General features: G+C 45.1%; 1 protein-coding gene across 1 annotated transcript; it reads left to right on the top strand.

Moving 5' to 3' along the window:
* The first annotated feature begins 74880 nt into the window (after positions 1-74880).
* On the top strand, positions 74881-267088 carry PBK (PDZ binding kinase). Its single transcript, XM_069605635.1, has 9 exons — positions 74881-75077; positions 81883-81933; positions 152742-152813; positions 160332-160434; positions 169711-169853; positions 246757-246926; positions 262668-262797; positions 264627-264797; positions 265578-267088. The coding sequence occupies exons 2-9, from the start codon at positions 81900-81902 to the stop codon at positions 265778-265780; spliced, it is 1026 nt and encodes a 341-aa protein (XP_069461736.1). The 5' UTR covers positions 74881-75077; positions 81883-81899; the 3' UTR covers positions 265781-267088.
* Positions 267089-288358: the final 21270 nt, after the last annotated feature.

Raw genomic sequence — 288358 nt, 5'->3', positions numbered from 1 at the left:
AGACCAGGGAAAGAACAAAATCCTGCAGACTTCCTCTCGCGGCACCCAAAGGAAACATGCGGGCCAGAACCCACTATCGCTGACCAGTACATAAAATATATCATCCACAGCAACGCACCCCAAGGGCTCGACATGGATCAGATAGCTCGAGAATCCAACACCGACCAAGGAATACAAACCATACTGAGATGCCTAGAAACAGGACGATGGAAACGTGAAGGAAGAACTGGCAAAATCAGATGAAGGGCTACTGTTGAAAGGCGGCAAGCTCGTAATTCCGCGGAGCTTGCGACGGAAAGTACTAGAGCTGGCCCATGAAGGACACCGAGGGATAGTGTCTACCAAAAGGATGCTAAGGCAAAAACTATGGTTCCCCCAATTAGAACCTCAGTGGAAGAACTACTGCAAGACTGCCCTACATGTGCCCTAGTAAAGCCCCACACATCACCTGAACCCTTGAACATGACTGCACTGACAGAAAGCACCTGGGAGGAAATAGCTGTCGACCACTTCGGACCCATGGAAGAGGGAGAATACATATTGGTGGCGGTGGACGAATACTCGAGATATCCCGACCTGCAGATAGTCCCGTCCACATCGGCTCATCACACCATCCCAGCCCTAGATCGAATGTTCGCAACGTACGGAGTGCCCAAGGTAATAAAGTCCGACAACGGACCTCCATTCACCGGACAAGACTTTCAAAGATTCGCGGAATACATGGGTTTCCGTCACAGGAAAGTAACACCCCTGTGTGATATTTGTGATGTCATCTTTCATGTCCTGGATGTTAGTGTTAGCAATGCACGTAGATGGTGCGAGTTATGGTTGCTTAGCTTACCATAACTGGCGAATTTCAGGGGGTTTTCACTTTTACTTGTAACCATAACGTCCTTTTAACAACGTTTTTTTATTGAGTTGCATAGGTTTTTATTTGTGCAACTTAACCATAAGGTCCCTTTAACAAAGTTTTTTTGTAGTGAATTTTGCAGATTTTTAGAAGGAAAACGTAACCATAATGTCCCTTCGGCAAACTGTTTTTCACGGATTTCCATAGGTGTGCAATACTGTAAGTGAATGATAACATTAGTTTACCAACATTTTTACAGTGCATTTATCAGAATTCTAATTGTAACACATAACCATAGCGTAAAGGAACATTTGACTTCACTGCCCACCTGCCAAAGTATTCCACATTATCATATGCTGGCGCACAGCATGGTGACGTGTTGGAAAACTCATACACAGTGCACAATAACATGTGTGTGTCGTTGATAGCGCGGAAGGACATTTTATGTTGTTGTACTAACTTGTAACTGCAACACTTCCCGTGCACCACTCAACAGGGCAAGTGTGCAGCACAATAAAAGCAAGATTGCATACCGAAGTCTCTGGATGAACAAACCCCATTCCTTCTAAAAAAAGATGGGTGTAAAATGCCATTAGCAAGCGAGATTGTATGGCAGTAAGCCGTGGTACTAAAAAGAGGATTTGTTATCTTCAACCGGAACGCTTCCGGCGTTCCCGTTTGAAGAAAACAAATCCTTTTCCAAGATGGCCACCATGGAAAGGGAAGGCGAGTGTTGCATAGAAACCCTTTTTCGCTTTCCATTATAGCTGGCAGTACATAATGTTTGCAAACATGTGCGTAGAGAAGGCAAAGCAGTAGGCTTTTTAATTCTGGACAAAATACTAACAAAGTTTTTGAAGTGAAGCGCAATTACGTCAGAAATAGTGAAAGAAGACCATTGCCACTCACCTATAGACACATAATTTTGTAAGTGTCACAGGTCGAAAGGTTTGAAGATGTGTCCAGTGGGAGGGAGTAAGCATGTATTTTTTTACAAACATTTTTGAACAGCATACATTTGTAGTGCACCTTACCTCATTTTTCCTCTTTTAGAAGGATAGCAAATGTGACAACATAGCATGTGGAGCCTGAACTAATCTTGGTCATTGGGGCATTTGGGTGACAGAAGTTGGCCTGACTGCACGAAAGCATATTAGATGGGTCTGACCCTTGCGTACACAAACCAAGTGCAAGGCAATACCGTTCTCAGTAATGTATCGTGCCAGCGTATGGAAATGTGTAATGAATACACTGGGATCTACAAGGTAGCATGACACATTTTGAAGTACAAGAGCAAATTTAAAAAAAAAAACACTAACATGTAAGAATTAGTATCGTAGTTTTATTTCACAATATATGTGTGAAATCGTCGCCTTATTGCCATTTGCATAGAAATTGAAAGTTTGTGTCTGTGCAGGACAATGAAATTGGTAATGTTGATGGTGTCGTCGTTGTTTTGGAACACAGAAAGAATGCGTTGTCGGCACTGTAGTTGTTCTCCTCTCACAATCATTGGCAATACGAAATGAATTGCTGTGATGTACGGCATCAGAAAGGATGGTAGGTTATTGAAAATGGTAATGTTACTGGGCACGTTGTTGTTTACCCAGACGGAAACTGTGCGTTGTCGGCACAGTAGTCATTTCCTCATACATTCATTTGCAGGACGACGTCAATCGCTGTGATCTACGACACCAGAAAGGATGGTATGTTACTTCTTATTGCGACAGCTGCGTACGGGCATAGAGGTCCAATGCGGTCATCCCATTCAATAATGATGGACAGACAACCGGTAACGAAAAGTTGCATTTGACGGTTAAAGAAACCATCACTGGGACATTGAAAGCCGTGACAATCGCAATAGTGAAGGAAATAGCTGAGAGAAAAGAAAAAACAAATATGTATAAATAGGAAACCTTTGCAAAAAGGAAAGGTGCAACACATAACATTTGTAATAAATAGTAATGTTAGAGGGGGAATTGTAGAACGACCATACACATGGCGACAATGTGCAATCTGCATAATAGGGAAAAAAATTGCAAAGGCACAGAAATGTTGTATTTCAATGGAAGGAAATGTAGTGACATCCTACAGACGGTGGCAATATGCAATCTGCATAAGGGTGGTATGGCAATAGTGATATTAAAATTGTTGTATGGTAGTAGCTAAGCGACAAAGGGGAAATACAACAGGTAGCAGTAGGCAACCTCTGCAGAAATTAAAGTTGTACAAAGGGTATGTGGTTCAAACTGTGACTCCCTGCATTCTTTCTGGTGCTTCCATGTACCTCAAGGTCAAAAAACAACGGACCCTTATGGGTTTTGAGACATCAGCGGCCATACGTAGCGTGTATTGCAAAAATGAAACCTAGTGACCTTCAGTCAGAATGGAAATACATGCTCTTTTTGCAACAACATATCATCAGGCATTCATGAGAAACGTTACTCCCATACACGAACAGAAGCGCTGTGTGTGCGAAACAGTGCAGGTGGCTGCCTCAAATTGGAAAATATAGGACAGCAGTCTGACCGCAGGACTGTTGTTTATGTCCTGTTACATAGACGCTCTAAGACCTTGTTGCACATTGACTACCAAGTTGCACTTTACGGTATGACTGTGGCAACAAGAATAAACCACTGTTTGATTTGCTGCTGCCACATGTGAATAACACTCACCTTTTGACACAGTGTCCCATAAGTGTATGTTTGCGGCGATGTCCGCGTACAACAGAAAACGAAATGAACATGGCGGGCGTATCGAAAGAATGAGACGCTCTGGACGCTGTGGCGGAACCAATCGGTGAAAGCGCAACTTGTTTGCGGGCAGCACGCCACGGATTAGCCAATTGAAACCTTCTACACGGAGCGAACAGGGAAGTGTGTCCGCGAAGCGGACATAGATATCACTAATGTTTTCACAGCTATTTTATTGGTCATTTTAAAGAAAAGTATTGCACTGAAGGTCACCAACTTTACAAAAGCACCCTTGCGGGCCCAAGGCCCTGCCCCTGCCGCAAATTTCGTGAAAATCCGTGCAGCGGTCTGGACTGTAGCCGTGCACAAAGTTTTTCCCCCATTCAGTCTATGTGAAAAAAAGACGGTTTGGGACCCCACCTATAACTTTTTCGCCCCAGCACCAAACATCACCAAACTTTGCAAAACAATTCAGAGTGGCCCATATACTTTTTCTTTTGCAAAGTTTGGTGAGGATTCGTCCAGGGTGAGAAAAGTTATAAGCTGCCCAAAAAGTGCTCTTCCTATGGAAACAGCAATTTAACCATAACTACATGGCCACTACCGTGGCCATGTAATATATATATATATATATATATACATATATATACACACACACACACACACACACACACGTTATGGTTAAGTTGCACTAATAAAAACCTAACAAATTCAGTGGAGAAACACTGGGAGAGGAGCTCAGAGGGATGGGGGCGTGATGTACGGTCATCTGAGGATGCGGGGCGAATGTATCACAATGTGTGACTGTGCATACGCTGCCGGCCTCCATGGAAGTAGAAGCACCTAGATTTGAGATAGCTTGATAGAGGGAGAAACGTCTAAAATGAGGGCACAACAGAACATGCAGGGACTCCTAGATTTGGGGTACCTGGATAGAGGGAGAAAAGCCTAAAATAGGAGCACAACAGTAAAGTAGAATCCCAGAAAATGCAAAAACATTGCGATTTGAGACATGTGGATAGAGGGAGAGATGTCTAAAATGGGGCACAACAGTAAATGTAGAAACACCAAGATTTGATAGACCTGAATGGAGGGAGGCATGTCAATTGGGGGCACAACAGTAAATGTAGACTCACAGATGCCTAAAATGAGGGAGTAAATGCAGTAACACCTAGATTTGGGATACCTTGATAGAGGCAGAAACACCTAAGATGTGGGCACAACAGTAAATGCAGAAATACCTAGATTTGGGATACCTGGATAGAGGGAGACACACCTAAAATGGGAGAACAACAGTAAATGCAGAAACACCTAGATTTGAGAAGGGTGCATAAGGTGGGAACACAAGAGTTAATGAAATGGTATTTAACGGTTGGTATGCAGCAGTGATAGCGGCCAAAGTACATCGGGTGCAGGGTAGCCAAAGAATACAGGGAAAGCAGGGCAAAGAAAAAGCAAAGAGGAGGAATGAATGAGAGAGCAAGAGAGAGAAAAGGGGGACCAAGGTCTAAATGGATGTGGGAGCACTCACCTCAGGCAGTCACAGATATGGAGCAGCAGGACCCTCTTTCACAGTGATATGACCGTCCTGGGACCTCCGGAAGCAGGTAGTGGGTCTGCAAATGCAGCTGGACCAATCATGGGCAGTGGGGAGGGGGATCTGGGTGGCAAAGTGCATCGGTGGGGCTAGGAAAGAGCCAAAGAAACACAGAAAAGGAGGGCAAGGAAAAGCAAAGAGGAGGAATGAATGAGAGAAACAGAAGGGGATCTGGGTGGCCAAACTGCATCGGATGGGGGTAGCCAAAGAATAAGGGGAAAAGAAGGGCAAAGAAAAAGCAAAGAGGAGTGAATGAGAGTCAAAAGGGGGACCAAGGCCTAAATGTATGGGGGAGCACTCACCTGAGGCAGGCCCAGGGACGGAGCAGCAGGGCCTACTTTCACAGGCCTGCTGCAGTGATTTGACCGTCCTGTGTATTTGGCATTTATTAAGAGATTTACTCCAAAGCGCTATACATAAAAAATGACAATACAATAAAATGAGGATTGATTCAGTTGTAAATCATTTTCAAAGAAGTATTTGGCTTGAAGAAGATAGTTCTTTAGAGAAGTACGGAAAGAAGGATAGGGAGTAGTAGAGCGAAGAGAGAAAGGAAGAGAATTCCAGTGATGAGGAACAAGAAGAGAAAATGAACAGAATCGGGATTGGAGGATGAGGGACCGATAATAGAAACTGGGATTGTAAACAAAGGGACCAAGTGGGGTGTAGAAGGAGACAAAGAATGACAAAAAATTGGGAGAAAGATCGTAGAGGGACTTAAACACAATACAAAGAAAATTTAATTTGAGCCAGGAAGAAAAAGACAGCCAGCCAAGCAAAGAGAGGGATTACAAGATGGAATCACAACTGGTAGAGAAGGCGGATAGAAGCATTGCAAATTGACTTAATGAGGCCAAACGAGAAAGAGGAAGACCGAAGAGAATGGTAGAACGGTAAAAAAAAGTGTTCTAACTTGATGGGTCCGACTTGATGGTCGTGCAGTTATGTAATGCCTCCGTCCCCAAGTACCGCTCGAGCAGAATGTAAAATACTGCCCTAGCAATCTTTGAGGCCACAGGTGGGAGTGTTGTCGTCAGCCTGGAACCGGGAACGCCGGAAGGACCCCTGAGTGCTGTAAGGCAAAGGGTTATAATCAAGAAAACACCCAAAAGGCAATTGGCAGAGAGAGCAAACAAGATGCAGTGACACCAGCTTACCTAAAAAGGGTGGAGTATAGGTAAGAAACCTATGCAGACAGCAGGGGAACCCACAGGAGGCTGAGATGATGTACTTGGCACTCCTGAAAACACCTGATGGAGCAAGAACTTGATCCGTGGCAAAACTTGAAGCAATCCGAGGTTTGCAGAAACAGAAGGGGAATCCAAAAACAAGTCCAAAGTACAAACAGGTGTCAGGTGTCCGGAAGATCAGAGAGCACGCCAGAGTCCAAGGGTAATCCAAGAGCAGGTCCAAATGAAGCATTCCAAGGTCGAGACAAGGAGAGTAACAAGAAGCAAAAGGTAACGCCTGGCAGTCCTCCGTAGAAGTAGCTGTGAAGCAAAGTGTCTTGTTTGCCGGCTTCTTTTGAAGCGGCGAGCGGTGTCACGTAACGCATCACGTGACCGCTCGCACGCATTACGCGGAGCGCAACGCGGCCAGCGATTGGGGCTGCCGGAACTTCTTGGTAACCTGGCGTCGCCGGCTGTGCAGGAGGCACCATGGCAACCGCCAGCGCGGAAATGGGCGAAAAGAGGCGGGTCCGCCCAACATGGTATCCCGCCTGCCGTGCTTCCCCTGCTGATGTAAATGGAGAACACGACAGCGAGAAGCGCCTGATGGGAGAGACAGGAGTGAGGGGGGGGAAGTGGGAGATGGGGTGTGTGAGAGGACGTGACAAAAAGGCGAGAGAAGATAAGAGATGAAATCAGGAGATTGGTAGCACCAAATGTCAGGAAAAAAAGCGAGCTTTACAGATTTTATAGAGATGGAAAAGACAAGACCAGGAAATAGTAGAAGAGAAAAGGAGAAGTCAGTATCCAGGTAGAGACTGAGATTACGAGCAGAGCTGGAAGGAGGAAGAGATGAGGGTGGGAAGGAGACAAAGAAGGGAGGGTATTGGGGGATGGTGGTGGCAGGGAAGAAGAGAACTTCCGTTTTTGATGAATTTAAAACAAGAAAGTGATCCGGCATCCAAGGTTCTATAGCTAATAAACAGGAAGATAGATTATCGTGAATAACTCGAGTAAACGAGGAGAGAGAGAAAGAGTTGCATGTCATCGGCATAAAAGTGTTGGGAAATCCCAAAGGATGAGATCATTGCGGCCAGAGGAGCAGTATAAAGGGAGAAGAGCAAGGGGCCAAGAACAGAGCTTTGCAGGACGCCATGAGGAAGGGCAAGGGTTTGAGAAGGAGAGGAGACAGAATATGTGCGGTTGAAGAGGTAAGAGCCAAACCAAGCAAGAACAGAATTAGCAAACCCGAAAGAAGCCAAAGAGGGCAAAAGCAGAGTGTGATCAACTGTGTTGAAGGCCGTGGACAGATCTAAGCATATGAGAAGAGAGGAGTGCTTTGTGTAATGAGAAGAGAGCAACGAGTTTCAGACAGAGAGAAGATCAGTCTCAGTTGAGAGACAGGGACAGAAGGACTGGCGAGAGGGAAGAATAGAGTTATTGTTGACAAAGGTAGAATTCTGAATATAGACTAGCCTCAAGTAATTTAGAGGGATAGGGAGAAGTAAAATTGGACAAAAATTAAAAGGAACAGAGGGTGCAGGGGATGGCTTCTTAAGAATAGGGGGAATGGAAGCATGCTTAAAGCAGGAAGGAAAGATCAATGTGACAAGAGCGGTGTTAAGAAGAGTGGTAAGGTAGGAGACAAGAGAAGGATAGACTTTAGAGGTGAGAGAAGATGGGATAGGATCAGAGGGTGAACCATTAGGATGGGGGCGAGTGATAAGAGGTCTCCAGATTAGTAATGGGGGTAAAAGGAAGAGGGTGAAGGAACAATAACGGCATTCAAAGAGGCGACTTAAGTAGAAAAGTACAGTGCAAAGTAAGAAGCAGTAAGATTAGAATGGAGAGAGGGCAAGGCGGTGTTATAAGGCGAGAGAGAGATTGAAATAAGTGCCACGGGTGAGCAGATTGGGCATGCAGAAGGTCAGAGTAATAATTACGCTTGGCTGCAATAAAAGCCTTGAGGTAGAGAGAGTAATAGGATGAAAATGGGAGGGGGTCAGATGTACTTGCACCAGAGACACTTGAGGCGGCAAAGAAATTGCTGCATTGAGTGGAGGTGGGGAGAGAGCCAGGGTTGTGGGGGTTTATGAGGGAGAAAAGGAAGAAGCAGGATCATCAGCAGAGAGAGCAAAGAATGTGGGATGAGGCGGAAGCACAGAGATGCAAGATGAAATAAAAAGAGGGGTATTAAAAGCATGAAGATCACCACGGAGATAGGAGGTAGCCTCAGTAGTGGCTAAGGGAAGTGAGATAGGAGGAGGAACAATAGAGAAAGAGAGAAGAAAAAGATCAGAAGAATAAATGGTCAGAGCGGAGACAGTTCAGCACAGTAATGAGGAAACAAATATAAGGTCCAAACTGGAGCCGGAGACATGGGAAGAGGGTGTGGGAAGAACAGAGAGGTGCGAAGAATCAAGGATAGAAAGAAATGGAAGGTATGAATGGATGGGCGAAAAGGTAGTAGAGTAGAAGAAGGTAGAAAAGCTGAGAGCAAGGCGTCAATATCCTCACAAAATGTAGCAATCAAACCCAGAAGGCGATACACTAGTAGGAGAGAAGATATGGTTCTATAAAAGTAGATAGAGAATATTCAAAAAGCGGAAAGGGGGAAGAGAAGGAGAGGGAGACATAATAAAGGATGAGGAGAAAAGAATGCCTGGACCACATCCACACACCACATGACAGGGAGTGTGCATGACCGCAGGAGCAGGCATAGAGATAGAGGCAGGAATCAAGGTGTTAAAAGATGAGTCGAGCTTTAGCAATACACATGAAATGAAGATTAAGATGCAAAAAATTGTGAAAAACAGAATGAGATTTATTACATAAAGAATCAGCATTGCATAGGGCGAGATTGATAGAGGTAGAATAGGGGAAACATGGAAAATAGGGAAGATTATTCATATTCCGGGTAGAAGAGTAAGGAGCATTAGAATGAAATGTGCAGTGAGTAGAAATGGGGAAAGCAGCATCAGAAGGAAGAAGGCAACTCAGATTGTAGAAGAAAGAATGTAACCAGCACTAAAATGGAACACGTTCTGAAACCAGCCACTGGATGGGCTGGGTGCGTGGTGTTTGGGGAAGCCAGGAAGTCAACGTGTCCTCACCGAAGTAAAGGATTTGGCTGCCACATTGAGTCAGGTAGTAGGCCGCAAATGCAGTTGGACCAATCCTGGGGGGCGGGGGGCAGTGGGGAGGGGGGAGGGGGATCTGAGGGGATCTATGGGAAAATTAATGGGCTGAACACTGTGGTGTTTTGTTTTTTTTAATAACTGTTTCATTTTACAAAGTATTGTTCCCAAAAACATGTTGTTTTGAGAATTTCATCCAAATCCACCCAGCTAGTCAAACGTTATTAGCAATAGAATTTGTTGAAAAGATTGCTCCTTTTTCATTTCTGAAAAGCCTCACAGCCTCTCTCTGCAAAGAGCCATTGAAGGTATAGCCATAATTTTGTCAGAAATGGGCACCCCCTTCTCCGTCAAATATTTTAACAATTAATGGATGGACTAACCCCAGACCCCTCCCGGAAATCGGGTCAATGCTTCATGGCTAAGTTGTTTAGTACCTGGTCCAATTCCGTCCGTGAATGGGCACTAAACCAAACCAGCGTTTTTTTTTTACTTTCTTAATAAAGGTTTTATTTTTTTATTGGTCGTTCCCAAAATGTCCAGTTTGAGGGGTGGGGGCTGCGTGACAAACTTTTTGTTTGCAAAATTTCAGCCAAATCCGTCATGCTAGTCAAATGTTATTAGCAATTGATTTTTTTGGGTTTCCTATGTATCTCGATACTCAACTTATCTATAATGAAGCGAAAACCACACTATAATATGTTTGCATACACACAAAAACGTATGTATTTAGAGTCATATTCTAACAAACCCATAGGTCATAGGTTAGTGAAGGCACAAGCACCATGGCATAGATCAGCTTGTTTGCCTGCTGCTCACTTGCAATGTCTGCTACACTTTGTCATAAACTGTAAGCTTGAAGTATCCAAGCAGATGCATTCTTTTAATGTATTTTGTAAAACACCCACACATGATCGGTTTAGGAGGTGCCTTGAGGATCTGGGTGCCTGAATGACTGGCACCTGGTTAAAATGCAACTGGTTAAAATCGTATGGCAACAAGATGGAGCTTCTTGTTGTCGGCACGGCTAGTCCACTCTTTTTCTGCACCCCAGAATTCTGGCCCGTTTCTTTGGGCCCTTTTCCTCTGCCGTCCCTTTCAGTCAAAAATGTGGGTGTGATATTTTCATCTTCTCTTTCTATGGCGGAGCAGATGGCTGCAGTCTGTAAATCGGGCCATTTCAAACTGCGGTCCTTGCGGAAAGTTCTCCCTTTTATTCATTGCCATTTTTTAGGCTCCTGTTCTTAGTACGGCCGACTACTGCAACCCACTTTATTTGATTCAGCTGCGATACCTTATAAACAGGATCCAGGTGCTCCAAAATGCAGCTGTCAGAGCAGTCCTGCGCCCTCCATCTCGAGTACACATATCCCCGCTCCTAAAACAACTGCATTGGCTTTCGATTGATAAGTGGATCTTATTTAAATCAATGTGCATTGTTCATCGAGCCTTCTACAAACTGGGGGCGGAACATCTACAGGATACATTCTCAATGTGTTCCTGCTCGACCCCTCCGCTCCCAGTCTGCCCTTCTGCTGTGCGTCTCCTGTGTCCGGTTGTTGCAGACAGGTGGTCGTGCTTTCTCTGTGGCAGCAGCAAGGGCATGGAATGACTTACCCTGGGCTCTCCGAGCCACTGATGACCATCCTGCTTTTCGCCGCTCTCTGAAAACTCTTCTGTTTTAGGATTTCCCACCTCCTCATTACTGCCTCACTGCTTAGCGCCAAGATGCCCTCGGGTGTATGTGCGCTGTACAAATATATATAACATAACATGATTAATGCCTGTGAAAACAAATGCCAGTGTGCTGTTTTGTATAATAATAGAGCCCAGGAAAGCTTCCATGCTCATGGACACATAGCTATAATTAACTTGTTATTTAAAGCGCTTTACAGAGAACATATTTACAAACATTATTATAACCAAATCGAAATTGGTACTAATTTTACCAACCTCGTAAGGATGAAAGGCTGAGTCAACCTTGTCGGGATTTAAACCTGCAAACTGTAGATCAAACACAGATCACAGCAAGGAGCTCTCAACCAACCCGCTGAACCATCTTACCAGCTACTGTAGCCATTGAAGGGTGGAGGTTTCAGTGGTACATGTTTCTCACAATGTCCTGAAACAGATTCACTCACTTTATGATAGGCGTAGTTGTACTGTAATACTACCAACACAGATTCGTCACATACCTGGTACTTTCGCAAGGATGGACCATTTTCTACTGTTTCCAAAACCTCAAGTTTTGCTTGCAATTCCATGCAGAAACCACATTCAAAAAGCAACATTTATGGCCAATATTTCATGAAAGACTTTACAATGAAACACCCCATGCTGCGTCATATCATTGTGACGCTCATGCCATTAAAAACAAGAACATATGAAGGGGCCAACCAATTGACAAAAACATCTTTTTTGTCCTTCTGCCAATCTGAGCTGGTGTTTCCTTTGAATTCATTCATTAGAAGATGAGAATAACAAAGTCCGATGCTTATGAGGCACCACCAGAGAAGGGGTTGAAAAACAGCTGAGAAGACTCTCATTACCAATAGCTCCCTTAAATTCTAAGAACCCCTAAAGAGCCCAGACTCTCAGCAGCGAATAAGCTCATTTAGGACCTTGTGATATCATACAAGAGCTGGCCTACTGCCCGGACACTACAAAGATGTATGAACATATGAACATACAGCATCGCCAAACTGTGTTTTTCCACACAAAGTTATGGTCTATATTTTTTATATTTTTTACAGAAAGGGAATCTGGACCAAACATGCAGCATGGGCGAGGTGCTACAGCAAGGGAGAGGTGCTATCAACCATAATCTGGTATGTCACTTCACCCCTGGGATGTTCACTAAAACCAGCCATCTAATAACCTGATCCAATAGGACCAATCCTCCACACACTTGAGAGTATAAGTACAACTTGGCATACCTTTCCTCGCATATCTGGCAAGGGTGTCCATCATTGCATCTCCCACATGTCATTCTTTTACTGCATAGGCACACTTAAAATTGTCTTTCATTTTCTACCCTTTCTTTAGACTTCTCCACTCAGCACCAGACTGCCCCATCACTCCAGTTAAAAACTCTGCCCATCCACACAGGGCAATGTTTGGTATTCCATCTCCTTCCCCTCAACACCTCAACAGGGAAGAAGAACTATGATGGCCTGTGGATCTAAGAGATATGCCATCAGTTTTCAGAAAATATCCTGTTCCTATTCACCTCTTTTTTGTATTGCAATGCTGACCCCATCCATTTGGGTTTGTTTAAACCTTTTAATTCCTACATTTGACTATGGGTGAGGAAGAGACGTACTCCGGCAAGAGTGCCTCCATCTCCTTGGAGAACATCTAGACCCCATTGTCAAAAGTAATCTTGCATGGAAAGCCATCTACCCATAATCCCCACTCTAAGAATTACTTAACAGTTTTCATTGTGAAGTTCTCATTTTAGGATATTTGATTAAGGACCAATGACTGCTAAAAAGAAATTGGGTCCGACTCTAGGAACAAGAATGGGCCCCACTATTTCTAAGGCTGGCTTCTCCCAGGAGGACATTTGGAAATGGCTGTAACCCTAACTGCTCCCTGCACACACACTACATACATTCAAACTCAGTAAATAACTCCTCGACATCACACTCTATCCCTGGCCACCAATAGTCTTTGTGCAGGCTGCCTTTCATCTTGTAAAAAGCAAAATGTCCCTGGTTAGCTATCTGCATGTGTTGAGCACAAAGCATTTAAGGTGGTACCAAACTCCTTGCCACAATGGAATCCGGTAAAATATGATTAAATCAGATGTCTGTCCCACAAAATTATTTTCCCTGGAAAAGGGCCACTAGTTTAGCAGTGGTGACCTTGCTACACATGGATTCCTGTATTAAATAAACAGAACATTAAAAACAAGATCAGCACTGCCACCTAGTGGATGTTTTCCGACATGTTTGTATCTGAAGTTAATCCAAACTTAAATAGGCCATTATGATATATGTTATGTTATTGTGCATTTTCATAGCACTTTCTATACCGTTGGTGTGATCTCACTTACTGTGGGTTGAACGCCCTTGGGGGCGATAGTCCAGGTCAGTGGAGAGAGTAGGGTACCATATAGTGCTTTGGTGCACTCGGTATGTGTGCAGCTAGTGTGGTTTGTGTGGAGGTGTCCAGATTCTAATGCTAGGTGCGGTGCAGTGGTTATGAGAGATCAGTGGAATGTCTTCAGCAAGGTATTTGGCTTCCGAGACTGCATTCTGGCTGTCGTGGAGCCTGTGTAAGAGATTATGTGTGCAGCTAGGCCAATTCTTTTTTGGGGTATAACTGCGTTCTAAGAGAGTGTTGAGGTGTTCAGGGAGTAGTGTAGGTATGTGTGCAGCAAGGCCAAAATTGATTGATGGATATAGCTGCGTTCTATTGTTTGTTGTGATAAAGTGGAGAATGAGCAATTGGTAGGAGTGAATGCCTGTGCTTACATGCGAGAGGCACCTGTTCCTGGTTACTTTCTGGAGCCTGATGAGCTGGCTGTGTCAGTCCTGGTGGGTCTCGGTAGTGTTTCTCTGAGAGAGATTCTTTGGCTGGTGCAGAGTATGTTGTGTATGCCCGGTTGGACAGTCCTTCTTCCCTGTTCATAGTTTATAGCGGGTGGCTTGGTGATTCCTGACACGTTTGTGGTTACTGCATGATTCTCAGGAGAGTCTAACCAAGCAAAGTTGCTATAGCGCCTCAAGTGTCAGAGTTATTGGCCTTATTACCAGGTAGCCCCGGCTTGCTTAACTTGAGCATATACCACCTTATGTACCGATATGACCCAACCGTAATGTAAGAAACTTAAGTGCTATGAGGCTCTGTAGTAATGGCTCTGTGTGTTTGATAGGTAGATCTTGACACAGGGTTAACAAGAAACAGGTCCAAACGTATTTGGCTGACACATGGCCTTGTGACGGTAGCATTGTGTGTTAATTCCCAGATGTGTCCGGTTTGACGGGAGCGGGTCCAAACGCATTTAGCTGTCAGAGGAGCCATTATGCTCTGGGAATGTGGTGGTGAGCAGGGGTCTGCGGAAAGGTTTATATGACAGTGGTTGGCATCTCTTGGAGTGAAAGTGCTGTGCTTCCTTATGGGAAGATGATGATTAAGCTCAGTTATGGGTGCTGTTGAGCTCTAGTTTCCAGGTCGATATACAGCTAGACATCTCCTGATCTAGTGTGGGGCATGTCTGGTCGGGTGGCAGAGAGCTTGCTGGTCATAGTCTACAATTGTAGTGAAGTCAAGTTTTAGGTTTGGAGTCATGGGCAATGACACTTGGACCACTGTGGGAGCATGGCCAACTTGTTGCCTCAAGAGGGGCTGCTAGACAATTGAGTTGAGCCGGGAAGTGGAGAGCCTGCAGCTGCCTAGCCCAGTGCCCTGCTGGTCTCTTGATCTGGCTTCCATGACTGAGCTGTTCCTATTTTCGAGACAGTGCCATTCTAGCCCATTCTAGTCAGAATGGGGCCATTAGTGGAGAGTTTGGCGGCCCTAGGCGGTTCCTTTTATGGATTAGCTTTACAGAAGGCCATGTAGTCCAGGGTGTGTCGGATGTGGGGAGGCAGTGAGTTCCACAATGTTGGTGCCAAGGTAGAGTAGGCGGACCCTTGAAACCTGGCTGATTTGGAGGCTGGAATTAGTAGCAGGAGGGCTGCACTTGACCTTATGGTGCGTGTTTGAAGGTAAGGCATAATCTTCTCTTGAAGGTATGCAATGCCAGCCTTGTGCACAGCTCGTGGGTGATGCATAGGATTTTGAAGGTGGCCCTTAGTCCAATAGGGGGCCAGTTAAGAGTGCGGAGAGCAGGTGAGATGTGATCCCTTCATTCTATTGGAAGGAGGAGTCTGGCAGCTGCCTTTTGGACTCTTTGGAGTTTCTTGAGTTGGGTGGCCAGTGCACCCACATAGATGGAGTTCGCATATTCCAGTCTGGACATGACAATGGACATATTAGCAACCAGTTTGTTGGGGTGGGTGAGGTAAGTGAAGATGCGTCTCAGAAGCCTGAGGTAGTAGTGACAGTATTTGGATACATTATTGATCTGATTGGACAGGGTTTGGCCCGAGCCCACTGTGCAGGCAAGGTTTTTGACTGTGTTAGAGGTAGGCGGGTAGGTAAGCGGGTAGAGGTAGGCAAGCTGCTAGGTCGGGTCTTGGATCTGAGCTCATTTTGGAGATTCCCAGGATAATTTGGGTGATGTCAGCATAGTTATAGCAGGGGAGGTTGTGCAAGCAGATGATCCCTGGCAGAGTGGTCATGTAGGGGTTGAAAAGGAGAAGTGAGAGGCAGGAGACTTGGGATACTCCAGTATTCACAGGGTGTGCTGTGGAGAGAAAAGGGTGGAGGAAAGTGATTTGCTTCCTGTTTTTGAGGTACAAGGCTATCTAGTTGAGTGCCAAGTGTGCTCTCTTCTTGCTGTTCCTGAAATAAAGCTGTGTTCTTTCTGCAGTGTGTGTACTCTATTTGGAGCTTTTTTTTTCTCCTAATTTTGGGTCATTTTGGGACATCTCCACCTTTATACAAGTTCCTGCAACTCGTTTCATAAGGCCTTCAGGTTTTCCTTCTTCCCCGGAATGATTTCCAGGAAAGACTTCTAGCTCTCTGTCTTCTCCTTTGTCGTAGGCTGATCTGCCTTTTGGATTTCTTTAACAGAAACTTTATGACATATATGATTTCTTCACTGCTAATGATCTCCCTCTCCTAGGGTGATTTGGTTTGTGTCTCTTTGCCCTTATAGGCTTTCCTTCTCTTTACTTCATAGAATTCTCTTTTACTGGAGTATTGTTTCCCTCTGATTCACTTTGCTCTTTAGTCTTTAAAGTACTTGATTTTTTCCGTTCTTCCCATAATACCTTTGCCTCGGTTTCAATAGTCTCACTTTCAAGCATAAAGATGTTTTTTCTCAGAATATAACAGTTCTTTTTCATTAACTTTATATTCCAGTTCTTGTCAGTTTCACTGGGACAAGTTTTTTCTGATTTGTAACGAATGCCCGGCATCCTCCCAGTTCTCCCGGTTACCATGATATTGGGTGAGAAACGTCTCGGGAGCTGGTGCCTGATCGGGTGTTCTCCGTTTGTTCCTGTTCTCCAGTTTATTGCTTCTGCCGGTGTCTCACTCTTTGTCGGATCCCTCTTAGCGGTCACATATCACTGCGTGGAACCATCTGTATTGCCGATTCCTCAGGCTAGTGGTTTCGGCATGGTTATACAAGCGCACTGCCACCACAAAGCAGGTGTGGTCACGCCACCTATCAGGACTTTACTTCCCATCTCCTTGGCTTCTCCGTCTGATTAGACACTGAACCTCTAGCGTCTCATTCTCACATCCTGAGCATTTTCGACTCTCTGCCTCGCTCAGGCATTATGCTGTTCTGGGGTTTACCCTGCATGCATACGCCTCTCTCAGCTTCTCCATGGCTCGGCGTGTCCTCTTCTTCTAGTTTATTCTTCCTTATTAAAGGAGGTCTTTATTTAAAAAGACAGCTCCTCCTTCTTGCCCATAACAAGAAGTATGATCCTTTGTCAAGTCTGAGTTTATACCATTCTTCATATTGGATGATCCCATGTATTCCACCACAGCAAATGGCTTAGGGAGTTCCTCATAGGAATGAGTGATCTTCTCTGCAAAGGGGGAGAAGCTTTCGGTGAGACCCCACTTGCCTCGACCCCTAGGGAGGGTGAAGCAGAGCGGGCTCACCTACCTAGCCTCACGGGGGGGGGGATTCACCATTAGGGAGAAGGGACACATTTCCTTCATTTGTCACAATCCACTTAAACTGATCTGGCGATTTCCCCAAAGACAGGTGGGCATAGTACGCACAACCTTGGTTTTTCCTTTGCATTCTGTTACTTGTAGTCCTTCCTTTACAATAGGAAATTTTGAATTCTAAGTAAGAAAATGCAAAGACTAAAACCAGGAATGGGGGAACTACACACACATGGCAAGGTATGTGCCAATAGTAGCACACTGCAAAACCGTTCCATGGATCTTCATGATAAGTCCAGTTTCATCTAAGTGACAAATAAGAGGTTAAGTCAGCTGACTCTACTCTGCAGGAACTTGAATCTGAATATAGCAACAGTCTGATGAACAGAGAATGTAATCGTCACTCAGCAGAAACATTAACCAATTGGCTGTACCATGGAATTGGCTTGAAGAAGAATTGTGATGGCCTGGTGGAAGGCCCCAGTCATTAGAATGAAGGATTGGCTATCTGATATTGCCTACTGTTATGATATGGAGACTGCATATATCCCATACTGCTGGTCAGCACACAAGCCACTAACATCTGGGGCCATATCAGAGATGCCTGCTGTAAACTCCCCAAGATACACCTCTAAGAGACACAGAGGACTGAACAGTGAAGAGATTGTACATTTACAGGCCCCAAAGGTGTATAACTGAATGTAACTGTGCAGTTGAACCCATAGACCAATCTATGCTTCTTCTGCACTATACTGTACTACTGTCAGTCAGTTATAATGTTCAAATGATTTGTTTTTCTTGTTATAATCCATTGAAAATAATAATTAAATAATATTGGGGAAAGCCTACAGAAAGTACGTTCTTAAATACTAGGTGTGAAACATATGACAGAGCCATGGCTGGGAGGAAACGTTTATTACGACTCTTAGTAGCGAAACCCCCAAAAGTAAAGCTCCATCGATGTCAGACAAGGGTTGATTGGTCAGGGAACATACATATAATTAGAAAAACTGGCTGAGGGAACATAAAGCCTCTGGAAGGACACATTTTTCCAAATTACGCTCACAACCTTAACTAGTAAGGACACAAATTCTGGTCCCTAGTAAACAGTCACACAAGTAGAGCAAATACAACATCCATTAATAGTGTGTCCTCCTCTAAATGGGAAGAGTCTGTATTGCACAATACAATTTAACCTGACAGATTGTGATCCATCTGACAGCAAAGATTTAATAAGACGAATCTAGTAGTTAAGGAAGTCCCGGATGCCTGGTCAGCTAGTTTCCATGCTTATTTTGTATATATAGTGGAGTCTAATAGAATACAGCTGACATGGAAACAGTCTCTTTTGGTACCAATTTTTAAAAATGGTCTTAGAGATAATGCGGCTAATATCATCTGCTATCTATGCTAGACGTAGCTAGCCGCATATTTGCTACCCTATTGCAGACAGCCCTAGATGTCTGGGTCAAGGAACATAATATTCTGCATGTTACAAAAGTGGGTTTTCGAACTAATTGATCCATCATACATAATTTCATAATTCTGTGTACTATTGTAGCTAGAGCCAAGTCAAAAAAAGGACCACGGTTTTATGTCATCTTTATAGACTTTAGCAAAGCCTTCGATTGCGTCAACAGAACCAAATAATGGGTAAGATGACAAACTGGGGCATTAACAAAGTGCTTCTCAATCTGCTGTACCAATGATATTCTGGAACCATGGTGTGTGTTGAGGGAACTGATCTCGTCTCTAACCCTATATCTACCAATAGAGGATTGAAGCAGCGGTGCGTTTTGGCACCCCTGTTTGGCTGGTCTTCCTGAGCTATTCGAAAAAGGCCAGAAATATTGCTCTAAATGGGGCTCATTGCATGTGCCACTTTTATCATACGCAGACGACATAATTCTGTTGGGTCATATCAAAGATGGTATACAGTCCATGCGTATTTGAATGAATTATGCGATTGCAAATGATTTATAAATACATTTCAAAAAGACTTGTGTGATGGTCTTTTATGGTAATAAGCGTCTATCACAAACAAATATAAAAGTGCATAATCAACTGGTAGAGTGGACTGAAGATTATGTTTACCTAGGCAATGTCATTTCGTATAAACACACTGAATGTGCCATGATGATGGCTATAGATGTGAAAGTCCACAAGAAACTTGGCGTGATCATGCACTTTTTATAATCCAGAGGTGGTTTCAGTAATGGTGGCCTCTTTTAATCTATAAACAAAGTCTGTCTTTCATGGTCCTGTAGGACTCGGAGGCTTGGGGCACATTGGACAAAAGATGGTTAGATAAGCTGGAAGGTTCAATATTGCTTTGCATCTTTGGAGTTGCCCATGGGGTTCCCCTGAGCATGATTAGGTTTGAACTTGGACTCACTTCTCTGAGTACTACAGTGGAAATTAAGCTGGGGTCCTTATGGATTAGAATTATTAAACAGAACACCCTGATTCTTGGGCTATTAAAAGAATAAATAATATAGCGATGGGGGGTTCAAAGTTTGTCTGGTTAGCTATGTAACAGTTTTTTGAGCGTATTGACTGGGAGCTGGACATGGCAGAATGCACATATAAATTGATCTCCCAGCTTCGAAAGAAGGCCCAGGTTTGGGACTAACATAGTAACTTGGAATGTGTGACCAAGTACTCGTCTTTACAGTTATTGGCACAACACACTTCTACACTGTGGAGGCCACAAGGCTTCTTATAGAAATATCCTAGCCGCCAGGTAAGAAGAGTTTTGATGATGGTTAGGCTTTTCTAACTCCCCTGTTACGCTGTTGAGGGTGCAAGATGCCATGCTACTACAATTGAGAGAACATGTCGACTATGCCTAGACACTAAAGAAATTGAAACACTTAAGACATATTTTGACCATATGCCCTAAGATAAAGAGAAAACGCCTACAAATATTAAATTAATTTGTCTACAATAGCGACACTTTGGGCACTTTGTTGTTTTGGGGTAATACTCCTGCTTTGACCATAGCACTTCACAATTTGTGGGAAATTGGTTTAGTAGACTGGTCATGATATACTTGGAATTGATTTTAAGATGTAGTGTAAACATTATGTCTTTGGGTAGAGGGGATGGAAATGTTATTGATTTTATTCATGAAATTGTTGTGAAGTGTTGTGTAATATGTAGTTATTTTATGTTTTATATTTATATTTATTTCCTAGTAAATAATTTGGTAAGAAAAGCTTTTAATTGCTAGAATATGGCAATGATAAATAAACAAAAGAAAAAGCACCACCCAAAAATAAATGTTGCAGAGGTTCCCGTGTTTGTTGAGGGAAGCAGGAGCGAAGGAGCACCCTCTGATGCTGGAAGGTCGGTTAGAATTTATGACCTTGCTGAATTCAGGGGACATTGTGTAGAGCTAGGACTTTCAGCGCAGTCTAGGCCGCACATTGAAGAATCACTGGTACTGGAGCTGACACTAGGTTAAAGAGGAGCATGGGATAGGCAATGTCATTGGTGAGCTGAACAGGTTGTGGATTTTGTATTGAAGTGGTTTCAGTGGGTAATTATTTGAGCACTCTGGGAATTGGTGAATAGGACGATTGGCTCACAATATAAGCAGGACGTGAACAAATAGGGCGTCAGAGGCATGAAAGTGCACAGAGCCGCTAAGCAGAGGTTTGTTAGACTTTCAGATGTGAACATGGTGTTAAGAATGATATAGATCTGGCACGATAAAGAGAGTTTGGACCTGAGGCGGTTGTCTTCAAAGCTGATCTACCTGCTTGGTCTCATTCAGAAACATGTCAGATGTCAGGGCTTTGGATGTGAGTAGTATATGTTTCTGTATCCCATTACCTGTCCTCCTCAACAATGGGCTACTCATTTCCAGATACTCTCAAATGTCATAAAGGACAACATTCTGGAACTGCCTCTCTCTTTCTATTATTTCCAATGTACATAATTTCTCATTGAAATTACACCCAAACCTTCAATGAACAGAAGGACAACTCTCTAACGTCAACATCCACGCACTTTAAAACTATGTACGGTGTCTAGAACAACATACATTGCACAATTCACCAATCATACCACATTTTGCGAAGATAGGTTTACGCCTCTTGGAGCCCTAACTAGTGTAACAAAGTCCCCTGCCGGAACCTTCATCTAGTGGCCATGATCCGGGGAGCTGGGTGCCCAGACAAACCAATAATGGAAAATACATTTCCTACAATGCCCCTCAGAAACAGGAACATAATCCAGACCGGATCTGGGGAATAAGAATTAGAGGTTGGGGAGATAACAAACCTGGAGAAAAAAACAGCCTTGTCACTTAAGACAGGGTAGGCCCCGGCAAACCTGTCACAGAACCTAAATATTGAAATGAAGCAGCACAAACCATCCTCAGAGAAATTATATCTCCCACAATGGCCTTCTCTCCCAACCAGAAAACCCAGAACGGATGAGGGAAATGAAATTATCTCTTCAAGGACCGGGAGGCCATGGCAAAACCTTTTCAATGGCAGGGAGACCATAGGAGAAACCTACACACCCCTAGAGACCATCTAACCATCTTGCCTTCCTAACAGCAGCACAGCAAGATATCCTCCACACAAGTGGCCTGTTCAGCTTCTTCGTGCACGCAGAGTTTCAAAATGGCCACCACTGGTTTTATAGAGTCAGGCAAACTCTCTTAGCCTCAATCTGACAATCAGAAAGTGATAGCTGCAGACTATCAGTGCTAATTCCAATCAAGGGAAGGGGGGATGTTGCTTTATAAACCAAGCAGCCCGGTTCAGTGTGAGGGCTGACCGGAGCAGGCTGGAGAGTAGAGGTGCCGCAGAGACTTTGGAGACAGGAGTCTGCTCGAGAGGGGAGCTGGAGAAGTGGCAGCAGGAGAGGGGACGGGGGGGGTCTCTACAGAAGACACGAAAGTGGTGAGATCTAAAGGTGAGAGAAAGGGAGGAAGCAAAACCAAGAGTGGAGTTGAAGTTGTTGGTGGAAGTAGAGGAACGGAGGGAGGAAGTCAACCAGCAGTGGATTGGAAATCAGTACTAGTAAAAGACGAAAGGAGGGAGGAAGCAAAACTAGGAATGGAGTGAAAGACAGTATTAGGAACATGAGAGAAGGAGGAAGTAAAACCAGGAGTGGAGTGTCCAGAACAGACAAGACCAGAAGGAAGGAGGGAGGCCGCTCGAGAGCCAAACCAGCATGGGGGCTTTTATGTGAGCTCGGAGCCCAACACTGATATCCTGCAAATATCCTGTGTGTTGCAGATCCATTGGACAGTTTAAAAGTGCGTACCGACGCTGGAAGTGTGGCCAAGTTATTGGGCCGAGTTTCAGAAGATCTGAAGGCAGAGGTGCATGGGGTGCTCGACAGGAGAGCGTGAAGGCCGCAGCCAGCAGTGGGAAGATCAGCCTGGGTGGCTGCAGCACAGCACAGAGAAGGAATGCTATGCATATTACTGTTGCACACCGGCAGTGGTCCAGGGGCACAGCGGACCAGGGATTTAGGAGCAAGAAGTGAGCCAGTGAGAGACCCGGTGGACGCAGAGAGGTGAGGCCATCGCGCTACGGCTGAGCATGGCATCCGAGATACAAGCAGCTGATCAGCTGGGGAACACAGCTATTGTGGAGAGGGACCGACGCTCAGCCAAGCCGGAGAGGATGTGGAAGAGCTGCACCGGAGTCGGCGAAGTAAGTGAGGAGGGTCTGGACGCTGGTAGAGTGCTGGTGGGAGCAAGCCTGGAGGCCCTTTGTGCTACCAAGTACAGTGAAGTGCTGGAGAGGCAGGAACAGCTGCCCACAATAATAAGTGAATCGGAGGAGTGGGCAAGCTGTTGGGGGTAAAGGCAAGGACAGGTGGAGGTCGGTAAAGCAGTGGAGCGGTGTGGAGGCAATCTGGCACTGGGATACCCCCAGAACAGCGAGGCAAAGATGTATAACAGCCCAAGATCTGATGAGGGATAAGTACGAATCCCCGGCTGGCTGGTAGTAAGAGGAGGCCCGAGTTTTGCAGGCATACGCTGTTTATCAGGTGGTGTACCCAGGCTTAACTGCTAACTCCAGGCCGGAGTGTCGAGAGGAGTAGGGTGAAGCCACCAGGAGGACCGGTAGGAAGCAGGATCAGGGCAACAATGGGGAAAGGAGATGAAACCCTGCATACTCTTGTTTTTGACGGGCAAAAGGCAGGAAAAAAATTCAAAGCACAATTCCCCCCTCACCCCCCACCCAGGTACACAGGAACAGGCACAGGAGTGCTGGCAAGTGCTGATCTAGATATGAAAGAAATTATGTTGCACATGAAGGAAAGGCATCAGGGAACTGGCTGGAGCCAGGCTGGATGAAGCGAGCAGGATCTCAGGCCTGGAGGATGCAGAGGCAATGGTCCCTGCCAGGCTGGCAACCCTGGAAACAGTGGTGAAGAGTGTAACGGCTAAGAATGAAGATTTGGAGGGCCTTGCAAGACGGAATAATATACATCTGGTGGGGGTCAGAGAGCGGAAGGAGATGGGGCGCGTGGAGGGCTTTGTGGAACGGTTGTGCATGACACTTTTCTGGAAGGAAGCAATATCGCTGATGTTCATTGTGGAGTGGGCCCACAGGATTCTGTCATCCCGCCCTGTCCCTGGAGCTCCACCAGCCGCATTATAGCAAGAGTGCTTAACTAAAGGGACAGAGACATCATCCTTCGATTGTCCAGTGAAAAGGGGAATCTATTCTTTGATGGTGATCAAATACACATTTTTCCAGACTTCTCAGCATCAGCACAAGCGGCACAAAGAATTTTTCGGGGGTGAAGCGTAGGCTGCGAGATCTTGATATACGCTACGCCATGATGTTCCCAGCAAAGCTTAGGATCCAACACGCTGGGAGAGCGCATTTCTTCATGACACCGGAGGAGGCTAGAAAATATTTTCACAGTAACCCAAGGCACAGACCGGGAGAGGGCCACACTCCCCCAGGCTCTGTGCAGGGTGAGACGGGACCCTCCGCAATTAGCCCTGGTGCTGCGGGGTATGCACTACATGGTGTCTGGGAAAGAGACACTGAAAGAGAAAGATGTGGTGAGAATCCCGAGGTGAGAAGATGGACATCCGAAATATATGCTGGGAGGCCACAGACAGGCCACAGACAGAATCAAAACACTGCTAAGTGGCCAAGGTAAAGATGTGGGATGGTGGTGGGTGCCCACTCTTGGTTAATTGTGATGGAACTGGATCAGAACGAGAACTGTTGATCAGGGTTGGGGTTGGTTGTCTGGGTGTGGTGGTGTGGTGGGAAGGTCAGGGTGGGGGGGGTGCTTTGGGGTGTCAGTTCTTTAGTTCTGGAGGGTCATCTATGGTTTGGGGTACGAATGAGTCTGGGTAGCAGAATCTGGCCAGGTCCGGTAGTTCGAGCAGAGGAAGAGTGACCTTGGCAGGGATGCAGAAGGATATTGCTGAATGGTATTCTTAGGTGACCGGGGTAATGATGGGGGGTTTGAGGGGGAGGGACTATTGAAAATAATGAGTTGGAATATACGGGGTGGCGTCCGTTCGGAAAAAATGAGCAAAGTCCTTCTATACATGAAACACCACGGTATTCAAGTGGCCTTCCTACAAGTAACCCACCTTACAGGGTAGAGGGAGGGTAGGTGGGCGACACAGTGGTTCTGTCATCGATATTGCTCATTGTATTCATACTATGCGAGAGGGTTAGGCATTATAATTCATGGCTCTCTTAGGTTTCACCTTGTTCAGATGGCCAAAGATCAGGAAGGGAGGGCGTTGCTGTTAGCAGGGTACTTGGATGGCGTAAAGGTCACCTTGGTGAATACATACGCGCCAAATGTCAATGACGCTAACATCTTTGAGTGGGTCACATCCCACATACCGCTGATTCCAGATTCCCATATCCTTTGGGGAGGGGACTTTAACGCTACCCTAAATGACTACCTGGGTTGGTCAGATGGGGAGATGCATAGACAGTCAAAGGCTCGGCTGAAGGGTGAAGGGTATCTGTGCCATATATGATTTGGTGGACGTTTGACAAGTGCAGAATGCGAATGCTAGGGATTATACGTTCCACTCATGGGTGCATCATACAGAGTCCAGGATTGACAATATCCTGGCCTCCAGACAATCAGTTTTATTTTTAAATGTTTTATTGGTATTTGTGAAATCACCATTAATCAACAGCTTACAATGTATTTAGTTCAATGTTGTAGATTTCAGATTTAACAGGTAACAACAAGTAAAACAATAACAAACATTAACCGTCTTCATTTACAATTCCAGTTGTGTGGGTAAATGGGTCACAATAAGCACATTTTACTGTGGGGCGGCTGGTTGGGCGAACCCTTCCTCCTTTCTGTTCCTCAATGCCACTACAATTGTCTTAGTAAAACTTACATTTTCAAGGGGGTTTGTCATCCGAGGGGTGGAACATGTCCCATATCAGTGTTTTCCATGCCTAAAATGTTACGCTAATCTCCTCTTCCTCACTGGAGACCGCCGCCCCCCCATGTCTTGGTCTTGGCATCCGCCCAGCGCTCCAATTCCCTGCGCCACATTACATATTGAGGGACCCCCGCTGATATCCATGCCATTGCGATGGCTCTCTTGGCCTGTACACACATCAAGTCCATGAATTTTACAACATGTTTGAACTTACTTAACCTGGGTTATGCACCTAGGAGGCATTCCTTCGACAACCACTCATACCGAACTATACTGGCTTTCTTGTAAGCTTCCTCTATGTTGGCCCTGAAACGCTGTACCGCCACGCACCCCCAGAACATGTGCCTCATACCCGCCTCCCCCCTACCACACCAGGGGCACAGAGGCTGAGCCCGTTTGTTGAATCCGGCCACCCTATGTGGGGTCATGTAGGTGCGATATAAGATGTTTTGTTGTATTAGCCTGTATCTGGTGTTCCTGGACACCTTCTTAGGATACTCCAATACCCTCTCCCACTCTTTTTCAATAATAGTTGTACCCAGGTCCACCTCCCACTTAACATTGCACTCCGGGTTTGGGCTTGTCATTCAATTGACCATACAGTCTGGACACTGATTTCTATCCGTCACCCAATGTAACGCTCACCTGACTCCCACGGAGACGCTGACCAGGCCTGGGCTGCTGCGGCCTCTTCTAAGGTGATGCGCAGGACTCGGAACACCGACTGGGCCGGACCCCCAAACCTCGCCTGTCTGATGCGTAGGAAGATCTTTCTGTAGATGGGGAAAAGGATTTTAATCACCTGCGGAGTGACGAGTCGAACCCCTCCTTTCCCCTTTTACTCTCTCTTCAAACCACCTCTGAACCCTCCCGTTAATTCTCACCTTAAGATTTGAAATGACGAGCTCTCCATCCTGCTTCTGGTGCAGGGGTGCGGTAGAATCCAGTTACTTCACTGGTTATCAGACGGGCATTCAGGTCCAGTTGCTTCACTGGTTTTTTGGATGAATAAGGCGCTTTCGTAAGTATATGACTTATCAAATTCAAGGGTTGTTCTCCCTTCCTTTTTGGCCTTTATTTTCAATGGACTGCTTTTAGTCTTTTAGCGCAGGTGCAGAGCGAAGATTCCACGTAGAGAAGACAAATCGCTGTGGATAATTCAGGTGAGCTTATGTTGGGGTGGTTTTTCTAATGTCTGTATGTTCACCCACTAATGCACGTGTTCTTTTTTTCCCCATAGGGGCCGGGGCGCGGTACTGCCAAAAGGCGTGCCAACCCGAGATGAGGAAGGATTCTCCCCCACCAATCGCCAGGTAAGGCTTCTGGCAAATCAGTTTTTTCCCAATGTTTTCTCTGGCTCACCTTTTGTTCTTCTCTTTTCCTTCCTAGGTGGTGGAATGCAGCGGAACGTGCGGATGGTCGTAGGAGTACGGAATTCCTTGTGGACAGGTGAGTTGAGCGCAGCGCTGCAACGAGCAACGCGAGGAATCCAAAAATAATGTCTTTTCCTTTAGGATCGTCGGCGTGTTGGCTCCGGATCCCATGCAATATCAGGTAATGTCCTTTATTCACCTTCTCTTCCTCTCTTCTTCCTTTTAGGTGTTCCAGGACTGAAGCAGGCGTGGCTGGAGTCAGGAAGCAGGAGCAGACACGGTGAGCGTCCAACTGCTAGGAGCAGAGCAACGCGAAGCGTGAGCTGCTGTCTGGGCGTGGCTTGAATAGCCTCCAAAGTCGTCCCAGGTATGTATCCTTCCCCAATCAGGTATGTATCCTTCCCTGACCACGCCCGAGTGGCAAAATAGACCCACAGGTAAAGTAGTTCCTTTCAGGCCTCAAAGAGGTCTGGATCTGGCAGCATGGTCTGCATCAGGTAAGTCCACCAAAAGCACTCCCTTTATGAGCCTGGCGCCTACGGCGCCAGGACTGATGTCCAAAATGAGCCTGGCGCCAAAGGCGCCAGAACTGTGTCCAAAGGGCCCCTATTTGGGGTTGCTGGACCTTCCCTTGGGTACCTGATGTGTGCTTCCGGGGCTGCCGGTCTTGGACTGGCTCTCCGGGAGTATGCATCATGACACCCAAGCCGTACATTAGCATTAGCAGAGGGTTTGCTGTCGGCTCTTCCGGCCATTTTTCCTACCTCCCTTTGGCCACGTGTCTAGTTTTCTGGTACCACAGGAACTGCCCTTTTGGCAACCCCTCTTTTTCATGTAATGACTCCAATTCCCGGAAACCCCCTCTTCATGCATATCGCCCCATGTGCATATACCCCATCTCTCCCAATACCTTGCAGTAGCTAGATCAGTGCTAACTCTGCATACATCCGGAACAATTGGAGTTTCGGGTGAATAGGGATGATCAAGATGGAGTAGTGACTTATCTCTGCTCCATATCTGTCTGCCTAGTGTTACAATCATGGGGGCGCTCCCCAAGCAGCTCAGAGGGATCCACAGTATTTCTTTCAAATACGCCGGGCCACTAGGTGTTGTAATAGATCACTCTCATTAGTGACCTCATCCGAGAGCCAACAGGCAACATGGCTAAATTGCGCTGCTAAGTAATACTTTTCCAGGTCTGGGAGCTGTATGTCCCCTTCCTTGCATGGTAAATTCATTGTGGCCAGAGACAGTCTATGCCGGGCTGTATCCCATAGAAACTCCCGGACCATCGCCTCGAGTGATGCGAAAGAAAGATACCTTGATATAATAGTATATATTCTGGAAATTGTATAGGAACCTCGGGAGAGCGATCATTTTAACAATCGACACTCTGCCCATCATTCATAGTGGGAGTTTGGACCAGAACTTCATCGATGTCCGCAGTCCTTTAACCACGGCTGCAGTATTGCACTTGTGCATTTATTCCGGTGTGTGCCTTGTGTTCACCCCTAAATATCTGAACGTGTTTAACTGCCATTTTATGCCGAAGTCTGATAGGTCCTCAACAACCTTACCCCTCAGACCTGCTAGCGGGAATGTACAGGACTTCTGTCTACTGAAGCATATCCCTGAGACCCTTGCGTAGTTGTCTAGCACCTCTAGCATCGCTGGAGCATTGACATGTGGGTCCCTCAGGTACAGAAGGACGTTGTCAGCATAAAGTTAGATTATATGGTATCTCCCCCCCACCTGTATCCCACCATCAAATAATTGCTTCCTGAAATATATTGCGATTGGTTCAAGCCCCAGGATGTACAGCATTGGTGACAGTGGGCATCCCTGTCTTGTGCCTCTTTGGATGTCCCAAGCCGACGACACTGTTCTCCCAGTTTTTACCCTTGCTATTGGCATAGTGTATAATACCTTTATCCTCCTTACAAATTGTTCCCCAAACACAAATTCCCTTAGTACATCTAGTAGCCACTCCCAGTATTTAGAATCAAATGCTTTGATGGTGTCTATGTAACGCTCACCTGATTCCCGTAGAGGCGCCGGTCTTGACTGGGCATATACCGTATCTTCAAAGGTGATGTGTAACCCACGGCTGGCTCTTTGGGCTGGACCTCTGTGCACTGTATGTCTGGCTCGAAGGGTAAGATGTCTGCAGATAGAAAATGTGGGATTAATGAACTGGGTTATTGAATGTCTCTCTCTTCTTCCCTTTCTCTTCTCCTGTAGAACCCCAAAGGTTAACGCTCTCACCTTAGGTAAGTGAACGCCGTGCTCTCCATCTGCCTCGAGGCAGGGTGCTGTAACCAGTTTCTTCACTGGATAAGGGGAGCAGGCCTCTTGACTTCAGAGGACTGCTGTCCGTCGTTTACTGCACGAACGGTAAGTTTCGAGTAATTCTAATGTCTTTAAAGTCTTGAGTAATGATGTCTCTTGTTTTGCAGGGTTCCGGCGATGGCGGATGGCGGGCTGAAGTGAGTTGAAGATGGAGCCCGTGTGATGAATAGAAGCGCCTGGAAGCACGTAAGTAAGCGCTTGTTGCCTGCTTCACGATGCGCTCTAACTGTCTTTTTATTTTGCAGGTACAAGTTCGGGGCGGCTGCAGGGTGCCGGAATACCCACTGGGTTAGATGTGGAAAGGAGTAATGGCACGTGAGTATTAAAGTTCCCCAATGTCTTTAAACGCACCTTGTTTTGTCTTTCAGATGCGGGATGCAGCGCCGAAGGCCTCCGGAGCGTGTGAAGAGTTGGTAAGCTTTTGTCTTTCAGATGCCGGAATGCAGTGTGAAGACCTCCGGAGCGCACGAAGAGTAGGTAAGCCTTTGTCTTTCAGATGCCGGAATGCAGCGCGAGGCGTTGGTGACAGCCGATGGACCAGGTAAGTGAAGAGCTGTCACTGAAGACCGTAATGCTAACCTGTTCTTTCTTGTCTTTATAGGTGTTGCTGAAGACTGGATTCAGGATGGTAAGCCTTTTTCCTTAGGCCCAGGATCAGATGCAGAAGACACGATGAGCGTTCTGCTGCTGAGGATGCAGAATAACGCAAAGCAAGATTCATCCATCGGGTGTGGTTTAAATAGCCTCCTGTAGTGCTTAGGTGTCTCCTTCCACAGCCACGCCTAGGTAAGAAAAGAGTTCCTGCTTTCCAGAAGAGTTCCAGTGTTCTGAATCTAGGGAGTGGCTCCTGCCCCACCCAACAGGAAAAGTAGTTCCAAACAGAAGAGGATCAGAGACTCAACTGGCAGGCAAGTAAGCAGCATGGTCTGCTGCAGGTAAGTCCACCCAAGCATTATGAGCCCGGCGCTTCCAGCGCTGGGACTGGGCATATTTATGAGCCTGGTGCCACTGGCGCCAGGACTGGGTCCAAAAGGTCCCAATTGGGACTGGTTGGCACTCGGAACCTGGGTTATGGATCTGCTTCCAAGAGAGTTGGGAAAACCCTGACCTTTTGGAAGCAGAGATCATGACAGTCTAGTGACAATATAGCCAGATGTCCACTCTCCTCCGCCGTCTGTGCCATTACATGTTGCAATCTCTGCAGGTTTGCCGTTGTGTTGCAGCCTGGCACAAAGCCGGTTTGGTCACCGTGCACCAGGCCCCCCACCACCTTGGATAGCCGCTTGGCCAATATGGTAGTCAGTATTTTTGCATCATAGTTTAACATTGCCAGAGAGCGGAATGAGTTGCAATCCTCCGTGGGTTTGTTTGGTTTGGGTATTGGGACTATCAACGTTTCCCTCATGCTGCTCAGTAGCACCCCCACCTCATACTCTTCCTTATATACATCATGGAGCAAAGGGGTAAGGGTCAACCCATATGCTTTGTAGAACTCTGGAGGGAGTCCATCGCTTCCAGGGGTCTTACTGGTGGACAAGGATCTAATCGCCTCAGTCACATCGTCAGCTGTGATATCCCCTTCTAGCGCCTCCCGTTGAGCATTGCCCAGTTTGGAGAGCCCTATCTCTTTCAGTGTGCCCCGTATTTCATCCTGCAATACCAAAGTGTCATGGGCGTGTAGGCGAGTAAAAGACTGCAAAAGTATAATTAATCGATTGTTGTGTCCTGTGGGTGATACCCGCATCATCTCTAAGTGCAGTCGTTAAGTGTCTCGGGTGCTCCCTCCTGCATAGTCACGACAGTAGTCTGCCCGGTTTATTCCCCTCCTTGTGTGCCCTGGTAGTTCTTGTTATGTAATCAAACTTGGAGAGCCTCCCCCATGCTTCTTGGCAGATACGTCTTGCTTCGCATATTTTCACCTCTTCCTCCCTAGTCCCCTGCGCGTTAGCTTCCATTAATTTAAGTTCCTCTTTCCACTTTTCCAGTCGCACCCTTAGTGTTCTCCTGATGCCCTCTGCGACAGCTATAATCTCACCACGCACTACCACTTTCAGAGCTTCCCATATCGTGCCCCAATGTTTCACGCTGCCCTGATTGAGTTTTATAAACTCCTCTAGTTTGTTCCTGAGGTCCTCCCTGAAGGCCTGATCTGTCAGTGCCTATGTGGGCATTCTCCACATTGGGAGGATGGGGGGCCTGGGGCCCATCAGCGTCTTGCTCATAAGTAATGGGGAGTGGTCTGAAATCGACCTGCCCAGATATTGTGCAGACTCAATCTGCGACAGATGCGTTCTGCCCGTGAATATGCTATCTATTCTGATGCACAGACCATGCGGGGGTGAGAAGTAAGAATATACTCTGTCCGTGGGGTGCAGTTTTCTCCAAACATCCGCTAGATCTAGGTGCGCCAGAGATGCGTTTAGTGCTAGGGGGGCTCAGGCCGCCCGGTTCAGTGGTGGTTCAGATCTATCTAGGTCCAGGTCCCTCGCACAATTAAAATCCCCGCCCCAAATAAAGAAGCCTCCCCTGTGGTGGGTTATTTTGGCACATAACATGCTGAGATGTGCGGGGATACCATGGTTGGGAAAGTAGGAGTTAACTATACAAACAGTTTGTTCAATAAAGCCCCATAATATCAGATACCTGCCCCCTGCGTCTACTTCAGCCCCCAGTAACCGAAGGGTATTTCGGGATTTATCCATGTAAATACGCCCTGTGCATACTTAGAATATGCCGCTCCGTATCCCTGCCCTCCCTAGCATTGCTTTAGTTTGGACATAGCATCCTCCGTGAGGTGGGTTTCCTGCAGCAGGGCTGTGGATACCTTTTTCCTGTTCAGGAAAAACTTAATCCGATTTCTGCGTAAGTAAGTACGCATCCCCCTTATGTTCCATGTCAACACCCTAAGTTGCGCTGCCATTGCCTCTTGTTATTGCTTTTCGCAGTCACTCCGAGGCCCCACCCTGCCCCCCTCTGGTAACCGCAACATAGGCTCTTCCCCCGTTTAATGTGCCCCACCTTACACCGCTTCCGGCTACTAAATATGACCTTTCCCCCACAACCATGATTTTGTACGAAGACTTTGTAACAGGAAAAACAATGAACAAAACCAAACAACGGCTCTGCTCGCAGCTACTGCATTGCACCAGCAGTGCTCAGGCATTCTCACGCTTCCCAGACCATCCAGGCCTTTGAGCGCGAGTACCATTGTGCTAGCAACAGGCCTGCACTGACCGTTACGTGTGTTAGGCCTATTAGTCCGGGTCGGGTGGCCAAACAGGTTCTCCAGCCGTTCTGCTGTATTACAGTGCTATGATAAACATGATGCTGTTACTGGTTGTTCCAACATTGGCTGCGGCAGGCGGCTTTCTTACCTAGTGGCTGCTGCCATTATTGTTCCAGGACCGTTCATGTGACTGCTTCCTCCCCATCTGTCAAGTTATTGTGTTCCAGCCACATGTTGGCCGCTGCTGGAGTCTCCAGGAATACAGTTCGGCCCTTGTAGATCACTCAGTCTAGATGGGTACAGTAGCATGTACTTTAGGTTCAGTAGTCTGAGCCTAGCCTTTATTTCCCCACCTTCTCTTGAGTACTTGAGTATGAACTCCCTATCTTGAAAGTTCAAGATCTGTGCGATCATCGAGGCGAGGGTGCCATCCTGGTGGCGGTCTCTTTTGTAGAGATCTGTGGGCCCTTACCATCGCAAAGCCCTGTGAGAGTCAGCCTGCGCTGATCTCTTGTTGTATCAGGGTTTCCACAAATCCGCTTGGGTTCACGCCTTCCATTCCCTCGGGGATCCCAGTAAGCCGTACATTGCTGGGACTGGCCCGCCCTTCAGCATCCTCAGGTCTTGCTTCAAGCGTCGCAACTCTTTTTTCTAATTCTGCACTCCTGCTTTCAAGTCTGTCGTGATCTCTGCTGTTTCTGGGAGTCCGGCCTCCGAAGTGGTTACTCTTTCAGCCAGATTGCGTGCATCCTGTTGCATCAGTTGCATGTCCGTTTTGACCTCTTCAATTTTAGTGTCTATGAGCGATCTCAGTGCAGCTATGGCCTCCAGTACTTGCCCATCTCGGTTGTCATTATCCGGGGTCTTTTGTTCATTGGATGCAGCTGTGCCTTCTAGTACAAAGGTCCATGGTTTGTTTGCGGCGAAGGAATCCATAATCTTCGTCTTCACTTTACCCTTAGTGGGGGACATGGTGTTTGAGTAGTGTGCGCAGTAGTTTCTAGTCTCGCTCACTGTGTCTTTAAGCCACTGCTCTCTATTGGGGGGGCAACTTGGGCAGCCCGGAGGGCAGTTTCTGGGCTGGCAGCAGCGAGTAGTGATCAGTGTGCCCACTCAGCGTCCGTTTGACAAGTAGTATCGCTTCATTCAGGACGCTAGGGTTACCTTATAAGCACAGGAGTGGTTGGCTGCCCTCCTTGTCATGTATCATGTTCATTGCAGCCCAGACACAGCCCCGGGTCGCAGGGTTCCACTGCGGTTTCCTGGTCTTATTCTGTTCACTTCCAGCTCTTGGGGCACCTGCGGTAAACCAATTGGAGCCCCTGAGGCAGGTGCGAACTGGATTGCAGCCAGCAGAGTGTCGCCTTGCTGGGTGTTGCCAAAGCGTTACAATGGTAGTGATTGTTCCTGCGTTGGTTTAGTGCCTTGCTACAGTGTAGATGGCCCGCCTGCATTATCCCCAGGTCCCCAGCGCCTTCTGCCAGCACTGCATTGATTGCCCACTGTGTTGCCCCCCCTAAGTGTTTGCCAAGCGCAGAAAACCGTAGCAGGCACAATAGTTCCTTGGTGTTGTTCCGGAATCACTGTCGATCAATGTCCGATCCTGCGCCAATAGTTGTAGTCAGAGCCAGGGCACCGCCACCAGTGCAACGGTCCTCTCAATTGTAAGAGCAAAGTGTTTTGCCCGGCCATGCCAGGGCAGCGTCTCAGCCCACTGCGTGTTGTTTCGAGCTAGGGGTTTGGGCCAAACACTGGCGGTTCGCCAAACCGGCCTACTCCACCAGAGATCAAGTGCATCACATGTAATGTCAATTTGTGCCAGAAACTGTTTTTGTGACCCCAGCCCCGGGCGGTGAGTGTGACACGCCGGCGTGAGTCAGCTGCGCTGTGTCGCAGCACGGTTTACCTTGTTTAAACTTCAGGGATCCCGGGTCGCCCTCCTTCGTGCAGCGCCACCTTATTGATCCGCTGCAGCCACGCTCCGAGCACGTACGGCGAGGAAAATAAAAGGGGGGGACCGTCCTCAATGGGGAGGCCCAGTGGCGCTGCCCCCATCTTGTAGCAGGGTCGTTGAGTCCTCTTTACCTTACGCAGACCGCCATCACCATTGTGCCTCCTCGCATGTGGGATCTGTCCTCCTTTAGCCATGTGTTGGGGTCTCCCTTGTCCTCCTGCAGTTTGTGGTCGGGTGCGCAGTTTCGCAGGACACCCTTGCGCTTCTTCAATCTTCGCACTCTCTCAGCGTGGACTTTCACCTAGGTTGCGCTCCAGTTTCCCAGCCTCATAGCCGTCCGAATCTCATTTAGTGGTAGACTTGTTCGCCTGTTGGAGGGAGATAAATCTGATTCCCTTTTTGGAGCCCTGTTGCTCGGAAAGCCCACAGCAGTTTCTGCCCATACCCCTCACTGCCACGGGCCGCATCAAAATCCGCAATCTTGCCTGCCGTGGGGGCACCTTTTCAGAAGGTCGGATCAGTAATACCTGGCTTGATTTTTGGCTGACTTTCTTCAGAAGGCTGGGGAATCGTTTCGCCTGCCTTTGGAAGTGATTCTTATTTCATTTCTTGACACCTGTCCGCAGCTTAAGGATTGGTTATAAGGGTCTCGGCCGGAGCTCTGTTTAGGAGCCTCCTCACGCCATGAGCTCAGGCCACGCCCCGCCTCCAGACAATCAGGAGTACATCTAGGTGCCTGTGAGATCCTGCCAAGGACGCTCACCGACCACTCTCCGGTGACGTTGGAGTGTCTTATCCCAGGGGTGCTGATTGGAGATTCAAGTCGGCGGCGCTCAGAGACATAGGGCCTCATTATAAGTTTGCTGGTCCAGAAACATGGGTGCCAGTAAACTCACTAGCACCCTTGTTTCCGGACCGGCAAACCACGTGTCTGCCTGCCATGGCCGATGTGCCCGACAGGTCTGACCCTGCCGGGTGCAGCAGCCACGGTAGGCAGACCATTCACGGAAGCACGGGCACTGTTAACAGTGCCAGCGCTTCCGAGTCCCCACTCCCATAGAGTCCTATTGTACTCTATGGGAATGAGGACTTACATTTTACCGGTGCCTGACTTCCTGGGCCACCGGACTTGGAATCGCCCGGTGGCACCAGGTCAGGCACTGGTAAAATATTACGAGTATGGCGGCGACCGCTGGTAGCATCGGCACGGTTACCACCAGACTCATAATGAGGCCCATAATGTTTGCCAGGGAAATACTGACAGATATATAGGCCTTTTTTGGCTCCAAAGTTGGTACCGTTGAATTCCCTGGGGTGTTGTGGGAGACCTTCAAGTGTTGCGTCTGCGAACTCTGCATTGATAAGGAAGCGGGAATATTGAAATTGATCAGGGGTGAGCTGGAGATCAATGAGACTAACCTGAAAAGACTTGAGCACCACTATCGGGAGACCAGGGGCGGGGGCGATATTAGCGGCTATAAGGAGAGAGCTGGATTCCTTTCCTGTAAATGCATTAGGGAGGCTTGCTATTTCCATCGGTCTGCTCTGGTTCGACAGTATGGGGAGGGGCAGAAGCTGGTGCCTTCCTGGTGAAGCTCCTCTGAGCCGAGGAACTGGTTGAACATGCTCCTTCCCTTTATGCAAGTACTTGTAATAGCAGACCAATCAGGGTTCATACCGGGAAGGAATGTCACTTATGGAAGGAGGCGATTCTTTGGGCTGCTCGAGGGGGTGGATAGTGATGTCCCGGCAATAGCCATCCTGCTGAATGCCGAAAAAGCATTTGATTCCATCGAATGGCCATTCATGTTCACAACGCAGCGACAGATGGGGATGGGTTGCAGATTCGGGGAGTGCATGGTTCTTTTTTAACTTTCACCCTAGGCTTCGATAGCCATCAGTGGTGAACGCTCCATACCTATAAAGCTGTCGAGGGGGACACGCCAGGGTTGCCCTCTCTCGCCGCTGTTCGCCCTTGCAATCAAGCCACTGGCTGCAATGTTAAGGGAATGACATTTTCAGATAGGTGTTCAATTGTACAACCATAGAGTGCTTCTTTCTCTGTATGGGGACGATGTTAACCTTTTTTAATAGAGCCAATGGAAAATCTCAACCCATTGATGAGACAGATTATACAATTGGGCGATATATTTGGTTTAAACATCAATTATGACAAGTCTGTGATATTTCCCCTCATGGCTGGGATGGTACCTTTTGACTATGACTACGGGTTCCGTTGGGAACATGCATGATAACGCTAATTATTTGGGGGTGGAGATATCTCGAGACCCGGAGGTACTCTTCCGGGAAAACTATGGCAGGGTGGTGTATAAATTGCAAGGTCAATTGGATGGACGGACCGGTCTCCCTCTTACTCTGGTTGGGTGGGTGGCGGTGATTAAGATGGTGCTGTTACCCAAATGCCTTTACCTATTCCAAAACCTACCCATAATACTCGCCAGGTGCATCTTTAAGAAATTGCAGGGGATGTCAGGATTTGTGTGTGCACGGAAGGTACAGAGAGTGCATTGGGATGTGCTTACGCTACTCTCGGAAGAAGGGAGACTAGCTCTCACAGATTTCTAGAATTATTACTGGGCAGCACAAGTCCACTTCCTGTCATTCTGGTACGAGGAAAGACCCAGTAGACCACATGTTCAAATTGAGAGAGCAATGGCGGCATCACACCACGTGTGTGGCATGGAGGAAGATGGCAGATAAAGGGGAAGTGGCAATGCTGTACTCGCCAGCCCTCCCGGTGAAACATATCCAGGGTCTGGGAACCTCCAAGGAGCGTGTTTACTGCATATTGATGGATAAGTTAGATGTAACGAAACTTGGAGGTCTCTATGTAGATAACCAATTCTTAAGCCTGGATGAGTTTAAACGAAAGGGGGGGGGCCTCTCTTGACATATTTATATATTACAGGACCAGAAATGGGATCAAGGACTTTTTTTCCATCCTTCCTGCAGCAACTGCCTGCCTTTCCCTTGTTAGATGAGGTGATCGAGGCGAGGGGTAGGGGTTGGTCTCTCAGATCTATGAGACGATGAGAGTTGTTATCTCACAGGCAGGAGATAAAGCAAAACAGAGGTGGGAAAGGCAATAGAGATGGAGATCGAGGAGGGAGCATGGAACTACATCAAGTCCCAGACTAGGAAGGTATCACTTAATACATGCTACAGGCAAATACACTTTCATTATGTGCACCAGACCTACTGTACCCCATCAAAACCTTATAAACACTATGAAGAGGTTTCTGGGGAGTGTTCACGATGTATGGTGGATGGGGCCAATTTTGTGCATCTCACCTGGAGTTGTCCCTCTAATGGGCAGTTGTGGAGGGAGGTGTTTGACACCCTGTCCACTGTACTGGGGGAGGTGGGGTCAATGGACCCACTTATGGCACTAGTGGTCTTAAAGGCGACCCTGGCCCGGCTGAATTAGCGTTTAGTGGGGCTGCTGTTGGTACTAGCCCGTAGAAGGATAGCAATGGCGTGGTGGAAAGGTCTTGGACCCAGAAGGGGACAGTGGCTGGAAGATATTGCATATTGCTATGATATTGAAGTTGCTTATGTACTCATGTTGCCACTACATGCCCGCCTCCAGGATATATGGGGCCCATATGTGCAGTGTTTTATTTCCTGAGGGGGACACGCGGGCCACAGTGGACAACGAGGAGGCGCCATGAACTGAGATGGCCTAGGCCTTTCCCATCCATGTGCAGCCTGAGGGGGAGTGCCGGATGTGTAAGACAATGGGCAATATGGACCTGGCCAAGTCAGAAAGGGCCTCAATGGAATCATGAATACTAGACGAATTTCTTTTGGGACACTGAAAGCAGATGCAGACATGTATATCCGTTTTTGTTTCTGTAATGATGGCACAGCAAATGTGTATGTTATGGGATTGTTGGTATGTGCTGTTATAAACCAATAAACACAGTTTCAACAAAAAAAAAAAAAGACCAGAAGAAAGGAGGGAGGAAATAAAGTTGAAGGATGGAGTAATATTAGAAGACACAGAGTGGAGTCGAAGGTGATGATAACAGGCAAAGGTGGTAGTAAGGAGACAGTGATAAATCAGCAGAAGGGGGTAGGTGAAAGTGAGAAGACTTGAGGATGATACGTCTTCAGATGAGTGAAGAAGATTCTCCAGGGGGTGATGGGTATTTCATTTAATCATTTTTTTTTTATAACGCGCCTAATACTGTACCCGAGTTTGATTTCAAAGCACTTGTAAGCCCAGCAAATTAACCTCCATTTGAGAACGAAGAAAGCCATAGAGAAAAGGGATTGGGTTGTTAATTAAGCTACTGAAAAGAGAGGCAAATGCAGGATAGTCATCTAGAAGTAGGAGGTTGCAGGGGGCCAGGTCAGGCCCTCGGCAGGTGGGAGGAGGTTCCAGCGAGGGTCAGGGAGCATAGTGACAGTTCAGAGGGTTCTATGACATTCCCTCGCCTGTTTTTTCTTCGCTGAGTTTTACGCCGCTGATTGCTTGCTGCAAAAACTCATTGATTTTTGTAAAAAACATTTTTGGGGGTTTTGCCCCAATTTCCCCCTTCCTAGCTATTTACAACTTATTACCCACACTCTCTACCCCTTGTATCCCTTTATCCCCTCCCCCCCATATTTTTCAGTGAGTTTTTACAGCAAAACGTTAGCGCCAAAAAACTCAGTGGAAAAATAATTTTTGCCTCTCTCCTTGCTGACTTCAACGTGATCTCAAAGGGACCCCCCAAAAGATCCTGCAGAACACCAAGTACTGATTTAGTCTTGGGGTACAGGGCCCAGGAAAGCCTGCAAATACGTACAGACGCGCAGAAAGAGCATTTGCTACATACTGGAAGGAGGAGTGAGATAACTCCTCAGACTTTGGACCAGTGGCTGAGGCTTGAAAGCTTGATCTTTCATCCTCACACTGGGAAAGTCGTTGCAAGAGACTGTGGAAGGAGGCAATGCTATGATTTTATATTTAAGTTGGCCCACCACAGTACACAGTGCCTAATAATATTGTTGATCTTTAAGCATCTGACCGTACTGTACTTCTTGGTTCCAAATGCCCAGTTCGTGACACTAGCAACAACTCAAGTTCATCCCCTGGTCCTGTAAAGTTGCTTACAGTTTGTAATGTACCCCCATCTCTATAGAATAACTGGGACAACAGGTGATTGATGATGAAGACTTACGCCTATTATGAAGTATCACTTTGATGTTCATTGGCATCTCATTGGTGATGTATAAAGACCCCCTCTACACAGAAGAAATCTACATTTTTAGTGTCTTCCCCTAAAGAATGTTCAACCACCAAGGGGCTTGAAGAACGGAAACATGTTGGGAAATGTTTTTAAGACACGTTTAGAGTGTTTATTGTTGTAATGTACTGTCATACGTGTGTATAATTTGGGGGGTTGTTTAATATGAATTGTTATGTATAATATGTTTTCACTGTGTTTGTAGTTTAGGTCTATATTTTAAATTGATGAATAATTTGAATAAATGAATTATACATTTTGTTGAATCTTTTGAAGATCATCCGCGTCTATTTTTTCAAGACTAGGTGTGCCGGAATATCTTTGGTCCTTGTTCAGGTCTGGTTGATGAGAAGATATAGGTAATGAATTAAATCTATCTCCTTTTTATAAATACATTAGTCTCCCACCAGCAAAGGCTACACGAACATACTTAAAAAAAACTATGATAACTATGATATAAACCAATAATATAAAGTGATTAAATACAGTTTAAGATGACATATTTCTCAGCAAAGTATCAGAGGCCATGATCTGAGACTGGAAAATGAGTCAAAAAAAATAAACACAGGAGAATATTTATTCGAATAAGTTGAGCAGACGTTTGGAATAACATGTAAGCAGAATTGAAGGGGAGGAAATACATTCAAAAGGGAGATTATAGACATAGCAGTGCTAAAATAGACAAATCAAGTCTAAAAGGGGCAAACAAGCATGGGTCATATTAGGAGCAAGCTGAGAAATATGCAGAGCGTTCATCTTTCAGGATCACGTTTCTGGTTGTTTTTTTTCTATGATGGATGGTGAGGACGTTTTATTTTGCTCAATCAGTATAGTCACTTCTTGCAGTCACTGTTTCAGTAATGCAAATACAAAGCTGACTGACAATACTGCTCTTCATCAACAGTTGTCACTATCAGTCATGTTTATTATTATAATATCAGTTTTATACATTTAGAATGAGGTTGTTTTCAAAAAGGTTTGATTATTGCAGCACATTATATTAAAGTATTGTCGTTAGAATGATTTTAATCAGTACATAAGAATCACTGATTTCTTTCAAAGGATCTATGGGATTGCATGGTGCAGTGACCTATTTTGATCTGAAGTTCTATATTTATTTTGGAATTGTTTTTATATTTACATATTTGAAAGTAGAATTTACTTTGTTTCATTGCACGCAGTGCTCCAGATAAGATTTAGAAGTGGGAGTATTTTACTCCTTTTTTTTTTAAAGTTGGCAGTAAAAATGTAAGTCAAATTCCCAATGAAAGTATTTTGTAAGCGAGTTAAAATATGTTTTAACTAATAAACGGAAATGTTTAATGAATCATTATTTCTTTGCACCTAGTTATACGTGCACTTCAAAAGATACATGTTTACTTCATCCGATCAGGCAGTTATAATAGTAGTTTCTTCTTGTGGGACTACTGGCATTCCTGGTCCAAAGAAGTCCATGGAGCTTTGTGAGTGAAAGCAGGGGCACACGGTTCTACGTGTCTATTTCCCATTATTTCTACATGAGTATTTTTACTGCCTATTTTAATTTTTTTGAGTATTTGCGTTTGTTTTGGGCCAATACACTTGTCAATAAATGCAGTAAGGGCTCCACAGCGATCACCCCCAATTACTAGCAGAGACTCTTTGGTCCTTCAAAGGCTCCCCACCACAAGAATGAAAGACACAGCAAAGTTTACGGTCTTTGTTATCTAACAAATGGCAGAGATCTCACCCGAAACACAAAGTTTCTCCAGCACTCTCGTTGTCTAAATGAGTGGCACACGGGTTTATCCAGGTGTGCTATCACAAAATCAGATCCCATCCTAAAAACCTATCGGACATTCAAATTGGTCAGTGTAGGTCAACTACATTTGTCTTGTATAGGGGCTAGTTCTACTATTGGATAGCCATATCGGGTGGCTCCTCCTGGGACCACCTCTGCATGTTTCAATCTACAATGCTGCAGGGTCGCAGGGAGACCATTGGCCCATGCAACATATTATATTTTCCTATGAAGGGTGACTATGGATTGGTCGGAGTAGCCCTGGGACGCTGGTTGGTTACAAGGCTGGGTGTACCTTTTCAAGGTAATGAGAAAGAACATGGAGGGCTGTGTGTTCACTACTTTTTCCATCTCTGATCACCTAAGCCTGAGAGAGTGCATACAGTAAGCGGTTTGCAGACAACACTAGTAACTTTCCACCTCTGTCTTGGTGGAATAGCTTCTCTCCATCCCCCTCGATTGAATAAGCATTGACCTGTCCTGCTGGGTCACGTGTGTTGGGACCACAAAATGAAGCTCTCTTGCTTATGATTATGAGGATTTTAGCTTGAATGTCTGGCATGTGGCTTACTGTCTTCGTAACCAGGAACTTTCCATCTGTCCTTGTCCTTGGCTTAGTGTCCCGTCTCAGTCTGACTCTGGCTGCAGCAATCATGTCAGCCTCATGTATTTACATCTTGTCTCCCCTTTCTCATTTTCTTCAGTGGGCCTATAGCTCCCAACGTTATCCTTATGGCTCTCCATATTAGTAGCATTCAAGCATGTACAAGCCTAGTACACGTATACTTTTGCATCTTGCGGTTCTGCTCTGGCAAAGAATGGGATTATATATAAAGATATCTATGTGTGTCCGTCATCTACCTGCTTGAGTCATTTATATATTTTGTGTCTATATGCAATAAACTAGTGAATGTTTGTGTAACTTCATGAATGGATGAATATATTCTACATGTCTAAATGCGCCTATGTCGTGATGTCACTGAGGAAGTCATTGATGTCTGTATTTTCAGTTAATCGACCTGTTCGATTGATGGTATCTCCATTTCCTCCAAATTACTGACTGTATATGGTTGTATGTATTTATTTATTGGTTATTTGTAAAGCACCTATATGCATGAACAAGTGTTTCAAAGCGCTTCAAGGCAAGAGTAGTAACAGTAGTAGACATTCTTACTGAGGCTTGAGATGTTCAGAACGGGTAAGTGCAATGTATTATAATGTTACAGACATAAACATACAGCATATACAATTTATACATATAACAAAATATCCTTGGGGCCTGACGGCATATCAGATAGGTAAGAGCTTATAACATAAAAGAGGAAGGTGGGGGGAGACAAACAATAAGAGGAAGAAGATGAGAGAGGGACTGGCCGACAGGAAATGCAAAATGAGGTGGGGGTACAGTGAAGGTAGACACATCCAAATGTGAATGTCCAAAACACAATGCTAAATGAAGTGTGGGTACAGTGAAGGCAGACACACCCAAATTCAAATGTCCAGAACACAATGCAAAATGAAGCGGGGGTACAGTGAAGGTAGACACACCCAAATTCGAATTTCCAGAACACAATGCAAAATGACAAACCAATAGGCGAGATACAGCAGATGAGGGGATGATGGGGCCTTCAGAACCCACCATGGCCCGGACAGGCACAGACAGGAGCCTTAGTGCTGCGCCTTTGTGGGGGTCAGCGCTCGCCTGCTGGCTACACAGGATTGGCTCAAATTAAGAGGACGCTGGCCAATAGGTGAGCAGCTGGGGGGTAGGTCAGGCACATCATTGCCAGGGGGGAGCGACAGCCATGTTGGTAGAGCAGCGTCTAAATAGAAAAAACAAAGGCCAGCAAGGTTCCACAAGGCAAAGCCCTCTCAGATTGTAAGTGAAATGCTGCACATAGCCAGATGGAGGTTGAAGAGGGGTTGCAGGATTTTAGGGTGGATGTTAGCGCTCGACACACACGCTTGTGAAGGAGTCATTACTCACATGAAAAAAGGCCATGCATAGATTCCCAGCAGATGGGGTGCTGCACACGCTGCTTCCGGCAATGGCGTTAGCTCAGTGCTTGCAGAAAAGGAAAAGGAGGGGGCAAGGCACAGACACGAGCCTTAGTGTTGGGCCTCTGTCGGGGCCGGTGTTCCCCTACCGTCTACCCAGGATTGGCTCAAATTAAGGTGATGCTGGTCAATTGGTGAAAAGCTGGAGGGTAGGTCAGGCCCTTCATTGCCAGGGGAGAGTGGCGGCCATGTTGGTTGAAGAGGGATTGCAGGCATTTTAGGGTGGAAGTTAGCGCTCGACACACACGCTTGTGAAGGAGCCATTACTCACATGGAAAAAGCCCATCCATAGATTGCCAGCGATCGGTGCTGCAGACGCTGCTTTCAGAATTCGAGGTGGTTGGGTGTTCCACCCATGGTGTTAGCTCAGTGCTTCCAGAAGAGGAAAAGGAGTGGGCAAAGCACAGACAGGAGTCTTGGTGTTGTGCCTTTGTGTGTGCTAGCGTTCACCTGCCGGATACCCAGGATTGGCTCAAATTAAGGTGACGCTGGCAATCAGTGAGCAGCTGAACCGTCGGTCATGCACTTCATTGCCATGGGAGAGCGATGGCCATGTTGGTAGGTAGCATCGATGTACAAAAAACAAAGGCCACCAAGGCTCCATGAAGCAAGGCCCTCTCAGATTTCAAGTGAAACGCTGCAAACAGATTGATTGGAGGTTGAAGAGGCATTGCAGGCATTTTAGGGTGAAAGCTCCATTTCTCACATGAAAAAAGCTCAGCCACAGATTCCCAGCAGATGGGGTGCTGTCTGAGGGAATAACATTTCTCATATCTGTGGTACATCGTCGATGGCGATAAATGGCCTAAGAGTGAGGTGCACCTGTCATGTCTAAGTCTTCGGGCCGAGAGTCGTGTGTGGGACATGAGGGCCATATCTGGACCTCCATCTTTACACTCCCTTTCTGTAGGTATGATTGCACGTATGAAAACTCTATTGGGTCAGTTAGGTCACTCTTAATTACGTATACCCCATCTCTTTAAATCGCTCTGGGATGTCGGTAAATCAGACCTTTTTGTGGGCTCCACCCCCAATAATTTAGCAGTTTAAAAAGAGGAGAAAGATGGCGAAACAGAAAGGGATTGCAAGGAGGGAAGTTCCCTTGACCTTTCGACAAGGAACCGTTACTTTCATGAAACCTCAAGAATAGAGAACATAAGACCAGGAAACCCAGCTGATGAATTATGCGTTGTGTGTCGGAGGTACCCAGGGCTCTGTCGTGTCGGTTGATAATCGCCAGATGCCATGGTACTGTATAGGCTCCAACAACAAAGCAGCGTCAGTGAAATCAACACAGCCGTTGAGTTGGGGAGACCAATAAAAGACAAGTCTGTGTTGAAGCCAAGGTTAAAAGCGGCAACATTGTATGGCGAGAACTGGATCTGAGAACATTGCATGAAACATGTGTGATAACCAACGCAAGTCAAACTGAACTGCTGATGAGTGATTGAACTTTGAAGCCAATACAGTGGGCCAATTATTGGCAAGAAAGCAGGGGCTACCTGCATTCCCCAGAAAACACAGAATTAAGAAATCAGAAAGAACACATTTGAAACTGCACTTTAAATCCTCCTGAAAATACAGCTGGCACAAAGAATAGTTAGTTTTGCTACACGAGTAGGGACAGAGGAGGCATTTGCTTGCACAATTAGTGTGTCTTTTTAAATAGAATAGACTAGGTGGCAGGTAAGCAAGTACCAAGAGAGGGTATCACTACACATGTAGGGCAGCATGGCTATAATAGGTAGGATCATGTTGCAGCGTACCCATACGTTGAAAAATCCTGTGTCAGACATGTACCAGGCCTCGGTAGGGAGCAAATAAATGCAGAGCAAATGTGTGTTGCAGAAGAAACATAACATGACAAGATGCCATTTTCAAAATTGCACCAGCAGACAATTCACCTTTGCAACTTTAAGAAAAGTCCAGTTAAACACGCTTGACCAAATCAGGGGAAATGCTGTATTCGGCTGGATGGTGACTAGCCAAACGAATGTTGAGGCTGAGTCTTTGCAGCAAGTGCACATGGCGGTATCAGAGATTATTGTGTTCGGTCAGCTGTCAGCTAAATCAAGTTGCAAAGACACAGAAAACCGTTTCAAGTTTATAACATCCCAGGAAATCAGAAGGAGTTGACAGATTAATGTATTCTGCACCCGGCTAGGCGTGAAGGGAAGACGCAACAAACGGCTAAAGGAAAAACAACTAAAATGCTGCGATTAAATCTTAACAGGATGACTCACAAAATAATTATTCATAAATATGTCAAGAATAGGATGGCGAACACCATTGTGAGAAACATGTCCTCGAGACTGGCGACTCATGACAGAGGAGATAATATGGGCTATTTGATTTAATTAAAATAAGGCGATGCACTTGTCTCTTTCGCTCTCTCATAAATGTGTCATCATGCAGCCAGTTCATGGTTAGTGTGAGCACATTGTAACCGATTAGCACATGTCTTTTTTCACTGCAGAAGTAATTCAGGGCCTACTAATTAATTTCCAGATATGATGAGGCAGCACTTTTTTAGGGGAAGGTCCATGAGTGGGGTTTTAGATAACGATTGTCCAATTCCTAGTTGTGCACATATAGGTTCCATATGTATCTTAGTAGAGGGAGCCAATGAGCAGGAGCGATATGTTTCCATAACGGTGACATCACCATGACTAATTTGTACTATATAAACTCCTGTTGTCTGTTCAAACGTTGGAGAATTCTGGAGTGAGAGCTTGGCTTTTAATCTTGATTTTTTTCCCCAGTCTACTGCAATAAACTGGTTACCTACCATCACTCTGTGTTGTCTCTTTTTGACAAATACCAGTTAGAGGGCTTTTTGGCTTTTTACCTCTACTTATCACAAGAATATATGATACCTTTGACAGAGTGGTCCAGCACCACGTTTATGCTCCATAATCGAAGGTCTCTGTAAGGGGTCCAGCTGAGATCGATAAAAGTTAAAGAGTGGCAAAGGATTGTGAATCGAAGTGGTCCTGTAACGGGTCAAGCAAAATCCCATGCACAATCGAAAGTCTTCGATGTTGACAAGGAAGGTTGATGGCAAAGTAGATCAAGTTGGTCCGTGCCCGGCAGAGGGAGATTAAGTGAAAGCTTTGTGTTAACATGGGTTTGTGTTACGATAGATAAAACTGGTCAGAGCCCGGCAGAGGAAGACTGATGAAGATTTTGTGTTAGAACGAATCTGAGTCCGGCAAAATCAACAGAGCCGGTGAGTTGGGGAGGCCGATACAAGACAAGTTTGTGTTAAAGCTAAGGTTGCAAGCGGCAACATTGTATGGCGATCGCCGGATCTGAGAACATTGTATGAAATGCGTGTGATAACCAACGCAAGTAAAAATGAACTGAAGATGAGTGATTGAACTTTAAAGCCAAAATATATGATACATTTGACAGGGTGGTCTGGCAATGCATGCCTGCTCAATCGAAAGTCTCTGTAAGGTGCTCAGCTGAGAGTTGATAAAAGTGAAAGAGTGGCAAAAGATTGTGAATCGAAGTGGTCGTGCAATGGGTCAAGCAAAATCCTGTGCACAATCGAAAGTCTTCAATGTTGACAAGGAAGGTTGATGGCAAAGTAGATCAAGTTGGTCCGTGCCCGGCAGAGGGAGATCAAGTGAAAGCTCAGTGTTAACATGGGTTTGTGTTACGATAGATAAAACTGGTCCAAGCCCAGCAGAGGAAGACTGATGAAGATTTTGTGTTAGAACAAATCTGAGTCCGGCAAAATCAACAGAGCCGGTGAGTTGGGGAGGCTTATACAAGACAAGTGTGTGTTAAAGCTAAGGTTGCAAGCGGCAACATTGTATGGCGATCGCCGGATCTGAGAACATTGTATGAAATGCGTGTGATAACCAATGCAAGTAAAAATGAACTGCAGATGAGTGATTGAACTTTAAAGCCAAAATATATGATAGATTTGACAGGGTGGTCTGGCAATGCATGCATGCTCAATCGAAAGTCTCTGTAAGGTGCCCAGCTGAGAGTTGATAAAAGTGAAAGAGTGGCAAAAGATTGTGAATCGAAGTGGTCCTGCAATGGGTCAAGCAAAATCCTGTGCACAATCGAAAGTCTTCAATGTTGACAAGGGTGGCAAAGTAGATACAGTAGGTCTGAGCCCGACAGAGGGAGATCAAGCAAATGTTTTGTGTTAAATCGAGTTTGTGTTACGATAGATAAAATTAGTCTGAGGGAGACTGATTGAAGATTTTGTGTTTGAACGATCTGAGCACAGCAGAGAAGGATCCGGGGTGAAACGCGAGTCACCCGAGAAACTGGAGACGTGGAAAACCTACGAAAATTGTGTATATGTGAAAAACAAACTTTGTGTTTAAGTAGATCTGAGCCCAGCAGAGGGGGATCCAAGGTAAACAGTAAATCATCCGAGAAAAATGTGCATAGGAGATTCCTGAACGTAAAGTAACTTTGTTATTTCTTTGTTGCATCAGGCCCTCTCAGAGAAGAGACTTCGAATGGCAAAGAGACTTTGGTGCAGAGGTCTGTGATGTTAGAGTTCTGAACTGCACCCTCGTGCTAGAGAAGCCAGAGGCTGTGTTAAGTTTGAGTGTGCCGCCTTATTCCGTGCTGAAAACGTGGGGAAGGGAGACCAATGGCTTGAATATCCTGACATATCATTTCTTAAACACTTTTCTTTTGAACTGTGGTCACTTGTGTCTGTCTTACTGTCGATACCATGCTTTCCTTACAGTGCCTAGAGCCTCCCACCCCCTCTATTTCTTATCCCACTTAAAGCACTGCCCTACTCGGCCCGGGACTGACTGAGATGAGTCATGTGGGACTTTTTTTACTAGGAACACTGGGGGCCCAAAAAATGTACACCATATTTCACCATGTCACTGTGTATAAAACTACTTTATATGCACAACTTATTTTCCCCAGGCTCAGCTGCCTGACGGGGCTATCTGCAGCCTTGTGCCATGGTAGTGTGTGTATCTCTTGTTCTAACTTTTTTTTGACTGACTGACATCATGTAATGGGCCTGGCATGGGTTACTGGTAACAAAATAATTGGCCGGAGGACGATACCCACCCAGCCCTGTGATTTGCTCCTCTCCTCTGCCCCACCACCTTGGCACTACCGTGGTCATCACTCAAGTAGGCATTTGGCAAGTCACAATTGCACATTCGGTTCTGTTTCCTTGAATTTACATTAAAAAGTGAGCCAAGCAACATTTCTGCTGGGTCTGGGTGGCGTGGCAGGCGACGCCATCCGGATCCGGATCTAGCTCAGTCAGTGACCTGTCTGCACTGCAGCAGGAGAGAGGGATGCAGGCGGCAGCACACTGACAACAGCCTACTCGAGGCCTGACTGAGTAATCCGCCTCAACTGTCTGCAAAGAAAGAATAATAGGGAAGAGGGGTGCAGTCAGATGACAGACGTCTGACTCTTATCCTGGCTCGAATTCATGCGACAGAAGCCAGGTTAGTACTTTGAGGCACCAAGGTCGGACTAAGCACTGTGTTAATATTAAAAGCAGAGAGGGGTGGCCGGGCCTGTGGTATGGAGACGGGAGCGAGCAGGACGAAACCAGCCCAGAAACTGCAGTTTCACAGTCACCAATGAATTATGGCAAGGTAGATTTTAACAACGTGCTATGTGAAAAACCTGAGGGTATTCTCAATCCAACTCCCCTTTGATCCTCTGCGCAGGTGGCCAGGGAAAGGCCATCGCTCTTGGATCCTGATCCAGGGGTGGAGAAACGAAGGAGGATCACCTTGGTGGAGGGTCCTTGAAGATTGGTAGTGGGGTACACTTGGGTGAGACACAGTACCCCCTTTTCCTAATGTTGGCAAACCTAACCCTCCCCCAACTTTTATGGGCTATTACATGCCAGCTCCTCTCATTTTTCCACAAGTGACAATTGAAAGTACTGGGACGAGGAAAAGATGACTAGGAGTTATGCAGACCAACATGCAGCTACACCACTTTGGTACTCAGATGAAGAAGAGGGCCTCAGAGGAGTACCATTGTAAAGACCAGGCATGTCTTGCTAATAAGCTTAACTATAGTCAGGCAATTAAAAGAAAGGGCTCACACTTTTAAACCTTTTACACAGTCCAGGTGTAGAAAAAAGCTGGAGACAGGAAGGTAAGGAGAGAGAGAGATGAGACGTTTATGGGAGCTGTGGTGAGCCATTCTGCAGCCTGAGAAACACACTGGGGGCTGAAGCAGCCGCGGGTCAGATGATTGTGATGTGGGAGCAGGAGCTGTGTGGGGCAGAGGCGAGGTGAAGGAAGGAGACCAGATAAGGGTCGTCCTTCATTCCATCCAAGGGATTGCTCATTCTACCGTGGCGCTGCAAGACCGCGAGAGTGTCTGAGGGGCGGATAAAGACCCCCTGGAAGCCGCCAAGTTTGTGGCCAGCACAATATGAAAAATGACTTCAAAGTGAGCCGGCGAGTTTCCAAGATAGAGAAACTCAGTATTACTGTAACCACAAGTCTCAGGAAGTGAACTACTATTGTTAAATAAGACTAGAAACTTGTACAATGTATCAGAGTGGTAGCGTTTTTGAAAGTCTCAGAACATTATGAATCCTTCCATCTTAAGCAATTGACGTATTGTTGAAGTGGTCACATGTCATAGAAAAGAAGGAACATTATCGAAAGTCTTCAACTAAGGAAGGAAAGTAAAACATGTAAAGCATGTGAACTGTGAAATTACTGAAAACCAATGCATATTGAATACTGAGCTAAAGAGAAATTTAAACAAAGCCAATGCAGATTGAATACCGAACTAAAGGAAAATGTAACATTGAACCCTGATTTGCAATTGAATAATACTGACTACATGTTGCACAACGCATGAACTTGAAGCTGAATTTAATCAAGCAACATGAGACTGCATTAAACTCCGAACTGCAATTTAATAATACTGAAAGCCTGTTGCACAACAAATGAACTCAAACTTTGGAGCTGAGTACAGTAAAGGCTGAAGGAAGCCCAAACAGTGAACTTTAATGAGCGAATGCAATTTGGCAAGGCTAACGTTTGGAAAGGGGGGAGTGACAGATGGGGGTAGAGCCACGAGGCACCCAAGGATAAGCCAGAGGAGCCCAATAGCACAGTCTAAGCCCAGAAACCAATAAAGGGAACCAGGTAAAGGTGATTTGGTGCACAGGAACACATACCAAGGAACCTGTGTGAGACATAGAAGTCTTGGGGAAGGGAACCCTGAGACTTGGCAGGTCTATTCAGGCCTCCCGATAAGGAGCATAGCAGGCCTTTTTAGGCATACAAATCTTGTAAATACGACAGATTTATTATTTTCCTGTGTACATTTACACATATGTTTAGAGCAGAGGGCAGTGCAAAGGTCAGGTTACTTGACAGAAACCAGAACGCTTCTTTTGATTTTTTTTATCTACATGGATGTAATTGCAAGCCATGGAGAAAAGCCTCTGAAACAGAAAGTATTTCTCTGAAGCCTTTCAAAAAAAGAAACTGCACACTGTGATAAAAGGAATGGTTTAATTCCATGCAGCTTCTGCTGTGTTGATGCTCATGGAGCAAACGGAAGCATTGTGCATATTTAATTTCCTAGCATTTTAAGATTGCATAATTAGATGGAAAACTAAGTTACAATTGAGAATTAATAATTTGTAACAAATTATGCTTTTTTTCTAGTGAAAGCAAACCAGTATTGCACAATTGTGTTCATGTGCTGCGTGCATAATCCTGCAGAGGCAGATCATTGTTACACTTATAATTTCATTTACACTCTAATTATAAAAACTGTGTGTAAAATGATGAGTATGTGCAGTCTAGTTTGCATCCATTTAACCTTGCAGTCAATGGGGTACATTACTATAAATGGTCAGTGGCAGTAGAGTCTTTGCTCAAGGGTGAGTGATTGTCATTACACCAATCACAGGTGTTCTAGCCCCTCAAATCTTCAAGACTACAATTAAAACATCCAAAACCGACTCTCCAGGAAATACAAGCACTGTTCAAAAACAAACAAATGAAACTTACATTTGTAATTGAAATAGAAACTCAGCAGAAACCTGTTCTTGTGATAATCCAGATAGGTATTGAACTTTATGTAGCGCTTCATATTTGGTTTGTCCAACATCTATGCACTGTGATTATTATACCTCAGTCGATACTCAGTTTACTGACCTCTGAAGGATGTTAGCCAATAAGTTAGCTCAACCGTTTGAGCACTCATCGTTGCGATCTGTGCGTGATCTGTAGGTTGCAGGTTTGAATCCCGGCAAGGCCATCTCAGCCTTTCATCCTTTCGAGATCGATAAAGCAGTACCGACTTTGGTTTGGTGATAATTGTGATAAATATGTTCAATGTACAGCGCTTTGCCAAAAGCGCTATATAAATAACCATTTGACCATGAGATTAGATGTATAATTTAGCATGGAATCCTTGCCTCTCTGCAGTGTTGTATCATAACATTGGCATACTGTTAGGTATTAATAGCTCCAGGAAATGAGGACTTTCATTAAACATCAAAAGACAATTCTGCTATCGAACCTCAAACGACACAATACAATTCATGTTTGCTTTACTATGTAATTGGCTAGGTTTTTGTGTTTTCAACATTTAAACATACACAGGACAGCTCAAATGGCCAGACCGTAGAGAGATAATGAAATGTGTATTCTGCCACATATTCATGATTTACATACAGTTTTTGCACACGTCGGCTGGATGTCACATACATTTTACTCTCTTGCAAAGGAGAAAAGTCATTTTTACTCTCAAAGTTTAAAAATAGGGAGTAAAAAAACTCCTACCTCAAAATCTTATCTGGAGCACTGGGTCTATTTATTTATTTATTGTGCATTTGTTACGTGCTTACATAGTAAGTCAATTCTGTTTCAAAGCGCCCACAGGGCACCAGGGAGGGAACAGGGGATTGAAAAACACCGAAAACAGTGGAAGGTAAGCATGAGCCAACTATGCTTTGTGAGTATTCAGAACGTGCAAGTGCAGCGAGAAGAGGAAAGGTGGCGGGTGGGGGTAAGTGTTGGAATGTCTGTGCTTGTGGGTGAGCAGCAGATGAAGTGCATAGTAATGTAAGTGCTATGCGGCCTGGGGCCGCCTTGGGTATAAAGTGCAAGCCTACAGGATTGAGGCCGGTGGGTGCCGAGGCAAGTGCCGAGAGGTAGACAGAGGCTGGGGCGATTGGCTATGGGAGGCCAGGTCCCCGAGGGACCTATATGTGTTGTCTTGGGAACTGAGTCTCAAGACCCCCTTTCTTTTGATTGTGTTATTTGAAACATGGGGAAGGGAACACCACGATTGGTTCTGAACTACATTGCTTTGAACTGGAGAAAGGTAAGCTTTAAGACTTTTTTTCATGGAACTTTCTTATGCTTGGGGAAGGGGAGCTGAGAGAAAGCTGCAAGCTGAGAGAAGCTCAGAACTTTGAGCTAAACAATATTTCTTTTGACTCTGATATCCCTACACATTTGGTTGTTCTAGTTGTGAGGGCAAGAATAGGTTTTGGACACAGACCGACTATTAAGTTGAACTCTTTGACTAAGACTTCAACTCTTTGGTTAAGACTTTCCTTGGTTTCGTTCAGGTAGGGAAATCACATCTTAGCATAGGGCAGGGTAGGCCTTCAACCATCCTGACATTTGAATTGATAAATATTTTTTGTTTGAACTTTAAGTCTGTTGTCTGTGTCTTGCTTCATGATGCCTTCACAGCTAGCAGCACTGTAGCAAGCCCACACTTCACGAGCCAGCGCAGAGAAGCCATCTCATCAATCAAGCAAGCTGTGTGAAGGCTAACACTGCCTCATGGGTCACGGGTGCAGACACCGTTGCAGCTTCTGCGATGCTTGGCTCTATTAGTCAGAGACCAGACCAGGCCTGGCTGAAGATCATGGAGGACGGCCCTTTTCAACTTTGAAAGTTGGAGGCCCCTGACAGCGAAAACAGTCTGAGGCACGTACCCGTATAATGGTGACAAATTGACAATTCATCTCAAGATAATGTCAATAGCTGCCTGACGACCATGTCAGATTACCACGAGACGGCTAGCCAGTACTAACTAAAGTAACTGAATGCCCACTGAAAGAGTTCTAAAGTTCTCTCCCATCTTGTTTCTTCTTTTCAAGCATTGGAAACGTTCTACTGTGTGAGCCGTTTTTATGTTAACCCTCTGAACAGCAGCACTTTTGCCCCCAAATGCTTATCAAACGAATAAGTACAAAACACTCTGAGAGGACTTTAAATTGCTGTCAAATCAATGCTGAAATAAACTAGGAACAAATTCCTATGCAAAGCAAAACCAGAGGGTTTTGCAAAAATGTATATTGAAAATAATTAGCTTCCCTTTCTCTCATTCAAAGGTGGCGCCTACTAGGACCATATCTTGATTGTAGTAGTCAGGCAAGAATGTTTATACGGGTTTATTTTTGGAGCGCTGACACAGACGAATAAGGCAAGTAGTAGCCCGACAGGGGCGACGGAGTGGGACGTGCCTGTCAACTAATGTGCACAAAAACGTTCACAACGACATATTGTGAGGGGTCAGCAATGAGAGGCAGACACAAAGAGATTTTTTTTTCAATATTAGTCATTTTAATAACGGAAAAGGGGGGTATGGATGAAGGCCCAACTTTCCCTATCGTAACCTGAATGTCCCTTGCTATGAAATTACAACTAAAGCAGGAGGACCGTGTGTCCAAACTCAATTTTACCCTCACACTAACATATGCAAGCAAACAGTGAAAAGTAAATGTTCAACTTAATTGATAGGTTTGCAACAACTCAAACATAAAACTTAAACAAAAAGGCTGTATCCTGGATTTCTTCAGATAGGTTATTCACAATTTTCCTGCATCAAGATCAGTCTCTTAAAGGCATTACAGATGTGTCTTTCATCTAATACTTTCCTTAGGATGGCAAAACAAATATTCTTTTCATAACACTGGTTCATATGAGGCAAATACAAGTATTTACTACTTTTCAGAAATGGCAAAATGTTCAACTGAAACAAGAACTTATTATGACCATATTTCTTAAATCCAACTCAAATTAGGTCCTGCCAGGAAACTTCTCAACTTCAATTGAAAAAAAAGACTCTTGATATCCTGGTTTACTCTCCTGCCAAGAATATCCCACTTTTGGTTCACTTAGATCCCATGGGTTACACTCCTGCCATGTAGCTCCTTCTAAAAAGGTTTCACTGCCCAATACCCTTATCATGCTTCTCTGCAACATTCAATCTCTGCTAGATATTCTTACAGTTGGACCTCTTGAGTGGCACAACCCTTGTTGACTTCAGTTAGCACTTGTACTAATCTCTGTCACCAAGGCCTCCCTTAAATGAGGGTTTGCTAAAGCTCCTTCTGTCAACCTATCTTATAATGGCTCTTGGCAATGTTTGTTCCAAGTTTACCCCCACTGACATCTCATGTCAGGAGAATAGTATAAATGTTGCCTCTTTATTTCTCTTAGAATCTCTTTTGGCTCTTGGCAATGTTGGTTCTGGGTTTCTCACAACTGACCTCATGTGAGGAGAATTTCACCATATTTTCCCCCGTTGTTCTTTTGGCAATGTCTTTTGGCTTAGACAATGCTGGTCACAGGTTTTCCCCAACTGACATTTCATGTCAGGAGAATTGCACCATAGTCGCCTTTTTTGTTCAATTATATTTGGTTGGCATTCAAAAGTACTTTCACAATGCTGTTTAGCATTCTTGCACGTCACCGGGCCCCCTTCGGTACCAGGCTGACTCACCGGTTCACAGTGTTGCGGCTGAGATGTGGTCGCAAAGGGTCATCTTCCCCTTCTGGACAGAGTGTCTCTGGGTCTCTGCATCAGTGTCCGCTGCCAATACAGAGCAGCTTCGCAGGACGGCATCTCTTACAGTCCCGCTGAGCGTCATCTACTCTCTCTCTTTCCTGGAGTTCTCCTCCAGTCCTGAGCGACTCCAAACTACTTTGGGTGGGCATCTCTCGTTCTCCCCACAGGCCTCAGTAGGTCTTCCTCTGTCACCGGGCACGCTTCCTGCACTCTGCAGCCTTCCTTCTCTCTTTCTTCGTTCCTGACATTCTCCTTGTCATCTCCAATTCCACAGCTGGTTAGGGAATTTAAACGTCACGCATAATAGACTAGGCTGACAACAACTAGACTTCACATTGTTTTCAAAGTCACATTTCCCCCACATGAGCTCCTTGTGCCTCCTCCTCGTCACGGTACTTAGAGCTTTCTGAGACTTGGAGTTCCAATAAGTTTCAAAATGATTTTGCATCATATTGTTGAACAGTTGTGTCTGAAATAAAATCACTAAAAACATCAGATATTTCATATGCTCTATGTTTATCATGCACACATGGAAACTGAATAGGGTTCCGTTTAAAAGTGGTTTTCAGAGTTTTACAATCAGATGTTTTTGAGTAATGGCAGCAAGCCATTAAGAACTCTGCAACTAAGGGATTTTCTTCACAAGAAAGATAATTATACTGCTTCTCTCCCTGCGGAGTCACCACTCTCCCCTGACAGCCATCTCCTCTCAGGTGATCCACCCCCTGAATACCACCCCCAGGGTGAGGAAGCGGCTGCCTTCCCCTGGCCACATGGGAGGAGACTTTAGGCTGGGCATCAGTTATGACTCTGCAGGATTCCTCACAATATGCAGCTCCTTGCAAAGGGAATGCTGTATGTGTTTGCAAATATTATGGAACATATACTGGTTCACAAAGGAGGCAAACTTACAATGTTATTAAAATGTGTATTTTCCTATGAAAATAGATCTTGATTCTGAAATTTGACCAAGAAATCCCTGCAGTCAAACCATGAGATTACCCACTTGGTTCAAGCAAGCTCTGTGACCCCGCCCCACGGCATGAACCACAGGCCACATGCGCCCAAGAGATGACTCCGCCTTCCAGAAACCTGCCAACCTTAGAAGTCAGGCAAGGCAAGACCACGTACGGACTGCAGCTTCTAATTATAAAGTTTAAAGCAATCATTTGATTAAAGTGCCCTCCTCCATCACCAAGGTTTCAGTCCTCAAGCTTCTGGTGCAGCACTGCTGTGAGTGTGGCTTATTTTGTTCAACTTGTTAGTAAATAATGCATTGGTCCCCTAGTCGAGGCAGCTGGGTTATTTAACTTGCACATTTCTTGCTAATGGAACCTGAAACCCTTATTTATCAGAAAGTGGCTGGCTGATGTGGAACCTGTGTGACTTGTGACCGTGATAACACTTCGGTAGATCCTGTGGGCAGAGAAAAACACAGCTTATAATGCGAGCGCTGGAATTGCAACATGCACATGTTAAGCCCCAGAACGAAAATAGAGAAATGAATATTGTGCCCATGTTACAAGACTGCTGATTGTCAACATGGGATAGTTACTGAAGACCCACGTCCCTCGATTACCATGAGACGGCTTTAGAACTCTAAACCCCTATTTCTCAGCAAGTGGCTGATGTGGAACCCGTGTTTGAAGACAAAATACCTCTCTGCTAGAGCCATTTGGTCTTATAGCTCTAACTCTCTGCAGATCAGATGCTTCTCTAAGCAGAGAGTGGGGGTAGATCTCTCTCCACGACAGGAGCCTCCCTCTGGAATGGTCTGCCTGCCACTCTCAGGCTTGAGCCAGATCTCCTTAAGTTCCGGAAGCACCTCAAGACCAACATTTTCTCTCCTTCCTTACCTCGCCCCCCCTGCTAACACCCCTGTTTGCTGCAGTGACTGGCTGCCTGGTTCCTTCCGTGTTCTACAGGGAAGGGTTGGAGTGGCGGCATCGGCCCATCTGCCACTGGCCGATGACCTTTGAGGACCTGGGGGGGCAGTTTTTCAAGAGGCCACCCCTTTGACGTTTTTTTTTGCCAGTAAAATGTTTATTAAAACATATTTGCAGCCACTCACTGTGTCCGCAGCGAGCCGCGCGGCACATGCTGAGCCTTTTTTTAAAAATGAAATAGTTGATGTGTTTGAAATTGTAGATGCTCAGTTGTGAGCCGTGGGCCCGTGGCGGCCTGGGCGCGGCCCGAGCAGTTCGCCTCGGGGCTGGGCGCCGGAATGGAAACTGACACTCTCTCTGGCTAATGCTACTACAGCAGTAGGCTGGCTGGCTGCTCGCAACCTCCGGCTCCCCCTGCCTGCAGGGCTGGGCTGAGGGCGGGGCTTCCCCCCCAAGTTCACAACAAGTTCCTTTCAACTTTGCAGGAACTAACAACAATGCATTTGTTGCCCTGCAAAGTTGAAAGCAACTTTTGCCTGGGGTTGGGGGGCCGACACAGACTCTGTGCTGCAACAATTGAGTCGGTGTACATGTGGTGACTCTCTCTCCGAGTCTGAGAGGATACAGTGGGCCTCCTCCTGACCCTGGGCATTATTGTTTGGCCACAAGGCAGCCAGCAGTGCCAAGACTGACGTGACAATGACACTGCAGCACTATCAGCCACAGCCAGCAGAAGCAGCAGGCCTGGCCCCGGCCCAAAGAGTAGACCGAAGTGAGCCCTCCCAGCAGCAGCGACAGGCAGGCTGCAGCAGTTGTTGACCGCGGCTGCACTTTTATAGAGACTACTCGTCGTGAGTCGTGACAAAAATCAAGTAAGATTGATCCACATGGCCCAGGGCTAGGGCAAATATTTCGCATTAACAGTGTGCACATTTTAAGCTTTTAAGAGTGACTTATCACTCGGTAGTCATAGTCAGTAGTCAATGGTATTGTGTGTGTGTCTAACAGTTCCCAGTTCCCATTCAGGGATTCACCATGGGCGGGGGCCCGGGGAGGTCAGACCAGTCATGTATGTTAAGCTTTGTGTTGGCTGCCAGGCAATGTAGGGCCTACATTCAAATAATTGGGTTGCTATGCATTTGGGTAGAAAATAATTTTAAAAAGCAATTCCCACAGAGCTGTCATTTTCTGCAACCTTTTTATCTTGTCATTGTAGTGGCCTTGTCTGTGCCAGTGTCACAATGCACACTGGTGATTACGCGCTTATCTCTGCAGCTGGCCCTAACCGTGAATGTCTGGGAAAAATAGCTTGGTGGTCTAATGCACTCACTGCAGAGAGATCCATATGCTGCAGGCCACAGGCTTAAATCTTATTATGGCTGACTCCGGCTTTTAGTCTTCCGATTTTACCCTGAATGATATTGAGAGTTTGGTCATAATTGCATGCATTAAGCACTGGAAGGCAACTTCATTATACCTAATTAATTAAATAGAGGTAAGAAGAGCTGTGATGCTGGTGGTAGTTTCATCATCACCCTTATTTACCATTGCCAATTCTATACCATCAGCAGGAATGCCTGATTAGATCGTAACTAGTGGACATAATAAATGCAAGCACTGAGTTCATCACTCAGCAGAGCATTGCTCTATCAACTGAGGTTTTCTTTCTTTAGTGAGGCTGAGAGTAGACCCCCTAGTATATGAACCTAATTCAGCCAACAGCCAGGAATTAGGTGGAAATTCATGTGTGTAAGAGGACAGTGGGAGGATCAAGCGTGGGTAAATCTCATGGCAGCCATTAAGAACAGCAGCAACTCTTGTTTTTAGAAAGCCTGCAATTCAGTTCTCATTCTGGCAGAATAAGAACTGAATTGCAGGCTTTATAAAAACAAGGGTGCTGGTGTTCTTGATTCTGGCTTTTGATGTCCCGACTCCCAACGCCACAGTAGTTCTCAGCATGATGTGGATGCAATCGAATTTGAATACAATTTGTACATTGTTCATTGGCATTGTCCCATCATGAGAGTTTAGCTCAGGGGCAAGTTGCAACATGCTCGCCTTGGAAGCAAGACGACACAGAGCAACACATGGATTCGGTATGCGGCGCTTAGAAACCATTGGGTATTAATCGCATGATAAATAACCAATCATATCATTTGAAAACCGTAATAATGCACTAGACACTGGCTACAGGATTTTGAGGCCTCTTCCATGCAGTGTATGCTACAGGTAAGAAGCCTGTGACGCGGTGGTAGTTTCCTCATCACCCTTATTTGTCATTGGCAATTCTATACCATCAGCAGGAATGCCAGATCGTTAAGTGGTAATACATAAATGCAATAGCACCGAGTTCATCACTCACCAGAGCATCTCTCCATCACCTGCTCCTTATTTAGTGAGACACCCTAGTTTTTACAGTATATGAAGTAACCTAATTCAACAGCCATGAACTTCATGTTTAAGGACAGTGGGAGGGTCAAGCGTGGGTAAATCGCATGCCACGCCATCCATTAAGAACAGCAGCAAACTCTTGTTTTTATAAAGCCTGCAATTCAGTTCTCATTCTGGCTTTTGACTCCATGTTCCAACGCAGTAGTTCTCAGCATGATGTGGATGTGTGGGATATTTTTACCCATGCCAGTGCGTGCCCCACTACACCCCTTTGCCAATGGGGGAAAGGAAACTGCCAAAAAGTGATGTGCTAAACCCTGTGCGTGCTAAATCTGCAAAACTGCACATGGTTCATAAATCACAAAAAGGCTGCACACCCTGCCACACAAAGTCACAGTTGGTGTAAAAACAGGACTCACTGAATGTCAGTGGGTGCTGTCACCTATCACATGAAGCAAGGCCACAGAAGGGCTAAAATCCGAAAATGCCTTTAAAATACAGCTTTCCTAATCAATTGAAACCTTCAAAGTGCTGTTTTGGCGCTAATTTCAGTCATTTTGCCAGTTAGCTATTGAAATGAAAAATGGGCTGAAATCACAGATTCTATAGGTGGCTCAGAAATAAACTGGGCTTTGCTGATTGACAGCAGCATAAGAACATTAGATGTCAAACCCAGTTTAAAAGGGTTTCTTTTTCCTGAAGAAATTGCAAAATTCTCCTATTTAAAGCATATTTGTGAAGGGCTTAATTCCTTTAAATTGTCAAATCCCTTATAAACTGTGCTTATTTTATATGTGTGAAATGAAAAGACTGTAAAGTGAATTTAAAGCAACCCAGTATTGGAGTTAAGTAAATACTTAATTCTGACCTGACAGTGACAGCCTGGGAAAGATTGAGACTTCAAAATTGACACTGCCTTGCTACAGGAAGCCTTAATGGTTCCCGCATATTGACAAGGAGCACAATGGACTCATTAGACTTTTGTCTCTGGTTGAGCCAAGCACAATGGCAAGCTGCCTACTGATCTCTACAGGGGAGCTTCCCTCTCCAGGAAGAGGACACCTCCCTGATCAAAGGACTGTGAAAGCTGTTGCCTGTGAAGGGGAGTTACAAAGGATGAAAAAGAAACTGCTGGAACTTTTTGATGTTTAAACTTTTATTTGCGATTAAATTTGAAACTCTTTAACTGTGCAACCTGAAGGTGGATACATATAAAAATTGGTAGATGTTAACCTAATTTTAGGATTTTGCTTTGAAGACATTAATTGACCCTGTACCACCTAAGGAACCAAGGTTACAGGAAAACCCTAATTGTAGCCAAACTATTAATGTTGCCAGTCTAAGATATGTACATGAGCCAGTTATAATCACCCAGATCTGTACTGAATTAGAAGTTATTAGTCCAGACTGTTATGATTAAAATTGATAAAATTCTATAGAATGACGAAGGCAGCTCTCACAGAGATGAGGATTGAATGTGAACATAACCCATCAAATATACAATGTGTGTGTCTGATTTTATTAGGGGACATAATTTTAGAAATGTACATTTGTGCAAAAGTTAAGTTTTGGTTTAAATCAATGTGGGAGTTCCTAAATCCCATCATAAACATGACAGCACTTTTCTGACTGCCAACCTGAACAAGGCAAGTGCATGTGGCCACTCACAGCCGTGGGGGTGTGTTTTGAAATTCTACCCACACCATAAACGTAGTGATGTCAGTGGGTATGATAAATATAGGAACTTCACCACACATAGGACACACTGCTTCCTGAACACATCCAGATTCCCGTGCCGCGCTTTGTTCCAGACTTCTTAATCTTGTCCACAACTCTTCACCTTGCAGCTGACTCCAGACTTCTTTGCAGAATCCAGACTTTAGCATTGCTGAACTCTTTCTAGCTAGACCCAAATTCAACCATCCCAAACTTGAGGGGATTTAATACTCAATCAGTCTGGCTTGTTACCATTAAGGCTTGCACACTGAAACTCGCATCCTGTTAATCTGCCAAGTCCAGTGACCAGAAGGGCCCATCCAAATCCAGTCTGAGGTGCAGTCCAAAATTGACCAGAACCTCACTGCTGATCCAATCCCACCAGAGGTGCTCTGCTTCTGGTAGACCTGACCCGATCCAATGACCAGAACCTTGACGGTCCAATTTTAATCACAAGGGACTGTATCAATAGGAAGAACAGTGAACCATAGTAGATTTGCATTGTCTTATCCCAATCTCAACCCATCCAATCTTTAATTTCAGAACCCTAGTATTGTCAGAAACATTCTTGTGCTGATGTCCCTCATCTGTTTCATTAAACCATAAGTCATTCGCAATTTTGAGTAGCTAAAGTAAATCCCAGAAAGAAATAGAGTATCCACCACGTGAAGGGTTACGGTGGCCAGATTCCCAGGTGGCATTCTCTTCAATTTTATAGATAGAAACAGTGAATTTGACAGTGAATTTGACCCGTTTTTATAAAAAATTGCATAGATGGGAAAAATGGAAAAAATGCCATGTGAAGTGCAGCCATGGGCCAGTTGGTGATGTCTGGTGCATTGTGCACTTATTATGTGTTATTATTTTGTTTGGTTTTTTTATGTGTTGTTCACCCCCATTATTGGCCTTGAACGCCTTGGATATGCACAATGCACCAGACATCACCAGCTGGCCCGTTTGCCTGTCTTACAATTTGTCCAATCATAGCTTCCCATTCACACATCTACTGTACCTTTATTCAATTTGTCTGCCTTGTCTACTATGGACCCAGCTTCCACGTGCACTTTTACTATGCCCTCTACAGTACTTTGACACTGGCCACACTCAGTGTTGCTCACTGCCCGCCAGGCCTTCGCACTGGCAGCACTTCACATGGCATTTTTTCAATTTTTCCCTTTTCTTTCCCTTTTTGTCATTTCTGACAGGCATTGATCTATGCCTCCTCATCTCGTTTCACTGCCCCATTTGCACCCAGCTGGGCCACTACCCTTACGCACATGCGCGGTGCCACCTTGTGACACTATACACGTGCACCTTCTGCTCCATCGAGAGACACTACTCTCGGGAGCATGCGCATTGGCGTCCAACACCCTCTGCAGCACATATATTCAGCTCCTTTCTTCCGGAGTCAGCACAGGCGTCACACTTAGACGCACATCCTGTTCCACAGCGCCCAGACTTTTGCAGGTAAGCCTGGCCGACCATCCTACTGCTGGTCTCCCTCTCTGTGAGACACAGCCCACTCAGTGACTCACCCTTTGGCTTCCTCCAGGCCTCCCACTTTTCTGATTTCTGTTCCCTTTTCTACTTTTTCTCGCACACAGGGTGAACTCTTCAGTCTTTCTGCCTGCCATTCTTCGTGATGGCTTCAACTTGGGCTGCCCATCTTTAAACCCAAGTCCAGCTCCTGGTCCAAATCAGATGGATTCATAAGGTAAACAGTGCGCTTTCACTCTTTTCCCTGACCCTTTCTAGCACCCAGCACACCCCTCCTTCGTGTTCACCCAGCAAATGCCTTGTCTCTAGTGTTTCAGGGTTCCTGCCCCAAGACTACCTCCCGGACCTTGATTCTACTCTCAGGGGGCCCACGTCGCCTCCCTCTATCCGGCTACCTTTAAACCATCTGTCCTACTTGGGACCTCTGACCTTCCAAGTGCCCAGCCTTTATCCCCATACTAGCATCTACTCCTGTTACCAGCACGACCAGTGGTGAGTGATGGATGTAACTGGAACTACATAGGTTTTGTCCGTATGATTAGATACACCCTTTTTTACCCACTTAAGCACCAAGCTGCTTTTTTAATACATTTATCAATTTTTCTACCTTTTTTTCCCCACACAGAGTGCCCTGACTCTCTTGGCCCTAGAAGAAGGCGTTCATCTCTTCAGCCGAAACGTCAGCAGCACACAGACCCAGATTACACTGGGACTTTACCTAGTGCTGCACTGATATCTAACATTTCACCTAGACGTAGACCAACTACGAGGTCAGACTCTAGCTAGGCATAGGAGACCTTCAGCTAATGTCTCCGTCATTTTCATTCACACTCTGTGTTTATTGAATTTAACTACATGTTGGTTTTCACCTATTTGCAAGTTGTTTTCCAAATGCAGTAGCGTATTCATCATGCTGTGTAAACTTGTAATAGTGTGTACTGTATTTTAGACACAACTATGTTCAACCTCCATTGTTTTTCATTACAATGTTTATTATGAATTGCAGTTCACAAAAAATATTCTAAAAATATGTTAAGCAAAACCAGAATATCAGCTAATTAATAAAAAGCTGGAATCACCAAAAATGAAGGATACATGTGTACATTAGCAGTTTTGCTTTTGTCTCAAATGTTGGATGCCCCATCTAATTGGGTCTTCACAAGGGTTCAAACCATTATGCATTTAAATTGTATTGCATGCATTTGAATTCTAGAGGGTAGGACAACCCCCCAGTCATAAATCTCCATTGAGGAGCATTGACAGACCTGGGTGTGTGGCCTTACTAATGAATTACTGGGTTGCAATATGGCATCCTATTCCTAATCACTAATGACTGAATACATCTGTGATCTGTGTTGTGCCCATAGCCACAGAGTCCAATCAAAGACATGTTTCGCATGATGGCTTTTATAATGAAGGCGGCATTTTTGTCTGTTCGTTTAACAAACGGTTTGACCCACAGTCAATGATCTTCATGATAAATAATAACCTCCACGACAGATCAGATCACATATCTAAATGGCTTAGGTACATCGACAATGTTTTCATGGTTTGGTATGGTACAGTGGAGGAGGCTAATAGCTTCCTGACGTGGTTGAATGAATAAATAGGTATCTAAAATGTACAGCATCCCTGAGTGTCGTGGAGGTTAATTATATAAAAGCCATCATGCGAAATATGTATGCAATAATTTGCCTTTTGGGCAATTTTTGTGACTTAAACGCAACAGCAGTACAAGTAGCAACTATGAGGAAGGAGCGAATACACTGATAGACAAATTGAGATATAGGGAATATCCGCTGAAAGTTGTGTAACAAGCCGCTAAGCAGGCTTTTAACAATGATCGTCAATCTCTATTTGAGAAGAAAGACAAAGACAAACAAGATTTTCCTCTGGTGTTTGTTAATACCTTCAGCAATTTGTCTTATAAAGTGAAGGGTATCATTTGTACAAACTGGAAAAAGATTATGAGTACCCCAGCCCTGCCCCCGCCAGTTGTGGCTTTCAGAAAAAGTACCAATATCAGGAATTTGGTCATGAAAAATGACATACACCATATTGAAAATCAGCCCACTACACAAAGTACACTATGGGGACTTCCTCGGGTAGTGAGTCATCATCCCTGTGGAGACTGTGTCATGTGTTCTCTTACACGTAAAATTACCTCTGTAAAATTGGGCTTGAATCCTTGAATCATGAGTGGAACATACAAATTGTAATACAGTCAATGTAATATGATAAAATGTCCTTGTGCACGTATATACATAGGCAAGACCAACAGGAAATGCAAGACTCGCATGATAGAGCATAGGAGTTGCTTTAAAAATAACATCAAAAAAGCCCCCCTGGTTACACATTTTCACGAGATGGGCCATTCTTTTATGGATTTTGAATGGTGCATCCTCAAAAAGATCAAAGGGAAATCCCAGGAAGAGATCAATGTGAAATTGATAAATTTGGAACAAAAACTCATTTTCCTGACTAAGAGTCATGTGATAGGACTCAATGAAAATATCGAATGGCATAATGTGAAGTAGTACATGCTATTTGTTTGCTCTTTCATGGTGGAGTTTTGCGTTTCCTGGGGGTCTGGTCAGCACCATCTATCTGATAAGAATTGACTGTAATCTTACCTTATAACATTGTCAGCCTGATTGTACTGGAATAGAAGATTTTTTCACTCTTTGATTTTGTGTATTTCCAATGATGGGGTGGTTGTAAATGTCTTACGTATCGTTAGCCACGTTTAACAACACTACATGTTCTCATGTGACTATTAAGACCGTTGAATAATAGCATATGTTTTGGATGCCCCTCCACATCGGCCTAGGGTATCTGTTTGACATAGTCTGAGGACGAGTGAAAATCTCTTCCTTTATGAGTGGTCCTCACAGTGACCTAGTGGTCTAATGCATTGGTCTGAGCAACAGTGGTGTTTTTGTTACCATAAAGATTGTGGACTGAATGTGTGTGTTTGAGTTATTGCTATTTCCATACTGGAATGTTTGACAACGTTGGATTGGTTGTTTTCAAATGTCTGCATTAAGATAGCTTTGTTTTGATAAACGAATCTCTGCGCTTAGAAAGGTGTTCTTGGTAACTTGCCAACGGTTGATCAGGTGATTGATTTTCACTATCTACATGTGCCGTTATCACGTGCCGCATTGACTAATCCCTTGAAACGTATGACTGCGTGTGGAGAGGCGTACATGGTTACTTAGTAACGGTGGATCAGGTGACTGTTTTCCCTATCAACACGTGACGTTATCACGTGGGGTATTGAAACTAGGCACTTTTCAATAACTGTGCCGTTTGTTCGAGTCGGGCTTTGTTCCTTCAGTGTAACTACTACAGACCAAGATTGTAAGGTGAGCGGCAGATTATACCTTTTCTTCAGTTTGGTTGTGGCGATATGTGAAGCCATGGCGTTACTTAACTACGTGCATTGGTTTTGTTATTACAGGACAACAGCATTCATTGCAGCCGTGTGGGGGTGAATTATACTCTATCGTGGATGATTTCATCCCCTTTTTCGTGGCGGACTTCATACGGCACGTACTTAAGTACAATATCAAGGTAAGGCACTACAAAGTGCCTAGTGCTCATTGTTTTGGGGTGTGTAAATGATTATGTTCCTGATGACTAATAAGCGGTTGTGTGTTACCGCTTCACAGGACTTCTATTCTGAGAGGTGTCTGATTCCCTGCTGGCTGATCTTGTCAGAGATGTTTGACCTATGGCTGATGTCTGAATCTGCTCCAACATACTAGGGTAAACTCTGATGTCCTTGCTGGTGCTATATTTGGTGGCAGTTTTATTCACATTTCTGATTTATAAGTTGGGCTATTTCTATTTCTTCTGTGTAGTTTGCCGTTTGAAAGCGGACCTGTTATACTGCTAGTGAATACCACAGCAAGAATTGTATTTACAATTAGGCCAAAGATATTGATTCCTTCAGGCTGTTACAGGTATATATCATTTGATTATATACATGTTTTACCCTTATGGTGTTGAGGGTGGTGGCTAGGATTAGTAAATTAACCATGGATGCCTACATATTGATATGTATATTTGGTTGTGTACCCACAGGCCCAGGTTTCCTGGTTTGAAACAAGTTAAAGAAATAGAACTAAATGTGGAAAGGAATTCTACACAAAGCACAAGATACATGACTGCCCCTGAGAAATGTGCAGTTATTGTAAAACATTGAGGACAGAAAATGATATAAGTCGGGCTAATGGGGTCTCAGTGTGTATTAGCGACAATTAATTTGGCACTGTGACATTTTCAACTATTGAATACTTGAAGAATTGTTTTTACGCAATTTTGTATGCTTTTGTATATTGTATTGTGACATGTGTATATGTTTTTTTTAATGTTGGTTATGATATTGATGCTTTGAGTAAAAAAGAATAAAATATGATGCTTGATATTAATTCAATCATGTTGTATAACCTATATTTGCTTTAGAGGTTGTTTGTGTCAGGTGACCTTGTTTATCTTAAGGTTACACATGTGAATGTTGTGAGGTTATATAGGTCCTTCCTTTATTGTTGATAGAATATATTGTATCCCCACTCAGTAGGAGGGATCACCACCGCAGTGTGGGGCTACCCCTTGTAAAAAGGCAGGAGAAATAACATGTATGCATCCAGTTCATTTACCATGCCATGTGAATGGATTACTGTTAGACTCAGCATTTTATAGACCCAGCTGGATATTGTTCTCTTTTTTGGGAGGGAGGTTATGGTGAGGCTGGGGAACAGTCAAATCTGAAAATGCTGACATTGATCTAATGGAAAGCCCTTGTTTCCTCTTAATGAAATGATATTTTGGATGTTGGCAGCCAGGTTACTTAGACCTACTGTGATAAAGGTAGGAATCCAATGCACAATTAACTAATTTTATTTTTTAGGACAGAAATTGATTCAACAACAGAAAGGGAGGAGCAGACAAACTAAGTGAAAAGAAGAAAAAGCGGACTGAAGAGGAAATCCGGCAAAACAAAAACTCAGACCATCTAAATGTCACATGGTATTGCTTGGAGAAAAGTGGAGGAGGGTGACCAGCCATCTTCCTCAGGTACACGTGTTAAAACTGGTTCTTCACTGGAGCCATCAACAAGAGGTCAAGATATAAGAGGACTAGAAGCCAGAGTCTCTGCAGTTATTGGAGACATCTCAACAGAGGCAGATGCTGCAGCAACTACAATGTCCGCAATCATTGTAGGTGCCCCCCGAGAAGAAGTGTCGGAAACAAGTCTGCCAGAAATAATTGAGGGTGTTCGTCTCCAGGAAGTGGCTGTCGGTGGTGGTACCAGTCTGCCACAGACAATTGAAGATTCCCCCAAGGAAGAAGTGTCAGAAACAAGTCTGCCAGAAATAACTGGAGACATCATCCCCCCAGATGAAGTGGCAGGTACTAGTCATTCGGAAGAATCTTTATCTGCTTTACAACATACTGAAGACTCGGGGGGAAAAGGGGGGTGAAGCACAGAGCACGCACGGAAAGATGATCTACAGGTGGCAGGCTATTTGTTCCAATGTACAAAACTAGATTAACTTTCCTATATCTTTCAGCACCATCCAATTCAACCTCCCAAACAAAGACACATTAAAGCAGACTTAGCATTTTGGAGGAAAGATGGGAGAAAACGGCATTGGTTAAGTTACTATGAAATACAAAAGATCCTTTTTTGCACAGTTTGTTTTGCATTTACTAAACATGGAGAGAGGGGTTTTAATCTACGGGACGAAAAACTGGAGGCGTCTTTACAAGTGCATTGCAGAACATGAGGCAGGCCATGGTCATCAGAGGTGCACAGATTCATGTATGTTGACCTTTTCAGGGGTCAACATAGGCGGTCTACTCTTTCACCGACAGAAATTAGCTCGAAGTGAGCCAATCATTAAAAGGAGAGACATATTGGAGCGCGTTATTGACGTTGTACAAGTCATTGGGAAAAGGGGGTTAAGTTTTCGTGGGAAATCAGAGTCCATGTCCGAGCTGGATAATGAAGATCTGGATCATGGCAACTTCCTTGAAATCCTTCTGCTCCTAAGTCAATATGACAGACCTCTAAAGGAACATATTGAGGCCATTCAAACCAAATCCTAAAAAAAAAAAATTGGGCAGGGACGGGGTGCGTCTGTGACCTTCATGTCAAAGACTACAGTTGGGTATGTGATTGAAGCCATTTACAAACTGATCAAAATGGTAATCTGTCAAGAAATAAAGGAAGCAGGAATATTTTCCATTCAGATAGACTCAACCCAAGATGTGAGTGTTACTGATGAGTGCTCTATAATTATTTGATATGTTACTGACACTGTACATGAACGCCTGCTAGCAGTAACCAACTGCACTTTGTCTACTGGAAAGGGGCTGTTTGAGTTGGTGCAGAGTGTTATTAAAGATAATCGTCCGGACCTACGCAGGTGCATTGGAAATTCAACCGATGGTGCATCCAATATGCAGGGGCAGTACAATGGTCTCACATCCTGGCTCAGTAAGGAATCCCCTGGTCAAATACATGTCTGGTGCTATGCACATGTACTAAATCTTGTACTTGTTGAAGGGACACAAGAATCAAATGAATCCATGTCTTTGTTTGGTCTGTTAAACTCCTGTGCCGTTTTTTTCAGGGAGTCCTAAAAAAGGATGGGTGTATGGCGTGAGCTGTCTGTGGAAGGCTGCACAATCCAAACAATAGGAGAAACAAGAAACAAGGCAGCAATACGGAATTTTTTTTGGCTCCTTTAATAACCTGAACAAAGCAATGTTCATTGATGTGGTTGTAGCACTCAATAATATTGGCTCAAATATAGATAAATTCAATGCAAATGTCCGTTACCAAACTTTAAAATTTTCTGAGGCTCTGTGCAAATTCCAAACAGTGCTCACAGCCCAGTTATATCTCAGGGAATTTAATTTGACAACCCCATTATGTAAGTACCTACAGACAAGTGGAATGGACATCCTCCAGGCACAAAGAATGGTCTCGGACACTACAAAAGTGCTTGCTGCACAGTCAAGAATTGTTGATTCTGTGTACTCTGCAGCAGAAATATTTGCAGAATGGGCCAATGTGGGCTTGGAAGAGAGGGGCTATGATAAAGGAGTGGAAACTGCACCTGCAGAGGGGAGAGTGTCCCACAAAAAGAGGATGCCTGGAATGAATGCAAGGGATGAGCCAATCACCATAGCTTAAGACCGGTATTGAGTTACTGTACATAATGCCATTATGGACAACATTCTTCAAAGCCTAAATAGTAACTTTATTTATTTATTTATTTATTAATTCGCATTTGTTGAGCGCACAGGCAGCCCGGAGGGCATCGTGGCGCTTGTTACAGATATGAAAATGACGTGTTGTACATACAGTGACGTCATTACTTAGTTGCAAGAGAAGAGTAGTAGCTACAGGAGAGGAGGGGAAAAGGGTAAACGACACAAAGGAAGAGGAATTAGTTAAACAAGGTGGTTTTCAATTTTTTTCGAAAGGCAGTGAGAGAGGTTTCTGCTCTGAGCGTGCTAGGTAGTGCGTTCCATAGCTTAGGGGCAATGTAGGAGAAACTTATTCCACCTGCTCTAGCTCGTTTGATGAGTTGGTTGGTGTGGCATTGCCTTGTTGGTCTAGTGGAGTGAGATCTGGCTAGTGTATCAGACAGGTATGAGGGTGCAGACAGGTTGATACATTTGTGTGCGGTGGTAAGTATTTTGAATGTAATAAAACCCACTAATCTCTTGCCGCAGATATAGCATGCCTGGATCCCAACAATTTCAATGAAAGTCTACCTGACAATGCTCTTACAAATATTTGCTCCTTGCTTGAAAGACTGGATGACACCATAACACTACAGGGGTTAACGGAAGAACTCTCAGACTTTGCAAGCAAGTGGACTAAACTGAGCAAGACACTACCAGAAAAGTATGCCTTTGAAGCCCTACATATTGAAGATCCAGCACTACAAGAATTTGGAGAGCTACCTAAACATTTAGTACAGAAATGCAATAGATGCCGTAACTGCGCAATATGTTGCTACGCAATTCTAAAAAGGTATGAACTTTTTAGTAGTGCTTACCGGCAATTGTATTTGGTATACAAGTTCATCTTGACCTTATCTTGCACACAGGTAGCATGTGAAAGAAGTTTTTTGAAATTGAAGAATATTAAAACCCGCCTAAGAAACCACCTCTGCCAGGACAACCTCGAAGCCTTTATGCTCATGTCTGTGGAGCAGAATGTGCTTGTCCAATTGCAAAATCCGGACATAATCGACCTGGTAGCACATAAAAGTGCATTGTTGCAGGAACTCTTGATTGAGTGATTGCCAGGATTTTCATGAAGCTGGAAGCAGGATTTCCAGGAGCTGTGGACCCTGTCACAGAACTGTATGCAAAGTTATGTTACTTTCTGAGTTGTGTTGTTATTTGAGCATAAATACAACTGGCACTTTCCGGTGTCATCATTTGGCTGTACTGCTTATTAAATGCAACTCTATTTTCATTACTGGTGGCAATGAGTAGACATGCTTTGAGTCTGGTTCTGCAAAATAAGTATTATAACTATGTGATGATGTTTTTTTTAAAAAAAAAAAGAACAAAAGGAATATTACCACATCCTCAAGCATTTACACAAAACATAACAACATGTAACAGACACATGAACCCTCCATAAGTAGCATGTTCTGTAAAGTTGTGAATTGACGCGATTTACGGATAATGGTTTGAGGGCCGCTTTTTTTGAGGTGAGTGGTGGGCCACTTTTTTTTGGGTGTCCGGGCCTATTTATTGCACCCCATGCAGCGCCTGGCACTTGCCCTCCTGGCCTCACCCTAGTACTCGCCTAGCCCCTGTAGCACTCTTCCCGCCCTCCTGCACCGCTTTCACCTGCGCTCTCTCCTCTTTACCCTGCACTTCCCTTCTCACCCTAGCACTTTGCATTTCACCCTACCAGCACTCCCCCCTTCCTCGCACTTCTTGTTACTGCACTTGCACAATCTGAATGTCACAAGGCCTAGTAGGGCTTCTACAGTTATCTTTCTCCCTAGTTGCCCCCGCCCTTTTTTGTCTTGTGGTGCCTTGAAACACCATTTTTTGTATAGGCGCCTTCCAAATATCCAAGAAATAAATAAATAAATGAGGTGACCAACCATGATAACACTTTGGCATATCCTGAGGGAAGAGAAAACGCAGCTTGTAATGCGAGCGCTGTAATTGCAAAGCGCACATTTTAAGCCCCAAAACGAAAAAAATAGAGATAAATAATTTGTCTGTGATGCAATTTACAAGATTGCAGGTGCCTAGCAACATGGGAACAGTTGTTCCTCCCCCTCTTCCCAAGTCCCCCATCCCCCAGATTACCACAAGATGGCTAGCCAGCAGGGAGCTTAAAAACTAAATGGCCAACTGAAGAGCTCTAGTCTAAACCCTTATTTGTCAGCAAGTGGCTACTGAGGAACCCCTGTTAGAAGAGACAGTGATGTGACTGGTGACACTGTGTACTTGCTGGGGACCCCCCTAAAACTCAAGCAGCGCTCCCTTTCATTTGAAAGACACAAATGTCATCCCGGATTGGGGTCGTCACATATTGGGGCCCGACACAATTTATTACTCTTGTGTTTTATGCTCTCTTATCTCCTGCGATGTTATAGAGTGGTGTACAAAAGGTATTTTTAGCACAGGTTGAATATTTGTTTTCTTATAAAGCCTATTGCTTTAAAAATATGTTTATATGCACTTCATTATAGAAGGGGTGACTTGCTAGCTACCTATTGATTTGTTGCATTACTCTTCTTTATTATCACATAAAATCCCCAATAATCTCAACTTGTTTATGCTAATTTATGATGGTAATATCTGTAGTATGACCTTGCACAGAAAATACTGACATTTTAATGTCTCAGGAAGATAGCTCAGGGGCAATGCGCTCGTCTTAGAAGCAAGCGACAAAGAGCAACACAGGTCCCATCCCCGGGTCCATGCTTAGAAGCCTCTGGGTATTAAGCACGTTATAAATATCCAATTATAAATGATAAAGCAATTGTTTACTGGAATGTGCAGATTGCGCTGTATTTCGGTTGTTGGAAAAATATGTGGTTTTCTGCAAGTTATCAGTATATATCCTTGATGTGTTTTAACAGGCTCCCCTTTCCCCCAATCTTATTGTAATTGTGTGCTTTGTGATTCTATGGATTAATAACTAAAATAAATAACATTCTACTTGAACAAGCATTTGCAAAGCCAATAGATTTCACATTTGAATAAGCATTGAAGAGAGGTTTTGGGAGGAGCGAGGGAAAGAAGGGCTGCAAGGAGTGAGATGAGGAATTGACAAGGCATGCAAATAAAAAGAATAGTGAAGAATGACAGAAAAAAGAGGGGATATGACATGGGGAAAAATAAGAGCTTTTTTGGAGTTAAGGTACCTCAGTTGTAGAGGTTTGCATCTAGCCTGCAGATTCATTGAACCCCAACAGTTTTTTTCAAAGTAATTTGTTTCGAAAAGATTACTAGAAAAAACGAATTGAAATATTTGGGGAATGGGGTGGTAAGGGTATTCTAATATAGGGAAGTGGGGATTTGGAGGGACCCTCCAAATATAAAAAAGAAAAAAATGTTGAGTTTTTTTGTAAAGTAATTTTGTCTAAAAAAATTATTTCGAAAAAACTCAAGTCGATCTAGGGACATAGTGCCAACAGTTTGGGTTTTAGGAGGCATGGGAAAGGCACTTACCTGGCACTGCCGTAGTGATGTTAACTGACCATCGATGATAGCAGGTGCGAAATAATGCGAGTACCTGGGCATCTGGTGGTAGTGTCGTCAAATGCCGAATACACATATACAAGCCAAAATTGTTGATCTTTCCAAAGTGTTGCACAAAACCTTCAAACCAACAAACACCATCAACTCTTCACAACCTCCGTAAGTAGCATATTATTTAAGATAGTGAATTTCCGTAATTCAAGGAGGAGGGTCTCTTTTTTTTGTGGTGCCCGGGACTATTTCGTGTCCCAGTCAGACACTGCCTACCGGTCCCAAATCACTGGAAAGGATGGCAAAAGCTGCAGTACTGTATAATTTCACCCAGTGGCAAAAAGAACATTGGGCAGTATGGCCTTTAGCCCCTAACCCCACCCCTCGAAATGTTGGGTTATGTTGACTTGACCTGGCTGACCTGCAGAGCAGTGGCAGAACAGGCGACAGACATTAAATAGTGGCTGCGGCTGCAGTTAGCAAAAGCAGGCCCGGCAATTACCAAGGTAAAGCATTTAATTGTTAGCAACTTTATTTGTACGCACAGTTTTCTGCACTTGAAATAATGATCTGTACTTTTTGTGCGGATCAGGCAAGTGATTGCTAGGGCAGGAAATAGCTTATCCTCACAGAAATCCTTAAGTGTATGGTTTCAGACTTGGAGAGAGTGAACTGTAACATTGAAGTTGCATCAGAATAGTCGCATAACATTAGAATGTAAAGAAGTTAGCTTCCCCATACAAGCTCGCCCTCTCCCCAGTCTCTGAAGTTAGACCCGCTGTTAAAATTTGAAGGGTTAGGCTCCCTCCCTTGCAGCGCTTTCAAACACATTGTGTATAGGCGCTATAAATAAACGATCATATCACCGAATTTTTAGTCCATTGGCACCGCTGATTTGACACCTCTCCCTTGTGATAAATACCTACAGCTGCATGACAAATCCCCCATGTAAACAAAAATACAGTATTCCTCCTTTACACACAGGACTCCAAGTCCCGAGGCGTAAAATGGTTTACGCAATTACACCCGAGAGCTGCCTACAAGCTCTCTTTCTCGGCCTCTAAATAGCCGCGCTGCGCGGCTCTCAACATAACAGTCACCACCAGCTCCTGCCTTTCCGCTCCAAGCGTGTGGAGGGGGGGATGTGTGCGTACATTAGAGAGTCACGTGTCCTGAACGTAATATGCAAATCACTCCGGGGGGGGGGGGGGTAGGAACCTAGCGATCCATTCCTCGATTGGGAATTAGACACTAGGCCGTCCAGAACGTAACGTGATTGTCACGTGATGAGGAGAATGCCCCCAGCGTCACTTGTGTTCCCATTTTGAAGTAGTCGCGGGCTCGCCTCTGCAGCTCGTTAAGTTATCCAACCGCTAATCTCCTTCCCGGGGGCACAGACCGCATATATTAGGGTGAGTTTAACTTTAATTAGCATGTGCCCTAGTGTTTGCGAAGTCTAACTCTGATTTCAAAGGATCCTTTTATTTTCCCCGAAGTGAAGATGTGACTTTCTGCTGAGCGGGTTTCCGGATTGATTGCTAATTACGTGATTGGACACATGGAATTTTCTTTAAAGCACTGTCAACTGCTCGTTGAAGTGCACCAAGACTGAAAGTCCCGCTATTGTTCATAAACCCTGATTGCTGAATGTTGGTTGACCATGTGACAGAGTCCTCTGCCACTTGCGAAACAGTATTAGTTGATGTGACCCCGGGCAGAGCGGACCTTCCTTCTCTGTAACTCAACCTAACTGTTCAGATGGAGCTTCGCCAGTTAACTAATATTGTTCTCATTTTAAATGTTAAAGGTATTTGTACCGCGCACCGTCACCAACGGAATTGGTCCCCAGGTGCTCTGGCGGATCTGCAAACAAGGTGGGATGGGTTAGTAGGTGCATAGGGAAGGGAGTAGGATAGTGAGAGGAGTGGTGTTCTGTTGGCAGTTTCAACTCGGTAAACACCGGGTGCTGAGCTTTGGTGCAGGTATTTGATCGGTGTCAGTCTGCGTCTGCTGTTGCTCCGGCTTATGTGTTGTTGCAGTGTTATGAAGTGCGTGCGGCTTGTGGTGCGAGAGATGGTTGTGTGAGTTTTTGGGTGAGATAGGTATGCAGAGTTTGAGGTTATATTGGTTAGTGGGTTACCTGACCTTTAGCCTGCTAACATTCACAGTTTTGTCTAAGTGTGGCACTTGTTGGTCTTCACAATCCTATCTAGATGCGGTGCCGGCTGGTAGTGTGGCACATGTTAACATTCTAGTTTCATCTATGCGCAGGCATGCTTTCCTTCAATCAGAGTCCTATCTAGATGCCAATACTCAAAATTCCATCTAGATGCGATGCAGGCTAATGTTCAGGATTCTATCTAAGTGTGGACATGCTAATATTATGGCACTCTGTCATTGGGAGGTAAGATAGCGTGACAGCGGTTTTCTGGAGTAGAGTAATTGCTCCACTCCCCACCCATGCCACACTCACGGTTTTTGTTGGTGCCTGTTGGCTGCTAGCTTCACTGGCTTCCCCTGCAGACACACCTTAGCACCGTCCTTTGCCGCGGGGGCTGCCCTGGGGGAGATGGCTTTAATAGAGTAGAATGGGCCAATCAGGGTGAGGGGGTGGTCTGGGAGGCGGGAGGAGGGAGGGGAGGATGGGAGCAGGGACATGGGACCACGTGGGCAACCGGTGCAAGGAGGCACACCAGGCCTCGTAATTCTTAAATAAACGAGCCCTGGAGGGTCTCGTGTGGGGGTTCACTCACCTGTGCAGCACCAGTAGGAATGGCGTCTGCACGGGTCTAATGAAAAACACTATTAGGGCACACTTTCCGAGAGACAGTAATGTGGTAACTAAAGACAGTATATCCATGCTTACTGATCAATCTCCGCAATCCCAGGAGTCAATAAATAACTCCGCTAATCAAACTAACCAAAGTGTGCAGTCCCCTACAGCCTCTTTATATATTCAAAATCTGGATCTATGGAACAGTTTCCAGAAGTGGAAACCGGGTCAGGAGTGCAGGAAAAGGTTTTACCAAAACAGCAAAAGTATAATCAAACTTCTGAACAGAGAAAAGAAGACTTAAATCCACGAGCAAAGGTGGGGGAAGAATTGGCACCCCCCACTATTGCAGCTTTGAACTTATCTCTTTGGTGAAGGTGTTTGAAAATATTAAAACAAAAGTGGAAATGCACTCGGGAATTTTGTTGGAATTGTTGAAGGATATGGAGTCAGTGGACTCTAATATGGTGGCTCTAAAATCATCCATAAATGGAGGAGAGAACTACAAGAAACCTATGGAAATCTTTGCAGGAAATCCAGTTAAAAAAACTGGAATCTATTAAACGACCAGTTCTGCAGCAGTATCTATTGTGATTTAAGCCTCAGCCCATTGTGTAAAAGTAGCTTCTAAATTGATTGCTCTATCCTGATGGTTCATTTTATTGTGAACGTTTTTACATGAGCTCTCATAATCTAATATCGTGCTTAGATCATTCGGCAATACTAGTTTAGGAAGATTCATTTAATAGTTTACGCTCGTTCCATTTTCTCCAGTTGCATGCAAAAGAGTCCCCACTTTTCTTCTTTTAGGTTCGGGGATTGGCATCCCTCCTTCTCCCTTCTTTGGTAACTTGATGTGTCTATTCCCCGGGCCGAGGTGAGGCATTAGATTACTACCACTAGTTTCATCCTCATTGGGCACCATGCCTTTTTGGAATCCTTCATAAGGAATTTCATTGCTAGGTCCCAGTCCATAAAGAATCTCTGGTGGTCCCCCTGGAGGGTGTATGGTACCCACTACATGGCTGCAAAGTCCCATATCTTCACCACCCATTCATGTTCTGTGGGTACAACCTTTGATTTCCACTTGCAGGCTACTAGCAGGGCTCCAACCATTACCATAATCACATAGACTTTGTGTTGTGCTTTCCCCCCAGGCCCAGTATGAACAAACCCAGGTTGCCCTTTTCTTCCACCACAATACTTCCTTCACTGCTTCTTGGATCATTAGCCAGAAGGGTTGGACTTTCAGGCATTGCCACCAAATGTGCCTCCAGTTCCCCTCCTTGCCGCATTCCCTTCAACATAGCCTGGATATAGTTAGATTGTAGACAGCTTAGTAGGGGTAAGGTGCCATTGGTACATCAGCTTTAGCCACATTCCCTGTATCTGCAATGACTGCGATTTTTGTGGATGTTTGACCATAATCCTGTCCATTGGGCCCCGTCTATTGTTCCGTCTCCCAATTTGCCATGAAGTGCAAATTGTCCGTTCCCCTACTTTTTCCGCTTCTTTAATTAGGCCCTATATTTCCCCCACTTTGTGCTTGTCTACTGCGTTGGTGGTAGGCAATTTCACAAATGGGATTAAGTCTCTTGTTACTGCCTCTTTTACTTTAGGGTCCTGAAGCCAATCCCTCATTTCGGCGTAGTGGAATCTCTTCCCTTCCCCCACCCTAAAGTCCACTTTACACTGGGGGAAGGATTTTATCTCCCCGCCTTCGAACATATCTCATATCTTGAGGCACCCCCGTCCTGCCATTTACCTAACCCTGTTCTGGTCAAACCCGGTGTGAATTGTGGATTCCTAAAAATCAGTGTGAGGGGAGATGGGAAGGTGGTCATCCTGGATCTCTTCGCCCCCGCTTCCCATGAGTGCCCCAACAGGGATTCAATTTCGCTGCAGTACATGTTATGGGGCTTGTCTTCCCAGGACATCCAAAGTACCTCCTCTAGCTGCACCCCCACCACTGGAATGGCCCATTTCTTTTCTGCTATTGTCCCTAGACCAGTCTCTGACACTTTGATCTGTGTTGCGTGAGTATGCTATCAGGTCTGGCTCTCCCATAGCTCACTTGTTCCTGGGCAACAGCATTACTTTATTTGAGATAGTTTTTTTGCGGTCCCAGATGAAGGCCTTCGTGAGTTTCCAGATAGTCTGCAATCGCCACACAAGGTTGTTGCCTGTTGAGGTAACCGCAAATTGGCATAGAATGCACGAGTACTGCTGACACACCACTGTCTTCTTCTAATGAGAGAGCACATCAAGCACTTCTGACTCCCCCCCCCCCCCCCACCTTTTCCATCCCTTCTTCCCACCACCAGATGCCGTAAAGTATGATTTCCAGGCCCTTCCGCCACCGCATTGTCCTCGGATGCAACATGCCGGCATTATCGTAAACTTATGACGCCCAGCACGTCACTGCAGTGCAATAAAAATTTTGAGCGCGTAGCGAACAGGGAAATGGGACGCCGTAGCGGAGCCAGATATAATTTTAGAGGCACACTGGTACGTACAAGAGCTCAAGCCATGCACACAATGTAGGGGTTTGGCACACACACCACAACACTATCCTCCAATACACCATGGCAGCGTTTTCCAAAACCCTTGACACACAGCACGCTTCCCTCCAGCCAACCACCGGCCGCGTCCATTGTTCGCTGACATCACAGCGTACTGCAAGCCAATGACCGGGAAATGAGTCCGTAGAGCAGAGGCAGATATTACTAATTTTTTGAGACTTACATTTCAGTTCTTTGCAACTAGACTACTGGTCGTATTTCCACCAAACGCACAAAAGCACGCTTTCTGAACCAAGCCCCTATCCTGCCGCAAATTTGATATGAAAATCCGTCCAGCCGTTCACCCTGTAGCCGTGCACAAACATTTTCCCCATTCAGTCTAAAAATTATTTGGGACCCCCCTATAACGATAACTTTTGACAACCCCCACTCCCCGCACCAAAACTCACCAAACCTGCTGGAAAAAATTCAGTCGGCCATATACTTTTTTGCAAAGTTTGGTGAGGATTCCTCCAGGGGGAGCGAAGTTACAAACCGCCGAAAACATGGTCTTCCTGTGGGTTTAGCAACTTAACCATAACTACACGCCCGCTACCGCGATCTGTGTAATTTTGCAGTGCTTTAAGTGAGGTAAGAAATTGAGGGGGGCCCTTATTTGGCGGTGGCCTGAAAAGTGCACAAACCATAGTAAGGGATGCAAACCGGTATATAAATGTATGTAGGCATTTATATATTTGCGTGCCTTACTATGGTTTGTGTACTTTTCAAGCCATCTTTTAGAAATGAAAAACATAGAAATATGTTAGGGATTTCTAAGTTTATAAAAGATGGCTTGAAAAGTACACAAACCATAGTAAGGCCAGACACTGAACGAACAAGTCATTTTGCTGGCGGCTACTGGACGGATGCGCTCCTGGATAAGGAAAGGTCAATGATCCTTGACCCAGTTTCAGAATAAACCGTTCAACACTGACCTTACCTCCGGCCACGTACGGTCAATTGTGTGTGTACAGATATAGGAACCCAGCTACCACTGCAACAGGGGTTCCCCCCCTAATTTTGTTGAAATTCCTTTACTTCTCCAATTTCCCCCCCACCTTGGTGCTGCCACCAAAACATGCAATCTACAACTGCACCTCCTACAAAATATTAGACATGTCTTTCCTCCTGATGACTTCTGCACCGCAGTCCAAGCACTGGTTCTGTCCAAGCTTGACTATGGTTGTGCTTTCCTCACTGGTCTCCCCAGCAGCACACTTGCCCCCCCTGCAAGCTATACAAAAGGCAGCAGCCAGACTCATCCTCCACCTACCAAAACATTCACACATCATCCCCGCTTTCGCTCAGCTCCTTGTACTCCAAATGATTGCCTTGACGGAAAACTCAAACCCATCACCCACACATACACTAGAAAAGCAAGCCAGCATCTCTTATACATTCCACTCTGCAAACTATAATGCGCACAAAAGCATGCATTTACCAACTCTGCAGCGAGTGCGTGGAACACCTTACCTCCTTTTATATCGCACTGAACCCTCCATTACCACTTTCAGAAAGAGCCTCAAAACATACCTGTTTCCCCACATATAGCCAGCAACCGCCTGCTACCGCTTGTTTATCCTAGCCTTCCTATCCTGAAAACATTTTAATAACTTTCTGTTTCATGTCCAACCTTTGTAAGGCGCTGCGGGATAGGGCTAGCGCTGAATACGCATTCTAATAAAGAATACTGGGGAAAGCCGTGAGGTTTGCCGTTTAAAGATTCAGAGGCCTACTCATCATATGAGTGAGTTCCTTGCACTACACACGTACGAATGAATGGTATTTTGAATGTTTTTTTCTTCTCGCGCTCCAGTATTATACCGGTGCACATTTATGAATGAGGACTGTTTTTTGTATAATTTAAATCTGAATGCTTTGTGTAGATATAAATGAATGTTTTGATCATAGGAATTTTATTGAAAAGGCTGTTTTAACAATTGATTTAGTTAACGCATTTCTCGGATGCCTGCTGAACTTTAAGTGAATCTTTTTTTTTTTTTTTTTTTTTGACTGAGGAAGTCATGTGGTTAATGTCTAGAGGCATCTTGGTGACTTTTTAGACATGTTTTGTAGCGAATGTTCACCCTGTGAACCATTCACTATATGAACCAGAAACTTCAGAATTTTTTTTAGTAGCCATTCTGTTTAAAGAAATAAAAATAATTTTGTGCTCTATGGAATAGTTCAGCTCGGGATAAAAGAAATGTTATTTTTTCATCTGTATTTCGTTGAATAGGGGTAAAAGTTGCAAGCTACTAGCCGGGCATAGAAAGTCACTTGCCCGCTCAATTCTCCACATGCACACAGCTCACTAATTGATAACTTTTTAGGAGCCAGTTATAACTCGCCAATGGCTGGTGGTGAATGCACATTTTGCGGCCTGCATTGGAGATAAAATAATGCATGGCTAACTAGTTTTCATAAGTATGCATTTTGTTAAAGGTATGTACTCGGTTGAGTGTTGTGCTTTAGTTTATTCACTGGTACATTTGCAAACCACGGTTTACTAGATGGTATCTCAAAGTTGCCCATTTAACACAGCTGAGGGATACAGAGTGTTCTAAGTGGATTATCTAGATGTCTGTGTTGTTGAGGAAGATAGTATAACTTCCCTAGACAAAACTTTGTCTTCCTTCCTGACAGAGAAATCGTACTATTTTGTGCATTTTTTCCAAAACGCACAGTATGCATGTATTCCCTTCTTACATTAATATTTCTCGACCCTGCTTCCTTCTGAGGCCGATTCAGTGTAGTCCATTTATAATTTTTAACGCAGCATTGTAGAATGTGCTTCATAAATTCACTTGTATTTATAGTGTGATTTTGCTTGGAGCTGTGCTGTACTATGTTGTTGCTAATAAGTATTGTTTCTCTTCACAGACCTGCTGTCAATATTCATGGATTGTGAAAAGCATTTTAAAAGCCCTCCGGGTGAGTAGGTAATCAGGTTGTCTTTTGAAGCCGTGCTGAATAGCTCAATTTCCTAGTAATGCCCGTACTAAAGCACATTTGCTGCCCTGATACCTAAAGGTTTGTGTGCGAGACCACTGAAGACAAATCCAATATACGCAATGTTTTTTATTTTCATGACTAATTGAGTTAACTATTGTGATGTCTATGGCTTTGGTGTTTTATGCAGTATTGTATCATAAAGAGGTTTCTAAATACGGGGTCCACCTCCTACCAAATAATGGCAGTTAATAATGAGGTCCCATTCAAAAATCTGAGAGCAGAGCAGCAAAGTACAGAATTTTCTCTGCCTTCCTGTACTTTCTAGAACTGGTTTTTGTGGCCTTTGTTCCCAGATGGGCCTGTGAATTTACCAATAGTCATATTTGACACACCATGTATACATTCTGCTGGGCATGAGCAATCGGCATGCCAGCAGTTGTTAGGATACACAGTACCTAACCTAAAAGTATGTACAGAAGCATACGTACACGTGCAGAAGCAGAATGGCAGTTTCTCATGTACGATGTCAGGACGCCCTGACCTACACATCGCCCACCCACGTCGTTATGTGGGTGGACCGCCGTTGCGGTCCTTTTCCGGATTGAGGGAAGTGATGTTGGGCTAGGGAGGGGGTTGAGGGGTTTCTGGCAGTTACTGCCTGTTTGAAATAAATGCAGGTTGACAGGCACTCCGGCTCCCGTGTGATATGTCCTGGTAACGGTTTAGAGGCCCTTGTAAAACCTCACATTTGGCGACGAGGATGGGATATCTGACACCCACCCATGCCAGTCAGAGGTGCGCGGTTTTGCGAGTCTGCGCACCTCGACCTCCTGAGGCACTGAGTGCACGCAGAGGACTGTGGTCGAGCAGCTTGGCGCCTCGGCGCTCCTCCACCCTGCATAAGTCAAGTGAGGGGCCCAGCCCCGGAGAGTTGCCGACTCAACGCATCAAGCGTTGGTAGCAGCCCTGCCCCGCACAGCAACAAGCAGGCCACGTGGGCCTCACAGCGACCCGGGAAGGCCCTGCCAAGGCCCAGGAAGGCCCTGCTCTGGTGGCTCCATATCGGCCCAGGAAGGCTCTACCACGTGGGTCTCACGGCAGTGCAGGAAGCCTTGCCGCGCCACAGGAAGTCCCTGACACGTGCGCCACAGAACGGCCCGCAGAGGCCCCGCTGCATAGGCTCCACATCGGCCAAGGAAGGCCCTGCTAAACCCGCACACACCACGCCAGCCCGCAGAGACGGCCATCACCCGCCCCTACACGGCGCAGCACACGTGGGCACACAGGTCACCCACACCAAACCAATAGGCACAAGATGCACGTGCCGCAGGACCACCAAGTGGCCCGGGAGCGACTCGCAATACAGGAAGGAAGAATTGAGAACGCCCAACACCAGAGGCGTCGGTCACCATTTCGGACCCATCAAGCCCGGTGGCATCCTCATCAGGGGGAGCAGGAACGACGGCTGACGACGCACAACAGGCGCAAGGAGCAGGTGGCGCCTGACAGAATATGCCTATGCCAGGCCCGTTCAACGTCAGAGACACCTGTAACCTTGGGCCCAGGTGGGTCATATGGCTACGTGACTTCAAATTTTACGCTGGGGCGATTGGCCTAACAGACGACGCAAGGCTCAAAAACACGTTGTTCATGGCTGTAGGTCCAGCCGTCCGAGACATAGAAGGTGAATTGCTAAACTTAGACACGGTAACCTACGGAGAACTTCATGGCAAAATACTTTGCCCCCCACACCAACATAGACTTTGAGCGGCACGTATTCCATACCACAAGACAAGAAAAGGGTGAATAGTTAGACAACTTCATGATGTGCCCACGCATCAAGGTAAAATACTGCAAATTTCACAAGTACCTAAATTAAGAGGTGCTGAGATCCTAGGTCATCGCAGGCTGCATTTCTCAACCTTTCAGAAAACAACTGCTCCAAAAGCAAAGGTCACTAGAGGAAATGGAACCGGCAGTAGAATCGCAGCTAGACAGTCTGGGAAAAGTCACTATCCAACAGCCGACCTCTAACACGGACACGATCAACAAGTTATACCCCGCTCCCACGCAAGGCGGAAAACGTGCAGACGTGACATGCTATCGCTGTGGATAGGAATATCCACACACGGGTGAATGCCCTGCAATCGGACAACAATGCCCTGCCTGTGGCGGAATGGACCACTACAGAGCCGTCTGCAAGAATGCACCTGGACCAGCAGGCAGAGAAACGGAGAAGCTCACGACTCAGCCCACCAGCTGGCAGAGGCGACGGAGGTACAAAGACGGGAGGACAGAACCCGAAGGAGCTTGTATGCACGAGAAGACAAGAAGCCATCAGACCATACCAGAGAAGGAGATTCGTCAGATACATAGAGATGCGCTCCCCATCCAGCAATGAATCCCAGTCATCTGAAGACGACCAGAGAAAAAAAGGGCTCTCAACAGCGCCAAGGCCACCCAGCCCAGCACAACCCCATCCTCAAGCTACAAGTCAACAACACCCCTCTAGAATTCCTTGTAGACACGGGGGTGACAGTCAACATCATAAGTGAACAAGCATACAACTCACTCATTGGCCCACCAAAAATCTGCAAGGCAACGGTAGACATCTACCCATACGGAGCGACGACCCCGCTACCCTGCAAAGGGACAATCTCAGCATGGTGTGTACACAAATCTCACGCTGCCAAGATTCCCCTACACATGCTGAAGACGGAAGCCAACAGCGGATGCATTTTAAGCTTCAAGACAGCAGTGGAAATGGGTTTGGTTCACATACTATATCAACTAATGGCTCACAAATACGTCGCCAGGCCTGACGCAGTAGAACAAGCCTTTCCAAACCTTTTCAAAGGCTTGGGGAAACTGAAACACAGGAAAGTACAGCTTCACATCAACCCAGAAGTCCAACCAGTCGCTCAACACTATTGCGGAATTCTGTGACCATCCAACAGGTAGCGGGAGAACTAGACAAGCTCATCAAACTCGCCATGGGTATCGCCCATAGTTCCGGTCCCCAAGAAGTCCCCGGACGGATCAATACGTCTGTGTGTAGATATGAGATGGGCCAACGCAGCAATCGAAAGGGAGAGGCAGCAAGCACCCAGATCACTGACATGATCCATCCTCTCCACGGAGCACAAGTCTTTTCGAAGCTGGACCTCACAAAAGGGTACCATCAAATCGAGATAGCACCTGAATCAAGGTACATCACAACATTCGTAACTCACCTCGGGTTGTTCCAGTACGAGGCTCGGTTTCGGAATTTCATCTGCAGCCGAAATTTTCCAGGAAGAAATTCAGTCATCAGGCATGTACCAAACTGCCTAAACTATTCAGACAATGTATTCGTTTTCGGAGGAACATGACACGGCTCTTCAACCGTACACTTGGTCAGCGGACTGCCAGAAAGCATTTGAAGCAATACGCGATGCCATCGCGAGAGCGGAGGACATGGCCTATTTTGACACCAAACGTGACACAGAAGTGATAGTCGACACCAGCCCTGGTGGACTGGGAGCCATACTAACGCAAAGGGACCCGTGGGCACCCACAGATGTCTACATAGTGGCATACGCCAGCAGAATCCTAACCCCCACAGAACAGGCATATTCCCAAGCAGAAAAAGAAAGCTTGGCGGTGGTATGGACATGTGAGTACTTTCATTTATTTCTGTACGGGAAGGAGTTCACAATAACGACGGACCATCAAGCCCCGCTCACAATATATGGAGACCTGAAAGCGAGAATACCCCTGAGGATAGCCAGGTGGGGTCTGCGTCTGCAAGACTACCAGTTGGTCATCAAACATCGAAAAAAGAGGACAACGCAGCAGACTACCTGTCTCGCCACCCAACAGGGAAAGAAAGAAATCCAAATTATGGATAACTGCGTCCCCTGCACACTTTCAATCAGGCCAATGGCCTAAATGGATTAAATGAAAAGACTTTTTTCAAGAATCTGTCAAAAATACAATTAAATGTCACTTTAAGATTCAGATTTCAAATATGTAGACATTCTTAAAAAGGAAAAATTCCAGGAGTCGTTTTCTTTAGAGAAAGATGGCCTTCTCTGAATGATTGATTTTTTTTCTAGCTGCCCAACGCGTTTCGAGATAACATTCTCTCTTCATCAGGGGCTTACGTTTCAACATCACAAGCATCTACAAAAAACATACATTGAAAATAGTTCAGTCTTATTCAAAAGATTTCATACCTTAACAGTAAAAGAACTCATATTGCCTCAAGCTACCTCACTTGTCCAGGTAGAGCTTAATTTAAACAAAACAATGTTTCATTTTTCTAAATCATAGGATACTCTCGGATGGATAACATGTCCTTTCTGTTGTAGGTTGTCTAAAGATACCTTGTTCTAAACCGTCTGATAATCCAACACGTCTTTTTTGGGAAGAAGATATATTTAACCAGAGCCCATCTTAAAAACCGAAAGGATAGCAGATTAAAAAATGAACAATCCTACTTGGGCTGTGTGAGCCTAAAGGGTCTTTCAAAAGGAGCAAAAGAGAAGGACTCACCCTTCTTCCAAAGTCTGGGAAAGAGAAAGTAGGTGCCATTTTTATGGACGATTCTTTTAACCTGAAAACTCTGACTTGAGAATTTGAGCGTGTGTATTAAGTTTTTCTCTTCTTTCTTCTTCTGTGTCCCTATTTCAGGGGCACAGAAGAAGAAAGAAGAGAAAAACTTAATACACACGCTCAAATTCTCAAGTCAGAGTTTTCAGGTTAAAAGAATCGTCCATAAAAATTGGGAACTTATTAAATCAGATGAAACTATCACGACTCTTCCCTGATCCACCCATGATGGCCTACAAACGAGGAAGAAACTTTAGAGACCAACTGATACGAGCGGAAAGGGCGAAACCAACAACACAGAGGACGTTAAGCAAACCAAAAGTTGGCACTTTTGCCTGTCTACACTGTCAGCACTGTAATAATCTGATCAAAGGAGATCACATACGTCACCCACAAACAGGCAAAAAGATTGTTTTAAAGCATTGTGCGACGTGTGACAAAAAAAACGTCATTTACACGATACGATGTCCCTGTGGTAAATACTATGTTGGGAAAACGAACAGAAGGGTGGCCAAGGACAGGTGGACGGAGCACAAATCATGCATAAGGACTAAAAACATAAGTTCACCCGTCTACAGACATTTTCGAGATATGAGACACAATGTCTCTCAAATGAGACTGGCAGTATTGGAAGTTATACGTCCATTCAGCAGAGGGGGTAATTTACCCAAATTACTGGCACAAAGGGAACTGTTTTGGATCAATAAACTTGATGCTATGAATCCCCTGGGACTGAATGAAGAATACTATTTAGGTCCATTCCTGTAGGCATACAAGCATATAACACGTACAAAGTCTATCCTTTTATTTTCCCGAATTCGACCACTTGGTGTCGATGACCTTTACATGAACGTTGTTAGTAGAGCACATTTAATTTGGAATGTTACAGATGCCAATTATGATTAACACAAGATTGTACACCCATGTGCCTAGGGGTAAGATAATATCGGAAACTGACTTTGTATTGTATGTTCTAATTAGAGCAGCTTAAGTTTGGAATGCTTCAGATGCCGATTGTGATGAACACAAGATTGTACACCCATACGTCTTGGAGCTAGATAACGTTGGAAAATGACTTATTCCATTTCCACTCTACTTCTTATTATGCAAAAGAATTCTTTGTCTTGCTACAAGCATGTGACTTCATTTTTCATGATTTTTAAACTAATTTCTCTGTTTCCTTCACACCCAGCCTCCACAGGCTTTTTCACCATTCTCATATGGGATGTACTATCTACTCCCAGCTCTCGTTTTTCGAGCCCTCATTCACCCATAGTTCCTACACACATCTTTTTTTACGTCATCCAAATAGACTTTTCATACCCTACCAGATGGGTATCAGTTCCATGAGTGGCGCCACTATCTCTTTGGCCACTGGTACATGCAGGTTATCCTTACAATCTTTTGTTATATGCTGTTATCTTCCTTTTTTTCAACTAATGAGTCATCTGATACCTTCTCCAACGCCACCCGCACATGCGGGTGTGACGTCATCACTTTCGACGCCGCTCGCGCATGCGCAGGTGACGTCATGGGACCCATACAGCTCACATCATCTCTGACGCCTCCCGTGCATGCGCGGGTGACGTTTTGTTTAAATTAAGCTCTACCTGGACAAGTGAGGTAGCTTGAGTTCTTTTACTGTTAAGGTATGAAATTAATAAGACTGAACTATTTTCAATATATGTTTTTTGTAGATGCTTGTGATGTTGAAACTTAAGCCCCTGATGAAGAGAGAATGTTATCTCGAAACGCGTTGGGCAACTAGAAAAAAATCAATAAATCAGAGAAGACCATCTTTCTCTAAAGAAAACGACTCCTGGAATTTTTCCTTTTTAAGAATGTCTACATATTTGAAATCTGAATCGTAAAGTGACATTTAATTGTATTTTTGACCGATTCTTGAAAAAAGTCTTTTCATTTAATCCATTTAGGCCATTGGCCTGATTGAAAGTGTGCAGGGGACGCAGTTATCCATAATTTGGATTTCTTTCGTTCTATATTTGTATCCCAGCCTAGATACCAAGGCTGAGCCATTCTCCCCTGCACCTTAAATATTACTAACCCATCTTTTAGAATAACAATTACCCATGTTTTCGTGGAATCCTGTTTGAAAATTGGTGTGCAAGTGTTACCTTGTGTTTTGTTCGCCACCCGACAGGACCAGCAAGCCCCCAACCATCCATAGCAGATGAGTACCTCAACTACGTGGTCCATCACTTGCAAACCCTGCCCGTGGGGTGGGCAGACATCATTACACAATCGGAACTTGACCCGGCCTTCAGGATCGTCCGACACAGCATACAAGAGGAGAGGAGAGCGCACATGAGACAACGGGCAAGACAGGAACCGGAGGAGGTTCAAGAGGACATCAAATGGATAGACCACTTCCGAGATGAACTCTCCATAGTTGATCAACACGTTGTATTGAAAGGATGCAAGGTACTCATCCCGAAAACGCTGCGAGCAAAAACCATACAAATGGCACATGAAAGTCACTGAGAGTGGTCGCCACCAAGCGATTACTAAGACAAAAAGTGTGGTTCCCAAGGCTAGATGCAATGGTGGAAGAAGTAGGGGGTAACTGCCCGACGTGTGAACAAGTAGCGCCACCCCCACACCCAAACCCACTCCAGATGTCTCCCCTACCCGGACACGTGTGGGAGGAACTAGCGGTGGATTTCTTTGGACCATTGAGAGACGGCACGTACGTGCTGGTATTAATAGACAAACGCTCAAGATTCCCTGAGGCACAAATCATGGACAGCACAGCCGCCTCAAGCGTTATCCCTGCCCTGGACCGCATGTTGTCCACATATGTAGTTCCATGACTGATAAAGTCCGACAACGGGGCACCATTCATGAGCCAGGATTTTGAGAACTTTTTTCCAAATACATGGGGTTCCAACACAGAAAAAGAACGCCTCGATGGCCACAGGCAAATGGCATAGTTGAGAGATTGATGGCCAACATCAAAAGAATACTACAAATAGCCGCCATCCTCAACAAGCCATTTGAACAGGCTCTCTACCAATTCCTGAGGGACTACAGACATACCCTCACAGCATGACGGGGATATGCCCGGGTTCAGAAGACCAGTCAAAATCAGGCTACCCGAAGACCCCAGCTCCATCGGTGCAACACCACTAGAACAGGATGCCAGAGAAAGGGACGAAGCCGCGAAGGCCAAGATGAAAGAAATGGCAGATCACACAAGGAGAGCGCAGGAGTCAACCATGGAACTAGGAGACCAGATGTGGATGCGTCAACCAAAACAACGAAAGGAGGATGCTGCATTTGCAAAGGAACCGCTGACAGTGACACAGAAGAAGGGAACGATTATCACAGCCCAGAGAAAGGACCATTCCTCAGTAACCCGCAATGTCTCCCATTTCAAACGCAGAATGACCAACCCTGAAAGCACCTGGGACAGAATTGAAGACAGTGGGGAAGGAAGACCACGATACGAACCCTACTTAGGGGACAGTGAGGCTGAGGGCGAGGACAACAGGATGCAATATGAAGAGACTGGCAGTACTCCTAGGAATTCAGGAAGACCACAAAGAAGTCGCATAAAACCTCAGACTCATTGAAGAGTGAGAAGAGGCAAGGACCTCGTATGTTAAAAAAGGGGGCGATGTCGGGTGGCACTGACCTACACATTGCCCACCCACGTCGTTATGTGGGTGGACCGCCGTTGGGGTCTTTTTCTGGATTGAGGGAAGTGATGTTGGGCTAGGGAGCGGGTTGAGGGGTTTCTGGCAGTTACTGCCTGTTTGAAATAAATGCATGTTGACAGGCACTCCGGCTCCCGTGTGATATGTCCTGCTAACGGTTTAGAGGCCTGTGTAAAACCTCACATACATTCCCTTCTTTTATGAAACCAACTTGTTGGGGACCTTGGGCAGACTTTACCCCAACCATTGGGGTGGAGATACAGATTTTCAAGTCGAGCGAAATGCTGTGCCAATCTTCGAGGGATCATTTGAGGTGACCTGCTGTTGGGGGAAAATGACCTGCTGCCTGCTGAAGTGGCAACCTTCCTGGCTGGACAAAGCTCCCACAGTAGCCCAGGGACAAAAGAAATGGTCATTGGCTCTCTGTAATTACAGTTTTGAATGCTTGCGAACTACACTATCCCCAACATTGCATGCTTGTTCCACATTGTTTTGAGCCAAGTGCTGTTGCCGCTTGGTGAATTGCACAGTTTGGCTTAATTCCCGTCCCAGTTGCCTGACCACCTCGAAACAGATTAGACACAACGGAAAGGGCCCAGGAACCTGCCTCAATGCTGTCAAGCTCTTGAAATAATACAATACAATATCTACAGTGGTTTTGTCACCATGAACTTGTTCTCTGGACCATGTGACATTTAAGACCCCACTTTATAAGAAATATTCTTGAAACTTGCTGCAAAGACTGTTGCTTGCAGACCCTTGTTCTTCACTACCCAGAGTGTCCCTTTTCTGGAACATCTATGCATTTTGTTCTAGTGTAGTTTTATTGTCCTTTTTTAGTGTAATTCATATCTTTTGTTTTTTATAGAACCTTCATTGGGCATTTTTTTTATACCACTCTACTAGTGATAGGCTGCTTCTTTGCTGGCTCACATCCTTTTTCTTAATGATTAACATTGACTTCGGCCCATACTACCTCAAAGAAGCAAAAGCTGCCCTCGGCCCGTGCTAACTACGGTGTACAATTTTATTGTGCCTGTTTTACCTTTTAGGATTGAGATCACTGCTGGTTTAGTACTAATGTGGGGTGTTTAGAAACCACTCCCTGTGTTCCTACTGAGCAGTAATCATTTTGTGATGATGCATTCCAAGAAAACCCTGTCCGCTGAAACACTGGTTACATATTATAATCTTGTGTTTCAGTTGGATCTTTAAGGAAATCTTGTTGTTGTAGTTTTATTTTTGCCTGCAGCTTTTACAGTTTCAGCGGGCTTATCTGCTATAAGTTGTCTGCCTTGTCCTGCCCTTTCTCATCTTATTTTGCGTTTTTAGTTTGACTGCAAATTCTGCTTGGTGAGTGCAGAGTAGAATACCCAACAACCCCCGCTAATGTAATGTAATGTAATAAGGCATTTGTATAGCGCCTATGCCCACTGGTATGGCCTCAAAGCGCTATGGGTGAACGGCCTCGGGGCACTGAGTCTGTGGTATGAGCTTCGTCTGAGGCATTTGTGTTTTCGCCAATACAAAGGTAGGTATGGGTAAGTCCCTGCTAGAGACCCATGTCGAGCTGAGTTGTGGATAGGTGCTGAGGATTGTCAGGAGAGTATGCAAGTCCAGAAAACTGATTGTGTCCATCTACTCCTCACTGAGAGGCCCAACGAGGCTGCAACACGTTTTGGTATGCTTCTGCAGAAGGGATCTGACCAAGTCGTTCAGGTTGGACTGCACCTTTTGAGATGAGAGCATGCCTGATTTCCATATGCCTTTCCCCTTTTTTAATGGCTTGGCAGGCTGTTAGGACTGATTTTCTCTTCTCTGGCCTGGTGGACAGATGTATAGAAGGCCAACCTATATTGTGACTGGGACAACTCTTGGAAGCAGTAGCCAAACCAGTTTAGGTAGCAGTGACAGGTGGTCTAGGCTAAGTTCTGCAGAGGTGGTGAGCTTGTAAGGGGTCCACAATGAGGTCACGCAATGGGAATCACAATTTGCACTTGGACAGGATGTATAAAAATAGATAATTTATTTAATGGCCAGAAACACACTATGAACAATGACTACTAGCAAGAAGTGTTCACACAACACTAATAAACAATAGATACATTTGTGCAGTCACTCATAGGGCATAATACATATCAAACTCCTGCAAAGGACAGATTAGATTAGTATTATGCACTCAAGGTCTGCAGAGATGATTTCCCCAGAAGAGGGTCCGACATTGCTTTTTCTCCGCTGAGTGCAGGTTCAAGCTGATCTCCGGTTGTGTCTTTCACTGTTGCAAGGACTCTAGATTGAAGATTGCAGCAAAGCACGATGCAGGACCCCTCTCAGGACTGGACTCGGGTCAGGTAAGCAATTTCGGACGGTGGTCCACCGCGGCACGCTGACGCAAAGGGACTCGGCAGCCGCGGTTGGACTTTTCTCTCCTCTCTTTGATCCCCCCTCGACGCTAGGACACTGATATTTCACAGAGGTTAGTCTCGTAGGGCCAGCTGAGGATCCCCCAAGTTTCAGGCTGAAACTCAGAACGGTGATGCCGGCCGCACGGTAGCCCTGGTCAGCCACAGGACTGTTCCAGGGCACTTCGTAGGCTTCCTTTGGCAGGGCACCTAGCAGACGTCGGGAATGGATGGTCCCTCCACTCCAAGAGTCTCAGCTCCTTCGCAGGACTGCTAAAGATCACAAGCAAGGTCTCAGGTCTTGGGTTTCTTTGCGGGTCTCACAGCTGAAGCAGGAAGAAGGCTAAAGGACAAGTGAATAATCTCGTGGCATGGCCATGTTTGACCAGTAGCCAAACGCAGTAGGGCTAAAATAAAAATTCCCAAAGTGTGGAAAATTCACTGCTGGCACCAGAATAACCTTTTAGCACACCCAGTGTAACCAAAAATACTGAGTGTTAATCTAGGGTAAAACAAAAATGTACCCCATTGTACTGCAGTGTAAGCTGATTGTACAATGATGAAAAGTCACCACAAGTCATACAAAAGTAGTAACACGACTAAGGGAAACAATGTTTCCGAGTACTGACAGCCTGAAGGTCATGTAAGTTTCCCCATGACATATGAGCAAAAGCCAGTGCAGTGAGATTTGAAGCTTGACTGTACTGCAAAATCTACAGGTCAGATTAAAAAATAAAAGCAAAAAATATGGTGGTCCATAATGATGGAAGGAAAGGTGCAGTAAAAAGAAATCATTCTTAACGCAGGCGAAGAACGATGGTCCTGAGTGAGCAATGCCTGAGGTTAAGATTAATTCTAAATCTTCGAGCCATCTCTTCTTTTGTTTTGCTATGTGTCCAATGTGAAAGCAGTGTGAAAGACAGACCACCGATGCAGAATTCACACTTTATTAACTTAAATGTCCGGATGGAAAAAGGCCAAACTTGCCCTTTGCTAAGGTGGGATTTCTCTGCCTAAATGAAACCTAAAGTCTGAGTCAAAGAGTTCAATTTAAGAATCTGTCTGTGTCCAAAACCTATACTTGCCCTCAAAACTAATACATACAATGTGTAGGGATGTCCGTAACCAAAAGAAACAGTGTCCAACATAAAGTTCTTAGCTTCTTTCAGCTCGCAGCTTCCTTTCAGGTCCCTTCCACAAGTATTAAACAGTTCCAGGAAAAAGTATCAAAATGACCTCTGGGTGATACAGTTTTAACCAGTACTCGGGGTTCCCTTTCCCAGGTTCTAAGTAACACAGTTCCAAGCACAAAAGAATATTGAGACTCAAGTCAGTAAATATCTCGTCTCATGGTTTCCTTCCCCAAGACTTAGTTTCAATGTCACAAAATGATCCTTTGTCTTTGTGTTCTTTGCCACACTTGCGCCCTCTTGTCATTGTTAGTTTTCATGTGAATATCTTGACTGTATTGGATCAAACTTCAGGGTTCCAGATAATTCTGCTTTTAGAATTTAATATGTAACGGTTCTGCTTATTTGTAAGTTTATTTCATACTTTTTTTAAATTTTTATTTTTTTATTTTTTTTGGGTTCGGTATTCCATAGACCTGGGTTGTACTTGTAACTCGCTTTCAATTCAACCCGCTGTTCAATATTCGTTTATTTTGCTTTAAACAAACTGGCCAGCACTTAGACTTTTGAAAACGTGTTTCCTAAAAAACGTGACCACACTGAAGTATTCCTTTACAATAGAAAATGTTCAAACGCTTGCACAGTGGGGTTCTCATTTGTTAGAAACTCGGCAGTCGCGTTCACAGCCTTCCCAGCAGCGTAGATCACACAACCTTCCGCTCTTGGTGTCAGGGTTCCAACTCCTGCCCCTCAGGCACTCCAGTGTCGACCTCTTAACACAGGGGTACGAGCATCTTGAACACAAGGGAAAGGGACAGCATCTCCACATGACTCCCTTCTCAATGTTTATTCTGCTCCACAGAGCCCCAGCTCCCACACCACGCTTCCATAGACTGCCTACTTCTGCAGACCTCAGCGTCTTCTCAGATAAAGGTCCCTGCTGCTTGCACCAGTCTCCCTGTTGCGCCCCTTCCCCGTTAGGATGGTCTCCTTTTATACACCTGCAGCTCCTTGCCAGGCTGCAGGTGTGGATGTCCAATTAGCCCTGCCTGATCACAATCAAAGGGACATGCCTGACCCTTGCAGCTCTTAGCAGGCATCTTCCTCGTCCCAGTACCAGAGTGGCAAGAGGGTACTCTTCATTGCTCTTAGTTATCTCTTTTTCGTCTCAGTGCTGTCAAGTGTCATATGTGGAGGAATGTGGGGAACTGGCTTGCAACAGCCCATGAAGGCTGGGGAAGGGTTGGTCATTAATAGGGAAAGGGGGTGGGGGATACCACGTCATCCCCAAGAGCACTCCACTCCTAGTACCCAATGATCCTCCACCCCCGGTGATCTTCCCTCACTTCTCCGCAACCAAGGGCAGGATCCAGGAGTGATGGCCTTTCCCTGGCCACCTACACAGAGGATCCAAGGGGTTTAGGAGCGAATACCTTGGGTTTCGCACACCAGCTGGACCAATTTGTGTGTCGTGGGACTTGGCTGCATTCTAAGGGCAGAGATGTTGTGTAATGTGTCTTTAAGTGGCGTATGATTGTATGTGAGTGTGTGTGGGTGGCTGTGCCTACAGCTACCTTCCGTTGACATGGAGTTTCGTTGGCGTATCCTTGAACCTGTCCTGCGGTCCTCTGGTTTCCTTTCTCTGCGTTGCTCCATACGTACTTGAGGGGCTTATTATTGAGGGACTTATTGCTGCACCAGCCTATCTGACGGGGGGCGGGGTTAAATGAACACTAAGTGCGAAATGGGTTTGTCAGGACGCAGTGGTGGAAAAGCCATTTCATGAGGGTCTTACGAAGTCAAGGTAATGCTCTAGCCGGTGGATGCTGCGGGGAATCGCGTTCCATATTGTCGGTACTTGGCTGGAAAATTAGATTCACCCCCAACCCGCGCTACCCCTATTCTGGTCGATTTTGATGGGAGGGATGACGAGGAGGAGTGCAGTGCTTGATCTCTGGTTTCTTTTGGGTTTGTAAGAGGTGAGATTTAGCTGTAAATATTCTGGGCCTGCCTTGTGAAGAGCATGGTGGATGATGCACACAGCTTTGAAAGCAGCCCGTAGTGGAGGACACGAAGGATGGGTGTGATGTGCTCTCTGGGGCCAAGGGCAGTGTTTTCTGAGTTGGAATGCAGGGACGCCCAGATTTAGAGAGTTAGCGTAGTCTACGCAAGAGAGGACGATAATCGTGATTGCTGTGACACTGTAGGCGTAAGAAAGGTATGGGAAGATGCGTTGCAGAATGCAAGTTGTGGATGGCACGATTTAGACCGAGTTGATGTGGTGGGAAAGTGTCAGTTCTGCGTTCATGGTACATCCGGGTTCTTTACTGCATCGGATATATAGCGGGAGGAGGGCCTAGAGAGGACAGCCACAGGGTGGATTGGGGGAAGAGGGTAGTCTTCCTGTAGATTGTGATTTTCATTTTACGTTGGGGGCACTGGAAGGAGGATCATCCACTGGTCGATGAGGCGAAGTCATGGGAAGGAGGAGGATTTAGGGATATTTAAAATGATCTGGGTGTCATCTGTGTAGTTGTAGCAGGTTAGACCATGTGAGCAGATATGGGCACGGAGGTGGGTCTGGTATAGACTAAAGAACAGGGGGCAAGGGGGATAAGAAGGTGTCCCGTTGTAATCCGTTGGTGATAGGGTGAGGGGGATCAAGCAGAAGAGAGGTTTGTGGGTGATTTGTGATCGGTTGGAGGATAACCACATTAATGTTGTATCCCTGATGCCGATTGTTGTCTCTGCAAGGGTGCATAGGTACCTACCTATCAAACAATATCCAAAAACATCTCTGCCCGCCCCACAAGAAGCCACCTTGCTAACCAACTCTGCATACCCTCCAAAAAGAGCCAACACTGGCGGCATTGGCTTCCCCCACATAGCACCGAAACTCTGGAATGCCCTCCCCAACGCACTTAGAGCGTAACCCTCCGTACTCGCCTTTCGCAAATCCCTCAAAACCACACTATTCATATAACCCTCACAACATCCTAACGCCCGAGCCCTCTCCCCCCAGCAAACCCACTAGCTGCAATTTATTTGCTACTTTTCCATGTACTATGTAACCCCAAGATGAACGGTGAATGCAATTATCAATGTAATTACCAAGCCTTGCCTTTGTAACCAGCAGTGTGTATATATGTAACAGCGCCACAATGCCCTTAGGCTGTTGTGTGCTTTAAAAATACGAATAAATAAATAGGTCATTGGGGTCAAAGGCCGCAGGGATGTTGAGGAGGATAAGTGTGGCATAGCCTTGCAGTTATTTGTAGATCATCCCAAATGGAGACTAGTGTGCTCCGAGACCCCCAACCGGCTCATAGAGTCGGGGTTTGCTCAGAAGCACTTTAAGACAAGATAGCAGCACCCGTGAGATGGATGGGGGTGCAGATTTATTACTCCAACACCAACCAATAAGACAACTCAAACGGTTTGACAAAGGGAGTCCGTTTAATGACAAGTACAGGGGAGTTATGAATATCAGCAATGGTGCGATCTTCCTTCTTGCTTCAACTCTAACGAACTTCATAGAAATTGTAACATTTATACTAAAAACTCGTCATTGATGTGTAACACTCAAAAGTTAACATGCAATTATTTTGGTTAGGAAAAGGTAACTTTAATATAGGTACTATATCTTTATATTATAACGGAGTGAGGGGATTGGGTGTCAAGTGGGCATCTAAGCCCTACCTTTAAAATGACTACTGCAGACGTTACTAAAAGTACAACGTCCTATTGGTTCCACTAACTATAGGACCCTAGATTATTTGGTCCATTGTGATTGGGTTGTCACCAACCCCATGCATACTTTTCCACTTTGCTAAGCAGCACGCAGAATGGTTGGCGAGGTGCCCCTTAGTTACCCGGCCTTCCTCCAGTCATTGCTACAATCATTACTTTAGTAGCCATGTGTCAATAATTTCACTGTGGTTGGCCTTGAGACTGCATCTTCTGTCTGGAAAAGTTCTGATATATTTGCCTGGCCTTGTGCCATGGGTAGGTGTGAGCTCTCGTTTTTGTCCGGCTAGGCTGGTCACTGGTTCAGACACCGTGAATTTGCTTCTTCCATCAAATTGTGTTTTTGATTCTTGTTTCACCCACCACCTGCCTTCAGTTTCTTATCTCGACCTTTCAGAGGCAGGATACACTGTTCTTAGTTTCAATTATATGTAGCTAATGTTCATGTCTTCTATTGGTACGACCTTTGCTTTACTGCACGAGTTGCCCCTGCTGAGTTTTTTGTTCCAGTCGTCTCTTCTCGTTTTTGCTAAATATGAAGCTTTTCTCATGTGGCCTTTATTAACCTGGGTTGATTCTGCTTCTTGTGCAAAGTAGAAATATACTGATAATAAGGTGCTTAGTTTGAGGTAGATTATGTATAGTGGCGCTTGCCGCACTATTCTTCTCCTAAGCATATTGAGCCGCACTGTTTTCTTAGCTTTCTTGTGGTTCCAAGCATATTTACAGGTGTAAACTGGTCGAATACCTTCATCTTGCTTACAGCTTAAGCTTCTTATATTTTGGGATCGTTCTCTCACTTTAAGTTCACAATATCCTTGTTCATGGCATTTTCGTCTCTTTGCGTCGTTCTCTGGTCGTCATTTCTTCTATCTGTGAGTCCGCCCGGGCCCTCGTTACATCGCCATTTGTCTTCTATTAAGGCCTTTTTAGTTTCTTCAGGAAGTGTACACAGACGATCTTCATCATTGCTGATATGGTTTTCCCAATGGATATCTTACTCTCCATGGGTTTCTTGGTACTGGTACGTCCATAGGTGCTGTTCTTCTAATAGGCACTGGGCAGAGCCCTACCGCTGCTCTCTGCTGGTTTATTTGGTCATCATACATCACATATCTTGGTGTGAACGTTCCTGGTACTTCAAAATGGACGCTCGAAGTGCAGGCTTTATTTGGGACCTCCTCTACACTCCCCACTTCCCCCCCTACCCCCCTCTGGGCGATCATCAACCACCTTCACTTCCATCTTTGGATCCATTTTACTTGGTTCTTCTGTATTCACCTTTACTTTGTCGCTTGGGTCCATTCTTTTCTGGCACTGGGACATTATTCTCTTAATAACACAGAATCCTAGCAATATCATCACTAGCAGGGCTCCCAGGAACTTGAATGCATCTGCCATCCATTGTGGAACCCATAAGAATAGTGATCCAAACCATCCGTCATCTACTTCGTCCGTTTCATCAATCATTTGGTTCTGCAGTTTTGTCAGCATACCTATGGCTTCTAGAGTTCCATTTTCCTCATCGTGAGATGGTATAAATGTGCAACATGATTCTCTGATTTTTGCACAAACACCTCCATCCATAGCTGTGATCATGTCAAGGACATATCTGTTCTGGAGAGTCATCATTGGGATGGCTCATAACTCTTCTTTGATTGCATTGAATCCTTTTATGGTTGTGTTGATTGTCTGCAGTAACTCCCATCTGGTTATCTGCAACCATTTAGTATTTGCTCCAACTTGGAATCTTGGCATGAAGATTGTTGCAAACACTGATGAGGTGAGGCTAAACGGTCTGTGTTCATATGGAATTGCATGAAAGCTTCTTCAAATTTGGCAGAAAAGTAATTTTCCCTCTTCATTCAAGTCAGTTCCACAGTTCTCTTCTTGCGTAAGTGAGCATCTGCTTTAGAGATACTGTCAATATTCAAGTTGCTTTTTGGAATCACCAACGCTGGAACATGGACATTTACTATTGTGCATATACCTCCCCAGTTTCTCTGCAGTCTGATGTATGCTTTGGATACACATGCCCAAAAGTGATCCATAATCACTGCAGTTCCATGCTCCATGCCTGGGGCGTCAAAGATTCATCCACAATTTTCATTTTCTCCCATCTTTCTTGTGCCGTTATTTCTGAAGCACAATTTTGAACCTTCCAGTGGTACTATCTGCAAGGGTCCTCCTCTGTCTTTGACCCATGTTGGTAGTTTTGCAAGCTTTGGCCACAATGGTTTGCATAACCTTTGCACATTTTCAATTGCTTCTTTGCAGGCTTCGAGGACCATCCATGCCCTGCAAATCACTACTCCTTTTTCCGATCCATCTGGTGAAAGCACTGTTCCCCAAATCTGCATTTGGCCTCTGTTCTTCCAACTTCGAGCCTCTTCTGGAGTTTTTCCTTGGACATTTTAGCTTCTGATTCACTTCCCATCTAATTTCAACTCCTTTTTCTCGTACCTGATCACATGATTTCTAGTTTGAGCTCTATTTCTTGTCTTTGTCTTGAACATAATCATCTTCATTGGGATAAGCTGTGTTGCCCATTTAAGTGAGGCATCACTGCCCATGAATTGGCCTCTAGTTTTGCACATGGCTACGTGTGAAAGACAGTGTGCTGTCTGGACATCAATTTCTACAGCTACGAAGATCTTGGACTTCCCCATGCTGTACAATAGGAGTGCACAAACAAAGCATTCCCCTTCTGAACTTCGTCTTCCAACTTCTTTCATGTGCTGGTACCAAATGTTGTTTCCCAGATGTGCTCTGCTGTCCAAGTAATCGTTTATCGCGCTGTTATGTCCATGCATGCTTCTCTTGATTCCTAAGGTTTTCATGTAGTTCGCTATAACTGCATCCCTAATTGCGTCTGTATGGCTTCTTTTTGCTGGAGCATTCGCAGGTATCCCGGTCCATGGTGTAGGCCTTCTCATTGGTGCCATTTGAGTGGACAAAAGTCTGGCAGCTCTTTCCTTGTCTTCGTATACCATTTTCTTTCTGGTTTGAAATGCCCATATCCACACTGGCATTGGTCATGTATATGGCTGTACGGTGGAGCTTGTACTTGTCCCTTTCAGTTGAACATATATGCTCGGCAATGTTGTCTCTGCGGGGTTCATTCCTCCGCTCCTGTAGTCACTTCAGGGGTTCAGCTTCTTCCATTTTTCTTTTCACTTCGCTTGTAGTGGGATTTCTCATAGTGCAGCCTTTTCTTCTCCCATGCTTTGAATTGTGGTTTTGCAGTCATTGACACTAGGCCAGGTGTATGTGCATTCAGTGTTTGCATGCGTGTGATTGTTAGTAACCTTGTCGCATTCATACTTTGCCGACCCTGTCTCTGGCTTTTCGATTTGTCTGTTAACGTGTGTGTGTGTGTGTGTATCCTTGCTAATCACATCCATCTCAAGTTCATTCGTTCCATCCTCAGATCTTCTGGGGACTGGAATGACTATGTAAGGTCTGGGTATTTTCGTAGGTTTCATGCGTGCATCATTAGGTGGGTGCACTGGAATAGGAATGCTCTGTGCACCAATAAAAAATGCAGTTCTAATTGTTAATGATAGTAAGACAATGATGAATATAATACATAGATACATTATGCCTCTATAAGTCAGACGGCAGCATTTACTTCCAGAGAAATATGGACGTCTTTCCTCCTGCGGGAGGACTATATTACTGCTCTGGATCCCCATCTTGATCATTCGTTGAAATGTTAACTTTTAATATAACCTTTTAACCAATATTGTTTTCCGGATTCTGTGTTTGAGTTGTAGGTACTACATAATTCTCCCTCTTCGTTTTATTAATGAATTGCCTATTATCTCAGGATATAGTTCTCTTACTGGGCTATGGGAATTGTCAAAATCAAGCAATAATTCAGAAAGTCTCTTTACTGTGCATGTTTAAAATATATCGGCTCCCATCCACGCCTTTATTCTGTTTCATTCCAGAAGACATGCTGTGTCCTTGTCAGTATAACAAAAATCAAAAAGAAGCAAAAGTCTTTGGCCTTGTCCTCTTGATCTGTCCCTCGGCGGAAAGTTTAAATTCTGCTCAAATAGTTCTGCTGATGGTTGGAGAGTTACACTTGCATTACTATTCCATGCAAGATCATGCCCATCTGTATAGAATTAGCTGGGTCTCTGATGAATGTGAGGACGTCAACATCTACAGGTCTCCACACTAGCTCTGGAAAATCTGTGATTAACTGGAAGACGTTGCTGGCCAACCTACTGTCTTCTGGTGACAGGGACATTTGTCTCTGTGATTCAGGACTGTATGCTTTCACTTCACTATGAACAATGTCTGCACGTCCAGTTTGCGTGGAGCGCAACTAAGATCACAATGTTATTTAGGAGTATGCTCAGACGTTCTGTATTTGCTAGCTCTCGAAGAAACGGGAGTACGTCGTTCTCCCAACAAGATTTGGACAGTCTTCGATTAGGTGAAAGAACAATACGTTGACTAGCTCATTTACTTCCCTCTTTGCTTGGGACATTTGGCTTTTCCTCGCTGTACTCCGGAAGTAGGAGGACTGCTCGGCAATCACAGTAAGCAATTGCTTTATAATTTTTTCGTTTTCAGGATCTTGAAGAAAGTCAGTGACACTGGTGAGCCTCCCCACCAGTGACAGGTACGATCTTAGCACTAGATCGAAGTATGCCGCCACATCTTTGGTGATGTCGCTACTGTGCAACACCATAAGTGATTCCGAATAAAGTCTGTGTGTGGAAGGAATTTGGATACTGTATTTTCTTCAAATTTATGTGTCCTCGATCAAAATTTGGCATATTATTTTCTCGTCACAGTTTTAGTGTGCCTCAGTCCAAAGTTCAGAGTCAACAGACTATGTTGTGGTTTATAAATGCAATTTTCTTCACCCTGCAACTAGGATGCACAGAGTGTCCGTTTTACATGTCCTTATCCTCTTTGCTGCTCAGAGAAATGTTGAAAGGGAAACCACAACTGCCTCAAAAGTTCTTTGTCCTTGCTTTGCTGTTTGCTTATGTGTCCTCCTTCCTCGTCATGGATCTCGTCAGCACGTGCTGTGGTTCTTCCCCGTTGTCGGTAGTCCCTTCGCGCTGGGGTGCAGGCAGGAGTCCTTCTCCGATGTAGGGTTTGATATTGCCCAGAAAAATCCAAGCTCTTCTGCCTTATAGTTTCACTGCGGAAGGAGTGCAGTCTTCCACTGTAAAGGGATCGTTAAATCTTGGTTCGTCCCACCTTTTTCTCGTATGGTTCTTTACCAGGACGGTATCTCCAGAGAAAACGGATGGTACACAAAGTCCTTGAGCTGTGCCTGTAGGAGTATCTCGTTCTGTGCTGCCCTGCACCCTTTTCGTCATCGCTGCAGCTGGTCTGAAATTACAGTAAGGCAAGATGTTATGCAGTTCAAGTAATTTTGCATTTCAGACCCTAAGATTTCTCCTGTTGACTGGGAATCGCATCTAGCTCTATCTCTGGGTGTCAGGGGAGCACGCATTCCTCTTCCTGTGGCTATTTCGTGCAGCGTAAGATGATGGTCGGAACCGGGTTGGTTCATGAGTGCATACAGTGCCAAAGGAAGGCAGTGCAACCATCCCTTCTTTAGAGTAAGCTTCAACTTGGCTATCCTCTCCTTTAATAGGTCGTTGAGCTTCTTACAGATTCCGTTACCTTGTGGGTGGTATGCCAACACGAGCTTGTGCTTGATACCAATCAGCAAGATAATCTGTTTGAAAACCTCGTTTACAAAGTGGGTCCCGTTATCTGATCTCATGACTTCACATACCCCCCACCAGCGAAATACCTCCTTCACTAAAAATGTGTCCGCACAGGTAGAGTCTGGGTGTGTACATGGACCTGCCTCTGTCATCTAGAGAATGGACACACCACAACAATTGGGTATCTGTACCCGTTACATTCTTGAATCATGTCGACGTAATCGACATACAAGTGCTGAAAAGGCCCATTTGGCCTTGGGTTGACTCCTCTGATTACCTTTTAATGTGTGCCCAGCTGTGAATTGTTGGCATATTATACAGTTCACTATAAAAAATGCAATGTGCTCGGTTAAGTTTGGTATGTCTTCTGCGAGCGTTGCCGCTAGATTCTCTTTTGTCATGTGTGCTGGGTAGTGTAACTGTTTCAGCGCTCATTTTAACAGGGCTGTAGGCATTACTGGTTTACCAGTGCTGTCTTGTCGCCACAAGCTGTCGGAGGGGTTTACAGAACACCCTTGCCACTTCCACAACATTTTTTCCTCCTGTGGTGCCTCCCCATGGAGTTCCATCAACTGTGTTTGTCCCAGATTGTTATAGCTTTCAGGTGCAATCCGTGCAACCATCATTTTCTCATTTGTGTGGGTGACTTCCACTTCCATGATCGTCTCACTCGTGGATGCCCTACGCTTGGCTTCCGTGTCTGCTGCTTGGTTTCCACATGAGAGAATCTGTCCCTCTCATGTGAGCGGCGTACTTAATGACCGCTATGCCCACTGGGAGCTGTAGTGCCTTGATCAGCCTGTCCAATAAGGCTGCGTGCTGCACTGGCGTGCTGTCCGCTCGGAGGTAGCCCCTCCTTTTCCATTGTGCTAGGCCTGTGTGCACTGCCGACGTCACATAGGCGGAGTCAGCCTACCAGTTAACGTGCGTATCTTGCCCTTTTACGCATGTAAATATGGCAAATACGGACCATTTAATTTTGTACTGTGTACGCTTTGATTTATTCATTAAAAAAACATACTTTCCACCACTAGATGGCAATGTAGTATTTCTTTTGTCAGCAGCATAGCCTTCTTATGCATGATGGTGAATTTCCAACTGAAAGACCAAATCTGTGACAGCTACACGAGCAACAGAATAAAGCACGTACCCTTTTAAAATGTGTTCATACCCATAACGTATGTGTTGGATAAGTCTTACTCTCTTGCAGAGGAGAAAACTAATTTTTACTCTCTTGAAATTGCATTTACGCTCTAATTTGAAAAATCATGCGTAAAATACTCCCACCTCAAAATCTTATCTGGAGCACTGGGCGGAGTCACTGTATACTGTCACTTCCTGGTCTGCGTAATTCTCAATGGCGAGTATCGACGCCAATAATTCTGCAGCCTATGCTGAATATTGAGATGGTATTCGTGCACTAAGGAGTACTCTAAATTCTCCATTTTCAGTGTTTCATTACAGCGACGCCTGTATATCTTTGCCCATCGCTTTGATCGATTCTCGAAGAACAGTCAATGAAGACACTTTCTCCTTCTGCCAATGCATTTTTTCACTCTGGGAATTTCATCATAGAATTCTTCATAATTTGCACAGTCATGTATTGGCTCTCCTTCAGTGACTGACTCTGCTATGAACATAGCTGGGTTCACTATCTTACATCAGACTATTTTAATCGGTGGATTTGATATGATCACTTCATAAGCAGAAGCTCTCTGAGATGTTAATGTGCCCTTTGGTTTCTCTAGAATAGCAAATAGCGAGTGCTCGACGTACAACGTCATGGAGCATCCCATTACAATGGTAGTAGCCTTCTCAATGGCAAACGCTGCGGCAGCTAAACTTTGTTCACACAGGAAATGGCCTCTCATCACTGGGTCCAAATTTCCACTATAATATTCCTGGGGCTTGTACCCCAATGTGGTTCTCTGTGGGAGTACTGCCGTCATAACGCTGCCATTTGTGTGCGAGAACAGGTTAAATTCCTCGGCATAATTGGGGATTCCTAAAACTGGTGCCGTGCAAATGGCTCTGTTGAGTTCAGCAAATCTTTCCTTCATGGCCTCAGACCATTCATTTTTTTCTTTCGTCACTTGGGCTTTCTTTAGGGCCTGAAGCAGAGGATTGGTGTACAAGCTGTAGTCGAAGACCCATGCCCTGACATAATTGAGCAGAGCTTCAGCTCTGCATCTGTTTTACTGTGTGTGGCTTGGCCGTGTTCAGTATGGTTTCAGCCCTTTCTGGGGTAACTCTTTTCCCCTCATGCGACATCAGTTGGCCTATGAACAGCACTTCTTGTTGACAATATTGTAACTTCTCTTTGTCAACTTTATATCCTTTCTCAGCCAATATATTCAAGAGCTGAATAGAATCGTGTCTGCATTGCTCCTCTGCCTTGCTGCAAATTAAGATGTCATCCACATATTGCAGGACAACACTTTCTAATGCAATATTGCTTAGGTCCATCTGCAGGACTCTGTTAAAGATGGAAGGAGACTCGCAGTACCCCTGGGGTAGCCTCGTGCTTTGCAGACTCATCTGTCTGAACGTAAAAGACGTCAGATCTTGTGAGTCACGGGGAAAGGGATTGAGAAAAATGCAAGTCCATCACCGTGAAATATTTTACATCAACGGGTATATTACATAGAATCGTAGCCGGGTTCGGGACTTAATGGAACTCTGCCTCAACAATATCATTTATGGGGTGTGTAAGTGACTCCAATCAAGCAATCCCACTAAGTCAGTGCCTTGTCTGGGATGCCCAAGGGAAGCCGTTATTTATATATTTTATGGCAAGTTATAATCTGGATGAAGAACCCTTGTATAACACCCCTCTCTTAGAATCCCCCTGACCCCACTGAGCCAGGAAGTAGGTTTGTTTTGCAAATTAAAAGGTTTATTTGAAAATGTAAACGATATATATATATATATATATATATATATATATATATATCACACTTCTATAAATAAATTGATAATGGATATTACACTTGTGAATATGAGCAGTAATCAGCAAGAGGTAACATATGAATAAGGTGGGAAAGAATGCTTTATATGGTCCAAGGAAATGCAATGATGAATGAAATGCAGTACAGAAAATAACTTGTCTTTTGTTGAAGCCATATCAATGTAATCACTTTTCCTTGACAATTCACCCCCTCCCCCCCTTATGCAATGTAAGAAATGGAAGGAGAGCACACAGTCTTCAAGAATCCCAACAAAATGCGATACGAAATGCAGTCCCCCCCCCCCCCCAGCAAGCTTAGAGGAAAACAGGTAGAGGTTTTGAAACACAGGCCCAAAATGCTTTGAATGTGATGACAATGAAGTGAGAAATGTGCTAAAAATGCTTTTAATTCAGGGTGGGTGATCTCTAGTTTATATTAGTTCAGGCTCACTTTAGCAATGTTCTATGTGTAACCAGCAGGTTAAAACGAATTTTAGCAAAGGAAAGCAAGAAGCTGCTGATTTTTACATGTGGCTGAAATTGTGCAAAATGTCAAATCGCGGCAAATTTACTCGTGTGCATCGAGCGTAATTACACTATGAGGAGTCGGTTCTAGGTTCGTCGGCAAGCCTAGAATCTTAGCTTTTAGATGAAAGTTAAATCTCGTTCCTAGCACAAACGGTTCCGGAGATACGGACGATTTTGTGAAAGTAGTTTTTCGGATTTGAAATTTTAAAGCTCAGAATGACAGATGACAATTTTCAGTTTTAAAGATGACAGAATGACACAATTCTAGGAGGCAGTTCTAATAGGCTAAAATAGTTTGGATTAGATTATTTTAAACTAAGAGATTGGTTTTGGCACAGTGAGTACTCACACTATATTTTTGAAATAAGCTGTCAAGTTCTAGTCAGGTTGGACGGGACTTCTGGCGGTTCTGCTCACGGCGGTCTGGTCTCTGGTTCTGCTCTCAGCACTGCACAGTTCTGGTCTCTCTGGATCTCTGGAGGTTGATGGATTTGAAGTCTGGAGTCTCCTGGCAAAGCGTCCCGCAAGAAAGTGGAAAGTTGAATCCCCTACCTGGGTTTCAGTGGCCCTTTTTATGTGTTTTGAAAATGGGTGTGTGCCTGGGCCTAGCTAAGCCTGCCCCTCTCACTTATCATTGGCCAAGCTTTCCTCTCTCCCTTGATTGGGGGGAAGAAATGGAGTGTCAGTGATGCTGTCGGTTTTATGGTCAGAGGAACCGCCCCTTGTCAAATTGCACACAATCTCTTTCTGATCCGAATACATATTTATCCATGTACCATTTTTCTCATATTATAGGTCCAGTTAACATATTTTCTGTAGCACCAAACCATCCGATCCCTGTCTTTGTACGATGTCGTGTCCACTGATGACAGAATTCTCCCCTTTTCATCCAGATTTACACAAATGTGCACCAGGGATATGGGTTACAGATGATAGTGTCAGATTTTTAACATGCATACATTTGACCTTTTTTCCGCTACTATCCCCAAGAACATCCCACAGGGTCCTAACACCTTTTAAAATGTGCACGGAAAAATCCCAAGAATAATGATATTATTTATATAATTTTGACCAGTCCGCACTAAAATTATGCCCAGGTCAAAAAGGGGTGTGGCTTCCCACATCACATGGTGGAATAACTGGTTTATCCACTTCCCCCAAGCTCAGCTTGCTAGCAGAGGCACTGCCCCTCCCAGTTTCTCCCAAGAGGAAGCCACTTTACGCCCCCCGCCCCCCAATATAACATTTTCCTGAGTCCAGGACAAGGCTTTGTTCAACCTCCCTTAATTCAATCGGAGAGGTGTGATCTCCTTTTGGTGGGGGCAACAGGATGCAGCCAGGCCTGGGAAGAGGGGCTGAGCAGGTATCTCCTGTCGGGGGTAGTTGTCGGGCAGAATTCAGCTAAATGTCAACTTTAGTTCCCAGTTTTCTACATTCAAATCCAACTTACATGCAGCTATTTTTTATATATACATTAAATAATTACTTTCTTCAAGTCATTTCAGAATATAGTTTTACATTGTATCCACCTCTTAGCAAGTCTTTCCTTGGCCTAGTTTCGGTTCAGTTGTTCAGTTTTACACAAAAGTCTGGTGGTTTTAAAACGCCGGCTTTCTGATAGTGGTGAGCACCGGTACTGCATCCATTTTTGACATTAAGAAAATGAATTCCCCACAGTTCTGGGTTGCTTTAGGCAATCGGTATTGCCATTCCCAATGGTTTCAGGCTACTGTGTGTGTAGCCCAATGGTGGTTTTAGGCAGTGCCCTCCTGTGCTCAGAACATGGGCAAAAATGGGTGGCAGCCTATTCTTCATGTTTCTCTGTGCACTCTCTGGGGAGTTCTGGCCATCATGATGTTTTCAATGCCAGTACTGCACAGTTTTATGGTAGGGCTTGGCTGCATGGGTAAAACATCCCACAGGTGTAAATCCTGAATTAGCCTCCAGGACCCTCCCTTTTGATTTTTTTTTTTGATCGGATAAACCGAAGTATTGCATGACGACTCTGACGTCACTAAGATGCATTGTTTCATCATAGCCGAAATTGTCTTAAAAATTCCTTCATCTGTCTCCCTGGACGTGGGGTATTGTCATACTTTCAGTAGAATTGCTCCTGGCTTCAGTTTAATCTTCACTTCCGACTCCTTTCAATAAGCCTACATCATAGGGGTCTGTAGTTCATACTGAGACAGGCACTTGGGCCATGTCATCATCAAAATATTTGGGACGGTTCTGTGCCAACATCATTCTCTGGGGCACTGCTCTTGATCATTCTCACCCAAAAGGTGAGGCTCACCACAACTGCTGTCTCTCCCATATCTGCTTGCTCATCAAACAGATCATCATCAGTGACGTCAGTCAATGGGTATCCTTCAATGGGGATTACTGTGCACCATTGTTGGCCTTCATCGTCATAACCATCAATCAAAGCCATTTTCCCTCGTGCTGCAGCTGTGTGCATCACCAAGGGAAATACTTGTCCCTTTTCCTTGTGCATAGGTATTCTTGGCCTGAATAGAAATTCATCTGGGGTCCTCGTGATCTTGTCTGCACGGCCTGGCAGCCCTAACATTAGTACACATATTCCATACACGAATATTTCAGGCTCTAAGGGTGTAGCCCTCATAGCTGTGTGTCCTGCGTATGCTCTAATCATTTTGCATACATTTGACTAGTGCATTCCTGGAGTTGAACATACTATGCCCTCCTCTGTGAATTCTTCCTTAGATCTCAACCCAAGATGTTTACTGGGGTTTGTCATGAATATGATAGAGGCACATTCATCTCACATTCTCCTATAGAGACTGGAAGTGCGTTTGTAAAGGGAACACGACTTGTAGCTCCTGTGAAACTCTGCATTCATGGCATCGCCGGACAAGGAAAACGTGCCTTCATGTATACATGAACGTGTTGCGCCCGTGTCAACTAAGAAGGAATATTCTTTATCCCCTATAACAACATCCACCCTAGGTTCCCGGTGAGGGTCTGGTGTCGCTGATAAGATGGAACACATCAGGCTTCCCAGTGAGCTGTCCCAGTCCATATATAGTTTTGGCCCACCTTTTGCTGATGGACCCTCATTTCAGGGTTCACAGCCTGTCATGTACTCGCTGTCTGTGACAGTTGCATCAGTGACTGTTGGGACTGTCCTTGTGGAAAACTCACCAAATTCTGAGGTTGCAAGCCTTGTTGCACTCGTGGGGCTTGTTGCAACGTGTGTTTTTTGTTCAACTCCTTGCTGTAAGAATGCAGGTGGATTCGCCATGCCTGCTCCTATTCCTTGGCCGTTTTGCAACATGCCTTGATTTCTGCATGTGCGCGCTAAATGCCCTGTCATCCCACACAACCAACATACTGGCGGTGGTCTGATCATTTGCCCGTTTGACATATCTTGATTGCCATGTTGCATGTTTTGAAATCCTCCTTGATTATTTTGAAAACCTTCTTGATTAATCTGCCATCCTCTTCCTCTAAATCCCCTTCCCCTAGGGTAAAACCCTGTGTTGCCCTGATTATTCTGCTGTGGATTATTCACCTGTTGCATGCTCGCCCCGTCTGTGCTAGTAATCCTTGTTCCTTCGAGAGCATATTTCTTCTGTACTAATTTTGCCTCTTCACCCTTTCGTGCAGCTTCTTTTTTGTGCTTTTCTTGCAGCAGCCTGCAATAGTCGGCTGTATTTCTGACCATGGTTTAGCCTCCATTCCTACCAATTTCTTGAGCTGTTTCTGTACCGCCTCTGGCAGCCCTTGGCACAATATATGGTAGAACACGGGTATAGATTTCCCCCAAGATTCATGAGTCTCGAGTACCCACGCGTCTTAAAAATTCTGTATGTAAATCAACGGATCCCCCCGACTCCTTCATTTTCCATATTTTAGCTCCCATATCGGAAGTATCTGGGTATAGCACTCGTAGTGCTTTCCAAACCGCAGCTCTACAATAGTTAAATGGAGCTCCATCATGCACGGTTTAACTGTGGTCACACCAGGGTGACCTGCCCGTGTCCACACATCGTCTGCTCTCTCACCAAGTATGGCGATTAAGAGACCCTTGATATCCCCTATAGCTAACGTGTTCCCTCCTATCATTTCTTCTAGCTCGTGTATCCATTTTCCGGCCCCCGAGGTCAACATGGGAAGCTTGTTTTTCAAGTTTTCTCGATCCATGTGTGGCCATAGAATATATTGTGGTCTTGCTCACCCTTTCTCAAGTAACGGAAATTGGGATGCATAGCCCTCTCTCTCTTTTCTCATTGTTCTCCTGTCTATTGCAGGGGCAATGTTCCCGCATCGCTGTCTACCTGGCAGTGTCCTTAGCCGGCTCACATAGGGTGGTGACACCCCCCTCTGACCGTGAGATGTTTCTTTGTGTCAGTTTGACTGCGTGACTGACTCTGATGCCCTTGGTGCAGACTCACTAGTGTCTGACCATCTTATCCCTTTGTCCCTCGAAACTCATCTTTCACATCTCCTCTCTCATTTTCCTCACGCTCCTCTTTAGGTGTCAGACATTCTGTCCCCAACTCATGCAACTTCTTGCGTCTTTGTCCCTGATTATTTCTAATCTATCTAGGGATAGTTCCCTATTCCCACTACTTCGAGAGACATCCTCAGTGTCATGAAGCTGAGTGCTCTCTAGGTGCTCGTCTTCCCCCTACCCTTGGGGTACTTGCCCCATTTTCTCATATATTCTATCGATTGTTTCTCTGATGCTTCTGGTGTCGAAGAAGGTGGTCGTCCTCAATGTTGGCCCTGACGTACTGAATCGGACTCGGGAAAGAATTCTTCAATGTCTTCCCAATTTACTACCAATTTACTACTGCATCAGGGTTTTTAACCCCTCTTTCCAGATATTCAAGAACGCGTGCTCTTCGCTTACGTTCTGCATCGTCATTGAATTCTCTGCGCTTCCTCGCTTTTTCTCTGACCCTACCGTCTTCCTCTTTTAGTTTCTACGTTTATTCGCCCTCCGGATTTCCTCATCCCTTAGCCTCTTTATTCTTTTCTCTCGTGTTCTTTGCTCTTCCTCTAACTTACGCTGCTCCTGTCTGTCTTGATTATTGGCTGCTCTTTGTTTACGATCATGCTGCCTTTCTAGCTCTTCACAATATAACTGTTCTCATCTCTGTCTCTTTTTTCCTTATTCTTTCGTCTCTCAATCCTTTTTCCTTCTCCTTCTCCCTGCTCTGTACATTGTCTAATATCTCCTTTTTGTTTTGCGTCATCAATGCCTTTGCCATTGAGTTTCAACAAAATCTGCCCTCCCATCCATTCGTTCTTTGCGAGTGCTACCTCATCAGTTCTATCCTTGCTTCCTTTACATCTTTTACCTTCTCTCTCCTTGTTGAGAGATGCACTTGTCTGTGTTTGGTCCCGTCTTTCGGCATCCCTTGGGACTGTGGAGGTGATAACCTTATCTTTATTTATACCTTGATTTTCATCACTACATTGCGTGGTTGACTCATACGCCGGGTTGTTATACCCTGCGACTGCTTTAAGTTCTCTCAGTGGGTATAACCCTTCGTCCTTGTTGCCTTCACTCTTCGTTTCAGATGGGGCGGGTGTCGCGGTGGGCGTCTCGCCCCCCCCTCTGTGCATACATTCAGTATCCAATCTATTGGCGACTCCTCTTTCTGCTCCTGTTCATACATTTTCCAAAGCTCTAGAATAGCTAGGTGTTTGTCCAACTTTTTGCCCGTGTATTTGGCCTGAAAGTATGTCGTCATGTGTTGCAAAACAGCTTTAGATAAGGACCCGTCCTGTGGTCATGGCATAAACATTTTGTGGGCGGTTCCTTTAACCCACTCTGTACTGTAATTTTTCAGCTTAGGTGCATGTTTCGGCAACAGTTTGTACAGGTGTGCTAATGGAGTTATGTCCTCCATCCTTAAATCTGTTGCCTTTCCCTTTATATAACACTTTCAAAGCTTCACGTGACTTAAACAATTTCAACAATATGAGCGAGCACCAATTACCTCGAGCTCCTTTCCCGATTTTTCCACAAAATGTTATCTCTATATTTACTTAATGAACATCAATTCGTATACTACAATATTTGTTATTTAATCACGCAAATCTTATGTCGGTTCCTTCAAGAATTTTTTTGGGACTTATATCACAACAAACCACACATTAGACAAACCCCAGCTGGCCACATGTACCTCTGCCTCTAGTATTACCCCGATATGGAGTTTAAACGTATGCCTTTCACAGCGTCTTTAATCGCTGTGGTAGCCTATTCGTTCCCCTTTATTTGGCACTCTGGATACAAGTTCTTCTAGCCGCTTGTATAAAAAGCGTAGAAATATGGCAGATCCTCTCTTCTCTGCTGTCCTCCCTGGTAACCTCTCTTCTCGGGTGTCCTCCCGTTTCCTCTCTGGATCCTTGGGATCACTGCCTTCGTCACGGCCTTCTTCGGCTTTTCTCTCGCTCAGCTGCCCGTAGGGGTGGGAAGGGGCTGTGTGGGGAAGCACGGGTCCCTTCATACCTCGTTCTGCAGATTTTAGTTTGTATTCTACCACTGTCTACGGGGAGCTTCACGGTCTACTCAGCCGAATGTCAATGGACTTGTGATACTGCCGAGGACCTAGAGTTACTTTGTCGACAGTCAATGGGTGTCTTATTCTAATAGATAACCATCAATCTCTGCTACCAAGTGGTTTGCTCAGAAGCACTTTAAGACAAGATAGCGGCACCCGTGAGATGGATGGGGGTGCAGATTTATTACTCCAACACAAATCAATAAGGACAACTCAAACTGTTTGGCAAAGGGAGTCAGTTTAATGACCAGTACAAAAAACAGGGAGTTATGAATATCAGCAATGGTACGATCTTCCTTCTTGCTTCAACTCCAACAAACTTCATAAAAAATGTAACATTTTATATTAAAAACGCGTCATCATTGACGTGTAACACTCAAAAGTTAACATGCAGTTCTATTGGTTAGGAAAAGGTAACTTTAATATAGGTACTATATCTGTATATGGTAAATGATTGGGGTAAACACTTGTCAGGTGGGTATCTAAGCCCTACCTTTAAAATGACTACTGCAGATGTCGCTAAAAGTACGACATCCTATTGGTTCCACTAACTATATGACCATAGATTATTTGGTCCATTGTGATAGGGGTGGCACCAACCCCATGCATATTTTTCCCCTTTGCTTAGCAGCACGCAGAATGGTCGGCCAGGTGCAAGGTGCCCCTTAGTTACCTTCCTCCAGTCATTGCTACAATCAATCATTGCTTTAGTAGCCATGTGTCAATTATTTCACTGCGGTTGTCCTCGAGACGGTGTGAGCTCTCGTTTTCATCCGGCTCGGCTGGTGACGTGGTTCAGACACTGTGAATTTGCTACTTCTTCCATCAATGTGTGTATTTGATTCTTGTTTCACCCACCACCTGCCTTCAGTTTCGTATCTCGATCTTTCAGAGGCAGGATATACTGTTCTTAGTTTCAATTGGATGTAGCTACTGTTCGTCTCTTCTATTGGTACGACCTTGGCTTTCCTGGCATGAGTTGCCTCTGCTGAGTTTCATTTCAGCCGTCTCTTCTCGTTTTTGTTAAATATAAATCTTTTCTCGCGTGGCCTTTTGTAACCTGGGTTGATTCTGCTTCTTATGCAAATATACTTATAATAAGGTTCGCCGTTTGAGGTAGATTATTTATAGTGGCACTTGCCGCACTATTCTTCTACTAAGCATAGCAGGCTGCACTGTTTTCTTAGCTTTCTTGCGGTACCAGGCCTATTTACTGGTGTAAACTGGTTGAATATCTTCATCTTGCTTACAGCTTAAGCTTCTTATATTTTGACATCGTTCTCTCACTTTAAGTTCATGATATCCTTGTTCATGGCGTTTCGTCTCTTTGCGTCATTCTCTGGTCGTCATTTCTTCTATCTGTGAGTCCTTCCGGGCCCTCGTGACGTCACAATTTGTCTTCTATTAAGGCCTTTTTGGTTTCTTCAGGGACTCTACACAGACAATCTTTATTACGGTTCACTTGCTGATATGGTTTTCTCAATGGATATCTTACTGTCCATGGTTTTCTTGGTACTGGTACGTCCATAGGTGCTGTTCTTCTAATAGGCACTGGGCAGAGCCCTACCGTGGCTCTCTGCTGGTTTATTTGCTCATCATACGTCGCATATCTTGGTGTAAACGTTCCTGGTACTTCAAAATGGACGCTTGGAGTGCAGGCTTTATTTGGGACCTCCTCTACACTAGGGATGATTCAGTTACTCGTAAGGGTCTGAAGCTGGACTGGGCCGAGTCGAGGCGGTTGTGTTTGGTGAAGAGGCAAAGCTGTGGGCGTCAACTGTTCTGTCTCTTAGATTGGCAATTCAATGGTGGTTGGAATTGGGGTCTGTAATTGGCAGGTAGGAGAGGCTCAAGGTAGTATTTTAGCAGGGGTTTTATGTGGGAGGTCTTGAAAGCCGCTGTGAACATGCCTGATTGGTTTGAAGACTTAATGATAGATATTGTGATTCGGTCAACACAAGTTGCGGAAAAGATGTCTTTAGGAGAGCAGGAGGGCAAGGATCTCCGTGGTATCCCCCTAAACGCCTGCAAACCAGTAGCTTCAGGAATTCAGGAGACGAGATGGGAGACAGGATATACTGTTATAATGTTGTAGAAATGGTCCAAGAGGGCGTCGAGAGGGAGGGGGGGCTGAAGTGCGGGGGGGCGCGGGCCTTGAATTCAGAGGATCCTGTGGAGTTCCTTGCTGATGTTACGGGAGTTGGAGATTTGGTTCCAGTAGAAGTTCTTTTGGCCCTTTTTTGCTTATGCTTTTTAGTCTTTGATCTGACAGGTGTGGGGGGGGGGTAGGGGAGGCACCACTTTTCCTGATCCACTGCTCTGCAAATGGCCCCAGACACTTAAAGGTTTCATGAAAAGTGAAGCAATTCAACTAGGACTAAGGAAGCTACTTAACCTGCTTGTTTTTTCGTAAATGCTGACTTACCCCTCACAAGCTTTGGTTGCCCAACTGGAGTTTAGTCTTGCTACTAGACTGTTTGTCTTGGCATCTGCAGAAGATAAAAGATGTTCCATTGCTCACAGGATTTTGAAATTTTAAATCATGTTAAGATTCAAGGGTTATCGCCCAACAGGGTGCATTATGGGCAGGATAACGCCCCCCAAATATCCGGTGTTCTTGCGCCAGGAAGAAGGCACTAGGCAAAGCAGTTGGTACTAGGTTTGGATGGGTTCATTAAAGTGCTGTTTTATGGGCAGGATAACGCCCCCCAAATATCCAGTGTTCTTGCGCCAGGAAGAAGGCACTAGGCAAAGCAGTTGGTACTAGGTTTGGATGGGTTCATTAAAGTGCTGTTTTGTGACCTTGGGTAAATCGTAAATATTTAGCTCTGGTTTTGAATAAGTCACGGGAATGGAAGCAATTGGCATTGGAAAGTGAATGTATTTTTGCACAACCTTCTGATCTTGGGCAAGCAGTGCATACTGAGCGCTTACGAGCATTTGAAATATGACGTTGTCCTCTTAACAACCAGAATTGTATGTATGCACTACCACAAACAGTTAATAGGTGGCCCTGAGCAGTCTGGCATTGGTTCTGGGAGTGCAGCCTTGCAGTTGAAAACGGGGTCAGGACAGCTGCAGGGCTTCGCCGGTACTTCAGTGGTTGTTGAAGGTGCTCCTGGCGGTGCTGCTGGCGTCTCTGCTCGCCTTCTGCTTCAGATTTCCAGTTCCAGTCGACTCGGTCTGTGTTCGAAAAATCCTTGCCTTATATGCTGGAACCCATTCATTCGCCCCTATGGGACTGTCAGCCACCTGGGGGGTGAGGGGGTTGGCTGTCCTGCAAGGCAGCCAGCTGCCCAGTTTAAACTGGTTTCAGCCAGGCATAGCTACAAACAAAGGACAGTGACGTTTCGGGACCCTCCCTCACTTCCTGCCTTGCCAGACATACGGGTGCCTGAGCGTGCTTCACAGGAGCAATTAGCTACTATGATTAAAAAAAGAAAACTGCCATATAATGCAAGCACGTCATGCCAAGTCATGATGGCAAGAGCTGCAAATGGTTGGAGTACCTGAGGAATGCTGATACATCAGCCACAACTATTGTCCATGATGCGGGTGGGATCTATTTTGTTTTTTATTTTTATTATTTTTTTTTTTTCCCTCCTCGTTACACCCATTAGAAACCAGTTTGCTACGTTAGGGGTTAAATTTGAAGGCCCACTGCAGTTTCATGATAACTCTTTTTTTTATATAGTGCTACAAACCCGCAGGTATCTAAGCGCTGCAATAACAGTTGTTGTTTTCCCAATGCATGGTACTCATTATCGACCTCGGAAGGATGAACGGCTGAGTTGGCCCTGCCGGGAACCCAACCTGCGACACGAGGCTGCACATGGATGTTGGAACGAGCGCTCACCTCGCTGTGCTATCTCACTGGCATGCACATTTGGACCTTTCTTTATGTCATAAGATAATGCAGTCTGGGTTTGTCTTAGTTACTGAATGAAGTCTGTAGGCAATTAGTTTAAATGTGCTCCTGTGTGCATTGGGCGAGCTGGAAGGGACAGTCGCTTGCTCAGTCAGGCTCTTCTCAGTAGTTGGTTCAGCCTTAACATCTACCTGTGAAAAACCCTTTCAAATGTATGTGACTTCATATTTATATAGCGCCTTCCTGCTGCTGTTATGGCTTTGAAGTACTGTATGGCCCTTCCGTAGACCGATATCTGAATAGACATGAAACAAAAAGAGCAATTTGTTGTGTGCAAACAGCATTTATAATTTCAAACGACTGTTCAGTTATTAGCAGAGGTAACTGGTGTAGTGGCATTATAAGCCGCAGCGTTAAAGGTAGAACAAGGCTAGTATAAATTGGTGCATCAACCCTAAGGATAACATTTTACATTTGAAGGCTCTGTTACACTTTACATGAATGAGCAAATAAATGTACAATGAAGAACTTGAAGCAAATGCAAATTACATGCACGTTTGACAGATATGTGAAAGATGTAGCTGACAAGTAGACCAGCATTGAATGTATATTAGAACGATTTCAAGGCCAAATAACTGCTGTTGGCCAAAAGTGTGAACAGTCTGCTATATACAAAGACATGCAATACAATCATGTTTGTGTGGTGCTTCATACTAAAGGTTTTCTTGCTTCTAAATGCTGTAATGAAAAAGACAGATTGCCCTTCCCGTGCCCTTCCCCTTCACGGGGTAAATGTGCACCAAACTCCACTAAATAGTTTGGAAGCTGGGCGATCATCCGAAACAGCGCTCTGATACAACAGCTCACTTTAATAGAAATAACTGACTATGCTGCACGTGAAGCTCATCTCACAGAGCGCCTGAAATCCGATTTTGAAACTATAAAGGAAAGATTGAATGTAAGTTTTGTTAACACCATGACACCGTTGTCTCTAATGTTAAACTCTAACAAGACAAGTGGGTCTCAATCACGTTTTTTGTCCAAGTCGCGGGCAATTGACTGTTCTACCACTCGAGTGGGCACTACAAACAATCATTTTAAAAATAAAGGGCCTGTGTCTGATAACTGCAAAGTTGGCTCGGAAAAATCACACTTCCCCGGCCATTGCAAATTATGTTGAACATCAAGAAGCCCAAAGGCTAACTTTCTGCTCACCGGACATAATAAAAACAAATAATGTGGAACCTGTGAGCCAGGTCGACCTCGAAAAAGGAATGGTCTAAAAAATAATCTCTAGATAGCTGTTAGTATACAGATACATAATAATGTTCTAGCCGCTACCTCTGTTGCACTCCTATCTTTCACCAAATTATATGAGTCACTAAAAGAACAAAGCGCCCTGCTTGGCAACGTGTTTGCCAAAATTCAGAATCTGGAGACCACTAACTCTTTTCTCCAGCGACGCTTAGAAAAAGAGGCGGAAATATCTGCAGTATCTGAGTGACAACAAGAAATGAGTTAGCAGATAAAACGGATTTAATGGAGGCCGTAGTGCACTAAGTGGATGTGTCACAATATCACGCTGCCCCAAACATCATCTGCCTCCCTTGGGGAAAAAAAACCTGTCACTGTTCACTCCAGGTTGAAAGAGCTCGCCAGTTGATTGCCCCTGCCGCCAAAAGTGTGTTACCTTCGAGTGATCAAGTGCAGATGCCATACACCTGATCTTGTGTCAAGATGCGCCGCTACCAAATGACTCTGCTAAAAATACAGAGCACTTAAAGGCGTTAACAGTCTGATCAAGACCATATCGCACGTGATACCATTGTGATTCCAACGACCATCTTGTTGCGAAGTGACTTGCAGGCTTAACTTAGGTTATATATTAGGTTTATTCAAGACACTTCAGTTACATGGAAGTAAATACAGGAGTATGGAGTATTTTCAGCACTGGCCCCATCACCCAGGCAGGGGAGCTCTAACTGCCTGCCTCAGGATGGAACCCTCAGATCAGCATTCCATCATTCACCCAGCAACATTCCATATGACATCACACACTCACATATGGCAGATCAACACAGACAGTCACTATATAACACATCTCCCTCCTTTTCCAAAGCCACACACACACAGGAAGTCACAACGTAACACATCTCCTTCCCTTACCAGACACACACACACACACACACACACACACACACACACACACACACACACACACACACACACACACACACACACACACACACACACACACACACACACACACACACACACACACACAGAAAGTCACCACACAACACATCTCCATCCCTTACCAGAACCACACACACAGAAGGCAAAAACAATACAGCATTCCAAATAGACTCAGCCGATCAGGTGCAACCAACTTAGCCAATACATTCAAATACCACAGAAAACCATGAGACACTGGCCAGACATCCCAAGTTCATCTGCGTACCCAGCATTTGACAACTGATGACCCAATGGCAGCATTACAAGAGTCTACCATGCCAAACCCACGGTCGGGAGAAAGCACAGTCTTTGGCACAATAACCAAGAGTCTACCATGCCAAACCCACCATCGTGAGACAGCAGAGTCTTTGGCACAACAACATATAGGAAAAATATTACTTACAAAGGCGCTACCTCTTTTACCAATTGCGGAAACAATCCGACGTGGGACTGATCCACTCAGATCCGTGCCCTACTTCATACTGGCAGATGCACTACCTCTGGCACATCAGTGTTCCACAAATAAGAGGCGCTACCTCCCTCACATACATTTGCGTCCATGCACACCAGAGGCGCTACCTCTCTCCAATACAGTTATTCGCAATAACCGGAGGCGCTACCTCTCTCCAATACAGTTATTCGCAATAACCGGAGGCGCTACCTCCCGCAAATACCCAGGTGACACTCACAATCAGAGGCGCTACCTCTCTCAAACACTAATTGTGCCACACTCACACTGGAGGCGCTACCTCCCTCAAATTCCTTAGTGACATGCACATCAGAGGCGCTACCTCTCTGAAGTACAAATTGTGCCACACAAACCGGAGGCGCTACCTCCCTCACATACACTTGCATCACACTCACCAGAGGCGCTACCTCTCTCTATTATGATGCATACATCGGAGGCGCTACCTCCCACAAAATACACTGACACACTTATGAGAGGCGCTACCTCACTCAAATGCCACTAGTGCAACCCAAACCAGAGGCGCTACCTCTCACCACTACCTAGCGACTATCACACCAGAGGCGCTACCTCTTTTAATTACAATTGTGAGACACACACACCAGAGTCGCTATTTCTTACTACTACCTCAGTGTCACTCCACACCAGAGGCACTACCTCTGCAGTGACAACCTGACTCATACTATATCTCATACCAATCCTTGTGCATCCAAAAACATCTTATAATTTTGCCCTAAAAGTCCATGGTCCTCTTTTGACCCTATGACATAACTTAGCTTCTAAAAGTCCATGTTACAATAGCACTAAACACCTGAAAATCCTCAAAAGGTTATACTATTTTATCCTTCCATAGACACACCTTTTTATAGCAACGCAGGCGAACTTCAAACACTACACTTGTAATGTACATACTTCAGTCTGCATTATAATATAACACCACTATTCCCAAAAGTCCATGGGTGACACCCTTAAGCTGCAAACCTTTCCTTTGTTACCTCAATTTCAATACATTTTGCACAACACTTCACTTAATAAAAAGGATACAGATTGTGCATTTTCAAACCTGTCCCTTTAACCTTTGCTGTGCTCAAAGTAAAACTCCAATACTTCGTCGTGCTATTATGATTTGAAGTTCTTTTTATCTTCGCTGTGCTTTACAAAAAAAAAAATCCAAATGCAGCTATACAATGTTGCATACCGAACATGCACGCTAAACCTGCGCTGCCATCACGATGATCTTGCTTGACTCATACATCCTTCTGCAGCACTCATTTTACTGCAACATTTGTTTTGCACTACTTGACGAGGACTCCCTTCGCTTTCTGCACAATGGTGAATTGACCTTTTACTATCCCACGTGAAGTACTCTATTACGGTTCATTCATCCGTTCGCCGCTACACTATGCTCAAGAAACGGCTTCCTCTCTCTTGAACAGCTGTTCATATCAAACGCCTTCTGGGCGACGCTAACGTGGCACTGTTACGAGATACGTTGGATCACGTGGTATGTTAGTTAAAACAGGTCCTTTACTCGCTTCACTCAGGCCCTTGGGTGCGTATCTTCTGCTAACGCTCTATACACACGGAACAATAATATCCCCATTCCATGACTTCGCCAAGTCCCCTTGAGACTAATGTGACGTCATCAGTCTCCTACACACAGCGAAGCGTCGCTGATCTCCTGCTGCCCAACGGTCACATCTCACAGGTGAAATGACGTTACTGCATTATCACACTCTGGCACAGCTCCTTAAAGCAAAATCACGGGACACAGTTGTTCACTCCTTCTGTTTCCCAGGTGGCTTCCCTTTTTAACTCCTTAGGGAAACAACTTATAATATTTTGAGGCGGAGACCCAAATTTTCCTTCCTTCCCCTTGAAGTGACTTGTCTTAGCTCCACCTGAACACAACTACTTCTTTGCCAGGGAACGCTGGTCTCAGGGGGCTTAATGGGATAGTCCGCTTCATTGCTTGTTCCCTATTTAGCCGCTTCTGTATCACCTGACCCTTGCTCTTAGCCGCTACACATTCCCACTCCTGGAATATGGCGGCCCCTCAGGACAGACAGTGTCCTCTTGCTCCCCTTATTTGATGGGACTGTCACTATTGCTTGGTGGGGCAGTCAATCCACTGAATGTCCCATTACCTCACCCCCTTTTTTGTCCACAAGACCATTGCACTTAGCTGCTTCTTCCTTCATTTTGGTACACTCACAGCAGCTGTGGAACATGAGTGGGACCTCTCAACCAGTCCTTCCCACTATAACGGGGTTGGCTTGTTTCTACCTGGGGCTTTTTCATCTTCATACTGCTTCATGCATTAACCCTGTTGAGCCTCCCACTTTTGCTGATCCCTGATGAAGTGGGGCTTCCTTACTCTTCCCCCTCTTTAACCCAAGGCCAACTCGTCGCCAATGTTGCGAAGTGACTTGCAGGCTTAACTTAGGTTATATATTAGGTCTATTCAAGACACTTCAGTTACAGTTACATGGAAGTAAATACAGAAGTATAGAGTATTATCAGCACTGGCCCCATCACCCAGGCAGGGGAGCTCTAACTGCCTGCCTCAGTATGGAACCCTCAGATCAGCATTCCATCATTCACCCAGCAACATTCCTCACACTCACATATGGCAGATCAACACAGACAGTCACTATATAACACATCTCTGGAGAATTAAAGACAATGGGAGTAGAACAGATGCCAAAAGTATCGGCACTGACAAAAGACTGCTTCATTTGGAATCTTTACTGGTGCAGCCAAAACTTTGGCAGTTCAAGCTAAGGGCACTACAAAAAAGCAGTCTAAAGATGCGCCTAAGAAAACAACAAATAGTCAATGGACCAAAAGGTCGCTCAAACACCTCTAAGAAATTCATCAGAAATCTGGCGACCCCTCCAAAAAACGGCCTCTTTACGCGTAAGCGCAATTCTGACAGCCATGAAGGACAGAAAAACCGAATGAAGATGCGGGACCTTCCAACCCAAATAAACGATCACATGTGGAAGATGTAGTTGAAAATGTCCTTCCATCAACAGCTTCAATAGATCTGGCTGATCAACATACTCTATTGAGGAGAGTGAAGCCGTGGATTCGTCAACTGCTTCTGGAGGTACTGTCTCCCCTTCTCCTGCGACGGCGTCAAATCCATCAGTCGAATTGGCCCAAACAGACAATTCTGTAATAGGCAATCAAACTGTTACGTGTTAATGTTAATCAAACAAAAAAATCAGCATCACAGAATAAAACGTCCAAACCGATGTCTGATCAGACTAATGTGAAGATGTGTAACTTAAACCCAAAACTGACTACTGTGCAGCTTAAAAAAAACAAAAAAACGCGAGCCGACAATTGGATTCAGTCAACAAACTCCACTAACTCTGCAGCTAAAAGATGGAAACTCCAATTGGAAAATATACTGTTCATCAAGAAGTCAACTTAAATCGATAAAATGTAATGAAATTGTTTCACTGCATTCCCTCGATGCGAACAATTTCATCTGAAGATGTACTGATCGATCGTTGAATATGTTACTGAAACTTTTTCGGATTTGGTGATTTCATACATAAAATCACATATAATCGTGAAAACTTTGTTGGCAGCGAAAGAGGAGCTCCTCTTCTTTGGTTTCGAATTACTAACGGAAGAAGACCTAGGAAGCAAAGTTGTAACAAATGAATTTCTTGAAGATGGTATCCCTAACCCTAGAGATGTAATACGATCATCACTCTCTTCAAGAGGAAACGTAGCACGTTCTTCAAAGCACCCACTGCGACAAGGCTCTTCGCAAAGATTCGGCTCCAAGATTAATTGAACAAGACAACTAAACGCTCAGTAGCTGGCGAGTACCTCTGGAGAAGCTAGCTGTTCGCTCTTCTCTTGGAACACTAGAGGCTTCTCCCATCTATTAAATGAATTGCCATTTACACAACTTCGGGATATGTCTACAAGAAACGTGGCTGCGGGAAATCCCATCCAGAGATGGCTACGTAACCTTACTTCATCGTGCCGGTAAAAATCTCAGAGGGAGACCATATTCTGGTCTAATAACAATGATAAAAATCAATAGCAAGTGGAAAATAATTGCAACTGAAAATCCGAATTTATTCGTACAAGTGACAGTCTTGCAATTGTTTCATCAGAGCCACAAGGAAAGTGACTACTTGTTATTAATAAATACCTATTGGAACCCGGCAATAATTTCAACCATGAAATACTTGTCATTTGTCGCCTCAATCATCAACAAATGGATGAAAAAAATACTTAGACTTGAAAATAACATCAGGTAGAGGGCGATGGATAGCTGAATTAAAAATAAGAGATTGTACCATGTGTAAGTGACTTCAATCTAGCAATCCCACTAAGTCAATGCCTATTCTGGAATGCCCAATGGAAGCCCTTATTTATATATTTTTATGTCAAGATCTTAAATCTGGATGACAAACCCTTATATAACGCCCGTCTCTTTGAATCCCCCTGACCTCACTGAGCCAAGAAGCAGGTTGTTTTGCAAATTAAAAGGTTTATTGGAAAAATTAAACTATATATATCACACTTTTATGAATAAATTAATACTTGATAGCACGCTTATGAATATGACAGTGATCAACAATGGATAATATTACAGTAGCACAATTCTTTAATTACTTAGGAGTTGGTATAGAAAGGATAAGGTAGGAGAGAATACTTTGTATGGTTTCAAGGAAAAGCAATGAGGGGAAGAATGCAGCACAGAAATAACACTCGATATGGTTTCAACAAGAGATAATATGATCACTTTTTCCCTTGTGACAATTCACTCCCCCACCCCCCCACCCCTTATGCAATCTAAGGAGATGGAAAGGAGAGCACGCAGTTTTCAGGAATACAACCAAATGCAGTTCAAATTCCATTTCCCCCCCCAGCACGCTTGGATAAGCAGGGATGATTTTAAAACGCAGGCCAAATACTTATAAATGTGATTTTAATGAAGTAAAAAATAGGCTAAAAATTATTTTAATTCCCTATATGAGGGTAGGTGACAGCTACTTTGGATTAGTTCCGGTCAACATTAGCAATGATTCATGAATGATTATCTGTTGCGCTCACCTGGCTCCCACAGAGGCGTCGATCGGAACTGGACAGCGGCGGTCTCCACCAATGTGACGCGTAGGGCCGAGATGACTGGCCCACCTAGCTTCGGTTGCTTGGCCCGTAGGAATATTCTTCTGATGGTTTGAAAAGATGAGCTCTCCATCCTGCATTGAGCGCAGGGGTGCGTTGATAACCAGTTGCTTCACTGGCACGAAGGAATTGGTGAGTTCCAGAACAATATTGATTCCGAGATTCCCGGCAAGACGCCGTAAGTATAAAGTTTGTAAGAGTTCAAATGCCTGACTTTCACTCTTGTCCGATTCCTTGCAGGTTGCAGCTTGACCCTAATGAAGAGCTCCTCGTGGCAACCGGTAGTATTCTGGTAAGGATTTGTATTTTCCAACACAGTTCGATAAAATATGTCAATATGTAACCTGTTGCTTTCTCCCTTATTCAGACGCTGAGAGAAATTATGAAGTCTTAGGGAATAATACTATTGTGGTGAGGAGGGTTCCCCTTGTTTAGTCCCTTTGTTTCACCTTGCTCTCCTTTTGTTTCCCCTTAGGGGCCGGGGTTCGGCGAAGATGCAGTGGAAGCTGGGCCGACCCGTGAAGAGGAATAGTACCCCTGGTGGTAAAATCAGGTAAGTCTATGGGGGGGTAACTGATATTCCTCTGTGTATTCCCTTGGCTCACCTTGCTGTTCTTGTCTTCTCCTTGGGTGCCGGAGTGCGGCGGGAACATGCAGGAGGATGCGGTGGAATGTGAAGATGCCGCGAAGGCCGGTGAGTTCAGCGCGGCGCTGGAGCAGGCGAGGCGACGCGAGTTCGAAGGCGCGATGGATCGGGAATTCAGGTAAGGATTAAAGGTATTGCTCTTGTTCTAACATTTTCTCCTTCTTTCTCCCTTTTTCTAAGAGCTCCAAACTCGAGGCGGGCGTGGCAGAAGGCTGGATGCAGACTTGCAGGCACGGTGAGCGTTACGCTGCTGAATGCAGAATAACGTGAAGCGTGTGCTGCTCTTCGGGCGTGGTTTAAATAGCCTCCATCTATGAGCTTGGCGCCTATGGCGCTAGGACTGATTCTCCATATGAGCCTGGTGCCATAGACGCCAGGACTGGACCCAAATAGCCCCTAGCAGGGGTTGTTGGGCTTGCTTAGGATAATTTGATGCCTGCTTCCGGGTTTGCTGGACTTGGTCTGGGTCCCCGGGGGTAGGCATCATAACATTATCAGAGTGAAAACGAATTTCAGCAGTTGAAAGCAAGAAGCAGCTATTTTTACAAGTGGTGAAATTGAGCTAGCTTGCAATTCGCAGCACTTTTTCCGAGTGTGTGAACCGCAATTACAGAATGACTATATAGGTTTGTTGGAAAGCTGAGGATCTTAGCTTTAAAATGACAGTTAAATCTCGCTTCTAGGACATACGGTTCAAAGGATGCAGACGTTTTTGTGGAGGTAGATTTTCAGAAATGAAGTCAAGATTTCAGAATGACAGATGACACTTTTGCAGCTTTGAAATCACAGAATGGACACACGAATTCTATGCAGTTCTGGACAGGTTGAAATGATTTGAATAAGATTACTTTAAACTAAGAGATGGGTTCTGGACAGTTCTAGATATCACTCCTAGTTTTGGAAGGGAATGGACCTCGTCACAGATCTGGTCAGGTTTGGGCTGCAGTTCTCTCGCCACGGGACAGTCTCTGGCACTTGTTTTGTTTGTTTGTTTGGTATAGCGCAAAACCAAACCCGAAGGGGTAGCTGGGCGCAGACAATACAAGGATACTTGAGAACTTGGTTACAGGAAAAAAATACAGTTATACAGTTCACATTAGTAATAAAGGTGCATGTACAAGAAAATGCAAAACTACAGTTCAAGCTAGTTAACCAGAAATCAATTCATCTAGTTGCAGTCATTTAAGGTTTCTGGAGCGGTTGGTAGTGGGACAGTCGAGCTAAGTGTCATTGGAACTTATCCAGGTGAGGACTTTCCGCCTGAAGCTAGGGTAAGGTTGGTCCATTCTGAGATCCATAGGGAGTTTGTTCCAGGTTTGCGCAGCTATGACCGGAAAACTGGAGCCGCCCGCTGTACTCTTTTTGTATCTGGGCACCACTAAGGTGTAGGCATTAGTCATTCTAGTGGGACGGTTTGAAGTTCTCTTGTTGACTCTGTTTACCAGGTAAGGGGGCACTATATTGTTAAGACATTTAGAGGTGAGGGAAAGTGTTTTTAGGGCAATCCTGTCTTTGATATTTAGCCAGTGGATATTTTTCCTAGTTCTGCCCACAGCAGGGCCTCTGGTCTGCTATCGGCACTGCACAGCGGTCTGGTCTGGGTCTGGATACAGCTCTGCTTTCTGGGTCTGGATATGGTTCTAGCCAGAATCAAACAGCTCGCCAGGCTGTCGAATAGTTTGGTTAGGTTGCTGGATTCTGAGGCCTGTGAGAAGAGTTCAGCTTTTGGGTTAGGCCCCTGCTTAAGGTTCTAGAGCTGGATTCTAGAGTCTGGTCTCTGGATCTGTCTGGGTTTGAAGTCGTCCGGCAAAGTGCTGCGCAGAAATTGATGAAGAGTGGAAAATGAATGTCCCTATTTGGGTCTCAGTGGCTCTTTTTATGTCTTTTGAAAGTGGGTGGGAAGGCTGACTTTCTATGCCCAACCCTCTGAGGATCTTGATGGGTAAAAGGATTTACTGTGACCTGACTGGAGAACGGAGTTATGAGTCATCAGGAATCATCTATTTATGGCTCAAGGAAAGGACACTCCCCTTTGTGTCCGTACAGCATATCTTCTTTTTCATAAAACACATATTTACAATGTACCCCACTTTTAATATTACCTAAATTGCATGACAGATTGCTTAAGGTACAGTTCGGTTCAAGTCACATGTTTCTACGAGCTTGGGTTCAGAAATGACAACTTTTTGCGCTTTTGATGGGTTTCGCAATATGAATTTTGCATCAAATCTTACACGGAGGTACACACCCTCTATGAGCATATTACTGTAAGCTCTTAGGTTTCTAGCATAAACACTGCATCCACAATATTAATAATTATGGGGCTTGGCCTCAGAACCTCCCACAACATCCAGCTTAGTCTCAAATTGTGGGTGCATTTTTCATATTAAGAATCCCCAACTTGTACATTTCTGTCAGCTTGATACAATATTTTATAAGCAATTTAATAAAACCTACATTTGCCTCCACTGCAGTACACCCATTGGTTGGTCCCTTCCCCTAGAAGTTTGGCTCTGACACATAGATCAAATGTCTTCCCTTCCCCCAGAGCAGTGTTGACGGTTCACACCCAAAATCTGCATACTCTATTCAGCTGAGGGAATCCTTTGTCCTGTTTTTCCTGCTAGCAGGGCATCAGTCCAGGGTGCCACTCTCCATCTGATTAACAGAACCATGTGATTTCCTGCCTTCTTGCTGAGAAGACTAGGTGTGAAGACTTCCCGGGGACAGCCAGCCTTTGAAGTCTCAGCTAACTCCGAGTACAGTTTAGCTTAAAAAATACAGGTTTCCTGTCAGAATTTATATCGCTAGCGCCGGTCAGTGTCAAGCACCGGTATTGCACTCATTTTTGACAGCTGCCTTACCAGTAAGCAATCCTCAAAATATACTTTGTTCAAATATAGATGCACTTCTGTGGACCTCAGATTCATGTAGATTCTTGCGGGAGAATGATGTTGACCCCTCAAGGAGGTGGGATCTTTTTAGTGGTTTTGTGAGCCGTGATTTTTAGCCATTTTTGACACAAAATAAAAGCGGATTTTTGAACAGATCTGTATTCCTTTGCACTGATTCTGCTCTGTTTGCAGCCAAAGGATAGGGTCTGACAATGGTCTCCTGTATTAACACTGACAGAGGCAAAAGTGGATGGTGGCCTGTCAGTCAGGTTTTCACTGCGCACCTTCTGGTGATTTCTGGCCAGCAGCATGCTTTCCGGCGGCCATTATGATGTTTCCGCTGCCCGTAATGCACAATGATGTTGCAGGGCTTGGATGCGTGGGTTCAAACATCCCACACATGTTAAATGGAAATGTCAGAGGAGACATTCCTGCTAAACCAACATGGCACCTCAACAACTCCTCTTCGACGATAGACTATTTTTGGTCTTTTAAAAATCTTCTTTGTAAAATTGATGATCTATCGATCCAGAAAACCTCTAAAAGCCATCATGATGTCTTAAAACTAACATGGAGGCTATACAGTGAGACCGTATCTCCAATAAATCCCCAGGTCCTTCATATCAATCAAGAAGCAAATAGGCTTAGGATAAATAATCAACAAATTAATGTTCTAAAAGAGCTTCTGTTTTCGACCGACAGCCTCCTAAATTCGGAGACTATGCACCATTACTTTCACAATTCAAGTCGCAATCATGTGGAAATATATGCACTGTTTGTGCAAACAAACATGTATTCAGCATATTGGTGAAAAAAGTAAAAAGAACACTCCATCAAGATTTCCGACGTTTAAAAAAAGCTCAGAATGAGAATACTGCATTGGCCATAATGAAAAGGAGGCAAAAATATAGGAATTGGTTAAAGTCTTTTTCCACAATTCGAGACCAGGAACGAGGTGAAGAGATTCTACGCTCCATTCTAAAAGTCTAAACGGATCTGGTTTATTCTAAACAAAGGCTCATTAAATCAGAGTAGTATGCTAATGAACATTACTACCAGCGCATGGGAGGAACATTTTACTGCTGTATTTGACAAACCCCCAGAAGCAGGTCAAACTGCAAAATTGCTGGACCCATGTACCTTGGAATGTTATAAAGTCATCGGAAGACATTGCAGCTGCAATTCAAAATTAAACCACTCCAGAGCTGCAGGTCCAGATGGATTGACAAATTCCATTCTAAAAGCAAATAAAGAATCATGGTTGCAATTTATAGTGCTGCTCTTTGAGAAAATTGCAGTGCAATGAAAATACCTGTTTCCTGGTCTTTGGCTATTGTGGTTCCTATCCACAAAAAGGTCAATCGGGATGATCCTTCAAACTATCGACCGATTGCCCTACTGGACATTATAGGTAAGATTGTTGCAACCTTCCTCCAAAAAAAGCTAGCATTCTAGGCAACCACTGCAGGGTTCACGGACATTCGCCAAACTGGCTTTACACAAGGAGTAGGCGTTGAACTAAATCTAACCCTGTTAAACATATTAAAGCTTGAGGCTATACAAAAAAAACAACTCTACCTCACCTTTATTGATCTTCGACAGGCGTTCGATAGTATAAGTAAACGCCTCTTATGGGAAAAGCTGCAGCCTTGGTCGTGTCCTCCAGAACTATTGCAACCGATAATTGCCCTCCATTAAAATACCAGAATTCGAGTTCATATTAACAACCAAGGGGACCTCACCAATGAAATTAAAAACTGAAAAAGGAGTTAAACAGGGCTTTCCCCTTGTGGCCCTGCTCTTTAAGCTATTCATTGCTGACTTACCAAAATACCTTGGGGAGGTAAAAGCATTCCCACCAAAAATCAACGGTGAACAAATAAGCTGGGTCACTTATGCCGATGATCTGGTGATGATGGATTTGACTCCAATTGGGATGCAAATACTATTAAACACTCTCCAGTCCTATCTTGAAAGGAACGAACTCCAAGTCAATTTAAAAAAATGAAAATTATGAAATTTGGCGCGCAAGGCAGCCGCCGAAACAAAAGAAATTCCTGGAAAGTAGCGGGTGAACTAATTGAACCAGTTTCTTCTATTCGCTATCTGGGTATTCAATTTAATCTATCCATTCGGGAATAGAGCTGGTGTCAAGCCCTAGTAGAACGTATGCAAATGTTTTCACTACAAGGGTTTAGACTGCATGCCGAATATGGACAATTTTCTTTAAATCCAATCTTGAAGTTCTACTCGCAGAAGGTAGTGTCCACAATCACCTTTGGAAGCGAGGCTGGTTGGAATATAAATAAATCAATTTGGTCGGTTTTGGAGGGTTCATTTTGGAAGAAGGTCCTTAAATTCCCCAAAAATGTATCTAATGCAGCCATCAGATATGAACTGTCTCGATTCCTTATATGGAACAGTACTCTGGAAAACGATAGCTCTCTGGAGGAAAATGCACCTAGATGTACCAGCTGCACCCTATTGGATCTTGGCTCCAAAAACAAATCTCCCATATGCTGGTCTTCTAAAGTACTGGGTAGAGATGCTAAATGTCATCCTTAATCAAGCCGATATTGGCATAGAAACTGTATTGCATCGTCCACAAATTGCTAAGCAGAAACTGAAAAGCTGGCTCTGGATACAAAATGAAGTTGAACGTAATCTTCTCACTTCATCGCTCTATCTTGGGCCTGCATTGAAAGGAATTGACCAGCCGCCGAAGTATCTAATTCAATTTCCATCACGTTATCATTGGGATCAGTTCTTAAGGCTGTGATTGAACTTATACAAAACGAAAGAAATGCTTTTATTAAAAAAGACAAAGGATAATCTTTGCTGATATTGCACAATTGAAATTGAGTCATTAAAACACCTAGTTATCGAATGTCCCGACGTAAAAATCCCAAGGACTCGTTTTCTAAGCAAATTCGCCCCAATTAATGGAAATATGGAAAACTGGTGGTGTTTGATACTGACCGGAACCAACCAAAAGTTTACTTGTGCAATAATTGACTATCTTGACTACATTCTAAAGCCAGAGTTGTGATTAATTCATCCGCTTAAGATCAAAAGGCAGGTAATAATTAAATGAAACGAAATGTTTCTGTTGCTTTTTATTTTTTTTTATTTCCCTTGGACTGTGATGTTTAATGTTGGAACAAATGTGGTAAAAGTTTATAAAAACTAAATATTACAATAAAAATAAAGAAAAATAAAATCAATCCAAACCTAGGCTACAGCAAAGACAAAAGGGGATAAAAGGACTAGCCCAATACAAAGACGGAAACACGAAATTAGCATAATGACAGAGATGAGGCAGCCTTATCACGCTGAAACTTGACCACTGAAAGGAAACGACCACCTCGAAATCACGAAGGAAACGGAATAGGAATATATATATATATATATATATTTTTTAGCTTAAAACCTTTTTATTGAATTGTCTGATACACCACCTGAAGTGAATACATTCTTGGAAAGAAATGAAAACGTCAGAATAGGATCAGCTACCGTTTGCACATGGAATGAATTACAGCTGCAAAGTATGGACGTTACTCAATGCGAAATAGTAAAATATGTAGCCTAGGAATATGCATCTCTCCTAACATGGATACCAATTAGATTTTTGATTTTGAGGAATTTATAACGCGCTCGAAACAGACCAAACCGTATAATGGCGCAGATGACTTATGCTGAAGGATTTAACGGACATGCAAATGTACCCACATTCCATCCAGAGGGGGATCATGATCTAACCTCCCTGGATGATCGACTAACCAACCCCAAAACTACTAAAACCTCTCCCCTGCTCACACACCGCTCACTCTAACCAAATACAACCACACCACTTAAATCCACAGCAACCCGCATGCACTTCACCACACCAGCAACCACACCCACACCACACAGTCCCCCAAACAGCACACAATGGCCTCGGAACCGAATAACACACCAATACGCTCGGCAAACGGTGTTAACCGAACCAAAGCTGCCAACAGTACTTCACAGCTCCCATGCTTTTTTCCAAACTTTGTCCAACTAACTCGCCTAACCTATCCTGCCTTTTATTACAGATCCGCTAGAGAGCCAGGGGACCACTGCGGTGGTGACAGTGCACGGTACAAATATCCTTTAACATTAACATATTGTCACAAACCTTGCCCAAAACCCCCTCTGGCAAACCCATTGGCCAGGTGGAGTCAGGACTCGGGCCTCTAGAGCCTGGCATTCTCTTCAAAAGCCCTCATGGGGCCAGTCCTGGCGCCTATGTCGCCAGCCTCGTACACAATGAAAAACAATGTACTTGGGAACTGCTTTATTGTATTGGAGGCATCCACATAGCTTGGTTCCTAAGAACCAAGCTATGCGGTGTAGTGTTTTGGGTGTGGTAGCGTAGGGACTATGTTACCTGGACTATTTTGTTGGGGCTATTTAAACCACACCCGAGCAAGACAACACGCTTCGCGTTACTTTGCAGCTTGCAACGTGACGCTCACCGTGTCCAGCTATTCCCTCGAATCTCTGAGAAGCAGAACCTGCAAGGAGACAAAAGGAACATCATTAGCAGCAGCATCTTACCTGCAGTCTTCTTTAAACACTCGAAGCTACTGAGAACAGCTTCCTCGAATCTGCATGCCTCCCGGACAGAACGACCTGAAAGAGGAAGATGGAGCCAACATTAAAGAAAGCAGCAGAGAGATTTACAAATTACGAACTGCTCAAAAGGCTTACCTGGCTGGTCGCCTCTCAGCTGGCACCACTCCGGACATTCCACTCGCGCTGAAGAACACCACGACCTACAAGGAATGAGAACACAGGTTAGCAAAGGTGTCATGATGCCTACCCCCGGGCATCCGGATCGAGTCCATCAGCCCCGGGAGCAGGCACCCAGATACTCGCCATAGGCGCCAGGCTCCTAGACTTTACTTACCTTATGCAGACCATGCTGCAAATGAGTCCAAGCCAACGTGAGGCCTTGATGGGACTATTTTATTACAGGGTCTATTTTTCACTCGGGTGTGGTTCTGGGGAACTTCTTACCTGGAACTACTTTGCAGGCTATTTAAACCACGCCCGAACAGCAGCCCATGCTTTGCGTTATTCTGCATCCAGCAGCGTGACGCTCACCGTGTCTGCAAGTCAGCATCCAGTCTTCTCCCACGCCCGCCTCGAATCTGGAGCTCCTAGACAAAAGGCAAAGAAAGGAGAAGAGGTTAGATCACAGGCATTATTTGATTCCTTAACTGATTCCGGACCCAGCACATCTCCGAGCCTGAAAAGGACATTATTTCAGCACGCGTCGCTTTGCCAGCAGCAGCGCCACGTTATACTCACCAGTCCACCGCATCTTTCGACTCGGCGCTGCCTTCATCATTTTCTTCGTCGAAACCCAGCACCTGGGGGGAAAACAAAAGGAATAAAAAGGTGAGCCGAGAAAACCAACAAGGACAATCTCTTTGCCACCATAGGCTTACCTGCTTTACCACCGGAGGTGGTATTCTTTAATTCGCCGCATTTTCCTATGCCGCACCTATAAAGGGAGAGAAAACAACAAGTTAAACTCATGCAACTTTTACCGGACAGTGTTTGGTAATACAGACTCTTACCTGAACGCCATCAGCTGCCTCCAGGCAATATTCTTTTGGACTCAGCTGCAACCTAACAAGGGAATGGAACAAGAGTGAACATCGGACATATTGAACTCTTTGAACTTTATAGACACTGGAGTCAATATTCCTTCGTAACTCCTCCAGTACCTTCAACCCAGTGAAGTAACTGGTATCTACGCGCCCCTGCATGCCATGCAGGATGAAGAGCTCATCATTTAAAAACATACGGTGAGGTTACCAAAAGGGAATATCGGAGGTGATTAGTGGGGAGAACGAGAACTGTTGGGGGGCCATCACTAAAGTCCACGGGTGGCTAAATCCCTTTCTCCACTTGCAGGAGAATACTTCTACGAGTCCAGCAGACCAGATTAGGAGGGCCAATCCAGACTATCATCTCTTCACTATGCATCACGTTGGTGGAGACCGCAGCTGTCCGGGTCCGATTGACGCCCCTGTGGGAACCAGGTGAGCGTAACAGAACGCAAAGCCTATCTACAAATCCCCACCCGGGCGTAATGGAGACCTCAAACCGACCAACTAGCCCAATTGTTAGGAGAACTTAGGGCAGAAGTGCACTCCGCGCGCCAAGAAACTAATGCCCTCCGGAGAGAACTGATTGTGTCAAAGGAGCGCACTGATGATCTTGCCAGACAACTGCTGCAAAACCAAGCCAGGCAAACACCACTACCTGGACTTGGGGGCGGGGGGGGATTCAACCCCCGTTTCATCGAGCAGCCCTGTGCAAGTGTTTCTACCAGGGAGCATTCCTTTAGCTCCACCCGAACGCTTTGCTGGGGACCCGAAAAGGTTTGCCGTGTTCATGAACCAATGCCGCTGGCACTTTTTATGCAGACTAGGAGCTTTTCCAAACGACAAAGCCAAAGTAGCCTTTGTACTGTCATACCTTAGTGGCAGCGCAGCGGATTGGTCAATTCCATTAGTCGAACCAGGATGACCCTCTTCTGGATTTTCAGGGTTTTCAATTGAGCATGGAAAGGTTATTCGCCAGACATTCACAGGGACAGGCCCTGGATAACGAACTTCTATCCCTACGACAAGGAAACCAGGACCTGCTAACTTATATCGCAACCTTCAATAGGTTGGTGGTGGAAACCGGATGGCCAGAGGTAAAGCGAATTCCATTATTTCATTGTGGACTTCGGGGTGAACTCAAAGATGTTTTGGCCCAAGTTGTGAACCCACCTCAGGATTGCGCAGAATATATAGACTTAGTGGTCCAGCTAGACCACCGACTTCAGAATAGAAAAGCTGATCGAGCTAAGTTAGAGAATCGGGTATTGGTTAAACCCAATGTTACTCCCAAAGGAACAGATGCATCAGAACCAATGCAGATCGGGGGGGGGTTAAGGGACCCTTAACTCAGAAAGAAAGAGAAAGGAGACGACCTATGCAGTTGTGTCTGTACTGTGGGGCCTCAGGACATTTTCTACAGGATTGCCCTATAAAACCATCCAAGAAAGTAGTCGGAGTTGCTGATAGAAATCATACAGAGCCTGATTCGGGAAAAGACCACGCCCGACAAGCGTAGAGGTCCGCTTGCCGAGCTTAAAGAAGGACACTCAGACCTCTCACCTAATCATGCCAATGGTCCTTATTGATCCAAGGCAGCCATCACGTATGCACGCAGTTAGGGCATACATTGATAGCGGGCCGGAGGAAACTATGTGGACCACGAATTGGCTTCTAGGATGAATCTACCTCTCTGCAAAAAGACCTCTTCCGATGTTATCACCACAGTCGATGGAACTGAAATTGCCTCTGGGCCTGTAACTCATTCCACCACAGAGATGACACTGTTGGGATCAAGATGGGCATCGAGAGACTATTGTGTTTGACTTAATCAAAGCCCCGCAGTTACGAATAATACTGAGGATACCTTAGTTGAAAACACACAATCCTTGTATTGATTGGCGAGAGAAGAGAGTAACCTTCCCGGAGTGTGCACACACCTGTTACCTGGAAAAAACCTTGAACAAAAGCCTGGCTACAGTCGCTAATCCAGTCATGCAGTTACCTCAGGAATATCAAGAATTCCAGGATGTTTTCCAAAAAGAACAGGCAAACACCTTACCACCTCATAGATCATACGATTGTCAAATCGACCTCATACCCGGTGCACAACCTCCATGCAGTAGAATCTACGCCCTTACGGAACCCGAAAACCGTCACCTACGACAATACTTGGACCAATACCTTGCTAATGGCTTCATTCGTCCATCTAAGTCCCCTGCATCTTCAGCTTTATTCTTCGTGCCCAAAAAGGAAGGTGACCTCAGGACGTGCATAGACTACCGCGCATTAAACCAGATCACGGTGAAGAACCGATATCCATTGCCTCTGATCCCCGAACTACTAGACCAAGTAAAGGATGCTTGCATCTACACTAAATTAGATCTCCCGAGGGGCATATCATCTGGTACGTGTAAAGAAGGGTGACGAATGGAAGACTGATTTTCGCACCAAGTACGGATTATTCGAATATCAGGTGATGCCCTTCGGGTTGTGCAATGCCCCCAGCAGCCTTCAAGTATTTTATGAACGATGTCCTTCGTGAACTCATTGACGTCTGTGTTGTCGTATACATAGACGATATTCTAGTGTACTCCTCCTCAGAATCAGACCATGTTAAGCACATTTGTGCAGTCCTTCAGAACGCCAGTACAAGTTATATGCAAAATTGGAAAAATGTGTTTTTCATGCTACAGAAGTTGAATTCCTTGGATTTATCCTGACTCCAAAAGGAGTCCGAATGGACTCTCGAAAGGTGGACGCAATTCTCAAGTGGCCATCACCCAGTTCAGTTAAAGGGGTGCAAAGCATGCTTGGATTTGCTAATTTCTACCGCAGATTATTCCTGACTTCTCATATGTTGTACACCCCGCACAGCACTTTTGCGAAAAAACAAACGCTTCTTGTGGACCGAAGAGGCTGAAAAAGCCTTTCAAGAACTGAAATTGAAATTCACGTCAGCACCTGTCTTAAAGCATCCACGCCTCGAGCTCCCATACATAGTTGAAACCGATGCATCCAGTTTAGCCGTGGGGGCTGTCCTGTCCCAGAAGGATCCAGAAACCGGTCAACTTCATCCAGTAGCATTTTGGTCCAGAAAATTCTCGGCCCTCGAATTAAACTATGCGGTTACCGATAAAGAGTTGTTAGCCATCGAATCCGCCTTCAAGGCTTGGCGGCATTATCTTCTCGGTGCCAGGCATACCATTACTGTAATCACTGATCACAGGAACTTGCAGTATTTAAAAACAGCCAATTCCTTGCCGAATTCAATTTCGTGATCACTTACCGACCAGGTTGTAAGAATGGTAAGGCAGACTTTTTATCCCGAATCGGGATGGGAGAAGCATATTCAAACCCGGAACCGGTGCCTAGAATTCCTGAACAAAGAATTCTTGGGATAACTACTTTACAGACCTTAGAAGATATTCATTTAAAGATCCAACAACTTTTCGATTCAGCAGCCCTGCAGGACTGGGTTAAAAAGGGCCAAGATTATTCAGTTGTCAATGACCTACCTTACTATCAAGGGCGTCTATTTTTACCACACAAGGAACTACAAGAACAAGTCATCTCCAATTACCATGAAGCTCTGATGGAAGGGCACCCAGGTATTGCAAAAACTGAAGCTAAAATTAAGACCATTCTGGTGGCCCACCTGGTGAAAAGATGTAAAGTCATTTGTACTGTCTTGTGGCATCTGCGCCCAGAACAAAAGCCAAAAGAAGAAACCAGCTGGTCTTTTACAACCTTTAGATATTCCACCCACACCATGGCACACTTTGTCTTTAGACTTTTTATTACAGATCTACCGCCATGTAATGGATTCAACACCATTCTAGTTATTGTGGATCTTTTTTCCAAGATGGCCCACTTTATTCCTTTAAAAGGATTACCTTCTGCTTCAATCTTGGCCAAGGAATTTCTCTAAAATATTGTTCTAATACATGGATTTCCTTCCGTATTGATCTCTGACCGAGGTAGTCGGTTCATTTCACAATTTTGGCAGAAGTTTTGTCAATTGGCACAAATCGACGTAAGGTTATCAACCAGTCACCATCCCCAAACCAATGGTCAGACGGAGAGAACCAACCAGACTCTTGAACAATACCTACGTTATATGCTCCACCAAACCAAAGGTAATTGGAAGGACATTTTATGGATTTCTGAATACGCATACAATAACTCTGTACATTCAGGAACCGGACAAAGCCCCTTTTATACCATATATGAACATCATCCTTGAACCTCAGAACTCGATTCACCCCAGCATTTAGAAATGCCGGCAGTAACTCATCTGCATTCTACTATTACACAAGCCTTTAAAGAGGCAACAAAACATTTGAAACAAGCAAAAGAGAAATGCAAGAAAAATGCCGATCAACATAGAAGTGAGACTCCACCATATCGAATCGGAGACCAAGTTTGGCTGGCTACAAGACATATTCCTCTGAAAGGAACTCCGACTTTTAATCCTAGATATTTGGGGCCTTACACCATTAAGGCCATTATCAACCCGGTGACCATCAAATTAGAATTACCCTCTAATATGCACATTCATCCTGTCTTTCATGTTTCACTTCTAAAACCAGTTCAACCCGGGACAAGATTAACCAAACCACCTGACCCCATCTTTATAGATGGAGAACCTGAATTCGAGGTAAAAAACATCCTGGGCTCTAAAATGGTTAAATCGAGATTTTTTTATTTAATCGACTGGAAGGGTTAAGGACCACAAGAAAGGTCATGGGAACCTAGTGACCACGTTCATGCTCCTCGATTGGTGAAAAAATTCCATCGGGATTTCCCAGACAAGCCAGGGCCAAGGGGAAGAACAACTTTAGGAGGGGCCTTGGGTGGGGGCGGGGGAGGCATGGGAGTGCTGTCATGATGCTCACCCCGGGCATCCGGATCGAGTCCATCAGCCCTGGGAGCAGGCATCCAGATACTCATTAAAACCCTGGCGCCATAGGCGCCAGGCTCCTAGACTTTACTTGCCATATGCAGACCATGCTGCAAATGAGTCCAAGCCAACGTGAGGCCTGGATGGGACTATTTTATTACAGGGACTATTTTTCACTCGGGTGTGGTTCTGGGGAACTTCTTACCTAGGACTACTTTGCAGGCTATTTAAACCATGCCCGAACAGCAGCCCATGCTTTGCGTTATTCTGCATCCAGCAGCGTGACGCTCACCGTGTCTGCAAGTCAGCATCCAGTCTTCTGCCACGCCCGCCTCGAATCTGGAGCTCCTAGACAAAAGGCAAAGAAAGGAGAAGAGGTTAGATCACAGACATTATTTGATTCCTTACCTGATTCCGGACCCAGCACCTCTCCGAGCCTGGAAAGGAAATTATTTCAGCATGCTTCGCCAGCAGCAGCGCCGCGTTCTACTCACCAGTCCACCGCATCTTTCGACTCGGCGCTGCCTCCATCATTTTCTTCGTCGAAACCCAGCACCTGGGGGGGGGGGAGGACAAAAGGAATAACAAGGTGAGCCGAGAAAACCAACAAGGACAAGCTCTTTGCCACCATAGGCTTACCTGCTTTACCACCGGAGGTATTCTTTAATTCGCCGCATTTTCCTATGCCGCACCTATAAAGGGAGAGAAAACAGCAAGTAAACTCATGCAACCTTTACCGGACAGTGTTTGGTAATACAGACTCTTACCTGAACGCCATCAGCTGCCTCCAGGCAATATTCTTTTGGACCCAGCTGCAACCTAACGAGGGAATGGAACAAGAGTGAGCATCGGACATATTGAACTCTTTGAACTTTATAGACACTGGAGTTAATATTCCTCCGGAACTCCTCCAGTAACTTCAACCCAGTGAAGTAACTGGTATCCACGCGCCCCTGCATGCCATGCAGGATGGAGAGCTCATCATTTAAAAACATAAGGTGAGGTTACCAAAAGGGAATATCGGAGGTGATTAGTGGGGAGAACGAGAACTGTTGGGGGGCCATCACTAAAGTCCACGGGTGGCTAAATCCCTTTCTCCACTTGCAGGAGAATACTTCTACGAGTCCAGCAGACCAGATTAGGCGGGCCAATCCAGACTATCATCTCTTCACTACGCATCACGTTGGTGGAGACCGCAGCTGTCCGGGTCCGATCGACGCCCCTTTGGGAACCAGGTGAGCGTAACAAAAGGCAAGACTTTGCAGCGCTGCGCATAGCGCTTACTTACCGCATCATAGCGCTCTTAATGCTCCATTTCCCAGTGGGGCTCAACCAAGGCAGTTTGCTGCGCTGAGGCACCGCATACCTAAGGGAGAAGAGACATTTTAAACAAAGAAAGGCATGCAGGATAGCAACAAAACTAAAGGACAGCAATAAGACCTACCTGAACAATATCAAACGGGCCGGCGTCAGTGAAGTAACTGGACCGCACTCGCCTATGAAAGACAACGCGCCCCTGCAAAGAAGGCAGGACGGAGAGCACGCCTAATTCTACCACATGTTGAGGAGAGGGCGCCAGAGGGACTGAAATCATACGGGGGTGGAGGGAGGATACTTCCTGAACACAGTCTCCTGTATTTTCAGGCAGAACCTTTCCCTGCAGACCATATCAGGGCAAAGCTGAGAAGCATACCAGCGAGTAACCCGGCTGGGTGGCGTCCCTGTGGATACCAGGTGAGCGTAACACATATTGGATACCCTCAGTCTGATGGCTGAGCAGTTTTCTGGTAAATCCTTGTTCGCTGACGGGTGTCAGATCCAGAAATTGTTTGTGTGCAGAATGAGTGCTTGGGGACACAAAAGCACAGTTTCACCATTAAGCTCCAGCCCACCCCACTATAAGTCGTATTGCTCAAGGCATAAAATAAGCAGTCGTATAGCAATGCGCTATGTCATTCTGTAGGTTTGCTAATGAAATTGACACTTGTGTAGCAAAGTTAGCTATCTAAGTTACCCTGTTCAATGAAAGCACAGCTTGCCTAGCATCCATCTCTTTCCCTAACTGCCCTCTATACAGTCTTTTCTCTGGACTTTGTTAGTTCAAAGGGGTCAATGGAGCGAGAGTCCAGCAGTAACTATCTTCTCCACTCTTGGGTGCCATAGGCCTGTGTGGGAGTGCTAAGCAATTATTTTTCAAATAATTGCAAACCAGAACTAATCGAGATGATGCCTTTAAGCGAGCTATATCCTGTCTGGCAAATACCAGTATGCGTTAACGTTCTTTTCTTTAAAACAGTCATTCAATTCCTAAAAATGTAAGTTTCTGGTTTTATACATATTACTGTATTGCTACAGGGCATTGTCCATGTTTTACAGTAAAGTTTAGGTTAGTGTATCGAAATCTGTGTTGTCATTGACGAGTGAACAATTATGAAAATCTATACCTAGTACTGTAGCCTGCTGTTTGCATTCATTTTGTCAACTGGTGCTCAACCCATGAGCTGCTCCCATCCTGCTGCTTTATACCAGCTACCCTTGAAAGTAGGATGACCGAAAACTACAATATTGCACCTAGTTTGCCGTATGCTACCATCCACTCTGCTTAGTCTCATACTTTCTTTCCTCTTACATAATGAATACACAAAGCTAACTAGATGTTTGCGTAAGTATTGATCAATAATTCAATCCAGTCTGTACATCTACAGACCTACTGCACTACCTTAGACTGTAGTTAGCCTCCAAAGTTGATTATATTAGCACCGGCAAGAGAGCTGGCCAAACTGTTTTCACTTGTGTATAGGCGCGTTATAAATGCCATATCAGAGCTTTTTTATCATATTTGTTTGTGTCCATTCATGCAGCTAATCTTTTACATTTTACAAATGCACATTCAGAGCTTGCAGTCTTTTTGCCCACTCGCGAAGTCGAGTAGATTTTATGAAAGGCGAGCACCATTTGCTGTGGGTTTTTGGAACTTTAAAGTTTCAATGTGCATGGCTGGCCTCTCGGTGTGTTAGAATGTAATAATATGCATCTTTCATGGCCCTAAGCTAATCCCTTTTTCACTGTCAAAATCCTATTTCATTAATATTCAAAATGGGGTTGCATTTGTCAGTCATTGAGTAGAAACAAAATAGAAGTGTGTACATGGCTTCCTCTGTCAGTCATTACAAGACAAGCCTGGGTCCATGGAGAGGGCGTGTATTAAGTCGCCTGGCCTTCACCGATAAACCTAGGTTAAATCACATTTAAGGACAGGTTCTCTTATTCTGCGAAGTAGGTTTGGCTGTTCCAATATAGCCCTATTCTCTTCTCTAAATGCTATGTAAACGCACCAAGCAGAGGTTACATGTTGAGTCCGTGTTCAGCCCTTCCACTGCACAAAGAGTATCTTTTTAAGGTTGTACAAATAGGATGACCATTGTTGGAATGGAGGGCAAATGGATTCTGTATTTAAGTCCTCAAACATAATTCACTGTCTGTGAACTGCAAGAGTTTGTCATTAAAGCCAGAAGTAAAGTGGAAACTTACAATATAACATAACTTCTGTTGAATATGCAATTATATTCTGCCTTCTGAGGATTATTTATTTTATTTGTTACACGCCCAGACCCTCAGGTATCGCAGCGTGGTTACAAGACAGCTAAGGAATTAGTAATACATTGTTACAGAGTACAAATATAAGCATTGCTGGCTAGCTGGTGCAACAGGATAGATAATATTTACAGTTTACAGTTTTCACCAGCATGTTACACGTATGCTGAGACCTGTCCCTAGGTGCTAATATTGGTTAAATAACCACGTTTAACAATTTCTTGTATCCAGGGAAGGAGGATTCTTTTTTTATATTAATGGGGAGGGTGTTCCAGTCTTTAGGGGCTAGAGCGGTGACGCTGCTACCCCCCGCTCTAGCAGTTTTGAAACAAGGGGGTGCCAGTAGGAGGTTTTCATTGAATCTTAGTGATCTCCTGTGTTCTTTTAGGTGTAGAGTATTAAGATAGATTGGGCCTTTCTTGGTCCGGCATTTGTGTGCAATACATAGTGTTTTAAAGATAATTCTAGCTTTGATATGGAGCCAGTGAACGTCCTTCCTTGTCTTGAAAATATGGTCTGATTATTTTTTTTTTTATATATACCTAAGGCTGCTCTTAGGACTTTTTTTGCAGTAGTTACATTTTGGAGAGATTGGTATTGGATGTGTCTAGTAGTAATACATTACAGTAATCCAATTTCGATAGTACTAGAGCTCTGGCTCTCACTCCTAATGTTTTCACTAGCTTCAGCACAGGAATAACGGTGCCATCGATATTAATGGTTGAGTAGTCTGAATGGAGAGTCGCTATTTTGGCTGGGGATCCTACGATGAGGACTTCTGTCTTCTCGTCATTGAGACAGACTATTTAGTGACCTCCAGTTTTGTATGATGACGTATATTTTGTGGATAGTTACGGTATCCTGGTCATAGTTGCCTGTGAGTGGTATGAGGATCTGGGTGTCATCCGTAAAATTTGTGTATATGACACCCATGTCATCTAGTGCTGAACAAAAGGAGTTTGGTGTATGCGTTGTACAGCATGGGGGAGAGTCAAGAACCTTGGGGCACTCCGATGGGGAGTGGGATGGGGTTGGCCGCTTCTTTGCCTATGGACACTCTGGACGTGCAATCGGTTAAGAAGGATTTAACTCGTGCAGTGGCTTTGCTGGAGAAGTTAAACTCTCGGGCGAGTGAGGTGCCAAGTTTATCATGGTCCACCAGATCAAATGCTGCAGAGAGGTCCAACAGCAGGAGTATGCAGAGTTTTCCAGAATCTCTGATGGCATCCATCTGGATTTTGAGGTACAAAAGTGCTGTTTCTGTATTGTGGTTAGGCCTAAAGCCTGGTTGTCTGGTGATTAGGGCAATATTATGTATGTAGTCTGAACATATTTGTGTTATCTTGCAAATGAATAACACATTACCTATGATGATGCAGGCTTAATTTGTTGTATAAAAGGAGAAGCTGTGTACTATTCAGGCACTTCAATTCTCCACTCTCCATGAATTACTGGTCGTGGAAGAACCTGAAGTCCGCTCAAGTGTATGATATGCTCAAAATAAATCTTAGCTTGTAATTTTGAAAATGTCTCAGATACTCTACTTTGTTTGAATTATAGTGCTTAGATGTTTCCGGTGCTGTAGTGTGCCAAACATAAAGTGGGTTTGTGGTGACATGCTCCGTTTTACAGAAACTGAATTTAAATATGTTGCCAACGTTCATGTGCATTTCTCTTATGTCCAGCAGGTAAACTAAGTTTCTCGACTTGCAGGTGTAGCTGAATTTTAAAGAATTTGCAAGGCTGAACTCATCTTAATAATGTCATACTTCAGTGGTACACAATTACTGCTGAATCGTTACTCATTTTATGTCGTGGGTACTCCTGCCCAGTGCATTATCTCTCTAACCCATCTCGCTATGGTGGCTGATGCAACTGCATGAAAAGGCTTCCTACGCGCAATGAACAGCTGCGTAATTCTCCTAGGCCTCAACTCTGCTGTGGCCGCCTCATAGTCTGATACATTGTGCTACGCACAGCTTTGTATTATCTGGAAAATTAGGTAAGATTTCGTTCTATTTTCCACATTAAAGGCTACCCCTTCTGGGTAGAAGATCCTTCGGTCTATCTCACGTCAGAAACTCTCCTACATATTATGAGGCATAGAAGCATGGCTAACTTCCCTGATAACTTGGATGGCGACAGGTCTTTGTTATCTGGCCAAGCTAAGAATAACTGGAAAACCATTCTTGCGTCCCAGAGAACCGCGTATTTCGGGCTTGGGTGGTTTCCGTAGCTTTGCTCCTTCCAGGAGTTGTACCACGGCGGGGTGTTCCCCTACTGGGTGTCTACTTTCTCATGCCCTGCCGATATCGCAGACCTGTACACAGTAAGCGACGCCTATTCTGTAAGCGCAGCCTTCCTCAAATCTTTTAAATGGGATCAGCACTTATGGCTGTGCAGTATGACAACCATCTATTCCAAGCGGCACCATAGCTCCGAATGGTGTAAGGCGCCCATGAGTTTCTGATGGTCTGCAGCAAGCTGCAAAATGCCTGGCAGCTCCCAACGTTGCCGGAAACCCTGCAAGCCAGTAGGCGTAGAGTGCCCTCGCTATGAGCGGGTGAAACTGACCGTTCAGACACTGAAGGATGTCCTCCCTGTGGGGAATCACTCTCGGGAAATCCATAGAAAGTTCCATCACTACTGGAAACCACAGCTGGGACTTCTACATCGGTACTACGAGCACTAGCTCTACCTGTTCTCTCTTCACTTTCGCTACTACTCTTGTCAGCATGATAAATGGAGGGCATGCATAGTGGACTGCTCCTGCCCACTGCTGCAGGAACGCATCTGTCCCTGCTGCCTCCGGTCTTTCCTCCAGCTGTAGAACATGGGCAACTGGGTATTGAGCCTGGTGTCAAACAAATCTAGATCTAGGGGTCCCCACAGTCACTGAAGAAGGTTAAAGATGTTCGGGAGTAGTCTCCAGTTGCTGGAGTCTACCAGATATTGCAAATTCCAGTCCGCTACTACATTCTGAGCCCCTGGTAAATATTCAGCTGATACTGATATTTGCTGGTGAAAGCAATGATGCCAAAAATCTGTCCCCAATACTGCCAACATCCTGTAAGACGTTCCTCCCAGTTTGTTTATTTACCGGACTGCTGAAATGTTGTCCCTCTTGAGAAGGACGCAACAGTTTGCTCGGTCTCTGGTAAATGCTCTCACCGCAAAGGAACCTGCCGAGTTCCAGACAGTTTATGTGAAGTTGGAGTTCGTCCTGAGACCATTTCCCTCCTGTCTCTAGATCTCCGCATAGAGCTCCCCAGCCTGCTCTGCTGGCGTCCGACTCTATCACTAGATCTGGGGTATCTTGGAAAATTGCTCTGCCGTTCCAGGCTTCCATGTTTGTAACCACCAATGGAGCTCTGTCATGGCTTCCTGCTTTAGGGTAACGAGCCAGTAATAGCCTAGCCCTCCTCTGAAGTGCCTGATTTTTAGTCTCTGCAGGGCTCTCTAGTGTAAGGGGCCTGGGAGGATTGCCTGAATCGAGGCGGCTAGGAGACCCACTACGCGAACTAGATCGCAAAGCGAAATAACTTTCTTCGCTATCAGTGCTCTTAGTTCCTTCCGTATCGCTCGCACTTTCTGAGCTGGTAATTCTAGCGCTGTCTTCTTGGTATCTATCACGAAACCTAGGAACTCTATTCGCTGGGCCGGGGACGGGTGCGAGAGGGGGTCTGACTTTTCCATATTTATGATGAAGCCGAGGGAGGCTACTAGGTTGCAAACCCATGCCGCCTGGTCACGTAGCTTGGCTGCGCTCTGTCCCAAAATCAGTATATCGTCTAGGTATATTATTTTTCTTATTCCTCGCTCTCGAATGGCTGCCGCTACCGGGCGCATGAGCTTGAAGGCCCACGGAGCGGATGCTAGCCCAAAAGGGAGACATACTTCCATACTTCCGTGTCTAAAATCGAAGATATTTTCGATGCTCTTGTGCTATGGGAATGGTTAGGTAGGCGTCTTTGAGATCTAGACGGACGAGCCAATCTCCCATCCTGAGATGATCTAGTAGAAAGACAGTTCATAAACGAAACTGATTTTTTCTTTACCGAGGATTCCCAGCCTGACGACGGGGAATATTCATGAGCATATGAATCCATGCCAGACCCCATGCTGGAGAAAGTCAGACCCGTAATAAATTTGAAGAGTCTGAACGGATGGGTAGTTTCCCCCAGCGGACGATCCAGCAGCGCCTGGACTGTCGGGGAACCCACCGAACAAGCGGAGGCGAATCCATCCTTCACCTCCATCCCCTACACCGAGGGATACGACGGTGGTGACGATGGGACGAATCTCCCATCACCCCCTGCCCGGGCATCCCCCCTGAATAAATTGGCTCTTTTCACGCCATGATCACCAGGGGAGCTTTACCAGCTATGCCTCGAAGAGCAGAAGGAAGGTTTCCTCTACCAATGACGGGAGACCAAGAGGAAGACCTTCCTCTCAGTCCCTTTACTGGACGACATCTGGGACGACGGACTGTCCCTGCTGAAGAACCCGTCCACGGCCCCTGCGAAGTACTGGGTCCTAGAATCCGCTCCTATGTGCCTCAGAGCACAGCCGTCCCCGGATTCGGTTGTCTCCGCAGGGTCCAAGAAGAAATCGGCAGGGGCGGTGGCATCAACTTTGACTTCCCCACCGGACGGCGAGGGGAAGAAGCTGGACGCCATTGGACAACGGGTTACGACCATCAAGGCGGCCAACGCCCTCGCGATCCTGGCACGCTATGACAGGGAGCTGTGGTTCAAGATCGTCCCCCTCCTAGACTTTTTCCCAGATGACAAGGAAGCCCTTGAAATCCTGCAGGAAGGCGAGGTGGCGTCAGACCATTCCATCACGGTGGCCACGGACATCGCCGACACCGGGTTTCGTCAGATGGGCAACATTGTTTGCCTACGCTGGCTTGGTTGGCTCAAGGCCACCGATTTCCGTCAGGATGTGCAGACCAGGGTACTGGAGATGCCCTTCGACGGAAACAAACTATTTGGGAAAACTGTGGACGAGTCGCTACAGGCCACCAAAGCGGACACTGAGACGGCCCGTGTGGGAGTCCATCTCCACTGACCGTTGGGTGCTGGATGCACTGGCCCAAGGGCACACTCTGGAGTTTCAAAGAAGGTGCACCCATTTCCCTCTTGTGGCCAAGAAAGAAAACCACGTTCCACAGCTGCTTCTGGAGGTACGAGCCATGCTGAGAAAGGGTGCGATAGAACTTCCTCGTCCGAAAGAAGACCGGCGGCTGGCAACCCATCCTGAACCTTCAGCGCCTCAATAAATACATCAAAGCCCAGAAGTTCTGGATGGTTACCTTCCAGCACGTGCTGAGACAGCTGGAGGAAGGCGACTTCCTTTCGTCGAGGAACTTGGAGGATGCCTACTTTCACATCCCCATACACAAAGAACATCGAAAGTTCCTACGTTTCGTGGTGCAAGGGTGGCACTACCAGTTCAAGGCCCTGCCCTTAGGGTTGAAGTTGGGTCTTCACCAAGTGCCTGGCACCGGTGGCGGCGCGGCTGCGCCTGCGCCTGCTGGGGATCCACGTCTACCCCTACCTGTACGATTGGCTCATCCGAGAAAAGTCAAGAGAACTTGCCGTCGACCACACTGCGAAGACTGTCCACCTGCTCACGGAGCTGGGATTCTCGATCAACTTTGCGAAGTCACACTTGGTACTGTCACCGGACGCTCTGTTCCTGGGAGCCAGACTCGACACTGTGGCGGGGTTGGCTTCACCGTCGGAGGGGAGGACAAAGGCCATCCTGGGCAAGGTCCAATGGGTGGCCAGGATGAGGTCCCTCAAGTCCCTGCTCGGCATGATGTCATTTTGCAGCTACCTCGTGCACCTGTGCAGGCTGAGGATGCAACCACTGCACTAGTTCCTCGACGCCCGTTTGAGGCAAGTGACGGGGAGGTTAGACAAGATCTCCCTCAACAAGACTTTCCATCAAGCGATCCGATGGTGGGGCACCTGCCCGCATCTCGCGGCGGGCATGGACTTCCAGACCCCAACGCACCAAGAAACGGTGACGATAGACGCCTCCCTGGAGGGTTGGGGAGCGCACACCAGAGATCTCCATGCAGGAAGCCTTTGGCTCCCGGAGGAGAGTTCCCTTCACATCAACGTCCTGGAGCTCCGGCCCGTGTTCTGGGCCCTCAGGTCTTTCCTTCTGTCCCTCAAGGGCAAAGTGGTACTGATCTTCACCGACAACACTACCACGATGTTCTACATCCGGAAGCATGGGGGCACCAGATCCCCAGCCCTATCCAAGGAAGCGCAGGATCTGTGGCACTGGGCCGTCGCCCAGGGGATGTTCCTGGTACCTTCATCTGGCAGGAGTGGAAAACGCTGTCTCCCACTCACTCAGCAGGGAGCTGCGCTCTTGCCACGAGTGGGAGCTTCGGCAGGATCAAGTGGCTCTCCTATTCCGACGATGGGGCAGTCCCCAGAACCTCGCCTGGAGGTTCGCCAGCAGGTTTCCCCAGCCGGGGAGCATGGGCGATGCATTCTCCTTCCCCTGGAACGGGCTGTTCCTGCCGTTGCTTCTGCGACTCATCAGTCAACTCAGACGGTCCTGGTGCAGGATGATCCTCGTTGCACCGGTGTGGCCGAGGCAGATATGGTTCCCGGACCTTCTGGACTTGTCGGGGGGGGCCCCCCCCAATCAAACTACCGACGGACGCGGATGCTCTCGCCAGGCCTGAACCTGCAGGCCTGGCTCCTGCAGCACTAGAGTTTGGAGGCTACGATATCCCGGCGGACAGCAAGGAGGTACTTGTAAAGGCCAGGGCATCCTCGACTCTTAAGTGCTATGGACATAAGTGAAATGCGCCTACAAACTCTAGGCGCATGCATGACACTGCCTGTAACACCTACGCATTGTTGGATGAATCGTGCCATGCTTGTAAACACCAGGCTGTTCTGCCCCGCCCACTACTTTGTGGAGCAAAGTTATAGTACTCACCGCCTGGTGCGTTCTGCTGCCTGTAGGCTCATCTTCCCCCTTCTGTTCTTGGGGAAATGGCTTCTTGCTGGGAAGAAGTTATCCTGCTGTTGTGATTCCCAGTATTGGGTTCTTGGTCCCTGGGCTCTTCTGTGTGTGGTGAAGCGACCGGAGGCCCGACCCTCTGTCGTCCGGTCCCGGCAAAAACACGGCCGGGAAATATTCTCCTTGTGGAGCTTTGAGCTTTCTCCAGGGCGGAATACGTCCCTATGAACTGGTTCATTTCCGTGGCAAAGGCATTGCCAAACAGCAATTTTCAACAGGACCCCTCATCTCCTGTCTGAAGAGAGCGCGCAGGTCGCATTTCCTAATAAGCAGACTGCGCGTTCAGCCCAGTGGTGGGGGGGAGCCTACAGTAACGCCTGTGTCTATGGCCCTTTCGGCCAAATCCATAATTTTTGCGAGGGGGCCCGTAGAGGTCCAAGAGCTTATCCTGGCAGCCCCGCCATGCCCTGTCAACCCCTTTCCTCACATCTTTGGAAGATTTTGTAACCAACGTGACCATCTTTGGGTCGAGGTCTGGGGTGAGATTTTGTAACCAACGTGACCATCTTTGGGTCGAGGTCTGGGGTGTCTGTTACCTTGCCTGGTAGCTCAGGCCTGGGGCATTCTGCCCTTATTTCTCTGTCGAGAGGTTTTCTAATATGGTGTCATGTACTGGGCAACTCTGGGTAAGGGCACCCAGTCTGTGGATTTAGGATGTCTTATTGCTTCCGGATCAAACATATCTCCCGGCCCTTCTCGTCTGGAGGTTGTTCTGCCATCTCTGGTTGATGAGGGGATACTTCCTCCTCTCCGCTTTCTTCACCTGGAGTGTATCCGGCATCCTCTTCTTCCCCTGCATTGTACACCCCTGGGGCAGGGGGTCGAGAGCCTGGCACTGTTGTCCTTCTCATAAAGGCCTCTTTCAGCCTGCTCGCTGGGGTCAACCGGCTCTTAGGGTATCCAGTCTACCCCTTCTGGTTGGCTCGGGGGCATCATAGTTTTTACTCTTCCGAGCCTTCTTACTGCCCTTAAGTTCAACCCCTGAATCGGGGTGTTGCGCTGAGGTTCCCTCGCCTGGGCTGAGCGCCCGCCTCATCTTGGTCTTCTCCTGGTCAGCCATCTGCTTATTCAGCATGGCCTCTAGGCGATCCAATCTTTTGTGTCAGGGGGAAAAACCCCTCCAAAACAGCTTGTGTTGAAGAGTCTCCAAGGAATCTTTTAAAGCTCGGGGAAAGGTCTTGGTCTTTCACAATGGACTCCTCTACCCATTCCTCCGAGCTCCACTCTGGAGATGTGGATCTCGACCCTCTGGGCTCATTGTATTGTGCCATGTTAATGTGGGGACCTGGAACCTCAGCTTACTTTTATTTTTTCATTGCAAATTTTTTATCAGCCTCTCGGACACGCCGCACTGTTCATTCACTCGCAATTTTGAAGTACCGGCTCGGTGCATGCTGTGGCTGCTGGGGTGAGATCGCTCTCCCACGAGCTTCCGCCTGGTCCTAAAGGCCGGGCGGGGGGACCGCTCTTATGAGCGTATGCGTACTACTCTAGGAGGCGGGGCCAGGATCCTCATGAGAGCGCTCCGGCTCCTGAAAGGAACTAACTCTATCCCCACACACACTGGCCCCTTCTGCTTGTCTACACGTGAGGTACAAAACCGCGTATGTGAAATACGCTCATTATCCTGAACTACGGCAAATTAAGCATGCGCTTGCCTTATAGAAATGCTATTCTATAATCCTACCGCTGCGAACGTGGTCGCACTTACCAATATGGTACTTTTATGCACAATTATGCTAGTATTGCGCAAAGGTAAGGAGTTGGGGGTCATCAAGGATCCCTCTTATATGTAGGAGTTAGCTTTTGAGCTGGATAGGACTACAGGAGCTCAGAGGATTATGGGCATTTGTAGTCCAGAGACATTTTTACTGAGGTTTTTCAAACTATGCTACCCCTATGTATGTTTTTAGACCTCCAGGAGTGCTGGAAGGAAACAATAAAAGTGTTACCAAGTTTAGGAAAAAGTATAATACATGTTTTATAAACTGCAATTATTCAGTATCTTGATGCAATATTTCAAGTTGAAAGCAAGTGGGATGAAATCTAAAAAGGCTGTAAGAGAAACCTTTGAAAGTGGTTAAACGCTTGATAGAACGAAACAAAAATGGAACAAATTCTGTATTTGTATCTGATGTATTGTTGAAAAGTAATTTGTTCTTGGATCTTGCTTTCTGTTCTAGTTGGATACTGCCTTGCAATGAATTTATAAATGTTACTTGAAATGTAAATGATATAAGTATGGATGTAAAAGCTCTATTTTGCTTTTTGAAAGATTCAATTTTCGGAACCAACAAAAATAAAAAATGTTTAAGTTGAATTGCTGTTGGAGCAGTAATAAAAAGAAGTAAAGCATAATGCTCGCCTCCGTCTTGTAATAGGATAGAATGTGGTGGTTAAAAAAAAAAATATATGTATGTATGTATATATGTATATATGTATATATATATATATATATGCACACGTATGCCTTGGGAAACATATGGCTATCCTAGAAGAGCACATCAAAGGGGCTTTCAGTGGGAGGAAAACTTCAGTAGAAGTCCTTCTGGCCATTAAAATAAAGACGGAGATCTAGAAAAATCAGCATTGGTGGAAAAAGCAAAATGCTTAGGGATCCAATAAAATGTTGCAAAAGAACCCAACAAATTTAAGTTCTGTGCATTTCTGGCCAGTTGAGGATTGCCACAATCTATTTGCCTTTAGCACTGCCTCATTGAAGGCGGTAGCAGACAGTTAGCATTAGAACATGTTGTTATGTCCGTCAACGGCCAGCAGGCAAAGAGATGCAACGAAAAGAATAGCACTTTAGGATCATCCACAAATATTGGTTTGGCAATTTTGGTTGCATGGAAATGTTTGTTGTGTAAACAGTTTAGTTAGGAAAACCTTATCGTCTTTGTTTTTTTAAAAATTCTTTTCAAAGATATTTTTTCAATTTTTAGTTCCGTTTAACTTTCTTGTGTCAATTTTCCGGATGATCGTGCTTTTGTGACTGTCCTCTTTCTGTCTGCTAAACTCATTGAGTCGCTTATTTTATTTGCCTTCCCAGGCCAACCTTCTGTTACACTTGATTGTGGAAACAGTTTTCGAACGCCTCAGCGAAATAACCGTAAAGGATCAGGTGAGTAGCTATTCAAATAATTGTACAAGTGTACTACTCTGACCATTTACTGAATTCCCGTCCTATCTGCTGACCCTACTGGAAAGGATTCATTACTAAACTTTACTTTGGAATTAGTTTCTAAAAGTTACACATTTTCAATATATGGGCCCCATTAGCTGTAAAGTACATCAGAAATAAGTTGGTATTCTACATCATTCCAGATAGACGGGCCTCCAGACTGCGACTGAAACCGTTCCAAATACAAACAGTAATGCACCCCCTCTGAGCTGCACGTGCCTGTAGGGACTACTGACGGAGCTTTCCTTCCTTGATGGGACTCTCTGTAACTGCTGCCTGATTAGTCCCCATTCTTTAGGGTTGCCTTGATATCTTCACGCAACCTGAAGTGCATGCAGCTGATTACAATGCCTAATATTCTTATTTGGTGGCCTTTTACGAAGTCTACACTCGTGCTCATCCACGTTACCACCACCCACACATAAGCATACTGCGCTAAATACATTGTGGCACCACCTATGCAAGGTGCAGCTGCAGCACTGGATAATCTACTACAGCCTTCCTTGCTTAGATGAGAAGCTGCAGATTGTACATCCACACTGGAACCTAACCTACCTCGGCAGAAAAACAATTTGCACCTGTTTATTCAAAGTAGTCTTCCATCCTGTCTGGTAAAATGCCAGTGCCAGACAGATGTGAATCATGCTCCACTAGACAATGTCTAGTGATTATTTAATCTTTGGCAAGTAAGAAATGGTGTGATGTGTGCATGTGTAGAATTGAGGTGGTGAGTGCCATTTTATGGCTGGTTTGTAGCTCGTAACTTGAAAAGGTTGCCCTGTGCTTAGTACAGTTCCCATGATTTTTTTTTAATTTTTTTCAGACATATGGGGATTCTCTGGCCCAGCAGAGACCATAATTATTCACGCATCTCGGTTTAGTGCTTGGTTCCTGAATATTTTGTTTATGGTCACCTTCATTTGTCTGCTGAAAATGCTTATTATTCAGACAGCGTAAGAATCCGAGAAAAAATCCCCAATATGGGTTGTTGCGCAGTTTCACCTGACCAAATGAATAAGTATTATTCTAGAGGGTTTGCTGCAGTAGTGGGGCAAGGAAGGTTAGTTTTCTCGGTCTCCCTTCCAAAAGGTGTGTACTAGTTTTGGGAGATGTCTCACAAGCTGCGCTCCCCAACTCTTCATATAAATGTAAGCGGTTATTTGAATGGATACATATGCCCACAATGTCTGTTAGTAAGGAAATGTGGCTAAAGAAGTCTCTGTTTTATGATTATAAGAGTTTATTTGCAAACATTACACGCCACTCCAACACGTGTTTCAGCCCTCTCTGGGCCGTCCTCAGGGCGTTCAAAAAAGTATTATTCATAAATAACTGTTTCAAACATTGTGACAAGGTATTGTAACATTTTCATAATTCACATGTGATCATTTTAACAACAAAGGTAACAGGTCATAGTGCGAGATAAGCACAGGATGTAAGTGCGAGGTGAGAGGACAGAGGACAAAAGGTGGGGGGGGGGGAGAAACGAAAAGAGAAATAAAGCAAATTGATTAGTGTTGGGAAATGTTCTTTTTAAACAGAATCAACATATGTGCTACCAAGTAGGTAAGTATAAAAGATGTATGGCATAACCACATCACAAGAAGGAAAAAGCAGTATATAGTCGTGGGGTACCTGTTATGGTGAACCCTGCATCGTGTGCATTTCTTTGCTGAATAGCTTTTCCAAAGATTTCTGTAAAGTTAAATCGTGCCACTGATTACTAAATATGTAAGGCACAGTGTTGGGTAATTGCGATTGGTAAAAGAATTAGAATAGAGTGCTCGTGCTTACCAGTAAGTTCTGAGCTTTCCATGAAGTGTAAGAGGTAATGCGCTTCAGTTTCCGTGCTTTTAAACGTCTATTTAATGCTCTAAGAAACAAATGGGAAAGGGGCATAAGCGGCATAAAAGGCAAGTTACGCCTCAAAACCTGTAATCATATTCCTGCAGTCTAAGTAATCAGAAAAATAGCATGGTAGCAGACGCTTACCATTAACCCCTTGAATGCGTTTGTGTGCTGTCTCCAGCCTGCTCGCCGGTCATCCTAAAGGAATGTGGGTGTTGTCTGGGCTAACCAGTAACAATTCAGCTGGAAGATAAAGTCACTGGTCATGTGATCCGTTGTAATTAGGGTTGCCAAGCAACCTTGTGCACGGCTTGAGTTTCGAGGTTTTATTCCATGTTAAGTAAAACAGATCCAATGTAACTAAGACTATGTACTGCAAGATGTTTAAAGGCATACGGCTAAGTGATAGATGTTTCTATTATGTGGTCCGTATATTGCGTGATGTATATAATGTAATGATCACACATTGCATGAATAACGTGTATTAGTTCGTCTGTCAGAAACAACGTAATTGATTCTGTGTGTTACGGAAAGTTTGTAAATATGCGAATAGTTACTAAGTGCTTCTATTACGTAGTCCAGTACACTGTGTGATGTAAATTAAGTAAAAAAATTGAAATTTAAGACGTAACGTGTATTTGAGTACCAAGTGCCTGGTGAATAGTCAGCCGCCTGACTGTTAGAGGGCGTACACGTTTAAAGTACAGCAGTGGCCTTATACAAATTGTTGTATTGTCAGGGTCTCATTCAAAGTAAATGTATAGGCTTGGGTTATCTGTGCCCTAGACCAGCAAAAAATGAATTACAGCCGTTACATATTTAAATGTCTCTATTTATGATTACTATATACTTAGGGTTTATAGACGAATAAAAATATTCATATTAGAACCAAAGACGACCTGTTCGGTAGTGGATTATTAGACTAATGTATATCTCCTAGTATTTTCTATGTCCCTATCGGTGAATCAATCCTGTGAAGGTCTTGGTTGGAAAGTAGTGTTAGTCAGTAAAGTGGAGGTAAGGCAAATGCCACATGGGTTGGTAGCTAGTTCTTAATTGAGAAAAGGTTGGTAAGATGGAATATGCAAGAACATTAGGGTTTGGCAATAGTAATCGAGTTCTTAAGTTTTTTTTAAAAACACCAAGCTCGTATTGCTTTGATAATGTTGAGAAGCAGTATAACAGTGAGCGTACTAGGTCAATGGAGGTCAATTAGCACCTCTTGAGAACACCACAACAGGCTGCGTAATCTATTGTGATGTGGCGATAGCCTCAAATATCAAATTATAATTGCTGGTAATCAAAGAAAAACATTTAATTCATGGTCTTGATTAAGACCTAACTGTACACATCTGAGCTTGCATATCATGCGCGCTGCAGCTTGTTCTAATCTTAATTGTCTATTTCCTCCTCTTGCATGTGGTTTGATATGTTGCAGACCCACGAATCTGATATCCTTTCTGTGCTCCATTTGGTGCTCCTTTTGCCAGTGTGTTGCAAAAGGTAATTTCAAGTTCTGGCTACTCAAGTTCGCAAGATGTTCTCTAATACGTACTCTCAGCTCCCTGATGGTACTGCCAACATATACTTTTTTACAGACACATATGATTCCATATACAATGAATTTGGAACGGCAATTAATAAAGTCAGTAATGTTGGTTCTCCAAATTTTCATGACATGAGAATACTTTGGTTGGAGATAAGGCAAACTGACAGAAATTATAGGTCCCACACTTGTGGAACCCACTGGGTCTGATGCTCTGCCAGTTTTCCTGTCTGTTGGTGCGAGATTTCATAAAGGAGGGACAGAGTAAGTTTCTGAGGGTCGGTGCCCTTGAGAAGATAATTCTAGGTTTGTCTGTGATGTAATTCCCCAAATCTGGATCCAAATGTAAAAGATTCCAGTGTTTGTTCAAAATGAAGTAAAGGAATTTAGAGTCACTCGAAAATCTGGTAATAAAATTAACATGCTGTGGGAATTTAGTAGCATTTTTGTCCTGCTCACTCATGGTCTGTGTAAGGAGCGAGGACCGGGTAGTTGTTTTTACATTCTTCAATGCCTGTTGAATGGTAGAAGTTCTGTAACCTCTCTCTTGAAATCTGGCTCCTACAGACTTGCATTCTTTTTCAAATTGTGCATCTTCACTGCAGTTTCTCCTTGCTCTGAGAAATTCCCCACGTGGTATGTTATCAATCACATTTCTTCTATGACTGCTTTAAGCATGTAAAATGGAATTAACTGCAGTGTCTTTACGGAAAGTACAGGTTTGAATAGTTACATTGGTAACGTAGATCTTAAGGTCCAGAAACGTAATTTCAATTGGGTCGATTTTGCCAGTGAATTGAATACCAAATTGGTTTTGATTAAGAAATAGCAAAAAGTCATTGAATTGAGGAAGTGTTCCTTCCCAAATTGCAAACACATCATCTATATATCGCCTCCATACAGGAATGCATTCTATGTATGGGTTATTATGGGAAATATGTGAATCCTCGAAGTATGCCATAAAAAGGTTTGCTAGGGTGGGAGCATACTTGGCACCCATAGCTATGCCCTTGATTTGGGTATAGTACTTATCATCAAAAATGAATTGGTTATGATTAAGGGTGAAGACCACAAAAGACTTGAGCATCTGAACATGCCCTGCATGTGATGCTGAATGCGATCTGAATGAGTGATCTATTGTTTTAAAAGCTAATGTATGTTTAATTGATGTGTATAGTGCAGTAACATCTAGGGTAACTAAAAAGTAATCTGTTTTCCATTGAATATCTTTCAGAATTTGTAGCATATGGGTTGTGTCTTTCAGGTAAGCTGGGATTTTTGGTACAAGATCCTTTATACGCGAGTCAATGTAAGTAGCTAAATTCTCAGTGACCCTTCCCTGGCCACTCATGATAGGTCTAACAGATGGCAGTTTTTCAAATGGTTTGTGTATCTTGGGTAGTATATACAAAGTAGGCATTACAGGACTAGTGTTGTTCAGAAAGAGTTTTTCTTAATCAGTGAGCATTCCCTGTTGGTACCATTCTTGTACTAGTATCTGAAGTTCTTGAACAGTTTGGGTCATTGGATTATTCTAAAGTTTGTGGTAGCCGTCTGGAGTTGCTAGGTGTTCCTGAGCCATGCTGATGTAGTCTAATTTATTGAGGATGACAATGTTGCCTCCTTTGTCCGCCTCCTTAATAACAAGAGTGTCGTCCGCAGATAACTCTTGGAGAGCCAATTGTTCAGATTTGGATAGGTTGGAATTTTTGCTGGTGTACCCTTTGTGTTGTCTGTCAATATATTGGTGAATTTCCTTGGTAATTGCTTTGTAGAAAACTTCTATTGCGTTATCTCCAGTAATGGGTGGCATAAATTTGGATCTGTTCTTATGTTCCAAAATATCCATATTCCGTTGATGTGTCCCTAAATCTTTTTGGATCTCAGCTATTGATTGGCCATTCTCACCTGCAAGGTTGGCAAGAAGGTGCATATTTTCAATTTCCTGGATACTCTTGCTACTTATAGGGGGTAACACTGTCTGTTTTTGAAAGATGTCCGGTTTATTGTGAAAATATTTTTTCAATTTCAGTTTTCTTGTAAATTTATATAAATCAATGTGCACTTAGTAACTATTCGCATATTTACAAACCTTCCGTAATACACGGACAATCAATTACGTTGTTTCTGACAGACGAACTAATACACGTTATTCATGCAATGTGTGATCATTACATTATATACATCACGCAATATACGGACCACATAATAGAAACATCTATCACTTAGCATTATGCCTTTAAACTTCTTGCAGCACATGGTCTCTTAGTTACATTGGATCTGTTTTACTTAACATGGAGTAAAACCTCGAAACTCAAGCCATGCACAAGGTTGCTTGGCAACCGTAATTACAACGGATCACATGACCAGTGACTTTATCCTCCAGCTGAATTGTTACTGGTTAGCCCAGACAACACCCACATTCCTTTAGGACGACTGGCGAGCAGGCTGGAGACGGCACACAGAAACTCATTCAAGCGGTTAATGGTAAGCGTCTGCTACCGTGCTTTTTTTCTGATTACCTAGACTGCAGGAATATGATTACAGGTTTTGAGGCGTAACTTGCCTTTTATGCCGCTTATGCCCCTTTCCCATTTGTTTCTTAGAGCATTAAATAGACGTTTAAAAGCACGGAAACTGAAGCGCATTACCTCTTACACTTCATGGAAAGCACAGAACTTACTGGTAAGCACGAGCACTCCATTCTAATTCTTTTACCAATCGCAATTACCCAACACTGTGCCTTACATATTTAGTAATCAGTGGCACGATTTAACTTTACAGAAATCTTTGAAAAGCTATTCAGCAAAGAAATGCGCACGATGCAGGGTTCACCATAACAGGTACCCCACGACTATATACTGCTTTTTCCTTCTTGTAATGTGGTTATGCCATACATCTTTTATACTTGCCTACTTTGTAGCACATATGTTGATTATGTTTAAAAAGAAAATTTGCCAACACTAATCAATTTGCTTAATTTCCTTTTTTGTTTATTCACCCTCACCCCACCTTTTTGTCCTCTTTACTCTCACCTCACACTTACATCCTGTGCATATCTCGCACTATGACCTGTTACCTTTGTTAAAATTATCACATGTGAATTATGAAAATGTTAAATACCTTGTCACAATGTTTGAAACAGTGATTTATGAATAATAATTTTTTTTGAACGCCCTGAGGACAGCCCAGAGAGGGCTGAAACACGTGTTGGCGTGGCGTGTAATGTTTGCAAATAAACTCTTATAATCATAAGACGGAGACTTCTTTAGCCACATTTCCTTACTAACAGAAATTGTGGGCATATGTATCCATTCAAATAACCGCTTACATTTATATGAAGAGTTGGGGAGCGCAGCTTGTGAGACATCTCCCAAAACTAGTATTATTCAGACAGCCTTTGAGAAAGATGCATTATGAAAGTAAATACTTAACATCTCTGTAATTGGGAATTAGACCACAATGTTGGGCCTTCGAGCTCTTGACGAAATTCTGACCATCAGTTTGGGCCATTTTTCTTTGAGGTGTGGACTGGTCTTAACTGATGTATATGTGTTCTACATTACAGTAAAATCAATTTGGTATAGAGTAAAGCACTTGCTAAGCTTGGGGTCGCCACAATGCCGACATGGCTCATCGATATGCTTGAGTTGATCGTACATGCATGCTTAGTCAGAAGGATTCTGCGTCGGCAGCACCTACTAGGAAGAGTGCTGAACCGAACCTTATTACATTGCGATTGGGCTGCCTACTTGCAATCTATCCACTCGTAGCCAAAAAGGTACTCCACTTGCAAATAGCTAGTTGCTTGTCTTTAATTTGAGCCGCCTTTGATAGTAGAGTTCAAGTTCGTGGTCAAGGCTATAGACTGCATTGTCTGTCAAAATAAAAATGGCACGGAGCTTAAGCAACACGAGTGTTGTAAAGGGGCTGCACGATATCTTGGCAAAGCGTCACAAAAGATGAAAATGTGTTCTCGCGAAAGGTGCCACATGCACATTTTATTTGTTTACTCATTATAAGCTTGTACCTTACTGAATGCTTTCAATGTCTTATTTATTTAGGGGGTTCATCGGTGGGTACTCCTACAGCGTTGGTCATCCCTGCTTCTCCCTTCATGAAAAAGTTAGGATATGGAACTGGTGTCAATGTCTATCTGATGAAAAGGTAAGATGGAAAAAAATGATCTGGTATTTTTAGCTGTCGTGTTTGTGCCGACACATGGAACATTGCGTCGTAGTGGTCAGCTGATGTGTTTGATTATGGGACATGTAATGCTTTTACAATAGTGGCTAGTTACCATATTGGCAAATTACAATATGACATTGACAAATGCCTCACTGACATGTAATGTACATCTTAGAGACTTCAACTTGGAGGTTCTGCTCACTGACAATAACTGTGCAAAAGAAAAATTGAGCCAGGGCACTAAACCTTTTCAGTTTGACTTCTTCATTCACAAAAAAAGCATTTGTAAAATGAAATCGCCAGTAAAGATTTCAAGTAGAGCAGCCCATCTATATGGAAGACCTCCATTGAAAAATGCGTCTTCAACAAACTATAGCCGTGGTGAAATTGAAGCTAGAGTCCCTGGGGGATAGGGTAGCAGGAGTGGAACAATGCTGTCTGGTAATTGTTGGGGTTAAAACAATTCCAGTGTTCAGTGAATCTTCTGAGGGTCCAACATTGTGTACTGTAGACTATTGTGAGACTGAGGAATAAAGAGGCCTCGCTTGAAAACGTGTAAACGAAGATATCATGCCTGTGTTTGCAAAAATAACCCAAAACAAACCTTGATGAATGTAAAGCCTGGGAATGTTGCAAAGGGGAAAAGTTAATGAAGTCACAGGAAAGTGGGGACCCGGCCCTGGTGTGCAGTATCCCAGAGGAAAGATAGCTGTGTGGGAAGGCTGAGCCCAGATACTTTGCCACATAAGAATTGCTCATCATCCAGGATTGCGGACATCTAAGCTAAACTTTTAGTATTTAGGATTAACATCTCCTTTCCTCACTGTTGGAGATTATAGGCATGCTTTGAGGATGTTAGAAATTCTATAGGCTTCTAATATTTTATTTTGTACTAAGTTGGAGGATGGACTGGGCATACCCAGTTCCTGAAGTATACCTGGGTTCTATTAATTTAAGATCCATGCACGAGATTGAGTGGTTCACTTTTGAATTGCTCATAATGAAAAACCAATTGATACTTTTGTCACTCTGCTTTCTCTTCTTGGCCACGATCATGCGCTTCTTTTGGACACTCATGATGTAACGCAGTTTGGGTTAGGGATTACTGTAATTGGGAAAACAGCCTGTATGTACTTGGGTGATTTTAAAAAAAAATGTCTGTCGGCTTTGCTTGAATGTTAATATTTCATTGTTTAATTGCCAATGAACATATTTTTAAAAGTAAAGATGCTTTAAAGAAATGAAGTCTAGTGGTGAAAGTTGGCCCACCTGTACGATCCTTTGGTAGAACTGTCCCAAGCCTTTGACTGTGTGCTTAGCTGGTGTGACTAATCTGAGGATGTTGTCCCTTCTCCCCTATGGGGGAGACCTTTCCCATGGGGTCAAGGCAGTGCATACATAGTAAAATTGTCTCCCTAGAGTGGTGCATAGGGGGGAGGATCACATGGGAGAGGAAGCCCCTTATGGGATTAGGGATGACCATCCCCAGAGAACGCGGGATACCTCTGCTGTAATGGATCCTCCCTCTTTGCCAAACATAAGCCCTCCTTCCCTAATTCCCTCTAGTGCCAATATCCTTTGTTGTAAAGTTAGCCAACCTAAATTGTTAGACCTGATTTGGGCACCAGAGAACATAATTTGCTTTTGGTAGGGTTTTCTATACTCTGGCCTAGTGATGAGGGTCTAGGCTAAGTGTCAAGAGGCAGTGAGCTTGTAGGTCCACAATGAGCACACACAATGGGAATCGCATATTACACTTGATAGTATGTATAAAAATTGTTATTTATCTATGGCCAAGCAACACTATGAAAAATGACTACGAACAGGTAGAAATACAGTCACTGGTTGATGGCATAATACAAACCAAACCCCTGTAAAAGAAAGTAAAGATTAGATTATGCACCAGTAGTTCACAGAGAGTTAACCCTAACTTCAATTGTCCTTCCCTTAATTGTCTGGGGCCTTATGCCCAAGAGTGTTTGAAGCTGGAAAAATGAAGGTAGGGTCACTGGGGTCCAGTGAACAGCTCCAAGGGTTAGAGGACAATGTTTTCTAATTAATGGAAGTGCACCCAAATTTCAGAATGCTTGTGCCAGAAAGCTATGGTAAAACCGAAGTATATTTTAAGTTTTTTGCCAGACTTGGTAGGTTGATGGAAGAGGGTTCGAGGTTGCTTTTCCCGTCGCAGTCCTCGATTTGCTGGTGTTGGGTTTGAGCTGATCTCCAGTTGGCATCTTCTGCTGGTGCAAGGACTCTTGGATGAAGAATGAAGCAAAACTCAATCGAGTCCTCCCCGCCCCCCTCTCAGGGCTGGACTCTGGTCAGGTAAGCAATTTTGTACTGTGGTCACCGCAGCATGGTGACGCAAAGGGCCTCACTTGTCGTGGTCAGACTCCCCCGCCCTCCTATCCCGTGTCCTCTTGAAGCTAGAGTGCCGAAATTCCGCTGAGATGGGTCTTGTAGGACAAGCTGAAGATCCCCCAAGTTCCAGGTTGAAACTCAGAACGGTGACGTTGGCAGCACGGTAGCCCAAACTCTGAGCTGGTCAGCCTCAGGACGGTCCCGGGACACTTCCGAAGGCTCTTCTTCGCAGGGTACTGATAAGATGTCTGGAATGGATGTTCCCTCTACTCCAAGGGTTGCAGCTCCCTCGCAGGACTGCTGAAGATCACAAGCAAGACAGGCTCCACTAGGACAGCAGCAGAAGTTGGTCACCAGGCCTCCTTCAGTCGGGTCTCCGGTCTCTTCACAGGACTCAAAGCTGGACAGGAGTCTTGGCTCCTTCAGGTTACTCTAGGATTTCTGAAGATTGGGTTCAGAGGTCCTTTACTTATCCTAAAAGCCAGGAAGAGCCGAAACTCGCAATAGCGGGACTAGCCACACACACGCCAGCAGTGGTCCAATCCGGACCACTGGAGGGGAACAGCCATGCATACCACTCAGGCACACTGAAACCAGTTTGTGGATTGGGACCAGATTTTATCATAATAAAAGATGTTAACCAAAACTATTCCACCCTTTGTATCAGGCCTTACCTCTGCACCCTTGCACTGGGTTTGTGAGACTTGCTGAGACCATTTCAAATAATCCACCCTGACACAACACCATTTCACTTGTGAGATGGGTATATATGAGTTGTCTGCTTGCCCCTTAGTTATTTGTATTGTTTCTGGCTTCCCTACAACTGGACAGTAGAAATGTCAAGCTGCAAGCTAATAGCAAGGCATATATTTACTTGTCTCCTTGCACGAATGTAATTTCTCCACAGCCACATGGGTTGCCACTTCCTACTTGGCACAAGGGAATTCTTTCATTAATGGCTAGTGCACATTTTGTGGCCTGACTATATCAACTAATTTACCTACCCTGAAAGGCAATAGTTATGATTCTTTATATACAGGAAGCCAATGTTCTTCAATGTACACGCTTTTGGATTACAAAGTATTAGGACAGTGTTTTCTGTTCTCACCCTCCACCCCCTGTTTACTTCAGTGGAGCCCCCAGCATTTCTTCAATCGATTTGGGCTCAACCCATATAGTTTGGGTTGCACTTGGAACCCCTTTGCTTCTGAGTGTAGGGGGACCACTTCATTGGCTTTATAATCTTGCCCTGGCAGCACAATCTGCTTTCAGTGGAGTGGCAGGAACACTGTGTCCCTTTTTCTCTAAGGTGACTTCTTGTTACTTTGTGTCCGAAACAGCCTGGTGTCAGTGAGGCCAAAAGGGTGCAGTGAAAATATTATAAAGGCAGGGTGAGATGCATGCACCTTGCGGCACACCAAATTTGACTGACAGGCGGGCAGCTGCTTCTTCATAAAATACTCATATCTCCCTGTTGTCCAGGAATGAGGCTACCCAGCGAGATGCACTCGGGGGAAAAATTGGCCACTTCTTCCAACCTGGTGACCAAAATTGATTGGTCAACCAGGTAGAACGTGGGCGATAAGTCAAGCAACAACAGCATAGATAAATTGCCTTTATCCAAGCGTTAAAGAAGCAATTTCCACAGATAGCTACCCAGGTTCTACAAAACTAGGCTGCGGGAGAAGCCCTGGTCTACACCCTGTACAACTATATTAATTAAATTCAATAATGGTACAGTAGGTCAGTACAGAACATATATCATTTTTATAACAAATGATAAAAAAATTCTGTCAGAATCATTATCCAAGCAGATCATGTCCAATTACTGTTTGAGACATTTACTTTCCGAATTATAGATTATATATTTTTCTTCAAGACAATCTTATCTGGGGTTAGTAGCATAAGTGAATAGCTAATGCCAGATCAATGTATGGGCATATGCCCTGACATCGTTTGTGTGTACAATTTGAGTTTCTAATTTCGAACAAAACACCAGTGTGACCCAATCTGTTTTCTGGGCTCTTTCAAAGCTGTCTTCAGGACACTCTGTACGCTTTCGCTGTGCACTTGTATCACACTTCTTCGTATGCACGTGATCATATGTGTCATCTTCCAACTCGATATTTTCTGTGGTTGAGTTGCCTGATTTTTCCTTTTTCTTTTTATCTCGCGTTGTGCTTTAATTTGAACCTCTGCATAAGGTTTTAGCGAGGTCGAGGCTGGTTCAGGCGCTAGACCTTTTTTGTTTTTGAGGGTGCAGGGAGATTTATTATTTTGTTTTTTTGGTTCCACAAATATCTTTTTACAGCTAAGGGTCCCATGTACACTGGACTTGCCCTCCGTCGTATTACCACACAGCTTCGCTCTGGCCCAAAACTATGGGCCCCAGGAAATTACCTGTCTCAGTAATGCCCCCGCGGCTCGGGGCATATTGCTTAAGTATTCATGCCATTCAGGATTCCGCCTATTTTTAAGCACTGTGATTATTATTACCTCAGTCGATTAGTCTGTTTACTGACCTCTGAAGGAAGTTAATACTAACTCTGGCCAGCCAACATTTGACCATGAGATTAGATAGATTTTAGCATTGAGCACCTACATCTCTGCACTATCATATCACAACCCTGGCATACCATTAAGTAGCACTAGTTCCACTAAATTTGGACTTTCGTTGATAATCGAGACAATTGTGCTATCAGACCTCAAAACAATTAAGTCATGTTTGCTTTACTGCGTAATTGGTCAGGGTGGTTTCTTAAAAATTTTAAATATATACAGAAAAGATGAGTGTGCAGACCCTAGGGCAATCATGAAAGACTTATTGAGTAATTTATCCTTCTGTAATATTAACATCTCCTCCTGCAACATGCTTTGGGAATTGAACAAACTGTAGCGTGGCTGGAAATTTGTACGCATCCTATTGCATGCAACATTTCTGATTCCGGAAGCAGTTACTCTGCGTAATGGAACTAATCACTAGGCCTGTTGTGAGTGAAGTGTTAAACAGATTATGCTGCAGTTTACCTATTCTTTGCATACGAGGGGAGCTTAGGGTGTTAGTACTCATCAGTTCCATTTGTGAGCGGGTTTGTTAATGCACACTCTGCTTTTATTTTTTTAATTGGAGAAATTAGATTTTCTGTTGTGGGCTATTGCCCAGGCTCATGATTTCGTTAGTTTTCACTGTTTGCACATCTCGGCTGGATGTCGCATATCTTTTACTCCATTGTTAATGAGACAACACATTTCTTTTTTTTTTTTTTTTTTTACTCCGTTAAAATCCTATTTACTCTCAAATCAAATTTAAAAATGGGGAGTAAAATTCTCACACCCCAATCTTATCAGGAGCACCTGGTACTCATTTTACCATTATAACCATGGTATGCGTATGGATTATTTCCCATTGTGTCCAATTGACAAATCCATTACAAGCTTTTGAACTCCTGAAAATTAACTGGTACTCCTCTGGGATGGGATATTTTTATTTGATTACCCACTTGAGTCCCTGGTGTTTTCTACCAATAACTGACTTCAGATGGTACTAGTAATGTATTAGGAAATACAATGTATAAAATCCCTGCAATATACAATAAATCCCTGTTGCTCACAATTTTCTCATAGAATAACCTTGAACACTTTTTAAATTTAGAAACACAGTAACATCAAATGTATCTAGTAATGAACTGGGACCTAGTTGGGCCCACTACGTTATCTTAATTTTTTATTTTTTTGGGTGGTCCTCTAGGCCTAGTTTAACCATTTCACTCCCTCTATGTAATGCAGTATGTGTCCTGTAGGCTGTCAGCGGTTGTGTGAACCACTGTTTAACCTATGTACTGTTAGCGTAAATCTAGTTTACTGCTGGCTATAGGTCCTATGATAGCTTGGGCATGTGAAGGGTCTGTTCCCAGGACTTTGTACTGTTTTCAGGCTGCTGTAATAGGTGTGCGAAAAATTAGCTGAAAAACATGGCGCCAGTGCACAGCCATTTTGGACCTTCACTTTCATGACCGCAATGGAAGTCTACGTTTCTGTGAGCTCAATTAGCAGAACGGAGTTATGCCACAGTTCTGATGTGTATATTTAGAAGCAGATGAGTTCATTATTGAGGATAGTTGGTGCATTGTTCAATCAAGGACGCACCAAGAAGGGAGTCATAGTTGTGCAGGTGTAATGATAAGGGGTGCTGGGAACGAGCATGCAGGAGGCGAGCTGGATTTTTCCACTATTAACTGGAATTGTCTACTCTATGCCCCTATGCTTGCTGTTTGTCCTTTGGCCCGGGGACGGTTGACAACCTATGGTGGGCAGGGATCCATTTCCCAAAAGGGAGTGGGTATCCAGGTTGTAGTAGCAGAATTGGAACCCAAACCCAGTTAGCGCGTGTGATCTCTCTACCTACCTGCCTCAGGACTGGGTAGTGTCGTAGACGAGATTACGTTTTTCTCTTCGACTACACTAACATTGATGTAACTTGTCTCTTTACCTATGTTTATGTATATATAACCAACCCTATTCATTTACAGTGTGGTGTGCATGTATTTGCATTTTATGTGAAGAAAGGGCCTGTATAGAGACTGTTATATTGTAACTATTGTACGTGTGGGATATTTCCTTGCTGAGTCTAAGAACTTTTGGTTTGTGTAATCTGGAAAGTGGTCTTTAGGGCGACTATACATGATCGATAAGCAAAACAGCTGCCACTGTATTTTTTTCTTTTTCTGTTTTTCTTGTACTTGCTGGTAAGGGAGGTCGGCTTGGCTTGTTCAGGGCTCGATTCTACAATGTTTGATCTGCAGGTCATAGGTTTGGATCCTGGAAAGACCAACTGCCTTTCATCCTTCCACGGTCGATGTACGGAGAGAATCAGTCTTGTGGAATAACTATCCCAAGAGGGAAGAGAAAACCCAAGTACATTACAAAAGAACTACAGGATCTTGTCCAGAGGGTGATCAAAGACTATCTGAAGATATCTTATTAAAGAGATCTAGGAAACGCGTTAAGACATTGCCATAGGAGACTAAACAGGAGGGAGAGACCATTTTCTAGTACAATTTTTAAGTTGGTCAAATAGTGGTAGGGTCAGTGAGACTTGGTTATGGATGAAGGACATCTTCATTCGGAATCTTGACTGACAAGCACCTTGAGTTTATATAGGTTGGGATCCCCTCTAGTGATGGGGAAAGATGGGCTTTATTCTTGTTTGAATAAACCACATTGAAATGTCCTCCGTGTGTCCGCCTACTTCTTCTGACCTGCCAGAGCATCTGTAAATAATGGACTTGCTTAGTTTGTAGAGACTTCACTTTAATGGGTAATTACTTGTAATAAATAGTATATATTCTAATACTTGCCAATATCTCTTGATGTTAGTTGTCCCTCACACCAAACCCCTGATCTCATAAGTGCAATAAGCCTTACTTCTCATTCTCGCTACTAAGTGAGAGTTTGATTAGACAAAGAGTGAAACACCTTTGCAGGTCAGCTATCTTGGTTTCCCTGGACTGCACACCTCCAGTCTGGTTCTGGAAAAACCTCCCAACAAAAAGGGGAAAATACTGTCTACATAAAAATTTAAAAAGAAGAAAATGTTTACCTTGTCAATAGGACATTCTTTAATTGACAAAAATGAGGGAAACGAAACATTAAACCATCTGGTGTTATATTGCACGAAACTATGAAATCTAAGATCTGCTCATATGGGTAGGATGTTTGCAAAGTGGGACTACCGGAGTGGTGAAGACTGGTGGAAGCATACAGCAGAAGGCTCTGACAAAGAACTGACTTTTGCGCTCCTATTTTATTTGGAGAAATTGGTAATGCATTTGACGGGTGAAAAGGATTGACGTGAATTCCAACATTCATTTTGGAGCAAGAATTTAATTTTGAAGTAGTGCATAGCAATTAAAGTTTTAAAAAATAATTGTTGATTGTTTTGATTGAAGTTAATGACAAACTGCAATATACTTTATGGTTAGCTTATTTGGATCAAAATTAAAAAAATGTTTTTTGAAAAAGTTTATAATTTGGTACGGGCATAAGTTTCTGTTTTTGTTTCAATCAAGTTGATTGTCTGCAGACGCATAAATAAAAACAAATTCGTACATTAATCTTATTTAAGTTTGTAAGTGTTAAATGCCTGGAGTCCGGCAGGACTGAATCTCCCATAATCTCCAATAATACCAAATTTCAATGCAGATGAACTCCAAAGTGGTATATCCTAAGGTTTTTTTGAATGGGCCCGACAGAAATTACTGTAGGGAATTTATATTCCAAATATTCCAAATAAATGTACTGTATGTTGGTGCATTACCTAGCAGCCTGAACAGTAGCGGAATTGCTTTTGAACGTAATGTCACTATAAATTGTGGATTGATAATGTTGGACAAAACTAAAAGATGAGTGGACATCTGTCAATACCTGGAAACTAGATTGGAGTTTCCGATTGGGCAGTTCTGAAAATTGGGCAGTCTGAAGAGTGCCATATTTTCTTTTGTGAAGCACACATTCTCCTAAATGGCGGAAACTGCGTTCTTACTACATCCAGGGTCTCAAACCCACCAGGTAGCCGTGGAATCGCATTTGAGAACTATACGCCTAATCTTCAACCTTGTATAGTATGGGTTAAAGGGACTGGGAAACTGAAGTTTGCAATTGAAACATTAAGTGGAACCGCTTTAGCATTTTCATTTTTTATCCCTAATCAAATTGTGTGCTCTATTGAAACCTTATTTTGGTGGAATCTGCTGAGAAGATGGCTAAAAAGTGACAAATTCCTTCTCGGGTCACACATAGAATGGCATGTATCGCAATGATGGAAATATTATTGTTGCTTAATTGTATTTTTCTGGACACGCCATGTATTCGTAACACATTACACTGTCTAATCAGATCCCCAAAAGGTAATCACCAGTCACCATGGGCTGTGAAGAAGCTTAGTCGAAGCTGTGACCAGTCCCAACAAATAATTTTCCAAAAGAGACTGAATGAAGAAGCCAGTGTTCTGAAAACTCTGCAGCATCCCAACATTGTGGGTAAGTGACAGAAATTAAGACTAGTGCATCTTAAAACCTCCTTCCCTGTGCTTGTGCAGATTTGTCTTGAATTCACACCGTTTGAACAGTTTCACTTGCAGACTTCCACAAAATCTATTGCACTGGGTTCCCCAAATGCCATTCCGTGAAGCAATGGAATGCTGATTCTTCCTGTGTCTCAACTACACAAATGATAAATTTAATGTCATGAATATTTAATGCCTTATATCTCCTTGTTTAGAAAATGTTCTTGCTTTTCCAAATTGTTATTGGCAGTATTTGAAAACCTCTCAGGAGTGAATTAGTAATGTGTATTTCAGTGGCGTACTCTCTAGTGCTACTTTTCAAAAACATTTAATCATTTACGCCTTTTGTGGGAGGGAATTGTCTGCATTAGGTGCCCAGAAACACAATTTAACTGACCAGAACGAGAAGAGAGCTGTTAAGGAGGGCCCCTAATGCTCGACTTTGCCACCACTGTTTAAGACTTACAGCAAACAATCTAGGAAGAATATGGTTCTGGATAACTCAGAAGAATTTAGCATTTGCTGACTTCTTCCTCCTGAGGAAGAAGACTGAGCTCTCTCCTGCCTGGTCCTGAAAGTAGACCTTGCCAAAGACTTCAGACCCAAAGGTGAGCGGAGAAACCTTCTAAAAACGCAAGTAATGAACTTGAGCAGAACTGTTAACAAAAGGGAAGTTACTTAGAGAAAGTCGAAAACAAACCAGCTGCCCCTTCATTGTAAGGAGGGGAGGGGTTTAAATGTCTCAAGATCTACTTCAGGCAGTTTGTAACTGATGGAGGACAGCTGCCTCTTTGATTTCTTATTGAGGCTTGCTACGCTGCTGCATGCAGCAAGTGTAGACCGCATGAGGAAACATCCAGCATTGGTGGAGCATCAACGCCAAAACACTTGTTGCCAGTGACAAGATCTCAGATGTTGGAGCAATGTTGTACCCTTGCCTTGGTATATGAATACATGTCTCCATTGGTGCATCCAAGGACTGCTTTGCTGATGAAAGAGCACCCCTTAAATGGTCTGTCTTCATGTTATTGATGACTATTTTCATGTAGTTCATACAAATCCAATTTTAACTAATTTTGGACTGTGGCGAAGGTCATGGTCTGTGAGCAAGGAGGTTTTCAGCAAAGAGACATTGCAGAGAATTTCTATTACAAAGGTTTTCCATCACAGGGGACATTCTGATAGACTAAAACAAAAAAAAATCCACTCCGGCCGACTGGGAGGCCTTCAGAGCAGAGATGCTCAAAATATTTGAAAAACAGGAGCCTCCTTTGAATGAAGCCGAGAAGGAAAGGGCTAGAGCTCAATCCTGCTCTCCCGATCCACATCGGGCGCCGTTGAGGCCTCGATTCTATGATATAACGTCAAAGGATCACTCCAGCCGAAAGCATAAGTCGGGGTCGTCGACAACTTTGGCAGCGCCGTCGACGCCAGCTGTGCGATCATTACCAACTTCGCCATCTACGACGAGCGCACCACTAAAGCCTATGGAGCCAATGAATAAGGTTTCGACGGTTCCTCCAGCGTATAATCCATTGTTTATAAAACCTCTCATACCTGGGAAGACCTCTCATACCTGGCAAGATCTATGTACCTCTAACAAGAAAACTATTTAAATTCTCTGCTATATATGAGGAGAATTAACCCTCAGATGACGAGGCTCCATTTGGCATCCAATTTGGTACATCAAATGTATCAGAGAATTGAAGGTTGAGGGACCTCTATTACAACCTACCAACAGCAAGTGAGGTGGACACCTCACCTGAGTTGGAGTTTGGAAGCCCAGAGGCTGGGGAGCATGCTGATAAACTAATGTCCAAGGTAGTGGACTATATGGGGTGGAGTAGGCCTCCATTGCCATTTGAACCGGATGATCTAACGGACGTCCTAAATAAGGGTCCTCAGTCAGATCCTATTTTACCGTTTCATATTGCTTTGGAAAAAAGGGTTGCGCCGAATTGGGTGACACCGGAAACAAATCCGGCTGTAAATAAAAACTTGACCAAGTAGTACCGCCCTTCCAGTAGTGACCCGGACTACCTGTCGAAACACCCCACTCCAGAGAGTCTGGTGGTACAGGCAGCTACAACAACATCCAAGAAGCTGCTTACCCTACCATCCCTCCAGATAGGGAAGACAAGAGTAGATGGATGGGCAAGCAAGGTATTTTCTACAGGGAGTATGGCGCTCAAATCAGCCAACTCTACATGTACCCTTGCAAAATCTCCGTTCACTCTATGGGACTGCATTTCCATGGCAGCAGAGCACATTCCTGAAGGGGATCAAAGAGACTGGCTATTAGCCTTAGATAGAGATGGCAAAGAAGCCATGTGTGAATCTCTTCAGTCGGGTCTGGATTCTGCTGACCGCATCAGCAGAGCCATGGCTACTAGCACCGTTATGCACAGGCTTGCGTGGTTGCAGTAGTCTGGTTTTGCACCGGATGTGCAATCCAGACATCTCAACATGCCCTTTGGCGGGTCTCACCATTTTGGCAACTAGGCTAATAAGAGTCTTGAAGTTGCAGATCACGAAGGCAGCAGCCAAATCTTTAGGTGCCGCTATTAGGCTACATCAGCCTTTTCAACCTAAATGGACAAACTTGAGGGGTAGATTTTTCACTACTACTCCTCAGTTGGAAGGACGAGAGGAATGGCTGGTCAAAGGGGCCAAAGAAGATTACCTTGTGCTGGATGAGGACGAGGTGCAAAGCCAGCTCAGGCAGGGAAAGCGTTACCATCTGCCACTGCATCAGCCGCGTCAAAACCTCTGAGGTCTTAGTCACAGTTTACCAGTGGGAGGCAGACTGTCTCAGCATCTAGAAGAATGGTGAGACATTACTTTGGATGCTTAGGCTTTGGAAACTGTATCCCACAGTTACTGCTTTACTTTTATACAGAGACCTCAGAACAATCCACCGGTGAACCACCCTTTGAGGATTCCAGATCTGCTTCTTGTGCAGGAGATTTTAACCCTGCTAGAGAAAGGCACTATAGAACCGGTGCCTGTAGCGGACAGGAACATGGGATGGTATTCCCCTTATTTCTTAAAACCCAAAAAGGATGAAGGACTGAGACCCTTCTTGGACTTGAGATACTTCAGGAAGGGCAATTTCAAGATGGTCACACTTTCTCAGATCCTTCGGGCCCTCCAACCCCAGCATTGGATGGTGTCATTGGATCATTGGACCCTCGGGATGCTTATTTTCATGGGCCTATCCATCACAAGCACAGACAATACCTAAGGTTCGCAGTTGGTGCTTCTCATTATCAATTTAGAGTTCTGCTATTCAGGCTGACCTCCGCCCGAGGGTTTTCTTCAAACTGATGGCGGTAGTGGTGGCGAATCAATCCCATCTACCTCTACCTGGACAATTGGCTGATCAGGGCGCGTTCTCCCGAACAAGTCCTGGATCATCTCAAGGTCACCTGCCACTCTCTTCTCAGACTGGTCTTCTCCCTCAATTACAAAACGTCCCATACGACACCTTCTCAGAAACTCCAATTCATCGGAGCTGTTCTGGATAAATCCTTGGGAAAGAGCTTGCCACCTGAGGTGAGGGCTTAAGACATTCTACAGATGGTCACCAAATGTCTGCCCAGTGTCTTTCAGCCTTTTTATTTTTTCTTTATTTTTTGGTCTCATGGCATCCTGCATTTCTCTGGTGCCAGAGGCCCACTTGAGCACGAGAGCCCTTCAATTGGCTCTCAGAACTCAATGGTCCCAGTTATCAGGAAAGATGTCGGACCTACTTCAGGTTCCAAGCAGGGTCTCACAGGATCTTCTGTGATGGGCCTGCGAGGACAACATTCTGAAGGAGAACCTTTTTGGCAACCATGGCCAGAGATTAACAATAGTAAGGGATGTCTCACTCAAGGGGTGGGGAGCCCACACCAACGATCTGACAGTGAGCAGTCGTTTGTCTCCATCGGAGTTCAAACTACATGTCAGTTTTTTGGAGCTGAGGGCAATCAGACCAGCGCTGAAGGCCTTTGTGCCCTCTGTACGGGGGAAGAATGTCCAGATAATGACGGACAACTTAGTGGCCATGTACTACCTCAACAAGAGTATGTGTAGGGTCACTACCACTGTGCAGAGAGGCAATGCAGCTTTGGTACTGGCCAATTCAAGAAGGAATCTCCCTATCAGCAGTTCATCTCTCTGGAGAGGAGTGCACAGCGGCGGATGCTCTGAGCAGGCAGAGCAGTCTCTCTAGCTCAGAAGTCCTTCAAGAGATCTTCACCCTTTGGAGAACCCAGCAAGTGGATCTATTCGCAACCGGTGTCAACCAGAAATGCAAACTGTATTGCTTCATGGAATTTCCCTCGAGAGTAGCTCTAGGAGGCATTTGTAGTGGACTGGGAATTTCCACTCCTGTATGCGTTTCCTCCAGTACCCGTCATTCCTCACGTGATCAGGAGGTTGAGAAAGTTTGAGAAACGCATGATCCTAATTGCCCTGGATTGGGCCAGGACGACGTGGTACCCAGACCTTCTGGACATGTCCATCTGTCCTCCAATACGTCTTCCACAAAGAGAGGACCTTCTCTCGCGAGTGGAGGGCTGGGTTCTCCATCCAGAGGTCAAAACACTCAACCTCCATGCTTGGTTTCTGAAAGACTGAGATACAAGGATTGGGACCTCCCGATGACGTAATGGAGATCTTGCTTTCGGCCAGAAGGCCAGCAACAAAGTCTTTGTACCGTTGTCGTTGGAATACATTCTGCAACTGGTGCAGAGAAAAGAATGTAAATCCCTTTCTATGTAAAACAGTGGATGTTTTATCCTTTCTGCTTTCTTTAGCCAATCTGTGTCTCCAAATTGGTACTATTAAAGGCTATTTGGCGGCGCTGTCCATATTTAAGCGCTCGTCGGAGGAATGTTAAACTTAAAAATTCCACTGGTGACACAATTTCTAAAGGGGCTCACCAACATGTTCCCTCCAACTCCGTCCCAAACTGGAATTAAGATTCCAGTTTGGGACCTTAATTTGGTTCTTACATTTACAATGTGTGCACCTTTTTGAACCTTTACACTCATTTCCCTTAAGGTTATTAACCTTTAAAACCATTCTATTAGTAGCTCTAACATCAGCCCGTAGAGTGAGCGAGTTGCAGGCACTTTTGTCCAAGCCACCCTTTACTATCTTTCATAAGGATCGACTTGTTCCAAGGGTTATACCTTCATTTTTACCCAAAATCATTTCTGATTTCCACATGAGACAAACATTTGTTTGCCTTCTTTCTATTGCCCCCGCCCCTCATCCTCGCAAGGAGGAGGAGAGGTTACTTAGGTTGGACCCTTGTAGAGCTCTAAGCTTTTATATATCTAGTCTCTCAAAACTCTATTGATCAATTTTTCATTGGCTGTACGGGCCACAAACTGGGTCAGGCTGTTACTAAACAGACCTATCCAGATGGATGATTCTGGCCATTTCAGAATGTTAGTCTGGCAAGGAAGGATGCTCCTGAAGTTTAAGGGCCCATTCCATCAGGGGCATGGCTACCTCTAAAGCCCTGCAAAGGGGCGTACAGATAAAGTATTTGTAAAGCGGCATCGTGGTCCATTATACACACGTTCACAAAGCATTACTGCCTGGAATCTTCCCTCGGTCAGGATGCTATCTTTGGAAAAGCAGTCCTGCACTTGGTTCATGAAAACCATTAAACTCTAATTCTACTCCCTCCACCAAATCAAATACTGCTTTTGGAGTCTAATAAATACGTGGGAGGACACAATCCATTTGGAGAACAAGTTAGTTACCCCTTGTAACGTTCTTTCGACTGGATGTTCCTCACTTATTCCTCATCGCCCTCCCAACCTATCCCACAGTAGAATATCCCATGCTATTAGCTTTCGTTCCTTCAAGGCGGAGTACAGTCTTTCCTGTGGTTATGTGAGTATTTCTACTGTACAGGAAAAAAACTGAAGGCAACGGGTGCTGCGCATGCTATATATACCTTCGATGACATCCTCCTCGAGACGGAGGCCTGGAGGGACATGGAGGCGACGCACAGCGCCCTCTGCTGTAAAATAAATTCTGAAGCAGCTGAAGCTGGATATCGGATATTAAAGATGAGTAATCCGTGGGAGGAACATCCAGTCGAAAGAACGTTACCAGGGGTAAGTAACTTGTCATCTCTCTCTCCCTGTCTGAATGGGCCGACCCCACTTCCTCCCTCTTCTTCCAAATGCCTCCTCCTTGGGGACTTCAACATCCACCTCGACTCCCTTGAATCATCCACCCGTTTCCTGTCCCCTGTGACTCCTCTCTCTGTACTTCCTTGAGGCCCGACCCACTCTGCCAGTCCCTCTGAACACCCTTATTTCTGGTGACATCCCCATCCCCCCCTCTCCTTCTCTGACCACTCTCCTTTCCTCCCGCCTGGGGCCCTGTGCCCTCTATACGAGATACCCCCAGCACTGCCAGCCTCCTTCGCCGTCCTTCGACCGATGAAGCGAGTCAGTTGCTGCTTTTTCCTCCACCTCCGTCCCCCCTCCGAGCTCCACGTCTGACTCTCCCTCTGACTCTGTTCTTGCTAACCTGCACCTCTCTATCTCCAACACCCTTGACATCCTTGCCCCTGTCCTGAGTATCCGCCTAAAACGGCCTACAAAAACAGCTCTTACGATACCGATCTGGCATCTCTGAAACGCAAATGCACAGTTGCTGAGCGGAAGTGGCCGACCTTGGGTTTACCCTCTTGACAAACTGGCCTGCCGCCTCTACAGGCAACTTTGCTTCTCTATCCCCTCCAAGAAGCGGCCCTATATCCAAGCCTGCATCTCTGGAGCCACTAACACAGCCAAACTCTTTAAACTCTGCAAGGAACTCTCTAACCCAGCTCTGTTCTCCACCTCTCTCCTTCCCTCCGAGGCTCTCTGTAACGCTTTGGGCCTCCAGTTTCATATAAATGAAGGTCGCCTCCAAACAGGTGCTCCCCTGCTCTTCCAGAACCATTTCGGACAACCTCTCCTCTCTCGCCCTGGCTCTTGCTGACCTGTAACCCCTCCTTCGCCACTGGCTCTCTCTCTATCCTTCAAGCACTCCCTTGTGCACCCTCTTTAAAAACGCCATTTGCTGACCCCTCCTGCCCGACTAACTAGTGACCTATCTTCACTACCCCCTTCCTGGGCAAACTCTTGGAGAAGCTGGTCCTCCCCCTGCCCAGTCCTTCCCCCCCCAACTGACCCTCCACACTGATCTTGTTTCTGGTCCCAGTTCTTATTTCCTGCAGGAGCCGAGGATGGCCCCACAGAACCACTAGCTTCACCCACTCTGCAATCCTTGAACTTAAAATTGCTGGGCCGACACCCCTGAGGGGAAGGGGATAAAATAAACAAACGGGTACTGCTTGCCGTCCTCAGAAGCCTGGCAATAGATATTGAAGACTTGCTCAGACTTGTGGGGGAAAAAAAAAAGGATCACATATCCCAACTAATTATTTCTGGTGTGAGTGATTAACAATATTTTCTTTCCCATTTTTCCTTGAAATCCTTTGCCTTTTGCAGAAAGGCTATTGTGTGTTCTTAACCGAACACTGAAAACGTTCTTCTCTTCCTCTAAAGATTTTTTGTGTGCTTGTCTCCTTGCAACTGAATGCAATTTAGTTAAACTGAAAACTTTCCTCTCCGTGAACTCTTCCTTAACCTTGTTCCTGAAAGATGTCTTGCCACGATCTCTAAATTGCTTAACTTGAGCTTCACTTTCTAAACAAATATAAATGGCCTAAAACTGTTGTGTATCACTTATTCAACTTCTAAAGTGTCACTGTATAACCTAGTTCTTATTGACTACACTGGTCACTTAGCTTTCCGCTTCTTCAGTAATGTAATTCCTTGTTCCGCGCTGCTCTCTGAAGTACTGCACACTGTTTACGCAGGCACGGGATAAACCGCGACTACTTCTGTGGAAAATGTGCAAGCCGAAAAGAAAATGCACCTTTTGCAAAGTTCTGTTGTGACGCGCATGTCTAGTTTGCGCCTGTTGTAGGGTCCTTTTCTCCAAGGCTTTACGGCTCTTGTACGCTTCTACGAAGTCTAGAAGAGTTAAAAAAGAAAACTACGGCTTTGCTGCCTTGCGCCCTAAAATTAACTATTAGTATGTGCACCTCACACAAACCTTATTTAGTTGCTTTTGACTTTTTCTGCACACTACTTCCATAGTTAATGTGCGCATTGTCGTCTTTAGTTCGTAGTTTTAAAACTGTTCCTGCTCCCCCTTGAAATCTTCAAATTACACCCGTGCAACACTATGAAGACTTAATAAACATTACTTGGTACACCACTGGCTCAGTGCCACAGCTAGTTCATGAACAGAATGTGGATAATTAATATTTACACATTTCTAATGTGCCTCTGCACCTATGAATTTTCACTTAGCTTCCTGTTGCTAAAGTTGTCTGTGCCTTCTCCTAGTTTCTGCACTGTTAACTTGATCCGGTCTTCACTAGTTTCCCTTTGAAATATTTTCTATGGATATTTCTCTGGTGCTCAAATAACTGTGTACTTCTCTGCTGGTTGTCTGAATAAAAGTAAGTTTAGAACCTCTCTCCAGGTTCCAAACTACCTCACTGGAGTTGTAGAACCATCAACTCTAAAAACTGCTGGCACCATCTTGAACTGGGACAACCCATGTATCCTACAGTGTACATGTTAAGGAAAACAAGAGTTACAGCTTTCTCAACAGAATCCAGCTTGTTTCTTGCATTTCACACCTGTCCTAAGCTGCCAAGGACCTTTCCTAGCTTGTAAGCTGAAGCGAAACCTGACATCTTGTTGATTGCCTTCATGTCCATCAATCTGTATCCCGGGAATCCAAAGGCATGGAAACTGCTCTCCTGAACACCTGTGAAACCATGCTCACAAATATTGACTACAAATCTCCCGCTGTTCTCATTCTCCATGATCTCTTCTCTGCCTTTGACACGGTCAACCATTCTATCATCCTAAAACGATGGTACAAAGTGAAAAAATAGTTTTTAATAGCACAAATTCAGAGGATAGAGTTAGAAAGTCTGATCTGTGACCTCACAGAGAGGTGTTTCTAAATCAAACTGTCATACCCCTGCCGCGCACAAGTGCACACAGGGGCTGACAGGCTCGGGATAACAAGTAAGTGTTGCTGTGTGTCTGCGTGTGTTTGAGTGTTTGTGTTTTAGGGAATGAGATGTCGGGGGGGTGAGGAGGGAGGGGTTTGGAGGGGTGGATCCCCCTCCGATTTTAGAAGTCATCCGGGCATAGAGGATGAGGGTCAAGAGAAGAATATTTTCACTTTTTGCAGGCCCCCTAAAATATGACATAGAACCAAACCGACTGTGACACCCTCGGCCTCACTGACAGGGCAGTGGATTGACTGACCTCGTTCCTCACTAACTGCCCTTCCCAGCTGCAAGTGGGCTCTTTCTCCTCCTCCACCACTACTCTACTCGCTCTACCTGTGGCATCCCCCCAGGGCGCTCTCCCGCTGCCATGGCTCTTAAATTTCCCTCTCGCCCCTCTTGCTCACAGGAGCTCCTCATTTCCAGTGTTATGCCGGTGACGAATGGCTTTCCTTCAAACTTCCCTCTTCTACCTCCTCTCATATCGGACTGCCTGTCCGCCATTCAGGCATGGTGTGCAGCTAACGATCTGTCTTAATTTCCAAACCCCCCTTCAAAAAACAAATCCTACTAACTGGAAACAGCCCCAACCTTTGGAGTGAACACCTCTGGCCGACCACCATTGGAAGGGAAAATGTCTCTCCACATCTGAAGACAAAGCCAAGATCCTTCACATGGTCAATCAAAACCTTTCCCTCTCAGCCCAAATATCAAGACATGCTTTTTTTTTTAAGCTCCTATGTTGCATAATCTCCTTCCTCTCTTCCCAGCAGTCATTGGTGTCAACGAATTTCTACTCCCCGGAACTAAGGTAACAGCCTCTGCCTCCACTCCAAGCAACTCATCCGCCCCCAAAGGGTACAGAATTCTGCAGCCAGACGCTTGCTCCACCTCATCTATTGAGATAAAACTTTTCCCTGAACTAAATTCACTTCATTGGATCCCTGTCACAAAAAGAATACAATTTTTAAAGCTGCATGCATTATCCACAGCTCTGGTCTGATGTTTGTCAGCACTAAGTGTATACACCCGCGCTTCCGGAAGGACTCTAGCAGAAGCACACTGTTAAGATGGATTTCCAAAATCAACCTTGACTGGGTGGTGGGGGATGGGCAGGGATTAGGAGGCTAGTTATGGTTAACTGGGGGTCTGAGGTTAACCAAAACCCAATCGAGGTATTCGGAAGAGCAGTCAAGGGTATGTCTCAGGAGTTGAGTGACAATGGTCTAGGGTCTCAGTGTTTGCACAGAATAAAACACAATAAATCAGCATAGGCAGTCCATGCATAAAAATACACCTGTTTTATTGGGCCTTATGAAGGCACTAAGCAATTAAACTAGCAGGTATTATCACACAATTATATATTGCAAATCTATTCATTCACCAGTAGGTTCATCTAATGCATAAATAAGTAACTTGGTATGTAATTGAATGCAGATAAAACGAATGGAACCAATACAATCCCAATTCACGTTTACTCAAGCCCTAAAATGTATGGGACCTAGTGTCCAAAAGTCAGGTTCCAGTACATGTTTCTGCAGGTATTCTAACACCGGATGCAATGAGCTTGTGATGGTCAGTTAAAACGGTTCCAAGCTAAGTTCTCCCCTCTATCCCAAGACCCAACGCTATCCCAGGGGTTGCAGGAACAAGTGCTTCTTCTGGTCTGGACCAACTACAAGATGCAATGCCAGAACGTTGAAGAATGCAGACTGTCACAGTGCAGACCCCTGCAGGACACTTCACGGGATGGATGAAGCAGAATTCCAGTGTTGATCAGTATTTGCAGGTGCTGACGGGAGATCTTCCAGGCACAGTCACAGAAACTGCTCCAGCTTAGCCTCCTTTTGATGCTAGGACGCTGACTTTCGGGAGAAGGGATCTTATGGCACACGCTGGCTATCCCCAGGTCCTGGGGCATAATGCAGTTCCTCATGCAGTCAGCGAGGTAATACATGAGGGAGCTGGTCAGTCCACCGGGCAGTCCGGGGACACTTGGGGCATGCAACCCAAGTAGTCGGGTTAACACATAATGCATGAAAGGGAAGTAAAGCTAAACGCTTTACTAACCTTCAAACGGTCAGGACCAGTTAAAAGAAAAAGCAAAAAAAAAAGGGTGTCCCATTGAAATCTTCTGCTCTTCTCCTTGCTATCGCAACCTGTGGCTGCATTCTAGTCAACATTTGAAAAGAACAATAAGTAAATTACTAAAAATACAGTTAAGGTCCCGAATGGGACCTAGAGCCTCTTACAGTTGGTGTTTGAAAGTTGGATTCCACTAGACCTAAATGTGTTCATCTTAGAAAAAGAAAAAATGAAGACCAGTTTACCTCCCAGTTCTATCATTCAAATAATCTGGGTGAAAAATTTTGCATTAATTGGTCATTTCCCTTACTCTTATGAGTTTCCACCTATTCTACTGATTGAGTGTGTTCAGCAAGATGAGATGGGCAAAGTACCCCTCCCAACCCAGTCTGTCTGCCAATGAGGCTCCTGAGGTCTAGTACTGGGATTTGAATGAGCCTGGATTACAACAACCTCTACATCTGGAATCTTTTCAGGTGACGGAAAGTATTGAATGGTGCAACACATTAAAGCTAAAAACCAACATACGCATCCCTCAAATGTGTAAAAACATGTTTTATTGGTCAGATCATAATCTACCATTGTCCTCGGCTGGGGCCTCCCTCTCGAACAGCCTCTCTGCCACTCTGAAACTTGAGGAGCACCATCTCTGGTTCCAGAAGCACTTTGAGCCCTTCCGATTTGCTTCTACCTTCACTCCTCCTTTCCCCTGTTGATCTGTTCTGTTTCGGCATTGTGCACCTGGTTACCCTCTGACTTCGTGCCCAGTTACCTGCTCACCCTGCCACGCACCCACACTGCCTCCTGGCAACCCTAGCACTTGGGTCTGTATCTGTAACCCTGCCGTTCCCCACCCCCCTTTTTTTCTGCACTTACCAGACACCCCCTGTCTGTTGCCTTAAAACTAGCACTTGCCACCTGCTGGCTGCACTACCAGTTTTTTTGTTTGTTTTTGTATTCCTTTGCTCAGCACTTTCCACTTCTCCCTTTCCCCAGCACTTGCGCATTCTCAATTTCACTGGGCCTAGTAAAATCGTGGTTCTTGTTCTCCTTTGGTCCCCCTCCCATGCCTCGTCGCGCTCTGAAACACATTTGTATGAGCGTGATACAAATAAAATATCAATAATCTTGAGACTGTGCACAGTTAAGTATAGCATGCCCATTATTGAAACGTTACCGTACTAGTATTAGTAGGCAGCGCGACATTAAACATTTTCTTGAATATTTTTCTTATTCTTGACCTCTGTTCATCAGTTATCTTTCCTGTACTGCTAAATAATATTCTGCAGTTTCCTAGTGCACTTGTTCAGTAGCAGCTTGTGGTTGGCGTGTACGGCCATGGGCTGTATTCATTGATCCTGCTGGTTGAATATATTAATTAAAAATGCCAGGGAGATACCACTCCGGCAGCGGCCATGAAATTAATGCACTCTTATTTTGTTGTTGTTGCGCGTTTTCCACTCCAGTGGATAGGGCTTTTTACACTGTCTTTCCATCTAGAACTACAATGCTTTTTTTGCAACCAAAGAAATTCAGACAAACCTTTTGTCAATGGTTTCGCACGGAGCAGCTACAGAAGACGCAGATCAACGGGCTATGTTGTGAGGTTGCCATTTTGTTAATTACACTTCACCATCTTAAATTGCTGGTTTTAAACACTTGCATTATAAATAGTGTTCATTCTGGTAACCTGTACGTGATCACATAATGAGGAGTGCGAAGACTAGGACAAGGCCGCTTGCGAACTCCAGCAGTCGGCAAACCTCATTGTGTGTGATATTACAGTGGGTACTAAGAACCAAGGTTGCTAAGTGATTCTTAGATAAGCCACAAACAGAATGACCGCTTTATTTCGGCCTTCAACATTATTTTTTCAGCTTTTGAAATTATGATATGATAGGTTATTTACAGCGCGCTTAATACCCAGAGGTTTCTAAGCGCGGACCAAGGGATCGAACCTGTGTTGCGCCGTGTCGTCTTGCTTCCAAGGCGAGCACGTTGCCCCTGAGCTATCCTCCTTAGACGATGTGACGATACATGTGTATTTTTGTTTTCTATTGTATATTTCTCTGTGGTTTTTAGCTATATAAGTTCTTGGAACAATAAACTTATTGTGCATTGTACTAATTACAAATGGTGTGTGGATCCAGTTTGTCCTAGCAGAATATTTGCATCCTTTCCCTTAATTCCCTCTGAAGTAAAGACTGCCAAGGAATGTGAACACAAGCGCTTGATGTCCTGTGATTTTCAAATTTTGCTGAGGGCGAGCCGACCAGCTGCTGAGGTCTGGCGGGTTTGTGAGCCCTCTGGCACCAGGGTAAGTATCATCTGTGTCCTGCCCAGCTGCCGCTCTGCGCAACCTTTTTACCCTGCTATCTCATTTCATTTAATATGGCAGTCTTGGGTCTGAGAAGATGGCCCAGGGAAGTTTGTTAGTAAGCTAATTAGTTTTAGGTTTGAACAGCTTTTTGTTGTCTATTTTATCTCTAAGGCATTTTCCCTCTCCCTGGGACAATGTTCACCAAGTTCCGTTCTCTTCTCTATGGGCAACACAAAGCACATTCACACTGTCCTCGATGTGGATTTGATGCTTCCGTTCTGCAGGAAACCTTGAGGCATATTGTGAGGATTAAGTGAAGCTTGCTAAATGGCATAAATATACTACTGCAGCTGGCCAGGGGACTAAAATGTTTCCACAAACGGGGATGTTAAATGTAGGACAGTTGAACTCTGTTTATGTCCCATTAGAGACTCAGTTATATAAAGTACACCCAAAGGATTGATCCGCATTTACCCTGTGGTCTAAAGAAACTGCACATAAGGCACCGGAGCCTTTACAAAAACGCAAGGAAGAGAATGTAACATTTGAAAAGAAATTGCATTATAGGAAATATCAAACTGAGCACTGCTTAGCAATGTTCACACCGACCTACCCCATATATACTGTCCTCCAGCGGCACGGGAACTGCCACCTCTCTCAGCCCCACCACCTCAATTCCTACACCATCGCCCCACATACAGGTCCCATCACTTACTACCCCCCACTCCTCCCCCGGAGTGCCACGTACAGTACAAAGAATACAGAATCACACAACAAGCCTGTCTAGGGATGACACTCCCACCTCAATAACTCCCCGACAATTAAGGGAACACAGAAGGAACAAGGGGCAGGTAGTATTAACTCAATATAAGTAGTTTGAAGAGAACTTGAGTGAAGACATGTCAAACACTGGTAAAAACACCAACCGAGAACTACTGAAAGATGTTTTAAACAAATTGGAGAAAGGTGAAGAGTTGGGTGCACCACCACCCATGCAAGGAAACCTACCACATTTGGAAGGGGCACCTGTGGAAGAACATGCAACCCAGAATAATTGCAGCATTCACGGGGGGCGGGTCCAAAGTGCCGTACCAATGTGCCTGGACACTAGATGTCCTTTAAGGATTCATTCCCACCACTTCATGCAAACCCTAAGACGTGTGTCGGGGAACTAATACTGCAAATCTGTAAAGGTTACTTAAAAAAGTACTCACGCCGGAGCAGCTTCAAACGGTAAGAACTAAGGCAGCCTGCCCCCCAACATTTCAAGAACCCGTTGATGGGAGAGGATGATGGCACAAACATAATTTAAGATTGGACATGGAGGAGATTGTGACAAAAAGGGATACAATATTTGAGACAGTAACAAACATTCTATAACTGACTCATTTTCCATACCTGGACTTCTGTCCCTCAAGGGAGTTCAACCAGCAGTGCAGTTGACACCGTACCAATGGTGAAAGGCGCTATACAAATGACCATTACATTATTGACCCAAGCTATAGTTCTTCACACTGTTTCTTCTTGTAACATGCTCGTGTTCCCATTGCGTAAGGGTGGGGTAACTATAGAATGGAGACTAGCTAGAGGGTAATTCATGCGATTGTGACCACAATGGTGCCCAATCCACAGACTGTTCTCTCAGCAATCCCCTCAAGGACCACCTTTTACAGTGTAGTTGAGTTATGCTCTGCATTTTTCTCAGCGCCAGTTGGACCCTAGTCTCTGTTCCTTTTTGCCTTCTCCTTTCAAGGAGAGAGGAAATACCAAAATCGTTAAATTACCTGGACTAGGCTCCCCCAGGGATTCATGCACTCCCCTACTATCTTCTCCAGAATACTGCATGCCGACACTGCATTGCTTGGTTTCCTAGGAGACCCCCACACTCATTCAGTACATTGTCGTACTATTACTTCGTCCCCTGATCAAGCAGCAGCACAAATGGAGGTCATTTGTTGAGCGGTCTAGCTAACTCTAGCCATAAGAAGGGCCCATCTATTTCCAGTTTTGTCATCCTGAAGTGAAATATTTGGGACACATCTTAACGCCTGGTAATTGGGCCTCAGATCTGTCCAGAGTAAATGGAATAAAGACCATGCCACCACTAACTACCAAAGCTTAATTAAGATGTTTTTTAGGAGTAGTATGGTATTGCCAACCTTGTATTTTGTATTATGCTATTTCAGCACAGAATGTGCAAAGTGCATGTAATAGTGTTTGGAAATAGCATCTGCAGTACTTGCACCAGATCATGGGGGCAAGTCCCACCCCATTGCATATTTTTGTACTCCTCTAGATACAGAGGCACTGGGCTTTCCAGCTGGTTTGCGAGCAGGCTCAGCAACAGTGTTGCACACCAAGATAATGGCTGCAATTGTTATAGGATCCCCTTTACTGGTAGGGGTCCCACATGCTGTGCATTCCTTGCTGTTACAAAGTAAGATGCAAAACATATCTGCGCTATGAGGAAACATTCCTTAGAGGCCATTCCATCAAATTGGCGTGTGTGGGCCCTCTTAATGTTGCTCATTGTTACCAGCGCGTGTGCTGCCTGAGGAGGATTTGTATGATTGTGTTACTGTGGTTTCCCAATGTAATACCTGCAGGCCTGACCTATGGGAGGTTCCCTTAGAGGAAGGGTGCACTATTTTTGTGGCTGGATCCTCCCTGTGCCTTCCCTCGTCGGGAGCACTCTCGTCTGCATACACTGCTATTGAATGTTGTTTTGTTAGCCCTCCAGTGCGCTGATTTGGGGACTTATGCTCCCTGAGCATATTTTATTTGTGTTTGGTGTTGGGCCGTACTTGAGCATGAAGCAACTACCTTCCAAAATGGCCGCCTCTTATGTAAACACTGGAGTGCTTTTGTTTCTTCTGACCATGCAGCCCTGATTGGCTACAGTGCCTTTCTTTACATTGCATCCAGAGCCGGCAGGCAAACGCCGGCCCACTTGTAAGGTCCTGTCTGTGCCTGTTGAGGGCTGGCAGGGCCCACACCCTTTCACCCCTCCACAGACTATGCTGCAGCTTGCTGTGCACATCCTGCTCGCCAACAAACTTGGGCACCAGCACCCCTACGAACTGTTGAACCCCAGTGAGTGATGGCTGAACTGTTCATTTGCCTACTCTGCTAGTACCCTGACCCAAATCTGTGCCCATCTCACTCTTCCTATCCTCACTACCTCCTCTACTCTGCTTTCTGTTAACTAAAATCGATTTTAGCTGTGTGTATTTTACATCCTGCACCATAATTTCACTGCATTTGTGCCTTTTCCATTCTGCGCTCAAGTTTGCTTTGCTTTTTGTTCTCCCATTATTACTACTAGGCCACCTGTGATATCGGAACAGTGCAGTGCAGTCTCCCCTCTCTTCAACTTCCCTCTGCCACCCCAACAGCGCTCTCCAATTCTCCCTTCTTCTATAATTGCTACTATATCCCGACCCCTCTCGCGAAGTCTGGAATGAAAAAGCACAAAAAAGATGTTCTGCGTGCAAACCCTGGCCTTCCCATCGCAGACACCTACGTCAGCGCAACCTCCAGAGAGGTTTTCAGATATCTTTGTCTCTGTCCCTTGTGCAGATCTGTGGACTCCTCATCTCTACTCTGTCCCCTTTCACTTCGTCTCCCATCAACGGTGGCACTAAGTGGGAAGTCTTTCTGGCTGGCTTCTCATCCTCACGTTGCATTGATAATGTCTACCACACTGGCACTATCCTGGTTCAGGGTCCTCAACCCAACCTCGTTCTCTTTCACCGTATCCTGCCTTCCCTCATTAACTTCCTTCTGCTGCCTCTCCCACCACCATTCACTGTCCATCACCCTCTGACAGAGTACCACGGCCCTGTACTCCTCCTCAGAAAACCTGCAAAGGCAGAGACCCCCTCCACTTGGCGACTCAAACACACTGCTCCTCCACATCTGCCTCCTTCAAGACACTGACCTCGACATTATCACTCTCACCGCAACTTTGTTCAATGCCAGCTCAGTCACTGCTTTTGACTCCCTCCTCCCTGACGGCTTCAAGGTCATTTCCAAGCCTCGACCTCAACGTGCTGGTGGTAGGTTTGCCTTATATCCTGAGTGGGTTCCCTCTTCCATCGTACCCACCCAACTCTATGCTTCCTTTGAGAGCCTGGTTTGCAAGTTGGTAATATCTCACTCCTCTCTGACCATTGCTACCATTTTCCGGCCTCCAGGCGCTACCACCCTCTTCCCCTCTGAATGGGCTGATTCTGCTCCTCCTTACTTTCAAACACCTCCAACCGCCTCCTCTTGGGTGACTTCAACATCCAAATGGACTCCCCTGCCATGGCACCAACTTTTCATTGACCTCTGCGCCTCTTTACCTCTCCATTCTACCCTCCAGTCCAACCCACTCCCCTGGACACACCCTGGATGCCATCATCCACTATGACCTCTCTCTCTCGCTCCCCTTCTGGTTGCGCCTCTCTTGGTCAGACCATTCTCTCCTCTCCTCCCACCACATTCCCTTTTGGCCCTCCTTCTGTACCCTCAAAAGCCCAGCCAACCTTGTTCTCAAACATCCACCTGAGGAAAAGAGTATCAGCTGCTGCCTTTGCTTCTTCCTTCATCCCCATTGCCCCCTAACTCACTCTACCACTGACTCTGCTCTCAGCAACCTTCACTCAGTCATCACCAATACTCTTGACATCCTTGCTCCTGTCCTGAGGATCCGCCTGAAACCCGCCTCTAAGCGGAACACTTGGTATGACTCCGAACTTGCAGCCCTGAAACGAAAGTGCAGAGCAGCGGTAAGGAAAGTGGCAAACCTCAGGTTCACCCTCTGACAAACTAGCCTGCCACCTGCTCCAAAGGCAATACAGACTCTCTATCCATGCTAAGAAAAGGAGGTATCTGGTAATAATATCCCCAACAAAAATATCGCCGTAAATATGGCCGTTTGGTTCGCCATAGGCGATATGTTTATTGGGGATATTATGTGGGAACGGGGGTTGCAGGGGTGTACCCCGCACATTAAAAAGTGATGCAGGGGTGTCCCCCGCAGGGTCCATTGTGAATTTCGCCGCAAAAATATGGCGATATTTTTGTATGGCGATATTTTTGCGGCGAAATTATCAAATGGAACCGAAAAGGACCCACATTCAGGCACGGGTATCTGGTGCATCCGATAACGCGACTGAACATTGCAAAATCTGCAGGGAGCTGGCCAACCCTTCCACAGTCCCCTCTTCATTCCCAGGCCCTCTGCAATGAGGTGGCCACACACTTTGCCACCAAAACTCTGGACATCCTGAACACCCGTGTTACCCGTCAAACCCATCCCACACCCCCTTGCCTCACTTGGCCACTCTCCCACCTCCTTCTGCCATCTCCTCCTTCAGCCCTTTCACAACCTGAAAAAGTTACCAGAGTTGTCCGCTCTGTGAAAGCCTCTTCAAAACAGGTTCCCCCCTGCTCGTCCAGAACCATCAAGAACAATGATTGTCTCTCGTGCCCCCACACTTGCTGATTTCTGCAACCACTCTTTTTCCTTTGGTTCTTTCCCCCCTCCTCAAGCACTCCCTTGTGTGCCCACACCTGAAAAAAACATCAGCAGACCCTACCTGTCTATCCAACTAACACCCTATTCCATTCATCCGCTTCCTGGGGAAACTGTTTGCGAAGCTGGCCTTGCCCCAACTCAACACGCATACTGAACTTGTCGGTGATCTCCACGATCATCAGTCTGGATTCCGAGCATCCAGAGGCACGGAAGCAGCTCTTCTGAACAAAAGAACTGCTCGCATCACTGGACTCCGACTCCTCCCCAGCTGTCCTCATCCTATTGTATATCTTTTCTGCCTTTGACACTGTCAACCATTCCATCCTCATACAAAGGATCAATGATGCCCTTGGTATCTCGGAACGGACACTGGAATGGCTGCCCTCTTTCCTATCTGACTGCTCCTCCCATCTCATCTTGGGCACCTTATCCCCTACTTCCTTCTCCACCTGTGGTGTCGCCCAGGGATCTATCCTCTTCCCCAGGCTTTTTAACATCTACCTTGCTCAGCTGGCACTCTTCATCTCCTCCTCAACCAACTTCCAGTGTTATGCACTCAACTCTTTTTCAGACTTCCTGCTGACTCACTCACACCTTCCTTCATTCCTGACTGCCTATCTGCCATCCAGGACTGGTGCACTTCCAACGATCTCTGCTTCAATGCCAGCAAAAACTGACATCCTTCTGATTGGGTCTCCTGCTCCCTCCTTCTTCCCTTCTCTCTGGCCTCCCACCTTGGGCTCTCGCCCTGCTACTCCTTTTGAAGCTGGAAACCTTGGAGTCGTCTTCGACTCCTCTCTCCTTCGTCCCTCACACTCAGGACATTGTTAAGAAGTCCCACTTTCGTCCCACTTTCAACTCTTCCTTCTCAAAGGAATTCTCCCTTTTCTCACTTTGCCCCAGAAGCTCAATGTTTTCTGAGCCCCGGTTCTCTCTAAGCTTGAATATTTCAACAGCCTCATCCTTAATCTGCCTTCTTCACTCTGCAACCCGTCAGCTAATCCAGACTAGAGCAGCAAGATGTATCCTTGGCCTTAAGCCCAGGGACCGCATTTCTCCTGCCCTAAAAACTCTCCACTGGCTCCCGGTTGCTTCACATCCCTCTGCATCATTCACAAGGCTGCCTGAGGCCAGGGACCACACCATCTACAACTCTTACAAAATACTCTGTCTAAGCAGGAGGTTGTGTGCTTTCCTCAGCTGGATACCTCCTTTGGAACAGCCTCCTTCTGCGTATTGAGCAGGACCTTCTTAAGTTCGAAAGCACCTCAAGACTTTCCTCTCTTCCTACTCCTTCCCTTCTTCCCTCTGCTAATCTCACAGTTGCTGTGATTGGTGTCTTGGACCCTTATGCATCCTCTGAACCCCTGACCACTCACACCCAATCACCCAAGCTTCTGTCGAACTACAGCACTTGCCTCTGCACTCCCTTCACACTCTAGACTTGCACCTTCCCACCCATCACGGCTTCTGGCTACATCGCACTTATCATACCGAGGACTTTGTCTGTAGCTCTTCCTTGAGTATGGGCACCCCAGCACCTAGTCTACTGCGCTCTCCTTGCTGCACTTGAAAGTTCTGAATACTCACAAGGCATAGTAGGTTTGGCCGTCCCTTGCCCCACTGTATGTTTTGTATATTTAATTGTACTGCAATTATGGGGGCTTTGAAACAGAATGTATTTACTGTATAAGTACCTAACAAGGAAACCATATACTAACTCCTGGGAGGATAGCTCAGCAGCAACATGCTCGCCTTGGAAGCAGAACGACACGAAGCAATACAGGTTCGATCCCCAGGTCCGCGATTAGAAACCACTGGGTGTTTAAGCGCGTTATAAATAACCTATCATATCGTAACTAAACTAGCTCAGGTAACGCATGTTCCCACTTCAGCGCAGGTCACTGAGCTTGTTGCGTTCTCTGCATGCCATGCGCTGACTGTCACCATGTACATTAATGGTAGCTATTTGTGGGTTGTAGCTCGTGATTTCGGCCAAATCTGGAAGGAGCAAGGTTTTCGAGCCTCAGCAGGGACCACAGTCCTCAATGGCACATATATTGCATACCTCCTTGATGCAATCTTACTACCCAAAAGCATTGCCATTGGCAAATGCTATGCACATACAAAGGGGGAGAATATGGTTGAAGCAACTGACGGCACAACACGGGGGTGGCCCTGGGAATTATCCCACCATGTCTGATGCCACGACTGGCCTATATGTGAGCAAAAGTGAGGTGTATGTGCCCAACAGTAAGTTGCAAACACTGGCCATGAAAGAAGAAAAGGCCAGATTGAAAAAGAAGGGAGCTGTGAATGAAACTGAGTGGATTTGGAGAAAAGATAGTGCCTCAAAAGACACTTTTACATTTTTAGCTAGATGTGCAGATGGGGATAAACACGGCATGGTGGGCTCCAGGATTCCCAGAAGTCAATGTTCTAAATGTCACCAATTCATTCTGGGGGGCGGGGGGTTGGATAAAATGTCCCTTTGGTGATGGCACCACCCCCGGCTGGCTCATTCCAGGCTCTGCAAATTGATTTTTCCCACGTCGCCATCTGTTAACGCATACAACTACCTACTTGTTGTAGTTGATGTATTGAGCGGATGGGTTGAAGCATATCCCTGTAAGAGAGACGACGCTGAGACAGTAAGCGCTTGATGGAAAAGTTTATACTGCATGGGGTATCTCTGAATCTATGGATGGCGATAAGGGCCCCCATTTTTAAGACAAAGCAGCAACTTCTCATTAAAATTTGAGAAGTAACAGATGGGCATTGGAGAGCAGCAGTCCCCATTAGCCACAAGTTTCAGAGTAGTCCAACTATTAGCAGCACATTGGTGGGAAGGCACAACCTGCAACTAACACCACCAGCAGGTGAATGTAGATGGCGGCAATGAGTGATGAGGCTACTTTTTTTCTGCGAAAGCACTACATTCTCCACGCCCCCACAGAAGACTGTTCCTACACAGAGCTCGGTGCCACCTCGATTGCATCTTCTCCACATGAAATATTGCCCAATAGTTATCAACATAGGCAGGTATTCACTAAGTGATCATTGCATAAATGTAATTGTAAAAGGTGCTTCAGCGAATACTCCATAAAGGTACCAGTGACCAAAGACTACCTCTTCTGGGGATTTATATCAGCTTGGAGGAAGGGGGAGGAAAGGAAAACTATAGGCACACATTCTCATTCAGAAGACCCACTGATGCTTGCAACACGCACTGGAGACACCTAGTTAGGTATGATTTTCATATTTGTGAATAATCTTCCTGACCAGTGTCAACCACAGAACCTTTTGCTTGGACTTGTCCTTGGTGATTATTTGTCCTTGTTCCCTAGCTGAAGTTGGAATCTTTTACTCTTTTTATGGGTGGCCATTGTGTCTCTCCATAGTGAGTATGGTTGTATAGTTCCCTATAACCTTTGGCTTCGGCTGGGTTTGCCCCTAGGCATCCATTGTTATTTTCTCTTGTTACCTCTTGGGTGAACTACTGGGGTGAACTACTGTTCCGATGACGTAAAGTGGGATTCCCATCCTCTTTACATTTTATAAAATGGGCCAGCACACCCCACCTTATGTGGAGTGCTGGGGAGATGCACTGTGTCCCCTTTCTCACCTGGTAAAATGTGTTACAAGTTGACTTGAATGACTGGTGGCAGTGAAACTACTTTTATGATGTTGTCATTACTTGCAGGCTGTCAAATCAGCTGTGGTAATGTACAGGAGGGTCACCATTCTGCTAGAATGGTGTGCTCCTTGTTTCGCGATTTCACGTTTTCTTGCTTCTTAGGTATTATGCCATCCTAGGTGAGAGAGACTTTGGATTCCCTTCCAAGACTCCAGCGTGTCTGTGAAGGCAGGAAGCGAGGGAGGAGTCAAACTCTGAAGCCCTTTGTCATTCAACTTGCGTGAAAGGAACCAGTTCCTACTGGGGAGCTGGCTGTCCTGATTGGACAGCTAGACCGCCCCTTTCTGCAAACTGCTGGGAGAGTTTGCAGAAGTTATGGTTTAGTTCCTGATAAATACTCTAATCCTGGAAGCTGCTGACCAGTCGACCACTGGAACCAAATCCGAAGAGGAAGATGAAATGCATGCTGTAACCATTTCCAGTGAGCCTGTTGTGTAACCAGAGCCTGAAGTAACACTTCCAATCGACCTGGCTATCCCGAATACGACGACTCCTACCCAGAGGCTGGTGAGATCCACTAGTCTCAAAAAGACCTGCAAAACAAGCAATCTCTCGACGTGCTGTGTTGTTGCTGGTCTGCAAAACGCCACTACAAGGGGACCTTGAGCCTGAATGCAGTGCAACGTCTTTCAAAGTCCAATTCCTGGTAAAACTTAGGTGGACTCCTGCTGGACATCCATAGACACGATTCGAATCCCTAAAGTCCCCTCACTAGAGTGCAGGAGAGTGAAGAGAATCCGAACAGTGATATTCGTCCTTCATCGGGTACCTGTAAAAGGGTGAAAATTGCAGAGCCGCTAGAAGCCTTGAAGAATCCTTTGTTGAAAGCCTCTCCTGTCGACTGCTGCAACCAGTTTCCACATCAGTGTCAATTTCTACAGTCTCCAGAACCATAACCCAAGGACCGGTTCCTGTGCTGCTGCTTCAGGAAGACGACCATCCCCAAACTCTTCTTCTTTGCTGAGGTACTGTGTTGGCTTGGGTAATACTTTGTCTTGTGTGAATCCTGTGGAGTTGAGTGGGTGAGTCATGTGGTTGGGATTTTGCCCATACCATTCAACCCAGGCCTAATGCTGGAACGCACATAGGAGCCTTCTATGAAGTCCCTGAACACCTTTCACTAAATCTGAAGCAGTTACCCACTTGACCCCCTGGAACTATTTACTGCAACTGAACCCTGTCTTGACATGCCTACAGCTGGCTCCTAGACCACTAGGTACCCTGCCACTGAGAGAACTCATGCTCTAGAATTGGGAAGGACTTTGATGATGAGACTTCTGTCTTGAAATCCATAACGGGTGTTGAAAGTACCTACTTGTAAATGAGTTGTTGAGTAACCTTGGTTCTTGTACAGAATAAGTAAAGAAAAAAGTGTCCTTGAAGTTGATACGTTTTAAGTTGCTTGTTGCTTCTTTAAAAAGTATAGAAGTTATTTACTAGCTTTGAATTATGTTTCACTCTTCTAAAAATATCGCTTTATCATTTATAAAGCAAATGAGTGTAAAAGCTTACCAATAGGATTTACCCGCCTTGAAATACATTATCTTTCTAAATGTATTGTATCGGTTTTGCTTTCCCTCATCTGCTTTAGTGCATTTCTAAAACAGTCCTGGAGTTAATACTTGTCTTTGAGTTGCTTGTAGCCCATCTTAAATGTACAAGTTATTACCTGTGAATTAATGGTATAATCAGTTCCTTATTTAACTTGAACAGCTTTGCCATTCTTAAAGTGTATGATTGGGTTATGCTTTCCCTGAACTGCTTTAGAGCATGTCTAAAATAGTCATAAAGTTCCTACTTAAGACTTAATACTTCTGAAAGGTATCCTTGATATAACTAGCTACTAGGTAACGGATGGTTCACATACCAATAGGTTATACTTGCCTTGAATAGCGGTTGCTCTTCTTAAACTGTAATTGGGTTTTTATAATTATTCTAATTGGTTATTTATAACGTGCTTAATACCGAAGAGGTTTCCTACACACATATGCAGGATTAGAGTCTGTGTTGCTGTGCGTCATCTTGTTTCCAAGATAAGCGCTTTGCCACAGAGCTCTAATACCCTAGGTTTGCTTTCCCTGAATTGCTTAGTGTGCTTCTAACATAGTTTACTGTGTTACTTGAGTAGGTTAAGGCCCCTCCAGAAAGTATGAGATACTTTACTAGCTCTGAACTGTTATTAAAAGTAATACTGGTGTTGTAGCTGTATCCATTCATAAAAGAAGAAAGTTACATGTGTTGCAAGATATACTTGTGACCAATGTTGGTATAACTAGGTGATTTTGAAAGTGAATAACACCGTTATGACCAATAAGGTCTACTACCCTTGAATTACTTATTGTAATCTAAAAGTAACTAACCTTATATAGCAAAATGCCTTTTTGAATGTATAACTTTAGTTTTGACTCACCTTGTACTGCTTATTGTTGTACTTTGGTTTGTATACCTTAAGTATTGAGTTGGTTCTATAAATGTGTTGGGATATGTGAATAGTACTTACTTCCCCAAGATTGTATCTTGACCTACTGTATTTAAAATAAACCATTATGTTTACAATACTTGGTATATCAGTGTTTGCTTGAACCGTTTCTGTTATTTCCACCAACGCCTTTTTCATTGAAATATATCACTTCGCTGAATGTATTTTGAAAGGCATTTCACCGAAGCAGTTCTATTTTCTAACTTGAAAGCCTGTGTTAAGCATTCTTAAAATCGAACTCAGTGAAGATCTGTAGATTTCACAAAGTAAACGTAGAAGGCCTCTCTATAGAGCAGTGATTCATTAGTTGCCATAGAAACTAAATACGATCACGTTTTCAGACCGCAAGGGCAATGAGTTACTCTTTTTTGAGAAATTACCATGTTGCCTATGAATAAAAGGATGACGCATTTTAATGCAAACTATGTGCATTCTTTTTTTCCAGGGTTTGAGTGTACATGTACACATGGAAATACATCAACTGGTTTATTTCTTTGAAATTATAAAGCGCACAAAGCGGCCCCGGGGCATTGTGGCGCTGTTAGAGCAGTGCTTACTTAGTTGCAAAGAAAATGACAGGCACACCTATCTGTGGTTCCTGGTTACATTATTGTCACACAGTTGAGAAATACAGTGAGGTAAGAGGGTAAATAACACAGGTGTTAACATGAAAAAGGGATAGTGAGAGGAGCAGAGATGCAGTCAGTGAGAATATCGACAGCGAGCTGGCTAGGACAGGATGCCACCTCCTGCAGTGCGTGACTAAACTACACACACAAGACTACAATAACAGCATCGGTTCATCCTGTGAGGGTGGAGAGTAGGGGTGCGCTAGGAGGAGAATTTGGTTTTGAGTGATCTACAGAAGGCTAGGTAGGAAGTCTCAAAGGGTGGTGGGGATGGTGTTCCAATACTTGGGCGGAAGGAAGGTGAAACAGGCTCCTCCCGCTTTGGTCCTTTTGATGGTGGGGACTTTTAGCTGGTTGGAGTGGTGTGACCTAATGGGTCTGGCTGAGGTAGCTCTGGTGATTTTCTCTGTCGGGGGGGGGGGGTCTGTGAGTGGTAGGCATTTGTGTTAAAACAAGTGTCTTGAAGAGTATTCTTTGACTGAAAGCCAGTGTGCTTTTTAGTCTGGTGCTCGCGATGTGCTCTCTTTTGGGGCTACTGAGGCAGCCCTAAGCGCATTATTTTAAATCACTGGAGTCCGTTCAGATGTTTGGTGGACGTGCCGGCAAATAAGACGTTACAATAGTCTAATTTGTCTCCAATGGACGCTCTGGCAATAGATGGGCAGTCTGGAGCGGATAAATAAGGTTTGACCACATTTATTAGTTTAGTCGTGAAGGCTGCTGAGGATGCAATGGCGCTGACTTGGCGTGTCATTGAGAGCATGGAATCATTGTACACCCCCAGGGTTTTGACTGCTGCCGAGACCGGGATTTGGGAGTTGCCAATGCTAAAGGAAAGGTACTGTTTGTCCAAGTTTTCTCGTGGGGCCTACTATGAGGAGTTCTGTTTTATCCCCATTGAGGCAAAGCCCATTGGCTGCCATCCAGGCTTGGATGATTGAGTAGATTTTACCTAGTGCTACTGCATCTGTTTCAGAAGAGCCTGTGAGGGGGATGAGCACTTGGCTATCGTCGGAATAGTTGGTGTATGCTATCCCGAGATTGGCCAAATCGTTGAATAGTGGTAGGGTGAATGATTATACAGTGTCAGACGTGTGTGGGCCCTGTGGGACTCTGCAATGTATGGTATTGGGGTTCGTGCAAGCCTGGTCTGATAAGACTTTCATGGCTTTTCTGCTAGGAAGGAGGGTAACCCAGGTGGTAGCTTCCTGTGAGAATTGGGCTGTATTAGTGAGCCGGCTGCAGATTGTCGGGTGGTCCACCAAGTCAAATGCTGCAGACAGGTCGAGAAGGAGAAGGGCAGGCTTGCCTTCATCCATAGTTACCCCTAGTTGGTTTTTAAGATCAAGAAGGGCAGTTTCCGTCCCGTGGCGGGGAAGGAAACCTGACTGCAACTTCCCTAAAATATTGTTGGATTTTAGGAAGTTTTGGATCTGATTGTGTGCAGCTTTGTCCAGGATCTTCAACAGAAGGGGTACAGTGGTGATGGGTCTATAGTTGTTAGGTGACGCCAGGTCTTAGGAAGGTTTCTTCAGGAGAGGGCGGACCCATTCTTCCTTCAGACATGCTGGGACCATGCTGGAAGCAAGAGGCATTTAGGAAAGCTGTTCGGAAGGGCGTTGGTGTGTCTGCGCATTCTTTGAGATTGGCTGTGCAAATATCACCCTTACAATTGGATGGTTTTATGTTTTTAGAATGGCGAGTACTTATGATTCAGTCTTTGAATGTAAAAAGTTTTTTTTTCTATGGTCTAGTGCGGTTTGCATGGTCGTATTATAAACAATACGTTTCAATTGCCACTGACATTGGAAACTAACCACCCGCATTCAATCACCATAACCCAAAAAACTCTTTCAACTTTGTGTCATTTATGATGGTCGCTTCAGAACGAACCACCACCAATTCCACATCAGCGACAATGTAGTCCCTGACACAGCCGGGAAAATTCGGAAAATACCATTTGAAATTAGTGTACACAGATGCAGCCCACCCCCCATAATGCTCTGTCCATGCTACCCACATTCTCAACTTGTACAGCTTTAGACTAAGTGTGGAGTTTTTGTACTGGCTCAGATATGGTTTTTTTATTAATTATGCCCTTACAAACGTTTATCAAGGCATAATTATATATCACTGCCCTTTCTCCAGCATTGGATCTTTCATGGATTCACATGCTGTGAATATTCCCCGTCGTCGGGCTGGGAAACCTCGGTCACTTAAACCTTGCTTTTTCCTATGGAAAACTTTGACACTTAAGTGTCCTATCGATGTCCTTTCTGGGTGCTTTAGTCCCCACCAATAGGACGTAGGGTATAAATAGCACCACCCCCACGGCTTCCCTTCAGATTTCAACCGTCTCCATACTGTTGGATCACCTCGTGTTCTTCTTACGTGTGTTTTGATATCGAGAATTAAGAGGGCTTCAGGGGCTCCGAAGAAGTCTCTTTTCCGGCCCTGTGCTACTTGTGGGTTCAAGATATTTGCCAGGTGGCCTTCTGGGAGGTGCTGCATACCTTTACCCGGCATTACTGTCTGGGGCAGCAGCATTGTGATGATACGAAGGTGGGACGTGCAGTCCTGCAATGCCTGTTCCTATAAGGTAAGCCAAGCTGCTTCGGGGTGTTTATTTTGAATGTTATCACTTGATGGGTTTCTTGTCTCATGTGATTCGGTTTGTTATGTTTTGCCTTTACACTCCACCATGCATGTTGGTACAGCTGTGTAATTTAGTCACAGCATGTGAATCCATGAAAGATCCAATGCTGGAGAAGGAAGTAGTTTCTTACCTGTAACTTCATTTCTCCAGCGTTGGTATCTTTCATGGATTCCCATGCGACGGCCAACCACCCCTGCAGGCAAACCTGGTTTGGGTTCACTTTGGAGGTTAAAATCTGAAGGGAAGGGAAGGTGTGGTGGCGTGGCTATTTATACCCTACGTACTATTGGTGGGGACTAGAGCACCCAAAAAGTACATTGATGGGACACTAAAGTGTCAAAATTTTCCATAGGAAAACGCTAGGTTAAAGTGACCGAGGTTTCCCAGCCGGACGACCGGGAATATTCACAGCATGTGAATCCATGAAAGATGCCCATGCTGGAGAAATGGAGTTTCAGGTAAGAAACTACTCCCATCTGTAAGATTCTCACTTGGCACAACTGCATAGTACCACATTGTACAGCCTGTCCAGCTAGGTGGGTGGGTGTTAGGGAGAATTCTCATTTTAGTGCCGAATTCCACCCACCTTAGAGACACCCCAGCTCTTTTGCTGGACTTTAGGAGTTTTTAATTTTAAACCTGAAGTGAGCGAGACCTTTTTCATCATGCTCTCATGTGTTTTACCTGATTTGGATTATGTGTTTCCAATGTTTTTGGAGTCTGACATTCTCTGTAGGCATCTACTTTTTGTATGGTGATACAGAGCACCTTTAGTGCAGTGTCACAGAGAAATCCTTTAGATTTCTCAAGGTTTAAATACCTTTTTCCTGTGTGAACTACTGTTCTCAAGACTAGTAAAGTGAAATTGACTTTACTTGCCTTTTCACTTTGTGGGTCCAGCACACATCTTATGTGGAATGCTGGGGGGGTTACCTAGTAGCCCTTTATCCTACATTCTCATGTAGCATTTTTTATGTTACCCTCACTCCTTTAAATGACTGGTGTCAGTGGTTTGATTTTCCTACCCTTGTGCTTTTCTACCGCAGGCTCAATCCTCGGCTGCAGTATAGCACCCATGTGTGACCATTTTGTTAAAATGGTCCGGTCTTCTTTTTTCATCTCTTTCTGTTTGTGAGGTCTTTCTTGGGTTTTACTCTGTGCGGTGAGCCAGGTTTGAGCCCTTTGTTTGTTTTGCCTTTGGGGGGGTTCAGCCCCGAAGCCCGCCTCTGGCTCCAGTGTGTCTGTAAAGGCAGGATGTGTGAGGGAGGTTCCTGAAACTCCCCTGTCCTTTGTCTCTAGGAATGCCTGAATGCAACCAGTCCCGATTGGGGGATAGCCACCCTGCTGCGTGATCGACATTCTAGGCTGTGCATGAATGGGAGAAACCTGCTTAAAAGGCGAGGATTATGGGATTATGGGACTAGACTAAGAGTCGCCCACTGGGAGAAACACCTGACAAAGAAACCGTGAACAAAGCTTGCTGCATCCTCCTGAACCTTGAAGCCCTGCTGCTGTGCTGAAACTCCTTTTTTTGATTGACAAGAGAAGCTACTTCTCTGCTGCATGAACCAAGAGCCAGGGGTTGAGAAATCCGTAGTTTAGTTTAGTGCAACGTCTGGAATCCAGCCAGAAACTCCAGGAGCCTCCTAAGGACCCCCCAGAAGCAGGAGACCAGAGCTCGAGTCCCCTCACCAGATTGCAGGACCCAAGGAGTGCAGGAAGCCCAACCGTTATCCGAGAACCGCAGTAGTGCTGTTTACCGAGTGCTGAAACCGTGAAGTACTGATGATCCGAAAAGAGCCCGTAGCTTCCGATGACCTCCAAATTGCTGCCGCAGGAGCCCTCCAGACGTCCTCCCTCTTAACGCCACAACTGAGTCTCAGGAACCCAGGGTCTGCACCACTGCAACAGGACAGAATCCAGCTGGACCCCTCTTCTTCAAGCCGACCACTCTTCTGCAAACCAGAGGTACTGTTTAAAGTTAGGGTACTTACCTCAGTGTCTTTTTGAGCTGTGCCTTTCTCAGTTGACTTGCATTGGCTTACTCTTAGAGTTTATTCCAACTCTGCTTTTCAGTCTTGACAGCTTGTGACCCTACAATTGATTTCTACAAAGCTCTCTAACTTTGTGAAACTTTTTTTTTTTTTTTAATCTAAGAAGTGACTGCTCCATAGACCGGACTCCAATTGACTTTGGCTGTCCTGGCTCCCTGTAGACTCTTCGAGTCCATCGACTTTGATATTTCTGTCCCTCATAGGTGTTAACTGGTTCTAAACTGTTATTGCCTGGAAAGGCTTGTCTAGATAGACCTCATTGGTAGATTGAAGTATACTCGCATGCCTTGAGAACCTGTTTAACCTTTCCTTTATTCAACCTCAGAATCTGCAAAGTACAACTAGTGATATATAAATGCCATTACTGTCCTTGTCAATGAAGTCACATCGGTGTTTAGGAAGTGTCTAAAAAGCATCTCTAAAGAATATCCACCAACTTTTACTGATTCTGCAAAAGTATTTTTAAAGTATATTTGACTGTTACCTACTTTGCCCTTTTTAAAGAACGCCTATTTTAAAATGGATGTTAGATGAATAACTATTTATAACAACCTTGAGTGTAAGTATTACTTGGTTACTTGTATTTGCAAATTTCATTGCTACCTCTTTTCCCCTCTTGAGATAGGACTGCTCAGTCACACTACCAACTTGTGTAGTACATACCTATGTTAACCAATAGCAAGCAGATATTGTTGTGTAGTCTCACACAGTATTACATTTCTTTTCTTGCCTAACAGCGGGCCCTTCATGGGACAACACTGAGCTATCACAAGAGACCTTAGCCACAGTTTGTAGCATTCAATTGCCAAATCTTGGCTACCTTGTGCCTTGGCCATATGTCTATATGAGGAACGATATAAGGAATAAATATACGTTGACCCAGGAGAATATTTCCCCATCCCCCCCCACTCCTGCCCCCCACCCCTACCCCCTGTCGCTACAGATCCTGACACAACCACACTAGCAGGTTACCTGCACGCACTCCAGTTAAATCTGACTCAAGAACAGGGAAGGATCTGTGTCGCTGCTTGAGCATTGAGCTTGTAGGAGGAGGGGGAGCAGAACCTTCCATATGAGAGCATGCATATGCATGTTATGTGGATTGCAGCGATGTGAGTCATCTGACGCCTCCTCCATTTAGGTAACACTAAGTTATCACTTTCAGTAGGGGGAATTTTGTGTGAGACACTGGCAGACATAACTGCTTCTGAACTGAACATTGGTGAGTATTGGGTAAGTAACCACCTGCCACACCATTCAGAGGTCACTTCTCATCTTACTGTCTCTGACCTTGCACTATGGAGTAAATCAAATCTAGTGCTAGGACCCACAAACCTCGCCACCTCCAAGGGCCAGAAGAAATTATGTAGAAAACTTTGAGTACATCCAGCATACCGCTTCCTCCTTTGCGTGGAGATAGGAGAGGGGAGAATGTTCGGTAATACAATGGGGTGTAACTTTACAGTAGAATTGCTTACAAATGGCAGTGCCTTGTTGACGGGTAACGATTGTGGAACAGATAGTTTTAAGGACAAATGGACCAATTCCTTGGACCCTGTTTTAAATTTATTGAAAATCCAATGCTGGTATAGGAATGTGACTGCCTCTGTCATTAAACAGTATTCCTGTAATGAGACTAACAATAATGTAGACACAGTTAAGGGCAGTGTTCTCCTCACCAGATTGATGTGGCAGCATGGAGAACAGTCATACTCTAATCCGTGCCCCCTTAGTACTACCGCCCTCCCACTTTCACAAGAGGTGAAGGGGGGCGGGTGAGGGGCTTGGAGTTTGTACTTTGTACTTATGTTGTTGCAAGGACCGGAATTGCCGAATTACAACTTCAAGCAGTGGTTGGGTTAGGGGCCAATGAAACAAGTTACATGTTAGACACACTGTCATGTGAATCAGAGGAAATCTGGGAAAATGGTCCCGCAAACTAGGATGACCATGGACATGAACTCAGCAGCACAAGGAGACCTTTGTGCGCTCATCAAAGAGGAATGTTGTATATTCGTATCCAGTAACAAATAGCAATTACATGATCATACATCAGGGAGATTGCCCACATTCCCACAGACCATTCGATGAATTGGTGGACAGCATTCACAAGCATGTTTGGAGAATAGAGGTCAAAGATTTTTGTTTCTTCTGGCAGGCATACTAATGCTAGTAATGGGTTGCATATTTTTCAAGTGGTTTACAGTTTGGTGCACCAGTAGCATGTCCTCCATCACCACGATAGCTTTAGCTTTGCACACTTTACCCGATGCAGGAAGAGTAGACCTAAAACTCGCCCACAAAGAATACCTCTGACTGACTAACATTGCAGTATGATGGTTTAAAGTGATCCATTCTAAAAGGGGAATTTTGAGGTTGCCATTTTCTTAGCTACACTTCGTCATCTTAAATTGCAACTTTCAAACATGTGCATTATAAATGTTTTTTTTTTTTAAATAAATAGCACTTACCGAGATTCAGCTGCAGCTTTCCTACTCTGGTCTCCGGTCCCCGTCCTCCGCGTACAGCACTAATGAAGGGAAAGCCACCCAGCGGCAGCTTTTGTTTACTACAGCTGGCTGGCTTTTCCTTCATTAGTGCCGCAAAAGCCAGCACAGGAGGGCATCCATTTCACAAAATGGATGCGCCCATGTGCTTGCTTTTGCGAATTTTGAGCTTGAATAGCTCAAAATTTTACATAGGAAGTTTTAAAAAAGAGAATGCTAGTATTTTTTTTTATGTTGCCCATCTATTTTTTAAAGAAACATTTTTACTAGACCATGCCTTTAATGTGTAAGGTAATCATGTTGGAACACTTTTTTGTTTCAGTTAAACTGAAGCAGCACCTGGCCTATTCTGACACTGGATCCAGAGAATTTGACAGTAGCTTCTGACTCGTGGGTCTCATAGTGTCCGTGAGGACATTGGGCGTGGGGGGCACAAGACTGAGGAAGGTAGGAAACAATAATAAAAATAGGCATCAGATAAACATCACTCCAAACATGACCATGAACATAACGGTTTGAGCCATGTGTGAAATTCAGCAGGCCTAGGGAAATGGCTGGTACCAAACAGTAGTATGGTGACCACAAGCCCCCATTTGAAAAAGCATCTGGTAAATGTGTGCGTTTTCCGACTTTGGACTGTGTGAAGGTTAAGACCTCGGGCCGACTGTTGCATTTTCTTAAGGTGAGGAAACCTTTTCCCAGGCGCAGCCAACTCAAAATAAGATTGACACAGAGGGGAGTGTACCAAATGAAAAGCAGACAAAGTTAAGGTACCATATCAAGGTTGAGGTGAAGAAATGAGGGATGATGTTGCTCTCGAATAGTCCATTTTCCAGTCCAGTGGTGTTGGTACTAATAGCAGGCTCAAATGATTTTGGATTCTGTGGAATATAGACCTCTTCATGCTGTCACAAAGACAGATGCTCAAACCTTTCCATGAAGTGATGAGTGAAGTAATTTGTTAGTGGACAAGCTGGGTGCTGCAAAGAACCTCAGCACTTTTTCCATTGGAAAATGGCGCTGGCGGCCCGTGACAGGGAAGAGACCCTACCATTGGAGAGTCTTGTCTTTCCTTTTCGGTGATGAGCTGTTCTACCATTATGCTAGATTATTACACACACCTCACCAGAATGTCTATTGTTGTCTGTCCTATCCAATTGTGCCTTTGGTTGCAGATGGGTGTCGTCTTGGATGCCAAGACAAGTTGTGAAGTGCACGTTCCAGCCAGTCAGTGGAACCATTGACATTTATATTAGTCCTGTTTCAGAAGAGAAGATCTTAGGCCACACTTCCTCAAGCTCCTTCGGCATGGCTGCTGATATGCTTTGGGGCAACCAGCGTGCTTCTGTCAATGTTGTCTCCACAGTACATATCCTGGGGAAGGTGAAAGAGCAAGAAACAGGGGGATGGACTAGTAGACAGAAGGTGAAAGAGCTACTGGACTCTGGTTTGCAAAACCGACTGTTAAGGTCATTTCTGGGGCAGGCCCGTGCAAAGGGTTCGCAGACTCCCAGCTAGCAGAGGGCCCTAACTCCCTCCCTGGTCCCAAGAAGTCGCAGTCCACACAAGGAGCAAAGGTTTACTGCAGTTTATTATATAGATGCACACACAGGGGTCAGATGCCAACAGAATCCGGGCACATCTCCTCGTGCTCTGGCTCGCAGGCCAGTTTTCATGACGTGACGTCACATCTTGCGTCACTCATTGGCTCCCTCCCCACAAACCTAACGCCACTCCAGATAGGCTACTGAGTGTTAGTTCCAATATAGGAACCTATAGAGAGATGCTGTTAGTGGTTGCGACTAGGTCGGGTGGTGTACTTGGACATCCCTAAAAATTGTTACTCTAAGACTGTTACATTGGGTAAACCCTGTGATTGGTCGATACACCCCTGCCATCTGCCCTTAGACCCCAGTGTCCTGATTGGTCAGACCGGTGCATTTGCAGGGAATATTCATTGTTGCTGCCAGTGTCACCTTGGCTCTGGATGCGGAATGTAGAGTTGCAACATGATGGACTTGGCAGTCTGAGGCTCTTGCCAGGGTTCGTTCTGTCAGTACAGCCCATCACGGTTTACTGCATCTTCTTGAGGCCTGCTCTGGCTCCCATTATGGAGTCGTCATAATGCCCATAGGTTAGCGGGTACTTTACGGTTGACCAAGTCCCTTGGGTAGTCCTGTCCTTCCGTAGGTTAGTTGCACATAAGCATCTGCAAGCATACGAGTTATTCTTGCTTCTTGCGTTCCGCGGTGCTATAGCAAGCCTAATGACAAAACAATAAACGTGCTGCTAATGTATATGTATCACTGTCCTCTGTCTCATTTAACTGTTTGTGGTGTTCGTGTAGTTTGGTGCGTGCATGTCCTGTTGCACGGGTTTGCGCTTGTGCTTCATGTCTAACGTGACTGTCATGGTGTCTCCAGCGACCTGCAGCCTGGCAGTTGTTTCAATGTCTAGTCAAGTCTGTCCATGCGGTTGTCTCCAGCTCGATCCTGTGGTTCTTCATCCACTCTGGGCAGAGTTAACGGTTTAACAGGAGCATGTGGTAGGCTAGTGGGTTACCTTTTGTGGTAGATGTTCATGGCTGGAGCAGTAGGGACCTGTATAAGTTCGTAGGATCGGAGGCCACAGTGTTGCTGGTGCTTCTTCCGGTTGCCGGTCCGTCTGGTATTAGGGGTATATTCGGATTTCTCCTCTTCAGTCCCACCTCTTGTCGACCACAACATTGTGGTATCTTTTATCTTCCATCAGCCGCCATACCTTAGTTATTCCGCCCAAGTGTCCATAATAGTTCACGTGATCTTCACATGACCAATACATGTAAACACAGCCACCTCCGGGTTTGCAGTATACCCACTTCCCTACATACTTGCTCAGGTTTTCTACCTTCATAATAGGAGAATGCACGTCGGCTTCTGTTATCTGTTGCCTTAATCTTCCGTGTTCGTTCATTACCTCATCCGTGTATTCATCGTCCATGCCCATTAATAACTTCATTCCCACTGCTTCTTCAGTGGCCATCTTGCTACACAGAACTTTACACAGAACAAAGATGCTACTCCCATAACTAGTCCTCCCGCTAACACCTTTAAGCCATCCGACAACCATGATGGCATCCAGGACCAGCTTCTATCTTTTTTCATGCCCTTCGACTCTTCTTCCATCTTTGTGTGCATCCTCTCCAATTGTGCTACTGCCTCAGAATTCCGTTATCCTCATCGTTTGCAGGTATGAACGTACAGCAGGAACTTCCAATCTTGGCGCAAGCTCCTCCTCCCATCGCTGTGAGGAGGTCCAAAACATACCTATTTTGTAGGGCCACCAACCTCATCGCCCAAAGCTCTTCCTTTATTGCATTGAAACCATTCACAGTCGAATTGATGGTCATCATCAGCTCCCAGCGGGTTATTTGCAGCCACTTTCCGTTGTCATATGTCTGGAATCCGGGGTATATAATTGCTGAGAAGAACATTGCTGTTCTGCTGAATAGTCTGTGAGCTGGAGGTATTTCATTGAGCGCCACTTCAGACCGTCCCCACAAATAGTTGCCCCTTTTCATTCTTTATATTCTATTTTTTGTTTTAGCATAGTCTTTAGTGCCTGGTGTTGGTGCCAATGATCTTTTCTTCCTACTGCTTCCTTCATCCATTTTGGGGAAACTATCGTTAGTGGTCCGACTTCCTTGTCCACCCACGTCAGCATGCTCGTACTTTTGGCCCATTCCTTGAGGCGCTTGTCGTTCTCTTCTTGGACCTTACTTACTGGTACCTTAGTTAAGGTCAATGCCTTGCTCCTACTACTCCATTTTCCCATCCATCCTTTGTGTATACCTTCCCATACACCAGTATTTGCGGTCGTTCCCAACAGCCTGGCTCTCCTCCTATCTCCTTTGCTCCCCACTTGCATGGTAAACGTCACCTCGTTGGTTTCTCCCTTTTCTGGGCTGTCAGTAATGTAACAGCGTTTCCACTTGCTGTCGGTAATTGTCCAACTGTAGTGTTTTTATGAAGTTATCTTCGTAGGGAAATGTGTCTCTGCATCGCCATCTTAGCGTTGCTGTCTTCCTTTGGAATCTTCCCGGCGTCTGGAAAATTGTGAGGTATAAAAGGCACTGTGCAGTGGCAGCTGGTATTTGTTGCTACGTAGGTCCTGGAGGCACCCATGGCATACAGGATCAATGAGCAGACATAGCAGCTCTCCCTTGTTGCATCCATACCAATTCTGGACATGTACTTGTACCACATGTTGTTGGCTATGTCTGCAGTATCAGTGAGATAAGTGTCAACTCTGCTTGTATCAGTGCCCACACTACGTTTACCTCTTACCTTAGCCGTAGTGGCATGAATTCCACCTGACATAATTGCCACCACTGCTTGGGTCGGGGACATGTTAGTATTTGAAGCAGTGGATGCATGCAAAGCAGTATAGATGTACCAGCAGACAGTCGTTAACAGCCCCATTCCCAATAACATCCACACAACCTTTATAACAGTCTTTACCTGTTTCTTTATCAGTGTTGAAGCTGATGAGATGATAAAGTTGCCTGCCTGTAAATCGCGATAAAAGGCGTAATTATGTTGGTACTTGTAAGTGTTTTACACTCTGCGGACTAAATACTCATTTAATGCCCATACAAACATTTCATCCCTAAATTTCCGAACTTGTCGCCGTCTAAGAATTGGAAGGATAGGGTGAAGCTGCAGATATTCAAGGAATGCTTAGTAGTAAATTCGGGGCAGCCGTGGTCTGTTGCGGGCACCCCTCTGTATAGTGTGGATGTATTGGTGAGACAACGCTTCAGAGTAGTCGGTAGAGGGCACCATCTAATACTCATTGCTTTTAGGCTAACTACTTATGCATCAGCATTTACAGCTGCGGCAACCTGCATGTGCGAGAGAAAGAGCATCGAAATAGTGTTAACAAAGCAAATTCCTAATGAGATTGTGTGTGCCGTATGTTCACTTCTATTTTAGCAGACTATTGTTTCCACTTGATATTCTGCACACAATGATACAACTTTTACATTTCTACTTGTAATCTTTTGGCACTAAGGGTAATGTTTGATTTGGTCAGCTAGTCGTACCAACACGGCAGGGGGGACATCAGCTACTTGTGAACGTCTGATCATTGGATGGCCAGTTAGTTCTGGGGGGGTTGTGGTCTCTATATTCATAAACATTTACATTATTTGCAATGGGGGTATCACCACTGTCTGGGGTGTCATTTACTTCCAGGCCATTGGTGCCATTTACTTCTATGGGGTGGTTTAGATCTGATGTGTTTCCTTTGTATAGCTTCGCGTCTTGGATATGATACCAAACAGATCGTCCCTCTATTTGCATCAACCTGTCAGTCAGTGCCTCCACAGTGTGGGGTCCAGTGAAGCGCGGCGCATTCCAGTGCCTGATAGTCATTAAGGAGGATCTGATCCCCCCCTTTTTAATAAGCTGCTCCATTTCTGAGTGTTGGGTGCTGTTGTCCGTTGCGCGCGGTCCTCCACTTCCTTGTGTCCGTTGGATCTGTTGAGATAAGAGGCGCTAGAAACAAGTGAATTCACATAGTCGTACATCTCTGTGCCAAACACTTCTGCAGCCTCTTCGCAATCTCGAATAGCCCTAGTGGGTGGTGATAGGGGGAGGCGCATGCAGCGTCCCGTCACCACCTCGTGGGGTGTGAGGTGGTGGTTGAAGCTAGGTTTATTCCTTAATTCGAACAGGGCTAGGGGTAAGCAATGCAACCAATTCCTCTTGGTGCTCTGTTGAATTTTGGCTATGCTTTCTTTCAGTAAGCCTTTGAGGCGTTCACATACACCGTTAGCCTGTGGATGGTATGCACATGCAAATTTATGGTTAATCCCTAACAGGGCTGTTATATGCTGGAGCAGTTCATTGGTGAAGTGAGGGCCATTGTCTGACTGCAGAACCTCACAAACCCCCCATCACGGGAATCCCGCCCGGACCAGGAATTTGGCTGCCCTAAGGGTGTCAGCATGGGAACAAGGGCCTGCCTCAATCCATCTTGAGAAGGGACACACTACCACTAGCATATACCGGTATCCTTGGCACACATTGATCATATCCACGGAGTCGACGTGGAGGTGTAAAAATTGACCTTCAGGACGGGGGATTACTCCTGTTATTACCCTCAAGGTATGCCCTGCCGTAGATTGTTGGCATGTCAAACAATTACTTATGAAATTGGAAACCTGTGCATTTAAGTCAGGACAGAACCATGATTCCCTAATGCGTGCTGCAATTATCGCTTTCCCTGTCTGTGCGGGGTGGTGCAGTTGGGAGGGAGCCGTATTCAGTAGTGCACAGGGCATCCCTACCTTGCCAGTGGTTTTTTCACCACAATGCATCAGTAGGGGACATTGAACATCCTCTTTTTTTACCCAGAGTTCCCGTTCCTCCATGGGTGCTGCTGCCTGTAACTCCATTTGTTTTTCAGGTTAGTGGTTGTACCCGTCCGCCATCAACCTCATCCTTACCCCTCCCCTCTCTCCTTTTTTCTGGTATGTCCCACATCTCCCCAAAATATGACGCATGCTTTACATGGTAATAAGCTGCTTCATTTCCCTTTTGATACTGGGTCTTCTCCATTAGTGTGGGCATGGCACTTAACTAGTGCCAATTCCGCCGGGGGTATGACTGACTCTGACTTCTCCCAAGAGAAGGGCATGCTGCACTGGAGTCATGTCAGCCCTTCTGAACCCCCGTCTTTTGTCTTACCCAACGCGCTAGCCCAGAGTGCATAGTTGAGGTGACGTAGGAACTATCGGAGTAAATGGTAACGTTTTCCCTTCGCACTCTCTTAATGCTAGTATGAGGGCCACTAGTTCTGCTGCCTGTGCCGAATAGTGTGGGGGGAGGCAAACACTTCTCACTACCTCACTTTTCCAATCCTCTCTCAACCTTACCACTGCTGCGCCTGTTCCTCTGATACCATCTCCTTGATCACTCGTTGAGGAACCATCCATGTACAGTACTTCTCCCCCCTCAAGTGGATCTTCCTCAACTTTCCGTGTTTCTGTGTATATCTCAATGGCCTGCGTACAATCGTGACCATGCTCCCCCTCTTCATATTCCTCTGCCAGGAACTGCGCTGTTTACACGTTCTTGCATCACACTATTTATAGCTCGGGCTTTGACAATATTAACTCGTACCATGTTGCTCTTTGTGTCGTTAGTGCGCTCTTTCACTTGTGCAGGATCCCAAAGAGGGCATGTTCCACAAAGTGTGGTAGAGCATCCCATAGTTATTGATGATTCTGTTCTGTATCAATACTGCTTTCATAATTAGCCCATCTGAGTGTGAAAATACAAATAATTCCTTCTTATAATCTGGTGTTCCTAACACTGGGGCTGTAGATATCGCTTCCTTAAGCTCATGGAATGCTTCTGTCATCTCCCTTGTCAACACAACTGTTTTGTTGTTCCGCTGCGCCCCTTTTAGTGCTGTCGGTAGAGGCCATGTATAAGTGCTGTAGTCAAAGACCCATGCCCTGCAATAGTTGCATAACCTGAGGAACTGATGTAGTTCCCTTACTGTTTTCGGTTGGGGTGTGTCGAGTATCATTTGCGCCCTGCTAGGTGCTATACCCTTGCCATTTTGGGAGATCACCTGACCGAGATATAGCACTTCCCTGAGGCAGTATTGCAACTTCGCTTTGTCTACTTTGTATCCTTTCTCTGCCAGGACGGTGAGCATGTGTATTGAATCCTCCCTGCATTCTTCAGTAGTACTACAGATGAGGATATCATCCACATACTGAGCACCGTGCTTTTTGTTTCAACATTTGCCAAATCCATTTGTATTATTCTGTTGAAAATAGAGGGTGATTCACAATAACCTTGTGGCAGCCTGGTGTGTTTCCATTTCTGATTTTGGTACATGAAGCTTGTAAGGTCCTGTGAGTCTGGGTGTAGGAGTATTGAGAGAAAAATGCGTAATTGAGGTCGATGACTGTGAAACATGTGGCTTCTGCCGGAATGCACTTGGGATAGTCACCGGATTGGCTGCTACTGGGTACTCTGCCTCTACAATGCTGTTAAGAGGCCGTAAATCTTGTATAAAGCGCCATGACCGCTCCCCTACCGCCCATTTACCTTGCGCATGAGGTACACCGGAGTGTTACGCAGGGATTCTGATGGTACTAGGATTCCCCTGTCAGTGAGAGCATAGATTGTCTCATAGATATCTTCATCTGCTTCTTTATTCAGAGGGTACCGTCTCCTGGTAGTATTGCTCCTGGTTTCAATTTTATCCGCACTCCTCCTATGCTCTTTGTGCACCCAACGTCATATGGACTGATGGTACATAGTATCTCGGGCAGCTTTGCCAGATCTTCCTCGCAGAAAGAGGGCGGGGCCTCTAGCGCCCTTGCCATTTTCTGAGCCACCTCCGTGTAGGTTATGCGTAGCCAGACGTACACGCTCATCCCTAACATCATTTCACTCTTTCCCTTTTTGAGAGAGAACAGCACCTCGTCTGACACTTGTGTTAACCCACACCCTTCTGCCAGCGCAATTATCACTCTCCATGCCTTCCCTTCATCTAGCACATGCACCGCTGCCCAGTCCTCTATCCGTTCTAGATCATGCAATATGAAGGATCCTTGTTAATCAGCTGGTGTCTCTGGCCTGAAGAGGTACTCACTGGGCCTCTTCCATACCTTCCCTGCGATCCCTGGCAGCCACGCAAGGGCCATGTCTGTCCCGTACTGGAAGACCTCTGGTTCCACAGGCTCCCACCTCTGTACGCGCTGACCACAATATGCCTTGAGCATTTGCCCAGCTGTGAGCATGTGGATGCCTGGTGTGGAGCAAATGATACCCTTGTCTGTAAAGGAAATGGTCATGTTCAGCCTGCTCATTATGTCGCGCCCCAGTATGTTTATAGGTGCCTGCTTGGAATATAGTAAGGGTAGTGATAAGTCGTGACCTCCAATTGATAAGGAGATGTTGTCAGTGAATGGAACCACTTCTCGAGCCCCAGAGAATCCTTGAGTGTTCATGGTGTAGCCTGACAATGTATATTTCCCCTCCCTTATGCATGATCTAGTTGACCCAGTGTCAACCAGGAAGGAAAAAACGTTTTCACCTATAGCCACCCATATGCGGGGTTCCTCCGCAGGGTTAGGTGTGACTGATAGGATGGGACACAAGTTAATCTGTGGGCTGTCCTATTGGGGGTACAATGATTGTCAGTTCCCAGTATAAGGCTTATCTCTGACCAGTGTCACCCCACCCATCCTTGTCACAGGCACCATTAGTCGTCTCCATGGGTTGTGGGGGATCATCTTGTATTTGGGTCAGTTGTTGCACTGGCTGTATGTGGTGGGGTCGTGGCATTGCTATGTTTTACGGTTGTAACTGCTGCTGTTGCGGTGTCTGCGTTTTGTGCTGGTATTGCCTGTTGCACCTGGGGTTGTGGTAGGTATTGTGGCGCGGCCTGCGGTGGGCCCATCTGTCTAGCGTTTTGCACATAATGTCCACTCTGTCCCCCTGAAAAAGTGTGCTGCTCTTGTTCGCCCTACCCCGGCTGCATTCTCCTGCTTCTGAACGACTAGGAGATATGCCCCAATTGGCCATACACCCAGCACTGCTGTGGTTCTGGCACTTGCCATGGAAACCCTACTCCCCTTTCACCCTGTCCCTGTGGGTAGCCCCTGAACATTCCACCTGGGCGCCCTCTCTGAAATCCTCCTCTTCCCCCTATAGTTGGATTGGTAGCCACCCATTCCCATGTGCCCCCATTGGTGGTGTAAATTGTTGCATAGTGCTGTACTGCTGTGGAGGTGGTGGTGGTGGTGGTGGTGGTTGCTGCGGTTGGGGTTGAGAAACCGCTTTCTGTTGCTGTGGGGTCGGGCTAGTTATGAGTACACCCTCTAGGGCGTACTTGGATAGTTTCTTTGAACCAATTTCGCCTCATCTGCCTGTCTCTCCTCTGCCTTTTGCTTCATCTTTTCTTGCCATAGCCTGCAATGAAAGACTATTGTTAGTTGTATTTCCCTCCATTCCCACCAACTTCGTCAGTTGTCTTTCCACTATCTCTGGCAACCCCTGTATCAAGATATGATAAAAGATGGCTATCGTTTTATACCACGGCTCCCGAGTTTCACGGTGCCAAAGCTCTTGGATTCCCTGAATGTAACTAACGTGATCCTCATCGTTGCGCATCTTGCGTGATGTGATGGCTCCAATGTCTGTGTCGGGGTATTGTCTGCAGTGCCTGCCGTACTGCATGCCTGCAGTTTGCGAATGGCGCTCCATTGAGTGCGATATTGTGGATGGTTACTCCCGGGAACCCCGCCCTCTTCCAAATGTCATCCGCCGCATTGCCCAGTATGGAGACCAGGAGCCCCTTAACATCACCGGCCGCCAGCCTGTGTCTTGCCGTTAATTTTTCCATTTCATATATCCATTTCCCCGCCCCTCCACTTAAGGAGGGTAGCCTCAATCTGATGTTTTCCCTGTCTTTCTTCCAGGGTATATACTGTGGCTTCGTCCCACCCCTCTCTAGCAGAGGCATCTGCAAATGCAGCCCTCTCTTTTGTTGTGTGTCAGTACTGTTGCACCTGAATGGTCCCCTGCTCATCCTCTGCCCCGCACTCATATCAGTTATCTGTATTGTGTTATCTGTACGCGATGCTCCGTGTGCCGGTGAGCCCTCCCCCGAATCGATGTGCTTTTCCTGGTTGGGTGCTGCCGTCACCCCCTGTGCCCTGGGAGGTCCTGGAGCCTGCTTATATATGGTGTCCGCGCAGTACCCCTACATCTACATGTTTTTCTCCTTCTCTTTCCTCTTGCGTTTTGTACTCCCTTGACATTCCCGTGCCTGTTTTATGTAAAGTTTTCGGGGCCCTTCCCATCCCTCGTCTGTTATTTCATCCTCTCAATCCTCATCTTCCTCCTCCCTACAGAACCCATCAGAAAAGGTCAGTCTACGTATCTGGGGTTAACGTGTGGTCACTGTTTCAAGATCGATATTCGTAAAGCTGCATGCACCCTCTTCCTCTCGTACCCACGAGGATACTACCTCATACCCCAGAGGATACTACCTCACTAGCTACTGCACGTGTCTTAGATGTACTCGCCCCATCCTCCGTATACCCATTACTTACCTGTCCGTCCTCTTGCTTTCTTCCACCTCCCCCCCCCCCCCAGTATGCTTCATTGTGTTTTTTCCGGCTAATTCTTCCTTTATTGCATCTCTGACCCTTTTGAGTGCCCGCTCCTCCCGATCACTCTCGTTTTGGCTCCCTGGTTATTCTTGCCAACCTTAACTCCTTCAACTGCCCTTCAAACTTGCGCGTCCCCTGCAACAGGATCTTTTTCCTCCAATACGCCATCTCCCCTTTCCGCATCCTCCTTTCCCTTCCCAACTGCGCTACCCTCCTTACTACCTCCGCGTCTCTCTGCAGCCTCTTCTCGTTCCTTCTCCAACTCTGTCGATCAATCCTTCCGTACCTGTTCCTGTAGTTCCATTTCCTTAAGTGTCCCGCCCTTCCGATCCCTCATCTCTTCCTCCCGCTTTTGTTCCCCTTTTCGCCGCTGCTGCTCCGTACTTACCACGTGTTCCCTTTCCCTATATCCTCATCCCAGTTCTAGCTCCTCAATTGCCCTTGCTGCACCTTCGGCTTACCCTGTTGTAAACCCTTGTAGCTTTAGCAGAACCTGTGCTGCCACCCATTCGTCTGGCCCTATTCCTGTGAATTCAGTTTTTGCGCGCTGCAGCCCTTCCTCATCACAGCTTGTACTCTCGGCCTCACCACCCCACCCTCCCCCCTCGCCCCCTCACATGCTGTGGGATGCCTGGGGCGTGTATTTTTGGAGCATAAGGGGGTGGTTTGTACGTGGGATTTGTATATTCTTGTGCAGCTTTTAGTTCTCGTGGGTCCTTAACTTCCTCTAATTCTCGTAAAGGGTATAAGCACTGCACTTCCTCCTCCTCCTCTGTCATACAAGGCGACGCTGGGTGGTGCTGGAGGCGGTGCGCACAAATCCGCGCCCTCCTCCTTCACACCCCGCAAGCTCATCATCCCATGGCCTGTCCACCTGGAACGTATATCTCCATGCGGTTAGGTAACTTCTTTCCCTTGTATGTTGTCTGTATGTGGGTCAGGAGTGATTGCAGCACGTCTGGGGGAAAAGCTGCCATTAGGCGGCCAAGTACCTTCCCTTCCAAACCTTTGGACCATTGGACACTATATTTAATAATCTTGTCCCTGTAGAGGGGCAAGGTGTTGAATGGGGGTTTGTACTACTCCAGATCCACTTTACAAGCTCCCCGCTGCCCTTCCACAGAACGCAAAACCAATTGTAATTAACCTAACCTGAAATTGAGGGTTTCAACACTCCGCTGCTACTGCAAGGAGGAAGGAAGATATTGGTTGTACAATAGTGTTCATACACATATATGGTCTCTTCTTTTCTTCCTTATGAGCCTCCGCGGCTCTGTACCTTATGCAGCGTACCCTCGCACTAACCTGCCTATGCCAGAGCGGCCGCAGCTTGAAAGACCACCTCAATAATGCACATGCGCCGTCCATGCTCTGCCGCTCGTTCACCTACCTGACAGTCTAGGAAATGCCAACTAGCTAATCTCCCACCAGTTCACAACCAGGGTCCTATGCAATAGCCTATGGGTGACGTCACCAATTAATATTCATATGAGAAGGAGAGTCCTCGTGCGTCAACGGGACAACATTACAACCCCACCCCAGAATTCCCCCAAATCCACACAGCGGTCTTCCTACTTCTACAGGAGCGGAGTATCCATTTTTAACCGTCTTATCACTTGTGACTAAACTGCACCCACTGCGTTGCCTAACAGATGATGCATCTCACGTCGGGGAGACTTAACCAGCTAGACACCTTCCGTACCAGATGGCCTCAGCTAATCCCTATGGGAAAACCATCATCTATTTGCCGAACTAAAACGTCCAACTCATAGGAATCCACTACAACTACTTTTCATTCACACCCAAGCGCGTTAAACAACCGACCCTATATAGTCACAGGAAACCGGTACTACGCAGCCTGCACGCAGAACACCATACAAATTAACGCCTGGTGACACTACAGGTTCACCTACTTCCCTTAGTACACAACCCTTCGCCCACCCACACAATTAGGTTGCTCGTTACGTGGACCACACTTACATTGTTACACGCCTGCTGGCGCCGCTGGGCTGTTGACTCCCCTCCTTTGGCTCGCCTCGCCCCCTCTGGATTGCGTGGACAACTCTCCAATCGTGGGCGGGATAATTTGAAGTCAGCTCCCGGTGACCAATTCTGCCGGTTGCGCGGGCCAGTATTCTCGCAAACCCTGTGAGGGTCCTGCAGGCCTCCAAGGTCAGACAGCAGAGGAGGCAGCACATGGCCGAGCTGACGTCACAGATACGATCTTGCTGGGGCCTCCACTTGTTAGGGTAATTTCTGGGGCCAGCAGAGCCGTGCCAAGGGTCTGTGGACGCCCATCTCGCAGAGGGCCCTAACTTCCTCCCTGGTCCCAAGAAGTCGCAGTCCACACAAGGAGCAAAGGTTTACTGCGGTTTATTACAATAACGCACAGGGGTCAGATGCCAACAGAATCCGGGCACATCTCCTTGAGTTCTGGCTCGCAGGCCAGTTTTCATGAAATGCGACGTCACATCCTGCATCACTCATTGGCTCCCTCCCCACAAACCTAACACCATTCAGGATAGGCTACTGAGTCGTAGTTCCACTATAGGATCCTATAGAGAGATGCTGTTAGTGGTTGCGACTATGTCAGGTGGTGTACTTGGACCATCCCTAAAATTGTTACTCTAAGACCGTTACATTGGGTAAGCCCTGTGATTGGTTGATAGCCCCCTGCCATCTGCCCCAAGACCCCAGTGTCCTGATCGGTCAGACCACGGGCGCCCAAGCCTGTGACCAACTCTGTTCCCAGCCCGCAGGACACCTGTTCTCAGTACATGTCTACTATGTTTCAGCAATTTGTAACAATGTCTCTGCGTATTACAATAGTGTGAGGATGACTAATGCCATGAGAGTGTTCCATTCCCATTGCAGGGTATCGAAGTAACCATTATGTTGCAGGCTGCTGTCTGGCCGTGAGACGGCCATTCGTTTCCAGTCTCCGAGCCGTGGCCCGTTGTCAGCTTGGCTGAGTCATGTGGCTGTGGTCCACTCTTGCGAGCTCAATTACGTTGAATTAAGGTGCGTTTGCAGGGAATATTAGCTTTTGCTGCCGATGCCACCTTGGCTCGTGATGCAGAATGTAGAGTTGCAACATGATGGACTTGGCAGTCTAAGGTTCTTGCCAGGGTTTGTTCTGTCAGTACCACACCTTGCGTCTTGAAATTCACTGAGCCCATCACGGCCTACTGCATCTTCTTGAGGCCTGCTTTGGCTCCCATTATAGAGTCGTCGTAATGCCCATAGGTTAGCGGGTACTTTATGGTTGACCAAGTCCCTTGGGTACTCCTGTCCTTCCGTAAATTAGTTGCGCCGAAGCGCCTGCAAGCGTATATAAGAGTTCTTCTTCCTTCTTGCGTTCCGCGCTGCTATAACAAGCCTAATGACAAAACAATAGACGTTCTGCTAATGTATATGTATCACTGTCCTCTATCTCATCGAACTGTTTGTGTTCTTCTAGTTTAGTGCGTGCGTGTCCAGTTGCGCGGAGTTGCACACGTGCTTCATGTCTAATGTGGCTACGTTGTCAAGATGTCTCTAGCGACCTGCAGCATGGCGGTTATTCAATGTCTAGTCCAGTCTGGCCATGCGGTTGTCTCCAACTCGATCCTGTGGTTCTTCATCCACTCTGGGCAGAGTACACGGTTTAACAGGAGCGTGTGGTAGGCTAATGGGGTACCTTTCTTGGTAGATGTTCATGGCTGGGGTGGTAGGGTTTGGCATAAGTTTGTAGGATCAGTGGCCATGGTGTTGCTGGTGCTTCTTCCAGGTGGGGGTCTGTCTGGGATTGTGGGATTTCTCCTCTTCACTACGAAAAAGTGATACTCCTTAGGCAAGCAAATGCTAATCTGGTGGATCAGAAGCAGCTGCTGAGTTAGGCTAGCTTACACTTAGGCCTGTCTATCATTTGTATTGTAGAACGCAAAATTAAAAACCATTAGTTCCAATTTAAATATTATGGGAGACAAGGCAAAGAAGACAGAAAAAACAAATATTGGCAATGCTGATAGTTTTGGCGTTTACTGAGCCTTGCTTTTTGCATTTTTTAGGCACCTGGGTAGAAGAGTGGAAGGAGATTTCAAAGTTTGAAAGAAGGATGTGATGAGGGGTGCAGGTGTGCAAGAGAATGAGAAGAGGAAGAGTAAGGGAGGACGCCATTGATGGAGGGTGCAATCAATGATGAGAGAGGGGAAATATGAGCAAAAAGGGGTATGAATGAGAGGGTAAGAAGGGGGGTGAGAAGGTAAGAAGGGGGTTGAGAGGGTAGGAAGGAGTGAGAGGAGGGATGAGAGTGTATCTAGAGAAGGGGGTAAGAGAAGGTAGGATGGGACAGGGTGGGTGCTGGGGGTAAAGAGGTGGTAGGGTCGAGTAGAGAAAGAGAGGGTGGCTTGGGAGTAGAGAGGGTGAGGCTGGGGTGTGTGGAGGTAGAGAGTGGGTAGGGTAGCTGGGGATAGAGAGGGGGTAAGGTAGGGTGGGGCTCGAGTGGGGGTAGGGCGGATAGGCTAGAGGGATGTAGGGTGTATGCGGGTAGGGAGAGTGGGATGTATGGTGTACGGGATTCGGGAATGGGGGTAGCGTGGGGAAGAGTGTGGGTAGGGAGTGGAGGATAGAGTGGCTGGGTGAGGCAGGGAGTGGGTGGGTTAGAGACCGGGCGGGTTAGAGACCGGGCATGAGGGGTAGGTGGGTGTAGAAAGGCAATTTATACAGATATTGCAGGCTAACCTTTGACATGTTTGAATGAATCAAATTGAATGTAATCTCTTCTGTTATAACCTAACATGGACTATGCAATTCTTAAGGATACATTACATATTGCTTTTGTTTTGTGAATTTATCTTCTTTCAGGCAACAGTTTCAGAACTATTTGTTACCGAAGTCCTAATAAATATAAACTCAAAACAAGCAATTACTTCTTATGGAAAAAGTGGAACAAACCCACCCTTTGTCTTATTGGGAGGATTTGGGAGGACGCCAGTTTTCTGTCCATGGTACTGCAGCCTCTGTGTGTCAGTCAACGTGTTGGTGTTTAATGGTGTGGCTGCAGTACCACTAGTAGCCCACAGATTTCCTCGCGGCAGATCCCATTGAGATGAATCTTAGCAGACCTCGTTGGGCCTCTCTGTTGTACTTTGGTCCTAGAGGAAAGTCACTCGGTTATTTACGCTCGAAAATGCAACTACGTGCAAGCGGCATTGAAATGCAACCGACTACCTCGCATACATCACTCAACTTAGCAACTCTTCGCTTCAACCGCCCTGAGAGCTTTTTTCAAACATTTAATACCGGTTCATCACCACCAGTGCAAATTAATCCTCAACATGACTCTTAAAAATACAACTTTCAAAATGAACAGATGTGTGCACATTCTGCGTTTCAAAGACCCTGCGAAGCTACATTGACTTATAATTAAAATGGTACATTACATAAACCTGAATTTCATTTATACTTCATACGAAAGGTTATGTATATAGGAATTCAAAAGGAGAGAAACATAATGTATGGGCTCAAAACATTTGTTAAATCCACAAACGTTGCCAATTTTGAATTGAAAAAGTAGGGGGAGGAATCTGAGGCAATAGCCTTGATAAAGTACACAAAGGGTAGGGGGAAAATGCAACTTAGTTCTCACCTCGAGCCTTCTTGTCTTGCTGCAGTGAGTATCAAGACACCATCCGGACCAGCTGCTCGGCACTAGCCACACGTGCCCTATTCACGGACACGGGCGCTGCACGCAAGGTCAGCAACTCAGGACCTCCAGGGCCACTGGCCTGCAGACACACCCGCACAGAGTGGAGAGGAAAGAACCTCTCAACATTTCCCCCCACCATAACATTAGCACAGAGCACAAACCGATCACTCCAGTTCCAGAATGTCCCACAGACACGTGACATGTGACAGTACTCGTGATTGGGAGAAAATGTTAAACTAGCCACTATTGGGTTACAACCGTGCATTACAACAGTAATGAACACTTTGTGCATTGGCCATTGTATGCCACAGCATTTCCAGTTGTCAGGCCAACCAGGAAGATTGTTTCTTGGAACCCCTTCTTGTAGCAATTGTTTTGGCGAACTTTTGTATTTTACACCACCAAAAGGCATCAAAATCAAATATGGGGAGTATGGTTAATGCAATATGCAATCTATTTGTGCGTAGAAGAAACATTTCTTAACATAGCACATAAAACTAAAAAAACAGTGTAGTCCGGTGAAGAAAGACTATTTTGGACATTGGCCGGTTTGTGTCTTCCAAAGTACCAGGTGTTATGTCCTAAGTACTTGGAGACTGCAGCATTGCCATGGAATTTGTCTTTTTCTTAATCCAAATGCAAAATGATTCTGGGGAACCAATGCCTATGTTACAAATTTTATTTGACTTCCGGAGTGGGAAGGGTATGGTAGGCCCGAAGGGTAGTTTAGCTGCAGTTAAGGAATACTCCAGTGTCAGCAATTTGGCCAGCTCATTCTAGTTATTGGATCCATTGACTGCAAAGATTTCTCTTCCATGTTGAAGTCCTTTGACCTTGGGAGACGTTTGAAGGTTTCCGTCTGAAGACATTCTAGGACTTACATTGGTTGGGTGTGAGTAGGTTGCTTATATGTAGGTCCTGTGTTCAGTAGTTGGCCTCTGCTTAACAGAGGGATACACATAGCCCAGACATCAGAAACTTCCTTCAGATGAGTCTCAACATTAAAATGAGATGTCACGACTATCAAAAGGGAGATCCATGCCCTGACAAGATCATTGGTTTCCCTTTTTGATGGTTTGGATCGCTTCCATCCACCAATGGGGAATGTCGGGGTTCTTGGCTGTCGGGACAGGACTACCAGATCGCTCATCCATCTTTCAAAGAATGCAAAACTGACTCCAGATTATCCAACCCCACTCCCAATCTTTCGGCTAAGATCCAAAGCCAAAACAATGCCTTGCTCGCTTATACCACACCCTTCTAATATTGAGGGCTTTTGGCCCTTCTACTTGGGGCGTGATCTCCAGGGACCCTTGGATTATGTCATTTGTCAGGGATTTCCGCTTCTCCACTCCTTCCCCTGCTACTTCTGTGCTGATGTCAGAAGTAAGGAAGCCTCACTACATTCATCTCGAAGAGGCACTACCTCTTTCTGTGAAGAGGGTTTCCGGCTTCCTTTCAAGGTTTTTCACAATGCACAAGAAGACTGCTAATTTCTGGATATTTTCCAACTGAACCAATTTGAACCCCAGGATTTTTCCTTCAGACTTGTTGTTTTCTGCAGCAGAAGGATTTGATGTGTGCGGTGGGTATGAAGGACTTGGATCTCTACATCCTAATATGGCTTCCAGTGGCCATTCCTGCCTTTCTGATTGGACTTCCTTTTGGACCCATCTCTACTTTGCGTGACTTCACCATAGTCATGGCTATTCTAGATTCCTGCATCATCGTGAGGGGCATCCCTGAATACCCTACTTTGATCGCTGGTTCCTTCAATCTCCCAATCCGGATTGTGCTTGCTCTGCAGGATCTCAAGACTGCTGGATCTTTCTTTCACATTTGGCCTTTTGGGCAGTGTAAAGAACTCCACTTAAACACTGAAACATTGGCTGATATTCAATGGCTTTGTATGGAACATGAACGTTCTTGTTGTTCCCACTGCAGAGAGGATACTGAACATTGAGAAAACAACCAATCACTTCATTGCCAGACATTCCCAACATTGTGGTTGTTCCAGCATCTGTTGGGACTCTGGGCCTATTTCGTGTTGTATCCAAACTTAAAAGGTGGTGTCAATGATTGAATTTGGCATACAACTGAAACCCAATGTCAATGTAGTTTCCACTTTTGACTTCATCAAACGGAAGGGGTTGTTTGCATTGGGTTCCACCGAATCCACTGGTGGGCATGCAAAAGATTGGCGGAGCAAGGGCGCAGTGTTGGCGCTGCTGGTGTGTTTCCGGGAAAGGATCTTTTCGCTCTCTATAACTTTAGCCACGCCCCAGCATTTAAAGAACACAGCTCCAACCCGGAGCAGTGAAGCCCATTGGGGAAGGGACTCTGGGCGCCACTCGAGCGATTCGGTTGTTCCTCGCTCCGGAGAGCTGCAACCTTGGGACTCGGCGGGCGAAAGCTGCGAGTTTGCAATTATTGTCTCTTTAGGCTTCAAGTCCAAGCAACCCTAATAATTCTGCAGTCTGCTGGTCGTGCCGCTGCTAGATGCGCTGATGCCAGACTGTTTTAGCGATGAAGTCGCGGATGAATGTGGCTTAGTTTGAACTACCTCTTGGCTGGCCGTTTGTTTCAATTATTTCAACAGTTTGTTGTTTATAATCTTTTATATTGCAGCATTGACACATTTTAGATTAGCTGTAGCATATTTACTATAACGAAACTCTAAAGCATATTTGCACACTTAAGCTTATCTTGTGTTATTTTATAGACTTCAGCACATCTGAACTTCATATCTGTACATTCTAGTATACCTGTGGGTACTGACAGTTTAATACAATTGTACCTTAGCCTATTTTGCACCTTAGTATACCTATGGACACTGTTACGTTACATTCCAGCATAGCAGTACCAATTCCAAGTGGAAATGGTTACAAGTAAAGCAGATGGTATTGATCCCCCTGGGGCAGCAAAAAATAAAAATGTCAAGAATGTTGCAACCAATAAAAGATGTCAACCTCCTGATAGCCGAGATCAAAGTTCTATTGCACGACATAGACGATTTCTGAGTGCAAGGAACAACAATGGGAAGGAAGGGGGGGGGGGGAACAGAAAGGGAATGTAATCCAGGGAACAAAGAGTCAATGAATCCCACAAAGTATATATTTTGAACTGTGTGGCCATAACCAAGGATTTAGATTTAATGGACGTTTGTGACCCTGATCCAGTGCCTAAAACAAAATCCCCTGTTGGGACTAAAAGATGCATTGCGAAGGCATATAGGTTAGCCCAATTTGAAGTCCTACAATTGCCAGGCCAAGAAGAATGGAAAATGTATCAATGCCCAGTAATAAAAAATGAAATGGCTTCAGAAACATGAGATGCCAATATTATAGAAATTGACCACCAATGCACTGGGGTAATCAAAGCCACCCAGTGGCTAAACTAATCTGCCTCTGTTCAACCAGTCAAAGCCCATATAGAGAACATTAGCAAAAGCCTCAAAGTGGGCAAAGAGGAAGTGAATGCCGATCAGATGGCACTGTCAATAGTGCTATCTGACAGTTATGAGCCCTCCTCTGATTTAGCACCCTTGAAAATGCTCTCTACTCCCCAGGGTAATTTAGCCAAGATCAAAAAGGGAGAGAAGCCAAGAGGCCGGTAAGCAGGGAGCAGTATGTGAAAGGTCTGCACCCAAAGGATCTGCATAGGAACCAACTAGTACCTGACTCTTCCAAACTGCACGACGTGGGCACCCAGACTGAGCCCATGACTAATGCAGGGGAGACAGTCAGTTCAGAACCTAGTAAACCAAGTTCACCGACCAAAGAAATTATTGAGCTGGAAGAGATTGTCACCAAGCTAGAGAAATGGCTGAAAGACTTGGGGGAAATTAAAGACATGTTTTTAAAAGTGGCTGATCTAGGCGCCAGGACCAGTTGCAGATGTGATACTGGTAGAGCTAAAGAGAACCCACAAGTACAAATTAATGTTCACCAGGCCCCAATAGCAAGTAATGCACCAACAAAAGACAAGGGAAACACCAATCGGTGGAATGGACGGCAATATGACAACCTCTGGGGGCATAGGCATATGGACCCCGCTTATAAGAACATGCAAGGCGAAGTGGCACCCCCATTGAAGGGGGCCTTTTACTATAGCTTTGAGCAAGCCACTAGCTTATGTCCCAACAGGGAATTGCTTGAATACATCTGCAAGAGACCCTCGTCCCTCTGTTGTCATGTCTAATATCCCACAATTGGGTCGGGGAATTTACGAGGACCAGGAGAGCCTCAAGAACAAATGTATCCATTGGATCCGGCATACCAAAGGTTGTCGATCGGTAATTAGAGACCGCATAATGTTCTGCCAGAAGTGTGGTATACCGTACTCCCACTTGGACTATATACAGGTGTTTCTCCGGTCTTGGGCGCAAGTAGGTCTACTGAGTACTGATCGCAGAGCATATCCATTGGGCAAGACTATGGTTGCTCTAAGATCTTCAGAGTTTTTACAAATTATGGGGGCGAGAGGTATCCTCTCTAAGAGGACGAATAACTTGTGCAGCCGGTTAGGCATCTGGGTGACACGGAAGAGCTTACTGGGCTAGTTGCCCAGAGGAGGGGGAAGGGGAGGGAGTTTTACCCTATTATGGCATATTGCTGGCCTGAACAGACTAATGGGTGATTTGAACTGGAGTGCCTTTGTGAGGAACTTTAATGTAATAGTGCTACAGGAGATGTGGGCCGCTTAATCTGTTTTCTTCCAAGGGTACCAATCATTTCATGTACCTGCCCTAAAGGCGCCAATGTGTAGACTGAGCAGTGATTATCTGGTTGGATGTCAGCTTGGGGTGGAGGGTGGTGATTCAACAAACTGCCACTGCGGGTTTACAATGGCTATCTATACAGTCCATGGATGATGAATCAATAGAATTATTTAATATTTATAACAGGCCCTCCACCCAACTGGGCATGGCGATGCTGACATCCTAAATCCTGCCCACAGGGGGAAAAGGCTGATCTGACATTTGTAGCTGGAGATTTCAATCTTCAGATTGAACCACTGGCAACATTGGATGGCATATGGTAAGACAAACACCTGGGATATCCCCAATTTGATTGCATTCCCACCAGTGAGATTGCATCGTTATGCACTAGAATCAGCCTGCACTATGTTTAACTATGATCTAAGAGCGTACAATGGGTGTTAATTTAATTAGAAGCAAAGATTCTGAGACTTATTTTCCGTATGTCTGCATCGCTCCCCGTAGAATAGCTTTTATTCAAAATTTGTATTATAAAAATTAAGGGAGTATACGGACATAAAATGTCCATGATGTATGAAAAATGGTTACGTCTCAATAACACCATTCAGAGTGATGTTTTTGTAAATATGACTAATCTGACCCAGATAGGGACACTATGTCGGCTTCTCTTGAAACATAGGAAATGGATCACTGAAAATCCAAACATCAATAATATTGAGTCGCAGTAAAAACATCATACAAGAGTACTACTGCAAGAGCGATATGACACTTTTAACATTGTTGTCCAATACTAGAACTTTCATGGCATATTGGCAAGAGAGACCTAACTGAGGTGCATATATGGAAGCTTACATTAATAGCGAAACCATGAGAAACTACCTGTTGTGTAAATTTGAATCGGGCTGAAGTAATGGCAACAATAGGAGCACAAAAGAACTTAAAACGCAAAGAACGTCATTATCTGTTGTGTGGCAATAATGAAATGGAATCAATTGAACATATTTTATGTAAGTGTGGGAGTTGGGACATGCTGAAGAAAAGAACAATGCAAGCATACACAAATAAGGGTACATTTCTATCACCGTCGGACATGTGGTCTGAATTGATGAAGGGCAGTGAGACAAACTTTATCATGTAATGCGATTTTAAAAAAAATAATAATAATTATGAAGAGATTATGGAGATTTTTAAATTGTTATCTGAGTGATCCAATTTTAATTGTTAAAGAAAGAAAAAGTTGTAACTTTAGAAATGTATTTGGTGCTATCTTTTAACTGTTATGATGATGTATGTTTTTGTATTTTATACATCACAGGTAGATGTGGCTGGAGACCAACTGAATCCGACTCTTTGCATAGTCACACGTGTGGCGGAGGCAGTGAGAGCCGGATAATGGCAGGACTTTGGGATGGAGGACCCCTATGTTAAACACACAACCTAGGAGACCCTGATGAACCGAGGCAGGGCAGTGGGCCAGTAGCAGTTGGGGCATCATCTCTGGTGGAGAGTTTGGTGAGGAGAGCAAAGCCTGATTCCTCCCTAGCCTCCTTGATCAATTTGCCCATCTTCTGATCGAATATTTTTCTGTCCGAGAAAGGGCCAATGTACTAGTGAAGCCAGTAGTACCTCCTGCCTGTTAAGACTGCTGCCAACTCGAAGGTTGAAGGTACACACACCATTGCACATAACGCGTTCTCAAGGATATTTGGTACAAGATGTATAGTCTGGGCATTTAGGAGGGCCTGGGAATCCAGAGGATGTATTGGAGTTAAATGCTGCATACGTGATTGTAAATATGCAGAACGAGGGTAATCTCCACCCTCTTGCGCACCTGATCTGGATGATTGGAAGCCTCCTTCCAAGGGCACTGTGCCTCTCGGGCACTCTTTTCAAGCCCTGGTGCACCTAGTTCATTTCACTTTGGTTGGGTGTGTAGGGGAGGAGCGGTCCAAGGGACCCCCGCCCCCTGGCCTGCATCTCCACCCCAGGTGAGGGCCATGGCTCATCGGGCGTCCCCTCCTTACCACCAGGGCCCAGGTGGTGGATGGCTCACCTGCTGCTGACATTGCCCGCACGTATTAAATTTAGCTAGGCCTCAGAAACCATTTTTGTCTACTAAAGATGGTGTGAGCTCAGCGCGCTGTAGCGCGGCCCCCACCTTCGGAAAGTTTCAGTCCTCCCTGTCCCCGCAGCACCATGGTAGATCCGCTGCAAGCCCGTTCCCACGAACAAGACGGACATGATCTAGCGTAATACACTAACATTGTAACAATTCACCTTCCGCAGTGTATCACTGCTCCCAGGATGACCCGGTCAGCAAGGCATGGGCGATGGGAAGATCTGTAGAATGGTCATCTGATGAAAGCAGACAGGTACCCAAATATGAATGAAAAAAACCACAGTTAACACATGTATCCTCTCCATACAACCACTTTTACTAAACAAACCTGTAAAATTGTGTAATTATCGTACATGACACCAGCCGTGACGGACCCACACCCCTGCAGGGGTGTGCAAATGATAAAAGCATTCCGGGGGATTATTATTCATATGTATCATTGAAAGCCGTACACCCCGCGGTCCCGCGCCATAACTGGACTAATGCTGCTAGGGTACACAAGAAAACGAATGTAACCATACCAAGGGCACATGTGAAGAGTGTGCGAGAATGCACTCGTTACGCGTGTATGTCTAAGCCCCTTATGTGCCACCACCGCCACGTACAGTGGCGGGTTACTTTCTATGTACTCCACCAACCCTGATACTACCTCACTTACTGCAAATGTATATGCATATAACTAAATACTGTAGTTGTTAAAACATAGTGTATGAATAAGGTGCCCAGACTGAATATAATCGAGACACATTCAGCAAAGTTGAAATGCATGTTTTAAAGTGATTTGAATAAGTATTATCGAGCGTTGAAATGTTTGTGATGTTTTTACCTAAAGTTGGCAACACACGAGGGAGATACCTTTGTGAATATGTGCAAGGCCATTCCCCCTCCCACCCTGCCAAGACTGCTAAACATGAGAGCAGAGGCCCGCGCCGCGCTGCTCCAACTAGACTGGAGCCGCTTCAAAGATGTGTAGCCCCCTCTGCAGCACCCAAGGCCACGGGCCGCCACCTGCATTATTTACAGCACAGCAGTAAACCCCTGCCTGAACCCACGCTTCCAAAGGCGCCCCCTCGTAAACCCCACAACCCACCAAATCATCTTAGACTTATGGCCCTGTGCAATCAGGACACCCAACACTGTGGCAACACACAGCGGCACATTTATAACCACATCTAACAAGACAGGGAGGCATGTACCATCCGTCCCATGCCCTGAAGCTTAGCCCCTCAACCTATGGCCCCGGTCAACAGGACACTGGTAACCTTGCCATGACGAATGACCATCAGACCCCTCACAAGGTGCATTCCTCCTGTGTTGCATTAACCTGTAGAATAACCTATTGGAAGATTTACCAAAGAAGATAATATTGCAATGACTGAATGACTGCGGTGTGCATGGCCTAGGGCAAATAAGTCAGGAAAAGACATTCATCTCTGACACTGGCCGCGATGGCACAACAACACCGCCCGGATGAACTCTGCCAACCTGCCAGGCCCAGCCCAACCCACGAGGCTGACCAGTGACGTTCTCCAGCCACGGCCAACCACATCACAGCAGCACCTATAGTTAGTCGTCGCCACCCAATCCCATTGAACTTGTGCCCCCTATGGTGTGTAGGTTCTTATGACGTTTTTTGTAAATATATACGCCTGTCTTTGCGATTGTCAGACAGAGCGCTCTCGGAGTTTGCAGAGTTCTTTGCATGCCCTATTCTGGTTGATAAACTCCCATTTAAGCTCACCCGCACTTTGTCTTGGCTTTATTCCCAACCTGGGAGAGTCCGTCATTGTCTCTCATTGCGGGGAGGATCGTGCTGGCTGGGGACGCTCGCCTTCAGTGGTGACCCCGAAAGCGTGATCATTACTATTATTTTTTCCCCGATCTAACATTACCGTCCCCTTTTGGCACGAGAATCTCCGGTCGAAAAGGGATATGTACGGTGAGCCAGCTCCGGGAGGCTGGCCGCCAACGGCGACCGGTACACTAAGAAGTGCGCACTCAAAAGAGAGAGGGTACGGGATCCCAGTTGAAAAATCCCCTTTGAGTACCGTTCGCCGGAGCCGGGGCTGACTGTTGAGCTGACGGCGACACTGCCTGGACGGACCCAGTTTCGGAGACTATCGGTTCAAGACGGGCACGTGAGTACTGAGTGCGAGCGATTGTAAAGGGAGTGGGGGAAGAAGTGTAGGACAGGGAACGAAGAGGGGGTACGCAGATCTACTAAGGATCATCCTAAAATTTCCTTGCTTTTTCTTTGCATATGGCCATTAGGATTAAGAGGTGAATAAGAGATAAAAGTGACGGGAACCTAGCTCCGAAAGGGGGTGGAAAGCGGCGCCGCATAGTGCTATCTTGACTAGTACTGGAAATATATGAAGAAGTGGAATATAAGATAAAAGTGTCCAGCAAAAGGGGGCACTGAGAATATATTGGTGACCGCTATTACTAGTTTCTTTTCTTTTCTTTAGGGTCAGGGGGGAAAAATAAAAGTGAGATTAGTACAAAGCTTAGGGAGAAAGTAAGAAAAAGAGTCCTACTATAAGAGGGAAGAGCAGACCAATATATATATATATATATATATATATATATATATATATATATATATATATATATATATATATATATATATATATATACGCATCCATACATCTGAATAAGAAGGAAAGGGAGGATAGTTTGAATTGTGACTAGAGTGTTACGGGAGGTGTGTGTGTGTGCCTCGTATGTGTCAGACGTCAATCTGATGCTGTAAGTGTGTAAAATGGCTATAAATGTATAGAAATCGAATGGTCATGGTAAGTGTGACCGGATAGAACTTTTTGTAGAGAAGAGTGACAAGGTGAAGAGAGTGTGTACCTATTTGATTTCCGGGTTAAGGTTGTCGAAATAACTGATGGTTTGCTCTTGTATGTGCCCCCCAAAGAAAAAGGGAATAGATACTGTGTACAGCCAGTTTTGTATTGCGCAAGTAGAGGGCAGAGCACAAAGGAGCCCATTATTGAATGTGAAGTAAAAGACGAAACTAGTAGTGGTAAGAGGTTTACATTGTAATTGTGAACACACAGAGAGAAACAAGTACTAGGAAAATACACAAGATGGGGGCCGAAACACCCTTATCACATATTTGTAAAAACCTACCAGGCTATGCGGAGCGAATTAAGAAATATCATGACCAATGGATAACCGAGTTGAAGGGAGAGGGGTTACCCCAGATATGGCCCGAGGGAGGGTCATTTGATAAGTGTTCTGGATATGTTGGCCACATGCATTTGAGGTACAAGTGGAAGCAGTTGCAAAATAGGAGAGAAGTATTAGATCTCTGGAGGTTATTTGAAGAGATACCATCACCTAAAACACCAGTATTAAATCCTGATCTCCCGTCCACCACAGACAACCCACTGATGATACAGAAAGATGTTAAAGAATTGTCAAGTGTAGCGCCACCAGTGGAGGTAATAAGTTTGTACCCGATATTAAACAAGCCTGTGCCCGCAGAAGGATACAGTGACCCCACATATGTGCCTCCCCCGACAACTACTACACCCCGCCGGCCCACGGCACCCCCGCCATATGAAAGTACAAGGGAGCGAGCCCAGGCAAGTACACAAAGGGTGGACATAGAGAAACTCACAGATGATTTACAATCAAGACTCTCAATAGCAAAAGATGAGCTCTCGAGGATAACAGACGTGTGAACAAACAGCACTTAATGCGGCTAGATCAGGGCGCACGTCTAGAGCGCCAGGTGAGAATAGAAAACCTGAAGAGGGGTGGAAAAAAGGCGAGATACTGTTCAGAATTGAAGAAGAACCGACACGAATAATCGAAGTAGGGACACGGGAGGGAGATATTGATAATGAAGAAAGACCTATGGGGGACAGAGAGGAATTACTATGTGATATAAGGGACGATTTAACAGAAAGCGACAGGTTGAGCATGGCAATGGGAGGGGGAAGCGAAGGGGGGGATGGTACATGTTCAATGAGAACACTGGATGATGAGTGGACGGGGCGATTAAGGCACAGGGTGGGGAAAATGGCATCACTGGGCACCTCAGCAGCCAAAACGGGTCCGGATGCAACGACAAAAGGAAGGCTACAGCTCCCATTGATACATAGAGGAGGAGGGAGGCCAAATTATATCCCATGGGCGCAGATGGATAAAGCCAATTTATTAAAGCTATTGCCCCCGTTATCAGGAGGGGCAAGTAAGTGGATATACGCCTTTGAGAAGCACACTGCCGGGGTACCCCTAGCAATAGGAGATGTGAAGAGCTTGCTTGTATCAGCAGTGGGGGATCAGGCTGAGAGAGTATGGGTCAAGGCCGGTTTCCCGGGAGTAACATTAGACTGCGATCGCCATGACGGAGCCTCCTTTAACACGGTGCGTGCAAGGGTGTGGGATGCCTTGCGAGAAACATTTCCAGACACGCCAGACTTAGTCAGTAATGCAGTGTACAATGAATGACGGGGAGGAGGCTATGGATTACATTTTGCGGGTCCAAGAGATGTGGAGAGCAGAAACGGGCACGCCCTGGTATCAATCGACATCTTCTTTTTATTTCATTATAAAAAGAGGGTTCCCAAGGAAGTGCAAAAGGCGCTCGACAAGATAGCAGGTATTGAAGCAAAGGGATGGCCTGCGATTCAGAGCATAATAGTACACCATTGTAAGCGAATAAAGGAAAGGTAGAAGGAGGTGGCGCAGAAAAGATTGGCAGACGAAGCGAAGTTAGTACAGACAAAGTTGGTGAAGGTTGCAGCAGCAGTAGCCGCGCTCCCACACAGAAGGGAGGGAGATGATGAGGAGGAGGGGCTGATAGCAATACAAGGAAGGATGGCAACTAATTGGGCGGGAACAGGACAGCGGCAGTGGAATGAGCAGGAGCAAGGCGGAGGTCCGCAGTGGTAAGAGTGGACCCCTCGAATGGGACGAGGTGGGTACAGGGGCCGAAGAGGAGGTGGACCGGGATACGGAGGAATGGGAGGAAATGGATGGCAGGGCCCTAGAGGTGCACAAGGGAGTTGCTGGAACTGCGGAAGGTGGTGGCATTACTCTAGGGAGTGCAGAGCTAGACCCAACAATGGGTTCCAAGAGGTAGAACAGTATGGCCATCCCCACCCGGGGAGCCCATATGGTCTTCCAATGGGACAACAACAACTGAGAAACCCAGGCCAAGGTAATGCTGAGCAGCAACAGGGGCACCAGTATAGAACACAGAACCACCCACAAAATAATGACAATATGCAGTATACGCCAGGCAACCCTTGCACGACAACAGCAAACGGGGCACCAGCACCTTACAACGGCATGTCAGTGGTTTCAGGAAGTGTCTTTAATCGGGGGGGAGAAATGAGACACCCCGCATAGGACAGCCCACAGAGAACACTTGCGTGTCCAGTTCTATCTACAACCTACAATGCAGCAGAGGAACCATTGGTAGGGGCGCAGATGGAAGACAAGCAGTTCATATTCATGGTTGATTCAGGAGCGGAGAAATCATGTATCCGAGAGGGCCGGTTCCCGTTATCTAACAGGAAGTTAGAGACACAGGGGTTCTCTGGGGCTGTAATTGAAGTTCCTTACACAGAAGATTTGGATGTAACAGTGGGGGGTAAGACTGTAAAGACACCCTTACTGTATTATGAACACTCACCAATAAATTTATTAGGGAGGGATCTCCTGAGTAAACTTAACATGACCATATCATTTACCGAGAGAGGAATAGTGTGTTCTACACCCGGGATATGCCCCTTGCGTGCGATGTTGGTAGTGCAAGCCTACACAACCACACAGGAAGTACGAGGGCTGCCGGAAAATGAGGAAATGTTTATTGAAGGGCTAAAGACTTTGGCCCTCATAATTCCAGAGCTAAGAAGACTGGACTGGAGGATTCCAGCAGAGTTCCTCTTCCGCCCTATAGTGTGCCCCGACACAGCACCAGGATCAGTGGTATCATTAGACTTGCACGCTGTACAGGTATCAGCGAAAAGGATCGTTGTGATCGGAGTGGATAGGGAAGGATGTGAGTGGCGTACAGTACTGTGTACAAATGCCAGCATCGCCCTACGAGAGTTAGCAGATGAGGATCTCTTTTCAAGACACAGAAGGGGATGGTGAGATAGTAATGGAAATAGCGATGCCCTGTGACATTTTAATTCAAGCCAGGGAAACCCCCGTCCAATTGATGGCAGTGGTAGGAGCACCGCCGTCATTTTTTGATGATGACATGAGGCTCGTACCAAATAATTTGTGGACGACAGGCCCCCATGATGTAGGACTGTTGCATGGAGTACAACCTGTGGTAATAAAGCTAAAGCAAGGAGCAATTTTACCCCGAGTGAAACAGTATCCATTGTCCCGCAAGGCTGAAGAAGGGATAAGAGAGACCATAAATGCACTACTAGCACAAGGGATAATAGTGCCTTCAACCTCCCCATGTAACACATGTATTTATCCAATCAAAAAAGCAAAAGGAGGGTCTTGGAGGATGATACAGGACTCACGCCCCCTAAATGATGTAATTAATTTCAAGCGCTCCAGTGCTAGCAAAACCCTGATTATGGATGCGAATTTTACCTATTCTCACACTGCAAGGGAACACTCATGACAGCTGCACTGACACAAAAGACGTCCCTAGGACACAAGCCTTTGGCTTACTATAGTGGTACTTTGGATGCCGTGATGCAAGGCCATTTCGCGTGCGAGCAATCACTCGCTGCAGCCGCGTTCGCGATTGAGAAAAGTGCGACAATAGTAATGGGTTGCCCTGTGACATTGTTTGTGGAACATTCATTATTTGCAATACTTGAGAGGTCAAAAAGCACACTGACAACACAGCGGGCAACAGCCTACGAGATTATATTGTCTAGCGCCAATATCCATGTGGTGAGATGCAAAACAGTAAACCCCGCCACATTCATTACAGAAGCATGTACACTAGAGGACATGCAGGACCACGATTGCGCAACCTACACAGGAGAAAGAGGGGAGGACACAGTGGTGTGTGAGAACGCTCTGAGCGAGGGGGAAGTGTACTTTGTGGATGGGTCTGCATCGATTGATGTGGGCACGGGAGAAAAACACGTTGGTATGGCTGTAGTGAGGTTAGAAGACGGTGAGTATGAAACACTAGTACAATACCGCCTCCCATCACATTACTCCGCACAAGCAGCAGAACTGATTGCGCTCATAGAAGCACTACATGCAGCAAAAGGTTGCGCAGTGACAATATATACAGACTCAGCTTACATGACGACGACAGTACATGGAGGTCTAGCAAGATGGGGGCGGAGGGGATTTCGACGGGCAGACGGAACACCAGTACAGCATGCAGAATTGTTGAAAGAGTTAATTGAGGCCCTACAAAACTCTACTGCAGTAGCAATAGTTAAGTGCCAAGCGCATACATCCAACACAGACGTTGTCTCTTTGGGGAACGCGGCAGGGGACGCTGCCGCCAAGGAGGCTTCCTATTTTCATAAATGGCAAGCAGGTGAGTACATGCTGCAGCGCAAGACAAACGAAGAGCCCCCAGAAGGGTACAACATGATGCCCATATCACAAATACTAGAATTACAGGAAGGGGCTAGTGCAGATGAAAAATTGATGTGGACAAAACGAGGGTGCAGCAAGTCCGGAACAGACTTACTGTGGCGGCAAAATAACTCAGGAAAAGTGGTAATGCCAATCCAGTTACTAGAAATTGCGTTTCAACAACTACACTTCCCTGCACATAATACCAAACAGCACATTGCAGCAGAAATACGAGAAGAATGGTTCGTGCCCTGTCTCCAGGAGCACATATCTCGATTGGCAATGGAATGCACAACATGTCAGATCTACAATTCAGGAATGACATTACGCACACTAAGAGGAACAATTCCTAAACCCATTGGCCCATTTAGAGAACTGCATATTGATTACGCGGACATGGGGGAGAGGTGTAATGGCGCACGGTACATGATCGTGGCTGTGTGCCCATTCTCAAGGTGGGTGGAAGCAGGCCCATGTGCGCGACCTGATGCCAAAAGCGCTGCAAAGTTCCTAGTGAGGGAAGTGTTCCCGCGCTGGGGAATTTGTGACGTAATTCGCTCAGACAACGGCACTCACTTTGTGAATGAACTTTTCAAGGAAGTCACTACATTATTGGGAATAAAACATAAATTGTGTTCGATTTATCATCCTCAAAGTAATGGCGTAGTGGAAAAGATGAACGGACTGTTAAAGGGCAGGTTATCAAAACTATGCTTTTCATTGAAGAAGAATTGGATCTACTGTCTGCCCCTTGCGCTATTTGAGCTGAGAAATCAGCCGAGCAAAGACCACCATTTGTCCCCGCACGAAATCGTGACTGGGAGACGAATGCACACAGCACACTCCCCACTGCGTGAACATTCAGATGCACACAGGAGCGCCGCGATATTGGCAGAAGAATTCACGGACTATTTGAAAAAATTAACAAGGGCAGCGCGCGCAATATCAAAGCAGCTCTCCCCACCCTTCACTAGAGAGGAGGGAAACATAACCGGGTCTGTCACAGAGCCTGAGCAACAGCTACAGCTAATGCCGGGCGAACTAATTTATGTCAGGAGTTTTGTGCGTCGATGGAATGCACCGCGGTTCCACGGCCCATACGAGGTAGTGTTCTGCACGCCCACAGCTGTAAAAGTGAAGGGCTTGAGGTACTGGGTACACTTGACAGATGTGCGAAGAGCTTATAATAATGTGCAGGAGGAGGCAGATGAGGAGGCACAGACAACAGCAACCGATTCAACTGAACAGAATGTCTGAATATTAACTTGTGTTTGTGCGTCAGCAATGAACGTGAATGGGAAAGTGACTGATGAGGTATTGCTGCATTCTCTTTTTATATATTACTGAAAAAAAAATTTGGACTTACATGTAATTAATGAAGTGATCAAATTATGACATGTTTACGCCCTTGTCTGTGAATACCCTTCCCTACAACCCTACCCGCTTCCATTACCCGTCAATATATATTGGCACTAATGGTGCCGACAAAATGTTTACATGCATGCACTTAATGCACTTTTATATCTCAAACAGGAACTACCATGGCATCTAACAGGCAGCCTGCAACGGATAGAATTAGTAGAATGAGAGAATTATTAAATGAGAGATGCAGATATTCGTATGAGTGCGGATTATCTGTGTGCATTACGATGTTTTTTTATGCTAATGTTTGGTCTGGTTACATATTGGTTTATAGCGTTCATCTATCGAGATGAACGAGGGGGGAGGGATTAACAGCACTGGGATTAACAGCACCACTGGGACCAACGTAACTGCAAGTGTCACTATAAGGGAAGGTGATTTTCTGGTATGGGACGGAACTAAACTTGTATGGGGATATCACACCACACCATCCAATGTTGTCATATCAGAAAAGAAAGAGCCACAGGGTGGAACGCAAAACAACACAGTATCTCCACCAGTGATGTATAGGTATAATGCTCGCAGTTTAAATGACCGAAACCCGTCTGCCATATCGTGGTTGTATGATACCCCCACCAGTCAACCTGCCCCCGTCTTAAAAAACAACCTGCAAGATAAACTCAGGGACGAAAAGGAAAAGATGCTAGCAGCACACGAAATCCTATATGATAAATGGGCCAAGGGGGGTCTATTTTTTCCCTCGCCCATGAGGCTGGGAAGTACATAAGGAACAAGAACAACAGACGGAAAAGGGAAACCGGGAGGAGGAAGTATGATGAGTACTATGGGTTAGGATTAGACAAAATGGAAGACCCACGACACCCCCACCAGACAAATAAGTGGTATGCATATATGAGTTCCACCGCAAAACAAACAACAAATGAGAGCTGTTATGTCTGCTCTCTTATTCCTCATGCTTCAGGTACACCCAAAGTATTGCTACCCAAAGAGTTGCCAATTATAGATGCCCAATGTCTAATTCATCTCACGTTATGCAGGATTAAGAACACCTCCCAGGCACATGAAGTTACTTTTAAAATGCTGCAGAACGAGAAAACTTGCTACCCAAAAACCGCAGGGGTGGTATGTCTGGAGGAACCATTTTTTGTAATACATGGGACACTTTTTTCAGACAAGTGGAAGGATGAAGAAGTAATGTGTAAAGCTGAAGCACTGAGAGGTGTGGCACCAGAGAAACTGCAGTGGATAGAAGAAACATGCATACCAGTATGCAAGGAACACATTTCAAAACTAACTTGGGTAACCGCCATCGAAAAACCCTTCAAACTACAGAGTGAAATAGACTATGAACTATGTTTCAAAGGAGAGGGGAAAACCACCATGGGAACAAACAAGAGCTGCAACAAGACCCTCACCATCCCAGATCTGAGAAAAGGGACAGCGGCCCTAATGGACACGTACTGGGTATGCGGCAATCAGGCATACCTGCACCTTCCCCCGTCATGGAGTGGCAGCTGCTCAATGGCCACTCTACACTCAGCCTTAATGGTAATACCAGAAAGCCACATCGATGGAAGCAAAAGGACACAGGAGCGCATACAACAGAGTGCAGCCCAGCCGACTGCGGAGTCACAAATGTATGTCCTGTCCTCCGGAAACAAGGGAGAGGTGCTGACCCGTAACAGAAGAGCATCAAATTACATATCAAAGGCATCATCAGAACTGTTGGCTCAGATCCCAGACAGATATCGATTGTTCAGCTCAGCAGAAACATTCTTCGCCTCACTCATCTCAAGTGTCCAAGCAAGGGCAAACGCAAAATGGCTCCAGATAACACGTTGGGAACTGATTCAGCTGGCCAATGACACTGAAGAAGGGTTCAACGTAATAAAAGTGGAACTAAGGGCTTTACGGCTGATGACAATGCAGAACAGGTATGTCTTGGATCTGTTAACGGCGATGGATGGAGGTGTTTGCTGAAAAATTGGAAGTGCCTGTTACACTTTCGTACCTTCCGAAGATGCAGAAAATGGCTCCCTGTCCCATGTGATCGAAGCAGTGCACAACCTAGGAGAAAAAATGGAAGGTGGAGCAGAAGACAGTACGTGGTTCGATAACATTTTCTCCTGGGTCCCCTCGTGGCTTGGAACAACTGTGAAATTTTTGATGCCAGCTGTGGTGTTCCTCCTTTTTATTTTTTGCCTGTGCCAGGTGGGCCTTCGATGTTGTGCTAACGCAGTACCTAATGGTGCAATGATGATGGTGACAATGGGCAACACTCGTGGGACAATACAAAACATGCAGGAAGTGCAGGTGCAAACAGGAGCAGATGACACGCCAAGATATCAGCTAGTGCCTATCTATCACGACAAAGATATCATAGATAAAGCGTGGCACACCACCATTAGAGAGCCCCGTGTACTAGAATAGTAACAGGAGGTGTGGGTAGATCTGGCGGGAGATGGCGGATGTATATACCTGACTTGCACCCCAGATGAATATGCCAGAAGAGGGGAAAGCTTACGAGGAGTGTGCAGAGCATGGATGCCCATAAAAGGCACACCTGCATGGGATGAGGCGGTGATGGACGAAGCAGAATGTAGAAGACTGGAGGAGTTAAAGTATTCGTTACTTAAGTAACGAAAGGGGGGAAATGTAGGGGAGGAGCGGTCCAAGGGACCCCCCCTGGCCTGCATCTCCACCCCAGGTGAGGGCCATGGCTCATCGGGCGTCCCCTCCTTACCACCAGGGCCCAGGTGGTGGATGGCTCACCTGCTGCTGACATTGCCCGCACGTATTCAATTTAGCTAGGCCTCAGAAACCATTTTTGTCTACTAAAGATGGTGTGAGCTCAGCGCGCTGTAGCGCGGCCCCCACCTTCGGGAAGTTTCAGTCCTCCCTGTCCCCGCAGCACCATGGCAGATCCGCTGCAAGCCCGTTCCCACGAACAAGAAGGACATGATCTAGCGTAATACACTAACATTGTAACAATTCACCTTCCGCAGTGTATCACTGCTCCCAGGATGACCCGGTCAGCAAGGCATGGGCGATGGGAAGATCTGTAGAATGGTCATCTGATGAAAGCAGACAGGTACCCAAATATGAATGTAAAAAAACACTTAACACATGTATCCTCTCCATACAACCACTTTTACTAAACAAACCTGTAAAATTGTGTAATTATCGTACATGACACCAGCCGTGACGGACCCACACCCCTGCAGGGGTGTGCAAATGATAAAAGCATTCCGGGGATTATTATTCATATGTATCATTGAAAGCCGTACACCCCGCGGTCCCGCGCCATAACTGGACTAATGCTGCTAGGGTACACAAGAAAACGAATGTAACCATACCAAGGGCACATGTGAAGAGTGTGCGAGAATGCACTCGTTACGCGTATATGTCTAAGCCCCTTATGTGCCAACACCGCCACGTACAGTGGCGGGTTACTTTCTATGTACTCCACCAACCCTGATACTACCTCACTTACTGCAAATGTATATGCATATAACTAAATACTGTAGTTGTTAAAACATAGTGTATGAATAAGGTGCCCAGACTGAATATAATCGAGACACATTCAGCAAAGTTGAAATGCATGTTTTAAAGTGATTTGAATAAGTATTATCGAGCGTTCAAATGTTTGATGTTTTTACCTAAAGTTGGCAACACACGAGGGAGATACCTTTGTGAATATGTGCAAGGCCATTCCCTCTCCCACCCTGCCAATACTGCTAAACATGAGAGCAGAGGCCCGCGCCGCGCTGCTCCACCTCCCCAACTAGACTGGAGCCGCTTCAAAGATGTGTAGCCCCCTCTGCAGCACCCAAGGCCACGGGCCGCCACCTGCATTATTTACAGCACAGCAGTAAACCCCTGCCTGAACCCACGCTTCCAAAGGCGCCCCCTCGTAAACCCCACAACCCACCAAATCATCTTAGACTTATGGCCCTGTGCAATCAGGACACCCAACACTGTGGCAACACACAGCGGCACATTTATAACCACATCTAACAAGACAGGGAGGCATGTACCGTCCGTCCCATGCCCTGAAGCTTAGCCCCTCAACCTATGGCCCCGGTCAACAGGACACTGGTAACCTTGCCCTGACGAATGACCATCAGACCCCTCACAAGGTGCATTCCTCCTGTGTTGCATTAACCTGTAGAATAACCTATTGGAAGATTTACCAAAGAAGATAATATTGCAATGACTGAATGACTGCGGTATGCATGGCCTAGGGCAAATAAGTCAGGAAAAGACATTCATCTCTGACACTGGCCGCGATGGCACAACAACACCGCCCGGATGAACTCTGCCAACCTGCCAGGCCCAGCCCAACCCACGAGGCTGACCAGTGACGTTCTCCAGCCACGGCCAACCACATCACAGCAGCACCTATAGTTAGTCGTCGCCACCCAATCCCATTGAACTTGTGCCCCATATAGTGTGTAGGTTCTTATGACGTTTTTTGTAAATATATATACGCCTGTCTTTGCGATTGTCAGACAGAGCGCTCTTGGAGTTTGCAGAGTTCTTTGCATGCCCTATTCTGGTTGATAAACTTCCATTTAAGCTCACCCGCACTCTGTCTTGGCTTTATTTCCAACCTGGGAGAGTCCGTCATTGTCTCTCATTGCGGGGAGGATCGTGCTGGCTGGGGACGCTCGCCTTCAGGTGTCAAACTCCTTAAGGGTACCTTACGGTGGATGCACCCCAAGGTACTATAAGAGGTCCCCTCTCATGCAAAGCTACCGCTTTCAGTTATCGGTTCTAGTGGAGCGTTTCCTGCCATGCTCCCTTGGTTTGGTTCTGGTCTGCCATCATGCCTTTAACTGGCCCTGCAACCTCTGCACCTATGACCGTAACGGTTGCCATTATAACTTTAATAGCTTTCTCAGGGGACAATTGCCCTCTATTTTTTTTTTTTTCTGCCCCTGGCCCCTTTTCTTCTTTTCTGATCTTTCTCCTAGTCTCACTCTCCTTCCGTACCCTTGCTTTCTCCCTTTCTTCTTCCAAATGATCTGCCTTCTCCCTGGCTCCTCTTGTCTGTCCTTTATGCTGCTCTTTCCATCTACTCTCTCCCTTCCTTATTCACACTGTTCTTTCTCTATGATCACTCCATCCTCTCCTTACCTAATTACTGTCCGCATTCTGGCTGTTGGCTTTTCTCTGTTCCCCTCTTGTCCCTTTCCTTCCTAGTCCGGCTATGGGCCCTCCACTCTCTCGCACGTCGTACTCTCCCGTTTTCTTTTATTTTCTCATCTAATTACATCCATTCCTTTCTCTAATGTACATCTGAACTCCTTCAATCTCTCCACTATCTCTCCCTTGCCTCTTTCTTCTCAGTGCACCTTCATTACTGTACGGAACGCTTGTATGACATTGAGGACGCCTGACTGCGCATAGTATCTAGAGTTATGTATTTGATGCTTGTTCAGTCCCCCACCTCCAATCCTGGGTACACAGCTAACTCTTATACACCGGTTAGTCAGCCTTGGGCTCTGCTAGCCCAGACCATAAGAAGGGGCTTGCCATTTTCAGTTGGGCAGCCTTGTTAGGGAGACTGCCAGAATCTGGTTTGGCCCTGTCAAATTCCCTTGTGGCTCATACTTCCTTCCTGCTCCACTCCATTGTATTACCAACTTTTGGTATGTAGGGGTTTGCTTTGTGGAATCTGCCCATTATAGTGTGTGCCTTGCTCTGCTGACCTCCAATCACTTGTTTGCTATTTTGTGTCAATCTGGGGGTTGTTTGGAATTACCTTTTCATGTGGGCAGGGGATAGGGTGCAGGCCCTGAGTAGGGGTGTCACGGTATTGGTTTTATGACGGTATGATAACCTTCTTCACAAATTACAGTATATCATGGTTATCGCGGTATAGCAGGTGGAGTTGACTAATCTTAACAAATATTTTCTTAAAGGTCATAAATTGTCAGCATTTTGAAACTTCTCTGCACATTTTAAGCTGATCCTCCAGGAATCTAAGGCGGCTGCAGATTTGGTCTTTCATGGCGCTCACTCGTTGATCGCCTTGAATGAAAGATTGACTAGTGAAAGTGTTAAAATGAAATTTTGAGCAACGAGCTTTCTGCTCAGTCACAGGTCATCACTTTGAAAATCAGCCTCGACCTGCATTATTTTGGAACCACATGGCATGGGCATCATGACCCCTCGCTGCGATCAGTCCTAAAAGTTTGTTTTGATAACGCTTTATCCCATTAAAGGAATGGTTCGCCCAAAAAAATGTATTTCAAAAATAGATGGGCGATATTAAAAAAAAAAAGATTGCCATTTTTTTTCCCAATGTCCCTATGTAAAATTTTGAGCAATTCAAGCTCAAAATTTGCAAAAGCAAGCACATGGGCGCATCCATTTTGTGAAATGGATGCCCGCCTGTGCTGGCTTTTGCTTTTGCGGCACTAATGAAGAAAAAGCCAGCCAGCTGTAGTAAAAAAAGCTACCACTGGGTAGCTTTTCCTTCATTGGTGCCAGAACTCGGAGGACGCGGACCGGACACTACAGGCAGAAAAGCTGCAGCTGCATCTCGGTAAGTGCTATTTATTTATTTTTTAAAAATAAGCACTAGCTGTGGTTTTTTTTTCTATGTTTTCCGGGCTGCAGGAGCCCAGAAAACTTAGAAATAAAACCGCAGCTTTAAAAACGTCATATTTATGTTTGCGGTAGCTTTTGAAGGGACCGCAAACATAAATACAACGTTATTGTGTTTGAAAACGCTGCGGTTTTTCTTTCTAAGTTTCTCAGGCTCCTCCGGCTCAGAAGCCTGAGAAACTCAGAAAGAAAAACCGCAGCGTTTAAATACACAACCGCGTTGTGTTTCTGCCTAAATCTGCTTTCCCATTCGGGGCTCTAGGGCTCCCTGTGGGGAGCCCTAAAGCCCCAAATGGGAAATCGGCTGTAGGCAGAAACACTGCAGCATCTAAACACAACCGTGTTGTGTTTCTGCCTGCCTTTGCTTTCACTTTGGGTCTCCGGTGCTCTCCTGGGGGAGCACCGGAGACCCAAAGTGATGGCCACGGCAGGCAGAAACACAGCGCGGTTGTGTTTGAAAACGCTGCGGTTTTTCTTTGAGTTTCTCAGGCTCCTCTGAGCCGGAGGAGCCTGAGAAACTTAAAGAAAAACCGCAGCGTTTTCAAACACAATAACGTTGTATTTATGTTTGCGGTTGCTTCAAAAGATACCGCAAACATAAATACAACGTTTTTCTCCAGCCCAGAAAACTTAGAGAAAAAAAACGCAGCTAGTGTTTGTTGTTGTTAAAAAAATAGCACTTACCGAGATGCAGCTTTTCTGCTGTAATCTCCGGTCCCCGTCCTCCGCGTACAGCACCAATGATGGAAAAACCACCCAGTGATAGCTTTTGTTTACTACAGCTGGCTGGCTTTTCCTTCATTAGTGCCGCCAAAGCGAGCACAGCGGCGGGCATCCATTTCACAAAATGGATGCCCCCATGTGCTATCTTTGAGCTTGAATTGCTCAAAATTTTACATAGGGACTTCGAAAAAAAAAAGCCAATTATTTTTTTTTAATATTGCCTATCTATTTTTGAAATAATTTTTTTTTTGGGCGAACCATTCCGTTAAAGGGAGAAAAGACACTCATGTGAGGTCTGAAAGCCCATGTCATTGTGTTTCTTTTGTCAAAATGTCATAGCCAACATACTCACTGAAAGGTTGCATATTGATCAAATCACTATAGCTTGTTTACCATCTGCCTGGTGTATTATATAAAGGTCTGATGTTGGCGTCACCACTAACAATGTGATTCTAACAGGACAGCGTTCAGTGGGCACTGTTGATTTCTTCCTTGATTCTTGCAATACATGTTCATTTACCTTCTTAAAGATAGTGGCACAAAATCTTTTTGAAAATGACAAAGTTCAAATACATATCGGCACAAATCTGGCCTAGACCACCACATCACTACAGCCCCATCAATACCATTTCCCCCAGATCTGAGCGCATTAGGACCCTTGTCATGTGAGTTGAGATGGAGGAATGCTTTCATGGGTGGTGTCGCAAATCGAGGATAGACCTGAGAAAGATCTCACCCCAATTACTCTGGATACTTCTAATTGAATGTAGAGTCTGTCCTGCCTGCTTGAGTCCAGTGCCATATGCAGAAGGCAGGTGAAGGATCAAGCGAAGCAACAACTCTAGTCCCAATGTGTAAATCTACATGGAGGACAGTGGGGGGGGGCAGTTTATATACTAGCACAAAGCACTGATAGGCCCAGTGTTCATACAGTCTACAGAGCTAACTTTTTTGTGGACATGCATCAGAAGGGCCTCCAGTTCATTCCACACTTTGAATTCTGGGGCGTGTAGTTCCCCCATCTTTAAAATTGTTGGGAAAACTCCAAATCAGCTGATCTTTAACTGGACTCTACTGATCACAAAGAAAGAGCGGTCACAGCATCAAAGCTGCATTTAATAATGTGGCCTCATTTTCCCTATGCTTTTGTCTGCCAAACGCCATATCCCACAGTGCAAGATCCAGAATGTGCACTTGCTTACTGCAGTCTTTCCAAATCAGATTGAAAAGCTCACTTAATAGCTGCAGGCCCTAAAACGGTATACCGGTATAAACAACGTGGCGGTTATTATAGTTCAATTAAGCATTCACGGTATCTATAATGGTATACCGTTATACCGTTACACCTCTAGCCCTGAGGAGGCCGCCCCAACCACCCTGTACCAATTCATTGGCCAGCATTGCGTAGTGGCAAGTGATCCATTGTCCCCAGGTTGTTCAGAGACCCATTCCCCTAGCCTTTTCTATTTTGTTAGTCACAGCCCTCAAGTTCAGCTTTGGCATAACCAAGTCAATTATACAACATCAGGCGTATTTGGAACCTACATAATGAGGAGCCTGGAGGGGCAAGCCACAAAGGCTTTACATGCAAGATTGGTTGTCTCTTGCATTGTGGCTTAAGTCAGAGAATTTCCTTGCTCCTGAACCTCTTCATGCGCATTCTGTTCGACCTAAAAGGACCGCTTAGGCCTTTCAAATCATTGTAAGAACTTACATCTGTAAAGTAGCTACTTGTCATCCACTTTGACCTGATGTAAGCACTACTCTATGGACTTGGGCTCAAGAGGCGATGCCCAGTTTGGAGGAGGCAGTCCTCCAGTCTTGATAGCGTAACAGGAGTTCCGACCTCCTGAAGTCAGCAGCTGCTTGGGTAATCTTCCATAGGTATTTTGATGTAAGAGCATCTCAAATCTAGTCACCTTTGTGACTACTGTATTCCGAATCTCCTTTCCTCTCTGCACCTGCCATCTTCCCCACTATCCTTTGTTAGTCTTGGTGTAGAGATAAGGTCATTTCTCAGACATACTCCAATACAGTCATCCATGGATAGAAACGCACAATTTGTGCAAGAGAGAGACCTTTTATTTCCCAACGGCCGGGAACAGTTCTCCCGACAATGAGGATGTCCTAAGCTGGCAAAAGAAAGTCTCAAAGTTCTATCTTTAACAGATATTTATAACCAACAATATGACACTCCAGACCTGTTGTAACATACATTCGACAATCTAATTGGGTAGGTTTTTCATTGATATAATACATTATCCTCTTATTGGCTACACATGGTTCCTGAAATGCATAATTTCCTCCCAATGACCTCGTAAAATGCTGACCAGCATAAAACGTGTTCTCATTTTTAGTGAACACAGGACATGTTTTGCAACTCAAAGGCTGGATGAAAGCGGTTCTGAGATGACGTGGCCTTTATCTGACTCTTAACAAGGACATAAGCTCTGCTATCTTGTCCCCATGGGCTAATCTGTGTACCATATCTATTTCTCACTTACTGCCAATGTCATTTATAGAAAAGCTCATGGAACGCACTGCTGAGATCGTCTTTTCTGCTATTTGATTCTGCCAAGTGTATGTCTCTGGCTCTGCTTAAGCAGACCCTCCCTTTTTCTGAGGCTTTAAGGATGCATGCTATGGTGTCCATTTTAAATGAGATGGTTACCTTTTGCTGTCGCATATTCTATGTTAATGAAATATATTCATGGTGTGCGCAAATGTATGCATTTCTTTATATATGCGTTTTCTTACATGAATGAGTGCAGTGTAATTTTTTTCATGTCTAAGTGCATTCTTATTGTTCATGTAGCTTCATGCTGGATGTAATTTGCTTCATATCTGTTGTACGTGCATATGTACTCCTTTAACCTATTCTTGCTACGTCCAATTTACATTGTATCCGTTCCCTTATGCACCTGCCTGGGATCAGAGCGGTATGGCTGCCACAATGAATAATGCTTCTCACTTTTACAATGTTGGACAGGTGGACGGGGCACAAGCCCTGAATGACATGTTCACCTGTCCATCACTGAAGGGACACGGGGGGGGGGGGGGGGGGGGGGGGTTAGTCTGGCATAGGTGGGTGGAAAAGGACAGCTGGTTGCAGCGAGCAGCTCATGGGTGGGCACTTGCTCAGAACATGCATGCATTGTGTTCTGCCCTTAAAATGTGTTTGCCTTGGCTGTGAAACTAGCTCTGTTCCAGAGGGCTGCATGTTGCAGAAGTAGGGAGGAAAGGAGACCCTGGACTAACAGTACAGTAGTATGGTTAAAGTTAATAACATTTGCATTCTACCAGCGGAAACCTCTCGATTAAAAGGCCATGTAAGCCCCTATCCTCTTGCATTGCATTGAGGGAATTATCACATGCTTAATGTTATATGGTGCTTTTTTCCATTTCATCCTATTTATTGCACTGATGCAAAGCTAATTGCAAGAATCAAACCTATCCTCATGTGACACAGAATACATTGTGTGTGCTATTGTGTGGTTTATGGCTGCAGGTCTAGCTTACAAATGTCTTCTTTTGAAGATACCAGCACCTTGGACAGCTAACATTTGATCAATATTAGTTATTTTCTGTAAAACAAACCTGAATACATATGCAGTGTTCTGTTGAAAATGTACACATTTTGTCCATTTATTGTACAATTGATTTGTTTTGCATATTACTTTGGGATTAGTAATCTTACTCTAACTATGCAGGCCATTCTATTCACCCCGATGTGTTTGGTAAAGAAAGGCTTCCTTTTGAGCTATTTTATGTTTTGGTGCTGCTGATTTTTTTTACTTACACCACTTGTTATGTAAAGCTATATTTGTATAGTTAACATTAGACTTTTTCTCTTTAGGTTATCGTGCGTTCACAAAAGCAAACGATGGCAGCATGTGTCTTGCTATGGAGTATGGGGGAGACACATCTCTAAACGATCTCATAGAAGCCAAAAATGAAAATGGTGAAGAGCCTTTTCCACCTGAAACCATTCTGAAAGTTGCACTAAACATGGCAAAAGGCTTAAAGGTACTTTATGCAGGCAATCTTATTTTTTGGGCGTTATGCCTAGAGGCTAAAAATGCTTTGCTGTGTCAGTGGTAAGCTCTCTTTAAGTATATATCTGCTCATTTGTTTGCTTGATTAATATGAACATTGACACTGAAGTGTTTGCCGATTTTTGCAAAAGCCTTCAATAGATTTGTTATAGATGTGTTATAGATTTGTTATAGGGAAGGGTTGAAAATATGTATGGGTTGGGCCGTCATAGTTTTTCTTTTTCCTTCTCTACCATTGTTCCAAAGTGAGGTAATTTGCCTGGAAATGCTATTTCTACGGCTCAGCTATCACACTACTTTGTTTTAGAGAGTTTCTGCAAGTTGACGTGACAAAAACATGTGCTGAGATGGATCGTCCAAGTAGTTCCTTTGGAAGGAAGGTGGCTTTGAAGTCCATTTAACACTTCGAAGAGCCACTCAATAGTGGTGTCTTTACAATATTTTTATTTATAAAAAGCTGTGATTAAAAAGATCAATGCATTTACATCCAATAAAATAACTTTTCAGGAATAAATTCACATTCAGGAAACTGGACCAGTAGAGGATAATGGACGATTGGTGAGGCCCACAAGCCCCGTAGTAATGTAATTTCCTTGAAGTGAATAGCCACAGGTTATTGGCTTTTTGAGTTAACTAAGGATCCCAATTGGTTAAGGGGTTCCCAAGTCAATGGCCCAGTGCTAAATATATCTGCTGATATAGGTGTGCTTGCGAAGGCCCTTGCACAGGGAGAACCCATATGAAAGGATGACGGGGCCTTCTAATAATGAGTAAGTCACTTCTGAAGATTCATCACCATACCAGTTTCAAGTTTGCAGATAAAAACTCTGCAGTCAGCAACCAGATAAGCGATACATGATTGCCAGTGGCCAGCACAGCAGCCTTACAGCTCCAGGGGAATGGAACCACAACCCAGAGGTGTCTTAGTGTCATGCATGCTGGACGTGGTCCTACCTCCTACGCTCATAGAACAGCTAGACCTTTCTATTCCAAATGGCGGTTGTTCGATACGTTGCCGGGAAAACGACGTTTGCACTTTACACGTCGCTAACTTCACGTGTATTCTGCTTCGTCACGTGAACTACGGCATTACGTATTTAAGCAGCGTGGAAACTTCACTCGCTGCTTCTGATCGAATCATTTGGCGTTGTGTAGCTGAACCTCCGGTCTGCATCCTTGCAGGTTACTACAGCTACTTTTTGGGCCTTCTATAGCGTGTTTTCCACCACACGCTGATTCCTGGAGCTGTTTGGTTGCGTGCAAATCCACACGGGCACGCTATCTTCAAGCGCTGCTGGCCTGGACTGCGTGAATCCTGCTCGCGTGTAAATCCACACGCGCACGCTATCTTCAAGCACGGCTGGCCTGGACTGCGTGAATCCTGCTCGCGTGTAAATCCACACGCGCACGCTATCTTCAAGCACGGCTGGCCTGGACTGCGTGAATCCTGGTCGCGTGTAAATCCACACGCGCACGCTATCTTCAAGCACGACTGGCCTGGACTGCGTGAATCCTGCTCGCGTGTAAATCCACACGCGCACGTTGTCTTCAAACGCCGCTGTCTTGGGCTGCGTGAATCCTGTTCGCGTGTAAAATCCACACGCATATGTTGTCTTCAAGCGCTGCTGGCCTGGACTGCGTGAATCCTGCTTGCGTGTAAATCCACATGCACACTTTGTCTTCAAGCGCTGTTGGCCTGGACTGCGTGAATCCTAATCGCGTGTAAATCCACACGCACACGCCATTTTCTTCGCGGCTGTACAGAACCGCGTGTACTTTGTTTATACCATAAAAAGAGCGCTATTTCCAACTCCTGCACCTGTGATATTAACAGGGGGATTGATTCCTTTCTATACTTTACTCTACGTGGGAAGGAAGCTTTTCAAGGATTATTGGAAGGTGATAGTGAACAGTACTTTGGACGCTATCCTGTGGTGCATCAACCCGGTATCTAGCGTGAGCCTCGTTCCGTTCGGGATAAGTCTCCTTACTAATCTTCCCTTCCTTGTCGTTTGTTCTACCTTGGATTTCCTCAAGAGACTCTGCTGGATTCATCTGCCCTAGACTCAAGGTCAGTGTGTGCATTCATGTCATTTTCTATTCCATCATACTCAGGTTGGGGCAGTTATTCATGATACTTTATTTTGTTCTAGGCTGACTTCCTATACCTTACCCACGCCCTTTCCAGTGATCCATCGCTCTGCCTGTTTTACCAGTCAGAGAGTTGTATCATTTGGAATGTCTTAACTTGACTTCACAACTATCAAATCGCGTGAACAGGGATCCGGAAGACCCTACCACCTGTATCCTTTTGAGTACCGTATCCTTTTCAGTTAATACTTTGGTGCTCTCTGACACTTAGGATCCGAAAGATGAGATCCAGCGGAAGAAAACTGCTCGAAGTAGCACACACAAACTCTCCACTTAGTTTGCAATAGTGCAACCATGGCACAGCATCCAGAAAGTCAGTTTTGTGATGGTCCGTTTCTACACACAAGGACCCTACAGCCATTATAGAAGAACCAGGAACTTGGGAAAGGTCCTCAGGCCTCGGAGAAGTAAGCCAAATCAATGAGAGTTTAGTTTGATCAACGGTCGATGAAGTGTTTGTCTGCCAGTGGGGCAAACCCTGCAAATGAAGCCGGGTATCGCAAGGGAACAGACCATGGACGCCTAGACTGTCGGAGAGATGCACATGGGATACAAAAAAATCTTCAGTAACTTTAAATCGAAGAAACTGTAAAAGGGCTCCAAATAGAATCTAAGACCTTGGTTGGGGTCATCGTACACCAGGATATACCACTGGTACAGTTCTCCACACCATTGGGACTGCACCAGTATCCAGAGACATGGTTCTGACCTAAAGTAAAACCTCCAATAGCAACAAAGTTACAACTGGTCTCTGGAAGGATGTAGTGCTCAAACCTTTGTGATTAAGCAACAGCATGTGCTTCCTGACCGTTACTGGAGTATTAAAACACTTTGCAGAGGCCTGTCTGGTTTCACTGGATCAAGTGGAAGAAGCGCACAGCACAGGATTCCTCCTTGCCACAAGCAGAACAGGTCTTCAGTCAAATTTTCCAGAGCAGGCAAGGGACTGGTTTAGAGCTTTCATTGCTGTTCTGATTAATCCTCCTTCCTCATGCTTGGTATACTATGCAAATATTTGACGGCGAGCCAATTCGTGCTTGTGGGTACATGCAAAAGTTTTAAGGCATCTGGGCACTGTGGCAAATCCTTGTATGTCGTCCCTTCTCCCATAGGGGAAGACCCTTTCCATGGGGCCAGGGCAATGCAGCCACAGTCCAATAGTCCCCCTGGGTGTGGTGCACCATGGGAGGATCACATTAACATCCCTAACGGACGAGGGTGGACAATGTGGTCCCACTACACCCCCAGCCTCCCTTATCCTATACAGGACACAATAGTCCTACACACTTCCATGTATGTCTGCACACTAGGTGGTGTCACTTCCCTAGGAAACGCTGAGACGAGGAAGAATAGGGAAGACTTGAACACTGTGAAGAGGAAGAGGTGTGGAGCAATGTGGAATTTACTGCAGGACAAATGTGAGCAGACTAGTCAATATGTATTGTCCAAGTTTGGGCGCGGCAGGAAGAAGGACTTTGCAGGGAGAGAGAGACCCTTCCAGGGGGGAGCAGAAGATTTGAATTCTGCTGGAGGAGCTGGGACGCAGAGAGTGGGACGCTTGCCTGTCGGCAAAGGCCTCCCTAGCAAGTCTGCCATGGTCCGAAGAGAGAGAAGCAGACGCCTGGGCAACCAACCGACGTGAAGGCTGGAGCGTGTGGTCGGGTAGAGACATGCAGCCCAGAAACGGGTAAGTTCTACAGTCCAGAAGGAGACGCTCATCATTCTGGATTCACCAGAGACATTCTCCTTGGTTGCTTTAAAGTGTTTGGGACAGAGGTAGGATTTGACACGACAGTGGATATTTATGCTTTTGGACATCCTCGCAGATTCCTTCAACTTAGTTGAGGCGGGAAAAACACTTTTAGTGTTGGGGAGAGGTAGGTTTCTATACATTTCTGTTAAAATAAGTTCATAGCAACCACTATGCCACCTTTTATGTCTATCTCCTACTTTAATGGATTGGTTTTCTCTCGCAGTTTCCTCATCTGATAGATATCCTTATCCAGCTCTGCTGCTCGGAAACTGTTCGACCGAGGACATAGTGGCTTGGTACTCGAAGCGCGCCGGACACGCTGCTGCGAGGAACATGACACTGAGTATTCGATTCTGTGTTTGACTAAATTTGTCAATTTCTTTCGAAAAACCTCGACCGAGAGAATGTCCCCTTCCCAGATTTAGTTTTAAGAGTTGCACTGACTGCCATTTCAAAATGTCTGTGACTGAATCGCACAACGAGGTCTGTGTCTGGGTACAGATCAGAACAGAGGCATGTGCAACGTGTGCCAAGATGCACCCGAAGTTCATACGCGAGTGGGCTGCCAAACTGGCCTCGGGATGTCCATCTCTAAAACACCCGGCGCAGCTGATCGTCCGGTCTTCTGTGACAACGGCCCACCCAAGAAAAGGAGAAAGAAAAGCACCAACGGATGGCCAAAAAGCGGTCACACTCGAGGAGCTATTCTTCCTAGTCTTCGCATAAGAAGAAACGCCTCCATCGTCGACACAAGTCCAGCTCGTCGTCAGAAAAAGGTAAGCCTTCGGCTGGGCTGACCATGCGGGATGAGTGGGAAGATGTCAAAAGCCAAATGGTGGCTATGTTAAAGGCGCAGGCTGCTGCTGCAGGTGCAGTTATTTTCTGTGTCACCCAGGGTGATGACCAAGGGGACATAGACCCCAGGGTCAGGAGGAATTGATTCTTTTTGATTAACAGGCGAACTTGGTTGCACTTGCGCAAGGATTACACAATGCCAGCGGCCTGGATACATCTCCAGATGTTGAACTTCAGCAGGGTCCGCCATACACTCGCACCCATGCTAAGTCTAGGCCCTGGTGGAAAGGGTAGTAGACACCCTAGGTTTGAAGTCCACTTCAGTGCCTGTTCAGGGCTACAAATTGACAGACGTAGTAGAAGGTCCTGTAACAGAACCTGCCACTTAATCCAGCAATTGCAGACCCCTAGCCTCCTTGTGGCAGCACCCCTGCTCCATTCCAAGGTCATCTCAAATGTTATGGGTAAGTGCAGGCTGGCAAAAGCAGATCCATCATTTCAGGTTTCTCAACCTTCGCCGGAAGGGCTTGTTGTGCAGGCAGCCGCAATCTCCACTAGGCCTCGCAGCCTCCACATCTCCTCTACCTCCGGACAGGGAAGGTAAAAGGTTGGACACAATGACCAAAAAGGTCTTTACTTCTGGCAGCATAGCGCTAAAAGCCACCGTTGTAACTTTTGGATCACAAAATACTCTTTTGGCTAATGGAGAGCTGTGGAGCAGGTGGCGCAATGCTTCCCAGAAGGTGAATTGCGGGATGGATTTACATGGCTGGTGTAAGATGGGGAGGAGGTAGTCAAGCAGTCATTGGAAACGGGCCTGGACGTTTTCGACTGCTGGCCGTTCAATGGGGTCGGCTGTAGTCTTGTGGAGACAAGCTGATCTCAAAGCTTCTGGCTTTTCTCTGAACATCCAGACTAGACTACTGGACATGCCTTTCGAGGGAGAATTCCTTTTTGGACAGAAAGCTAATGACTCTTTGGAAAAATTTAAGGTGTCAAAAGTTGCTGCAATATCGCTGGGCCTAGCTGTGCAGTTGGCCAAACCTGCCTTCAGCTTTGCTTCTAGAGGCAGAGGCTGAAGGCACAATGTGCCTTAAAGCAGGAAGGCACAGCTCCCGCTGGCCAGGCACAAGTGTTTCTTGCACCCCGGAACAGGCAGAGGGGCTTTTATGCAGAAGCGTTTCTTGCACCCCCGGAACAGGCAGAGGGGCTTTTAGAGCCCAGCAAACAGCAGTGTGGGCAGCCCTGCCTTTCATGTCACCTCCCACAAGTTACCGGTTGGTGGATGGTGGGCAGAGCATTGGCCACAGTGGCCGAAGGTTGCCTCTGATGCCTGGACCCTACAGCTCGTTCGGTGGGGTTATTGCCTGTCCTTTTTTAAGAAAACCACTAGACGGGCCCCCTGCCGTCTCCAATCAAACCAGGACCGGAGCTCCTGGACGAACTGCGAGCCCCGTTGTTGAAGGGTGCTGTGGAAGAGATACCTCGTGAACAGTGGATCTGGTTAGTAGTCACAGTATTTCCTGGTGCCCACGAAGGAAGGTGGTCTTGGTCCCTTTCTGGACCTCAGGGCCTTGAACAAGTTCCTGAGGAAAGACCAGTTCAAGATGGTGTCGTTTGAGAGAAATTCTCCACGCTCTGGAACTTCAGAACTCACTGGTGTCAATAGATCTACAGGACACTTATTTCCAGGTCCGATACATTTGAAGCACAGGAAGTTCCTGCGGTTCCTCGTAGGGGATAGCACTATCAAATCAAGGTGCTTCCCTTTGGGTTGAACTCCGCTCCAAGGGTCTTCACCAAGCTCATTGCGGTAGTCGCGGCTCACCTCAGGAGATCCGGGATCCACGAATTCCCATACCTGGACGACTGGCTCATCCGAGGGAAGTCAGCGGGACAGGTCTCGCCTCATCTGGAGGACACCTGCCTTTAGGCTTCTCCGTGAACTTGGAAGTCCCATATGATGCCAGACCCGCGGCTTCAATTCCTCAGGGCAGTCCTAGACACCTGAGTTGGGAAGGCCTTCCCTCCAGAGGAGAGGGTCAACGGTATCGCGCAGATTGTGGGTTTGTTTCCAGAACTGCGCCACCTTACCAGCGGCCTCCTTGGCCTCAGGTCTGAGTGGTTACGGATGCGTCTCTGAAGGGTTAGGGTGCTCACTGCGAGGTACAGAAGGAGTCCAAGGTTTCGGGAAGATTAGTTCTTCGGAAGACAATGCACAGAGGTCACAAGTTATTGACCTCTAGAGGCGAGATTTCACTCATTGAAGTCCCCTCACCAGAGTGCTTGACCGAGAAAGCGAGGCAAATCGACCGAAAAATCATCTGCTTGGCATCCCTCCACTCGACTTCTGTGAGATTCAATGAAGCCGCAATCCCTACTAGGCCTGCGGCCTCCACATCTAATCTGCTTCCAGACAGGGAAGGTATAGGTTGGACGCAATGGTCAAAAATGTCTTAACTTCTGGCAGCAGGGCGCTGAAAGACACCAATGTAACTTGTGGATACTTCTTTGGCTTATGGAAATCGATCCCTCCTTTCGTCTCCACGACAATCCGGTGACTGGGTCTGCTGCTGCAGCTTCACAAGGGTGTCTTGCTGCATCAGTGTATTCTCAGCAAAGGTAGAACTTGCCTAGAGTTTCTTGTTGCTCCTGTGTTGCAGGAGTGCTGAAATGCGTGTTTGGGAGTTTACACGTTCGCCCAGGCCTAACATTTGTGCTGCTTCAGGGAGCCTTCTCCGTAGTCCCTTAACCCTTTTACCCACACTAACTGTTACTTAATTGCTACTGAAGATTTTCACAAGAACTCTGGACTTTCTGCAACTTGTGCCTTGCCTTTTTGACCTCCAGTCTGACCGTGAAAGACTTCATCAATAGATAAGGATGTACTGCTAAAGCATAAGGTCTCGGTAAAAATAATTGCACCTTGTGTTGGTGTTTCAGAAGCTTCTTTCCTGATTTTTTTTTTTTTTTTTACCAGTTTATTACAAAAGTGGTTTTACTTCCCTGTGAATTGCTGATTGCCATTATGAAAAGGTTTACTAAAAAAGTAATTTACTTGCTGTTAAGAAGCAACTTCCAGACATCTTAGACTTGTAAGGTTTATTACAGCGTCTCAGGATACCTTCACAAGTGGTTACACAGTTCTTAAGTAAGTTACTTAAAGGACATTAAACACTGGCGGCCCATCACCCAGGCAGAGCGCTAACCAACTGACCTAGGCTAGAACATTCACTCACACATTCCGACAATCAGACACAAACACTCCACATGACATCTGCTTACCCAGGCAAGTCATACACAACACTTACTGCATTATCCATTGGTGATGTATGGTACTTACTTTACTGAAGAAATGTGTGTGTGTGTGTATATATATATATATATATATATCGAATAGACTATTTTGTTGTTAACTCTTTTTAGTGTCAGTGTTTCTTTGGACTAAGTTTATGCTCTAAGGCCTTTGTACTTTCCCACTGCTCTTCTCCCTCCTAGGCTAAGCCTGGCTGCTCAGCCATTGCCACCATACCTTTTGGGTAATTCAGGCCCAATCTAAGAATTGGAGCCTTGTACACTAGTAAGTCTACTACAGTTCTACCCCAGGTGGACTTTAGTAAAACTCCCCAACAGGCTGAGCCAACAAGGTGGCATTATAATAATCCCCAATTCACATGATCGCAGGTGAAACCACTGGCCCACTTGGAGCGTTGGGTAAGAAGGGCAATTCTTTATTTATTAGGGTTTTTAGCTTTAAGGAACCCGAACTACATCTAGCGCTAAGCTGCAGGTCCGGGGGAAAGGGGAAGCTGGCAATTTTGACTCCCAGTTTTTTTACAGACCCCACTGGACCTGGAAGGACCCCCAAAGAAGGATACACACATCTGTAGTCCAGAGGGACTGAGACACCTGGGAACCAATTACTAATACCTCAATTTTGTCTCCATTGAGCTTTAACCAGTATGCATTCATTCAGGAGCCACTGGCTGCTGAACAACTCCTCAGACGAAATGCGGCTTCCTTAAGATCTTGATCCACTCTAAAGATAAGGTGGGTGACATCTGCATAAGCATAGAAATTACACCCATAACCCTGTATAATTTTGGCTAAAGGACGTTGGGAGCACAAAACCTGAGCCTCGTCCACAATGATACCTGGATTGTATTGCCTGGTGTGAGGGGTCAGAAAGGTGAGACGGACACAAAGGTAAAGATTTCACAAGATTTGCCAGTTATTAAATGAAAAAGGGTGAGATAAATGCCTCTTTCCCTATCCTAACGAGGATGTCCCTACCTAGAAAACTAAACTTAAAGAAAAGATTACCTAGTGTCCAAATGTCTGACCCTCACACTAATGCATGCAACAAATTAACATAAGGAATATTTGGCTGTTTTCAATTCAACAAAATAGAAGGAAAGTTTTAACTTGTAGGTTCTTGAAAGTACTCCTTGTGGCCAGGGTTGGATCCTCTTCCCCTGGATCAATGCAGGAATACCTTTTGGATAAGTTCTCATTCATCAAAGTTTTGATCAGTTCCACACAAGATATTTTCCTTCAAATACGACTTTTTGTTAAAGTAAATGTCTCTTCCTTAAACAAATCCACAAATCAAAGCAATTGATGTCTTTCCAAATATCCTTCTTGGTAAAGCAAGAATTTCTCTTTCTCAAAGCACAAGGTCATAAATCAAGGCAATTGGTTTTCACAGTAAATTATCACCTTCTTCCAATAGAATACTTTTGTCAGGATAGAACAAACTACTTCTGGTAATGTCACACTTGTTCTTCAAATGAAATGGTGTTAACAAGTTCTTTTCATTACACCTCTTCGCCACCAATATTCTGTTTCAGAACAACATAATATTTCCTGGTTCACTCGCGTGCAAGGACTAACTGCTATTGGAGCCACTTCTGGGTTACTCACCTGCCAGGATGTAAAACTCCTAGTGGCAATATTTGTTGTAAGATTCTTCACACCAATATCTTAGATGAGGAGGGTTTAGCAATGGCTGCCTCTGTTTATAGTCACTTGGCAATGTGGGTTATAGGTTCCCTCAGTTGTTGTTCCATATAAGGGGAGTTGTGCCCTTGTTGCCTTTATACTGCATTATTTGTTTGATATTCAATATTATGGGTTTCTGTGAAATGTCTTGCTCGGAATGTCCTAGGGGTCACGTTTAACGTTGGGCACACTCACCAGTCCTCTTTGGCATCTCTGTTCCCCCTCGCTGATGCAGCAGTAGGTCTCCCACCAGCACTCGCGTATCTTCAGTGGTTTTCATGGTTGTTTCCCAGAGCTGCACCAGCTCTGTTGGCCCTCTTTTTGTCTCCTGCACAACAAAGCACTGCATGTCAGTTTGGTAGCACGTCTTCTCGGCTCGACTTTTCCCGACACCAATTCTCGCTGCGCTTACTCTACAATGTGGCAGGCTTTCATATCTTGTATTAGCTGGCCTCTTCCATTCTACTTCTGCGGTGAACTCGGCACACTGGTTTGCCTCTGCTTCAGCTACTCCTTCAGTATCTTTTTTTCTCCTGCAACTAATTCCTGAGTTTTAAATGTCCTGCACAGGTGTTTTGGTCTATAACAAGACCGCACATTCTGGTTAATGGCATTGTTGATCCTTACTCTCGTCCCCTCTTCCTCATCCCAGTACCAAGGACGTTATGGATTGCATAGCAGCTACATTGGTTTGATACATTTTACAATATGCCATCAATGTTTTAGGAAGGATGGTGGAATCTTGGATTACAGAGGTCATCAATTCCCCTTGATATGACTCCCCTCCCATGTGATCCTACTACATAATACCGCCCCCAGGTTCAGGATTCGGTAGCTGCTGCCTTCCCCTGGCCACATGAGGAGTTCCATACCGGATTTACAGTGATGTTCTCACTAGACTCATCACATAGGAAAAATTAAATATTCAGAAGCATCATAGAAATCGGCAAATGCCCAGCTGGCTAACAAATGTATGCTGATACTGATTTCTGCTTAACCCATATAACAAAGGAGAATAGGAAATCTAGTCCACTGCGATTGGTTGCAGATCTAACCATGCAGGTCTATCTCAGGATAAACTATCTATAGCAGCGAGTGTCGCGTATCGCTGTATTACTAAAAGGTGAGTAGGCCCCATTTTGTCATCCAAGAGCTCTATCAAGGGAAAGTCTGCCATGACTGCTCAACTTGAACTGAAGAAATATTTCAATTTAATGAGATTTCCCCCAAATCTGCTCATCGGTCCATATTTGTGATGAACTCCAGGGTCTTGGCTCTTTTATATTGGACACTAGTTTTGCCTTTGGATTGATTCGGGTCCCTTTATGCATGGTCTGCTGATCTTTCTCCATCTCACATTTTGGGGATACTTTCTAATTTGTGGTTATGAATATTAAGGAAGATACCATGATGTAGAAGAGAGAATTTTTTTGCCATCATTCGGAACATTACATTAATTTCATAAGGCTCCATGCTGAAAATGTATAGTGCAAACGTATCTCTGCTCATTAGCTGCAATGTAGTTTGTCAACCTGGCAGTAGCGTGCCTTTTTGTAAACAGCCCAGAAACCCAAAGTTCCAACACTTGGGCGCAATACATAACCGTGGGAAATACTGATCCAAAATATGTATAACTGTACATCCCCCAAGGCATGGTGAACGTTTCATTGGTACAATAGAACTATAATCCATATCTGGTTTGATGTTTTGACGTAACCATGTTAACATGGGTTCTAAGGACTCTAATCAACTCTCAGTACCGGGCTGGATTTGACCCAAAATAAACTATTGAATCTGGCATTAGAAGCATCCTTTGTTCTCTGCTGGGAAAGCTTGTAACCTTGCCAAAAGAACAGGATACACCCCAGCTGGGTAAATTGACCAGTGCTACAGAGGAACACCTTGCCAGCACATTTAGGAAGTTGCACCAGAGGTGGTAATTACTGGAGTCTTCACCCAGTAGAAGGGCCCCACCATTTTACAATTATGGGCCCCCACCTCACTTCCTGCAGACAACCCTCTTGTAGAGCATAGCTTGCTATTGCTACATGCTACCTTCAAGAGGCCTGTGCTTTTGAAGGTTTCTGAATATTGTTGAAAACAATCTCACTTGGGCCAGGATGTCAATGGCAGGGGATTTATTTGTAGTAGCAGGTGTGGGGATGAGACCTACTTAAATGTTACTTGGTTTTGGAGCACCGCAGCTTTTGCCACTACATTGGTCTCTTGACGGTGAACTCTGCAAATAAAAAGGTGAGGTTAGAGGGTGCTCGCTGTTATAGCCCACTGTTAGGACAGAATTAACTTTTTGGTATTTTTGTCCCATTTTATGCAACCCCTAAACCCTTTGCTTTTTCCTTGCTGGTTTTTCTGGATCTTTGACTTTATTTGTGTCGCCAGTAGGACTTCAGTACAAATCCTCTTGCCACGGAAACCCTTTTTGAAGTGCTGTCCTACTGTAGCCCAGTTGGCTCCTAGGACAGCAATGCTTTTTTAGCATCCCATTTTGCTCCCGAGTTGATTCTATTCCCCTACACGTGTGATGAGGAGCATGCTGAAAATGTTAGTTTTTCTTCACCAGGGGTGTAGCCAGTATTTCTCCATTAGTAGCTCAATTTATAAGTATTAGTGATTGTGATGCGAATTATTTTTCTTTTTAAGCTATACTCCCCGTCAGGCCTATGTTTGTTTTTTCTGATATGGGAGCACCCCGTAGGATTGGGCCTTTGGTCACCCTAACCAAAAGCAGGCCCACCCTTAGAGTACGTACACGCTTTGCCCGTAAAGCAAGTTTATTGTAAAAAACGGCCGGAGGGGTTAGGTGACATCAGAGTCAAATTAACCTGTCTCCCTGAACCACTCAAAGAACACACATTTTATACAATTTGCAACACTCCAAGGATTTTGTTAATTAACCACCCCCCCCCAACATCTTTAACTTATAATTTGCATATTTCATATTTACACTACACCCCTCTCTGGGGCCTTTCCATATTTGCTCATAGACCCATCTCCTAGCCCACATGGTCCCAATCCTCATCTTGACAACTCTATTGAAAATCCATGATCTATTAATGCTCCTTTCCCCCCGCAAGCAGCCTGCATTAGGTTTAATTGTCTGGCCCCAATAGGTGGTCGGAAAATTCAATAACCGACTTCTATATACTGCAGCTCCCCTTCAGAATGTACCTAGACCGTAACCTCCCCGAAATTGACAACAATCTGATATTCATTGCAACTGCTGCGGTCTTTCCCCAATCTTGTTAACTAGTTTTTCAGTCACACAGAGTTTAATTGCCCAACCCATGTTTTTAGCCAGCGCAATTCCTAACTTCTCAGAACTCTGCGGAAAAACAGATCTGGATATTCATACTACCCTAAACCTATTTCCCTAGAGACCCCAATACATGTGCACCTACACATTTATGTTCAGGACTTCCGCATCCCCTCACACTGATTGCCCCATTTCCAATCTTACCTCGAGTGTACATGCAGTGCTCCCCGCTGCCTGGTTGTGGCATGACACACCTGTATTGCATTCATATTGTATCAGCAGTTTTGACACTGATCTTGCTGTGCACATGCAATTCGAAAATGTAGCAACTAAAACGCAAACAACACTAAAAATAAAAGCATATCTCATCCCCATTAGCTACACTAGATTCATACTAAATTGCCACATTATGTCAACATCGCTGTCACGCCAGCCACCAATTTGGCACGCGCAATTCAAACTTCTTTACCTGTGGGACCCTTACCAACCACCCCAACAACCCTGAGCCTAGCCCTGCACCCTCTATTGTGGTTTAAACTCGTGTAACCTGGTTTACTACCAAAAATGGCAGGTTGACATCCTACATCCTGTGTGGGTGGACCCAAGTGTGGCCTTCTTCCAGTGTTTGTAGTGTTCCCTTAGGCCAACCCACGAGTGGATGTGCAGATCTAGGCAAGACCCTTCCCATTCCCTCAGATTGTGACCCGAATTGCTTGAGAATTGCCACGAAATTGGGGTGCTGATATCAATCCAGGTTTGACCATACTTGCTGGGCCCTGGTTCCTTTATCATGGGCCCAGTTTCCTAGAAAGGCTGCTGGATCTCCTTCCTGGGCTGTTCTCTTCCTCTTCATGTTTCTCCTTGCTGACTGGACTAGGAGTCCCATGTTGGCCTATTTCTACGTCCCTGCAGTGGTCTAAACGCCTTGAGGTAGGGATTGGTGAGTCACCTCGTACTGCATACACCAATGGGGGTAGTTTTCATCAATCTGGGTCCTTGCTCGTACAGGGTTCAAGGCCCTGAGTACCGGATCCTGCTCCACCATAGTAAATGTAGTCCGGTTCTCCTGCTTCCTTTTGGACTGAATCCTGAGAGACTGGTGAGTACTTGTTCTGGAATATGGATGTATTCCTGGGAATTCTCTTAAGGAGTTCCAAGGGGCATTGTTTGGGGGTCTGTTGCAGGGCTGCCCCAGTTTACAGTTTATTTCCATTGGCCAAATCTGCTTGGTTTACTTTATTTTTCTATGAAAATAAATTCTACGTGTTTAATCTGTTGTCTGCGTTCACAATGCTTTCCTCTTAATCAATCTGTTTTAGGAAGATATAGCTTAGAAAAAGGCTGCTCTATTCAAAGGACCTACTACTGCAGTAACAATTACCACAACTGTTGGTGAAGGCAAAACTACATGGCACTTCCACCAGACACTTTTATTTAGCAGAATCACCCTCTGACCAAAATGGGGTACTTAATCAACCCTGCCCTGAAGTTATATTAGATATCGGGGCGAGTTAGTCTCCCTGCACACAAAAATAAAGCCAAACATCCAGGAGGTATAGCAGGGTTGTACATGAAAAGATCGAATAGCAAATACCAATGCAGAAAATACCGTTTTTTTGTATTCCAATTTTTGACTTGAAATGCGGGTGTGCATTTCCATCCCCTCGCCCCCTCCATGCAACCCCCAACATACCCCCTACCCTAATATATCCCTTTACCCCACTCTCCATCTTTTAATTTGCAAAAAAAGTAGAAAAATACGAATACATTCAGCATTTTCTGCCTAGTTTTATTTTTCTGCCTATAGCAGTGCCATAAAATGGGACGAGCGCCCCAAAATTGCAATTCTGCCCCCATTCGGAGGAATGCGGGCAGGGTGTGCTTCACCTCTGTTGCTACTGTAATGCAAGTAAACAGGCACTCAGGATGATAAGCAGAGTGGATCGGGGGTAGTAACTCACAAAACAAGTGCAATAGGGGAGATGACAAAACTGAGAAGAGAGCCTGGGGAAAAAACCTGGAGGAAAACAGGTCATCACATCTCTGTAATTGGAGGTCTAGCATGGTGAAAGGGATCATACAGAACTCAGTTGATTAGACTGGTCATACCATCTCAGAATTAAAGCAGGGATGCAGCTTAAAAGATATTGAGAAAGTTCTGGTGTGCAGAATGAAGTTGTTTGGTAGCACTAACACTTGATTTTAAGGTATTTGAGAGAAATGTGATTAAATGTGATGCAGAGATTTAAAGACCAGTTTCAACATTTTCAAGGTTTTCCATGGTTTCACCGGTAGCCATTCCAGAGCCCATATTATGATGAGATTGATTGTATTTGGTCAGTGAGTCGCATCTTATGTTAGTGCTAAGAAGCACAAAACTCTATTGCCAATTTATTCTCAAATGGAAGGAGGAGAAAATGGACACTTTCTGGAATGCTTAAATGCATCTTACACCCATCCTTAAACACCAGTTACTGCAGAACAATACAGTTTCCATGTGTACAAGAAAACTTTCCATGCTGCGTTAATCAAAGGTAAGCCTAAGAAATGCAGAGCACTGTTTTGTGGAAACATTGAATATAAATCTACAAATAGTCATCATCAGGACTTCAGCTCTGACCCTTTTTATAACTTTGCATAACCTTTAACCAGATGAGTGTTTGTTTTTAAATGCATTTTAGTTTTTCATCCTGGCAGTGTGCATTCTCTTTTTGTCTTTATATTTTTTTTCCTTACAGTATTTGCACAATGAAAAGAAACTTCTCCATGGAGATATCAAGTCTTCTAATGTGGTCGTTAAAGGGGACTTTGAAGCAATTAAAATATGTGATGTTGGAGTTTCACTTCCACTGGATGAAAACATGATTGGTATGTTGAACACAATATTGAACATTTGTTTTACAGAATGATGCAATATAAAATTTGTTTCTTATTCTCAAGTGCTGTTAAAGGCCATTTCTACCGTAATGTTTCAACCTAGATACAGGGTCCTTAAGTAGTATTTAATAATGGATTTCTAATATAGTGCTACACACCCATAGTTTCAGAAATAACAGAAGACATTATCCCACACTTTGGTACTCGCAATATCCACAATACCACACAAATATATCTTGAAAACCTAGCGCTTCAGAGGGCTAACCAAGGCCCTAGATTTTAGTGCTGTACTTTCAGGTTCTCTCACATGCCCGCCTTAAAGACAAAAGCAGCTGCTCTTTCTGACCTAAACATTTTGTCTGCAATTTGCCCAAAGCCACACCAAGTAGCATTGCTTTTGTCCGGCACCTTTTTGTTTTAGCCACAAAATCCTCCAGGAAACTGAGCCCTCACTAAAGTACAAAATGCTTGCTGTTGCTTTCCCTTTTGCTCTTTCCTTTTGTTCATTCTTGCTCCTTCACTCTAAGGCTTTCACTCTTTATCTTGTTCTTTCTCTCACTATCCCCTTCTCATTCTCCTCTCATGCTCCAGTTCTCCTGGTTTTTCATTCTCTTTCTGTTCACTCTGGTTCTCTTTCGCCTCTCTGGTACTCTCGTTCTCCCTCATTCTTGCCTTCTCCCCTTGGTCTCCCGTTCTCCCCTTGGTCTTGCGCTCGCCTCTTTCCCCTGCTCCCTCCGAGTCAATGCATCAGATACTTTCTGAATGGAGAATAGAAGCTTCTTCCTTCAAGTGACTGCGATAGTGAAGCCTAGAGGGTCTGTGAAGTCCTCCAGAGCTGAATCTAGTTTTACGACTTCACATGCCCGCAAACCTAGTACTTACTTGGGGATTCCAGATGTTGCTTTGTCCCAAGTCACCCATTTCTTAAAGAGCACCTCATTCTGGATATAGAAGAATCCATGGACTGACTTGCAATTCACTGTGGTGGAGGAAATCATTAATCTGATTAAGAATTTACTTAGCCAAACAAAGGCAGGTCGAAAGGAGAAGTGTTACCTGAAAACCAAAATGAACCCTGCAGACCATGCGTCTTTGAAATATGTAATCACCTTCTTACTTGGTTCTTTTGCTAACTTAACCATTTTAATATGAAAATGCTGGGAAGACCGGGTCCAACCTTTCCTTGGAGGGTAAAGGCAGTCTGGGTTTTAACATGAACATCTGTCCCTAAGCAGGCCGTCGATATTCATTGTAACGATTCATCAAACATTTTCCGTGTCTTCGTCTCATTTGGTTCTTTACACTAGCAACACAGAAAACATTTCAATATTTTACAAATATCACCCCATATTTCTTTACCATCTAAAACATGTAGCTTGTCTTTTCCTTTTAAAATGGTCAAAGCTGAACATTTTATTTTCCCTCCTGTTGCTCTGATCACATTTTCCTTGTTTTCCACGTGAAACAAAAATGTTGTATTTAACAGAACCCATCTTGATCACATTTAAAACAATATGTTGGTACAAGATGCAGATTATTAAATACTTTGTGAGATGGTGCACCAACTTCTTCTAGCCCCCATTCCCATTAGCACATTAGATGTTCTGCAGGCTTTTTAGAAACCTAACCAGTTTGTACCCCTTTTTGATGAGCTGATTACAGGTGTCATTATTTTGTAGTGGGGGATTATCTGGCACACCGTGGGTAATCCTGTTACTCTTGGTTTGCTAAAATTAAGTACTGTATTCAAGTTAAATCTGTTAAATTTGTTCAAGATTTGCAGTAGGAAACTTTAAAACATGTTTGACTTCATTTTTCAGTAAGTGATCCCAATCTGCAATATATTGGCACAGAGCCATGGAAGCCTAAAGAAGCGTTGGAGGACGATGGTGTGATCACTGATAAATCTGACATCTTTGCCTTTGGGTTGACCCTGTGGGAGATGATGTCCCTTTCGATCCCGCATATAAATTTACCAGATGATGATGATGGTGAGGCTTGTCATTTACTTTATTTGGAAGTAGGATCTGATCTTGCCCGCACATCATGGCTTAAACTGGGAAAATGGTGTTTCAGTGCAAAAGGGCTACAGTCTGTCCATCCCTGTATCCGGTCATCGTAAATGTATAGAGTAAACAGGAATGGACTAAGAGTTGCTGAGCTGACTATTGTAACTTTAACCATTTATCCCTGCATGCCTTATTCCAGTTCTTAACTCACAAACAAATTCTTATACTTAGCTTTTTACTTGTTTGCCTTGCTTCTGTTTTATTCATGGCAGGCAGTGGGGTTTGTTAAAGGCTACATAAATGGCATACTAGATGCATTGGTTGCAAGAAATGCACACCGCAGTTACCATGCATATTCTGTTCCCTTTTTCAAACCATTGTTTCAGTGCCTTGTCTACGTAATCCTGGTTGACTGTACTCTGGGCCCATGTTCGAATTCTGTCCGTAATCTATCCAAATAAGTCGAATATACACTACTAGAAATTCCACAGGAATGTTCTTATTGTGTAGCAGCTTTAGTTGTTGTACAGACTGGCTGCCTAAGTCCCAAATGAGGAAGTTGTTCATGTTTATATATAGGTAGGCATGGGCTGTAGAGGGTGAAGTCTGAGCTTATTTCATAGATTTTTGGTTCGTACCTAGGTTAGGAAAAAGTTTCTGCATGTTTAAAGGATCATAACCTAGTACATTCTTACCTTTTGATTTTGTACCATTTGGGCCGTTTTCGAACTTATGCTAACTGTATTCTGTATTTTCCCCCAGATGACTCTTTTGATGAAGATCATTTTGATGATGATGCCTATTACGAAGCTTTAGGCACCCGACCTGCACTTAACGTAGAGGAGCTTGGCGAATCGTACCAGAAAGTGATTGAATTGTTTTCTGTTTGTACCAATGAGGACCCCTTGCAACGTCCATCTGCTGCTCAGATTCTGTCCGTTTTGGAGGCAGAATGTAATGCATAATGTGCCCATAAGCACAGTCTATATTGTGACCAGTTGATGTAGTGACCGACCAAACCCTTCTTTGCAGCAACGTATGACTTTAGCTATGCCATGTATATGATGTGAATAACGCAGTATGGCTCTGCACAACAGTCCTGGGCTAACATATATCTATTTTTCCTATTCGTGATATAGAATATAGAGGCCTACTGGGATCAAAAGCTATGATCCAAAGGGAAATTGCCTTGTATAATTAAGAGCACTACTGACTCCTTCTCTCCCTTCAATTGTGATGCCTTTCAGGTGGCCCTCACAGAACTTTGCTGTGGCACTAGCTGTTACAAAGCTTGCCTAAATAGAAATGTACTCCATTGTTTGTTTTGTTTTATTATTTATAATGCTCATCATACCCAAGGGTAACAGGACACAGCAGTTACAAGTATATGCGAAGCTTAGTTATACATGGATATATACAGATTACATGCAGGAAGAAAATTGCAAAGGTATAAATATAGGGAGGGCATATTTACAGGCATAGTATGCAGCGGGAAAGTGTGCAGGCAGTTCCCAAAGGGCATTACATATGAAATAGAAACTAATACAAGGGATAATTACTGAGATACTGTCAGACGTGGGGATATCAGGACGTGCGGTGAGTCCCATAACAGTGGCTGATTAGTTCTGACTGTATCCTTGGTAATGGCTGTTAATGCTGATTGTTGGATTTCAGCCATATGATGGTGTTGGATCTAAACTTGTGGTAGGATTGGGCTGTTCTTGGACTGAGAGGCAAAGTATTCCATAGTTTGGCCGCTTTCACCGGGAAGCTATTACCTCCAATAGTAGAATGTTTGAAGCTAGGTATGGAGAGTAGATCTCTGTTGGCAAGTCTCACTGGTCTCGTGGATGTCATTAGCACAAGATATGCCTACATTCAATCTTGGTATTCAAAGGCGTTTAAACAGTCAATCCAGTAATGTGTGACATCACTACATTTCAATTTACCTTTCCGAAAACTGCATTGCTCTGGATGTCTGTGCCCTTCTCTCCTGTAACAATAGTTTTGACTGGCTGGAACTTTACTAATCACATTTCTAATTGGTACTCCTATTTCATGTAAACAATGTACACTTGATTGTAAGAACTAGAATGGGCATAGTATTGTATGTGTGTTTTTATACCTTTTTGTATTGTTTCTATTCATGTCTTTTCCCACAATTTTATAAACATGAATTATTTTTTTAGAAAAATGCATCCGTGCTGATATAGATTGAAGCAAGAAAACAACTATTGAATTTAATAAAAATGTAAAGTTTTAGAAAGTTGGTATATTGACTGCTTAATCATTGAACACACTTCTAAGCTGACTTCTGTGCCTGTAAATTAATTCTGCAAAGATTTGAGAACATTATTCTTTTCTCTTGACTACCACGTTAGAATCTGGCCCTTCCCAATTGAGTTGTTTGTAAGTTCACGTCAAAATAACCCATTCAAGTCTCCTGCATTAGGTCTCTCCACATACCTTTGAATATTCCAACCTCTCTGTTAGGGATTTTCATATCAATGTTAAATCTTCTTGACCTGTGTCAACCCCAGAACTTTCTCTGGACTGGTAGATGACTTTTCCCTATACCTCAGTGAGTGGGAACCTTTTTCCATACTGACAGAATCTTTTACTCTTTTTATGGGTGTAATTTTTAAGACGCTCCATAGTCTTTTAAAAGTTATCCTCTGACAACCTTTTGGCAATAAGTGGCTATTATTGCTGGGTTTCCATAGGGGCTCCCCTTTTAACTTTCTCTGGCTAACCTTGTGAGAACTACAGTTCCCAAGGGAAGAAAGTATCTTGAGATCCCTTTTACATTTTATTAGGTGAGACCAGCATCCCCTACCTTATGTGGAGTGCTGGGGAGACAGCGAGTATCCCCTTTCTCACTATAAATGTTACATTTATGTTACAAGGACAAACATTAATTTGATGCACCTTTACCACAGGGTGTTTCCACAGCCCCGGTAGAGGCACCCATAGGTGCTCATTTTACCAAAATGGCCCCTGTCGTCTTTTTTTCACCATTTTTAGCATTTCTTGTCCTTTGTTGTTACTTCGCCTGACATCCAGCGTGGGAAATTCCTTTGTATTAACTTTATCTTTGGTGGGAAACCTGTGGATACCCCAGCCAGGCTCCAGAGTGTCTGTGAAGGCAGGAAGCGAGGGAGGAGTCCAAAACTCTGCAGCGCTTTGTCTTCCAGCCTGACTGTGAGAATCCCGTTCAAACTGGAAGGCTGGCTGTCCTGAAAGCAATGTCCACCCCCCCATGTTTGAATGTTGCATGGCTGTTTGACTGGGTTCCTGCATTAAAGTTCAATCCTGGAAGCTTAAGAGTTAGTATACCACTGGAACTAAAACCAAAGAGGAAGATGCAAAACCAATGCTGAGATGATTTTCAGCAACCGGAGAGCCTGCTCTGTAACCGGAGCCTGCTGTGGCCCTTCCTTCCAATCAACCGAAGGACTCCGAAAACAATGACCCCGATCCAGAGCCCGGTGAGACCCACTAGACTCAAGACCACCTGCATTTTGAGCCATCCCACCTTATGCTGCGACCTTGCGGGCTGCAATACCCTGGGAGCTCGAGCCATTATGAATCTCGCAGAAACTTTGTGGGCATCCTGCTGGATCTCCAGAGGCGCAATTCAGACCCGAAGTCCTCTCACCAGAGTGCTGGACCTTTCAAACGACGAGAATTCGACCAACAAAATTCTGTCATCTGTGCGCATAAACAGGCACCAAATCCAGAGCCGCATCCAGCTGCGGGGAAACTCTTACTTAGCGCCTTCTCCTGTGACCCCTGCTGCAAAAGTTCTTCCAAAGTCATGTCTCCCGTCATCTTGACAAAGGAATCCATCAGCCAGGTTTTTGGCTGCAGATCCTGAAGTTTTCCTGCTCCAACTCTTTACACTATAACATTTTATCTAAAAGACAAGCTAAGAAATTACCAAACCTACAACAGTTATCGATTACAGAGAATCAATAATCTCAGATAAAATTTCAGCCAAAGTTCATATTGAAAAATGAATAAAGAGTTTCATTAGCATACAAACACTAAAATTCATAATTGAATTGACCGTCCAATTTCCAGAGAATTCATGAATACAATACTATCCTTCCTTTTACTCTGGCCCAAGATCATTAAACAAAATTAGGGTATAGCGTTTTATCTAAAAGACAAGCTAAAAAGTTACTGAAATTACGACAAATAGAGATTACAAGGAATCAATAATCTCAATTAATCATTGCAACCAGAATTCCTAGTGGATAATGTATAAGAAATAGTCCAGTATTTAGTGTACAAGCACTAAAATTCATAACATTGAACAACCTATTTACAGCAAATTCATAAACACATTACTGCCCTTCCTTTTCGCTGGCCTGATAGTGTGGCCTTGTCTAGTACTTAGATTATGCTATCTTCAAATATCTTACAACCGCTAATTGCAAAGGAATTTGTTTATAAAATAGCATACATTTCCACAAAAGGTCCAGGTCCACATTTGATACATCCAAGACAAAGCGATCAAAAATAATGTGTTTTTTTTGTACTCCAAGCCGGACACTCAGTCATCAAGTGTCTCAATGTTTCTTTTACCTCTGTATTCTTACAATGTCTACACAGAATAGGAACCTCCAAAAATGTGGCTCGTGCTGCGATGATTTTTCAAGTTAGCAGTACATTAAATCGAAATCTCATAAATATATTTCTCCACCCTTTATTTGGAAAAGAGGTAAAATAAGTTTCCGGAGTTCCCATATATTTATAATAAGAGACCAAATGAGAATACAGTCTATAATGGGATAATTTATCAATTGTGATAGCCCAGTCATTATTTTGGAGCAGTTGTTTTACTCTGTTTGGATTAAGCACAAGAGTGCTCACCAATGCTCCAGCTCAGTAAGTTCCTACAGATTTTCATAAATGTATCAAGAAATATCGAATTGGGGGTGCCTTGTTTAAGCATACCAGACAAATCACTATACTGGTTATTTCCCCATTGATTTATGAGATTTCGGAATAGCAGTAGACCTTTCCACTTTACCATGCTTTTATGCGACTGAAGACCCAATTCATATCGTATTGCTACTGGTGAAATGCATTTTGGGAGGCAGAATAACGTTTCTCGAAGAATCCTTACCTCAAATCTATTTAAATCATACTTGCCACTTATAAATGGCATTTCAATGCCTTATAAGATTTTAGGAATGGCTTTTTGTTTGTAGTATCTTAAGTATGGAAAATAAGAGACTGTACCGAATTTGCGATCCACTAGGCGGATTTGAGTAATGAATGCCTTGACTTTCATCAGATATGGGTTTAGAGGTTGAGCGCCATTTGGATTATTGCATACAAAAAGTCCCAAATAGATCATTGAATGTTTAATTCCTAGTTTAGTCTTATTCAGGGACCAACTTTTTTGTGGCAGCTTTTGTTTTCGACTAAAGCACAGAACATGGGACTTTTATGCATTTACAGATAAGCCATTTGACGTAATGTAAATTACAAAAGCTGTTAAGCGCTGGAGCCCCACAGGAATCCAATCAAATAATAAGTCATCCGCATAGGAACACCAACACAACTTTTGACCTTCCAACTTATGTTGAATGAAGGAAGCATTCAATAGGAATGGGCCTATAACGGATGAGTTCAGATTGTACAATGTTGGAGCAAAAATAAAGCCTTGTCTTAATCCATTAGACCTTGTAATTGGCGAGGAGAGAAGTTCTTCATTGTTCAAGCGAATTTGATTCATCGAGCCTTCATGGAAATGAATCGGCATAACCAAAACCTCTTGTGGTAAGCCTAATAATATAATATATTTATATCCGCTAAATCGAAAGCGAAGGATAAATCAATGCTTGCTAAAGAGACAGGTACGGCCCTGTTTTTCCATCCCATTTCTTGTAATAAAGAAATCAAAAGGCCCCCTGCCATAGTCCCTATTCCCTTCCTAAAGCCGAATTGAGCTGGCGAGAGAATCTTGTTCTCAGTTGACCATTTTTCAATTTGTTGAAGGAGGAGGCTTGCAAAAATTTTGGAATCCGAATCTAATAAAGCAGTTGGGCGATAATTTGACTGTGAGGATCTATCGCCCTTCTTATACATTGGGATGATAATAACACATATTCCATGAGTGCGGGATGATCTTTGTTTGATTTTTTTTTTTTCTGTCTTTGAAAAGGAGGCATAGAGCTTTTCACCAGGTATCCGGATCACCCTTAAAAAGAGCATTCGATAAAGCCGCTCTAGACGAGCTGGCCAAAACAATCCTCTCCCTGATCTCAGCAATTGAAAAGTTACATCCCCACTGGGCTATTAACATGGAATGTGTTGAGCGAAATGGAGGGTCCCTGCTTGCATGTAAGTTCTTAAAATGGCCTGCCCATACCTTTTCATCGATAGAATTGAGGTTGTAATCGGCTTCAGATTTAGAAGTCCTGTTTATGAGGTGCCAAAATTGTCTCACTGAATTATGGTTAAGTGAGCACAGCATTTCCTCATTATCCCCTTGAAGCATCATGCGTTTATAGTTTCTTATCCAATTTTTGTAAAATTGTTTCAAGTTCTTTGGCCCCATCTCTCTTTGATAATTCCAACATTTTTTAATGATCTGAGTTTCCTTAATGAGCTGCGTAGAAAAGTTTTGCTAGTCCTGACAATATCATATTTATGGCTATGCTGTTTCTTTAACTGTTTTTTGCCCATTGTCTTTATTGAGCTTTCTATGAGAGTTTTTACATAGGGGCCAAAATAATCATGAGTAAACCTTTTGTTTTTCTTCGTAGGTTGTTTCAGCATGATCTTTACGAAAAAGATTATTGCATAACTGAACGTTGCCCGAATTCCAAATGATCCTATTGTTACCGGGATTCATGGCAAGTTAAGTAGACATAATTTCAGCTGCGACAATTCCTCTAGGGATGAACAGGTATAGCTCGAGCATCCTATGATCACTCAACAACGTTGAGAATAGAGAACATTTTTCAACAAGATTAAAGGGATGGTCTAGTAAAATTTTTTATTTAAAAAATAGATAGGCCACATAAAAGAAAAAACTAGCATCCTCCGTTTTAAAACTTCCTATGTAAAATTTTGAGCTATTCAAGCTCAAAATTCGAAAAAGCAAGCACAGGGGCGCAGCCATTTTGTGAAATGGAGGCCCTCCTGTGCTGGCTTTTGCTTTTGTGGCACTAATGAAGGAAAAGCCAGCCAGCTGTAGTAAACAAAGTCTACCGCTGGGTGGCTTTCCCTTCATTAGTGCCGGGACTCGGAGGACGCGGACCGGAGACCAGAGCAGGAAAGCTACAGCTGAATCTCGGTAAGTGCTATTTATTTTTTTTACAAAAAATAAGCACTAGCTGCGTTTTTTTTGGAGGAGCCCGGAAAACTTAGAAATAAAACCGCAGCTTTAACAACGTTGTATTTATGTTTGAGGTCGCTTTTGAAGCGACCGCAAACATAAATACAACGTTATTTTAAAACCGCAGCGTTTTCCAACACAACCGCGTTGTCTGCCTGAATCTGCTTTTCCATTTGGGGCTCTCGGGCACCCATTTGGGGCTCTCGGGCTTACATAGGAAGTTTTAAAACGGAGGATGCTAGTATATTTTTTTTATGTGGCCTATCTATTTTTTTAAATAAAAATTTTTACTAGACCATCCCTTTAACGATGAGCTTGGATGCAAAGATGTAGTCAATTGCGGAAGACCTATGCCCCAATTTCCAAGTTATATAGGGTTCATCCTGTCTCAAAACTTGGTGAACTGATCTTAAGCCCCAGACTTTGCATGGCATATTCCACCACATAGAATCACATTTTTTGTGTAACCAAACCCGGAGACTGCGATTTTATATTACCAAGTTGTTCTCCCATCACATTCAGTGGAGCTGCGAGGGCTCCCTCTGCATCATCAATAAAGCGCTTCATATTAGTGTTTAAGTCTCCCATCACAGAAAATTGGAGTCCTTTATATTTGGACAGGCAATTCTCAATAATATCTTCCATTTCTGTAATTAGCTCATATAAATTAGAGCCTTGTGACCAATATATATTCCGAACCAACAAATAAGACAATTGTGTGTTGCTATCCACCTTCAACAGTGCCCCCAAAGCATAGGGAGGAATTATGAATGTTTCGATCAAATGTAGGCCCGAGTGCAGCTTTATGGCTATGAGAAGGCCTCCCGACCGTCGGCCTATCCGGCCTTTCGAAGCTAAGAGGTGATTACACTCAGACATCGAGCTGGGCCGGGGTCGTCATCCATGTTTCCTGTATGCACAATATGCTTTTAGTTTAGAGCATAATTCAGTAGAGGAAGAGAGATGCGAATTCCAGCAAAGGATGGATAGCGTTTTTCCTGGTTCTAAATTTGCTGTTTTAAGGATTGTAGCTGGGAGATCGAGTCTTGTAGGCTCAATGTTAGCCATCTCCAACTTGTTTCCTGATCCGGGAGACTCTCTGACTTTTTTTTTTTGGTTCTGCCCCCCTGGATGTACCGATCGGGAGAAATAATTTTGGGTATATCCTCCTTGCTGTTGCAAGCCATCACCAAATATCAATGTCAAAGCCCCTCTTATTAAACTGATCCAATTACAATAATACATTTTGGTAAACCAGCTTAGAGTGGAAGACTATCCTCGCATGATCAAAGCAGTAGGGATGAATACAATCTACCCTCTTAATATCTGCTGAGGCCAAATTTGGCAGTGAAGGAATATCATTGTAAAGTGAGAGGGATCTTTCCCTATTCATAGCTGTTGCATACCGCAATCGAATAATGGATAAAGTAGAATGCTTCGAGAATCCAAATAGCATGGATTCCTCCACGGAATATGTTTTAATTCTGTGTCCAGATAGATTTTAGGAAGCCTTATTACTGCCTCCCCCAAAGATGCTCTCGGGAGAGGCAATGTAGGATTAGAGAGTGGCAGCATATCAACTAGGTGAACTTTATCCAATACTTTTTGAATAGGTAGCGGAATAATGGTGGGAGTGCTGAGATCTACTTCTTCCAGCAACTCCTGCTGATCTTTGGCATGTACTGGGATAGTATCATTAATAGATGTCCTTGAGTTTTCAGCGTCCTGCCGCCCTATTTTTAGGGGGATTGACCTGGGAGGACCTGTCCTTAATTGCCTCAGCAACTGCTGTACGAATCAGCTGACCAGATCAATATTGGTCATTTCACGTTTATCGTGAACCCCTACCACTATTTCGCCTGCTGCGGCTTTTTCTGCTGGAGGGTCAACACTCTTTTGAGGACAATCAGCGGGCTTCAGGAGCTGGATCGAATTAGGGGCCCCTAGTGCGTTTGTATCTGCTTGGGGGTCAATTACTTGCACAGCCGGGGAAACGGTCAATTTTTCCTGATTATGAATATTGGCCTTCGAGAAAAGACCATAGCTTACTTGCTTTCCCAAAGTTGGCAACACATTGCCCTTAGAATGCACAGGGGCCACACTTGCAGACAACTTGCCAGTTTCCCTTTAAGTCCAAATTCATTTCTTTGGGAAATTTTTTGAGTCATTTCGTCTGATAGTGAATTGGTCGGGACGCTATACACCCAACCTTTGGAATTCGTATTGGGAACGGAACAGTCTATTACTTCTGACAGATGCTCCTTTTCCTCTTATAACATTTCTCCAGGTGTGTTTGGGAAATGTATTTCTTTGGTTATATAAAGAGGATTTCAATGTTTTTTATTTTTCTTATTTTTTTGGCCACTTTTACTTTTTTGAGCCGTGACCCCCTTTTTCTCAACCGTGTTTATTTTTAGGGCCAAAAGCTCTGGGGCAGTTAGTTCCTGTGGAAGGATAGTAGGAAATGCAGATTTAATTACTTTGGGATCTAATGTTTTTGTCAGTATACTTGGCTATGGGAATTCCCACGGTCATCAGCCGAGTAGCAATCTTTGTGGGAATGAGTTCCAGAGCATCTAAGCCAATTTTGGATTGTGAGTTTTCTCTCCATAAGAATTCTTAATTCCATAAAGCCTGTAGAATTAACTTTTAGTTCTTGTAGAATTAATAAAAGGGTCCCCATAATATCTGGTTTCTACCCTAACTGGTGAGGTTGCGGAGAGTTTGATGTCATGTAAATGTTGGGATAAATCCTGCAAAACAGCATTTGCTGAAAAAAATTCTGGTGGTGTCTAAAAATGAGCTTTCTGGCAAAGAAGAATTTTTTTTTTCTTTTTTTTCGGTAAGGTTCCAAATAGCCAGGAGCTGGAGGCTTCCTCCTGCTGAGCTTGCATATTACCTCCCAATGGTAACATTGAAGAGTGCGCCATAGCCTCAGCATCCAGTAATAGGGAATCACTAGGTTCTGGAGGAGAAGGAGGCAGAGGCATATTCATTGCCATCCGCAACATATTTTTTACCGGAGTAAAAACAGGGGGGGGGCATACAGTATGTCATCATACAGCCTCGTCCCCTGTATTGTTGAACTCCTCGTGGCCGGGCCTACAGAGATAGGACGAGTGTAAGCATATTCAATGCTGTTGCGTCTTCGTGACATAACAGCAGGTAAGATAGTTATAGAGTTAACAACTACTATGGCGTACTCTGATGTTTGCGGAATTACTCCGCTGTAATGGGATCAGATGCAAATCTCTCTGCCGAGATGATTGACGTTGGAGATAAATATTGCACAGCATACCCTTCAGTGCTGCTGGAGAATACCGTAACTCAACAACAAAATCTCGTACTAAGTGGAGTAAAAAGTGTAGATGTCCGTTAAGCATACAGAGGATAGCACAAAGATCATTGCCTCCTATAACTACAGGCCAGTGCTTAGCCCACCAAGTGGCCACCGCTAATATAAAAAAGTGACCCCCCGTTCTCTGGCCCCCAACCAGCAGGTGTGACGATCAAAGTTTCTGGCGAGCACTGCTTAGTGCGCGGAATTGAACTCCCAGACAGCAGAGAGTATGTTGCCTCTTGTTATATTACGCAGCCTGGATGCGCATGTTCAATGCCCCCTCTGGTGTGTGATGGTACAATCTTCTGCTCTAGCAATGTTCGGTCACTGTCTAGGTGCAGGCATCGTAATAAAGAATCACGCTCCCCAAATGCTTAGCAAAGTTACCCTATTCAGATATAGTGCATAAGTTTGGGATTTTATCCCAGGAGATAGTATGGCTATGCAATTCCTACCTGTGGCTACACGTCAAACTCATTAGCCAGCCTCCACTAACATTAGAGCAGAGCAACCAATGGAGTGGGCGATAACAGGCTGCTTAATCAACTGAATTGGGACATCCCGCACCCGCTGAATATCTTCACTTGGCCTCCACTTGGGTGGGCGCGCGAGCCCGCATCAATTGTAGTGCACAATCAAGAGGGGGAGGAGCCAAATGCGCAAGTAAGACACTGCAAAAAGAAAACAAATTTAGCGTTATTACAGGAGAGTGGGGTGACCACTGGAATCCCTCTAGGGGATCCTCAACAAAACAAAATCCTCAACAAAAACAAAGTCCAATAGAAAAAGTAGCAAAGAGTTCATTATTACTTGGCGCCTCCAGCTGCAGAGTTTTGCTGCTTGTAACACAAGGCTGCTTCCTCTTCCCAACTAGAGGTTGCAAAGCGAATCCTGGCCAAGAGAAGCTGGGGGAACAGCCAAACAGCTTCTTTTGGCGTCCACTTAGCTACCTTTAAGCCTTTGTGATTTCTGTGATTGGGAGGCCACTCATCCAGTTCACCCAGGCCCACTGCGGAATCCTCCTAGGGCATCTTCTCTGAAGTACCTGAACCCTCAATTAACTTTAAAGTGAAATACCTTGAACAGTCTTCCTCTGGAACTTGTAAAGGAAGTTGGTTGGTAACTATAACACTGAGGGTGGACAGTTACAAAAGTTCTTACCTACCTTGAATGTGTGTTGCACTATTCTGAAATATATATATATAAGGTTAAGTTACTCACCTGTGAATTGGTTGTGCCTCTTCCCCAAAAGTAATGCTATTAGCTTCGCTTTACTATTCCGGTTAGGATATACGTGTATGAGTGTCCCCTACTGGATCTTGCTTCCCCTGACTTTTTGTTAGCCTGTTAAGAATACGTCTGCCTTAGGTTATACTTACCTTTAAGTTGCTGATAGCTCCTTTAAACAGTATATAGGTTTTATTTACCTTGTGCTGGCTGTGTGCCATCCTAGAGCTATTGCTGATCCACAGATCTTAAAAATCATCTGACAGTATGTTACATTAGGTTGTACCTGCCTAGAATAGCTGTGTGCCATTCCTGAAAAGTGTTCCATTCTCTGGGGTACAGTCAAGGCCCACAACAGAAATCCCTTTACCTCAAAACTGCATTTCCATATTTCACCCCAAAAACAGCTGTGCTTTCTTTCACTGGCACATGTGTGGCGAGCTTTGAACACTGCCACCCGAGAGAATGGCGGCATTTGTTTTTGCCTCAAATCAAAGCACAAGAAAATGACCTACATGCTGAATGACATTACATTGCTATTCTGTTTTCTGAATACTAAAGCTACACACATGACATCCAAGACGGCTTTGCAATTTGCTCTTGATATCATTTTAAAACATCACAAAGTGCTCTTCATGAAAACCCACCCTGGCATGTTTTACTTCTGCTGAATACCAAGAAGAAAGGCAATACATATCCAGAACAGCTGATGTACTGGAAAAACACTTGTAAGGCAAAGAATTCTGTTTTCCACTTAAACGCGGCTTATGTTTTCTTTTGCTATAAACAATCACGCACAAGCTGCAGTAAATGAAAGAAATAATGCAGTGTTTCTTTGTATCATGTCAATTTCTAAGAAATGCTTGGCAGTAACTCAGTGTCAAGAAACTGATTATATCTGTTAAAGCACTGCAGAAGGTAAATGAACAAGAAACTGTGTGCTGTCGAAACCACATTGGTAAACTCAAAATGAACTGAAATAAACACACGTGTGAATTTGCTCTTCTGAAAATCAGGAAAATGCCATTTAAAAGTTAAATACAATTACAGCCCATGCTCACACAGATGGGATCAAATATGTCGACTCTTGAGGATAGGTCGGTGGCAACATGCTTGCCTTGGAAGCAAGAAGACACTGAGCAGCACAGGTTCGATCCCCGGGTCCGCGCTTAGAAACCTCGGGGTATTAAGAGCGTTATAAATAACCTGGCATATCATGTCATATGTGGGTGGAGGGGCTGCAAAGCCATGTTCCATATGCTTCCCCCCACCCACAAAGACTTCAATCATCCAGGTTGAGGCCCAGGAATTTCAGTCAAACCAGTTTGGCAGGAAAGCTTGCCTCCCATTTTTCGCACCTACCAGTGAACTGATGCTGCATGCACATGTGATCTGTTCTTATGGGACTGACAGTGTGATAATTACAGGTTCTACCAGATGGGCCGGCAGGGCTGTCATCAAATGCAAAGGAAGGGAGAAAATCCCTGTTTTGCACCAAAGGTGTGATTTCCTTCAAGCACCCTCTCCCAGGAGGTCCTTTTGTCCAAAAGCCTGGCAGAGACATTTGGCTGTGGGGGTTTGAGGACCGCCCACATCTGTGACGAATTCACCCCATTGATTTTAAAGAACGGGTGTACATTAAGACATTTGTTTCAGCACCCTAAATAAGCAGCAATTCGATATTATGCCAGTATTGCATGTGATTTTTGAACAAGCAAAATGATACCCAGCGCATGTTGCTAGCACCTTGGGAACTAGAATGGCAGGAAAAATGCATTTCGGGGTGAAGTATAAATGATACAGGCATGAAACTTGGTGAAAATATGTGAAATAGTAAGGGGCATTTTAAATATTATGGTTCTCTTAAAAATTGCAAAATTGTGCCCAAAAGCGATGCTACCTCGCACAGAGTTGGTGATCAGACTGTCCGAATCCCTGTGAAATACAGAATCTGCATGCGTTTCTTATGATGGTGACTAGTATAGATTTGAAGCTTGCTCCATAACTTAAAAGTAACTGTGGTGAGACAAAGGAAGTCATAAACGCACACACATAAAATGTCATTTCCCCAGGACCAATCAGCCCGGAGGGAGGTGGGAGGACCGATCGGCTGGCCTATCCTAGGATAGGACAAATTCCTTGGTACTCCCACCTATACCCCACCCACCAGGTTGTAAACAGATGATGTCATTCTGGCTATTTAAGGGAGAGACAAAGAAACGCAAGGGACTGCACGTACTGACTTGCTTCCTGACCTGCTGACTCAAACTCCAGATCCAGGCAGAACCACCCCATCTAGGAGAGCCCAGTGACCAGACCTTGCCCAGCTGATCCCATCTAGTAGAGCCCGCTGTTCCAGTGTCCAGATTTCTTGGCCCGCTGTCCCAGTGGCCAGATCCTTGGCCCGCTGTTACCAAACTCCAGCTTACCTTGTATCACATCACCCAGTACCCAAAAACAGCATATCCCGCTCTTTTACCCTTTCATCCTATTCAAATCTCATACAAGATCCCCAATTGCCCGAATCATCTGTTCACCTTGAAGAGGGAAAATCCACACAGACCCTCAATCCTGGATGACCCCCTCCCTGGAAGAAGCACCAGCAACAACATGGCCGTCGATCCTATGAGCGCATGCCAATCCCTACTGCTCCATCCATGGACAACTACCACAAAAGGTATCCTACCGTCTATCATATGCTCCTGCTACAACGCAAACTCTGCCTAGAGTTGACAAAGAGCCACAGGACAGAGCTGGAGTCAACCACATGGACAGACTTGACTAACGGCATAGAACCAAACCTGCCATGCTGCAGGTCGTTGGAGACATCTCGATGAAATAGCCATGTTAGATATGAAGCACACGTGCAACCGGGACATACACGCACCAATCTACATGAAGAACAAGTACAGTTCGATGAGATAGAGGATGGCGACACATGGCAGCACGTTTATTATTTTGACATTTAGGCTTGCTACAGCAGTGCAGAAACACAAGACGAGCTTGTACATATGCTTGCAGACGCTTACATGCAATTAACGCTATTGAAGGACAGGAGCACCCAAGGGACCTGGCCAAACACGACATACGCTAATCTATGGACACTATGGAAAACACTTGTTAGACAGCCGTGCAGGCCTTAAGGAAATATATAGTAGGCAATGATCGTCTCACAGAGGTCTCAGACCACAAGACGCTGTGCAAGCAGAATAGCCACGGCAAAAGCAATAGCAGCCAAGGCCACTATGTTGCAAGTAATATGCCAGACACCAGAACCAAGGTGACACCGGCTGCTGTAAAAGAATATTCCTTGCAAAATACAAGCTACTTCGAAGTAATTGGACCAAAGATGTGGTCTCCTCCCACGTGACCAGAGGCTGGGAACAAGCAGCCGTCCCACGGCTAGACAGCGGCTCTTTGCAACAATACTTGTTACTGTCCAGCTACCATGTACGGTAGGAATGGAACGCTCTCATGGCATTAGTCTACTACACACCATTGTATAACCACAGACGCATAGTTGCACCTTGCTGACACATAGAATACATGTATATGTTTATTGAATTTATATAGCGCTTTAAGCCAAAGCGCTTTACAGTATAACCGGTACAAAAGTGAGAGAAGCATATTTACAAACATGAAACGGGTCATTAGGACAATATGTAGAACAATTTACAAGGAGGGGGGACACAGTGGGGGAGGGTAGAGGAAGGGGTAGTGAAAACGGGTCTCGCGGGCTGGGTACAGTTAGTCCCAGGCTTGGGGGCCCGCAGCCTGGCCAACCAGGACACTGAGGTTTGGGGGCAGATGGCGGGGGCTAGTGACCAATCACAGGGCTCACCTAGTGTAACAGCTTCAAAGTAGCAACATTCACGGATGGTCCAAGCACACCACCTGACCCAGTAATGTCCATTAACAATTCTTCTGTATAGGGTCCTATACTGGACCTACTACTCAGTAACCAATTCTGAACCCTGTTAGGTTTTGGGGGAAGGAACCTGTTGAGTGACGCATGTTATTCCATCACAACTGTACAAAACTTGCCTGCGAGCCAGATTACGATGAGATGTGCCTGGATCGCTCCAAGCATTTGACCCCTGCGTGTTTTGCATAATAAACCACAGTAACGTTGCTCCTTGTGTGGACCTCGACTTCTTTGGGACCAGGGAATGAGTTAGGACCTTCCGTGAGCTGGGAGTCTGCGGACTGTTGGCACGGCTCTGCCAGCCCCAGAAACTACCCTAACAAGGTGGAGGGCCCAGCGAGATTGTTTGTGATGTTGGCTCAGCCAGGTGCTGCCTCCTCTGCCGTTGGACCTCGGAGGACTGCAGGACACTCGCTGGAATTTGCGAGATAACCGGCCAGCAAAAACAGAGAATTGGTCATCGGGAGCCGACTTCAAAATGATCCCATTGGCGAGTTGTCCACTAAGCCCAGCGGGGCGAGACGAGCCAAAAGAGGGGAGTTGGCGGCCAAGCGGCACCAGGAGACGTGTAAAAATGTAAATGTGGTCAACGCAATAAGAAACCCAATTTTGTGTGGGTGGGGGGGGATGTGTAAATTGAATGAGGGGAGTGTAATTTGTGAGGACTTTTTTGCATTTGAGTGCCGGGTAACACGCACATGGTGGTAGGGATCGGAGTAGAGGTAGAATTCCCTTTTGTGTGTCTAGTGAGTGTTCAGGCTGCAAGGCAACAGGTTCTTGTGTCTAATAAGATCGGTGGCTCGGAAGGCTTTGATCGTGCATGATTATGTTGATATGATGGATTCCTATAAGTCAGACGTTTTAGTTCAGTGAATAGATGATGAATTCCCGTAAAGATTAGCTGGAGCTATCTTAAACTGCATATGGTGATTTAGCTGGTTAAGTTTCCCTTGTGAGAAACGTATCGCACGTCAGGCGACGCGACGGGTGCAGTCTAAACACGTAGAGTTGATATTGAATTGATGGGCATACGCCACTCCAGGGAGGTGGGAAGACCGTGGGTTTGGTGTGGGGTTCAGACAATGTATTGTTCTGTGCATGCACAAAGTGCTTCTGTCATGTGAACTTTAGTTTGGTGACGTCACCCATAGGCCATTGCATAGGGCATTGTGTTGTGAGTAGTGAAGGATTAGTAGATTGGAATTTTTTGTAGTGCGCGGACGGCGCCAGTGCATGATTGAGGTGGTGTGCTGAACTACGGCAGCTCTGGTGAAGGTGGGGCAGTACGAGAGTATGCCACATAAGGTACAAAGCTGCGGAGGCTCGTAGAAAAAAGACGACAAAAGGAGAAATGATAAACTACATTGCATAACCTATGAATTTCTTTCCCCTTGCATTGGCGGCGGAGATCGAAACCCTCATTTAGAGGTCAGGTAAAATACAAAACTATACTATTTTTCCACGGGAGGGTAACTAGGGAAATGTATAGCGGGATCAGGAACAATGGTAACCCCCATACAGCATATGTGTAAAACCTTGCCCCTCTAGAAGGACAAAATGGTCAAATACAGCATACAATCATCTAAAGGTACAGAAGGGAAGGGAAGACCATGGCCGCCTGTTTCTCCAAAGATGCGCTGCAATCACTACTGCCCCACCTACAGAACACATACAAGGGGAAGAAGTTAACTAACCGTATGGAGATATGACTTATGGCGTATGTTCCAGGAGGACAGACCATGGATGATGAGCATGCGGTTGGGGGGGTGAAAGAGGAGGGTGCGGACCCATGCGTGCCACCCCCAGCACCACCTCCTCCGACATAGAGGGGGAGCAGGGCTTATACCTGTTACAGGACCTAGACAAAGTAAGGGAGCAACGAGAATTAAAAGCAGTTGAAGGATATTCAAATCCCACATATAAGCCACCCCCGTATACCCCAAAGGTGTGCGCCCCGAAAATCCAGCAGCAGGGGAAGGTGGAGACAGAATTTGCAGTAATAGGTCCAGACGAATGAGTAGCGGCCCAGCTGCTGTTGAAAATACAAGGGGTTACAACAGTGGAGGCGGAAGGTGCAAATAGGGCAATAGAGGAGTTGGAACTGGGACAGGGGTGTAGAGAAAAGGCAACACATGTGGCAAGTAGGGAGCAACAGCGGGAGGATGCGGAAAAGAAGTTAGAGGAGGAGATGAAGGAGCAAAAGGAGACCATACTAAGGGAACTGGAACTACAGGAGCAGGAACGGAAGGAGCAGTTGCCATTATTGGAAAGGAAGCAGGAAAGGGCAACTGAGAGGGACATGCATGGAGCCAAGCAGATTACGGAAACAGAAGAAGTGAGGGAGTAGCGAGAAGGTGAGAGGAAGACGCAGAGAGAAATGGCGTTCTGGAGGAAGAAGATATTGCAACAGACATGCAAGTATGAAGAAGGAAAATTAAAGGAGCTGAGATTGGCAAGAATAACGAGGGAGCGTAATCAGAGTGATGAGGAGAAGAGGGCACTAAAACAGGTCCACGAAGCAATAAAGGAAGAGCTAGAGAGAAAGAGGCATGATGAAGAGCGACTAGGAGATCGGCAGGACCCTCATGGGTACACAGCGGGTGGCGCGAATCTGCCCATGGCACATACGATAGGTAGCGAGGCAGTACACTTGTGGGTACAGGAGGAGGAGGAGAATGCATGTGGGTCCACTAATATCGATCTTGAAACTGTGACTGTACGTTATCCACAGGCACGCAAATTGACATTCTCTGACGGATTTTGTAGTGATGAGGAAGACGGGGATGACAAACTGACGAAGAAAGGGAAGGCCTAGTAAACTATATAACACGAATGGGCACATGTCATGGGAGTGTAGAACACAAGAAGAGAAAGAGCGGGGTGACAGCGCACCAACAATGCAACACAAGACACAACAGATGGTGCGGCCCCGCAAACGCCTTATACAAGCAGGCTCCGGAACCTCCAATGGTGCAAGAGAGATGGGGCAGTAATAACACAAACTAAGGGGCTCTCGTGCTCGCCAGGCGGGCTCATCATGACACGGAGCACCCCACACCGGCCACATACAATAGAGATAACGGACATGGGTGCAGGAGCAGAGGATGAGAGGGGGCCTATCCTGATAAGAGAGTATAGACGCACACCAGAAGAAAGAGCAGCGTATTTGCAAGTGCCCTCATTAGAAAGGGGAGGGACAAGGCCACAGAACGTACCTTGGAAGCACACAGATGAGGAGAACATCAAGTGCAGACTACCCTCTGTAAGCAGAGGGGTGAAGAAGTGGCTATATGAAATGGGAAACTTGACAGTGGGGCACACGCTAGCGGTGGGCGACGGTAAGAGCTTACTAGTCTCCATATTCGGTGATGCAGCAGATGACATCTGGAAGAGGGCTGGGTTCCCAGGAGTGACTACCCACAACACTGTACATGAAGGGGCCCCATTCGCAAATTGCAGACATGCAGTATGGCAGGCATTACAGACACAATACCCTGATACGTCCGATATAGGGGCAATCACGTCAATTAAAATGCGGGACGATGAGGACCCTGTTAGTTACATCCAAGAGCTGTGGCACCTCGAAACTAGGGAGCCTTGGGATAAAACGATAGCTATCTTTTATCACATCTTGATACAAGGGTTACCAGAGCCGGTACAGGGGCAATTGATGAAATTGGTAGGCATGGAAGCTAAGGCATGGTCAGAAATACAACTTACAATAGTACACCATTGCAGGCTGTGGCAAGAAATTATGAAACAAAAGGCAGAGGATAGAAAAGCAGATGAGGCAAAACTAGTCCAAAGGAAACTGTCTAAATAGGCCCCAGAAGTTGCACTCATAACTAGCCCCGCCCTGCAACAACAGACAGCCGTATCGCAACGCTAGCTCCAACTACAGCTGCAGTACAATGCTATGCAGCAATTTACACCTCACTTGGGAATGGGCGGTTACCAAGGCCACTATAGAGGAAGGGGAGGGTTCCAGAGGGGGCGTCCAGGAGGAGGATTCAGGGGTTACCCACAGGGACAGAGTGAAGGAGGAGTAGGATTCCTGTGGCAAGCGCGAGAGCCACCACAGTGCTGGACCTACAGGCAATTAGGGCTTATCTCAGGAGTCCCCCGGCGTGCGCTCTACCTAAATGGGAACCTGTCACGTCATCTTACCCTTCCTTGAAGGGGGCGTGGGGACCCTTAGGTTGAGTTTGATGTAACAGGCCCCCTACCTAAACTCAGGTACCACACACATAGAGTGTGAGGCTGGAGGATGGCCTCTGTGGGTGGACCCATTTTACTAGGCGGCCTCAGACAGGCCGCCACCCTATCCCACTACCTCACGCCAGAGTACCTCCCCTCTACCCCTATTTTAATCCCTACATATAACGTCCTACCCCTACTTATCTTGTAATGCTACTTAACATACCCCCAACACTTACCCCAAACTCTATACTTGCCCATACTTACAAATTAACCTACATAGTACTTAAATATATGCATATGACTACGCATACATAAATACATTAACACATATATACTACATACAACTCTATGTCCCAATGGGGGTGACTACAGCTGGTAAAATAGCTCAGCGGGTTGAGCGCTCGCTGCTGCGATCTGAGCGTGATCTGCAGGTCGCAGGTTTGAATTCCGGCAAGGGCAACTCAGCCTTTCATCCTTCCGAGGTCGATAAATGAGTACCAATTTCGGTTGGGTGATATTGTATGTAAAATATGTGCTCTGTAAAGCGCTATGGATTAAGGCGCTATATAAATAACACATCATTATCATTACTACAGTCAGTCACCCCCCTACACTGCTTTGCGGTCTGACCTTGTGGCGCTGGATCGGTACTGCTGGTGACGTTGGTGGTTGCAGGGCTGATCCTAGCGACAAGGCTGGTGGTTGCTTGGCTGGCTATGGCCCGTTGATGACAAATGGGGACTTCAGCCCTCTTCTTTCTTTGGGGTGGCCCCGTCCACCACTTGGGGCCACCCAATCTCACTGCGCATGCCTACGGTCTTAAAAATGTTCTGGGTGTCGCGCTGCGCAAGTGGGAGTCCACCCATGCTCACTGCCACACCCATGGTATTGTTCTTATTTTCAGGCTGGAGGGCCCACCAGACATCACCACCACACTCATGACGTCATTGTAATTTTTGGTGGCATCCCTATTGTCATGGGGACACCGCCATGTTCGCTGCAGCGCACCCCGCGACTGTCTTGTTTGGCAGCATCCCCATAATGACAGGGACGCTGCCGATCTCGCTTCCGCACTCTTTGGCCTCAATAGGGCTTCTGGCCCACCCTGTCTGCAATGCGCTGCGAGACGCAGGGGGCAGGCTTCTGCCTTCACCTGGCCTGCTACGATGGGCGGGCCAGGCTTTCTTCACCCGGGCCACTCAATGGAGCTGCCCAGGATTCCTCATCTTCACCTCGGAAGATGAGGAATTGCCTGACATGCCTCAGGGTTGCATGACATGGTCTACTTGGGACTTGCACCTCATTGCTCCACCCTCCTGGGTTGAGCAGGCTTTCCACTCCCCTCTATTTACCTCCCGGGCTATGCCTGGCAAACGTAGGGCCACAAGGAGGAGCTTTTGGGGGTATGGCCAAGCAGCCTGGTCTGGGCCCGCCTCCCCCACACAGCCCAGGCTGTACTGCTCTTCATGGGCCCAGATAACAACTTTTTGGCATCTACATTTTATTGTTGCAGCATGCAGCACTTTCTGTGCAGTGTTGCTGGGTTGCCCTTTTTGGATGCCCTTTTACATTTTTTTCTGGCTTACTTTGTATGAACAACTGTTCCCAAAGGTAGAAGGGATATTTATATCCTCTCTACACTTTATTTGGTGAGACCAGCACACAGAGACAAGCTTAACCTAAGAGGCTGGCGGCAGTGAACCTTTTTTTTACTAATTCGGTCCAATTTATAGACTGTTTCCACAACTGCAGCAAGGCACCTTGATGGCCTCCGGTTTCTTTTTTTGCCTTTTTTTGGTTTCTTGTCCTTTCTTGGTCCTTCCTCTACCCTCCAGGTCAGGAAAGTCCTTTGTGAAAGCTTTGTCTTCGGCGGCAGGCCTCGGGCAAGCCCACCTAGGCTCCAGAGTGTCTGAGAAGGCAGGAAGCGAAGGAGGAGTCCAAAACTTTGCAGCCCTTTGTCTTCCAGCCTGGCTGGAACCAGGCCCAACTGGGAGGTTGGCTGTCCTCAAAGGACTGACACCCCTTAGGTTTGAATTTTGCACGCCTGGTGATTGGCTGGATTCCTGTATAAAGTTTTTGATCCTGGGAGCTGAAGAGGAAGTAGACTACTGGAACCAAATCCAAAGAGGGAGAAGAAGAAAAGCTGGCCGAGATGATTTCCAGCGACCAGAAAGCCTGCTATGTAACCGAAGCCTGCTTTTACCCTTCCTTACAAGCGACCTGGGGGTCCCAGAAATTATGACCCAGAGCCTGGTGATATCCAATAGACTCAAGAAGACCTGCATGTTAGGCCATCCCATGACATGCTGTGACCTTGCCAGGCTGCACCAACCCAATACCCTGGGACCTCGAGCCATTGCGCAGGGCACAGTCTTCCAACTCTTGAATCTCGCTGAAACTTTGGTGGCATCCTGCTGGACCTCCAGAGACTTGATTTGAATGCTTGAAGTCCCCTCACCAGAATTCTGGGCCAGATTAGTGCGACCAGGGATATTCAGTTTTATCCTGGCTCCTGTAAAAGGGTGACAAAAGCACAGAGCTGTGACCAGCCTTGAAATAACTCCTGCCTGAAGTCTTTCCCCATTGACTCCTGCTGCAAATTCCCTTCCAGTGTCCTGTCTTAAGTCGCCATGACAAGGAATGGGTTTTGGACTGCAGAACCTGAAGATATCCAGCTGCAAACTCTTCTTTGCTGAGTTACTGTGTTGGCTGGGGTATTGCTTACCTTAAGCCTTTTGGTATTCCTGTGAGGCATTGGGGGTGATTCATGTGATTGGGAGTTCCCTCATCCAGCTCACCCAGGCCCACTGCTGGAATCTCTCTAGGGTGTCTTCTCTGAAGTCCCTGGACCCTTTCTGCAACTCTGAAGTGAAATACTTGTTTGAAGTGATTTCCTTAGGAACTCTGACTTTTCCTACATATGTGCCTATCCTGACCTGTCTGTTGGCCACTAGAGCACAAGTGACCACCCCCTGCCACTGAGAACACTCATGCTTCAAGAATAGGGAAGGACTTCTAAGGTTTGGGCCGTTTGACCTGAAATGTAGCAAGTGTTGAAAAGTGAATAACTTGTGAAAGAGTTGGTTTGGTAACTGTCCCTCTGAAAAATGAGCAGTTACAAAAGGTCTTACTTTCCTTTGAATGTGTTCTGACATTCTTAAAAGTATATATAGCGTTATTTTTACTTGCATGTGCATTGGATGCTCCTCTTCCCAAAAGTAATGCTGTTTGCTTCACTTTACTATTCCTGTTAGGAAATGAATGTACAAGTTCACCAATTGGGTTTTGCTTCCCCCGATTTGCTGTATAGCCTGTATAGAATAAGTCTGCCCTGGGTTTTACCTACCGCAAATAGATTTGTGCCATTCCGAATAAGTGTACTTTGGGCTTAGCTATTGCTTACCTTAGTCTGTGTTCCACTGATCTGAAAAGCAAATGTAATAGTACTACATTTGGCACGAGTAGTATAGCTCAGTGGAAATGCGCTCGTCCTG

Source organism: Ambystoma mexicanum, chromosome 4p, assembly GCF_040938575.1.
Source record: "Ambystoma mexicanum isolate Mex_15411 chromosome 4p, UKY_AmexF1_1, whole genome shotgun sequence".
Classification (NCBI taxonomy): Eukaryota; Metazoa; Chordata; class Amphibia; order Caudata; family Ambystomatidae; genus Ambystoma; species Ambystoma mexicanum.
The sequence above is the reverse complement of the archived record's forward strand: the minus strand, read 5'-3'. Positions and strand labels throughout refer to the sequence as shown.

What these genes read in the sequence shown, in the direction of transcription:
- PBK (XM_069605635.1), top strand. Translation starts at nt 81,900, where the DNA reads ATGGATTGTGAAAAGCATTTTAAAAGCCCTCCGG. An exon ending in ACTGGATGAAAACATGATTG is followed by an intron (nt 262,798 to 264,626) that starts GTATGTTGAACA and finishes TTCATTTTTCAG; the next exon opens with TAAGTGATCCCAATCTGCAA. An exon ending in TTTACCAGATGATGATGATG is followed by an intron (nt 264,798 to 265,577) that starts GTGAGGCTTGTC and finishes ATTTTCCCCCAG; the next exon opens with ATGACTCTTTTGATGAAGAT.